Here is a 284,677-nt window from a genome sequence, read left to right as displayed (position 1 = left end):
TGTGACAGGCTGAGCGAGGCTTGCTTATCGAGCCAGCTGTGCAACTCCTGTGGGCCTCAAGTCTTCGCTGATCTTTGCTTCCCTGAGAGACACAGCTGAGACCTTCTCCCGGTGTTCCTCCTGGTCCCTCCTGCTGACTTGCGCTGAGGCTGAGGCCTGACTGTCTCTGCTGGGTGGTGCCACCACAGCTGGTTGATGTTCGCTATCCCGGCTCTGCCGAACTGGATGGCTGGTGAATCCATGAAGAGTTTGCCAGTGGATGGAGCTTCCGCTGCTGAGCTGTGAACTGAACTGCCGATTTCCAGACAATACAGACAGGAGCTGCTCCAAAGAGCCTTTCTAAGCAGGTCCACTTCCCCCGTATCCTTTCTTTTCCACCCTCTCTGGTGGGTGCTGGGATACAAGGGAGGTTTAAAGCATTTAAGAACTATCATTAAAAATAGGTTCTGAAAAAATTAAAGTTGCAGGTGGGATGAGAGGTGTCAGTGAGTCAGGGCCTTTGAAAGAGAATGGGGTATAAAAGGCCACACATTTACTGGACATAAGTGGGCCCAGCCCTGAGCCTAGAGTCTGGGTGGCATGGTCAGAGAGGATGCCTACTTCCTATCCTCTGTCCCTCTCGGGCATGCACATTCCCATAGGGCATCTGGCCTAGCCAGGCCTTGGGAGTCTGTGGCCTCCTTTCTAGAGACACATTTCCCCCTTGATCTTGGGTGGGAGAATATACAACCTCCCCTGGCACCTCAGTGGGTGGGAACTAAAAACTGGCCCATGTCTGCACTGAGCAGTACTTCCTGAGCAGGTGGCCTTGTGGTGGACGCCTGGCCTCTGTGTGTGGGCCGAGCGTATAAGGAAGGCTGCCTGGTAAGACCCAGGCAGCGATTATCCTGTTCTACCGACTCTGATTCAGACAGATACCTCCTCCAGATACGAGAAGGTCAGACACACCCAGCTCCTCACAGCCTGAGACACACACCACACACATACACACACACACACACACATACACACACACACCACATATATACACACCACAAACATACAGACGTATGTGGAGAGTCACACACACCTTATAGGCAAAGAGGAGACTCTGGGAACATACAGAGATACTGATAGATCCAAGCAGACACAAACGTGAACTTACAGGGCTAACACACACACAGGTTTACATATGTGGGGTTTATAAATATAGGACTCATACTTAATCACAGAGAGCATATGCACTTGGGATATACACAGGCACATGCAAACACACACACACACACACACACACACACACACACACACACAAACACCCCTGCGTGTACCAGCACAGCTCTGGAAATGAATTCTGCACTCCCAGACTCACTGGCCCAGCCCCAGGTACAAGTACAACACTCCCTGAGCGGCCTCCAGGCTCCAGGCCAGGAGAGAGGCCAAACAGGGCAGTCTGGCTGCTCTAGTGTCCCTGGTGGGAGGAGAGGCAACCTGTGGCTCCTTGGGTCAAAGCCCTCACATCTGATTTAGGGCACTAGGAACTCAACATTGTGGTGGAAACAGGAAGAGACTCATTGGAAGGCTTCCCGTCCTGGACAAGGCCCTGGGCACTGAGACCACCACCCTGCCTCGGGTCCTGTGTCAGGGAAACCCCTTTAAGGTGTATCTATAGAACAGGGACCCATACACGTTCCAGGGAAGCTGAACCCAAACATGCCAGCCTGTGTTGGTGGCTGCCTCTGCAGAAGGCATGCTGGAAATTCTTGCTGTCAGGGGTAAGGTGTGGGTTCTGATCCACCAAGGCTGCCTCTACTAATGCCTTCCCCGGGGTCTCTCACACAGACAGGCCCTTGCCCTGGTACTAGGGCCAGCAAAGGTCTTGACTGCAGATTCTGCTCTTGTGCTAACCCCACCATGGACTGAGGAGGGAGTAAAAGCAGGAGTGGGTCCTCTGACTCCCACGCCAGCCCACTCAGGATAGACCTGGAACCTGGCTGGCCACCTGGAAGGACATAATGCCCCTGTTGCAGCTCTCTCCAATTCTTACCATGCCCAGCTCCCTTGGAACAGCTGGGCACTGCACACAGCAAGGTGGGTGCTTCCCAGTGAGCCAGTGTCCAGTGGAACCCCTCTTTTGGACTCCACCCTGATAAGGAGGGACATAAGCACCTGCCCAAGGCCGTGACCACTGAGAGAGATCTGCCAAGGGAGAGAGCAGGTTCAAAGCCCATGTCCTCCCCGCATTCTTGAACCCAAGTTTACAAAGGAGGAAATTTTTAGAAAAGGTCACCATTGCCTAGAGGCAGGCATGGAGACAGAAATCCTCCAGAGTCCCTGGGGAGGGCAGCACAGGTAGCCTGAGATAGCCTGCACCCAGCCTTCTCCCCTTTGTGCATTTCTGACCAGCGATTCTCATCTGTAGTCTGTGAGTTCCACCTGGCTCTTGACATAAGGTTTTCCCCTTCCTAGCATCCTACAGTTCAGGTCGATCTCTAGGAAAGGTATTGAAAACCGAGGACCGGGTTGTTGGCCAGCAAGAGCCTGAAGTGGTGCCTCCCAACCCCAGGCACCCAGCAGGGTGTGTAAGGCTCCCTGGCACAGTTGAGTGAGCAGGCCATTCCAGAGCTGCTCCAGAGCGACTCCATGTGGTTCCTCTGGGAACTGCAGGTTTTCCCTAAGCCTGCCTTTCTCTGCAAGGAGCAAGCAATCAAGATGTAAATACTGGCCAGCAGGGAGGGAGTCCCGGGCTCTGTGCCAGGCTCCACCCCATTTATAACCACACCTAACTTCTCCACCCGCCCAGAGAAGTGAGTCCTGTTATCTGTCCTCCCTTTTGGATGAGGAAACAGAAGTTCAAGCTGCAAAGCCAGTGATGTGATGGGTGAGGTCAGGATTTGACCTCTGCTGGACCGAGAACCCTGCCCTCGCAGGGGGCGGTTCAGGAGGTCTAGGCAGCACACCAACCCTCCAGGAGCTGGCTGAGGGTCCTCCTGTCCTGTCTCTCTCCTTTAGGTTCCAGCACAGAGCTCTGACTCAGGCCTGCAGTGACAGACCACCAGGTGTAAAGGTCCTTGAGTGGGTCCTGATTCCATCATGACCTTGACTTTCCCATGTCCTGTTGGAGGGTTTGGGACAGGAAGGAGGTGAAGACTCAGGCTCAGAGCCATTACAGTCCAAACCAGAGAATGATTACATGGGCAGCTGGACATTTCTGAAAGAAGCCAGAGGCCAAATTGTGCCCTTACAGCACAGAGGCACAATGGCCCTTGGTCCGTTTTGGGTGGGTGTTGAGGGGGAGCTCTCCTGTGGGGTCAGGCTCAGTCATGGCAGAAAGTGGGGCTGGCATGCATAGGGTAGATGGCTGGTGAGCTTCAGAGGTGCCTCAGGTGAGGGTGTGTGTTGGGGGGGGTGTCAGAGCAGGGCAGAAACAGGGCAGTCAGGGCTCAGGACAACATGAGAGACAGTGTCCTGTGAAGTGGCTGTGGAAAAAGGGCTGCTAGGGACACTGACAAGTCAGGGGTGACTTTTCCTGTAAAACTCAGGCCAAGCCTGGCTACCACACCAGAGAGAGGCAGGAAAGAGTACAACAGGAACCTGGTCTGCAGCTCCAGAGGCACCCCCAAACCCCTGCCCAGAGGAGACCTGACCTGGAGTAGTGACAAGCCAGGAACCCAGGCGCATGCTCCCCTGTTCCCAGCTGCACGGAGCAAATCACCTCCTTCCAAGGGAGACGGCGTGCACTGAAGATCCTCACAGCCCCTGGTGTGGAGGAGCCTTGCTGAGGAAGAGAAGTCTGTTTCTGACTCAGGCTTCCCAAGCATGGGGAAAGAGGAGCTGGGACCTTGTCTCCTGGACTGGTCCCAGAGCACATGGCCTCCCAGGGTTTCCTCTACCTTAAGGTCTGATGTTCCTCTGACCCCAGGGCCACCAAAGCCTCCTCTGACTAGGTCATTGATCCAACACAGTGCCCACAGGTGTGGGTAGGTGTGAGGCAATTATGGGTGCCCAGGTCAACCACACACACACACACACACACACACACACACACACACACACCTCACATCAAACTATCAATGCCAACATCCCTCCCGTAATCTCAGAGCCACACAGCACCCTGCTAAGTACAGGAAACTGGTTTCTGCTAGAGCATGTCTGGCATCTCTAGGACAGTCTGTAAGCAGGCAGCTTCTAGAGCTGTACCAGCCCCCAGGGACCTACCTTATCACCCCAACCTGCACCCAGAAGAAAAGAAAGGATCGTGGCCCCGGGCGGCCATACATTCATGCGGTCAACACACATTTATTGGGCATCGACTCTGTTCTGGCCCCTAGTTAGCAACAGGGGCCTCAGAGGCAAAGTGCACACAGACCCTGCCCTGTGGCACTCACAGCCTGGCAGGGCAGCTGGTCACATGAGCAGACATTCACGATACAGTGTGGTCAGTGTGTTAGAGGTAGGAGCACAGAGGAGAGACCCTGGCCTGGCTGTGGGTAGCAAGGAGGGCTTCCTGGGGGACATGTCACTTGAAGAGTTTAGGGAGTGAGCAAGAGTTAGGGTGTCTCTTTTGAGGGTGTGACCAGTGCAGAAGTTCAAAGGTTTGGGAGAGACGACGGTGGTGGTGGTGGTGGTGACTGGGAGTCAGGCAGGGCCCACCAGGAAGAGCTGAGAAGCCAGCAGATGGCAGGAAGCACTCAGGGTGTGAAGCAGGCGAGGGGACAGGGCCCGCCAGGAGCCATCGTGGAAGGTGGCAGGAGGGTCAGGGGCGCCAGTGTGTGGCCATGGGCAGCAATGGGGGCCAAGGAGGCCCTGGTCCAAGGAGTCTGACCCTACCCAGGGCTCAGCAGGGTGGGGGTGGGGGTGCAGGCTGCCAGCCCCGGGGCCTCAAGGTGCACAGCACAGGGTCCTGTGGCTTGAGCGTAGCCTGCTCTTGCAGTCCAAAGCGCTGCCCAGGCACCAGCCGGAACTCGAGCCTCTGAAGCAGCTTGGCCATAACAACTTTCACCTCCATCTGTGGGGGAGGGGTGTGGAGGGAAGGAAGGAGAAAGAACAGGGAGGGGGGAGTAGTGAAGACGTGACGAAGGAGGGAAGGAAAGGGGGTGACACAAGGAGAGAGAGAGGTAGTGGAAAGGCACAGATACAGATTCTCCTTCCTTGTTTTCCTGTCTAGCACGCTCAGCCCCAGTCCCCAATTCCCAGGCACCTCCAGGCCACCAGCCTGGCCCCCCACCCTGCAGTCATTTCTTGGAGGCCCCTAGCAACTCACCCCTACCTGAGCAAACTGCTGCCCGATGCAAGACCGGTGGCCCAGGGAAAAGGGGAAGTAGGTGAACCGTGGCCTGCAGGAGAGAGGCCCTCCAGGGTCAGCACAAGAAGCAAGGTGTCCGTCCACACCACCATCCCCTCCCATGACCAGCCAAGCCTCGGGTCAGAGCCATCCTCAGAAACCACTGAGCTCTGCCCCTCAGGCGGGTGTGTGGGTAGTGCTGATCATCAACTTGGCAGAATCCAGAAGCTGGGAAGAGCATGCCTGGACCATTGCTTTGTTTCCATGACTGAGTGGGAAGCCCCGCCCACTGAGTATGGCCCGATCTTTGGGCGGGGCATCCTGGGCTGTAGATGTAGATGGCATAGCCACGCCCTGTCCTCTCTGCCCTCTGCTTCTGTGACTCTACCAGCAATGAACTGCTTCCTTAAACTGTGGGCTGAGCCAACCCCTTTCCCCCTGACAAAGTCAACACTGTCAGAGTATTTATCCCAGCAGCAGAAAAGGAACTTAAGAGAGCGAGTGAGCCGACGCCTCTGAGCGGTGATGGCAGCCACAACCCCCTCCCAGGGCTCTAGAGGACCTGTGGGAGCAGGTAGGTCAGTCCAGAGGCTTGCTGTGGCGATGCTTCACCACAGACCCCATCATAGCAGATCCAGGAGGGACTTACTTGGGCGCTCCAGGGCCGAAGCGGTCAGGGTTGAAAGTCAGTGGGTCTTCAAAGTAGGTGTCCATCCTCCCCATGACATAGGTACTGAACTGCCGGGCAAAGGGGCTCGTGTCTCTGGTTGCCAGGCTGTTCCCTTGCACCTCCCAACCCGCTGCTGCCCCCTGAGGAGGGTGATGTGGAACACAACACCTTTCTACCTATTTAGACAGGTGTGACATTCCACAGCAACCCCCCCACCCAAAAAAAAAAAAACTCAAAGAGGAAGAGAGGGGACACTGAGATATGTCCAGTACCATCAGGGTATCCTGTGCCGTGCCATCCCCTGCCTGGCATAGCCCCATAGCAGCCACAGTGACCCCTGTTTTTCAGATGATACAACACAGCTCAGAAACTTACCCGAAGTCACCCAGCAACTAAGCGGCCACAGACTGAGGCCTGGTGCTGGAAGGCACCTTCCTCCTGATTGCTGGAGGCTGGCCCCTCCTTCACCTCAGACTCACTTCAGCCTTCAGGGCAGAAGCTGGGAAAGCTGTAGCCCCACCACCTTCACCTGGACCCAAGATGCCTCCTGAGAAAGCTGGTATGCCTCCTATGCCCTATATGCCTGGCCTTGGGAAAGCAATGTGCCAGCCTACCTCCCAGCCCCGTGAAAGCAGCAGCAGTGAGCTGAGTTATAAAAACTGTGGGAATGCTGGGCATGGGTGAGGGGCCAGGGGATCCACTATGAACCGGGGTACCAGCTGAGCAGCATCATCCCATGCACACAAAAGGACTGACTTTGGTTCCCATCACCCACGACCATGCAACAGTAAGCCAGGCTCACAGGAACCTGAGGCCAGGGAGCTGGGGTGGCACCTCCTCTATTCATAAGGCCTTGTGTGCACCCTCATCTGGCTTTGCTACACAACTCTTCACTATTCATTGGCAGTTCTGCTGTGCCTATGGTGGTCTGGTTAGCCCTGGCAGGGATGGCATTAAGTGGGCATGCCCACTTGGGCTCCACCCGCATACAGAAGCAAGGCTGTGGCAGGTGCTAACCTGAGGACACTGACTACTCCTGGGGTGACAGGCATGCAGAGATGGGTGAGGGGTCTCTGAGCTCAGTGAGCCCAGTGAGTGGGTGAGTAAAGCCCACACAACAGAACCGCACACAGTCCAGCATGTTGCGACAGGTCCAGGGCAGAGGGAGGAAGGGCTGCAGGGGGGAAGGAGAGCTAAGAAAATGGGGCAGGGGGCAAAGACTGGGAGATGGTCCAGTGGTTAAAACACTCGCTGCGGAAGCATGAGGACCAGAGTTCAGAGCCTCTGAAGCCCACTTAAAATGCCTGGTGAACGTGGCCCTGCTGCAATTCCAGCCTCAGGAGGCAGAGACAAATCCCCAGAGCAAGTCAGTCAGAGAGACCAGCCATATCTGCAAGCTTTGGATTTGCTTGAGACGGGACTCGGTGTGTTAGGTGGAGGGGTGATTCTCAACATCAACCTCAGGCTACCACATGTATGAGCACCCATGTACATGTGTGCATCCGTGCCCATACACATGCATACACCACACATAAACACACACACACCCAGAAAAATAGGCTCAGAGTAACTCCAAGAATACCCCATGTCTCCCTCTTGCCATTTGGAGACCCAGGAAAGTGAGTCAGTGTGTGCAGCTGTGTGTAGAGCACTTTCTAGAGCTGTCGGCTGGATGTGTGAAAGGGAGAAAAGAACCCAACAGAGACACAGGGACACTAAAGCAAACTCAAGGCTGCCAGGAAATTGGGTGTCCTGATAGTAAGAAGAACAAGGTACCTCAGGGGGAGCCCCAGATTGACCACCCTGGGGACAAACAGGCCAGCCCACCTGAGGGCCCCACGCACCAGGAGAGGAGTGTTGCCAGGGACTCTGACCCCATCAATCAAGGTCTCCTCTTCCAGCAGGCGAAAGGTGCCCCATGCTGGTGGGTACAGCCTCAGAGACTCTTTGAGGACCTGGAGAAGACATGAAAGAAGGTGGTGTGGGAAATCAGGAAAGCCCAAGTCCAGGAGCTCAGTCCCTCTCCCATTCCCACTGTCCCAGGACAGCACAGATTCCAAGAACATCACCCTGGCCATGGAGTCCATCCGTCATGTGACCAGAGGAGAAAAACTCAGGACACAGGGGCAACACTGAGACCAGAAGGCAGGGCCCCTCTCCTCCCGGAGATAGCAGCCTGGAGCTCAGAGGAGCCTATGCTTGGCTGAATGGGAGGAGCCTGCTGAGCCAGCTGCTAGCACAAAAGCTTTGCAGCCAGGCTTTGCCTGAAGTGCAACTTCAGCCCCATTTGCTAAAGGACCACTTTCCAACCCTGGCTGCCTACTTGGGGATGGGAGGATATCTCCATCCTGCTGTTTGAGTCCAGGGGAGCCTGGGCTCCAAGAAGGACCCAGTAAGGCAGCATCCCCAACTCCACACATCTGCCCAGGGGTGTCTCACCCACACTGCACACCTGCGACAGGTACTGCAGTCTCCCCAGATCCTCATAGTCCAGGTGCCGCTTGGAACCTACCACCTCATCCACCTCGGCCTGCAGCCTGCCAGGTAAAGACAGAGAAGCTCACCTTGGAGAGAAACTTCTGCCCGAAGCATTATAAGGTGCCAGGCGGTAGAGAGATTGAAGAATAAGATATGGGGTTTCCACCAGGACGTATTGCCTGCCCCCTTGGGAAAGGCAGCTGCATCCCAGCCAGACCACATCTAACAGCAAACAAGAACCATGTTCCTGGGACCTTAAAATATCCATCCTGGTTTGTTGCTTGAATGCAACCTTAGAAAAGAACACACCCCACATAGCCTTTAATGCTTTGATGCACAGCATGGTAAACTGACAGCAGAAACACCAGCAGGAATGGTCCAGGGAGGCTGCCGCCTCAGTGTGGGTCTGGACCACTTCACACCCATCAGTATGGCAGTGAGGAAAAAGAAAAAAGAAAGGCCAGGGAATAGCCAATAAGGTGGAAGCATGGAGGAGCTGGGATACAGGTGTACCATGATCAGGACAGAAAGCCGTGCTGCTGCTGTGGAAAGCAGGGTGGTAGCTCCCACAAATTTAAAATCAGAATTATCTGGTAATTCTACCTCAGGATGTAACTGAGGATCTCTGAAGGTGGTGGCTGAAGATGGAGCTGCACACAGTGTTCATAATCACTGCAGCTGGCGAGCAGGAGACAGGGACAGAGCTGCCTGAATGTCACCCTGTCCTGAGAAGCCAAGGCTCCGCTACTGCCTCGACGGGGCCAGATCTAGACTTTCAAATAGGAAGGCAGTTCTGACTCGGGCTCCAACATTCACGAGCCTATGCTGATTTGCAGTTCTCGCCAGGAGCCTCAGTAGATCAGGGCGGGAGAGGGAAAGGCAGTGTTTTGAGTTGGGGAGATATAAAAGCCCTGGGGTGAAGTGACGGCTGGGCTTGCATCACAGTGTCAATGCATTTAGTGCTTTCGGACTTTGAATTTAAAATAGTTCAAACATGACATCTTTTCCCAGTGTCTGGGATGGAACTTGGGCCAGTGCATGCTAGGCAAGTTCTCTACCACTGAGCAACCCCCTCATCTGCAACAAAGGGCATATTTCTAGCATATCTATATACACATGAATTAACACACATATATTTACTCAAAATCTAATAAGCTATTTTTAAAATTGTGAGTGTATTGGTGTTTACCTGCATGCATGTCTGTGTACCACATGCATGCAATGCCCATGGAGGCCAGGAGAAGGCACTGGGCCTCCTGAAATTAGAGTTAAAGATGGTTGAAAGCTGCTATGAGGGTGATGGAAATCAAACCTGGGTCCTCTGGGAGAGCAGCCAGTGCTCTTAACCACTGAGCCATCTCTCCAGCTCCCCCAACAAGCTATTTTATATCTCATGCCACCTATCACTTCTTCCTGCTTATAAAAGTTCCCCTTCCCAAGAGTTCCTACCATTCCTTGCATAGCCACAGGCTCTGAGCTTGGTTCTGTCTGCTCTCTAACACTCCCAAGGGTATTCAGCAAAGGAAGCCAGCTAGGATCTGACCAACTCAGGTGCTGTGTCCTCTGCCCCCACCACACTACCTTCCTTGGTCCTGCTACCTAAGGGCTGGTAGTCAGCCACAGCTGGGATGCTTTGTGCACAGGGGAAGGATGAAGGCTATGTCAGGATCCCAGGTGCCTTTTCTGAAGGGGAGCACATTCTCCAGGAGAAAGGCAAGAGTAGGGCCTCTAGGCCAGGAAGCAAGTACAAAGGTCCTGGGGTAAAAGGGAACAGGGTCTACTGGAGAGTTCCAGCCGTGGTGTGTGGGGACAGGTAGCTCTTGGGAAGACATCAGAAAAGCCCGTTGCCAGTCCCAAGGGCAGTCTTCATACCTTGCCACGATCTCCGGCTGCCTCGACAGCTCCATCACTGTGAATGCCAGATGGTTGGCGGAAGTCTCATGACCTGAAAGAGGAAGGAGTGCTCTGGGTGAGACTACATGGGCTGGCCACGCCCTGCCCTGCCACCCAGTTTCCTGGTAGCATCTGAGAATCCACATCTTCCTCTTCCCATGGCTGTAGTACGAAGGAGATGATCTGTCTGTCTGTCTGACTGTCTGTCTGTCTTTGCAATCCCTCTACTAGCCAGTGGGTGAGTAAGCCTGCCCTCGCCTCCACTTAGATGCTCTAAGAACTGTTCCTTCTACCCTCCACACAGTGGTCCTGTTTTACAAGAAAGAAAAGACAAAAGAATTGTACTAGTGACCCACACCTTTAATCCCAAAATTTAGGAGACAGAGGCAAGCAATCTCTCTGAGTTTGAGATCAGCCTGGTCTATACAGAGACCCTGTCTCAAAAAAGCTGGAGGTAGGAAAAGCTTGGAATTGAAAGTGTTTGAGCCCAAGGCCCTGCCCTGCTCCCAGGGCAGGATCTATAAAAAGCCTCTGCATCCTCTGAGGTCCAAGAAGAGAGGTGCCCCCCAGTTACAGGGACTAATGGGAGACTACCCTAACCAAAGGCCAAGGGTTGACAGGATGCCATCAAATCAACAGGGTCAAACTCCTCCAAGGCTGCCTTGGCTGCAGGGAGGGACACCGAGTCACATGAAAGCACTTGAGAGGGGCAAGTGGCTCAGCAGGTAGCCACTAGTGACCAGCCAAGCCATCTCATTGCCAGCTGGAGCGGGGAGGTGAGGCCACCTGTTCCTAGAATCTCTGAGCCAGGACAGCTCAGGCACAGCCACGATGGCCCTGGGCTGTCTTGAGGTGTGAACAGCACAACATCCCACCTGGCCCTCTGGCTCCACGCAGGCTTAGGGTGGGCTGTGAGGAGGGAAGGACTGCTCACTGGGGGACAGGTGGAAAGCTGGCAAAGGAAGGGGGAATGAGCTCCAGGCTCTCTGGGCCTCCTGCACTGGACCTGGCTCCATTTAGACCTGGTCTTGTGCTTGTTTTTCTCTTAGGTGTATATGTGGGGAACACGTGTTCATAGGTGTGCATGGGGGCACACGTGCATATGTGTGTGCATGTATGCAGAAACCAGAAGTCAACTTCAGGTGTCATTCCTAGGGACCCATCCACCTTGATTTTTGAGGCAGGGTCTCTGACTGGCCTGGAGCTCAGCGATTAGGTTAGGCTGGCTGACCAGTGAGCCCAGGGATTCCCAGTCTCCTCTCCCTGCACAGGGATTTGGGTGATTGCCACCACACTCAGTCTTTTACATGGGTTCTATAGCTGCGAATTGGTTCCTCATGCTTGCGTGACAAGCCGTTTGCCAGCCGAGCTATTCCCCAGTTCCCAGAGATGCTCTGGACGCTGTGTCAGGATGGCACCCTGCAGTGCACCTCTGACGTGGTCTCTGTATAGCTTCTGCCCACCTGGACACATCTCATTCATGTGGCAGGCGCCTATCCAACAGGACGTGTCTGTCCACTCCTGCTGAGGGACCTTGACTTGTCCCTCCGCTGTTCACCTGTGCCCTCCTGGCATTCGGTCATCTTGTCCCATCTGTGGGGGGTCCCTGCTGCACAGAGCCATGGGAGAGTCCTTACCATGCAGCCTGGCTATTGTGGAACAGGTGACCCTTATGGTGGGGAAGACAGCCCTCACCAAATCAACTCAGATAAATAGAGCCTCACATCGGGAGGAGCAGGCAGCGGGGACTCTCTGAACACGGCTTCTACTTGGTTCAAAATGTGCTCAGTGGGCAATCACTGAGGGCATCCATGAGGAGGAGGTATCTGCCAGATTGCTAGAGGTGAGGAGGAGCTTTCTAGGTGAGTAGTAATACTCGGGAGATGAGCTGATGAGTGGACGTTATTGGCACATATTTATACCAAGCTAATAATCTGAATAATCTAAAATTGGGTACCCAAAATTTACAGCCAAGCTCTCCTGAGCCAAAGAATCCAGCTTTCCAAACAGCCCACCCACTTGCTAGGTCACAAGGACAGCAGGAAGTCAGGTTCCTTCCCTGGGACCTGCCGGGAGCTAGGCTTAAACAACTCCTGGGCTAAGTCAGAATTAAGGTGCCCGGAGCAAAGCTTGGGCCCACAAGCTACGCACCCGCAATGAAGAAGGTAACAAAGTTGTCCAGCAGAACCTCGTCGTCCTGGGCTCCCTCTTCAGCTGAAAGGCAAAGACACGCTCAGCCCCGTGGCAGCCCCGGGGGGCTCCCAGGGCACCGGTTCATGGGGCATCATTTTCTCTGAAGCCAGAAGCAGACCCAATGGTGAGGAGTGTTGGTTGGTGGGACGGGAGCATCCCAAGCCCGCCCATCCCGGCTCCTGGGTGCCCCACCTCACCCCCGCACCTTTGAGAATTTGGGTTAGGATGTCGGCTGGCACATCCTCACCCCTCTTCAGGGCCTCACGGCGGCGCTGCACCCAATCCTTCCCCACCTGGCGCAGAAGACGGATGCTCTCTCGGATCTCCCGAAGCTGCTTTCTCTTCCCTGGCATGAACTGAAAGAGAGCCCCAGCTCAAGGTGGCCCTTAAGGTCCCCAGGTCCCTCTCCAGGCCCCACCCGGAAATCCATACAGCAGCGTGCTGGGGAGAACGTGAGAAAATTCTAGAAAAGATCATGCAGCCAGGCAGACCAGAACAAGATGGCAGACTGAGTCCAAGCATGAGCTTCCCCCTCCTACACCAAATCCCTAGAAAGGACGGGAAGAGAGGCCCTTCCGGCTCCATGCAGCGCTGGGAAGAAAGAGCCCCTGAAGGAGGGAGACAGTTAGGGCTGCATCAGGAAGAAGAAGTCGGGGCCAGAACGAAGTGGAGTTAATGGCTGAAAAGATGGGGTGGCGTCTGGGGCTGCAAGCTCATATACTGAAGGCCCCAGGAGCACAAAGGAACTGGAGATTGGCTCAGGAATCACCTTTCCCCTTTCTTCTTCTTCACGTCTGGAATAAGCAAGTGATAGCTGGAGCTACAACAGCCATCTTATGACAATGAGGTGATGTGCTGAGGACAGTGGAACACAAAGACAGAAGAATCCAGAACATCTGACACGGGGAAGTCATCACGGCACCCTAGAATGCCTGCTCTGGGGATCGGTTAACACAAGACAAAAATTAACTCCTGACTTACGTTCCGCCTCTCTGATTACTGTTCCGCTCTTAGGTAGGGCATGCAAATGTAGATTCAGAAGTCACTCTGGACACACGGGCACACAAAACCCATTCTGAAGGAAGTCACTGAAGGAGGCGCTTCAGCACATGCAGGGGCACAAGTACAATGTGGTCACTGCAGAAGGGCAGGCAGTACCTTCGCCAGGGTGTTACGGGACGCACTGATACCCTCCAGCATGACCTTCACGGCCTGGGACAGGGGTTTTTGGGCGCCCAGTAGCATACTGGTCTCCATCCCAAAAGCTGCCTGTGGAAGAGAAAGTTGAAGTCAAAACAGGAAACACAGGGGCAGCTGGAAACCTGGGCCTCGTTCTGTGTCACCCACGCCTGACAGTGCCTGAGCTTCTGCCTCCTCCCTGGTAGGGCTGTGTCTCCCTGAGCTGCAGCCTTCCCCAGGGGTGCACATCCCCTCCCCAGTACACCATCCACGACTCCCCTGGCTGCCCAGACAGGCTTCATGCTACCTTATTGCCAAGTCTACTGAGACCAGCCCAGCCCATCCCTAGCCCACAGCAGTGTAGAGGAAGACAGGCAGGCCTCAGAGAACATCCACAGCTGCATTGACCAGCTGAAGCCAGTCCCAATACCTCTGAGGGTACATTTTTGGAGACAGAGTCAGAACCCCAATCTCAAACTAGGTCACTTTTAATAACCAAGGAGATGGAATGGGTGGGAACTATGCAGAGCCCGGAAGAGAGCAGCTGAGCTACAGGAAGAGGAAGAGAGGAGGAGACCCTCAACCCCTGTGCCCCAGCCTCCCCACCCCAGCCCCGCCAGCCAAGACTACCCATCACCTTGGCCAGGATGTCAATGGTGGCACAGGTCAGCATGTCCTGCATGGACACTGGTGTCTGTCCGTCCGCCTTAGCTTCTAGAATCTCCACCAGCTGCTCCGCCTTCTCATTGAATGTGTCCATCAGGTTAACTAAGGAGCTGGGGGAGTAGTACAGGCGTCCTCTGCCTCACCACCCTGACCTCTGGCCACTGGGGTCATGTAGCCCTTAATGTCCCCAAGCCAGTCAAACAAGGGCCTTCCTCAACACTCCCTCCTGACCTCTGATGTCCCCAAAATTCCCTTCATCTTGGTAAGGTCCCTGAACAAGGCCTCCCCACGGAAGAGCCCTCTCTGGCCAGCAGCACCCCCGGCCAGGCCAGGCGGGGTCCCGTCCCACATGCTCACCTCCGGCTGAAGGCCAAGTCCATTACTCGTCTCTGCTTGTACCAACGCCCATAGTCACACTCAGACACCAAGCCCTGGCCAAACAGTCTGCAAGGGACAGGACCCAGGTGCCAGAGAGAAGGCAGGGTGCAGGAGGGACTGCTCAGTGGGCACGGGGCTCCCTTAGGACTGAGGAAAAGGCTCTGGGACTTGGTGGGGTGATAACTACCTCACAGTGTGGATGTAGCCAGGCCATAGGTGTCAATGTGAGTAGGACAGTGAGAATGACACTGTCCGTTTAGCATGACAAAAAGGAAGTGTGACGTGTGTTTCAAAACATTGTATGCATCCTGCCATATATATGTATCAAAATAAATAAAGCAAGGGGACCCTATGTCCCAGCATTAACCATGCCCCCCACCCTATCTGCCTCCAGAGGGGAAAGAATTCCAATCCCGACAGTGGGGCCACCGTGCACAGGGCAGCCATCACGTGTGCTGCCCCCAATTGAGTCCCCCTTCCACGGGTCCTTACCTCTCCCCAAACACAGTCTGAATCGCGCGGTACATCTTGGAGTCCTTGTTGTACTTGGTGGACATCAGGAACTTCTAAATATCCCCCCAAAGAACACAATCCATGAGAGGCTGCTCTAAGCACACTGGCACCAGCCAAGCCCCAGCCCCAACAGGAACATAACAGATATATGGCCAAGTAGACTCTTGGCCACACACCCGGAGGCCTGTCTTTAAGCAAGAGCAGTTGTAGAGGGATGTGGAAAGGGGTCCAGAGGTGCCGAGAGACTGTCCTGTGAGCACACAGCTAGAGTGGGCTTGGGACCCTACACCATGCCTTCCAGAGCCATGTGAAAGTGGCCCACACTGCTGTGAAGCCTTTGAAACACAGGAGAGACCCTTAGAATAGGCTTCCTGTCAACGGGCCCAGGCCAGCCTCAGATGAAGGTGTACTTTCTGGAGGAAGGGCCATCTTGCTTCTCAAAGGTAATGACAACATCAACATTGACGTTACCCAGCAGCCTCTGGGGCAGTCTAGCCCAGTAGAGAATGGCTTGTTACTCAGCACCCTGCTCCACATTTGCTGACTATAACCCTGGACGAGGTTCCTTCTCTGGCCCTGGTGCCCCTTATATAAAGATGGCTAAAGGGTGCCTGCCTGCTCCCTGGTGTAGTGAGGAGTCGGTCACTTCTGCAGCATGAGAGTGGAAAATGGTGCCTGGTACACAGCAAGTGCTCAGTACGTGTCAAGGACACATCAACAGCCTACAGTTTACTCCCATCCCCATCAACCCTCAGATGCACATGCTGGTTTACACGTATCTTACACACAGATGAAAAAAACGGGAATTTAGAACTAGCACAAGAGATCTGGGATGCCGCAGAGTTTGTAGAGTGTTCCCTCAGTAAGCAGAAAGCCACAGGATCTGTCCCCAGCGCTGCATAGAGTGGGCATAGTGGTGGATACCAGTCCGCCAGCACCGGAGATAGGGGCAGGAAGTTTAGAAGTTCAGGGTAATTCTTGGCTACGTAATGAGTTTGAGGCTAGCCTGGGCTATGTTAGACTCTGTGCCAAAAAAAAAAAAAAAAAAAAAAAAAAAAACCAAAGCAACAAAAACTGAAGCAAGGTAATGTTTATGCTGGATAGGCTTTGAACCAGGCAATCTAAGCCCAGGTGGAAGGAGAGAAGGCCAGATTCCAGGCTGAGGGAAGTCTACATCCTAGGGTTGTATGAAGTGGAGTAGGCAGCAGAGGCCAAAGGACACCAGTGATCCCTGAGACCTGGGAAGGAGTTGGGAATTTCTCTACAACTGGGAATACTAGTTCCTGTGGGCTCTACTCTGGGGTCTCAAACCAAGCTTTCAGCTGGCAGGAAACCCAAAGGTGGCTACTGTTGTACCATGAGTCACCCCAGGGACCTCAGCCCCACCCCCCAAACCCGGATTTATAAATCAAGCTCTGCTATCACCCCATTAAGCCAAGGCCATGATAGCAAATGCCACCGTGCCTTTCAAAGGTCCCTCCCATCTGTAAGCCCCTCCTCAACTATAAGAGCCCCTACCACCACCATCTTATCTCCCACAGCTGTCCCTGAGGCTGGGAGTCTATGATTGACCACTGAACTGAGTTTAGGGGGTGAGAGAGAGAGAGAGACAATGAACCCCTTACACCTCATCCCTTCCTTGGTCACCTCTGTAATGCTAACCATACTAGAGGCAGTAACAGCTAAGGACTTGCTCTCCTGCTACAAACCATAAAACCAGGCAAAAGGATAAAATGTCTAGTGTCAGATACTCGGACATGTCACATGCAAACCTGTACTGAAAGAACAGAAGACCAAGGCGAGAAAGGCATGGTGACCGAGGGCTACTCTAGCTTTCTACCCAGTCAATTCCAGGACAGAGACACTAACAAAGACCCAGATACAGCCCGGCAGCCCTGCTAAGTGGAGCAGAAAGAAGTCAGGCTCCAGGTAGGCTGCAGGAAGCTGGCAGTTTTAGGCCAGCATCCTGGAGGGGAGCCGTGTGTAGAAAGAGTCCCTCTACATGGGGTCCTGAGCACTGTGTGAACACGCCATGTGCCTGTGCATTCTCGGTGACACTGTATGATCTGAGCCAGAAGACTGAACAGACTCCCATCGGCTTTGAGGGTCTCAGAATTCGCACACACCACAGGTGGTTGCAGTTGCCCTTGCCAGAATACTCCAGCCCTCAGGAGAGACTGCAGGTAGCAAGCTGTTCCCTCCCAGAGGGGCTGACCCTGCCCTTGAATCAAGTCTGGTCTAGCCTACCCCACAGACCTTCATGCAAGGCTAGAAAAGACCAGACTTACCTGCAAGCAAGTCACTTTTCAAGTTGAAGTCTGGCACTCTTTAAAGAAGTAAACAATAACCAAAAATAAAAAAATTATTGAGACAGAGTCTCACTCTGTAGCTTGGGCTGACCTGGAACTCACTATGTGGACCAGGCTGACTTTGAACTCATAGAGATCCACGCCCCCATCACTGTATCCAGGTCTCCAGGGTGCCTAGACTAGAGGTGTATACCACAGCAGACAAATGAATATATTTTAAGTGGTTTCTAACTTTGTTCTTGATGCCATGGCTCTGCAATCTGGCCATGAAGTTCTAGCTTAGGGCTGTGGTGTAACTCACTGGTGGCATCCTTGAGGAAGCCAGGCCTTGGGTTTTATCCCCAGGATCACCAAAACAATACAAGACAAGCCTCACTAACAGTGGGCTGGTGAGATAGCTCAGAGGTTAAGTGCACACACTGCTCTTACAAAAGACTTGAATCTAATTCCCAGTACCAGAGTCAGGTGGCTCACAAATGCCCATGACGCTAGCTCCCCGGGGACAGAAGCCATTTTCTAGATTCTGCAGTAGGCGCTCTCACGTGTGCATATCCACCCACAGATGCACAGGTACACGCATAGTTAAAGTAAATCTTAAACACTCGTGCACACACACACACACACACACACACACACACACACACACCACACACACACACACCACATAAGCACACACATCCCAAGCTGTACTGCATTATACTGGTCTCTCTCAGAGTCACCACAGCCACCCTGCATACAGAGAGCCACACCCACACGTGCACTGTGGAATCAGCACCATCTCCTGAGGTGTTGCTGTGTGCCAGGCTGAGGGCTCACACACATCAATCCAGCCCCATTCTTCAGCCTGTAAGAGGCCATCATTTCTACTTTACAGATAAAGAAACCGAGGCTCAGAATAATGAAGTCACTTGCCCCAGGTCAGTGCTCAGATCTGAGTCCATCCCTGTAGGTAGCGGGTACCTGTTCCTGGTATGAACATGGCCCACGCTCCTCATATCAGGGGGGCACTTAAGCCTCAGCTCTGGGAGGATTAAAAGCACCATGGGGTAGACAGAGAAGCCTGTCATAGGTGAGTGGAGAGGATTCAGAGGAGGCTGACTGGAAGAGCAATGTCAGTTCCTTGGGCCCTTGTCACCCACAAACCAGGCAAAGAAGGACATGGCAAACAGACACATCTCCTACCTTGACTGACTCAGGACTCGTGACGATGACTGAGGTTTTGTGGAAGACATTGACTCTCACAACAGGACCATACTTCTTAGCCCTGGGAACCAAAATGACTGTCAGTTCCCCCATCATGAATCCCATCATCCCTGGCTCAGTGACCCCACTGTCTGATGAGTAGCAGAAATGCCCCGTTCCAAGAGACACTCAGCCCCAGTCTCAGAGCTTCTGTGGGCTGGGAGTGGGGATGGCAGGGGGCGTCTCATCTCTGTTGTTAACTCATTGTTAAGTCAGAATCCTCTTAAACTCATTTTTCATATCTATTAAACAAGAGTTGAAATACCATCTTCTGCCCACAAAAGCGTGTGCCAGGAATTAAACACTATCAGACATTTGGGATTGTTTTGAAAGACAGAAAACAATACCCCAAACAGTAACCGTTACCTGTACTCCAAGCCAGTTTGCTAAAGAGGAAACTGAAGCCCAGAGATTCTAACAGCTGTCCTAAGGCTCCTAGGTGGTCAGCAGACACTCTTGGCTTCAGACAGCTTTATCTGCCTCTATGCTGAGGGGAGCTGCCAAGGTAGAAATGACCTGGGAGGGACCTGGGTGGCGGCACAGGGGGAGCCTTGGGGCAGAGTAAGCAGACTGAGTTTCTGGGGGAGAGGGTTCCTGCTGAGAAACCCAGAGTAAAACCAAGAGACAAATATTGGCTCACCAATCCAAAAACACGTCTTGCAGCACGCGGCCACAAGCTTCATCCTTTTTCCAGAAGTAGGGGAGATGTCCAAGAAGGAAGCTAGAAGAAAGGGAGACATCAGGCCTGGCAGTGGTTACTCTCAGGGGTATCCTTCCCCCTGAGACCAGGAAAGATGGTTTTAGGAGGCTGAGGGAGAGACCTGGTACTGGCTTGAGGGTACCAGGCCCAAGGTGCCAATGGTGCAAAACCTGGTCCAACAGGCACCAAAGGCTTTCTTAGAGAGTAGTCTCACTTCAGTCCCTTTGGTCAGAGGTCGATGGCTGGCCCTGAGGTAGAACTTGGTGGCCTCAGGCATGCATGTGACATTCGCCATGTGCCAAGCCCCATGCTATGTCACACCCATGACCCCCAGCATCACCTGGTCAGTTTACACACCACAGTAACCATTATCACATCATTTCTAGGTCAGATGGAGATGTAGTGGTGGAACCATTTGCCTGGAGTGTACAGCAGGCACCAGGCAGAGCCTCCCAGCTCCTCATCGGGGGACAGGGCATGTAGTCTTCAGCTCGAGCACCAGATCACAAGCACACCTGCTCGCTGTCACCTTGTGGGTCACTCGTATTGTTTGATTCTCTTTGCTTTGGGGCCCCTTGAAGAGGGTTGCAGTGAAATTACAACTGGAATATTTGTTCTAGGTCACAGAACCCGGGGACAGACCAAAGGAAGGCAAGCAAACAAGATGCCGGAGAATCTGGTGACACAGAAAAGCAGCCAGGCTAGGATAGAACCCCGTTGGTAGAATGGTTGCCTAACATGGTGAAGCCCTGTGTTCCATCCCAAGGATATTTAACACAGATCAAGAACACCCTCTTTACAGACTCACTGAGGGGCTGAGAGATAACTCAGTTGTTAAAGAAATCACCAAGCAAATGTGAGGGCCTGACTTTTAATTCCAAGTACCATGTTTAAAAATAAAATAAAATAAAATAAAAAACATAGCGGATTGCCCTGTAATTCCCATGCTGAGGAGACGGAGCTCACAGGCTGCCAGTGTGACCAGATTGGGTTTAGGGATGTCTCAAGAAGTGGGGTATAAAGAAGACCTCTGGCATCTCTGGACACCAGGAAGAACATTCCAGACAATGGGAAGAGCGGGTACAATGACCCTGAGGTATGTGCTTGGCGGCAGCAGGGTGCATGTGATGAGGCAGGGTCCAGGAAGAGGAAGTGGTACAAGGCGGGGTCGCCAAGGCCAGAGGAAGATGCTGGAAGGGACTGTGCACTTTGACCTCAGTGAGGTGTGGGTCACTGGTAGGTTTTAAGCAAAGCACAGAGAGGATCTGACATGGTCCTAGATGGATCCTTTTTATAGACACACTAGAGGTAAAGGCAGGTCAAGGCACAGAGTGAAATCAGAGGCGGTGGCAGCCGGTGGGGATAAGACTCAAAGAGCAACAGCCATGCAGGATGACACTCACTTTTTATGAATGGGGATGGTTCTTTACTTATTGGCTTAACTTCTTTCTCTATCAACATTCGACAACCCTCTGCATCACCCTCTGCAGAGGGTGACCTGATCCCATGAGCTTCTTTCCTGTTGCCTGAGACAGGCAGATGAAGTCAGAAGCATGGCTTTGGACCTGCTAATTTGTGCCATCCAAGGAACCAAAAAGAAATGCTTATAGCTGTGTTTCTCAGCCTGTCCGATGGGACTCTCACAAGGGTTGCATATCAGACATCAGATATTTAGACTAAGAATCATAACAGCTGGGCGGTGGGGGCATACGCCTTTAACCCTAGTATTTGGGAGGCAAAGACAGATAAATCTTTGAGTTTGAGGCCAGCCTGGACTACAGAGTACTACAGGTCTTCCAGGAGAGTCAAGGCTATACAGAAAAACCCTGTCTTAAACAAATAAGATTCATAACAGTAGCAAAATTACAATTATGAAGTAACAACAAAAATAACGGTATAGTTGGGGTCATCACAGCATGAGGAATTGTACTGAAGAGTTTTAGTGAAAGGATGGGAAGCAGAGACAACATCTGAAGTCCAGATAACACTCTGGGCTAAACCCAGGACTGAGAGCTTACAGGAAGGTGGCATGTTCCAGCCAGTACCCACAGGGATACAGAGAAACAGAAAAAGAGGACCCAAGGGTTGGAACATCAAGACAAGGTCACAAAGCAAAGACACAGCAACTAGGAGCATGAGTTCACACTGCTAGGTAAGAGGCAGTAGTGGGGTGAGCAGAGGAGAGGCCCTATTCTGTGGGCGAGGGTGGGCGTTAGGGTAGGGTGGGCACCTGGGGCTGGCATTGGCTTCAACAATGGGTAGAGACGCAGCAGCCAAGGCTGAATGAGAGTGACTTTAAGAGCTTGTGGGAGGGAGACCGGAGGCCATTAGCAGAGTCTGCAGAGGTCTTGCTGTAGGGGCAGAAGCTGAGGGTGAAGAGAGGGTAGAGAGACGGGCTTTTCAAGATGGAGATTGGTGTGTCGTGTTATATGCAGATGGGACAGACACTGATGAAAACTGGTGGTATAGGCAGGAAGGAGGTGTTGCAGGGGCAGGGACACTGAGCCAGGACAGACTCACTTTGGTCAAGGCATCAGTGGCCACCAGCAAGAGCAACCGGAAGGTGCCTGTGGGCTGTGGGGCAGGGGTGGGCAGCTGTGGCAGCGGAAGCCAGGGCAGGAATCTCTTCCCAGTTGCTCTATTTGCTGGGGAGTGGGAGGCGAGAATAAAAGCTGAGCATGTGATTGGAGGGGGAGGCACGGGGCTGAGAGAAGGCAAGGATACTGCCTGGAGAGGGGGTGGGTGAATATACTGGAACAGGAAGTGTAGGGCAACCGAGGTCACTCTTAGAGAGGGGCCTTGGAGAAAGGTAAGCTGCAGACATCACATGCTGTGTTCCCAGAATCATAATGTCCATCACTCCTAAATCTATACAAACTGGGGTGAATGGTCTCAGTTGAGTCTCCTCTCTGATGTGGGGTCCTCTTTCCCCTCCAAGGTCTACTCCACACCTGCGTCAACTGCAAACTAGGAAGGCCAGCCAAAGAAGGGAACTAGGGGCTGTTCTCTCTGGCTCCAGCAGGGGGCACAAGGGGGAAAATAAGCAGGAAGACCTGGCCCTGGATAGAAGGTAAAACTGTTAAGGTGAACATTGGTAACCCCCCCCCACACACAGAAGTCCCTTGTCATAGCCCTGGTGATAGATTGGCATATGGTAGGTCATCAAACAGGGCAGCACTTCCCGGAATACCACCTTTCCCATAAGAGTAACTGGCCAGCTGGGAATCCAAGGATTCTATAGATTTGGGTCATAAATTAACAGGGGCCACCTAGATGGGCTACTGCAAGGCCACAAGAGAGATGTCCCCACACTGGCTGAGAAACAGGCTATCCACCACAGGTTTGCCCAGGTAAGAACCATGCGCATGTGTTGTACCAGATGATCAGCTAGGAACTTAAAGTCCTCTGGATGGTGACATAGAACAGGACCAGAAATGGGGCTCTCCCTCCCATGAGTAAGCCCTGTCTGCACTTTGTAGATTAGTCCCTATCCTAGACAACTCATGAACCAGCATCTGAGTAGGAAGGAAAAGCTAATGATGCCTCCATCAGACCCCCTGGGAGACAATGTCATGATATCTATCCTAAAATTAATTTAAGAGCTAGGTTAAAGAAGACCCTTCGCCATCAAGTTGTCTGCTGCACAGTACCAGATGAACAAGGGCTAGTGCTACACAGTACAAAGAGAGCAGGGACTGATGCTGCACTGTATCGGGAGAGCCGGGGCTGATGCTGCACTGTATCGGGAGAGCCGGGGCTGATGTTGCACAGTACCTGGAGAACAAGGGCTGATACTGCACAGTACCAGGAGAGCAGGTGGCTGATGAAGTTTACAGCAGAGACAGAGAAATAAAGAAGAAAAAAGTGTTTGTGCAGGATCAGAATGTGGGGCTTGGGTCTTTAGCTATTACATGATTCAGTGCAATAGGAGGCTGTATTTAAAGCAGAGAACTGGGGAAGGGCCTCCTGCAGAGTAAAGAGGCTGGAGGGCAGGGTGGGGTGTGGCAGCAGCCTCTTTCAGGCAAGGGGCTTCTTGCTCACAATCTGGCACAGCCCTAGAGCACCAAAGGCCTGATGCTGTCATATAGGTTTCCTATCAACCACAGGGTGGCCACTCAGTTTATGAGCCCAGACACTGAATGCCATGGCCTCCCTCTTATTTGTGCTAGATGATGTTCCAGAACTTTCATTTAGTTGTTTTATATTTGACCACCAATCCAGTTTGAACCCAAATCTTTGGATTTATGTATTGTTCGATTCACCTACTAAAGAACCTGGGCTGGTGATGGTCAGCCTTCTCACACCACTCTCCCCTCAACACACCTGGAAGTCACAGGTAGACTCTGGTGTAAGAGGAGAACACACAGACTCAGACTGTTCTGGGTAGGGTTGTTTTTGTTTTGTTTTGTCAACCTAACACAAGCTACGGTCATCTGAGAAGATGAAACCGCAGTTATAAAAATGCCTCCAACAAAGTGGCCTACGGGCACTCTGTTTGAGGGGCATTTTCCAGATTAGTAATTGATGTGGGAGGATCCAGTCCACTGTGGGCAGTGCCATCCCTATGCAGGTAGGTGGTTCTGGGTTATATAAAAAAATCAGGCTGAGTGGGCCATGGGGAGCAAGCCAGTAAGCAGCACCCCTCCATGGCCTCTGCTTCAGTTCCCATTTCCAGGTCTCTGCTTCCAAGTTCCTGTCTTGATTTCCCCAGATGATGAACTGCAACCATCAAAGTGAAGTAAACCCCTTTCTCCCCAAATTCCCTTTGGTCATAGTGTTTTATAGCAACAGTAGAAGCAAACAAAGATGGCCCTTAAAAACATCCTGCTAAATGAAAGAAGGCAGATACAAAAGGCTTCAGGTTGTAAGCCTCCATTCATATGAAGAAGCATCTAGTACAGACCATCCATGGAGACAGACAGACCAGTGCTGAGGATGCTGGGGCAGGCAGGCAGCGTGTGTTTAACAATGGATACAGGCTTTCTTCTTGAGGGTGAAAGAAATGTTCTAGAATTACTGATGATGGTTATGCAACTCTGTAGCTCAGCTAAACACTTTCAAAGGGTAGATTTTTTTTTTAAAGTATGCACATTGTATCTCTTTTTTCTTTCTTTTTAAGAGTGAGGGACTAGAGTTCAGTCCTGCCTCCTCCAGAGGCCTGTCCAAACAGGTCTGAAAGGCCCAATGCCCCTAGGTTTCAGACATTGTCAGAACAACAGAAGCTTGCTGCTCATTTCCGGGCAGTGGATGACTGGCTTGGAAACAGAACCCAGAAATTCCACCATCCAACTTGGAATCTGTGCATGTGCCAGATTCTGCTGGGAGAGACCAAGGCTACCACAGTGAACAAGTCAGACATTTAGCAAGAGGTGGCACAGCCACTTAGGGAGCTCTAAGAGAACTATAATACAGTCAGAGGTCCAACAGAAGGAGTTAGCATTCTCAGTCAAGTCATGTAGGTCTGGGGAAAGCCTGTTTACATGGAGTGAAAAGTGTAAGTGCTGAGCAAGGTAAAAGGGATCCAAGGGAGACCCCCAAGGTCAAAATTCAGGTCCAAAGAGAGCAGAGACACAAGGGGGAGAAGAGTGGCCTCTCTGTGTCACCAGCCACAGGGGTCACTCAGGTCCACAAACAGGAATTCAGGCTGCCATGCCAGTGATGGTACTTTCTAGAATGTTTGTGTCCAGAGGTCTTTTAAAATGTGTCTAATACCTTTGCTTCTTTATTCATTCAACAAAATATTTATTGAACAAGTAAGTGCAATGTGCTAGGCACCGGAGATATGCAAGCAAGCCTGACATCTCTGCCCTCCTCCCTCTCACATTCTGGCATGGATCAGTCAACAGGTGGAAAGAAGGTGATTTCAGGGATGCCAGCCTTATAAATTACCAGGGCAGGGCGGGCTCTACACAGACCCATTAGGACATCCTGTTTGATGTGAGAACAAGAGGATACCACCCACAGGCCAGAGAAGGGGAATGGGGAGAGCCAATGGAGACAAAGGAGACAGTCGGGCTTGGGGACAACCATAAGTATGCAATGGGGGAAGAGGAGACAGGTACTAAGTTGCCTTTGAACTCAGTAGTGGCTTGCTAGCTATGCAGTATGGTTCGTGTGAAACTATTTTTCCGTTCTAAAGTGATGGGAAGCCCTTGGGACACTGAAATAACACATCTACTCTAAGCTTCAAAGAGCTTTTGCCAGGCTGTGGCACATGCCTTTAATCCCAACACTCCAGAGGCAGAGACAGGCAGATCTCTCTGTGAGTTTGATGCCAGCCTGATCTATAGAGAGTTCCAGAACATCCAGGGGCTTTGAAGAGAGATCTTGTCTCAAAAAAGGGGGTGGGAGGAAAAAAAAGAGAAAGAAAGAAAAGAAGGAAAAAGAAAGGTTAGCTTTTGGTGGAAGCCATTGGTAAAGTGGCCAAAAGCGGAATGGAAATACTGAGGACAAATGGAATGTCCCAGGACAGAAACACAGACACAGAGAAACGTGACGTAAGTACAGTGTTGGCCCTGTCCAAGTCCTAAAGTTAGCAGCATCCACTTTGAAAGCAAGCTGACCTGGGTTTAAATCTAGGCTTACCAACTGTGTGACCTTGGCAGGTGACTTCGCCGCGTGCGCCTCAGTCTGCAGGTCTGAACGATGGGGTAACAGCAGCCCTTACCTGACAGGACTGTCGCTGCCAACACATTTGTGCGGCCCAGCCAAGCGCGGTGGGCGCCCAGCAGCTGCTGCGGCTGTGAGTAATTTGTTACTAAGAATAGTTAGCGCCCCTCTCCGGGCCTGCGTCTCCAAGCTGGCCGTGCGTACAAGACGAAGCTGGACCCCCGTCCCGGGCGCTGGCTCGGACCCGATCCCCAGACCCGGCGATCGAGTGTCCCAGTCAGGCCCCCGCCCCCACCCCCTGCTCACCTGGGCCGCGGCGGCCCGGGGATGTGCTCATAGCGGCTGCGAGCGCGATGCACGAAGGTGCAGCAGAGGCCGAAGGCGAGCAGGACAGCGCTGCCGAGCAGCAGCAGCCCGGGGCTCATGGCTCCGGGCCCGGCCGGGGTCGGCGCCGGGTGCCGAGGGGGCCGGAGGCCACGACCGACTAGCTGTCAGCGCCGCGCGCCGCCTCGGCCCCAGGCCCCGCGCTCACCAGCACCGCCCCCACCGCTCGGCTCCGCCCCCGCCGGCTCGACCCCGCCCCGGGCACGCGGACCCGCCAACCACGTCTCCACCTCCGGCTCCAGCTCTCAGGACCCGCCCCCGCACAGCCACGCCCTCCTTGAGGCCCAGCCCCAGCCGCCACGCCGTTCCCGCCCAGAGCAAAAAGTATTCACCAATCACAACCTCGTTTTCAGCTAAGACTCTGAGGCCCCGCCCCATTTGCCCTCCCTTGGGCTCAGACTCCGCCCCGAAATCGGCCCCGCCCAGAACGCGTTGTCCTGGCAACCTCGCTTCCTGGGCGAAAGCTGCCCAAGCGGCGGCGCAAATCCTGTCCGCTGGCTCCGCCTCTCTGGCCTCTCCGAAAGCCTCTCCGCGTGCGATGCCAGGCCTCTTCTTTTCTCGTGGAAACCCTATCCCAGCCCTTCAATCCCCGTCTTACTCTGACTGTCCTCAAACATCTCCCTGGAACCTTAGCGCCCCAAAGTTAGTCAGTCCCAAAGGTCCTCGCGCTGCGCCTTCATTGCAGGTCGGTGCAAGCCCGCCGCCTGTCAGCGTCCGCCGGGAGGCGGCGGACAAGCTCCAAGCAAGATGCAGGAGCTCCTAGGCCCGGAAAAACCCTAATCCTGAGTATGGGTGATGGTCCACAGGAATGTGCTGGGATGTGTTCCATCCTCTAACCCGGTGGGAGCGCAGTGCGCCTTAGGCGTCTCACTTCCGACTTTCAGTTCCCTTGAGGGACGCTCAGCTAGGCCTGCAGTGGATGGGAGGATGTGCGCTCTCCTTGACTAGATAAAGAGCCTCGGGACTGGGGGCATGGGGGCTCTGAAGACCGCAGGAGAAGCTAGATTTCCGACTACCCCACCTTGGGTAGATCCAGGAGAGGTTTGAAGATAGGAAAACAAGGGGAAAGTATGGACTATGTGCCCACATTTCCGAGTATAACAGGGCCAGCTCCTGGGAGGGACGTGGCAGGGATCCTTGAGCTGCAGGGCACCGGGAGAACTTTAGGCACTGTGCTTGATTTAGGTCTGGAGAGGCCACCTCAGCCTGAACAAGACGGAAAGCCAAGCATCAACCGGAGACTGGCCTGAGTGGCATTGTGGGGGATGCGGCTTGCCACCGCGCCCCCGTGTGGTAGCGTGCGGCAGTCGCAGGTGCGCAGGCGAGACCTCGGGTGGCCCTGCTTGGGGGCAAACGAAGGTCAGCCAATTTAGTTTAGCGTTTATGAAGGCTCCTGGATTGAGAGGGGCGATGTGAAGGAAGCGCGTGAGGCTGCGAGGAGGGTGTAGACGTCTTGCATGCTTTTAGGCGAGTTAACGAGAGTAGATAGAAAAGGGCATGCAGCATCGTGGTGCTCACTGGAGAAAGTATCGAAAGTTCTAGGCTAGCTGGATGTGTTGACGCACACCTTGAATCTCGGCACCCAGAAAGCAGAGCAGGCCAAGACTAAACAGAAACCCTGTCTCAAAAATAAGAAGTTTTAGGCCTTTCAGAATTCTAGGCCAGTCTGGGCAACTTAAGATTTAAGACCCTGTCCTAATTTTTTTTTTTTAAGGATTAACCATCCAGCTTAGTGGTAAAGTGTTTGTTTGTAAATACGCAATACAAGGTCCCCCACCATTTCTGACCCTGTTCCTGTCTGGAGTGTGTCAGTGATCTCCCCGTCCCAGACCCTACATCCACTCTGTTCCCATGCCTCCCTCCCATGATGCTCCTAACTAACCCTCCTGCTGTTCATTGTGGGACACAAGCTGCTCATCCAGACCCTGTCCTTTCAGTGAGTAGGCGGCCAGTGACCTGCCACCTGGTTCTTCCCTGAAGTCTCCACTGGTAGGGTAGCCACAGGTCTATACCAGGCACACATCTGTAACCCCAGCTCCAAGGACCGGAGACAGGATTGCTGGCTATTGCTGGATTCTGGCCTATGTGAGAAAATCTGGGGCTGGAGAGATGGCTCAGTGGTTAAGAGCACTGACTGCTCTTCCAGAGGTCCTGAGTTCAATTCCCAGCAACCTCATGGTGGCTCACAACTATCTGTAATGAGATCTGATGCCCTCTTCTGGTGTGTCTGAAGACAGCTACAGTGTACTTATATATAATAAATAAAGAAATCTTAAAAAGCCAAAACTTTAACAAAGAAAGAAAAATCTGAGTCCCAGGTTCAGGGAGAGACACTGTCTCAAAGGAAGAAGTGGTGAGAGCAAGAGAGTATCTGATGTTCTGTCACACACACACACACACACATACAAACACTCTACTTGCTATTAATTTTTGGCTATTAAATTTCTGGAATCTGGTATGTATTTCACACAATGCTTCTCTCTCTCTCTCTCTCTCTCTCTCTCTCTCTCTCTCTCCCACATACACGTACTTGCACATATTCTGTCTATTAAATTTCTGGAATTTGGAATGTATGCTTATCCCAAGTTGGACTATGCCTCTTTTAAGTGGTAATGCCGTGTGGCCTGTGGCTACCCTGTTGGAGACCTGCAGAAGGTGCTCTTAAGTCGCTAACACTTTACTGTGTATGTGACAGAGGTGTTCCTGCATCTGGAGATCAAAAAAGACAGCCATAGCTGTTAGTGCTCAGCTGCTTCTAATTTTCTCAAACAGGGTCTCTTTTTGGTCTGGACTAGCCTAGGCTAGCTTGCCAGTGATCTCCCAGGGGTTTGCCAATCTCCAACTCCCATCTTAACATTGCCGGGATTTCACTTGTGAGCCACTACACCAAGCCCCATAGAAGTTATTAAGTCATTAGTATATTATCAAGTGTTTGGGTATGGGTGTCCATGCATATTTATGTGAGTTCTGGGATCAAAACTTTACCAGCAGAATCATCTCTCTGGCCCTGGTATTTTATATTGGCTGCATGTTAAAATATTTTTAATATGTTAGATTAAATAAAATATATCCAAATGAAGAGGGACTGAAGAGACTGATAGGCAGTTAAGTGCAGTGGCTGCTCCTTCTCCTCTAGAGGACCCAGGTTTGATACCCAGTACCTACATCATCGTAGCTCATGACCATCTGTAACCCCAGTTCTGGATGACCTCTCTGGCCTCAGCAGACACCAGGCACATGAGTGGTGCACACACATGCATAAATGTAAGACATGAATACACATACGATATATTTTGTTTGTCTGAGACAGGGTTTCTCTGTGCAGCCTTGGCTGTACTGGAACTCAGTCTATAGACCAGGATGGCCTCGAACTCAGAGATCTGTCTGCCTCCTAAATGCACCCACAACCACCAATGTGGCTAGAAATAAAAGAAGGTAGTCATGAGATAAAACAAGACCTGTCATTGGACGAGGAGAAGGGGTAGGCTGGAACAAAGGTTTACAAAGAGGAAGAGAGGAGAAGCAAGGAGAAGAGGCAACATGGAGGAGGACGTAGATGATGCTCTTTGCAAATCTCTGCGTAGATACAGGTTGCTATGGATATTTTATAGGGGGTGGATCTGTACAGGATGATTTGACTTGTCCAGGTGGGCAAATTATATCATATCACTTGGCTCTGAGTTTATGGTGTGGATGTTTCCAAATTTGCTAAGTAAATCTGAGCTAAAACCATTGACAAATTATACCTTTCTGGTGTTTTGAATTTGTAGGGCTTGTTGGAGTGTGGACAGAGTTTGCAGCTAGCAGAGCAGGAGCCGGGAGAGAGACTAACAAGAAGGCAACGGCTGCTGAGATGAATTGATGTTAGTTCTATATGGCCCTCTGGCGCCAGAACTAACGGTGCCTCGCCACGCCAAAAGGCTCGCAGACCACCCAGGTCAGAGAGAGCCAGGGAGCATCGTGGAGCAGTGACATGCTGCAACCGGTCACATCATTTTTAATATTTACAACAACCAGCTTACAAAATAATATTTTTTAAAAAAATAATTGAATAATTAAAAAAAATTTGACTCTCTTAACACACTTCTGGAAACTGGAATTGTGTCCGTGGTTCACGTGTTTCCACTGGACAGTGGAACACAGTGTAACCTAGAGCCCGGCTCTTGGATCACGGCATCTCCGTCACATAAAAACTCAAATAACAAACCTGAGTCAAAATCCAGACAGGGCCCTGCCACTCACGTGGTGAGTCTGCCAGCTACCACTGTATGCTGTGCCTGGTGTCCCCTGTCTTAGCCATTATAACAAAACACCATGGCCAAAAGCAACTTCGGGAGAAAAGTTTATTTAAGCGTACATCTTCCGTCACCCAGGAAAGTCAGGGCAAGAACTCAGATCAGGAACCTGGAGACAAGATGTGGAGGCCATGAAGGAACACTGCTCACTGGCTTGCTGCCAGCCGCTTCCCCGTGGTGGTTGGCTCGGCTTGCTTTCTTGTACCATCCAGGACCACCGACACAAGGATGGTGCCACCACGGTGGGCTGGGCACTTCCTCATTACAAAAAACAAACAAACAAACCAGGAGCTGTCCCTTCTCAGCTGAGGTTCCCACTTCTCAAGTGACTCTAGCTAGTATTAACCTGACAATAAAAAGTAGCCAGAACATCCCTCCACGGGATGCTGTCTCTCAACAGGAAGTATTGGGGGCCTGTAGCAAAGGGGGATCTCGAGGTACTGCCTGAGAAAGGGTAAGGAGGAGGATGGCACTGAGAAGTGAGTCTCGGTTCTCCAAAGCCCTGAACGTCAATTTACAGCCGCGATGAGGATGGAGAGAGGGATGGTGATGTCGGGAGTGCTGGAGGCTTCATTGGGATGCCATGATCTAACGATCTAACAGCAGAGGTATTTTGCTTGCAGCAAGTTCTGCTAAAGGCGAGCTCTCCCCCACAAAGTAGACTTGAGGTCCGACGCCTCTGTGTTAGCTTGAAGGGGTTCACATTTCTCCTTTTGCTTATTTCTTCCCATGACACCTCAGTGCCAGCCCCTCCGGGGCACGCCTCCCTGTCTAACATAGCTGCCACATGGTTGTCACCAGTCACTACTGAGATTTCGGTTCATGAACCGAAATATATATAATTTCAGAGAACAACCAGCCTCCGGAGTTTGACCCTCTGAAGTGTGTTCCACTCTAAGCTGTGATGACCAGGATCCTGAATCTGCACCAGTTGCCCAGCCCGGAACACCACGCAGGCCTGTTCTGATCGGAACGCAGAGCAGAAACGACTTTTTCCTGCAAAGCTATGACCAGGAGCCGCCCCCAGAGCCCTGTGTTCCCTGCCTGGTGACTCAGTTGTCTCCCTAGCCCCACCCCTGTCTGATGCTAAGTACAGCTATTCAGAGCTTGCTCCAGGGACCAGGCACAAAGCCACCCTTCATGTGCAAGGACCCCTCTTCCTGCAGAGCAGGAGAGAAGCCTCAGGCCCCACCCTCTTTACTTCACACACTCTAGCTTCGAGATGTGTGAGGGTGATAAGAAAGAGGAAGGGAAGGGTTGTGAATAGTCGAATGTTGACACAGCTCTGGTGAGTAGTCTTGGTGAGGAATAAGAGGCTGAGGAATATGAGGATCTCCTGGGGGAAGATGAAAACAATTGAGGATGAAAGTAGAACCCCGCCCCCACCCCAATTGGGGGCTGAAGGGACCGAGTGCGAGCCTAAGGAAGCTTCTGTCCCAGAAAGGAGTGAGAGTCAGTCTTCAGGGATGCAGGAGACCCAGTAACCTCCCCAGGGTGCCTACAGGGCTCAGCAAATGGGTTCAGGGGTCCTCCGGGCCCTCTAGTCTGCTTTCCAACATGGGTGCCTGACTCCTTTCGGGAGCCTGGTGCCTGGTGGCCAGCAAATGACCACAGGCCCCTTGGCCCTTTGAGATCCTTCTCTGTGGCTCTCAGACTGCGCATTCGTTTCAGCTGTGCTTGTGACTGCTGGGTCGCCTGCCCACATTCTAGCCGCGTTTCAAAGACAGCGATCCTGCTGTTCTGGTGTCTGTCAGTCAGCGCTGGCAGAAAGAGGCCCCCTTCTCTCAGTCTGACACTGTAAAGGCAACCAGTTTCCCCTACCCAGTGCTGTTCCTGAACAGTGGCTGCTCTCCGAAGTGCTGACAGGTACGAGAGCTCATCCAAACACACACACACACACACACACACACACACACACACACACACACACACACACACACACACACACACCTTTTGGGCCCTCCATCCTGGCTCACGCGTGCTGCACAGCGTGCCCACAAACCCAAGGGGCCACTTGCACGGTAGCACCGCCAGGTAGGAGACGTCAGGCTACAGGTTCGGGTCTTGGTGGCTGCACTCGACGCCAGCGTCCTCTTCGTGCTTGCAATTGTGCGTGCCGACGCCAGCGTGCGCGCACTCCAGCAGGTTGCGCTCACTACCCGCGCAGCGCACGTCGTCCAGCAAGATCGGCAGCGCGCGGCCCTCGCCAAACTCCGCGCGCTTGGCGGCTCGCACCGCGTGCGCAAAGCCCAGCTGGCGACACACCACGGCGGCTGCCTTGGTGTCCCAGGCGTCGTCACACACCGTGCCCCAGCGTCCGCCTACAAAAACTTCCACGCGGCCGCGGCCGGGGCTCAAGCCTGCGGGCCGTACCAGGCGCACTGAGCCGTTCTGGGGTTCGGGGACTGCGGTACTCGGACGTCCCCGCCGTCGCCCGCCTCCCTTCCGAGCCCCTGGTCTCCGGGTGGGCTTTGCAGGCTTTGTGGGTCGCGGGGTGGGCGCAGGGGGAGCAGCCGTGGGGCGCCTCCGGCGGGGCGCCTTAGTGGGAGCGCGAGGTGTGGGTCGCGGAGTGCTCTCCAGCGTCCGGATGAACTCTACACAGAGCAAAGGCCTGGGGTCAGAGGGCCAGCCAAGCACAGCCCTCAGCCTGTGCCAGCAAAACAGATCCTAAGGAAAGACGCCTGATCCGGTTCCACTCAGACCCTAAGATTAGGGTACCTCTTACAGAGCGAGCTGTTTGTCCGCTCGCTCTGACCCCTAAGGATGCCAGCCTAAAACAATGTCAGGCACTGCTTCGGTCACTTAGCAAGTCCTGGTTGGCAGGCAAGCACTGTGCCAGTCCGTTGCTGCTGACTGCCCAATTAGCTCTGCGCTAATGAAGTGGGAAGACCCTGAAATTCAGGCACAATAAGGGAGACATTGTCTGGACAGACACCTTACAGGAGCTAAGTACTCATTCCTTCCTGCCCCCAGTTTTCCATGAAGAAGCCAAAGCCACAGCGGAGTTGATGCTAACAATGCCTTCAGAATGAGTTCCAAAACAGCTAGGGCTACACAGAGAAGTCTCCTCTCAAGGGGGAGAAAGGAAAAGGGAAGGAAAAGGAAAAAGATTTGCAAGTCTGTGAGGCATTTTCTTGATTAATGGTTGATTCGAAAGGGCCCGTCCCACTGTGGGTAGTTCGAACCCTGGGCAAGTGGTCCTCAGTTATATTTAAAAAGCAAGTTGAGCAAGCAAGCCAGGAGATGGTGTTCCTCCATGGCCTCTACCTCGGTTTCTGCCTTCAGGTTCCTGCCCTGAGTTCTCTCGGTGATGGAGTTGTTAAATGGAGGTGAAGCCTTTGTTGCTTTTGATCATGGTGTTTTATCAAAGCAATAGAAGCTGTAAGACAGAAGGCCTGCTGGCTGGATGGATAGCAGGCTGGCTGGATGGATCAATAGATGGATGGATAATGACTAGATAAATAATGGCTTTCTAGATTGTGGATGGACAGATAGATGGATAATGGCTAGATGAATGCTGGCTGGTTGGGTGGGTGGTTGAGTGGATGGATGAATGGATTCATAAATAATTAGATGATGGGTGATGAATTCGTGTTTGGATGGATGGATGGATGGATGGATGGATGGCTAGATGGATAATAGATGAATGAGTAGGTAGATGGATCATGATGCCTGGATTTATGAGTGAGAATATAAATGGGTGGATGGTTGGATAGATGGATGGATGGATAGGTGGTGGGTGGTTGGATGGTGGATAGATGATGGATGGATGGATGGATGGATGATGGATGATGGATGGATGGATGAAGAGGTAGATGGAGAGATGGATGGAGAGATGGATGGTGGATGGAGAGATGGATAGTAGATAGATGGATGGTGGGTGGATGGAGAGATGGATGGATGATGGATGGATGGATGGATGATGGATGGATGGATGAAGAGGTAGATGGAGAGATGGATGGAGAGATGGATGGTGGATGGAGAGATGGATGGTAGATGGATGGATGGTAGATGGATGGTGGGTGGATGATACATGGATGATGGGATGGATGGGTGGATGGTGGATGGGTACACTGATGTATGAATGGGTAAGTGGATAGATGATCAATGGGGATATTGATGGTTGGGTGAGCAAGTAGGCAGATGGAATATCTGGATGGGTGGATGGATGAATGAATAGATGGATAGGTGAATTTATGAATGAATGGATGGCAAAAGGGTTGATGGATGGAAGGTGATCTGAATCGGTGAGCAGATGGACAGATGGATTTCCTTCATTTCTTAGTACAGGAATGACCTTACTAGGCCACGCCACTGTTCCTATCAGCTTGGACTTAGTGGGACATCCCCCTCTACTCTTTTGCAAGACTCCATGCCCAGCCAGTTATTCACAGCTTTAAATGGCCTTCAGAAAACAGGGTTTGCTCGTGGCTCCTTCTGCCCTAAACCAAGAGGGACAAAACGGAACTGTGTACGGAAGGCTCAGCCCAAATGCCCCAACCCCTTACTCGCAGATAGACATCCTCCCAAGAGCTCTGAGCATCCTTGCCTGACACAGCTATCCTCTTCTTGTCCCATTCTACTTGAGGCTGCAGCCCCCTGGGGGTGTCTCCCCACTGCCTGGACCTAGTTGAAGGATCTGTCAAACAAGATGCATTGCATTTATGGTTCATTGGTACTGACTGGGTCTCTCATAGGTGTCAGACATGAGGTATAGGAGCTGTGGAAACATTCTAGGTTCCCCTCCCCAGGCCCCAATCTGACCTGAGGGGTAGCAGGAGAGCCCTTTCCCACCAGAGAATACTTACTTTCCTTGGGTACAAAGGGGATGAGATGACTCTTCACCTTCACCTGAGCAGGGTGTATCTTACATTTCCCCGGAGGCGCTCGTCTGACAAACACACACAGATCAGGACTGGGAGCCAGCCTTGAGCATCCCTATCTTTCATGCCCTCCCCTCCAACCCCGACACCTTCCCTTGCAGTGGGACAAAGAGGGTAGGGGCCAGATATGTGTGACCAGGAACAGCTGTAACTCATGTCCAGCTGTTAACTGGTCACTCTAAAGCTCCCCACCACATTGCCCACCCTACTCCTGTAATGTCCCATTCCTGCCCACCCCTTCCACCCCAGGACTTTGAGATGAGTCTCTCCCCCTGCCTCTAGTTTCTGGTGCTTTCTGGTGAAATGCAGAGATAGTTATGGCAAACTAAGAGACATCATGGGCAAAGGAGAGGAATTGCGGGAAGCTAGCCCCAGCAGGCCCAGCAGAGTCTCTGGGACCCGTCATCAGAGAAAAGAGTCTGAGAAAGGTTGCCAGGGTGTAAGCAACCTCCCTCCCTATCCTGCAGAAACACAAGGACCAGAATTCCATTTTAATTGGTTTTTGGCTGTTGATCTGTGATCTTTTGAATGGGTCTGACTCTATTCCAAGACTGCCCCCACATGGGTCCAGGACTTCATTGGAGGTTCTATCAGCCTGGGATTGAAATAGCCACATGACGAGGTGGCCCCCAGAGAAACTTGGCATAAGAGGAGACATGTCACTCTTACAAGGTGTACAGACATCTTCAAGCTGGAGATACAGCCAGGTCTCTACTCTGATCTCAGTGGATCTGCATTTTGGGCAGATCACGAAAGCAGGGAAGGGTGCTGTTTCTTAAGGAAATTATTATTATTATTATTTTGAAGTTCAGGAGGTGAGGTGTGACCCCTGGGCCTTCCTCCCTATCTTCCTTTTTCATGTGTCAGCAGGCATCTGAGGTGTGGGTGTCAGGAAACACACTTCTTTCAAAAGAGAAAAATGGAAAAGAAGAGGGTGAAGGAACAAGGGAGGAGGGTGGAGGAATGAGGGAGGAGGGTGGAGAAAAAAGGGAGGAGGGTGAAGGAACAAGGAAGGAGTCCTGCTCACTTTTGTCTGCCTCTAACCCCAAGACCTTGAGCAAGAAAATGCCAAAGTTCTCCCTGGTCCTTTCTGTACACCAGGGACAATGAACCAAGAGAGGGAGTTTGTCCTAAATCAAAGGCCAGGAAGCAGCTAAGATGACATCTGTCAAAAATTAGATGTGACAAGACCTTAGAGAAGCACTCCCCCCCCAAAAAAAGGTGCTTTATTTTTCATATGAGTGTTTTGCTTACATGTACATCTGTGCCCCACATACTGGCCCCACGGGACTGGCAGAGAGCAGAATGAAGCATCTGGTCCCTGAAACTGGTTCTGGGTGGTTGTGAGCCATCGTGTGGATGCTAAGAACCTAACCCAGGTCCTCCTGAAGAACAGGAGGTGTTCTTAATCACTAACCAACCTCTCCAGCCCCAGCGTTGTTTTTAAAGATGAAAATAACCTTAATATCCAAAAGTCACAAAAGATGATATGATGATGACTCAGCGACCCAGCAGACAATGACCGACATCCTATTGGGAGAGATGACGCTTGGAGATAATGACACACCTCAGGGACAAGCAGATGGGATAAGAGCTGATTGTGGTCCAAGTATCAGGTCAAGTTTAAAAAAAAAAAATGGGTGAGACCTTGGGGAAAACAAGATGGAGGCATATGACGGGAGAGCCCTGTGCTTAGGGCTTCTGCAACAAGACATTACATCATCGACTGTCAATTTGTATCAGTCATGATTTAAAACAGCATGTACACACAACGTGAGGAGCAAGAAGTCTGAGAAGCTGCCTGCAGACTGGAAACAAGAGCTGTGAGAAATGTTGACTAAAAGAGATGGGGGTCCTGAGGTCAGGTGGGCGTGTCTACTGCAGACCAGAGCATCCAGGAGTTAGGAGCAGAAGAATGAGGAGTTCAAAGCCAGGCTATAGACTAAAAAAAAAATTGCAAAAGGGGCAGGCATGGCGACATATACCTCTAATCCCAGCACTCAAGAGGCAGAGGCAGGTGGATCTCTGTGAGTTCCAGGACAGTCAGGGCTACACAGAGAAACCTTGTCTTGCAAAAACAAAACAACAGCAACAATAGTAAATTATACGTTCTACATATGTTACATATATAATTGTATATATACTAGGCATCCTCTCAGGCCATACCATGTGAATGCCTGCACTTAGATACATAACACACCCACAGTGGGGATGGGGGTGGGGTCAAAAAACAATAAGTTTGGGGGGCTGGAGAGGTGGCTCAGCGGTTAGGAGCACTGACTGCTCTTCCAGAGGTTCAAATCCCAGCAACCACATGGTGGCTCACAACCATCTGTAATGGGATCTGGTGCCCTCTTCTGGTCACACATTTGATCCCAGCACTCAGGAGACATAGGCAAGTGGGTCTCTATGAGTTCAAGGACAGCCTGGTCTATATAGAGGACTCGAGGACAACCATAGATATATAATAGAGGGAGGGAACCTGTATCAAAAAAAATGTTAATCTGGGGTTCTAGGGAGGTAACTCAGTGTGTAAAGCACTTGTCACACAAGAGTGAGGCCTGGACTTGGGACCCCGGTAGTCGTGTAAATACAAGGTTGGCATAATATTTGTAATTCCAAGTGGAGACAGGAAATCCCTAAAACAAGCTGGCTAGCCAGACTACCAAATAATGAGTACTAAAGACCCTGCCTCAGTATGTAAGGTGGGGGGCAAAAGTGGGAGACACCCAACCTTGTTGACCCCTGGCTTCCACATGCATGTGTACCCACACACATTCAAACACATATACCTACACACACATGCATGCACACATACATAGGCACACATGAACACACATGCACATAGGTACAGGAATATACACATGCACACACACATGCACACATGCACACTTACTATAAACAAGCCTGACAATCAATCATCTGTCCAATAAAATGCCCCTCCAGAAGCTGTTGGCCTTGGAGACCTTAGACAACAGCACAAAACTTGCCCAAACATTAGACTGGCACACGAGCATCCTTGTCATCCTTCACCTTGACTCCTGGAGAATGTGCATTACACAATGACCTCTCTGGCCACTCAGTGAACACTCTCCATCTGGGGAAGCATCCTCCTCTGCAGGGGCACCACTGGCTCCTGGGAGTGCCTCATGCAAGTGTGTAGTAAACTTTGCTTTCTATACTGACTAACAGCAAAAATGAACTGGAGAGCTAACCCAAGGCCTTGTGTATGCCAGACAAGCCCAGTGTGTTCCTATTCTGTCTGTCTGTCTGTCTCCCCACACCCACACACTTTTAATTTGAGATGATCTTACTAAATTGCCTAGGCTAGCCTCGAACTCTCAGAAGCTGGCCTTAAAGTTGCATCCTGCTCCAGCCTCCTAAATAGCTAGAGTTAGAGTGTATACCGCTCTGCCTGGCTGGAAAACAAATGTTTAGGGTCACTGTGTGCTTTAGAACGTCTCTAAACCCATGCTTCAAAGTAACTGGCTCCTCTGGTCAAGAAGCAAAAGTCTACAAAGGACCAACATGAAGTCATTCATTAAACACACTCTTGTGTCTGCTCTGTGCCCGTTCCGAGACCTGAGAGCTATGACAGGGGTGAGGATACAAAGCCTTCACCCTGGAGACAATGGACAACTCCAAGGCCAAGAGATGACAGTGGAGGGAGGACCTCGTAGGACAAGAGAGCAAGTAAGTCAGGGAAAGCACTCGGAGGCCACAGGTTTCTACCCACAGGGCATGCTGCCAAGGGTTAGGGCCCCTGGCTTGTGACTCATCTCTATCCATCCAGTGGGGAGCATATGTCGTAGACAGGAGTCAGTTTAGGCCTTGAGCCAAGGAGAGAGCTTCACAGCAAGAACTGAGGCAGGTAGGGGATGGAGGAGGTGGAAGATGGGGGGACATAACTGTCTCTGCAGACAAAGCCCAGTTCAGGGACTCACCTGGAGGGATCGATCACTTTGTAGATGACCCCACGTGCAGCTGTGGCACTGGGCATACCCGTAGACAGGAAGTACAGCTCCCCTTCGAACAGGGAACAAGGCAGTGAGTGGCAACGAGAAACACCCGTAACCAAGTGTTGGCAGCCCTGCCCCACCCAGGCTCCCTGACCTCCACAGACCCTGAGGGGGTGTTTTGACCACCTAACACCTCAGCATGCCTTTATCCTCAAAAGTCTCCAGACGCCTCATCATACCTGGCCCCATTAAGGCTCCCACCTCCAACCACCATTACCCTGCCCCCTGCTTGGAGAGAGCTTGACCGGCTGTTCTGCTGACTACAACCATCTGGGAGCTCAGCCCTCACAACTCATGTATGAGTAAGGACCATGCTGACACGGCCAGCGCTGCCTACTATGACCTGTCCTCTTGGTCCCTGTGCTTCAAATGTCCCTGAAGGTTACTGGGGCAGCAGAGGTCCTTGCAACACCATTCGATGTGTCCAAAACACAGCTAGATAGATGGCCAGGAGCAGGGAGAGGCTATTTTGCCAAACACTGGCGATTTATATGATCTGGCTGTCCTTGGGCTGGCTAGCTCACAGGCGCCTCCTCCTGGTTTTCTGTCCTTCTGTGTCTTTCAAAGGACTGAGGAAAGGCCCTTGGGAATTGCACCTTCCTTCCAGACTGCCCTGGGGAGGGGGAGGCTTCTTCTAAATCATTGTTAACCCCCTACTGACCAAAAGAAAAAAGCTTCCAAGGACTCAGTGAGCTTAAGGACTTGGTGAGGCGGGGACTGGGGCTACCCTTTGGGAAATTCACATTCTAATGAGGGGGGGAGGTTGTCAGTTCAACAAAGGTTTCCCAGACAAGGCCCTGGGGGCCCTGGGCACTGGGCCCTGCAGGGGATACCCCTCCAAAGGCCATGGTGAGCGTTGCCTGGTAACCTCAACAAGCCTGCACCAGGGCCCGCTGGGGGCCCCTGGCCTTTTGTCAGGGAACAATCCCAGGGCCAAGGCAGGATACCGGAATGGGATCCCTTCTTCTCTCCCTTCCCCCTCTGTCCCCGGCATCAAATGCATCAAGGGCTGGGAATGTAAGGTCCAGCTACAGGCTAGAAAGCGGAATCTGCCCGCTTTGAAATGATAGAGGAGTTTCCTCAACAGCTCAAACACTTGCCATCGGGAGCCCAACTCCTGCTTCCCTTGCCTAAATTCCATATTCCAGATCTTTCCTGCTCCTGTTTCCCACTCTGGGGACTTGTACCCATTACGTCTCTAACATTCCCATCTATCTACCCCTCCACGGGGGCAGGGGATGGCCTTTCTATTCTCCAGATAAGAAAGGGGAAGTTCTAGAACAGAGATTCTACAAGAACAGGAAAGGAAAAAAACCCAAACCTCAGAAACATGCCCATCCCCCTGCGTGAAAGCCTTTTCATTCCTAAGCTTCCTTCATGACAGAGGCCAGAAGGGTGGCCAGAGTTGGTGACTACAGCTCCAGGCACAGAGAGGGTGGAGGGCCCTCTGAATCCTCACCAGCCTCGTCCTCTGCAAAGGAGATGATGTGCGGGTAGTAGTTGTTGATGAGGCCAGGGAAAGCACACGTCTGTCCACGGCCCATGCAGACCTCACTATACTTCCACTGGCCGGTCTCTGGGTTCTCTCGGAGAGACATCAGTCGCCTGGAGAGGAAGATGAACTGTGAAGTCATGGATGGTATGATGCACAAGGGAGTCCGTCGGTCCCTCTACCCATCTATCCAGCTATTCACACACCCATTCATCCACCTGTCCATCTTTGCACACAATATATTCATTGCATGGATCACTGCTAAGGATGGCCGGGACTTTCTCACCCAGGAAGAGAGACCTGTTTGGCCCACTCCTGAGCACTGGCACACACACACACACACACACACATACACACACAACACACACACACATACACACACACAACACACACACACACACACACACACACACACACACACACCTTTTCACCAGTTAGGGAGAATGCAGGCCGTATGGGCTACTTACCCACTCATGAAATCACCAAAAATGTAGAGGCCATTGAGGTTGGGGTACTCACAGCCCCGGTACACGTAACCTCCCGTGACTGACTTGCCCAGCTTGTGTGGGTAGGCAAAAATCGGCAGCACGTCATCTGAGGGGTAGATGAGAAAAAGGGTTCATTCTGAGGCCCAGTGCTTCAGAGGGGCCAGAGGGGCATACCGTATATTTAGGAGCTCGGCAGGGGGTGCATGGTGAGAAGGAGCCTAAAGTGTTGCTTGAACGGACCCCCTTAAGTACAGTGGGGTCTGGAGTGGGAAAAGCCAGTCAGGTGAAAGGGGTTGGGGACAATATTATACGGATGTGGGGAAGACTGTGGTTAGAGATGGCTGGGTATCCAGGGAAGGTGAGGCGGAATGAAAGGGTCTAGATTGGCGGTCCCCAGAGAAATGGGACAGATCTCAGTCTAAGAACCCAGAGAGAAGTGGAACATAGCAGATATAGATTTGGGGTCCTAAACTTATGCTGATCCAAGCCGGGGGACCCCAAGGAGATGGGGTGGATCTGACTGGGTCCATGTCGAGGGTCAGCGTCGGAGAGGGCCGGGGCAGATCTAGCTAAGGGAATTGGGAGGACAGGACAGATCCAGTTTGGAGGTCCCCAGGGACGCGGTCACCGAGGGAGGCGTTGGCGCACAGCTTGCGGTCGTAGCACTCGAAGCCCTCGCGAGCGCGCCAGCCGTAGTTGCGGCCCCGCTCCACCAGGTCCACCTCCTCGTACTTATTCTGGCCCACGTCCCCGCAGAACAGGCGCCCACGGCCAGTGCCAGACACTGGGTCTCCGCGGTCGAAGGAGCAGCGCCACATGTTGCGCACGCCCAAGGCATAGACCTCGGGCCGCGCTGCGGGGTCGTCCACGAACGGGTTGTCCGGAGGGATACCGTAGGGGAGGCCGCGCTCCCTGCGGTCCACGTCGATGCGGAGCACCTTGCCTAGCAGCGCCGACCTGCGGCCCGGGAGGAGAGCGCGGGTTGGTACTGTTGCATCTGCGCAGGAGGCAGGAAGGGTGCACCACCGGCCAGCCTTACCCTCTTCCTATTTGCTGCCTTGCCTTCTCACAGCTTACCTTTCAGGTCACACTGCCCTTTAGAGAGGGCACCCGAGCTATGACGAGCCACCACCCAGCTTGTCATTCAGCGGCACCTGGCCCGAGAAACCCAAGCTCCTTACCACAACCGCCTATGGAATGCCACTATCCTAAGCTGTAATATTGTGGGTGCCGCTGTCCACATAGCTGTGCTATAAGGTAAAGATTGTACTAGAAAGATAACTCAGGTTTATGTCCTTCTCATAGCCAGTTCGGATGCTCCCACGTAGCGGGGGACCACAAATGCTGAGCCACTGAACCGGCGCAGGCCATGAAAGTCAATATCAAATAGTACCAAGTATAGTTGGGTGAGGGGGAACATGTGTTCTAACCTTCTGGCAGCTCTGGGAGGAGGGAGAAAGTAGCTGCCCTCTTCATTGATCACGTGAGCAAAGTGGTCCGCAGTATTTAATGGGAACCGTCTAGACCAGCTGTGGGTCGCCACCGCTGTAATCCATCATGATTCATAACCTTAGCAAGCTTACGGTTACGAAGTAACAACAAAAAAATTTTATGGTTGGAGGTCACCATAGCATGCGGACCTGTGTTAAAAGGTCCCAGAATTAAGAAGGTCGAGAACCACTGATCTAGAAGACACTTGCGGTTACCGGGTAGGAGTTACTTTGGGGATGGTCTCTGCTTTGCCCATCCTGTTAACACTGGAGAGCTGACTCCTCCTCCAGCCCGCCCAGCAAGGCTGAGTCAGTGCAGTTAGCTCAGGCGACACATTTGCATAACTCTCGCTGACTGAGCGCTAGAATCCAGCGTTTCCCTCACTTTAACAACCCCACAAGAATCCTGTTATCTTTGTGACCAACAGCGGTGGCGGCGGTGCTCAGTCCCTGTGGCCAGGAGCTCCAGGCCCCCACCCTCACACCCCACACCCAGCTACAGGATCTACAGGCAAACTCCCAACAGCAAACCGTGGCTTTTAACCTCTGCTCAATTACCCATGAATCCCCATTTCGTTTCTTAGCTTCGGCTCCAAGCACAGGGCTAAGCTGTAAAGGTCGGATGTTTCTCACTGTCGAACAGGGATGAATAAGCCACAAACTGTAACCCACACATCCTCCCCACCGTTTCTGGGCCAAGAGAGGCTGTGCACATGCGCTGAAGGAGCAGGAGAGACTGGCTGGGGCCTCCTGTACACGCTTGTGTACATGACAGCTCCCGGTGTGTTTATATGCACTCACACACACATGAAAGGAGAAGGCCAGGCCATTTGCTCAACGTGGGGACCAGATAAATGATGACGAAAATGAAACTTCACTCACATCCTGGTCTCTTATGGGCATACACTCTGCCTTTATCTGCCAGCGCTCACCTAGGAGAAAGCTCCATCCTCCCAAAGGCTCATTGCTGCCACTTCTGTATCTGTGAAAATGGGCACTGTGCCTGACCCTTGACAGTGGCTGGCACCTTCTTTCCTCAGGACAAGTCTCCCACTGAGCTTGTCACTGTGTTCACTAATCAATGGGGAGTAACTGACTTAGCTGTGGTCCCAGCTAACTGCAGGCTACCACCCTGCTCTGTGTGGCAGGGCAGAAGCTCTCCCTCCGGAGTCCCTTAAGAAGTTCTGTGTGCAAACCCAAGCCTCAGCCGAGCAGAAGCAGGGCATACTTGTTTTGTGCATTTCCAAACTTCCCAAAGGGGTCTCCAGCCATCCCGCCGTCTCCGGTAAAGATGTAGAGGAAGCCGTCGTCCCCAAAGAGCAGCTGGCCCCCATTGTGATTGGAAGCTGGTTCTTCAATCTCCAGGATTATCCTAAAGAAAGACAAGTACCCCCTCAATAAAAACACCTTCCAAACGGTAACCCCAAAACAGCCGTAAAAAACCTTCTCTGGGATGACTGTATCTCTTGTAGCATGTTACTTTACAGAGGTAGGTTGAGTAGGGATAATTCACACTGTGTCAAAAAAGGAACTGGATGCTCAGAATCTTCCAGTGACCCATTAGGGGTGGGGGTGGGGCACACAGGCCACCAGCATCAGGGCTGGGACCAGAACTCTGGGCTAGGGCTTTTCAACCGCTTTCTATCCCTGGTACCCAATGAGAACCTGTCATCTTCTCCATTTACAATAGCTTGTTTCCTATCTGACAATTAGTGACTCAGAGCATGTTTTACATTTACCTTTGTTAGCTACACTCAGGGGCAGTGGGACAGGGGACAGGCCTTTAGTTAGCGCCATGCTCCCTGGAGCTCCTTACCGCCACTGGAGGAAACCTTCACTGTACCCAGTCAGCTGGCTTTCCATCAGGGCTTGTCATGGATGGGGGGAAGTCAAAAGGAAGGAAGACACTGCCATTCTCTGTCTCAAGAGGCAGCAGGGACAGAGATACAAGAGAGGTGACTGTGAACATCTCAGCCAGTGTCGGAAACAGCCACACAAACTCTTCCAGTCGGCTCCTCCATCCCCGTAGCAACCACATTCAGCAGTTTGGTGGTCTCTCCTCTGACTCACCCCAACACTTCTGCAGCCCACTCCCTGCCTCGTGGCTAATTCCCTGGACTAAACACCCTCTGCCTTATAATACGATATAATACAATATAATATAATATAAACTGCATTACCTCGTTATCCTTATGAAACAAAACCAAAACAAAACAGCAAACAAGAAAAACAAACAGACAAAGGCACTGAGAGTCCACGTATTAGAAACAGGATCTTGACTGGCTCTCTCCGTGTCAAGGCTGTTACAAACGACCCCTACAGAGTTCCAAATTCAGGGTCCTCCAAGCAGAGGACAGCTCAGACTGCTGGTCACCCACCTCCTGCAACCACGGGAAGACACTGATCGCTGACCTGGGTAACAGTGATGGCTCACTCGTGGCCCTGCTAGCCGGCCAGCCATGCTAGCTTCTCCCTCTGAGTAAGTCGAGTTCTGTGTGAGGTGCCCAGAGGACCCTCACTGAGCCTCGGGTTAAATTATGTGAGTCTGTATACTTTATGTTCTGTATTTAATTAATAAATTTTATCTGTGTGTGTGTGTGTGTGTGTGTGTGTGTGTCCCTGGTACTAGAAGAAAGCTGCAGATCCCCTGGAATTATGCTGAAGTTATAGGCTTTTATGAGCTGTTCCCTGTGGGTGCTGGAAATTGAACTCAGGGCCTGCAAAAGAGCAGCAGATGCTCTTAACCATAGAGCTAGCTCTTCAACGCCAGGATTTTTGTTTGTTCATTTGCTTTCAGGCAGGATCTCCCTGTATATCCACGGATGCCCCAGAACTCACTATGTAGACCAAGCTGTCCTTGAACTCATAGACATGCACCGGCCTCTGACTCCATAATGCTGGGAATGAAGGCATATAGCATCACACCTAACTGCTTTTATTTTATTTTTTTAAAGATAGGGTATCAAGTAGCTTAGACTAACCTAGAACATGCTATGTTGCCAAGGATGATTTTGAACTCCTGACCCCCTGGGGTTTTTTTTTAAGATGTATTTATTTATTATTTATTCATATGTATGTAGTGTTCTGCCTGCATATATGACTGGACACCAGAAGAGGGCGCCAGATCTCATTACAGATGGTTGTGAGCCACCCTGTGGTTGCTGGAAATTGAACTCAGGACCTCTGGAAGCTCTGAGCCATCTCTCTTGCCTGGCCCTCTGGATCTTGTTGCCTTCCTAAGAACTGCTATTGTAGTGAATGTACCAACCACTCTAAATTTCCAACTTCAGCTCTTATCATGAGCCATTTTTATGTCACTATTGGAGACACAGGCTTTCATGCCCTATCTCTCCTCTGTCTGTCAAGTCCATGGGACAAACTTTCTCCAAGTGAGAAGTGCTCTCTCGGGCTTAGGTATGATCATGAAAATTCTGTTTTTCCTTTTTCCTCTGGCTGCCAGATAACTCGAGTCAAAACTAATGCTCTAAGACAAGATAACCCTGAGAGCTACCGTTTCTATATGTCCAACATCGGCATTTAGCGGTTTCATCAAATGCATGGTGGCTTTCTATTTGCCTTTTTACCAACACACCTGATCCTGGCCTTGCTCCTGCTTGCCCTCTACTTGGGGTTAGAGACAGTCAGTGTCTCTTGAACTACATTTCCCATGCTCCTTTGCTAGCTGAACAGTATCAGTCAACAGAAGGCACTATGCAAGCAAGCCAGGTGTGGGGATGGTGTTTTGTTTGTGTTTCTGACAACAGCTCTGCTCTGCAACAGTTGCCCTCTCCACAGCTCTAGTTAGGTTGGCCTCCAGCCAGATGTACCCCACATTTCTGGGGCTACAATGCCTCACTTCTCCCTGGGTCCCTCCAGCCACTGGAGGAGGTAACTTCCTCCAGTAGCCCAGGCTGACCTTCCAACACTCCCAAGACTCTTATTCCCAGAATCCACTTCTGCCTGAGAGAGTCCCTGGAACACCGAGACCAAGCCTCTGAACAATTAAGACATAAATAATAAAGGTGGGCTCTGCAGGCCCTGGGGGCCAAGAGTAGGAGCAGATTAAATGGGGTAAGGGCTGGACATGGTCACCAGTGCCTGTACTTGGGAGGTAGAGACTCTGAGAGGATCAGGAGTTTGAGGCATAGGCTACATAAGACGTTCAAGGACAGCCTGGGATACAAAAGGAGAGACAGACAGACAAAGAGACAGAGACAGAGAGGGAGACAGAAAGGAAGAAAGACTGAGAGACAAGGGCAGGGAGGAGGCAGGGAAGGAGAAAAACTGAAAGACAGAGGAAGAGATGAAGAGAGGGAGGGAGAGGGAGAGAGAGAGAGAGAGGAAGACTGAAACTGGAGCAGGAGAAAGAGCCAGCTACCAGAGAGGTTGGGGAGAGGCTGGCTGTTGGGGCAAGAATGCTGCCTTCTGACCACAGCCCAGCATGCCCAATGACGGGATGCAGGTCTGTGCGCAGACCAGGCCTCCAGCGTGGATGCTTCCTGGCAGTATGACCTCACGGGTCACTGTTCTGCTCTGAGGTGTGACCTCATCCGGTTTTACAAGCCAGATGAAATAGCCATTTCTAGAGCCTGCCGCAGAGTACGAGAAAAGTGTCTTGCCTAGAAGCCCAGAGGCAGGGGTTGGGACATGACCCCACGCCACGTCTGTTTTGCAAAATCATTTCTCCCAGGCCCCAGAGCATGTGATTCACCCCTGCCCCCTCCACACGCATTTGGGCGTTAAACATCCACAGCATTTTAGACAGACACACTAGTGCAGCCACAGCAGTGTGTGTCACGCAGCCTCCCACGTGACCTATTCAGCCCTCCCTTGGCTGGGGCTCCCAGAAAGCCACCTCTCTGAGCCATGATCCACGGTGTTCTCATCATCCTCCGAGACTCTGAACTCGCTGATACGGATCCACTCTCTGAAGCCGACCCCCACAGAATAGTAGACATAGAGCTTGCTGGGATGTGGGAAGCGGGGGTGGAAGGCAAGGCCCAGGAAGCCGCGCTCATCCCCTTCCCAGGGTGATGTAAGCACTGCTTGGCTCACATTCAGGAAGGGCTTCTCTAGGCGGGAGCGGTCAGGCAGGTAGGTCCACACCAGTCCCACCTGCTCTGCCACGAAGAAGCGGTGGCTGCCATCCCCAGCATGTACCATGGCAACCGGGTTCCGAAGCCCATTGGCCACCTCCTCCAAACACAGCTGCAGGCAGCCCCTGGCATCAGCCACTACGCGGCCCAGGTTCGAGTTGAGGTTCTCGTTGACCAGCAGGCTTGGGAAACAGTAGTCAGTGTCATCTAGGGACAGGTAGCGACATAATTTGGCCCGGTTGCTCTCCAGGGCCCAGAGCTCACGGTCAGGGGAAAGGTGACGAAAGAGGCCTCGGCAGGTCTGCCACATGTCCAGGCAATAATCCTCACACAGGCCAGGCACCGTCCGAAGTGGGGTAGCCGGATCCTCGGCATCATAGAGATGGGCTGCGTAGGGTGAGCATTCCTGTAGAGAGAGGAGGCTTCAGAGATGCGAGGAGGAGGGGAGCCCACACCTGGACAAGGTACTCCTTGCTTTTGGGACACCTCCTAAGATCTGACCTTCCCCTCCGGGCCTCCCTGCCGTTACTTCCTGGTCTCTAACTACTTAGGAAAACAAAGCCCGAGAAACTTACCACAACCTCCACTACGCCAAAAGTCAGCTTGCTTACTGCCAGTCTCCATCGGAATATGCATTCTATCAGGGTGAGAAGCTTTGGTCTTATTGCAATACCCCAGACCCTCACATAAACCCGGGGAACCGGGAGGGGCACAGCAAATGGTGAGGGGGCGCTGTAAAGTGTAAATAGTTTACCTTGCCTGCCTTCTGGCAGCCTCGGTGTGACTGTGTCAAAAACACTCCATCTTTTTATCCATTTATGTTTATGAGTAATTCCCGCGGGGGGGGCGGGGCTGAGGCTTAGGGGGCCCCCCCGGTGTTATCCGGTGATATTTCCAGGTTAGAAGCACATGGAGGTATCTGGGTTCAGTCTCAGGTCTACCCTACTGTCTCCATTCCTAGACAGCCAGCATATGCGTAGTACCTGTGTGTGTGGGGGTGACCCCCCCAGGATTCTCCCTACAATCTATCCCACCCTCAGATTCAGCTCCTTCCAGCAGCCCCTTGAGTCTTTCTTCACTGCAGCTTCCAGCACTGAATTCTGTCAGATTCATGAAGCTCCTCTGGGCACTGCCAGACCAGAAAGCCTTCCAGAGTCCCTTCCCTGGCTCTGCCTGGGGTAGGTAGAATTCATCATCTTCTACCATGCAGGCTTCCCCGTACATGGAATGCTGTGGACCCCACTTGGAGCCTACATAGGAGGAAAGCCACTGCCTCAGGGAGCAAGCCTGTGATCACAAACATGGGTATGTGCATAGATAATGGACCCACCTCCCATCCTGCCCTAGACAGTCCTACCACACAGCTGGTCTTACAGGAGTCGGTCACATGCCCCGCCCCCCAGACCCTTCCCGTGTCCTGCCTGCCGAAAAACTCTCCAAAAACCTGTGGACCCTCTGTGGAGCTCTTCACGCTGTGGTTGCTTCTCTGGTGTGGCAGGTCTTTATTGCCACTCCCACCAACTGACTCAGCGCTAGATCCCCAAGAGACCTGAGAGATGCAACCCCTAGAGAGAGAAGACAGTGGCCACCACACACCGCCTGCTCTCACCAGAAGACCAGGCTGGGCCGTAGCAGGAGACCTCAGCAGAAAACAGGACAGCCAACCTCCAGGCCAGCCTCCCTATAGTCAAAGCCCTAGTCATCCCATGGCCTGTACCCTGGCCCCTGTACAGTTGCTGTGGGCTGAGTCTTACCTCACAAGATAAAGGCTCGGTATGTTCTTGGCACCTCTGGTCAGTCCCTGTCCCTGATTGACATGCCATATCTCATATGACAATCTACACCCTGTGAATGGCAGGCCAGGTGTGCAAGGCCAGCTCTCCTGTGATCCTCTTGTGGGTCAGCAGCGGCCTCTCTGCAGGGTAGTGTCTTCCAGTGGTCACACGGAAGGGCACAGGGGCTCTGGGAACCTAGTGAGGACCTTGGCATGTACCCGCATAGTAACCACCAAGTCAAAGGGTCTTTTACAGATGGTCTCTCTATTCTTCCTTACAGGCAGTGTGAATGTGAGGCCCAGACCAGAACTAGCCAGAAGTAGAACACGACAACAGGGGACCGTGGTTGCTGCTGGCAGAGGGTCGTCAGTCACTGGACCTCATGTGAAGCACCCACAGGGGCAAAGGCGCCTGCCACCTACTGGCCCCCAGGTTGCCACAGACCAGTTACCGACACTCATGACTCGAGGCCGCACAAGTCCCGAAGTCTTCTCAGCCCCCCCCCCCCCCCCCCGCAGGGAAGACCGGGTCTTGTACACAATGTTCCATCTGTGGGATGTTCCTTCCTCCCTCACTTCCACATCTGGAAAACTCCTATTCGTGATGCAAGGCCCACACCACGAGCCTCCTCCTTCCTCCTTTTCCCAGGGCAGGCTCCTGCCCCTCGGATGTTCATGACACTATCTCTGACTCACACACAGAATCTTCTCCGGGTAATTTGCTGCTTGGGGAAGCGAAGGTTCCTCTTTTTTTCATCACCCCTGCTTCACCAGAGATGGTCTGGCTGCTCTGCCTGGCCGGGACTCCATTACCTCTTTGCTGGCATGGACCCCACAGACTATGAGGCCCTCGAGGGCGGGTGACCCCGGGTCTAACACACACTTTGGCTTCAGGGCAGTGTTTTGACGTGGCCACATGAAGAACTTTGGAGCCAGAGTTTATGTTCCATGTGTGATGCTTGGCAAACTCCTTACCTCTCTGTGTGTATGTCCCCATCTATAAAAGAGGAAAAGAACTCCAGCCTCACAGAGTTGTTGAGAGTAATGAACAGCTGAGACACCATGTAGTTGTTCAGTAAGTGATCAACTGAAATGAACCCTGAGGAGGTGGCTCAGTGGCCCCTCTTCTGGGCTGTCCCAGATTTTTGAGGGATTTTTGCTACTTGCCCTGGTACCTAGGGATAGCCTCTTGATTGCATGTCTGTCTGTCTGTCTCCCAAAATGAATGCAGAGGCTTTTGAGGCTATAACTACCTCTGGGCCCAGCAACACAGAACTAACTCCTCTCTGGCCCAGGGGACATGTCTCCTGAGTGTGCAGGCCTAGTTAAGCACCTTCACGGGTCACTATTCAGGCGAACTCCTGCAGATGAACTCAAGCGTCCAGCATAGAGAAGTTAGCCACGTGTGAGCCACACACCAGTCACACCGAAGTTGCCATGTGCCGCCATTGCCTGACTCATTTTCTCAGAAGAGGGCAAAGCCTCAGGAAGGAAGATCCTGCCTCCACAAGACAGCTGTGCACCTTGAACGACCACTGACAGAAACCTGTAGGTAAGGCTCCTTGGGATTGGTGGCGGTGACTCTCCCGGGACCCCCTCAGGGAGACCACACCACAGCCTTGGCAGACCGCCTGATGCAAGCTCAGTCCAGACATGAGGTCACCCCCCAGAGACGCCTCACTGGAGGTATGAGCAGACGTTCTACCACAGACTTCTCAGGCCAGGCCATTTTGGGCAGTTTCCCAAGGAAAAAGAGGAGCCTTCTGCCAGCAAACAGCCTCAAGATTAGCTCCTTCCTCCTCTCTGGTCCTGTCCATCCCCTGTGCCATGCTGAGCCCAGCAAATGGTGAGTACCCTAGAAGCAAGCATGGCCCCATGTGAGATTCCTGCTATTGATAAGGGTGTTGCAGGGATGCAGTAAGCCTGTTTGGGTGGACGGCCAGGATGGGGAGAGAGGTAAGTGGTCCACCACACTCTCTGGCTCTCTTGAGGTGCACCATCTGTGGGGGTTAGCCTGGTAGAACCCATTACAAGATGAACAGAACACCCTAAAGTACTGTGGTTTCCTGTCCACCTCCTCCTCACCTCTCAGCACCTTTTCTCACCTACAAACACCAACTGAACCTCTCTGCCTGTGCTTTTTAATCTCCAAGGCACGGGGTGAGGGGTAGAAATCTGTCCCTGTTTTAAAGACAATGTAAGACAGCCGTGAACCTCTCAAAATCACAGTCGCGAGAAGTTGTACTATCAAACCCAAGTCCGCCCTTTTAGGCTTCTCTTCCAGGCTGCCCCCTGCTGGCTGAGACCGGAACTTCGTACTGTCTGGCGAGGGGTGAGCGGGTTGGGACGTGGGGGGGGGGGGGAAGGTCCCCACTCAGGAATCCTTCACTTTCCAGGCCTGGGGTTTTCCTGGCTGGCATTCCTGCAGTCAGAAATATCAGGCAGGATACTCCGCTTCAAGAGACGGGAAGTAAATGATAGTTCAGCGTGGATCGAAGTAAGTGCTTGACTATCAGAGGGGAAAGAAGAGTCTGGGGAGAGTCTCTACCAGGTGAGGAGGCCAGTCGCAGAAAAGAAAGGCGGGTGCTCTAAGCACCCTGGCCCTGAGGAATGGGTTCTCAGAGTGCTCCTTTAGGTCTGACTAATAAAGGGATCAGCAGGCCCCAAGACAGCTGACAAAGTCATGCCCCATATTTGGCTATATCCTCTTCCCATCCTGCCTTCCCCCGCCTAGCAAAGACTTCATCCTGGTACCTAACAGAGACTCTGTGCAGTGGGGCACTAGGGACAGCTTCACGGTGTCCCAGAGAATGGGAGTCTCTAGTCTCTAAGAGGAACTGAGGCTCCTAAAAGGCCCAGCATCTTTGCAAAGCAAATGAATGACGACAAGAGCTACTCTGGGATGCCAGGTCTTACTACCTGATGCCAAGCCCTCCTCTTGAACCACCAAACTCCAAAGTCGGGGCCCCGCTCCTGACCCTCACCCCAGTGGTTGCCACCACCTCCAAAGTTCAGGATCCACTCCTAAGTCTTATGCCTGTGGGGTTGCTCGCCATCTCCTCAAAGTGTGGGACCCACTCCTGAGTATCGCCCTTCTGGGGATGCCATCCCCGCTCCGCCCCCACCCCTGCCAGCGACCAGCGCCCCACGTGTGCCCGCCGCCGCGCGCCCGCTCACCTGGCACAGCAGGTCCAGCGCGTAACCAGCACACGTCGCCCACACCCCGGCATCCATGCGGGTTTCCAGGGCCCGGAAGCGCCGAGCCAGCGCCGCGTCCTGCTCCACGGTGCAGCAACCGAAGGCGGAGTACTGCGCGCAGAAGTTCAGCGGCTGCGGCGGCCGGAAGGGCGGCCTGAAGTCCAAGCACTGCGGGTGCGCGGCAGCCAGCAGAGCGCGCAGAGCCAGCAGCGCCCCGGGCCCGATCCCGGCCACAGCCCTCAGTCCCGCCATCCGCCTGGCGGTCTGCAGGAGCAGCAGCCAAAGGCCAGCCAAGCCCAGCTGGTGCGCCCCCCGGGAGCAGCCGGCCGCGCCCCGAGCGCCCGCCTCCAGCCTAGCTTGCACCCTCCCGGCGATCACAGGGAAACCCGTGGATTCGCCCCACAGGCCTAGGGTCCTGGGACTCCTCTCGCTCGAGGTCACCTCTGCTTGAGAGCACTCTCTCTGCAGGATTGGAGGAGCACGGCGCAGTCTGGCTCCCGCTCTACTGGCAGCCCCCTCTTCGCTGCAGCCTTTACAAATTCAAGGGCAGTGGCCTGGCGTCCGGGAAGCCCTGGGTGCCCAGTTTTCACAGTTCCACCTCTGATACTCAGCTTCCGCTCTCGCTCTCGGGGCGCTAAGGAACAAGAACCCCCAAAACCCAAGGCAGGGACTTCTAGGTCCCACCTCCCACTGAGCCAGCCAGGAACTTTAACAGTGTTTAAAAATGGAGGTGTGGTATAAAAGACAGGTGGTGTTGCCTGGGACCTCACAAGAAGTGAAGCCTGAGCCTCGGGGTGGGAGGGAACAGGCAGCAACTGTACAGTCGGTCTGTGGCCCTGCCAGGGCTTCTGCCCTTCCCTGGTCGTGGAACTCTCTATTCGCAGCCCAGAACCCGTGGGCCTCTACACTTTCTATATAGGAAGCCCTAATGGGTGTGTCTCTTGGATGGATGTACTGTCCGTCTGTCTCCCCTCCTGCGTCTCTTTACCCCAAGAGTGTACATATGCACTAACTACCCCCGAGGGCTCAGAATTCCACAATGCCAACCCACCTGGCACTTGCCTAAGAGGACCCCAGCACTGGCCTCTCCCTGGAGTGCCCGTTCCATCATGCACACGCTCACGTGGCCTTCACGTGATACCCACGCACTACTGTCTCTTTGAACTGCCCTGTATCAGTCAGTCTGACACAGTTGCTTAGTGTGGTTGGGACTGCTTAGATTCCACAGGGCTGTGGTTGGAGCCTGAAAGGGGTTAGGGGTGGGGGCCAGCTATGAGTCAAAGTCCCCGCATCTCTAAGTATTTAAAAGCAAGCACGTTTAACACACGACTGTCAAGGATGAGAAGTCACATGGGACAATGAGAGGGAACGGAGTTTGGCAGCTTCAGCAGTTGGTTCTCAAATTCCCGGATGGTTGGAGGTGGTTAGAGACAAGAAGCTATGACCAACTGCTGCAGCTGGAACTTCGAGGGAGAGAGGAATGCTATCAGATAGTTGGGGACAGACAGCAGGGGAAGAACACCCCACTTCCTCCTCCTCCTCCTGTTCCAACCAGTGTTCATCACAGGCTAAACTGAGCTTAGGTGGCTGAATAGGAGAGTCTGCAAAGCACTCGTGGGAGTGGCCACACAAAGTGCCGGGCAACCGCTGAGCCCCTGGAAAATGAAGGCACTGGCAAGGAAGACGTGGTGGTCACAGCATCCTTGTCCCAGGCTGGCAGCCAGATTAGGATGCTGGTAGCAGACCATTTGGGGAAATTCCTAGAGGCTGGATGTAGGTGAGTAAGAGTGAGAAGCTAGGGGTGTCACAGTCTTGGGGGTCAAGCTCTTGAAAGACCTTCCAGGGTCTCAGAGGAGGGCTAAGAAAGCTGGAAGAGGGACTGTCAGGACCCCTGAAGCAGGCTGACTCTCCAGGAGAAAGGGCTTTGAGACTCACTATGGAAGAAAGAAGGCAGCCCCTCACCATACTGTAGATTCAATGACAATGAACTCAGACATAGTGTGAGGGGCACAGGGCACAGCCACCCCCTCCCCAGCTCCCCGCTACTCCCATCAGAAGTCTCCATGACCCCTGTGCCCACTACAGGACACCCTCTGTCTGAGGAAGAGCGCTTAGGGACCTCGGGCATCAGGGAGCAACTGAGTGGGCATTGGTGGGTCCTTCAGGCGACTAGCTCCTCATCACGTGCCCAACCTCTAGCTAGATTCACATTATGTCCCCACTCTAAAGTGCAATGTCTCTCAGTTTGTGTTGTCCATGACATCACATCTGCTTTCCAAAACCAACCCACCAAGCAAACAAACCAAGGCTTAATGCAAGGTTTTAGGAAAAGTCTGACTGAAGAGACCAAACTTTCATGTGCTAGTTAACGGGGCAGGGAATTCAGGAAAGCGATGATTCAGATGCAGAGGCTCCGTTGTAAACAGGGAACTGTGGGGGAAGAGACTGGGTGGTGTAAACACAGAAGGCAACGTTGTCCAATTGAGGAGTTGAAGGCCAAGCAAGTGGAAGGCTCTGGCCTTCATCCCTAGGGGAAAAAAATAATCTTTTCAGAGGCAAATTAAAAGGGCTGTACCTCAGTTTAGGGAGTAAACACTTCCTTTGTGAGGATGACATTCTAGAGTTCAATCCCAGAATCCATAGGGGGGAAACCCAGTCATGGCACACAGCTATAATTCCAGTGCTGGGGCAGATCCCTGGGGCTTTCTAGCTAGCTAGCCTAGGCTACTTGGTGAATTCTAGGCCAGAGAGACAAATGAAAACAAAACAAGACCAGAGAGCTGGTTAGAGAGCTCTTTAGAGAAGATTCTGCCCACTGACAACTAGAATTCAGTCTCCTAGACCTGGTAAAAGGGGAGAAATTACTCCCACTAGATACTCTCTGAGCCAGCACATGTGCATTCGTGTGCATGTACACACACACACACACACACACACACACACACAGGTGCACAAATAAATGTAAAAAAAAAGTTGAGGGGCTGGAGAGATGGCTCAGTGGTTAAGAGCACTGACTGCTCTTCCAGAGGTCCTGAGTTCAAATCCCAGCAACCACATGGTGGCTCACAACCATCTGTAATGAGATCTGATGCCCTCTGCTGGTGTGTCTGAAGACAGTTACAGTGTACTCATATATAATAATAAATAAAAATATCTTTTTAAAAAAGTTAAAAGATACAGTAGAAAGGAAAAACATTTTGTGCCTGGCGAACTCATTTTGTTATGTGTATGACGGCTTTATCTGAATTTATGTCTGTGTAAGCCGGCCTGGTGCTTAGGAAGCCAGAAGAGGGCATCAGATCCCATGGGGCTGAAGTTAGACAGTTGTGAGTCACCTTGTGGATGCTGGGAAGCAAACCCGGTCCTCTGAAGGGACAATCAGTGCTCTTGACCCCTGAGTCATGGCCTTAGTCCTCAGACTCAAATGACCACCTAAAAAGATTAAGCGCTGCAGAGGGAACGTCAGCTGTGCACTTCAAGACTGACTCACAAGCAGGGATAAAAGGAAGAGACAAACAAGCCAGGAGACAGCTAAGGATGTCTCAAGAACTCTCGAGGGGTTGGGGATTTAGCTCAGTGGTAGAGCGCTTGCCTAGCAAGCACAAGGTCCTGGGTTCGGTCCTCAGCTCTGAAAAAAACAACAGCAACAAAACTCTTGATCAGGAGAAGCTGAGGATCAGAAAGAGGAAAGGAAGGGCAAAGAGTATTTGAGGTAAGAAAGGTATAGGAGATGCCAAACAACAGATGTGTGCACAGATGAGGGCACAATAACAAAGGATCTACACAGTCATAGCACATTCAAACTGCCGAAAACTGGGAACAAAGAGAACTCTTGAAGAAAACCCAAGGTGGTGGGGTGGGGTGGGGGAGGGTGGGGGCTGAACTGTTGAACAACATGAAGAAGCGTACTTAGCATCTCCTTAGAAGCATGGAAAGCAGGCTAGAGAGATGGCCCAGTGGTTAGAACACCGCTCTTCCAAAGGTCCTGAGTTCAATTCCCAACAACCACACGGTGGCTCACAACCATCTGTAATGGGATCTGATGCCCTCTTCTGGTGAAGAAGCCTGGAGCAGAAAGAGAGGGAGACACATAAAGAGATCAAAGGCAGAAACACACCCCCTGGAAGCTTGTATCCAGCAAGGGTCTACCGTGAGGTGGTTCAGTGGCTAAAGGCACATATGTCTGAGTTCAGTTCCTAAGACCCATGTTAGAAGACTAGAACCAACTCCCACAAGTTGCCCTCTGACCACGTGTGCACCCCAACACCCTGCCCTCCAGTAATTAAATAAATGCTTTTTTTTTTTTTAATTAACTTTTGGGCTGGAGCTCAGCAGTTAAGAGTATTGACTGCTCTTCCAGAGGTTCTGAGTTCAAATCCCAGCAACCACATGGTGGCTCACAACCATCTGTAATGGGATCTGATGCCCTCTGCTGGTGTGTCTGAAGACAGCTACAGTGTACTCATATATAATAAATAAATTTTAAAAAGCAAAAACAAGCCCTCTAGTGGGATCGAGGAGGAGCCTGCCCGGGGGCCTGAGAGTGGGCAAGCTGGTGGGCTGACCAACTCGGCTTCCACCCAGCGCTCTTGAGCTGACCCCCCAGAACGTCTGCTCCACCTATGAACTGCTGGAGCCCTGGAAGGGCTGGTCTTACAGATCCAAAGCTGCAGGAGTCCCAGTGAGGCAGAGACCTGGAACCAGAGCACTGACTCACTGTAATGAACACTGGCGAGGAAAGCTGTCTGGGCAAAGGGGTGTGCTGTGTGACACACTGTGACACCGCCGAGTCCACAGAGTTTGTTTGTTTGTTTGTTTGTTTTCTTTGGAGAGGCGGTTACAAGGGTGTAGGCAGATATGGAGGGATAGGGAGATGTGTGGGATTAGAGTGCATGACCTGAGATTCATGAAAAAAATCAAGACAAGTTTTTTTCAATGTTAAGAGTGTTTGTGTGTCTGTATATGGGTGCCCTTAGGGCACAGAAGAGGGAATCAAATCTACCAGGGCTGGAGTCACAGGGGGTTCTGTGACACCCAACATAGTTGTTAAAAATGAACTCCAGCCCCCCAGCCCCCAGCACTGCAGCCCCCAGCCCCCAGCACTGCAGCCCCCAGCCCCCAGCACTGCAGCCCCCAGCCCCCAGCACTGCAGCTCCCAGCACTGTAGTTCTCCAGCCCCCAGCACTACAGCCCCCAGCCCCCAGCACTGCAGCCCCCAGCCCCCAGCACTGCAGCCCCCAGCCCCTGAAAGAGCAGCAAGCACTCTTAACCGCTAAGCCCTCTCTCCAGCCTACTTGTTTTGTCATTTGACAGGGAGTTGCGTAGAGGTGAGATCAAGTCCCACTCCATCAGTTTTGAGGGCAGCATGAGATCACGAGGTTTCACACTGTTCACATCCCTTGGGGCCCAGTGGGCACCATGAGCTTCCAGAGCCAGGGCAGGTGGGCCAGCAAAACCGCACCCAGTACTTCTTGGCTCGAGTTCTCAGTGTGGGCGGCTTCTAGGAGGCAGTCACTAGCCACAGGCTGGAGTGGGGAAATGTGGTCTCAGCTGAGCTACCTGCTGCCTGACCTGCCGGAAGACAGTGATCCATTCACCGTTAGCCCTTCCCCAGGCCAGGCCTCCTCTGGCCACTTTAAACCCGGGCTGGGGGTTGGCGGAAGCAAGCAAGGAGCTGGCCCTGGGACTTGGGGTGAGCTGGCAGTTACTACTCTAGACCTGTGGGATGTGGATCAGGGCAGGCAAAGAGCCAGACAGGAGCCCAAGGCTTTTTATAAACATTTCACGCGTATGGAAAATTACCAAGAACAGAGGAAGAGACTCCCAGTAACACACTCCTGACTTTGCCGATGGCAATGTTCAATCACATTCCCTTCAGATGCCTGGATAAAATAAAATAAAATAAAATAAAATAAACAAACGCAAGAGGATCCACGCACCACACTGTGAAATGGGATGTGTTTTAGTATTGAAGATACCGTGGAGAGATGGCTCACCTCCTAACAGTGCCACTCCCTGGCCCAAGCATATACAAACCATCACATGCTGCCTGCCGATCAAGAGGCAGAGCTCTCAGCTCCTTCTCCAGCACCATGCCTGCCTGCACGCCACTGTGCTTCTCACCATGATGGAAGGACTGAGCCTCTGACACTGTAAGCCAGGCCCAATGAAATGCGGTCCTTTCTGAGAGTTGCCTGGGTCACAGTGTCTCTTCACAGCCATAAAACCCTTAACTAAGACAACCTGCTTACTTTCCCTGAGCCTGGGTTTACTCACACTCAAGAAGAATAAGCAGAGGTTGCTAGAAGACAACCTGGCACGGAGAACATGCTCAGGTGACAACTGCTGGCGGTCCCACGCCCGCCCATTAGTGTCATGACATGTTCTGCCCTGAGAGGATCCTCCAGTGTGCAGACATGCAAGATTGTCATGAGAGCGTAGGCATCACTTGGCTTCTCTTATACTTCTCATGATACACCCCAGTCGTGGCCCCTCCAGTCAGCAGTGTTTGGGATCCTCTTCACCACTGAGAGCATCACACTAGCTCTCCCTGCCCACTAGATCTCTGTGGGGTTATAGAGTTAGTGCTGAAGAAAACCAGCCCCCTCCCCCCCACACCTCCTGACCCTTCTTGCAGCCCTGCCTGCTGCCCTCTTGTCAAAGCATGTCATTCTAAGCCAGGAAGTGGTGGAGCAGAAGCGGGCAGATCTGTGAATTTGAGGCTAGCCTGGTCTACAGAGCGAGTTGTAGGACAGCCAGGGCTACGCAGAGAAACTCTGTCTCTGAGAGAAAGGGAAAGCAAAACAAAGTAGAGCTGCAGAGATGGGCGACAGTCTCGGTGCTTGGCAGGCCTCGCCGCCTCTCCTGAATACCTTACTGATGATCTGGACTCCACACGAAGCCATTTCCTCCGCCGCCGCCATTGCTATTGGAGAGATGGTAACATTCAGCCTCAGTGGGATCAGAAAGTGAGGGAGTCAGACCAGGGATGTGGCTCCGCTGAGAGCGTGTTTGCCTATCTCTCACACAGCCCTGGGTTTCGATCCTGGTGCTGCAAAAACTGGGTGTGGTGGGAACATATTATCACCCCCTGGGTACATAACTCAGCTCGTTCTCCTTTTGAGTTGCTCTGCTGGGGTCTCTGGATCGTCTCCTCTTAGATCTCTTCTTCTCCCATCCCCAGCACCACCTCTCACACCCTCTACCCTGACCTGCTGGGTCTGTCTTCCCATCTGCCTGCAGCAGCTAGGCTCCTCCCTCCAGGATGCCCTTAGGACCCCAGGGACCTATTCAGCCTGTGACTTAGCAGGCCAGTGCATGCCTGTGGACCCCTGAGTTTTGGGCGAGGTGGCCAGGTAAGCCAAGAACACACACAGCAGCCTTGCCCTGGCTGCTTTCCGGGGATGGCCTGACTCCAGGGCTTTGATTCCCTCTGGCTGTTCCACCAGCCTTCAGGGTAAGAAGCTGCAGAGCTGGAAACTGCTGGGCTAAGGTGTGAGCAGAGTCCAGGGACCATCGGAGCTGGGGTTGCGTAAGTGTGCCGCGGACCGGTAGTATCTCAGGGCTCTATGATCTGAAGAGACACCATCACCATAGCAACCTTTAATAAGGAAAATGTTTAATTAGGGCTGGTTTCAGAGGTTTAGTCCATTAACATCATGGTGGGGGAGGCATGGTAGCATTCAGGCAGACTTAGTAGTGGAGAAGGAACCTAGAACTCTCCATCTGGATCCACAGGCAGCAGGAAGAGAGAGACACTGGGCCTGGCTTGAGCTTCTGAAACCTCAAATCCCACCCCCAGTGACACACTTCCTCCAGCAAAGGCCACACATCCAATAATGTACCTAGTCCCTATGAGTCTAAGGGGACCGTTTTCATTCAAACCACCATGTCTTAGGGTTTCTGCTGTCAAGAGACAATATGACCAAGGCGACTCTTACAAAGGACATTTGATTGGGACGGGCTTACAGTTTCAGAGGTTCAGTCATGGTGGGAAGCATGGCATGGCAGTGTTTGGGCAGACACTGGAGAAGGAGCTAAGGGTTCTACGTTCTGTTCTGAAGGCAAACAGGAGAAGAATACTGTCTTCCAGGCAGCTAGGAGGAGCGTCTCAAAGCCCCATCCCCACCGTGACACACTTCCTCCAACAAGGCCACACCTCCTCATAGTGCCACCCCTGGGCCAAGCGTATTCAAACTACCAGAGGTAGTATTGGAAACATTCCATACCAAGCCCTCCTAGACACTTAAGACATGGTGTGGTCCACTAAAGGCTCTTGAAATCATTCATTTATAGCTCTGCTCCGGTGAGACTTGTTTTTCCCTGGGAAGGTAGTAACAGCATGGGGGTCCGGTGCCAATCTTCTGGTCTAAATCAGAACCTCTGCAGGGAGGGGCAGCAGTGTCACTCTGGGAGGGGTGGGGAGAGTTCTGCTCCCTGCTGGCAACTCCCTCCCCAGCTCTGCAGAGGCTTGTACACACTCACAAGAGCTCTGGCGCTGAGAAGTCCTGGAGGACTCGCACTGGCACACTCAGATCCCCCGGGGCCTCTGCCTGGAGCTTTGCCACACGCCTGTGAGGAAGGCTGGCCACGCCTCCTTTCCCCACTGGGAAGCCCAGGGAGGGAAGTGTCAGCTTCACCTGCCTGCCAGGCTCTCTGTGGGGCCCTGCCCCCACTCCAAAGCCTGTGTTCCTTTCATATGCCAGGGCTGCCCGGTCCTGTTCTGAATGGTGAGCGGGCAGGAAATGCTAGCCAGGATATCAAGCGAGACTCACAAGCCTGTTCAGAGCTACATTGTGGCTACCATTCTGCTCACAGGCACACTGAGGTGGCTTTTCTGTTCTGCAGGGAAGGTGGCCTTGTATAGAGAACAGATCCCTTCCTAACCATGCCAGGTGTGGTAAATAGAAAATGCCTAGTCTCCACAGCCTGTAATACTTGGTAAAAGGGCCTTTACAACACCCCAAATGCCACCTGTGCCTTTTTGTGGCTTTCAGGAGGGCCCATGACTGAGCTAAGCCTTTACTCATTTCTGCAGGTCCCAACTGCAAAGACCCACACTTCCGCTGGCTGTGGTGTGTGATTCTGGGCTCCCCAGGGCAAGGCACTTTACAAGCACGATTTCTCGGGCATCAGAGACTCCCATGGTACCCCCACAGGATCTTCTGGTACCCTTCCTACAGCTGCCTGGTGTGGGCTGATTGCACCTGTCCCTGGCCTACCTTTAAGTCACAGCATGTCACAGAGACCCGCCTCCCCGGAAGAGCCTAGTCTAGATGTAGCCATGGGCTTCTCCTGACCTCCTCTCCCTGCTCACACATAAATGAAAGGGCATATGTATATGGTCATAGCGTGGGTTTGGAAGCTCCACATTTAGGCTGAAGAGATACGGATCAGAACACAAACTCATGAAGGAATGCGGTAGGTTGTGGTGATGGACCAGAGCTCTACAACACCAGTGTGAAGAGAAATGCTGTAGCCCAAATGCTGGAGTAAGGGGCTGGAGAGGTGGCTCAGTGGTTAAGAGCACTGACTGCTTTTCCAGAGTTCAATTCCCAGAAACCACATGGCGGCTCACAACCATCTGTAATGGGGTCCGATGCCCTCTTCTGGTGTGTCTGAAAACAAATCCCGGAGTAAGCCGGGTGTGGTGGTGGCACACGCCTTTTGTCCCAGCAGTGGGAGGCAGGGGCAGGCAGATGTCTGTGAGATTGAGACTAGCCTGGTCTACAGAGGGAGTTCCAGGACAGCCAGGGTTGAGTAGACTCTGTCTCAGTGCCTCCCTTCAAAGAGTTGATTTATTGTGTTCTGAGTCCTGCTCATTTCATAGGACAATAATAAATGTTAAGTGGCCTGAAAGCGTGGAATAGACAGGTGGATGCCAGGAAGGGAGCAAGTCGGACAGCTAGCTGGCTGCAGCAACTCCTCTGACCACGAGGGGGCTCCTTAGTGTCACCAGGTCTTGCTTGTAGCCAAGCTACAGTCCAGAGGTGATCAGGACAGAGAGGAGAAAAAGAATGCATCTACACGTTCCCACGCACACGCACGCGCACACACACACACACACACACACACACACACACACACCTGCATTTTAGAAGCTCTGTCTCCTGCCACCCTCCACAGTAGTTGGGCAGGTATGTGAGCTCAATAACACTGCAGGGAGACTAAGGCTCAGAGGGGAGTGAGGTTAAAGGCGACCATTAGGGCTGGAGAGATGGCTCAGTGGTTAAGAGCACTGACTGCTCTTCCAGAGGTCCTGAGTTCAATTCCCAGCACCCACATGGTGGCTCACAGCCATCTGTAATGGGGTATGATGCCCTTTCTGGTGTTTCTGAAGACATTATGTATATATTCATATACATAAAATAAATAATTCTTTTTTTAAAAAAGGCGACCGTTAGATACTGCAGCCTCAGAGATGCCGGTCAGGAGGCAGAGGGGAGTCTAGAAGTTTGGATCCAAGAAGTTGGGGCCAGCTGCTCTCCCCCTCAGCTCTCCTGAAGAGAGAAATTGTTTCTCTTCATGGTTTTTGTAGTTGTTTTCGTTTGATAGAAAAGGCTGTCCCCGTTTAAATCCATGGACCACCTCCCTGTCGCATCCTATCCCATCCCATGTCTTCAATACCTGAAAACTGCACAGCTTTGCCAGGAGACCTGGGCTCTGCCTGCCTCCGCAACTCTCCTTGCAAACCTGTAGGCCAAGCATCCCCTAAACCTCTGTTCACCCGAGTTTGTTGTTCGGCCAATCACAGCTGCCCCTCATGTCATCCGGCCAATCACAGCTGCCCCTCATGTCATCCGGCCAATCACAGCTGCCCCTCATGTCATCCGGCCAATCACAGCTGCCCCTCATGTCATCCGGCCAATCACAGCTGCCCCTCATGTCATCCGGCCAATCACAGCTGCCCCTCATGTCATCCAGCCAATCACAGCTGTCCCTCATGTCATCCGTCCAATCATAGCTGCCCTTCATGTCATCCAACCTTCCCATCCATCTTCCGCTACTTCCCCTGTCTGCAGTCTCTGGGCCTCCGCCTACAGAATTTGGGGCATCCTGTCTCCCTGAGGCTCCCCCATTTCTATCTCCTCCCCAAAGCCCAGCCTGACTCTGCCTTGCCCACTTCCGCCCTAACCACACCTAGCACTTTCCCCAGCTGCTGCCACTGCCCAGGCGCTCTTGGAGTACCCTGCTGGTCCTGTGGAGAGGGCTCTAGAAAGCAGGCCTGAGTCAAGCATTGTACCTGTGAGCAAAGGAGGGACCAAGGATAGATATTTCTGAGCAGGAAGCTTGGGTGTTGGTCATCTAGACATGGGGAGCCTGCAGGGAAGGGACAGGAAACAGACAGGGAACGTGTGGCCCCTGCTGAATGATCAGGACCCAGAATCGTGACCGCAAAACAGGCGGATGACCTTGGCTCCCGCCTGTCCCCAACTCCAGGGCCATCCCAGGCTCCTGTCCTGTTGGGAGCTCGAGTGACTGTCCCTTGGCTATTGCAGTTACATCTAAAGATTTAGAGGCTGAGACTTTGATCCCCCAGGCCCAGAAAAAAAGACAGTTGGTGGGACAGTGTGTCAGAAGCCTGGGATGAATCTTGGGGTGTCTCTTTTCTTTAGTGGGAGCTGGGAGCAGAGATCAGAAGACGATGGGGGCAGGAGAACTCCTACAGGAACCAGCTTGGCAGGCTCTGCTGTGGCCTCTGCGACCTGGGAACCAGGAAGCCTGTGACCTCACAGCTATGCTGGCTTCATCAGCCCATGACAGATGCATGTGGGGCCTCAGGACTGTACAGTCACAACAGCCACACATTTAACACCAGCCATCCCCACGGGCCCAATCAGTTGCCGATTTGGTCAGCGGTCATTTCTCTATAACCTGTTTTCCCTCCAGCATCAGGAAGGACGGACAGGCAGAGCTCAATTTGTGAGTGAGTTTTATAGTATGAAGCGAAGTAAAAAGTCACTGCCCCAGAGGCACAGGAAGAATAAGCAAGTCAAGGTCTTATTCTGTAGCTCTAGCTGTCCTGGAACTTGATATGTAGTCCAGGCTGGCCTCGAACATACAGAGGTCCTCTTGCCTCTGCCTTCTGAGTGCTGTGATTACAGTCATGCACCCCGACATCTGGCCAAGGATTGGATTTTCTAACAGCCCTGAGTATCTCTAGTTGGATGTTTAGCATCCACAGTCATGAGCCAATCCTGTATGCATCACTAGATTTATCTGGAAAGATGTTGGCCAGTGACTCTGCTGAGCCCAGGCTCAGTGGAGCAGGAGTGGGTGAGGCCACACTACTCACTGTAGTCTCTAGTTGAACCTCTAGTTTTCAGCTTGCTCCTGGTGTAGGTAGGGACTCCTGGTGTAAGACGGGACAAGATCCTGCTTACTTCTAGGCACAGATGTCACTGTCACCCGGACCTGCTTGCCTAGAGCTACCCTCAGCAAAAAATGCTGACTATCTTAGGGTTACAATTGCTATGATGAAACACTATGTATGACCAAAAGGCAATTTGGGGCAGAAAGGGTTTATTTGACTTATACTTTCATCTTTGCTTATCATTGAAGAAAGTCAGGCCAGAAACTCATAACAGGGCAGGAACCTATATACGCACATGTATTAAGTGTGTGTGCATATATGTATATATATATATATATATATATATGTGCATGTATGTATGTGTATATATATTTTATATATATGTGTGTGTGTGTGTGTATATATATATAAAACCATAGCAACAGGAAAAGAAAAAGACAATGTCCCAGCCACCCATGAGCTCTAAGCCAGTGTCTTCACCTCGCTGTCCCTCAGTTTTCCCATCTACAAAGCGAGAGGCTGCAGGTAGAGGGCCAGACAGCCAGGCCTTGATGGAGCCTAGAACAAAGTCCAGGATGAGTCCCAGCTGTTGCCCAAGTAGGTGGCTTCACAGCATGGTGTGCTTTTCAGGTGATTCTACCTAAAAGCCCCAGGGAACTTGCGATTACAGGTTCCTGAGACCACATCTTCGTTTGCTCATCCCAGGCAGACAAGGGTTGTCCATTCCCCCACTCCCTGGACTTAGTGAAGGCCAGAGGCTGACCCATTTCCTCCCTAGGCACTTGGCCACTTACAGCAGGCCAGATGCTAATTACTTCCTAGAAGCTCCCCACCAGGATGGAATGCAATAGACACCCACTTTAGAGCTGGGGTAACAACAGGTATATTCTTTGGGTTTTGTTTTTGTCTGTTTGCTCTTTTGAGGTAGGGTTTTCCTCTGTGTAGCTCTGGCTATCCTGGGACTTTGCTGTGTAGACCAGGCTGGCCTCACACTCACAGAGACCCTCTTCCCTCTGCTTCCTGAGCGCTGGAATTAAAGGTGGGGGTCACCACCATGCCTGGCCCAGGTACAGACTTCCGGCTTGAGAGAGGGCACAGGTGGGAGGTTCATGCAGAAATTCTGAATTTGGCCTCTGAGTGGGTGAGCTGAGAGGCTGAGGTGGAGAAGGATGAGGAGAGCCAGGGCTTACAAGGGACACCAGCGCACAAACCTCCTCCCACTACCTGACTTCTTCATTCAGATCTCTCCGGGCTGGGAGACAGGGAAGCGGAGCTGGCTCTACTGCAGCTAAACAGCTAAATGGCAGGGCACCGCTCAGAGGGGGACAGAGGCTGTAAATGCCTAGGCATGGTTAAGGCAAAGACACCTGCTCCTGAGTTAGCTTCGGCCTAGGTACTGGCTCTCAGTCTTCACATATTCATCTCTTTCTTCATCACGACCAAGAGGGAGATGTCACCAGCTACAAAGACAAGAAATAAGCATTGGATGGGGCTGGAGAGATGGCTCAGGCCGCATGGGAGTTGTTAAGTCCTCGTGTCCCAAGACCCTTGCATTCTCTCAGTTCAGACTCCAGGGAGCCACACGCCATAGAGGTATAGCTGGGTGCCAGGGCTAAGAGAGGGCGAAGCTTTGGTCCTAGGCTTGACTCTGCCCTTTACACACACCTGGAGGACTCGGGGTTCCAGACTGTCGGGCTGCCTGGGAGACAGAAGCCTGTGTGAGAGTCTGGGTTCCATTACAGCCACTCAACAAGAAAGCAAAGGGCTTCTTTCCCTAGACAAAATATTTACATTTTTGTTTTTCAAAATATTTACGGCGTTGGACCAGGCATGGTGACACATGCCTGTTATCCTAGCGGTGGAGAAATGGAGGCTGAGCAAGGTCATTGTTGACATTACAGAATTGGAGGCCAGCCTGGGCTACATGAGATTGGGTTAGGCTGTAACTCGGTGGTGATACACAGGGGTGGGGCCCTAGGTTTAGGCCGAAGTACTTGTTAAAATATATATAGTTTACATCTCAGATAGAGATCCTTGGGTCTAGTAGGGCCATGGCTTTTAGAATTCTGTGGAGTGTACAGGTATGGTGGCTTGCACCTTTAATCCCAGCACTCAGGAGGCAGAGATAGGAGGGCCAGCCTGGTCTACATAGTGAGGTCCTGTATTAAGAAAACAGAATTCTGGGGAGCAGTTTGGGCTAGGCTGAGAAAAATCTCTCTGTAGGCAAACCTTAGAGACAGAAGCCCCAGGGAGGGGCATTAGCTGCCTGGTGCACCCCTGGATCGCCCCCCTCGCCACCCCTCCCCCCTCCCCATCCTAGTATGGCTCAGCTCAGCTCAGCTCATTTGTGTTCTTCCCAAAAGTCACCCAAATTCTCCTGGGCTGAGCTCATTTCAGAATCTCAAGTTGAAAATGCAGTGATTCCCTTGGACTCAGACCATGACTTGTGGCTCTCTGAGCCTGCCTTAAAGGGTAATGGAAATCCAGAGAAATGCAGAATGGGGAGGCTGCCCATGGCTCACATGCCCATTAAATCACACCATCATTAAAATGATAAAGGCCAGGCTGGCAAGGCGGCAGCAATTTGTGCTTGGGCTTGGCTCCTTTGCCTCCCTGCCATCCCCAGCTGCCCCTCCAGGCTCTGCTGCCCCTCCCGGCTCTGCGTCCCCCACTTCTCCACAAAGCCCTCCTAGCTCAGCTAATTCGGTTTGAATCATGGCCCCTCCAATGCCATGCCCGCAGCACATGGTTTGTGATTTCAAGGGTCCTCCTTAGCCCCCAGCTAGACTGCGAACTTGAGGGCGGCACCAGCATCGTGGACAATCAGATTCTTCACTGAGAAAAAAAATTGGGGGTGGTGGGCCAGGCTAGGTTTTTTTTTTTTTTTTTTTTTTTTTTTTTTGAGCACTGCGTGTGAAGTCAAAGTGAAGTCAAATCTTTAGTGAACAATTAGTCCACTCACCACCATGCACGACCCCCAACAGGTGTCTTTGAACACAGTCCTGTTAAGTTGGTTTACCCAGAGTCTGCCTGGCCCCCAGCAAGTCCTTCCTGGTGATTTCCCTCCCTGTTCGTCTTTCCCCTCACTGTCAGACCCAACCTCAGTAGTCCCTGTGCCCTGTCTCGAAAGCCCTGATAAAAATCCTTCCTCACAATGCCTTCACAAGTGCCACTAAATCGTTTTTCTCGTTTATACTTTGTGATTTATTTTTAGAGAATTACATATTTTATGTATGTGAGTACACTGTCACTCTCTTCAGACACACCGGAAGAGGGCATCAGATCCCATTACAGATGGTTGTGAGCCTCCATGTGGTTGCTGAGAATTGAACTCAGGACCTCTGGAAGAACAGTCAGTGCTCTTAACCACTGAGCCATCTCTCCAGCCTCACTTGTGTGTGTGTGTGTGTGTGTGTGTGTGTGTGTATGTTTAAGTCATACACTCAGCGTGTTGAGCACTTTATGCACAGGATCAGTATGATCAGTGTACTGCTTTTATGGTGACCCTAATCTTCCTTTTATAAAAGAGGAAACTGAGGCTTACAGGTGGCACTGGCTGAACTGGACCTTTCTTTTAAACAGTACAGTGATGTCCCTGATGACTGAGCTCTGGGGGGCCCCAGGTCTCTGGAACAGAAAGCTGACTGGGCAGATGGGTAAACGGGGCCAGCACAGCAGGACAGTGTTGGGGACCTCACAAGTTAGGGTGCCGGAACTTTGTGTCTTGTCATAGAGTCAGCCAGGTGGGGACCAAGGGCAGGGTGCTGACTGCCAGCCAGAGACAAAGGCACCATCAGGAAGCAGGCTTTTGATGCTGTCTTTCAGGAACATGGGAACTCTGGGCATTTAGAGGAGACAGAGTGACCCAGAGGCCACATTTTGCAGAGCAACCTGGACTAGGAGGGGCTCCCAGGCTAGACCCTGCCCATTTTAGTCAGGCAGCCTGATGGGGCGGCAGAAGGCTTGCTTATAATATGGCTGGGCCAAGGGCAAGGCCCCGTTCCATTTCTGGGATGGAAAAAGAGAGTGAAAGGAACGAAGGCATGAATAGGAAGAATAAAAACGTTTGGATGGATCTATTTACCAAGGCTCTCCCTGCCTTTCCAAGTTTTCTTTAAAAGGTGAATCTCTTGAGCCCACAGTTGGGCTTGTGCTGTGTGGGCTGGACAAAGTTCCCTAAGAATGGGGGTCAGGGAGATGGGTTAGTGAGGATAGGAGTTAGCTGCCGAGCCTGACCATCTGAGCACCGTGGTAGGAGAACTGATTCGCAAGTTGTTCTCTGACAAACGCACGTGCTGATTGCTCCCCTCCCCCACAATACTTTTTTTTTTTTTAAAGAAACATCCCTATGTTTTTAAATTTATTTTTATTATATATAAGTACACTGTCACTGTCCTCAGACACATCAGAAGAGAACATCAGATCTCATTACAGATGGTTGTCAGCCACTATGTGGTTGCTGGGAATTGAACTCAGGACCTCTCGAAGAGCAGCCAGTGTTCTTAACCACGGTGCCATCTCTTCAGCCCCCCACGATACGTATTTTAAAACGTTTAAAGAGATAGTTCTCTTCAAGTGTCTGTGGGCAGCGGGCTTTGGATGGGTGCCCCAACTCACCAGCGATTATAGCTGAGACTCCTTGAAAAGGTATCCAGCTTATCTGGACCAGGACTAGGTGGCTGGCTGGCTTGCCGCTCGCAGACGTGGGCCCTGCCCACAGAAAGCACACCCTCCCACCCAAGAATGGCTATTCCAGCTGTCACAGACCAAAGAGGTCCCCTTCCAGGTGAGCAGCAGCCTTGGCTGGGTGGTGCCTGGACCCCTTCTGTGCAGCTGACTGTGCTAGCGTAGTCCAGAATGGTTGGTACGATTGGATGAAAGTAGGCTTTGCCGACAGCAAGACAGTTAAGTGGCATAGCCTCCGGGGTGGAGAAGGGTAGAGAGCCGGCCCTCTTCACTCTCTGAGCAAACCTCCGAAAGTGTCTCCTTTCCCCACAGAGGGAAAATATTTAACCACATGAAGCTGGGCGGTGGTGGCACATGCCTTTAACACCAGGTCTTGGGAGGCAAAGGCAGGAGGATCTCCTTGAGTTCTAGGTAAGCCTGGTCCACAGAGAGAATTCCGGAGCAGCCAGTGCTAAACAGAGAAACCCTGTCTTGGACAAGCAAAACAAAAACTTCAAAAAGCCCAGACAGAGTGAACGCTGAACTTCCAGGAAGCCCCTTGCAGCTGGCCCTTCCTGCCTTTGCCCGTCATCTCCAGGAGCAGGAAACTTCCTATCTGGAAAGGCAGACAAGGGCTTCGCCTTTAGGGGATTCAGGTCTCATGTGGGGAGCATGCTGGGCCTGACTCAGTGGGATCTATTGAATCCCCCCAAACACTTACCTTTCAGGGTTCACCTGTTCCTGCTTTCAGGGAACACACTCATGTCTGAAGAAAGCCTTGGAGGGGTGGTGCACGCACGTGCACGCGTGCACGCACTCTAGTCTCCTCAGCAGGTAGAGGGAACCAGCCAGGCTCACTTCCAGGGACCAGGAATAACAAAGCTTCCCCTTCCACGGGGGCCAGAGCCTCCTCTGCCAAGACTCTCCTCAGTGTTCCCTTTGTGGAGAACCCTTCCCAAGCGGTGATCATCCAAAATTGGTTTCAGTGACTGAAAGGAGGAGTTGCCTAGGGTAGGGGCCAGCATACGCTACCCACATATGCTTCTCTGGGAGCTACCTGGGATCCTGACTTGGGGCGAGGAGCTGGGTGGGAAGGACTCCCTCTAAGTGTTCCAAGTCTGGGCCTTCCTAACCCTCTGCCTGCCATTCAGGTCCAGCCGGTCAGAGGGGTGGGGGTGGGGAGGCAGCAGCCCTTTGTTGCCTAAAAGGACAGAGGGATTAACTGCCTTCAGCCTCCCTGTGGCCCTCCCTGAAGCTGCTGACAGCCCTGCCTCCCTGGGGAGCTGCAGGGCAGCCTTCCTGCGTTCTGTGACCTCCTCGAAGAAAAATTCATCACTGGATGGCTGAGCAATCCAGGCGGGCCCTGGGAAGATGACATTGAGTCACCTGGGCCCTCATCACTCTGACAGTCACCGACGAATTGGGCGGCTAATTAGCCCTTACAGGAAAGACCCAGGCCTGTCATCTTCCTCCGGAAGTGCCAAGCAGGATTAGCCGCTTCTCCCTGAGGCTGGAGCCTCATCCTAGACAGGGAGACTGAGGGATGTGGGCAAAGAGCAGGGAGACAGCCGCCCTCCCACCGGGGAAATCTCACTTCTGGGAATTTGTCCCCGTGGAACAATCCAACAGGAAGAAAGGCTGGAGACAAGCTTGTCCCTTCAGGGATTGTTTATAAAGCCCAGCCCTGGAATGTCCTCGCTGCCCAGCAGTGGGGGAGGGGGGAGCAGTCAGGGCCTTGACAGGCTTACCTGTCATGGAGTTATGACCCGTGAGGATGGGGGACATGGCCATGGTGTGTGGAGAGTCACGAGTTTGTCACCTTGATAGCTGAACTTGCACATCTCCAGCCAAAGTGTGCCTTGACCCTAAATGTGCCTATTTCTGACCCAGTGATCCACATAAGGGAGCTACCTGGTCACTCAGCTCCCTGCTTAAGCTTATCCCCACACCTGACCGTTTAAATCACAACTTCTAGAATGCGTTTAGACCTTTGAGTCTCAGCGGCGTTTGTCAAATGGAGCTAGCATCAACACTCTCCTGCCCGGATGGGTGAGGCCCTATCACTAGTGACAAAGTCCTTGTCTCCCTCTCCCCCATCCGGGGGCCACCCCAATCAGATCAGAGGACATTCTGACCCCCGGGATCTGGGCGAGTTGCTTCAGCATCTGCTTCTTTGCCAGAGACAGTTCCTGGGGTGGGGGAAATCCATGAATTGTTGTATCCAAAACTGATCCAGGGGTTGGTAGAGGGCCCTGTGGCCATGGTCCACCTAAAAGCAACAGCTGGACTAAGTTCACGGGAATTATAAGGACAAGTTCCTGCTGGAGCCATAAGGTCCTCGGTAGAGTAAGTGAGCACAAGGGGACAGTGTGTGTGTGTGTGTGTGTGTGTGTGTGTGTGTGTGTGTGTGTGTGTATGTGAGTGTGTGTGTGTGTAAGTGTGCGCAAGCGTGTAGGGACTTGAGCCTCAGAGCTTGCACTTTTCTGTGCACACTGGCTGGGAAGAGTAGGTAGAAACACAGCCACATCGTCCCTCCTGGGACAGTTTCTTAGTGGTTCAACATTTGTATGCTCACGGCACGCGCCGCTCCAGGGTGGTGCTTCCGAGATAAATGGCGGCCTTTCCTCCTGTCTCCACCAGCTCTTCCTCAGGCTCCCAGGGTGGACTTGTGGGGTTTGCCAGCACACTGTCTTCTCAAGGCCACAGCAGATGCCAGCCCTTCTCCTGGGCAGGAGAGGGAGCCTCCAGTTCTCAAAGTCCAGCCCTGGCTTGTTCTGAGTTGCATTCCTGCCTGGCCCTGCCTGCTTTAACACGTGAGCAGACCTGTGGTGGGAGAGACTTATCACAGGTCCCCAGACACCTACTAAGTCCTAGATTCTATACTTCCTGCTGCTGGGTACGAATAATATTTCCAAGGGCAGACTAATATAATTCCTATGTGACATGCTTGAGCTTAGCTTCCTTTACCTAGCTAGGTCTTTGTTGCAATAGCCGGAGTGCTTTATCAGATGCACACAGCTGTCCAGGTGGATGCTCTCTCCAGCAGGGCAGCCCGAGGGTCCTCCCTGAGGGTCAGATTCAGAGCTTCTCTTTCAACGAAGTCCCTATTTCTCATGATGCAGAGGTCTCAGTCCAGAGCATGGCTTTGCTATTAGTTATATAAGTGGACATGATTAATATGTACAACAAATATATACATTATACCTTATGCACATGTAAGGCTGAAGGTGCAGTTCAACATCAGCATTTCCCTACCTTGCCCAAAGCCACAGGTCAAAGTCCCAGCACCTCAAAAAACAAAAATAAAATCTGTTATTTAGCTGGGTATATCGGTGCAAGACTGTGACCTAACACTCAGCAAGGGGATCACAAGCTCAGAGTATGACTAACCTGCAGTGCAAGACAGTCTCAAAACAGCACTTTCAAAAATGGCAGAGGATACAGCTCAGTGGTAGACTACTTCTTAGCATGGGATCACAGTCCTGGGATTGCTCATGCATGTGTGACCAGAGCCCATGGAGTAACCCTTGGGGGGGGGGCACCAGGAAATGCAGTTCCATCACAACTCAGTAGCTGGTGTTGGTTTGAACTCCACAGCCTGACACAGGGCAGATTATTTTAGGCATATTTAAGCATAGCACAGTTTGGGGAAAAAGTCTCCTGCTTTAGCACAGTCTTGTGTGCACAATGAAGGATGGTCACACCATGACTCTTAAAAGTCACTTCTTCCGTGAGGGCCTTGGGGAGCATCTGGTGTGGTCTTGGTCATACAGGTAGCACAGAGGTCACCTAGACTATTAGACACTTCAGGTCTTGCTTGTGGGAACTTTGGGGTATTATGGCTAAAGAAGTGACATCTCATGCTAGGCACCCATATTGGTACCCACAAGCCATTTGTGCTTGACTCTGGTCCCTGGGTTTTGTTTTTGTTTTTTGGCTTCTGTGTAACCTTTTTTTTAAAACTTTTTTTTTTTTTTTTTTAAGATTTATTTATGTGAGTACATTGTTGCTGTCTTCAAACACACCAAAAGAGGGTATGGGATCCCATTACAAATGGTTGTGAGCCACCATGTGGTTGCTGGGAACTGAACTCAGGAAGGACTTCTGGAAGAACAGCCAGTGCTCTTAACTGCTGAGCTATCTCTCCAGCCTCAAACCTTATTTTTAATAATGGTTCTTAAATGCTTTGACCTCACTTGTGGCCCACCACTCACCAGAGGTAGTGGAAAAGAAAGGATAGAGGGGAAGTGGACATGTTTAGAAAGGTTCTTTGGAGCAACCCCCCCAACGCCTCCCCATCCCCCGTGCCCCCCCCATCTCCCACCCCATCTGTGCTGTCTGGAAATCGGTGGTTCAGTTCACAGGTCAGCAGCGACAGCTCTGTTTGCTCACAAACAGTCCACAGATGTACCAGCAGTCTAGTTCAGCAGAGTCGGGATGGCAAACACGAATCAGCAGCATTGGCACTACCCAGCAGAGACAGCCAGGCCCCAGCCTCAGCACCAGGAGGGACCAGGAGGAACGCCAGGAAACGTTCTTGGCTGTGCCTCTCTCAGCAAAGCTAAGATCAGTGAAGACGTGAGACCCACAGCGTTGCCCAAGCTCAGCCTTGTCACTGTCAGGTCCTTTTTTTTTTTTTTTAAAAAAAAAGGTTTATTTATGTATTATATATGAGTACACTGTAGCTGTCCTCAATCACACCAGAAGAGGGCATCGGATCCCATTACAGATGGTTGTGAGCCACCATGTGGTTGCTGGGACCTGAACCCGAGGACCTCTGGAAGATCAGTCGGCACTCCCAACCTCTGAGCCATCTCTCCAGCCCTGTCAGGTCCTTTTTTATACTCGTTCCAAACATCACGCGTCCTCCAGTGGCCTTGCCTCACCGTGTGTCCTGCCTCAGCACCTGCATCTGTCTCAGCTGACATCACTCTGCCAAACAGACCTGAGTCAGAGGAAGCCGCAAGAAACTGCAGCACACCACCAGAAGTTTTTGGTGTGGTTTCTCTCTATAGAGTCCCAACAGATGCAGCTGGACTTCACAATGTAAAGTGGACCAGTACATGCGTGTCCTTAGCAAAGAATCCTTCGAGTGTCCTTTCACGTGCTCGCTCTAGCAGAACACCCTCTCTCCTGTGTCTGCTTCAGCGAAACTTTCCTTCACGAGTCGGCTTTAGCCTTTCGCACCCGTGTCCACTTTAATGAAACGTTCCTTCACACATTTGCCCCAGCAAAACGCCACCCAAAAGACTTTCCTCAGGTTCCCATTCCACTTCTGTAACTTGCTTTCATCCCTTGGCAGCCCCATACCTCTCCTTCAAGGCAATCTTACATTTGGCTCAGAAATTGTTTCAAGGCCTGCTAGTACTTAATCAATAAATATTTTTAATTTGGATGAGTCTCTGGTCTCTTCCCAGGGGTCACAAACTCCATAAAGGGGGGGGGGTCTAGGTATGGCCTGGCCCTACAGAGAGCCAGGGCTTGCTTTACCTCCAACCCAAGCCTTCTGGGCAGACGAGAAATCATACATCTCTTTCTTTGAAGAGGCAACACAGCCTGTCTGACATCCCTGCTTTCCCTATGGTTACCCATGATCTTAAGGCTTGGTATATGATGTACTATGCATAATTTTTTCTCTGCCTTTTTATTCTGTGCATTCCCATGGTCTTCCAACCTTGTCCCCTCTCACATCTCCTGCCCCATGCCTCCTCAGAGGGCTCTCTCCAGGTGTCAGTCGGCAGTTGGCCATGGGGGGGGGGAGGGTATGTTGAGAGCAAGTTATGACAGTCATGCAATGGATGGGGACAGTTTCTTACACAGTTCAGCTCGTTTCTCTCTGAGGTTAATCAATTTATACAGTTCAGCTCGTTTCTCTCTGAGGTTAATCAGTTCGCTTACTTCTGAAACAGTACTTAGGCTTCCCTTGCCTTTCATTCTTTTCCCTTTTCCTCTTCCTCCTCCTCCTCCCACTCCTCTTCTTCCTCCTCCCCCTCCTCCCACTCCTCCTCCCCCTCCTCTCCCTCCTCCCCTCCCTCCTCTTCCTCCTCCTCTCCCTCCTCTTCCTCCTCCTCCCCCTCCTCCTCCCCTCCTCTTCCTCCTCCTCTCCCTCCTCCTCCTCCTCCTCCTCCTCCCCCTCCTCCCCCTCCTCCTCCTCCTCCACCTAAACCCCAGGAAGGTCCTGCCAAATGCCCTCCTGTACTCCCAGGTCGTCCGTCCTCTGCTGCCCATGACTTTGCATTCCTACAATAGTGCTCACTCCAAATGCTTCCTGGGAAAGTTAGGTACTTTATACTTTTCGGGGACCTTTCGTCACTGAAAATGCTTATGTCCTGTCTTTTTCCAGGCTGGCCCTTTCCAATGAGCCAACTTCAGGCAGGAAGTCTTTTTCTCTCATTTTCAGGGAAACTGGCTGATCTGTGGTCACCTAGCTTCCAGTGTCCTTGAGGCAGCCAATACCAGCTTTGTACATTTAATTTTAAATCATCTGTGCACTGTTTTTTTTTTTTTTTTTTTTTTTTTTTTAAAGACATGGTTTCTTTGTGTAGCCCTGGCTGTCCTGGAACTCGCTCTGAGCACCAGGCTGACCCCAAACTTGAGAGGTCTGGCTGCCTCTACCTCCCAAGCACTGGGATTAAAGATGTGCGCCACCACCCCCACCCAGCTCAGTGTTTTGAGAATGTCATTATAGGCATAGGTGGGCACTGTGATGGGCGCCTTTAGTCCTAGCACTCAGGAGGCAGAGGCAAGGGGATTTCTAAGTTTGAAGACAGCCTGGTCTACAGAGCTAGTGCCTAAAAAAAAAATCCCTTCAGTTTGATACCCTGCTTCTGGACCAGAGGTGTTTTCCTGATTCTTGACACCCCATGTCCCCTGTGTAGCCCTGGCTATCCTGGAACTGCTCTGTAGATCAAGTTAGCCTTGAACTCAAAGAGATCCGCTTGCCTCTGCTTCCCAGGTGATGGGCCCAAAAGCGTGCACACTGTGTCTGGCCTGACTGCTCTTTCTCGGCCTGTCCAGTGTTACTTATCTGTCACCTTTCTCTGGTAGGAGTGGGTTTTGTACTCCCCCCTCCCCCAACTCTATAAACCCTCAGTTTAGCTATGCCACAGTCTTTACTGGTGACTGTATAACGTGTGGCCTGCTGAGCCATGAGCTGCCCTTGGACGTTCTGGGGCGCTGTTCGAGTTTCACGTGGGGGCTAATCAGTCGTTTGGCTTGTTTTCTTTTGAACTTGTTTCGCACTCATCCATGTGTTCCTTCCTTGGCACCTCTGACCAGAGCCTCAGTCATTTCTTCTGGGTGTAGAGCCCTCACCTTGGGAGCCATCTCGTGAGTCACATCCTCCTGTTTCTTGGGATTAACCCTCCCACACTCCCGTGTGCCTTCCTGCTAGTCCTGAAACCCAGGAACCCAGGGCCCTGTAAAGGATAGACAAGTGCTCTGCCACTGAGCCACAGTCCAGCCAGATGTCTTCCCCTGGGGCCCAGGCTGCCCTAGAACCTGTGCTGGTGACCTGCTGAGGGTTGGCATTATACAGGTGTGAAACCCAACTAGCCTCAAATTCCTCCTGTTAAAGAGACCCAGGTACTCTGTCCAGGCTGACTTCAAACTCACTCTCTAGGTAGCCCAGAACAAGGTGGAACTCCAGAGTCTGCATTCTCCACCTCCGGAGAGCTGGGATTATAAACGGGCAACCCTGGGACCATTTTCTGAGGTGCCAGGGACTGAGGTCAGGGGCCTTGTGTATGCTGGGCAAGTGCTCCAGCTAACTGAGCCACATCTCCAGCCTGGCTTAGGTTTTAAGAGTGAAAATCGAGGCTTAGAGAGGCGGCTCAGTGGGTAAAGTTACCACCCAGCCTAACCACCGAAATTTGAACCCCTGGACCCACCACCTGAGAGAATCCACTCCCAAAAGGACCTCTGACCTCCACGCAGGTGTGCTCACTTGAAAAGGGTAATTTTAAGGGCATTAAAAGGTGTGAAAAATATCTTCCTCTCCCTTGTACCTTTGACCACATGGCTCTGAAAATAGGTTACTTCAGCTGGGGCTCCCATTAGCCTAGTGGAGCTAGGAGCTAGGCCTAGTAGCTCGTGGAGCTGGAGGATCCTACCATTCTGACTCCCGACCCTGTGCTTCTCCCCAGTTCCCCACCCCCATTTCTAGGATTTCCTCGTCCCCTGATGCTCTGAAATTCTGCAAAGCGCACAAGATGCTTTTCTCTGCTGTGCCGGCCTTTCCTTTGGGATCCTATGTTCATGAGCCCAGGCAGTTTTTTGTTATTATTATTGTTGTTGTTACTATTACTTACCACTTTCTTCCACGTTATGGAGCAATAACCAAGGGACTCTGATGAAGACGGCGGCAGACACCGCCAACCCCAGGTCCCACCGTCCCCAGAAGCTTGCATCCTAGGCGAGATATCTGGGGACCACTTGAAGGAACCTGAGTATCTTTGGGGGACACACTCTAAAGCAGGAGAGGGATCCTCAGCCTTCCTAATGCTGCGAGCCTTTAATACAGCTCGCCATGTTGTGCTGACCCCCCCCACCACAAAATTATTCTTATTGCTACGTCATAGCGGTAGTTTTGCTACTGTTATGAATTGTGACGTAAATACCCATATTTTCTGATGGTCTTAGGTGACTCCCGTGAACAAACCATGAGACACCCCCATCAAGGGGGTCTAGACCCACAGGTTGAGAACCCATGCTGGAAAAGCCAGGCACTTAAGGATTATTTGTCCCTTCCAGCCTGGCCAGAGAACATGTCCAGGTAGGGTGTCCCAATCCTCTTACCGAGTCACTCCCAGACACTCAGGTGGCTTTGCTCCCAGGTATGGGTTGGGGGCTGCATTTCATGAGCTTCTTGGGGCTGAGCTCTTTGGGGCTCATCTGTCACCTTGCTGCCTTGGGACCCTGATTTGTTGACATGGTCCTGGTGTTGGGGAGACCCTGCTGATGACTGAGGAGCCAGCTCATTGCGTAGGTCTTCAGAGTTTCATGCTATGGGACACTCATCAGCTCCCCTCCCTGCCCCCCAGTCCACCTCTACCCCTTCCCTAGGCAAGCGATGCCCACCTATGTCACCGGTGCTAGGGTATGCTTTGAGACTCTTCCATCCAGTAGGAGGAAGAAATGATCCCAAGCTTAGCTGCAGACCTAGAGGGTCAGGAGACACTCTGTGCTGTGAGACCAGAGATGTACTCCAGGGGCATTGTTCTTCCCTTCAGTGTTGCTCACCTGGTTCCCAGGTCCTACGCCGAGTAAGAACTGGGGGCTGTGCTGGTAAGCAAGATGCTGGACATTAGGGTGGCAGCCTCACACAGGGCAGAGCATAAAGGGGCGTGAGGAGTCACTGTGAGCCACTGTTGCCATTTCAGACAGGAGGGGCTGGGAGCGCTGGGCCCCGAGCCAGAAGAAGCCACATTAACAATTAAGGTTGCCACATTCATTCCCCCTCCCTGCATGAAATATTCAGACACCAGAGGAGCTGGGGCTTGGACCTCTGCAGTGTGTGTGTGTGTGTGTGTGTGTGTGTGTGTGTGTGTGTGTGTGTGTGTTGGACTGCTACTTGTAGATTTGGGGCTTGAGGTAGCACCCGAGGCCAGGCATGCAAAGCATCTGGAAGTTGCAGGGCTGCAGGGCAGGAGCAGCTGCCAGCTGTCACAGGGATATATACACAGCCGGACTCCAAAGACTGCATTTGGAGCCTGGAACTTAGCATCTAAAGGAACCCTAAGTCAGTCGGGGGACTCCCCTCTGAGCCTGACAGCCACTGCTGCTGGCCTCAGCCCTGGGCCAGCTGACATTCCCTTGCGGGAGGTTGGAGAGGGCATTAAGGTACCTTCCAGCCACTTCCTCAGACACCTTCTCATTGGTAAGGAGCCAACTTACCCCTGGTTAGTTAGTCTACCACTGCTGGGGTACTCTAGCAGAACCTAGGCAGGTTAGCGGAGGGGGAGGGCACTCTGTTCATGTAGCTATGGGAAACTTGGCGTTCATTACTTGGCATTATTACTGCTGTTGTTACTGTTGGCTTTCAAGAGCCACAGGGAAAGGTAGCAAACTCAGTCTCCCCACACTCAGCTCCACTGCCCGGGGCCTCCTCCCATTCCTACACCTCCACTGAGACCTCCACCCCCCCCCCCCAAAGAAGCTGAAGCTACCCCGAAGGGAGGCTTCCCGGCCTGTAGTGTGTAGGGGATTTGAACCACTGTTTGGATGAAGGTTTCATTCTTCTCCACCGAGGCTGTCACCCTAGGGGACCTGAAGGCAGAGACTGCAGGCCTTAGGAACGCCGCCAGAAGACAAATGGCCGCCACAAAGCTCAGTACAAATTGAATTGTCTCAGCAATGTCCCTGGTGAGCAGAAGTGTTCCCTTGGTGTGTGCTCTGCTCACCCCTGCGCCCACACCGCCCTGCAGTCTCAATGGAGCAACTCTCCCAGCGCAGTCTTTGCTCTGTGGGGATCCCCCAGGGAGTTTGCTGCGGAGACTTGCTTCCTGGGGTTGAAAGCAGGTTGAGCTTCAGCTTCCCCCAGGCTCCGACTGGACTCAAGTCCTTTCCTTTTTAAATGTGTGCTGTGCTGGACCTGCAGAAAGCCAGACCCCTCTACTCGGCTGACTACCCGGTGCTGCATGCACGTGGCCGACCTCAGCATCCCCGAGGCTCATCTTCCCAACCCCTCTCTCCTGCTCATTTACCAGGAGGGAGGGGAGAAAGGGGGCTGAATTAGCTCAACCTGTATGGTTCTCAACCCTTGAAAGTGAGTCAAGACAGCCCAGAGGGCTCTCCTGCTTCACACCTGGGCTGACCCGGAATTCAGACCCCTCCCCTCTGCCTCTGAGCTCTAGGATCAAAGACCTCCACCACCCATGGCACCCTTTGAAAAATATTACATTTATTTCTTTGTGAGGCTTTACGAATGCTAGAGCACACTATGGAGGTCAGAGGACAACTTGAGAGAGTAAGGTCTCTCCATCACGGTGTCCTGGGAATTAATTTAGGTTGTCTGATTGGGCTCAGGCTCTTTTACCCGCAGAGCCATCTGGTCGGTCCCCTCCCCCCCTTCAAGCCGGCCACTAACAGGACAGCCCTAAGGCCATTCCACTTGCCGCTCCTTTCACCTGCACAGCCTCCCCGCTTACCTTTGTCCTTGTCGCTCAGGCTTAGAGCCTAGCTCCTAAGTCCTAGTCCCTCCCAGAACACAGATCTAAGGCAATTGAATTCCCCGCATAGCGCTGCAGATGGCCTCGCCGATTCTTCTCACGTTATACTATCCCTCATCCCAAGAATGCCAAGTACCCTCAGAGGGCAGTGGCTTCTGCTCCCGGTAGAATTTCCCCGGGCTTGGGAAGGTGTGAGGGCACACGCGGTGGTTCAGTAAACGGCTGAGTAACTGTAAAAGGGGACGTCAGCTGCTGCGCGGGCACGCGCTCCAGGCCCTGGGGACCTTACCCCGCTATGTGCACGCGCGGGGTGGGTTATCTCGTAGGTCCAGGGGAAACGCATCCTTCCCTCGGCCCGCTGGCTGCAAAAGCGCCGTTAAATGCTCTTTGGGGATCGGGCTTATAGGTGTAGAAGATCCGTAGTTCCGCAGCGATGCGGGGCGAGGGAAGGTTCTACGGTCGCTGGGTACCTATGGACCCCAGCTATCTGGCCAGGGTGGAAGACCTTTCCCTCGCCTTTTTCAGGGGTCTCCACCTAGCGAACTGCATATGTTCCTCCAACCCCAGGGATTTAGCGGTGTAGTGCGCGGAGAGGAAGGGCTCTGAGAACCGCTCTGGGAAATGGGCAGGTCCTCGGGCCCCTCCAGGTCAGGGGAAAAAGGGAGAGATCTGGCCCTAAGATAAGGCTGGCTAGGCTCTACAGTCCTGGGCTGGGGGTGGGAAGACAGCCTCGCCGCGAGATTAGGCAGGGACCTAGGTGGAGAGGGTCGGTGGCCCGGAAAGGGACAAAGAGCAGCCCTGCCCGACCCCCCACGTCAGGGTTCTATTGTTCCTCCTTTCGGACTGTACCGTACCCTTGTGCCCCCAGGAGGGAGGGGGGGACCTGCGGCCGTCCGGTGGGCACTTGTTTATTAAGGGTGAGAAAGGGAGAGAGTCAGGAACGCTGGCCGGAGAAGGGACGCGCATTTTCGCGCGTCGCCTTTAAGGGAAGCCCTGCCCTACCTTTCCCACCGGTCCCCGCCACCCCCTAGCCCTACCTGCATTTTAAAACCCCTTGTAGTCCTGGGATTGGCCCAGGCCGCGTCCTCCGGGCGAAGAAACTTGAACCGGGGGTGGGGGGGGAGGAGGGTATAAGGCCCCGCGGTTGGAAGATACCATCTTTGCAGCCTCCCCGCGCGCGCCCCGCCCCTCCCGCACACCCCCGAACCTGCCCAATCAGACCTGTGGGAGGGCGGGACCGTGGCTCCAGCGCGCCTCTGGCAGGACGCCCGGCGGGCCGGCGCATGGCGTAGGGGGACCTCGGGGGCCCGTGGCGCCTCTGACCGCCTCCCTTTCGGAGGCGGGGCCCAATTGCGGCGCCCCGCCCCCTCTCCGCCCGGGGTGGGCGGGGCGCGGCTGGGGCTCCGGGAGCGGGGCCGGGGGCGGGCCTCCGCCTGCTGCGCCCGAGCCCGGAGAGCCCGGGCACCGCGGCCGCCGACGCAGCCACCTTCCCGGTTCCTCAGCTCTGAGGCGCGCGCGGGCTTTCGGGTGACCCGAGAGGGGGCTGCGGGAGGGAGCGCGAGGCGGTGCAGGGCGGGCCGCACGCGTCCCCGGCCGCCCCCCGCGCGCGCGTGGCCGGGCCCAGAGAAGCCCCGGCGCGGGGAGCGCCGGCCCGGCGCGGGCGAGGGCGATGCCGCGGTGACGGCCCCGCCATGGCGAAGCCCCCGGCGGTGGCGGCGGCGGCTGCAGCGGCGGCGTCGGAGGAGCTGAGCCAGGTGCCGGACGAGGAACTGCTGCGCTGGAGCAAGGAGGAGCTGGCGCGGCGGCTGCGGCGCGCTGAGGGCGAGAAGGTGGGCCTCATGCTGGAGCACGGCGGCCTGATGCGCGACGTGAACCGGCGGCTGCAGCAGCACCTGCTGGAGATCCGCGGCCTCAAGGACGTGAACCAGCGGCTGCAAGACGACAATCAGGAGCTGCGCGAGCTCTGCTGTTTCCTGGACGACGACCGGCAGAAAGGGCGCAAGCTGGCGCGCGAGTGGCAGCGCTTCGGGCGCCACGCGGCCGGCGCCGTGTGGCACGAGGTGGCCCGCTCGCAGCAGAAGCTGCGGGAGCTCGAGGCGCGCCAGGAGGCCCTGCTGCGCGAGAACCTGGAGCTGAAAGAGCTGGTGCTGCTGCTGGACGAGGAGCGCGCGGCGCTGGCGGCGGCGGGCGGCGCAGGCGGCAGCGGCGGCGGTGGCGCGGGCTCCCGCAGCTCCATCGACAGCCAGGCCAGCCTGAGTGGGCCCCTGGCGGGCAGCGCGGCGGGCTCGGGGGCCCGCGACGTTGGCGACGGCAGCAGCACGTCCAGTGCGGGCAGCGGCGGCAGCCCGGACCACCACCACCACGTCCCACCGGCTCTGCTGCCCCCGGGGCCGCACAAGGGTCCGGACGGCAAGGCCGGAGCCACGCGCCGGTCCCTGGATGACCTGTCAGCGCCGCCGCACCACCGAAGCATCCCTAACGGCCTGCACGGTAAGCACCTCGCCCGGGTCGGAAGCCCAAGGGTGTTGTAAAGCCGGAGTTCTCGAACACCTCTCACCGGGGCGGGGCGGGGTGGGGGCGGGGTGGCACCTCCAGACCCTTCTGCAGCTGGCATAACAAATGGAGCATCCGTCGTGGTAGTGTCACTGTCTAGCTGATGCCTCCGAAAAGTTTCTCCTCCGCAGCTTTTGTGTTAGCGGCTGGCAGTCTGGGGCTGTCTAGGGGTGTCTCTGAGGACAGAGGGGTGTTTTTCGTGGAAGACTATGAAAGACTCCTGAGCTAAAGCAAGTGAATTTCCCCTCAGGTTGCAGTTTAAGATATGCCTTAAACTCACTCAGCACCCTTCACTGCACTGTGCTTGTGGTTGGTTTCCTCCCCTGCTTCCTTCCCAGCCGTATCTCCTCCTGGGCTGGGCTGGCACCACAGCACCGGTGCTGAGACCTTGAGGAAGCTGAGCCAGAGCGCTCTGGGCTAAGATAAGCGTCTTCCTGGCTTCCCATAAGTCCTTGTTGGGACACCTTTCTCAACTTGGTCTCTACAATTCTTCCCAGAGGATATATTTGGATTGATTCTGACTTCCCCGGGTGCCTCAGTTGCCTTCTTTCTTCCTTGCTTTTTAAGTTGGAGAGGCTGATGCTCTCCACCCCCACCGGGGTGTAAGGTGGAGATAAATAATGCCCCTGAAGAGATTTGTAAGCTTGATCGCCTTACAGGAGGTGCTGGGGTCACCTGTGGCTACAGTGTTGGTGTGAGGTCCCTTTCTGTCTACCTCAACCTGTTGCTATGGACCCTATGGGAAGGTGTCCCCACCCGGGCACTGTGGCTGTCCCTTCAGTGGCGATCTCTGCCCTGCAGCTTCCCTCCTGTCCTGACTGTGCCAGATACTGTGCTTGCCTGTTTCCCCAGTTTTCAGAAGCTTGGATCTCAGTGTTGGTGGCACCTGCCTCTGCCTGAATTGTTGGCCGGGTAGTGGAGCATAACCTGCCCTTTCTCTCTGTTCTCCTTAAAGCCTTTCTCTGTCCGTGTCCTATGAAAGGCTTAGAAGAACTTCTCTTCCCCAAACTGACAGCTGGAGCTGCGGACTAGGCCTTTGTTTTTTCTTTCTTGAGTTCCCTGGCCAAGCCCTCTGCAGGCATTTGGAGGCAGGAGCTGCAGTTCCCATGCAGGTCAGATAGAGGTTTCCCCTTTATTTACTATCCAGAGCTTGTGAGTTCAGGAAAGGACTGGGGCTAGAGGGATATTTTGTTACCGATTAGCAATCTACCACAGTAACTCAGGTTTCTTTTTGTAACACAGCATCCACAGGGGTTCCCCTCACCCCCTAGCTAGTCACTCAAGTTCTAGAAACCGAGTTCCAGCTTACTTTGGGGATGGACACCCCTCTTTACAGAGCTTGCATGCATCTCTGGCTTCCCCTTCCCTCAGGGTTCTGGGAGGGCGGGTGCTCTGGGGCTTGATTTCTCCTAGTGCATCATGAAGGAGAATAGTCTTTGCACTTAGGAAAACACAGGGCCGCTGGTTTTCAGCTGTGTCATCAGTAACAGTGACCAGGGTGTCTCCTCAGGACACTGCCTTTCTTGACTGTCTCTACCTCTTTGCAGACTTTTTTTTTTTTTTTTTTGCTGGGAGGTGTGGGTCTGGCCCAGAGTTGCAGTTTCAGTAGTGAATAATGCAGTGGAGAAGGAACTGGCCAGACTGGAGGTTTTCCACCCCACTGGGGATGGGTAGGGCAGAAGTGTCCTATTTCCTACAGACCCTACCCCCTCCAAGTATCCTTTCGACAGGGCTGCTGCAGATTTTGTGGTAGCCAAGCTTTGCTTTGGCGCAGACTGAAAACTCAGCGTTGCTTACTACAGATTTCAGTTCCACACTGGATTGTTCTTTTCAGTTTTGTCTCTTGAAGTAAGTCAGTGGGTGGCGGCAAGGTATCCTCCCTTGATCGAGCACAGAATTCCAGGAAACAGAAAACCCCGATTTCCTAGACTGGGATCCAAAGCCTTCCTTGGCTTTGAAGAGCAGTGGGCTGACCTGAGAGAGATCAGTAGAGACTAGGTGGTGGTCAGAGTGGAATCAGACACTGGGCTTGTGCCTTAGCACCTGGTCCTGCATCAGCTCTGCTCGACATACATATGGTGGGGGACACAGAAAGGACCCCAGCTTTGTATCCTTTGGGTCTCCACCAGGGCCATTGGTGTTTCTGCCAAGAATGGCTTGAGGCCCTTGAGGTCACGGTCACCACTTTTGCTTTCGGATTAGTTCAGGAAACATGGATGCCTCCCTGTTCTCCATTCCTCCCTGCTCTGTCTTTTTCCCCCATCCTGTGCTGGTGCAGGAAGTGTTACTTCCTTATCAGTGAGCACGGAGCGGCTCATTGATAACCCAATTATCCACAGGGTCTGGACATCTTGGCTCCCTCATGTATCTGGTCAACCTGGTTAACTTTGCCTCCCTGTCTTTCTTCTGGAAGGTGGAGGGGAGCCCACAGAACCCCTTACTCCAGGAAGGTCAGTGAGCTTGGCACCTGCTGCCCACAGCGGGCTCGGCCGTTGTCGGAGGAGGCCGCCATGGGAGGCTTGCCAGCACATTCTGGCTTCTCTTCCAAACTCTGCCTGCCTTTGAAATTGCAAGTGGGTCTGGGCTCCATGTGTGGCATGTGTGGCTGGCTGCACCTGCTGCTGAGCCATGGGACCAAGGTCCTGCATTCCTCTGTGGGGGAGCTATGCTGCTGTGCCCACAGCCCTGCAAGGTGTCCTAGAAGGGCCCCAAGTGGTAGTGGTGGAGGTGGCCATCTGTATTCCAGGCATCTCTCTGGCTGAGGTGGGCTTCGCCGGCCTGTAAATGTCTATACAACTAGATCTTGGCCTTGGGCAGGCACTGAACGGGCACTGGGCTCCTTTTGAGAGGCTGGGTGCTGGCTGCTAAAGTCAGGGCTAGGGTACGCTTGCTTTCACTCTCTTCCAGCTTTGCAGGCTGAGCCAGTTTACTAGTTGGAAATTCAGCCACCTTTTCTTTTCCCCAATTAGGTGATTTTTCAAACAAAATAAAGAAATTTCCCCCTGGGGGTGTGTAGCTTAGGGGTAGAACATTTGTTCAGCACGGTATAGAACTCTCTTGACAGTAACACACACACACACACCACACACACACATACACACCACACACACACACACACACACACACACACCCCACACACACACACCACACTCCACACACACACACACACCACACTCCACACACACACACACACACAGCACACACACACACACACACCACACACCACACTCCACACACACACACACACACAGCACACACACACACACACACCACACACACATACACACCACACCACACACACACACACACACACACACACACACCACACACACACACACACACCACACACACACACACACCACACACACATACACACCACACCACACACACACACACACACACACACACACACACACCACACACACACACACACACACACACACCACACACACATACACACCACACCACACACACACACACACACACACACACACACACACACACACACACACACACGAGGCAGAAAAGAGAGCATGTTCAGCCATATTCTTCTAGCCCACAGCTCATCTCCTGTCCTTGGGTGTATGTCCTTCTCTCCCCCAACCCCCATGCCCTGTGGCCCCTGTGGCTAACGCACGTTCCAGCAAGCCTCTGAGTGAATGTCATTTACCTTTTTCGTATGTGGGTCAAAATGTTGGGCCACTCGACATGAGCAGGGCTAGATCTCCCGTTGGTGTTTTTGTTGATCTTGAAAGGGTGAAGTAGAGGGTGGTCTGAGCTTTTTTTTTTTTTTTTTTTTTTTTTAAAAAGACGGAGCAAGCTGGTGGTGAAAAGGGCTTTTCCAGGAGGCCTGGGGGCTCCACTAATAATACTGCCTGCCTTTCCCAAGGCTGCCAGCCTGGAGCAAAGGTTAGGAGAGATAATGGGTGGGGTTGTGCAAGCTTTCCCTTCCCTCCCAGCCTGACTCCGGTGGAGGGGTTCCTTGACATTGTCCATGGACTTGGGCGCTGGGTCCTCAGGGTCCTGGAAGTCCACAGGCAGGCGGCCCACTCAGCATATCACATTTACCACAAAGAACTTGCTAGCTGCCATGTTCTTGGCAAACTGAGGCTTGGAGAGGTGCTGGATGTTGCTTTGATACCCACAGGGCCTGCTGGGGTCTGGAGTGAGTTCCAGCATGGGGGGTGGGGAGGGGGCACTTGAGTAGAAGAATCAGTTCTTCCCTCTCTGGAGTATGGTGCCTCTGTGCAGGGTGGGGGTGGGGGCGTTCCTCCATTTATCTTCTACCTTTTCACTTTCAGGCTGAGGCTGGCTGCGTATCACAGTGGTCATCCCACAATGACTCTGTCCCTGAGCTCCTGGGACACGAACTTTGTGGGATTTTGGTCCATGACCAGCATATTTTCTGAGGAAACCCAGCCTCTGCTCACACCCGTTTTCTGTGTATGACATGCCTGTGTCAGTCACTCCCCATGGTTCCTTGAAAGTCTTAGGCAAGTCCCTGACCCTGTAAGGTGGGAAAGGAGACAGAACTCTGGGAGGAGGGAAGATGTCTTTGAGTGACAGCCCATGAATGCACACACCTTCTCTGCGATGGAACACCCTGTGCCCAGCTTAAGGCAGAGGAGCCTGCTGCCTGCGGCTCTGGCTCCAGGGTCAAGAGAGCCTGGCTGAACTCTGTCTCCCGTGGTCTGACCTGCTCTGTGACCTTGCTGACCCTCAAGGCTGTTTCCTCATTTGTAATACCCTGCTTCTGTAACTGGGCCTTTAAAGGATGGGTCTGTTACTTCTGTTTTCATCTGGATACATTTTCCATGCTAGGAGGTGACACTTGGGAGTCCTCACCTTGGATATGGGTAGGTAACCCCCTGGCCCATGCTTGTGAGTGGAGCTTTTCTGCACGCCCTGTCTTCTCGTCCAGCTGAACAAGAAGGCTTGTCTTGGCAGTCAAGAAAGATCGGAGTGCCCAAGCCCCAGAGGTGGGAACTGGAGCATGGTGTGGAGAGGCCAGGGTTCAGTCAGTGTGCTCTGGACACACATGGGGCAATAACTGTAGAGGGGCCATGGTCGGCCATATGTGCAGGTAAAGCCCCAGAGTTCCAGAGACTCAGGGTTCAGTGCCTGCAAAAGAAAATGGTCCAGATAAATCCTGTGGCCTCTAGAGCCAGGAGCCCTCCATTAGGGGAGGTGTGTGATTACCTGCCTGGGCTTCCCTGTGGGCAGGACTTAGATGCCCAAGTCTTGCGTTATGCTAGGGAAGCCGGGAGTGGGGGTTGACCTCATAGTTGTTCCTTAAAGCAGGAAGGGAAGCATTAGCTCAAGTTTAATGAGCATCCACACTCCGAAGTTCCCTGTGTCTTTACAGTGATTCATGCCATCTGGCTTGGGAGTGGCAGTTATGGAGTGCCTACCTGGTGAGCGTCCTGTAGGCCGAGCTAAGGTTAGGGACAAGAAGCTCTGGGCCTCCAGGATGGCCTCAGCTCTAACAGTGGCCATAGGAAAGAACCTTTGCTGTAGCCCCTGTTTCCCTCCTTGGACCTCTGATTCATATGTTAGGTGGTCAGGCTACAGAAGGCTCAGGCCAGACACTTGTGGGAGGGGTTTTGTCTCCACCCCAGGCGGAGCTCTGCCCCCATCACAGAGTCATGAGGAAGTCCACCCAAACTCAACGCTGGGATGGTGGTCTGTAGATCTTTGCAGGGGCCACCCTGGGGATTTCAGAAATACAGGTGGCTAATTCTCATCTTCCTCTTGGGGACAAGGAGACCTCAGTGGAAGCCACAGGGCTTGGAGACAGGAACAGAGTCCTCTCCTACAGGGATGGGATTTTCAATTTAATTTTTCTAGGATTCCGGTGGGTGTAGTGGTGTGAGCTTTTAATCTCCGTCTGGAGGCAGATGCAGATGGATCTCTGTGGGTCCAGGCCATCTAGGGCCACATAGACCCTACCTTAAAAAAAAAAAAAAAAAAAAAAAAAAAAAAAAAGCCTCATGTGTACGATTCTTTCCACCTGCTTGTGTGTTTGTGCACTGCTTGTGTGTAATGATGCTAGAGCAAGTCAGAAGAGGGTGTGGGATCCCCTGGAACTGAAGAAGTTACCTACAGTTCTGGGCCACCGTGTGGCTGCTGGGAACCGAACTGGAGTCTTGTGCTTGCGTAGCCAGTGCTCCTAACACAGAGGTACCTCCGCTCCAGTCCCTGTCCTCGTGATCTAAAAGTCAGGGATAGCCCCCACCACTTCCTCCAACCTGGTCTCTGTCACATCCTTTCTCGTCCTACAGGCACATGGGTCTGGACAGACAGGGAGCCAGGTCACCTAAGGGTAGGTGCCTGGTCTTAATGAGTCTTCCCTGGTCTCCAGCCCTCTGTGGAACAGGTCAGGAAGACCTGAGGTCCTGCCCTTTCGTCAGTAGATTTACTAGAAGTCCTGTGTAGCACCGAGGTTACAGGCCCCGCCCTGGATGCCGGCAACCCTACTTCCTGGTCCTACGTCCTGGGTCCCAGATGGTCATGCTGGCTTTACTGTCTTCTGGGCCCATTCCCTTCTCCCTACTGGTTGTTAGGGCAGGTCTAGAAGTCCCTCTGTACTTTGCTGCAGGGTCCTTTCTCCCCTTTTGTCCCTCCCTCTGTCAGTCAGTGCTGTCCTAGAGTAGATGGCATTCAGAGTGCCTCTTGGAGCAGAGGAAATGCCTGGCCAGGAAGAGCCGGAAACCCTGAGCAAGCGGTGTGGAATCCTCTGGCTCTTAAGGGGGAAGCTGGGAGGGAAGGGGACCCACCCTTGGGTCTGTCATTTTTGTCTGTCTGTTTGGGACCTGGGGTCTTGGTTCTTTTGATTCCTAGACGTGGTACCAGGGTGGTAGTGGGCTACGGACTCCTAAACTGTCTTTTGAATGGCTACAAATTAGTGCATGCATTCCGAAAAGAAGTGGCGTGTATTCCTCTTGCCTCTATGACGGCCTGGCCCTAGTTCCTCAGTTTGGGACAGGACTCAGGCTTCTGGGGCTGCCCGTGACTACACACACCCAGTGATCTAGTGCTGCAGAGGCCAGGCCTCTGTCCGAGCCACCACTCCTCCTGAGGGCCTGATGGAATTACTGGCCTCAGCTATCTGATGGTGCCAAGTTTAGGGTGACACTGTCCTTCCATTTTGGTGCATGTTTGTCTGCTGGGGCTGAAGATGTCCGCTCCGGCTCTTGAGGCTCCCCACCACAGCATGCAACCCTCCTGTCACCAGGCACAGCCCAGTGTTGTGGAACAACACACAGTAGATGTACCCCCAGAGCCAGGGCAGAGGGGCTGGGTGGGAAAGGCTGGGGTGCGGCCTCTGGTATTTTAAACTGGATAGAGCCAGGCCACACCTCCCTCTCTTCTCTCTCCTTCATTTCCCATTCTTGGCAGCAAATGGTCTTTATCTACTTCTAAAAAATGAAACTTGCCATGGTGGTGGCTTACCTTCTCCTAGGTCATAGCTACTGTTGCACTCTTTGCCTTTGTGGTTCCTCATCCGCCTGATTGATTGATTGATTGATTGATTGATTGATTGAGATGTGGTCTCACAGTGTAGCTCTGGCTGGTCTGAAACTCACTATGTAGACCAGGTTACTTTGAATTTAGTATAGAGACCCCTCCCTCTGCTGGGATTTCGCTACCAACACCTGGCTGAGTAACAAGCAAGCAGTTGTCCCAGCCTTCGGGTCTTGTAGGTGGTGAGAGTCAGAGTCTTTATGGAGGGATCTGTGGGCCCCTTAGGGGCCATTTAGCCAGGCTTTATCTGTTGATCAGCCAGTGGTGGGTGATGGTCCATCCTCCTAGGCTGGGGAATAGGTTTTTGGGTAGAGAAGGCAGATTGGTTTGGGGCGGGTTGGTTTGTGTTGGCCTCCCGCTGACCTGTGCTTTGTGGGTACAGCTCTAATGCCCTCCATTGAGGGCTTTCAAGCAGCTGCAGAAAGCTAGACCCGTTTTTCACACTCCACACAGGTCAGCTTGTACCTCCCCTCACCAGCATCTCCTAAGTTACAGGCGGGCACAGACGCATCTGCACCCCTGATGCTCAGGACAAGCCTGCCCCGAAGGGAGTGGTAATGGCTGTTAGGCTATATTCAAGGGGACAGATGTCGGCAGGGCCGGTGGCATGGAGATGGCAGTATTGAGTGGAGTCGACCCATTTCCAGAAATAGAACATCCACTGTCAGGGGATGCATCTCTTTGTCTCCCCAAATCTGTCTTCCCGTCAGCTTCCACGCTGTAAGGCAAGAAGGAGACTCGCTCTTGTCTAGGAATCGGAGGCTCCAGCGAGCACCCTGCTTCCCTACCCCGTCACAAGGGCTTGATTGTGTGTGGGGGCCTGAATGCACCCGCCTGTCACCGGCTGGCCTCCCTAATGAGCCTGCTCTGGGAGTGGCCCTTTGTGGCAGGTTCCGGCCACACTGCCTGGGCCAAGGCTCTGTTTCCCAGCCGCCTGGCTGTTTAATGACTCTTTGGCGCTTGGTGGGACAATGGGAAGCTCCCCTTGCGCCTACCCTTTCTGGTTCCCCTATTTTTCTGCAATGTGCGCATCCCACCTTTCTGAACATTCCAAGATGAGGAGGGTCCGTCTGTCTTTCTCAGCTCCTTCTGTCCTAGCTGGCAGGGCAAGCCTCCCTTCCTCTGCCTTCAGGTCAGCTCCTCCTGTGGGGACACCCCCCTCCCACCTCCTTTCTTTTGTTCCTGTTGAGTCTCTCCCCAGATCCTTCCCTGCAAACAGGCTAGTGTTTCCTTGTCCCGAGCAATAAAACAAAACCCGTCCTTCTACCACCCTGCTCTCCTCTCTGGGGGCTGGGGGGAGCTCCCCTCGCTTTGGACTGGAACGTCTGCTGCTCCCTGCAGCAGACCCTGCAGCAGACCCTGGCTGGGAAAGGTGGCCCGGGTTAGTAGTCTCTATCCCATAGGATTCCGTGCCCCCTGACAGTTTGTCCTCTGGAACCCAGAGTGTTCCAGCTTCCCCTCCCCCCACCTCCTGACATCAGTGTCAGAGCTCTCTCTCTCTCTCTCTCTCTCTCTCTCTCTCTCTCTCTCTCTCTCTCTCTCTCTCTCTCTCTCTCTCTCCCCCCCTCCCCAGCCTGAGCTACTTTTGGTTGTCCACCCTGGGACTGCTGGCCACCTGTATCCTGGGGATTTGGGCCCCTGCCTCTGACCTGTGTTCCCACACTCTGCCTGGACCTTGGCCAGCTCCTCTTCAAGGTCTCTCAGTTGTGGCCCCAGCGCTTCAGTCTAGTGTGATTGCAGTGAGGGGGCGTGGGGGTGAGGCAGTGCTCCTCAGTGACGAGGCACCCATGTTTGGAGCCTTGTGTACCAGGGGGTAAGGGACAGTCTGTGGACAGCTCTGCAGCACAGTGCTGGGTTCTGCCACTTCAACTCGCCCACACAAGTTGGGTCATGGAGCTTGGACTGGGGACTTCAGTTGGTCCCCACCTGGCTCAGTGACTTGTTACCTGGGTCCTGCAGTTTTTTTGGCTTGGAGCCTGCTCACTGTCCAGGTGTCCCCCAGGCCCCTCCAAGGTGCCCCTTTCCTGCTCCTGTGCCCTTTTCACAGAGGCTTGGGTTGGTCCTCAAGGCAAACAGGCACAGGATGTGTGACATGTGGCCCCCATTTGTTTCATGTCCGTGGGAAGCCCTTGCCTACCAAGCCAGGGTCATGGTGGGTTCCAGGCTTGCTCACGGGGGCCATGTGTCCACAGGAAACTAAAGCACAGAGAGGGTCCTATCCAGAACTCAGCCTATTGGTTCCCAATCGGAATCAGAAAAGAAAATGGCTTGTGAACCGAAGGGGTAGCGGGTTGGGGACACAGGCCAGTCGTACACTTCCTACCCTGTGTTCTCTCTTGGAGGAAAGGCGGAATATCTGCTCCGGACACCGGACACCACTGTTTACGGACTCCCACTGCTACTGGTTACTTGGGGTGCCCAAGGCTGTGACTGGCAAGTGGGCATGCCTCTCTTGGGGTTAAATGAGCTGCCAGGGTCCAGCTGTGGGCCATTTCCCTAGCTGTCTCTGGTGATAAGTCCATTAGACACCACACCTGAGGCTCTTTCCCCTTCCTTCACGGCTCGCTGTACTGAGAATGCTCGTGCGTGCGTGCGTGTGTGTGTGTGTGTGTGTGTGTGTGTGTGGTGTGTGTGTGTGTGTGTGTGTGGTGTGTGTGTGTGGTGTGTATGTGTGTGTGTGCTGTGTGTGTGTGTGTGTGTGTGGTGTGTGTGTGTGTGTGTGTGTGTGTGGTGTTGAGTGTGGTGTGTGTGTGTGTGTGTGTTTCAGGGTGACATTGAACTGATCTCAGTGACGTATCGAGACTGGACATAGCATCCCTACATACTGTAGGGTTGAGGGGGACCCTGGTGCTTCCCTGCCCCCACGAGAGGTTTCTGGGAGCCTTGGTCTTAATTTGTGTATACAACAGCACAGTTGAGGTGGATGGGAGGGGATCTGCTGGGGGCAGGGCTGGGATGGTTGGTGTCAGTGGTCCTGGAGGCCTCCCTGTCACCCCCCCAGGTCTCCTTAGCTTCTTGATTTCCCTTGTCTTCCTTCTCCTCAAGGGCAGCTAGCCCCTTCTGCAGGGTTGAGAGCAGCTAGCCCAGCCCCGCAGGCTCTAGAGTGTGAGGGCTTCTGAGCTGGTCTTGGGGATCCCCTCCAGGAGTGTGGTCACAAGGCCCTGCTCCATCTACCGGTGTCCCCGCCGCGGGAGGTGGTCTTCAAAGCTGGCACCTCTTTGATTTGCACACCCCCCCCCCCCCCCGACCCCGTCCCACTAGGTTAGGAGCTTGCCCCACGGGTGCTGCTCGCCTGGGTGTGGGTGCTGTGACCAGCTGCAGGGTGAGCGAAACTAAGTGTTGTAGGACTCCGTATGAGAAGGCCGCTTGTTGGTGGTGAGCACAGGGAGGCAGAGGCCAGAGGAGGCTGGCCTCTTGCTGCCCGCCAGGCTCCTTGAACTTCGGGCACTCCTGGTAGTCAGGGATTCTGGAAACATAACTTTTGGGGTCATCCAGGTTATCCTGTTGCTTTTTGTCACCCCTGTCTAGATCTGCCAGGGCAACATCAGGGACCCTTTGTTGGGGGAATAACTTCAGGCCCCCCCACCCCCATTCCACCTCCCCTGTAACTCCCACCCCCAGCACCTGAAAAGTCCTCGCCGCCTCATTCCTGTCCCAGGGACACAACCGATTAGCTTTCATCCACTGCCTGTGATTCAGAACCGATGAAGAATGCAGTTGTTGGGCTAGTGAGCCCAAGGCTGTTCAAAAAGCAGAAGTCAATGGAGTCAGGAAGCGGAACACCCAGAACACAGGGTGGGAAGTGGAGGGCGCAGTGAGTGAGGTATCCAGGTATCCTGAGCTGGCAGAGCGTCCTGGGTGTCCCAGCAGGCCTGGCGTATTCCTGTTGACAAGCTCTGTGTACCCCTCCCCACCCCTCCCCAGGGACACCGTGTGCCTCTTGAGGGGGTGTGGTGGTGGTAAGTGTGTGTAAGTAAGCGTGTGTGTGTGTGTGTGTGTGTGTGTGTGTGTGTGTGTATAGGAGGTTGTTTTCATGCATACCCTAGCTTCCCCACAAGCTTCTGTCTCCTGACGGGTTTATTTTCTTTCCCTTAGTCTCTTCCCAGTTTCCCCAGCCTCAGATGGTCCCGTAGGTCTCTGGTGCCCAGAGAGCCTTGAGCTCAGGATAGATCCCGAGGAAGTTCAAACCTGTCCTAGTTTTCAGTCTCACATAGGTGGCTGCTCCCAGGTTAGCCCCTAGGCAAACCAGTAAGTATCTTACTTTCCTTCACACTTGTTTTGGGCCTTAAGGACTCACAGTAGCTGTGCCTGAGTCTCTGGTCCCCAGCTGTTACTTAAGGGCTGAGCCAGTTGGGGGCCTGGTCTGACCCAGAAGCAGCAGCCTCGGGATCGGTTACCCACACTCTGTGGAGGAGTTGATTTCCCCCACCCGCCCTCCCCTCCCTACACACATCACCTGTCAGCTCTCCACTGCCCCCAAACAGCCGTGGGAAGAAAGGAGACACTAGAGACAGGAGAGACTCACTCTCTTCTTCTTAAGAAAACTTTATTTTGTGCACATCATTGTGTGTGCAGGGCTGGGGAGGAGGGTGGAGGGAGGGTGCGCCTGTGTATGTTTGCAGGGTTGGGGGTGCCTTCTGCACATGTGTGTGTGTGTGTGTGTGTGTGTGTGTGTGTGTGTGTAGGGAGGAGCATGCCTGTGGAGGCTGAGGACTTTGAGGAGTTGCTTTTCTTCTGCCAAAGTGGATTGAACTCAGGGCGAGCACCTTTGCCTGCTGAGCCATTTCATTGGCCCTTTCTTTGAATGCTGATCTTGCTCTCATACACCTGGCCTCTGGTGACTTTCTAAGGAGTTAATGGCCTCTTCCTCCTGTTATATGAAGCTACCCTGGCTGTTGTTTCACTCAGTGAAAAAGACGAGCTCAGGAGTGGCAGGGCTACCCTTAGGGGCAAAGAGAAAGTTGTTTGTGCCTCCAATACACACCTTCACCTTTGACTCCAGATGCTGCGGATTACGCCAGTTACCCCTGGGGCATGCAGGACCCTGAGCGGATTCCTGAAGCCTCAGCTAGTACTGAACTGTCTGCGTGCGTACATGCATGTGTGCGTGCATGTGTGCTGATGATGGAGTTGGGGAGGTGGGTGGGTGCTACCTTTGTGCAGTGCGGTTCCCAGGTGGGATTCCCATTGCAAGGGATACATGGGGCAGGGTGGGGGTGGGGAATGAGCTGTCACTCCGCTCACAACCAAGTACTTGTAAAACTTGCTAATTATTTTGGGGATTTACCAGCTATAGTGTCCCTGGGCTCTGGTCAACTGTGGACCAAAACTAGGGAAAGTAAAGCCAAAGGTAAGTGGGATGAACGTACCCAGGACCACATGCATTTTGGGTCTCCACATGCAGGCAGCAGGCTGTCCTGTCCTGTCCTGCCCTTCCCTCCCTGCCCCCTGTGTTCAGCACAGACACCCATTTGCCCCTCATGGGCTGCCGATTGGCATCCAGTACAGTACAAGCGGTGGGTCTTGCTTTGGGGAGGTGGTGTGTGTGTGTGTGTGTGTGTGTGTGTGTGTGTGTGTAGCCTTGCAGGCAGAGGAGGGAGGCTGGGAGGGCCTAGTAAGGGGCTGGATCGGGGTTCTCAGGGAGGCTGATACACTATTACTTAGGCAGCAACCTCTGATACTGCTGCGCACGAGGGACTGTAGCGGTTGCCTGCCTGCAACGCTGTCCTACTTTCTCGGATTTGGATGAGGCTGTGGGAGAGCTGGAAGCAGACCCTCTAACATTCTGGGGAAATTGGAACAGACTCTGTGGGCCTCTGTTTGCCTCTGACCTTGTTCTGAGAAGTGTGGCTGCCTAGAAGTGTCCTGTCTAGGCCTCTGGAGTCTGTAATCTTCACTTCAAGCCTCTTCCTGTGGAACTTCAAAGGCAACAGGGAATCTGTTAGGTGTGAGGCAGTGTGGCCATGTTGAATGGAGAGGGAGCTCTCTTCCTGTCCCTGATTCAGCTTTGTTACCCTGGTGTAGACACACACACACACACACACACACACACACACTCACACACACACACGCACATCTGTATCTGTATGAACGAATACCAAGCCTGTGGGGGGTCAGAGAGGTATAGGATCCCTGGAAGCTGGAGTTACAGGGAATTGTGAGCCGCCTGACAGCTTGACCTGGGTGCTGGGAACCTAACTCAGGTCTTTTGGAAGAGAAGTCATTGTCTACTACCGGTACAGGTACAGCTTCCTTTAGTCGCAGGGTCTCGATGGCGGCAGCACGGGTGGTGGAGGGAGCAGCTGGTGGCAGCCCTGCCAGCCCACCCTCCCTCCTCAGTGCTGGCTGCGACTCTCAGCACAGCCGGCAGAGACCTGGTGTGAGAGGTTCCTCTTTCCAAACCTGCATGTAGTCGCTAAGGGCTCTGGGAAGAGGGTCGTCACCTGCCTGGGTCTGGTGAATGTTTGCACAGGGGACCATGGGTTTCACGTCACGCTCCTGCTCTTCTCGTATGCTGTGGTGAGTTCCCAGGTGTGGCGTTTCCACACGAGTCCCCATACTGTGGGCCTCAGTGTCCCCACTGGAGATCGGACTTTAGTGGTTCAGTACCCTGCCCTTCAAAATTCTGGGTCAAGCCTGCTCCAGTGGCCATGCCACCTGCTGTGGAGGCCGTCGGTGGCAGATGGGACGCATGTGCCTTGGGCACTTGCTGTGGTCTGGTTCTCTGGTCCCCAAGATACATCCTACTTGGCTGTGTGTGGTAGACAGATGGAGGGCTGTCTCCAGTGTGGGAAGAGCAGGGCATGATTCTCTGTTGGAGCCCTGGAGGAGTTAGGGGCCTGGTCTTCGCCCTCTTGAAGTTCATTCGTAGGGCCCCCTGAAGCTACCTGCAGACCAGTCTGTTACTCACCTAGGCTTCTAAGTCACATGGTGTGGGTATGACTCAAGGTAGAGAGGGGAGAGTGAGCTGGAGACAGTGTTCTGGTCTAACTGCTGCCCCCACGCTTGAACCCTGTGTTCTGAGTGTCTCCTCAGGCAGTGGCCCAGGGAAGAAGTGACCCAGGCCACTAAGCTGCCTTCCTGCTGTGTTGGTAGTGCACTAGCTTGCTTTTGTCATGCCGACTTGCTGGGCAGATCCCACCCAGGTGAGGGGTGACGACACTCTGTCACCTGAGTTTGGGAGGGCCCTTGCATCTGAGCTCTGACTGTGGGCTGACTCGTGTGGCCCCAGACAAGCCCCACGGAGTCAAGTGGCTCAGTTTCTACCTCTGTACCTTGTTCTGTCATTGGGGACCACAAACAGTGACATCAACCTTTTCAAAGCTGAGAAATTTTACGATTCCCCCTCCCCCCAGAGGGGACCACGAGGCAAAGAGAAGTTACAAGTTACGTAGCTTGCTTAGAACCCCGGCACAGACAGAAGCAGTGTTGGGTTCTGACCTTCAACGTCTGGGTCCCCTACTTAGCCCCACCCATACATATGCACACCAGTAACCATCTTATACCAGCTGACTTAGCTCATCCTTAAATGGTAGCTCCCTATTGAAGAATGCTTGAGCGATCCCTGTTTTCTGCACCAGCACCCAGATATCCTCTGCCCCTGGGGTGTGGCTGTGTGTGACGGTCACTTAGCCTGGATCTCCTCCTACCCAGGAGGACCTGCTGTTGAATTGGATGCATAAGGTGGTCATTTCTTTTTGGAGTGCGGTCCTCATCTTCCAGGTGGCCAGTGGACTCGGCAGGTCAGACACTTAGTAGAAAACCCATGTGGTTGATTCCTCTAAGTATGTCATGCACCCCTGTTTGTGCCTGTGAAGGGCAGCCCCGCACCCTCCACAAGTATGGGCACATGCTTTGCTTATCCAATGGGTGCTACCAGGTTATCAGGACCTCTGCTGGTGCGATGGGGGACCACCGTCCAGATTGTGAAGGGGGCAAGTGTCCTGCCTCCACGTTTGTCTAGGCTCTGTGAGAAGTGCACGCAGGTTGGTGTAGTGTGATGGTCAGATGCTCGGTCGTTGTGCTGGACAAGCCTCCCAGGTGGGGTGGGTCCCCCAGCTGCTGTCTCACTTGGTGCTATCAGGCCTCAGGCTCTTGCCTATCCCTCACACCTCTGGTTTATCACCCTCGATGTCACCTGCCACCTGCCCCTCTCTCTATAGCCCATGGCTCAAGGTAGAAAACCTTGGAAGTTGGGATAATGTTCATAAATGGAAGTTAGAAATTGTTGATCATCCTTTGTGTACTGGGAAGTGCCTCCATGTGAATCCCCCTCTGTCTAACCAGTGGCAACATCTGGTGTAAGCATAGCGTATTACCAAAGCCAGCATAAGGGAGCCTGGCCCAATGCAGAGAACCTGACCATACACCAGCCCCCATGTCGAATGAAATTTTATCACACGTGATAGATTACTATGCACATTTTGATTAATTTAAATTTTGGATGTGTGTGTGCACTGTATATTTGTCCATGTGTTCGTGTGTGTGTGTGTGTGTGTGTGTGTGTGTGTGTGTGTGTATGCTGTATATTGTTTGTGTGTATGTGTGTGTGTGTGTGTGTGTGTTTGCACACACTCTCGCATGCACACACACAGAGGCAGGGGTGTCCTGATCCATCTTTTCCACCTTCTTCCCAGAGCCTGGAGCAAGGCAGGCGGTCACAAGCCCCAGCCATCCTCCCACCCTCTAGGGGTGCTGGGGTTACAGCTGGGCTTATGCATGCCCAGCTTCTTACGTGAGTACCGGAGATTTGAACTCACGCCCTCATCTTGTACAGGATACACTCTCAGCCACTGAGCTGCCTCTCCAGCCCTCAGAATACGTATAATTTTAAAAGGAGCTTTTTGTCCCAGGGTGGTTTTTAGACCTGTAGATAAACGGCAGGGCAGTCCGGCTCTCACAGGGGCGCTGATCAGTCAAAACCAGCTGGAGTCCCTGCTCTGGTCAGATTTCCTTAGCTTTTACTCCATGTGCTTTTTTCTGTTGGAGCGTATCCAAGACACACATTAAAGGTACAGGTTTTGTCGCACAGCCTGGCTATGGTTCCTTACCCTCCATTTCTTTTCACACGAGCATGTCAGGATGACTTTTTTTTTTGGTTTTGGCCTCCTGAGTGCTGGGATTAAAAGTGTGCACCAGGCTAGGATGACTGTTTTTACACAACATTTGAAATGACCACCTTCTTGTCCTGGATGGGCCACATCCTAGGTACCTCAGGGTGATCAGAAGGGAGTCTCTGAGGCCTGCCACACCTACAGTGCAGTGATAAACACCTGGGCCTCTTAAGTCACAGCTGCCCAACCTGACAAAGCTGGCTGCAGGCTGGCCTGCCGCCTGCTTTTATCTATGGTCACAGCCTTGTGGGACACCATGGTCCCCTGGCTGTGCTTGCCTGAGCTGCCAAGACTGAACACACGGTCTGTGTCTGAAGCAACCTGGCCTAGGTGGGCAGAGTGTGCTCTTTGGTAGGGGAGCAGGCTGTCTGTCTGTCTTCGAGCTTGAGTGTGCGCATGTCTGTGACATGTCTGGAGAAGCTGGCAGGGATTTCCAGGGTAGCGATGGGCTGTGACCATTCACGAGCCTTTATTGATTGGTGGGCAGTGTTGGAGGGGTCCAGAGCAGAACTGAACAATCTTGTTGATGAATTTTTGGTGCCAGGGTTGGGTCCCAGGGTCCGGTGCCTGCTAAGTACACCCTTTACCCTCTATGTACCCCCCATCCCTTCCCCAACCCCCTTTCTCCACAGCGACCCTCTGTGTCTTCATCACTCAGATTGCTGTGTTTAAAAATAGCTGCTCCTATCTCTGGCCCTTTCCAGAGGGTCCTGGTTGCCCTTCCCCCACCATGACCTCTCAGGGAAGGTCCTAGCAGCAGGTCCTAGCCACAGGATGTGTCTCTGTGAGCCCATTGAGAAATCCCTCTGGAAATCCTCCTTTGGCCCTGGTGCACCGGCCGAGAGAATCGGAGACAATGGGGAACTTGGGAACAAAAAGCTCCATTCATTGTTCAGGCCGCCTGGGCTTGGGTCAGTGGGTGCCTAGCTAGGACGGTCAGACCCATGCCCAGGCCCCGATTTTCAGCTTCCCGGGGCTTGGCCATGAGCCGCATGGGGGAGGGGCAAAGGGAGCAGCAAAGGGAGCAGCACTGTTGACCCAGATCCAAGGGGTCCCTTCCCCCAGTTCTCTCTTTTGGAAGGGGATCTTCGCTCAGCATTAATATTCAGGAGCCGCATCCCTGCGGGCACAGGTACTACCACTGCCCTGCTTTCCCCTCGGCCAGGTGAACTCTTGTCAGTCTGGTTGGCTGTGAACTTGAGGCCCTGGGTATGACTGCCTCTCTCTTCCAGTGCAGGGCTTCACCCTCCCACACCTACCCTCTAAGTGGGCCACTGTTTCTCTGCCTCAGGGACTAACTGCAGTCCTCTCTTTAGCCCTTCCAGAGTGTTCTTCCTGAAACAGGCCCCTCAGCCTCAGCCTCAGCTTCAGACCAGGAACAAAGGTGGAGGCTATCTTGTGTCTCCTCTAACTCTTCCTAGTCTTGCCTTTCTCTACAGAGGCTTCCCTGACCCCAGGCCGCCTCCTTCCCCTGCCTCAGTGGCCTTTCCTGTCTCCTCTACCTCGAGTTCCCTTACTAGAGAATCTCATGGTTTTTCCTTCTTTTCCTCTCCTCCCTCTCTCTCTCTCTCTCTCTCTCTCTCTCCCTCTTTCTCTTTCTTGAGTCAGGGTTTCTCTTTTTAGCCCTGGCTCTCCTGGAACTCATTCTGTAGACCAGGCTGACCTTGAACTCACAGACCTACCTGCGTCTGCCTCCCTAGTGCTGTGATTAAGGGTGTGCACCATCAGGCCTGGCTGTGCTGTGTTCTTACAAGCCTCTGTCTTGAACTCCTAGGGTGGCAATGTAGCCTATAATTGGTCTGTCACCCATCCTCAGGGGTGACCCTGAGAGTGTTTGGAGGTGCTGAATTCCCCTTTCCCCTTGGTTGGATGCTTCCTGTTCCAGGGCTGTGGCCACTCTGCTGACTGACTTCCTGAAGTTCTCTGCTCTCTAGCAGGAATGCGTAACTGAGATTAAGGGAACAATCCAAACCCTACCTAAGAGTGTGTGTGTGTGTGTGTGTGTCTGTGTGTGTGTGTGTGTGTCTGTGTGTCTGTGTTTGTATGTGGTGTGTGTGTGTGTGTGTGTGTGTGTGTGGTGTGTGTGGTATGTGTGTGGTGTGTGGGTATGGTATGTGTGTATGTGTGGTGCGTGTATGTGTGATCGAGCTTGCTCATGCATGTGCAATTCTGACACCTACATAGCACAGCTGTGCCCGTAATGGCATGTTTTCTGTGTGTGTTAGAGTCTTGACAGCCATACAGTTTATACCTCCACCCACCTCGATAACTGTATGAGTGTACACACAAGTCCTCTGATCCAACATACTTGTAGCTCCCCCTGCCTCCGTCACTGTGTGAGTGTATATGAAGTCTCTTTACACTTTTGCCTTAACCTACCCTGATTATAATGTGAGTGCATGAACCCCATGGCCCGAGCACGTGTATGCGCCAGCAGCTGGACTCATTCCTTCCCTTCACTTCTATTTTTTGCTGTTGACCTTTTGATAAACGCTTGTGACTGTTGGGCCGTTTGGCACTGCCGGGAGTTTAGCTCTTGTAATTGGGAGAGAAGACAATATTTCCTTCAGGATGGATGTTACCTGACACCCTCCCACCTCCTCCCAACAACAGACCCAGCTTCTCTAAGGGTTTCCTAGGGTGAACGATTAGCAATAGGGTAGGAAGTGTGTCTGGGCCCACAGGTTTGAGACAGCAAGTGCTGTTTGCTGTGACTCCTTAAGAGAGTTCTCCCATCAACCCACAGTCCCGCTGAGGGTGTGTTGGCGGTGCTTTCTGGCTGTCTGCCCCAACCATGTATCCTGAAAGGGTCCATGCTTAAAAACCCACAACCCTTCTCCGCTGCAGATGAAGAAACCTAGGCACGAGATCTCCGAGGGAATGGCCCAACCTAAGCCCATAGGAGTCTCCAGGAGGTCGACAGTCCCCTTAGGCTCCCAAGTGTATGTCCTAAGACCTCCCTCCTTGGCTGATGTTCTTCCTTTTCCTTGGTGCCCTGCCTTCTGCATACTAGTATCCACAGCATGGCTCACCATCCTTGTTGATTCTGCCTAGCCAGCACGGGGGAAGGGTAGGTGTCAGTTTTCCCCCTGAGCCTCAGTTTCTCATCTGACCCTTCTTCAGAGCTTTGTGACAGTAGGGGCTGCACTATGGCTTGTGTCTTCCCTAGTGTGTTTACTGACATCTATCTACCTGTGTGAGGAAAGAGGCCCAAACTTAAGGACAGCAGAGCCAGGCCTAGCTAAGCTCTGACCTTCAAGGCCTCTAGCCTGCTGCACGGCTGGGGGTGGGGGTTGAAGGGTGGGAGGTGGAGAATGTGTGTGACTGTGTTTGTGTGTGTGTGTGTGTGTGTGTGTGTGTGTACCAGTCTCTGGGACACTGGTACTTACTGGTGTCTACTATAAACTCAGATTCCTGGAACGAGGCTGCCGGACCAGACCGGCAGGCAGGCCTTGGGTGTGGCTTATGGGAATTTCCTGGGTGACAGGTCAGTGTGTCACTGTTTATGTGGTTCTGGGACAGCTTGGTTCTGTATGTCACAGCAGGAAGCCTTGAGATGGGCGGCCTGCTTGCCCAGCTTTGTGGGACTAAGGTCACTCTGTGGGGACGGAGGGAGATATGACGTCATTGTGGATCACTCTGTGCCGATGTAGAGACCCCTAAGGTCTAGGGCGGGTGCTGCTGGTTCTCCTCAGGGTCTTCCGTGACAGCCTGAGCTCTGGAAAGGAGAGGAGGGGGTCACACCTTCCTTCAGGCACCTGATTTGGCCTGTGAGGTGATTCAGAGGCCTGCTGTCTCCTCTGAAGTCTGCAGCAGTGGAAGAGACTATTTCTGAGGGCAGTCTTCTGGTGTCACCTCCGTGGAAGGAGATGCCCTCGCTCCTCATAGTGCCCCAGCAACAAACCAAAGTACATTCTGCCAAAGTCCAACTTGGGGAGCCTATGAGTTTACTGGACTTAATTACAGAGCACTAATGATATACACTGTGACCAGGCCAGCTAGAGTTACATGGTGAGACCTCATCTTAAACAAACAAACCAAAATAAATAACTAATATATATAACTTATATATTTACTAAAACAAACACCCAAGGTTGACCTGTTCGTGTGGCAACACACACACACACACACACACACACACACACACACACACACACACATGCACAGTCCAAAGTGCCAATTCTAGAGGAAATGGTTCAGACATTTGTTGACAGACCACCGCTCACCACTTAACCAGCCACAGTGAGGCAGGCCCCACCCTTCCCCTACCCCTTTCTCCACACCCGCTGCAGGGCCTTTGAATCCCTCCCCATGCATGGCAAGCCTTTGTACAGTGGGCCCCACAGCTGACTGATAAGAGACCTTGGGCCCTTAGGTCATAACACACAGGTTTCTGAGGCCCTGTGCAGTTCTTGGCTGTCACAGGTCAAATGACAAACAGGAGCCTGTTGCAGAACGCTGTCCTGGGCAGAACAGATGCCATCTTCCTCAGAAGAGCCAACTCCTTGCAAGAGACCCTAAAGGTTGGGCTGATGGATGGTTTATGTTCCCTCGTAGGAAGAGGCAGTGGCCACTTCCCCGTGTGCTTCCCAGCCTTGTCTGTATAGAACTCTGCCCTAATGGCACGTGGCTGCATGGTCTCAGGAGCTGCTAGACTGTGGAAGACTAACCGAAGAGGAGACCTCATCTGTGCAACCATGGACAAGCCATCGTCCCGTCCATGTCGGGTTGAGACTTCCCAGTGGCACATCTGCTTTGGGACCACTTACTGCACATGGGAGTGTGCATGCTCTTAGAGCCGAGGGCATCGGGTCTCCCTAAAGCTAGAGTTGCTGGCTGCCTGGTGTGGGTACTGGGAACTGAACTCGGGTCCTCTGCAAGAACAGTATGTTTCTTAGTTTTTAGTGAGCCATACCTCTAGTCTCCCACCTTGGTTTCAGGGGCTGGCTACCCAGTGTTGGGATTGCAAGCGTGCCACCAGGCTAGCTTTTTACGTGGGTGCTAGGCAAGCACTTTACTGACTGAGCCATTTCACTGGCCCCTGGCAAACACTTGTTTTCAGAGCCTTGAGCTTGGGATGGGGGCGTCTCCATGTTGCCCTGGAAGCACGTTACAGGAGGTGATAAGGCTCATTGGACAGAGTCTCGGTATTAGTGACACCTGAGCCCTAAGTGCCATACAGAGGCAGCTGGCCCTTCAGGGAGAGTTTGTGCTGCAGGTTTCTGGCGGCTGATGGGCTGAGGTCCTGAGCTAGGAGTGCCAGTGTCTCTTCAAGTCTCAGGTGGTCTCCACCTGTGACGGTCCCTGCTAGCCGATGTTCCCCGCTGCTGCTAAGGGTAGTAAGTGGTCCTGCCCCGTGGAAGGCTGAGAGGGACTGACTAATCTAGAGAGGGCAGCATTAGTGTCCCGAAAAGAGGCTGGAAAGGCTACCTTCCGCCTGCTGTCCCTGCCCTCCAGGAAGTGTTTCCTTTTGGTGATGTCATCTGCTTAGTGACCTCTGAGGGCCACTGCTTCCCAAGGTCCCTGTTGGTAAGAACGGTGGCGGCCGCGAGATGGCCTGCATCCTTCTGAATGCCTTCCCAGGCCCATCCCTCAGACGAGAACCTCTGCTGGTCTCGTGAAAATGGGTTCAGAAAGAACCACAGAGTAGGGCGCATGCTGCAGGGCCCAAAGGTAGACCCCGGTCTGGCTAAGGGGACTGGCCGCTTTGAGTTGTGCTAATGCGCCCGCCCTCCCTGCAGATCTCACACCACTTCCTCCCTCCCCGGCCTCCTCTTTCCCCTCATTTCCTGCATCCTTTCCGTCCTGGACTCTCCAGTCTCCCACCTCTCTTGGCTCTGGGCTATCCTGACTCATCCATGCATGCGAAGTTCTCTGTGCTTCAGCCTGCTGTGGGGTAGCAGAGGGTTCGGGGACACGTACGGTGTGGGTGTCAAGGTCCTGGTCCAGGAAGGGAAGATATGCCTGAGATCAAAGCGCATTGGCACAGAGCCCAGGAAGAAGTCCCCAGGACAACGTTTGCTTCTCCTTTCAGTTTGCCCCGGGCTCGCTAGCCCTTGACATGCGGGTGGCAGCTCGGTCTCATGACTACAGAAGTTAGGTGGCTGCGGAGGAAGCGGGACAGGACAGGACTCGGGCACCCAGGTCTCAGTATCGTCCTCCTGCATGTACCTGCCAGCCCTGCCACTGAGGATGTGTGGTTGGGGGTTCCACACTGGTCCCCAGCTGTCCTATGCCAGAATGGCACCATGCCATCCTATGAAATCCTTGTCTAAAGCTGGGCTGTTGTGCTCAGAGGGACCAAGGTGGCGGCTGGTGTTCACACTCCCAGAAATCTAAGAGCTTGGCAGGGCTGTTCAGTGGTGCAGCTGTTCCCATCACTTTCCAGAGGTTCCCTGCAGACAAAGGCTGTGCTCGGGGTTAGCTGCCCTGCAGGAGGGCTGGCTGGAGACTCCATGGCTGTGGGGGAAATCAGTGGTGTGAGCGATGGAGTTTTTCTGGGTCCCCGATGCCTCCAGATTTGCCTCTGTTACTTCTGGTACTGACACCAAGCTCTTCCTAGGCCTTGACTTGTGGGGACCCCCTACGGTCATCAGGATGCCCCTGCCCCACCATCACTGTCATCCCCTCTTACGAGCTGCCGAGTTGAGGTTGTAGGGTCAGGTGGTCCAAACACGGTCATCTCCACGCCCAAGAGGAGGAATTAGAACCTCACACCCAGGTCCTTCTTTGAGTATAGTACTAAGTATATTTGTTGAGTGCCTATAGCATACCCAGATATGCTTCTGAGCTCTTGGGATGCTGTGAGGAGGACAGAGAGAGGTGTCCCTGGGAAGATGAGAGAGAAAACCAGCAACCAGCCAACCACCCAACCAGCCAACTCTGGATAAGAATTCTTGATCCAGAAGAACCAAATCAGATGGCATCAGGCGTGGTCTCGTAAGAGGAGCCAAGTGAACTGGGCCGAGAAGAAGGGGAGCTGTCCTTGGCATGTTGCCAATAGGGTGTGGGAGGGTGGGGCTTTGCAGGAATGGGGCGCAGGCCCTCCTACCCATGGGGAAGAGCAAGTAACTTCTCCAAAGCTGGCTCAGGGGTGGGGTGGGGTAGAACTTATCCATCATGTGTCCCGTGTTAGGCCCTCCCGGTCCCCCGTGGAGGATGTGACTGACTGCTGGCCTTCAGACTGAGGCACCAGACCAGCAGTGTGCTGGTGACTGGGGTACTGAGAGCAGGACTAAGAGAGGAGTCCTTGGAAACCAGGGGTAATCTGAGAGTGGAATGGAAGTGACTGGGATAGGCAGGCATCACTTCCTGGCCCTAGGATGCATGCGCCATTGGAGGGAACCATCCACTGAAACTTGTTTTCTAATGATTTGTCATTCTTGTGCATGTTGGCAGACATGCAGGGGTTGGTTCTCTCCTTCCATCCCATGTGTCCCAGAAATTGAGCTCAGGCTTGGCTTTACCCACTGAGCCAACCTACCACCCCCCAACAGATCATTTCTGAAGTAACCTTGACTATTTGCTCGGTATAGAGGAGTTCCTGAGAGGACCACAGCTTGGCTGGCCTGCCACAAACTTTGGGGGTGATTCTACCCCATGTATGTGGTCTGAGCCCTGCCTCTGACTTCCAGTGGCTGTGCTGGAGTTAGGGTTAGGGTTACAGGTCCAGCCCAGGCACTGCTGCCCTGCGTGCTCCGGGGATGACCGTAGGACTTCACAACTGCATCTTTTCTTTGCTTGAAATACCGCTATCATCAGTCACCAGACCTGGTTAGCTAATGTGTGATTCAGTTTCCCATCCGCTTTTCCTCTGAGGACTTCCTGGCATCGTAAATCTTCTTACAAGGAGTAGAAAGACCAGACCCGGAGGTGCCTTGAAGTTCACTTAACCCCCATGGGCACAGGTGATCTTCCTGCCAGTGGAGGCCTGGCATGTGCCCCTGCACGCTGGTGGCAGCTCAGTCTCCTGGTCCCAGCACCTCCACAGGGCCCCATGGGACACCTCTGCAACTTTGGCCCTTGGCCATCACAGCAGTTGGAGCCGGGTGATTACTGCCGTTGTTGCTGCTGTCATGTGACTGTCCTTCTGGCGGGCCTGGGTGAGGTAGCCCAGGAAGCAATCTGGCAGGGTCAGGGCTTTCGTGGCTGCCAGCCCGTGGACTGTGATGCTGACCCTTGGTGAGAGGAAGTTTTCTAGAGGTCACTCACTGATGGGTTCCTTTAGTCCTTGCTTTTTCTCAGTCATTCCTGCTTCCCACTCTGGTGGCTGGGTGGTCCAGAGGGAGAGGCCTGGCAGGTGGGTCCCGAGGGTACAAGCAGGGGAGAGACAGGTCCCCCTGTACATGGTGGGTGGGGCCTGGCTTTGTGATGGCCCCAGTTGGAGAAACATCTAGTGCTGGGCACTGTGAGAGGAAAAGAAGGCGACTTGCTCCCAGGAAGGTCGGGAATCTTTACTGTCCTGAGGTTTGCCCATCTGAGGCTCAGCTGCCCCTGTGTTTGTAACAGGCTCCGGAGCTTTCTGCTCTTTCCCCCCAATTCCAGGACCAAGTGTTCTGTTTTCACCAGTGACTGGAAAGTTTAGCATCTAGATAGGGTGACGGTGGCAACTGAAGGGTCCCTGTACCCAAAGTCACCTGGCTCTCTAAGTCCTGAGACAGATGCCTTCATTTCAACCTCTGTCTGGCTTGGCGGAGTGCAGCCCTGGTCACATGACTCTGAGCATGTCCCAGCAAGAAGCGCCTAGGCCTGGCTGTGGTCTACTGTGTACTTACATGTGTGAGGGAGGCGCTGGTCCCTTGTACCTTCTGCTGAGGTTCTTCACCCCTAGAACACTTGACAGGTCCTCACGAGAGGTTTTCCACAGAGCGGGCTTACCTGCAGCCTGCTGGGTTCTAAAGTCCTTGCCACTGTCCTGAGCCCATCGGGGGAGGGAGAGCATTGCTGTGGGGAGCCTTGGGCATGTTACTTGTGTTCTTAGCAGCACAGTGCAGAAATGCCAGTATTGTGCTTACCAAAGGAGGTTGTGGGCTGAGCAGGCACTGCCCATCCCACAGTCTGCGTCTGAAACGGAAGTGAGGCGCACGCTCACAGGGTTTCCCTCTCCGTGGCTCCGGACAGTGGAATCACCGCCCCATGTCTTTCTTGGAGGCGTCCTGGGTGTGCAGGGGTTGATTTTCACAGCTGTGGCTTTTGTCCCAGTGCCAGGGTCAGACTGTAATTGCTCCGACCCTCAGGCAGTGTGACAGGGCTGTCCTCGTGGCATTTGGGGACACAGGCCCAGGTGTCCCGGGAACCATGTTCGAATTTTCTGGTGCAGCTGAGCAAACACCTTGTGGCACTGCAGACTGATGTGTGGGTCGGCTGGACCTACAGAGCTGAGGCCCAGGGTGTGGTTCCGAGTTTCTGATCCTGATTTTCACCTTCTCGTGGGTAGTGCTATTCCCAGAGTTGACTTCAAGTTGATGCCCCCCAAGGAATGACAGCTTAGATCTTTAGGAATAAGGAAGATGAACTTCATTCCTTGATTCTTTCATGAAGGGTGTTGTTGGGCATTGGGGTGCACATCTGGAACACTGGCTACCTGGAAGGGCAGAGGCTGGGAAGGCCCAAGGAATAACATCTGGACAGATACCCCCATCCGTGTCCAGCCCTAGGGACCCTCTATTAGCCCTATTGTAGTTCTGAAGCATGGCAGATTCTCTGGGAAAGAGAGGCCTTCCCCACCTGTAGTAATCAAGTTTCAGGTGAGGTGACCATGTAGATCCTATAGAGAGGACTGTTAGGGTCCCTGCCCCCACTGTTTGAGTTGTGCTGAGATCAGAGGGCTGGCTGGCAGCCTGGCAGGAGTCACATTTTATCTGCCCTTTTCTCTCAGTCTGGGTCTGGCTTCCAGCCAAACCACTAATAATAATGCAACTCAGGGTAATCCTTACATTGTGGGATGTGTGGCCTGCTCTGCCCTATCCTCCTGCCCTGAGGAAGCCCAGCTTCTACATTCCCAAGGGAGGCCACTCCCCGCCCCCACCTCCCATGTCCTTTGCAGGCTCCTCTGTAGACTCTGCAGACAAGGCACAGGGAGCATTGATTTCCGGTCATGCTTCTTAGGTCTTACCCAGGCTCCTGTAAGCCAGTCAGGAGGAGAGCTGACTTGTGAGAACTAAAGGGGTTCACCGAGGGGGACCCAGGGCTTGTCCTGAGTCCTTGAAGGGGGCATGTCTGAGGTTCCAGTAGAGGAGGTGGAAGGGTCTGGAAGGGACTTGGGCTCAGCCCAGCTGAGGTGGCCTTTCAGAAACATGCCACACTTAGAGCCAGGGACCCTAACTGAAGGCTGCTACAGCTCAGCAAAGAAGTTAAGAGACCCTTTGCTGTGGTTTGTTGAGCACACACAGAATATAAACCCCGCCTCCAGTGGAAGACGTGAACTCCAGTTTTAGGCAGAGTCCCAGTCTCAGGCTGTGACAGGAGGGGCTGCGGTTGGCCCAGCTGTTCAAGTTTGTGCTGGCATAGTCCAGTGGTCCAAGTTCAGCAAAGACCCAGGTGTTGGGGAGCACACGTGCCCCCTTACCCTATCATGCACCTGAAACACTCCCATTTTTCCTTCTGCTCTCCAGAAAAGAGGGGCACCCTCTCTGCTCCTATAGGTCCAGCTGTATGTGACTGTCTTAGAAGTTACCTCATGGGCTTGTCACCACAGACAGGCTGTGGTCCAGTGCTGAGCCAGGGCAGACTGTGAGGTACCCTGAGAGGTACATTCAGCCCCCTCTCCACCTCACCTGCCGATGGGGTCGCCTCCTCTGTTTCATCGATGGGGAAGCAGGGTGGGCTGAACTGGAGGGAAACCAGCTTGCCTAAGGCAGCTCTCAGGCTGGCCCCCAAAGGACTAAAAAGAGCTCAAAGTCTGTGGGTGCCCTTCATGTCCGGGGTCCTCGATGTTATGGCAACTGACGTTTGAGGCTGCAGATCTTGAAAGCCCTTCGTATTGCAGACCATCCTGGAATGGTCTCCATCTACCTGCTTCTGTTACCTCAAGCCTTGCAGTTACCTGGGCCCCTTTCCTTTTTAGTGGAGTTAAGGGACCAGGGTCTTGATATCTCTGAGAAATGATGCATCCCCTCTCCCTCAGACAGGAGCAAGGCAGTGCCAGGCTAGGTGCCTGTCCAGAAGCCCGAATTTGCACAGATGCCATTAGGGTAGGAGGCAGCCAACAGGTAAGTCTCAGGCCAGGTCCTGAATCTCTGTGGCTCTTCAGCTCATCTACAGTGGTTTCCAGAACCAGGTGGGCGGAGGGGACATGAGAAATGCAAAGATCTGGACACTCGTCCCCTCTCCACGCCAAGGAGGACAAGAAGGCCTGACTCGGGGCACTGGGCGTGGGGAGAGGCGGCAGGAGACTGATAAGCCTTGAAGGAGCCTTGTAGTAAACAAAATCTTATGCTCCTGGAGTCCATTCTGTTCAGAGCCTTGGCTTCTCCATCTGTAAAATGGGACTGTGATGGCCCATGGTGGCACTTGGGCCTGAGATGGTCTAGGTGGCATGCTTTGAACAGCTCCTGGCAAGTAGGTACTAGCAGGGGCATTTTTGTAGTCAGCACTAAGAGACCCGTTTCCCTTTAAATTGGCTTCCACGGTGAGAGCTGGGCAAGCGTGGTACCCCTTTGGGATCCTTTGTGAGACCACCGTATCCGGCACACAGAATATTTGGGATTGCATTTCAACAGAGCATTGTACCTCTAGGTAGAGAGGCCCAAGCAGCTGTGCCTTCCGGAGCCCTGAGTGTGTACCTGTTTGGGGTCCCACCACCTTTTGGGCTCTTGCTTTTCTGTTTTGTTTCTGTGAGGGTTGGCAGGCCAGGATAGACCCCTCTGGTGATGGAACTGCCAGGCGGTGGGTTATCTTGCAGCAAGGTAAGTGACCTGGGGCCTGTCCGGTAGGTACATCTCAGGGAGCAGCATGCTACTCTGGGACTTGGCACGCTTGGGGTGTGCCACCAGCCCCACCTACAGTCCTTTATTTACTCCAGAACTCACATTTGTCCCAGGCTGAGCACTCAGGTATATAACAGCCTTCAGGCTTCTCTTCCTGGGAACAGCGCTGGGCACTTGCCACCACCCAGTTGATCCCCCTTCCCACACTCAGTACCTCATCTCTGTGACCTGGGCAGCCTTGTTCACAGATGGACCCCCGCCCCAGTCACGGTGAAGGAAAAAGGTCCTTGGGGGACAGGGGAAGATAGTGTGCCCAGTGGACTTTGTGGGGTGGAACCTGCAGGGATATGAGGTTCCAGGGACCCACCCCCCTTCCCACCAAGGATGGGGTTAGACCCCACAGTCACAGCCACCAGAGCTTCCCTTCCAACTGGCAAAATCGGCTGTGAACAGTTTGCTCAGTGGCCCGTGACTAACCCCGAGTGTGCAGCCGGTTGACTGCGTGATCGGAGGCTAGAGGCCACCCAGAGAGGGCCTGTCTCCACAGCTCCCTTCAAGGTGGCTGGTAGCTCTCAGCCGCGGCTACCATTGCACTGACTGTTCAGTGGTCTGAAAATTGTGCATGCAGGCGCCTTTGCTCTTCACCTGGTGGTCCTTCCTTTTCTGCCGTAACTAACCCCCCCCCCCCGTCCTGTCCAGGGTGTCCCTCATAATCGAAACCGATCTGTATTCTGTAAGGAAAATCTAATTTGCATAGGTATCAGGGGGGCTTAACAGATGGAAGGAACTCCATTCCTAGGGTTCAGAGATGGACCTGGCGTCTCCCACCTAAAGAGACTCTTTCTGCAGCCAGGACCCTTGAAGATGTGCACAGGCCACGTGGTCCCTGGGCATACATAGATTTTTGAGATGACAGGCGTTAGAGTGCCGGGGTAGAGGGAAGACTTGCTGTGTCCTGCAGTCTACAGGGTGACACTCAGAGCTGTATGCAGAGGAGAGGGCTGTAGGAAAGTGCAAGTGTGTACTCAAGTGCAGTCAGGACCCTGGAGAGGCAGGCAGCTCTGGGGAGTGCCCTGGGGATAGATAGCCAGATCCAGGCTCTCCTATGACCTACTGGCTCTTTTGGCTTTCTGCCCTGTGGAAGGAGGAGAGGATGCAGGCCTAGGTGTTTCTCCAGAAAGAAAGGCAGCACAGGGGGCCCGGAAGGTCTCAGCTATCTAACTTGTTGATATGACGTGTTCATATAAATCACAAAGTCTCCATTGGGAAGACAGATGCTGTCTTTTACGGCCGATGGGAACAGTGCCTGCCGAGGGCATCTGGGTTATTTCTAGGACAACTGCACAGGTATGGGTCCCTTAGTAACCCTACAGGATGGCTGTCCATAGGCTACACCTGGGAAGCAGGGCTTGGAGGCACTGTGACTTGGAGGCACTGTGAAGGCCACCTCCAGATGACCGGTATCCCTGCATGGGCTTTGTCAGGACCAGCTTAGCCCACCTGCTTGGAGTGTGTGATTTCGCAGCCCCCCCCCCCCCCCATCCACGGAGAAGCCTACTGGGGTTGCTGGCACACAGAGATAAGCTAAGTGCAGCCCACGGGCGGGGGTGATTTATGTCTGCCGGCTGGCGAGTTCAGCACTGTACGGTTGCCTTCTGCCAGCATTGTGGGAGGTGCGGTGCCTGGCGGCTTCCTACCCACTCTCTCCCCCTCCCCTCCTGGAGTCTCACAGATACACTGATGATGTAGCTGTCCTGTAGTTCCACCTGCTCCCCTTGGGAGCTGTACCTGCCCCCAGGTATTCCATTTGGTCAGCCGTGCTTAAAGCTACCCGTGCTAGGGCAGGATGCAGTGTGTGTGTGTGTGTGTGTGTGTGTGTGTGTGTGTGTGTGTTCGCGAGCGTGTGGAGGGGGCTTGGGCCAGTTCCCAGGCCTCCTGCTCACAGCCCCCCAGTAGGGGCCGACAGCATGAGCAATTGGTTTACAGGGGATGCCCGCCACACCGCGCCATCTGGCGGGGCTATTGTTGGCCACACAAAGGATGGATCTCAGCAGGGCAGGGGCGGGGGCCCAGGCCCAAGGAGTGGACAGAGGAGCGGGTGGAGAACTGCTTGGTGGTGCCTCAGGACACGCTAAGTGCAGAGCCACCCAACTGTCCCTGCCGTAGTTGAGGCTTTACCTGTATTCTGTTGCTTGCTGGGGGGGGGGGCGGTGCAGAGGTGAGGGGGTGACTCATCATCCCTAAAACCTCTACCTAGAATTCTTTAGACCCCTTGGTCCTGACCTGATTTATTACCCTGCTAAGATTCAAGGGCAGTTTTATGTACTAGGTAATTAAGTGGCATTAGAGAAGGCTCGTGAGTAAGTGGCTGTTGTTTTAATAATTGAAATAAATGACCCCCGACAGCCTCCCAGCTCGATACTGTTCTCCCCCGGTGTCAAGACCCTGGCGAGACTGTGCATACATACCTGTGTGTGCACACATGTGCATGTGTGTGAGTGTGCATACCTGTATGTGCATGCGTGTGCACATGCATATTTGTGCGTGTTTGGACGCATGCATATTTGCATGGGGGTGTTTGTGGGAGCACACATGTTTTGTGCACTTGTTGGTTTGAGTGCATATGTACTAGTTTGTACATTTGTGTGCACATGTAAGTGTAAGGTGTATAAGGGGATTTCTTGCCTACAGTGGAACTCTGGGGTACCTGTCTCCGGGCAGAGGGGCTTCCTTTGCATAAAGCTTCCTTCCTTCCATTCCTGAGACCCAGCTGATTTCCAGGGTGTTTTAGGATATTGTTCCTCCCTGGGGCAGTCCTGATGCAAACTCTTGCACTGGTCCTGTGTGGGCTGTGCACAGTACCTGGAGTTGGGGGGTGTGTTTCAGTTTGAGGGAACATTGCATCACCTCATGGCTGATGCCTGGCCTAGCTGAGGGGTTACAGTGTTGGGTTTGCAGCCTGGGCACTCCAGCCATGCCCATGTGACCAACCAAGCACCTCCCCCATCTTGGGCCACAGTGATTTCTCCCGAAAATTGGGAAGGTCTGAGGCATCTCTTAAGCCTTTGCCCAGCTACACTGTTCTCTGACGTGGAGGGGGTAGTCAAGCAAGTGGCTGGGCTGAGTGCCTTGCCTAGTCTAGTGCAGCAGCGCCTCAGAAGGTTTGTCACCTTGGTGCTTACTGGCTCCCCTCTCTTGGCTGCTGGAGCACCAGGGCAGCTCTTTGTGCTGGTGTCTGTGACTCCGAGGCCATAAAGCCCAGCATGGAGGCTCCTGAGGAGTGTGGGCTCCTGCTATAGGACATGTGCAGGACTCTGGACTCTGTGATTTGAATTCCCTCTTTGCTGTCCCTGCCAGCCCTGCATGTCTGCATATTTTTAAGCTGCCTAAATGGAGTACTGCCAAAGTTATTTGGTTGCCAGGGTAACTTGCCCAAGCTTGCACTGTTCCAGCTCTTAGATCCAGGCATGCTCAGTTCTGCCCATCACGACAGCGATGGCCATGGGAAGGTTGCCCATTGGCAATCTTGTTTTCTGAATGACTTTAGGCCTTGGAGTTGATCACAGGACAGGTCTGGGACACCGCCCCCATCTCAGTCCCTACACACCCCTTGTCTGCTGAGCACTAGACTTCAGTTCTGCCCCTGTGGGTGAAAGAGAAACACTCAAGGTCCAGGAGAGAGGAGGGCCCACGGCTGACCCAGCCAGGTGAGCCTCCATCTGCCCCATCCTGTGCAGTCCTATGGGTAGCCTGAGGTGGATGTGGTCTCGGTCTACATATTCTTGATGATACAGGCAGATACCTAGCTCCTAGAGGGAAGCGTGAGACCTGTCTCCCTCTAATGCTGCCCTTGGATCCCGGAGAAAGAACTGGTTCGCTGGGGCTGCTTTTTGGGGCTCAGACTGATGGGAGAGAAGGACATAGATCAGGGTGGAACTGAGATCCTCTAGAGCCTCTGGGTACGTCTGGTGTGATGAGGGTGGGCTCTCAGGAGCCAGTGGGTTCTAGTTCGGGAAACTGGAGTACCCATGGGGCTGTGGGGTGTGTTTTGGTGCCCTTTCTCCAGCTGCCTCTTCTGTGTGAGCTTCCTTGACCGCAGAGTTCAGTCACGTGCTGCTCAGCATCAGAGAGGAACCCTAGGAACCAAACCACTATGTAAAGTGCCTGCTGGTTCCTGTGCAGTGTGAGATAGTCCGAGTCTTACAGTGACCGATTGAGAAAGACGTAATGAGGTCAGACTGCCTAGTCTTGGGGGCGGGGGGGGGAATGAGTGAGCCCCAGAACACCCCCAACCCCTGAGGCTGTGAAGGCAGGACTTGAGTCAGGCTTCCCTCATGTGCTATTGATTAGGGTAGCCAGCTGAGCCCATGAGCTTTCGGGGTTTGTGTCCTTGGCTGTAAACTGGGAAGTTGAGAGTGTTTATGAGGAAGTTGTCATGTGAAGAGCTGCGGGTGTCACTGTCCAACACCTTGATTTCCAAAGGAGAGCAAGGGGATGGCCAGCCACTGTGACAGCAGATGAGGCGTAGGCTGAGTGCTCTGTGGCTACTGCAAACTGTCGGGCAGTGGCAAAGTTCTGTCTGCTGCCCGCCCCAACAAACTGCAAGCACCAAATTGTCATGGGCCACCCACTCTTAATGACACAGGACCAGTTCTGCAGCTGGTCTCCCTGAAGCCTGTGGCCTGGAGATTGGGTCTACCCATCTAACTTGGGGTCTGCATCTGCCCTTCCTGAGTGAGGCTCTTCAGCCACAGGTGCAAGAGGACCAAAGACATGGGGTCTGCCAGTTGCCTGCCTCTAGCCTCTTGTATCAGGGGTCTCGAGTGAGGTGGGCCCTGTCGTTCTGTAAACGAAGTAGAGATCTTGGCCCACTGTGGCTTTTGGGCAGTTGAAAAGAGCAGTAAAATGGACATAGTCAAAGTTTTCTTGTAAGTTTTCAATGCATGCTATCAAACCTTAAAAAAAAATCAAGTACTAAAAAATATATTCATATAGTTTTATACAAAATGCTTATAAAATCTGTACATTTATATCTGTTTTTTAAAATAAAGTTGTTTAATTTAAAAAAAAAGGGAAAAGAAAAAAAGGAGTAGACCTATCTTTGTAAATGCTGCCCTTCCTCTAGGGTCACAGGGCAGGGACAGGAATGCTATCCCCTGTTCTGGCATGGGCTTCTGTTGAGGTTTGGTTCCATTCTCAGGGTAGGAGAAGTCCTTGCAAGAAGCAGTGAGTGAAATGCCATAGGTTGGATTATCACAGCCAGGGCCAGTAGACCAGGATTAACCTGGCCTAGAATGGAGGGTCTGTCCCCAGCCTGATGTGGGACACTTAAATTCTGTGCCAGCTGATGTGATGAACTGTCCTTGGCAGGTTCTGGGCTGTGTTATCTTGGCCGGACAGGCTCTGGTCAAGTTAGGGGGGTATGGGGCTAGTGCCCGGCATGTCCCCTCTCTAAGTGCTTTGGCCACAGGCCCAGGGGAGCTGTTGCCTGTTTGGTACAGCTGACTTCCCAGTGCATTGTAACAGGCAGTATGTATTCCTGGAGGGAGCCTGGCTTCTCCCCTTGGTCTGGAGTTTTCTGTGTCAGTCGGGGATGAGACCCCGTGGCCTTGGCGTCCCCCTCAGAGCTGCCTTGAGGTTGTTGATTCACGGGTTTTGTGATTGGCAGCCGGCAGGCAACTTTCTCAGCCCAGTCTCTTGTCCTGGAGACCTTTCTTCAGGGCACAGGGGTCGTTTTGAGCACACTGAGGCTCCTGAGCCCCCTGAGAGCACACTCCCAGCTTGGTCATCACTGTTATACCCATGGCGAGAGTGAGAGCACCCACACGTGGTGTGCGGAGCCTTGTCTGTCTCCTGGCACCGAGAAGTCATGTGCGGTGGTGCGTTGCTCATCCTTCCTGCCCTGTGGTTCTAGGTGATTTTGTCACCACTGTTCATCTGTCCACCTGTTTTGTTTTGTTTTTTGTTTGACCAAGCTAGCATGGAGCTTGAGGCGATCCTCCTGTCTCAGCCTCCCTTCAGCTAACATCCTCATTCCTGGGTGTCTTGCTACCTGACTAGTTGTGACTCTTTTATAGATAGGGGAACTGAAGCCAGAGACTTGCCAGGCTTGCTGACTAGGGAGGTGGCTCAGCAGGTCAAGTGCTTGCTGTGTAAGTATCAGGATCAGAGTTCAAATCCCCAGGATCCACATGAACGCCAGGTGGCCCTGGTGGCAGAACTTCAGAGGAAAAGACCAGATCCCCTGGAGTAAGCCTGCTGGCTGGCTAAACCTGTTAGATCTGCAAACTCTGGGTTCAAATGAGAGACTCTGCTTTAGTTGGTAAGGTGGAGCGTGACCAGGAAGATATCTCACATGTGCATGTATACCTGCAAACACATATGTGACCACACATGCATGGAAAAAGCAAGCTACGGAACTGATCTTACTGCCTTTCCTATGTGTGGCTCTTCAGATGTGTCTCTTGGCCACAAGGCGAGAGAGCAGGCCTCAGAGTCCTACCTGCTCTGGGCTGAGAAACCTTAGGTGCTTGTGCCTGAGGACTGGGGGCTCCTGAGCCCAGGCAGTAGCTGGTTTAGTGCCTGAAGCACAGAGTTCAGTGGTGGAGGGGTGCAGGCAGAGAGGTGTTTGTTTTTTTGTTTTTTGTTTTGTTTTTAATTTATTTATTATATATAAGTACACTGTAGCTGTCTTCAGACACACCAGAAGAGGACATCAGATCTCATGACAGATGGTTGTGAGCCACCGTGTGGTTGCTGGGATCTTTGAACTCGGGACCTCTGGAAGAGCAGTGCTCTTAACCGCTGAGCCATCTCTCCAGCCCCTATTTGTTTGTTTTTAAAGAGTTTCAAAGTGGGTGGCTGTTCATGAAGGAAACTTGGGAAGTAAATTAAAAAGCACAACTCACGTAGCCCAGGCCTGCTGGAAAGCCTCCCTCAGGAGTGTTGTTTTCTTCTAGTGCAAGGGTGTGTCAGTTGCTGGTGACAGGCGTGTGGTCAGTAAGGACGCCTTCTAGGTCAGCCCCACCTCTCAGCTGAGCACCAGAGGGACTTGGTGGGGAGTGGGGTGGGGCTGGGGGGAGGCACTGGTTTTTGTTTCTTCGGAGCAGATGTCAGTAAGCACCACACCACAGAGCCCAAGCCAGACCTCTGCACATCACCGCAGCCTCTACCAGACACTCACGCACGCTTTGATGTCCACTGACTGGGTGGTGGTGGTGATTTTCCAGTTAGGCATTGAATAGTCAGCGTTCTCTCAGGGGAAGGTGTTAGATAGCCTGCCATCGCTGTGGCAGAGTGTCAGTTCAGAGACCAAGGACTTATTTTGGTTTGAAGCAGGAGGCACATCATGGTGGTGGGATTGTCTAACGGAGGAGACTGCTTACCTCAGGGCACTAGGAAGCAGAAAGGGTCATAGGGGAAGAGATTCAGGACAGAACACAGCTCCCAAGAATGCATTTCCAGTGAAATGCTTTCAACTAGACTTCCCCCTTTGAGAAGATTCTACAACTTCTCTGTAACGTCTGCAAGTCTGCTGATGGATTAATTGATTATGACAAAGCCTCATGATACAGTCAGGAGCCTCGACACATGATCCTTTACAGGGGAGTAACTTTTTTTTTTAAAAAAAGATGTATTTTATATATATGAGTAAGTACATTGTAGCTGTCTTCAGACACACCAGAAGAAGGCATCAGACCTCATTACAGATGGTTGTGAGCCACCATGTGGTTGCTGGGAAATGAACTCAGGACCTCTGGAAGAGCAGTCAGTGCTCTTAACCTCTGAACCATCTTTCCAGCTCCACAGGGGATAACTTTATATCTACACTGTAAATGGAGTCCCTTCCTCTTTCCCTCCCTCCCTCCCTCCCTCCCTCCCTCCCTCCCTTCCTTTCTTCTTTCCCTAGACTCTCATGAAATAGGAATTTTATTTTCCCCAGTGAGAGTGTAATTCCTGTCCCTCATTATCAATAGCATTGTCCCTTGGGTAGAGACAAACGACTGGCCATGGGCCAGGGAGAAGGGACTCAAGGCCTGGGTGTTCTCACAGGCTGTTGTGGGGCCTGTGTTCTGGGGCCCTTGCTCTTGTCCTGGCCTCACCTTCCATTTGCCCCATGACCTCAGACAAGTTGGTGTCCACCTTTGGCTGGGGACAGCTGCCAATCAGGCCCTTTGCTCTTGTGCTCCAGGCCCCGAGGGTCTCCGCCCAGGACCTGGTGCCATCTTCCCTGCTGGGAGTAAAAGATGGTTGTTACTTGTCTCCTGTGGAGTGGTGACACAGAGGGCAGATCTCTCATACCCTGCCCCTCCTGCTGGGCTTTCCTGGAGGACCAAGGCCTATTTGCTCTCCTTAGTAACCAAATATTGACCTCACCCTGGCACTGGTCCTTGACTAACCTTTGGGTCTTTTCTGGTTCATATCTCCCTTAAAGAAACACAGCACTGTGGGCAGGTGCTATGGCATGCTGCCAGGGTGAACCATACCCCCCTGTACCCACCCACTGATGGCCACCTGTGCTGCAGGGTTCTGGAAACTGTCAGCTCCCTGTTGACAAAAGGTTGTTGTGGGGCCCAGGGAATGGAAGGGACATGTCCAGAAGCACCCAGCAAGGTGGAAGCAGGCCCGGCCCCGGTCACAGACACGCCCCCCACCCCTTCGCCTGCACAGGGATGCTGTTCTATGACTGCAGGCACTCCGGCACCCCTTGTCATACACCCCTCATCTTGCTGAGAGCCTGGGGTGGAGGATGTTTGGTTCTAAGAGAGGCTGGGACCCTCTGAGGCAAGGGAACTTTGAATCTGGGGATGGTGCTAGCCAGAGTAGATGGCGCCTTCTGCTGACGGGAGTCTTCAGTAGGTAGCAGGGCACTCCCGGCTCTCGCTCTGTTCCTGTGGGGACCCTGTGGTGTGAGACAAGCTTGTAGCACAGAAGGATGAGGGCGGTCAGCCTCTCTCTCCACCACAGATGCTGGGCTTTGGTGCTGGACGTGGCCTTAGAAGCCTGAGGAGGGACTCGTTCATTCCCTGGTCAGAGGTAATCCATGCTGGGCTGGGCCAGCGTCCGCAGAAGGACTGACAGGTGGGTGGGTGGTGGGGGACAGCCTCCGAAACAGGCTGTGGCCAGAGGTGAGCAGCTCTGGTGCTGAGGTGAACACAGGCCTCTCTGGAAATGGGAGGAGATGGCTGAGAGGCAAGGACAAGCTCTTCAGGGAGCGAGGCTCAGGCATGTGGAGAGAGAGTTCAGCTGGGAAGCAGTGAGCAGATGATCCCAGGAGACGTTTGATAACCTGGTGCCACAGTTGGGAGAGCGGAGAGCCTGCTCTGTCCCTCTGGTCAGCCACAATCCAGAGTTCCATACTAGAAGTGGTCCTGCTGCCTCACAGGCCTGGCCAGCCTCTAGGAGAGAATAGGCTGAGAGGTACACCCTCCAGGGAAGCTGCTCCTAGGTGGACCCCGACTTCTTACACTAGGACCTTGCTCTGTTTGCAGGGACCCAGTCTGGCCTGCTCCTTCCCACCCATACCTATAGGACTGGCATACAGCCTGGGGCAACAGTGAATGCCACCCTTCCGATGTCCAGACTTGAGTTACTCATCTCCTTCATGGACGGAGACTCCACTGAGGTCAGCGCCACACAGGGAGTAAATGGCCCGTTTGGGACTCAAACCCATAGCTTGTGCTGACGGAGACTTGAAAGAGCTGGGAGATTATAACCCTCTCCTTCCCAACAGGTCTCTAGCCCCCACATTCCAGAATCTGTCTACCGACCCCAGCAGCCCCATGTGGGGGCACCAGCTTCTTGCTTACAGATGATGGCCCGAGGTGCTCAGAGGTGACTAGTCACTGGCACATGGTCATGTGCCCGTGAGGCTTCTCTGTGACTAGAGAGTTCCAGGTGCTGGGCAGGAAGTGGAGGGTTTTCCAGGCTGTGCCAAAAGCCAGAGGTGACCTTTGAGGCCCGGGAATTTGTGATCCTCCTTCCTTGTTGTGGAGAGAACTTTGGATCCAAAGGTTCCAGCTATATTTCTGGGTGAAGGCCTCTGGCCAAAGGGCCACTGAGTGAGCTGGTTGGCAGCCCCTTGTATCTCCGTGCCAGCACCTGCAGTGGCTGCCACCCTTTCCCCAAAGGGCCGTATACACACACTGCCCCATGCCTTGGGAGGTTGGAGAGAGTCTGGTGCAGGTCCCCACTGTGCTGAGAGGGAGGCACTGCCTAGCACACACAGGCACACAGACTCACCTTTGACTGGCACAGTGCCACCCTTTTTCTGGGACCTGGTTCTAGTTTCTGCCTTCCCCGATTTTGTCACTCTGTTTAGCGACCCCCACAGTGAACTGGTGGAGGCAGGTGTTCAGATGAGTTGAGGTTAGCCCTGCACAAACCCTGCATAGCCTTCCCACAGGGGAGCATTGTGCGAGGGAATCTAGAGACCTCTCAGTCCCTACAGTATCTTTCAGGATGGACATTTCCCCTCAGTTGTAAATGAAACCAGGACTCTGTGTGTGTGTGTGAAGTAACACACAGCCTTGACTCTGAGTGTCAAGTAGGTGGCGGTTTCCCATGGCTACCTCCACCAGCTACAGCTTCGGAGGCCCAAACAACAAGGTCAGGAATGCTGAGGAGGTGCACAGGGATGATTTGAGGAAAATTCCCTTCCTTCTACCACTTTTCCTGGCTTCTAGAAGTTTCAGCAGGAACATCGGTTGGGTTTTGCTTTTCATCACTCATTCCAGAGTCAGCTCACCTCCCCTACCCAGAACAAAGCCCTCCTGTCGTTAGGGGAAGCTGAGGTACCGGGGTGCACGGAGGGTGGCTCTGGGGCTCTTGGCCCCGGTCCCACTGCCTTTCTTCTTCTTGTTATACATGTATGTGTGTTGTGTGGTTGGTGTGTGTGTTTGCTGGTTTGGGTGTGTGTGCATGTGTGTGCAGGTCTCAGGAATGTGTGCAGAGAGGCCAAAGGTCAATGGCAAGCGTTGTTCTTGATCATTCTCCACCTCTACTTTTGAGCCAGGGTGTCTCCTCAAACCTGAGGCTTGTGGGTTCAGCTAATCTGGGCTGGCCAGGGAGCCTTGGACTGGTCTCTGCTCTCCTTGGGCCTCTGCACCCACGCTGGGTTATTAGTCACGGACCAATGGGAAGGACTCTTTTCATGGTTCTGGGGATCAAACTCAGGCCCTCATGCTTGCTCAGCAGGTGATTTACCCACTGAGCCTTCTCCCCAGCCGTGACACTATTCCTTCTGACTAGTCTCCTGTGCACTGGCCTCTGCTCAACACCTGTTACCGGTCCCAGTGACTGGAGAGTACCTCCCCAACAGGAAGCTTGGCCAGGGCGGCTCTGCCAGGCTAGGCTTGTCCCTAATCTTTCCCACCACCCTGCTGTTGGTTAGACACTGTTTATAATCCCTGCCCCTCTCCTCCCTAGGCAGATCCTCACTGTCCTGGTTAATTAATTGCAGGGATGCTGTCTCCCGGGAGACGGAGTCACAGCCCTGTCATGCCCTCTGGATGGTCTGGGCCTTCTGCCCTCTTTTCTTGGAGCGGGTAAAGAATCGGGAATAGGAAGGAGCCAAGCTCATAAAGCAGGTGGGACAGAGAGCTGCTTCTCACAGGCTTCCTCCTGTCAGGAAGGCTTCCTGTCCACCAGACTTAGTCCCACGTACAGACTTGACACCCTGCCTCCTGCAGGCTCCCTCAGATCTGAGGTATCTACGGAGGTCTTTCTTAGGGACTTCAGGGCTGTCTGGAGGCAGGCTAGGAACGGATCCTGGCAGTGGGGTGCACGGGCATCTGGAGTTCCTTGTGTTATGCTTTGGGGGCCTGTTGAATGTCAGGACTTTTTACCTTTAAAAAATTACTAACAAATATATGAAATAGTGAGCCTAGCGGACAAAATGGCACCCCTTGTCTATCACACGGACAGCAGCAAGGCGTCCTGGCCTCAGACCTCTTCTTTCTAAGAAGCAGGCTACACAGCAGAGCAGGGCAGAGGTGGGGGAGCCCTGTGTGTCTTCTGTCTTCCCCCAAGAACTGCTGTCTGGCACTCTTCCTTCTGTGTGTGGTTTTTCATTCTTCCTGTCTGGCAGCTTGTCTGAAGCAGCATGAGGCCGTGCTCCCCAGGGTTCCAAAGCCTTACATAAACCGGGTCCCTAGTGTCCCTCAGGGACCTGCTCCCCAGAGACGTATCCTTGTTAGCTGTGTAGCTCGGATGTGTTTTTATCATTATTTGACCACTCTGTGTCCGGCCTCCTGGGGAGGCCGTGCTGGCAGCCATCCTGCACCCGTGTCTCAGTTTCTGGAAGGATGGAGCCTTTCAGCTGCAGAAAGCCAAGCCAGGTACCCTCTCCTGCTGGGCAGCCAGTGGCCCTCCTGCTGTCCCCTGTGGCTCATGGCTGCCTTTGCCCTTTCCTCCTGTCAGTGACTGACAGGCCGGCTCCCCAGCATAGGAGGGTCTCCTCCCCTATTGTGGCTTCGTGGCTTCTCGGTCCCCTGTGGTGACTGTCCCTTGCGTTGTCTTCGTTGTCTTCGTGGGGCTGAGGGATTCTGTGTGTACTGGCCACTCTGAAATGGGCCTCAGTTATGCCTGCTCCGGCCGAGCGCGTGACCGCTTGGCTCCCGACGTCGGTACCTGTTTCTAATGCTCACTGCAGCTCATATAGCCTGCGACTTTTTTGTTGTTGTTTTCTCAGTTAAGAAATGCTTTTCTCTCTGAAGGTTAAATAATATGATCTAAAGATAAAAAGCAATATCGGAATGGGATCCATACACTAAAATCTGTGTGTGTGTGTCTATGGGTATTTGTGCATACATACACATAACACTTCTACATATAGGCAAACATGTAATTCAGTGCCTTTTATTACTTAAAACATTACATTCATATACATTCATACATATGTGTGTATGTATATATGTATAGTGTGCGCACACACATTATAGCGTATGTGTCTCAGAGAGTAACTTGCAGGAGTTGGCTCTCTTCCATCATGGGTCCTGGGGATTGAACTCAGGTTGTTGGGCTTGGCAGCAAGCCCCCTTACCCACTGAGCCCCCAAGCCCCATTTCATGTCTGAGTATAGCAGGGGAAGATAGAAGAAATAATACTCTTCTCCCCTTGTCTCCTGGCTTCAGACGGCGAAACAGTTAAAACAACTTTTTAATTAATGTCCATCCATCCGTGTGGGGGGGGTGGAGGGAGGGAGAGATTGAGATTACCCGTGTATATGCACAAATGGGTGCTTGTACACCTTGGTTCATGTGTGCTGTGTGAGGACAACATTAGAGAGTCTGGCCTCTCCTTTCACTGTGTGGGTTCTAGAGAACGGGACTCAGGAAGTACCTTTGCCCATAAGCCATCTTTCTGACTTGTCGGCCTGACAGCCTATCTCTGTCTGCCTGCCTGTCTGTCTGTCTGTCTGTCTATCTATCTAATTGTGTATGTTGTAGAGGAACACATTTGTAGAGGGTTGAATGACCCTTCCGCAGGGGTCACCCAAGACTATCAGAAAGCACAGATGCTAACACTGTGATTCATAACAGTAGCAAAGTCACAGCTATAAAGTAGCAACAAAATGATTTTATGACTGGGGAGGACCTGGGTTAAGGGCGTGTGGTGGGAGGCTGTGCTAGATCCTTCCTCACCCCAAGTCTAGCTAGGCCGAGGGCTGTGGGCTTGCCCGGTAATCTTGAAATGGAGATCCTGGAGAGGAAGAAGGGCTAGGGTTAATGAAATCCAGAATAGGGCATCTAGGGCCCGCGCTCACAGAGGAGTGTGAGTCTCCTTGTACTGTGAAGATAATTGTGCCGTGAGACAGGAGAGGGAAGGAGAAACCCTTCCCCACGCCCCAGCGGGTGGCCCGGAAGAGCCTCAAGCCTGGGACACAGCATATGTTCACTGAGACTTGTGGTTGTAACTGGGAGCACAGTTTTCTTCCACCCCTCCTGGACACTAGAACCGTGCCGCAGCCGAGGTGCCCTGTGCCATCCTGCATGCCCCCATGGCAGACTGCGACACTCGGTGACACACTTGGTGCGAGCGCCCGGCTCGCCTGACCTGCTTTGCCAGGTGCTTCCTGATGCACCTCCCACTGACGTCCTGCTGTATCTGTGAACAGTGCCTGAGACTCTCAGGGCTACACTGGCAGCCAGAAAGCAGTGGGGACCCACACAGCTTCTGTGCTCACGGTCTCGGCGCAGGTGCTCCCATTCCTGTGAGGTGCCACAAAGCTGCATTTGCTCTGTGTGGTGTCGGTACACCCCATCCTCCCACATGTTCTGCCTTTCGTCTGCCTCCTCTCCTGAGGCTGTACCCCTTCAGTAGACATAATTGTCCTTGTCACCTATCCATCAAGTCACAGCCCCTCCCAGAAGGGGGCGCACTGCTCTCCTGGTCCCAGGGGTGTCTGGCTCTGCACTTTCCAGCAGACAGCCCGCTCTGGAACGCAGAATCTCACCACCTACCTGGCAGGTCCCCAAGGAATAGAGAGGCCAGAATGAGCCCATTGAGCATTGAGGAAGGGAAGCAAGCACCTTCCTATGCTGTCTTGATGGCTGTATTCTCACCACAGACTTGCTAGGGATCTCCCGTGTTCCAGAGACTTCTATCCGGCAGAGGCCAGCCGACAGTTCCTTCTCCCCTAGCGATGGGGGAGCTCCTCTCCTCTCTGGTAGCCCGAGTTGTTGTGAAACTTGGTGGTTCTTCTGAGTAGACTTGATTGAAACAGAGCACCCGGGGCTTTCGAGGGAGTCTGCAGGCAGGCAGCAGAGGAGCTGGGTTCAGGAGCGTGTCACTTCCCAGACCTTTCTGACCTGGCTCGTGGGCAGCAGCTACCAGGGATTGCAACCCTGGACCATCTGCTGTTGAGCAGGAAGCGTGGTCAGGGTAACCTTTGCTGCCATATGGAGCCCATGGTGAGGAAGGCCGCCCGGGGAGAGGAGGCCACAGCGTCTGTGCCCGGTGTCTGAAGTAAGACCTAGCTACTACCCCTCCCAGGACTCGAGGCCACCTTCCTACCTTCCTGAGCCCCAGTTCCTTTATCTGTAAGCTGGGGGCGTCCGATAACAATGAGGAATGAGGACATGGCTGGCCCTTCATAAGCATTTGTGGTCATGTTGGGGCTTGCTTGAAAGGGCCTGTCTGATGGTGATCCTGGTGCTTGGACCCTGGTAGCTGGGGTCCCAAGATCCCTGAGGAGAGTTCAGGGCCTGTTCTCACTGGCCCTGTCCTGTCTGCATGACTCTGGGAGTCCCTGGGCTTTGTTGAAGACTGTGAAGGGGATGATGCCTCCCTGCACACTGGAAGGTCTGAGGGGATCTGTGGGACTCACACAGACCGGGAGGGATCTGGGAAGCACAGGCAGTGGCTGTGGTCACTCTGTGGTAACAGAGTAGGAGGTCCACCCTCAGACCTGCTCTCCTTGCTTTCCATGGCCCAACATTTTGGCTGCGTGTTGGGGTTTATCCCAGAGCAAGACACAGCAGGTTGCTCTTCTGCAGGCTTCACATGCCGAGTGTATGTGGGGGCACCGTGTCTTCCCCTGCGCAGGCAAGCCCAGGGCTGGGAGGAAGAAAGTAAGGACACAGAAAGACTGCCCTCAGACTAGCCTCCTCCTGCCCTCAGACTAGCCTCCTCCTGCCCTCAGACTAGTTTCCTCCTGCCCTCAGACTAGCCTCCTCCTGCCCTCAGACTGGCCTTCTCCTGCCCTCAGCCTGGCCTTCTCCTGCATGACCAGATGGGGAAGGGGCCAGTGAATGATGTAGGTCCTTTCTTAAAGTCACACTTCTGACCTGTGCAGACACCAGTCCCAGGCTGCCATTGACAATACCAACCCCTGCCGATGTAGAGGAAGAAGACAGTTATGGCATCTGGACTGGTTGCTTAGTGGCCCCATGAGCCAACTCCCGTAGCCCCCTATAGCTTCTGGTCACAATCCCTGAGGACTGGGGTGGGGTGGGCGACTGGGGGAATAGGGTGGAAGAATAGGGTCGAGGGACACCATGTGCCCAGGTCACCTGCTAATGATCTGCCAAGAGGTCTGGTTGTCCCCAGACCTAGCAGACAGTGACAAAGTCAGGGAAGGGAGCTGTCAGGCTCTTGCTTAGAAGAAAGGGTTGCTACAGAGGCGGCACTGGAAGGGAACCCAGAAAGGAGGCACCACTTCCCACCTTCTCCTCAGCCCCGTAGCAGGCCCTATTGGTACCCTGCCCATCTCCTCGTCCCTTCTGAGCTCCCTGCCCACTTCACCCAACTGTCCTAAGGCCTTCTGTCTGGACATGTGGTGTCGCACCCTGCCCCCCAAGTGGGTGGTATTTGATGCTCCCTCTCTACCCTAAGAGCCCATTGGAGCATGGGCTGACTTTGCTGTCCTTTAACTGGCTTCTTCTGCCTCTTGCTTCTCTACTTCTGTCCCCAGACTTCCTGGGGTCATTCCATAAATAACTCCCTGCTCCCCTTCATTCCTTGAGACCTCCCTGTAGCTGGTGCTGCTGACTATGGGAACTCATGGCCTCAGAGCCAGGGGCAGGAGGTCGGAGAAGAGGCTGAGGTAGGTGGTAGTGTCTTGCCAGGAAGAGAAACCAGACTGTATGGGCCACGTGACCTAGACATTCCTCACAGGCTTTGAGTGGCCTGTGACCTGAAGGTCATCAGCAGAACAAGCTCAGGGTACTTGAGATGGGGGGGGGGGGGAGACAGTGTCCTTCCACAAAGTCGACCCACAGGTTCCCTAGGAAACAGGATACCCAAGGATGGAGAATCAGGGGTAGGGGTAGGTGCGTGGAGGGGGCTGGATTCTGCTGCTAGGAATAGAGTCTGTACAGAAACTGGACCATGACCCTCTCAGAACTGGTTTGTTGCGTGCAAAGAGAACTGGGCAGATCCCAGAGGACACCTTACCAGCTCTTCACAGGCCCCTCCTGTGGGCACTTCACTTTTGCCTGCAAGCCGCTTAGCTGGGAAGTGGTGTTTCTCTCCCTTGTGGCCCAGCCCTCATTACTGCGGGGTGTGTGTGCGCGCGCGGCGGGGGCTGGGATTAATTTAATTACCCACTCATCTCCTGGAGTCTGGGAGGTACCTGATGAGCTCATGAGTGAGTTTTAGGGCCAGCGAGGGGCGTGAGCCTCCTTGGGGAGTTAGTATCCAGCCTGGCAGTCCCCGCCTAGGCACCCTCTCTTGCTGTCCCTTCCTCCCTGCTCCTGGCCCAGCTGCCGGGCACTGGGAGAGTCTGGTTTGGGAAACCGGGTGGGGACAGGGTCATACTCTGGAGAACTTAAAACTGAATGGCCGGTGAGCGTGAGTGGGAGGAAGCTAAGAGGTGGGAACCGACTCTTCTAATTCAAAAGGAAGATCTCTTCTTGCTCTGGAATTATTTGAAAATTGACTATAAATGGCATAAGTAAAAAAAAAAAAATCACACGTTTCTCATGTGAGCCACACCTCTGACTGAAAGAGTAAATGCTGAAGGCCGGAGGCTTCTCCCCCACCACTTTCTGAATGGTTCTATGGTTGTAAGGGACAGTGACCGTGGACCCCTTACCATCTTCACTTGGTGGTAGTTGGCTGGGTCTCCCCCTGGGTTGGGGACTGCCCCTGGGGGACTGAGTGCTTGCAGCCAAGCCAGGGAATTCTACTACAGCAGAGAATCCAGAAGAGGATTATAGGAATGTTCATGTCTCTCTGAGAGCAAGTCACCTCCACTCCAGAGCTCTGTCCAGCATGGTCCCAAAGGCTGGCCTGCAGAATGGGGCTAGCCTTTAAACTCAAGGGTTTCTTGTAGCTTAGGCTGGCTTCAAGCTATCTGTGTTTCCAAGGCTGCCTTTGCTCTCCTCACCCCCACTTCCCCCACTGTCACCTCCGAGTGTCAGGTCTACAGTCTGTAGAGTGAGTGCTGAGGACTGAACCCAGGACCTCATGCTTGGTAGGTGGGCACCCTACCAACTGAGCTACATCCCTAGCCCTCACAGGGGTGGGTTTCTGGAATGTCCCCGACCTCTTGCTGCGTAGCTGGTGTTCCCTTGACAGGTTGTAGGATCTGGAGAGTCCCATTTGTTCCATGTTTGCCTTTCTGCTCTCAAAGAGACCTGCTATTCCCTGAGTGTGGAGCCTTTTCCCAGCTTGCCTGTGAGTAGAGTCATTACAAGAATTGCTCTTGAGTATTGTCTGACCCAGGAGTAAACCGAGGCATCCCTGGCTGCAGCCTCTGTAGATGACTAGAGCCTTGTAGGCAGGGCCCAAGTGGAGAGACTGGTCTAGTCCATGCCTTGGGTTATTTGAATTACAGTTTCCTGTGCTTCCCTGGAGTGTGAGAGGGTCTCCTGAATACTTGGAAACTCAGTGAGGAGCTGTGCAGTGAGGCTGGGCCCCCGGGCAGCATTGCCCTTTGGAGCTACCCTGTGCCGGGCACTGTTGTCATTCCTGAGGATGTGCTGGCCAGGCCTTACCAGGGAGCTGCCCTCCTCTCCTCCCCTGTAAAAGGCTCCACATTCCTAAGAGGTGACTATTGGGAATGAGGAGGAGGGAGGCTCTGGTTTTTTTGTTCTCCAGCCTGTGGGTTGGGCCTTGCTCCCTGCTCCCCTGTTCCCACACTTTTTCCTGTTCTGGGCTGTATCAGATGCTCTGCTGGTCCCTGATCTAGGCTGAGTGGGTGGGGGCTCCTGAGGGTTCTTTAGGTACCCTCCCTGGGGCAGAAAGTGTCCCTTAACAGGCAAGTCAGAGCCCATCTGTGTGAGCCTAGGTATCCCTGGGGACTTAAGTTCCTGATGGTCAGTGGTGGGCTTTATAGCCACCTCTTATTAGAGCCTGTGGATAGCGGGGGGGTCAAGTTATCAGCATGGGGGCATCAAGGGCAGGCTTCCCTGGGTTCATGCTGGCTTTGTGCTGGAAGGGGCAGATGCCCCCTTGTTCCCATGGTTGATGTGTCTGTCCTGTCTAATGCAGATCCCATCCCCTTCTGTTCACATAGGAATTGTAGAAGCCCATGGAGTTTATTCCCCAGCCCTACCCTGAGGTGGGCTCAGTAGCCGGTTTTGCTCAGCGTGTCTGCTGCCCCTGCCTTGTTCTGACTTTGAGGGTTAGGGTATGAAGTACCTCGGAGACCCTGCATCCTTTGCGAGAGGGGATACAGGTGGTGGCTCACTGAGCTGGTGGACAGAACCTCTAGTAAGAGGTACAACAGTCCATCTTAACTGGGTGTCTGGCTGACTGAGGTGTCCCATACCGTCAACCTCACAGGGTGCTTAGGGTAGGACTGCAGAGTCCCCATGCCTGTTTGTGTCTTCCCTGCCTGACTTTCGGTCCTTGAGTCAAATGCCTTCCACTGCAGCCCGGGCATGAGGATGGTCCGTCTGCCCCTCTGCTGCTGGGGAGGAAGACGGGGGGGGGTGTGGGGGCACTGCAGGGTAGGCAGGCGGGGGCAGCAGAATGGAGCTGGCATGCAGTGAGACTTTTGCCAGCTTTTCTGATGGGATGAAAAAGCGGGGGCAGCATGGTGAGGGAGGGTGGACTTTGTTTCTTGAGTTGTGTTATAAGTGGGGTTGTTTGGGCCTCATGGTTGGTGACTGAGGAACTCCCCGCAAGTGTCCTCTTTGGGGGTGGAGAAGGGAGCACAGAGCCTAGGGTATGGGCTTTTTAAAAATCCCCCCTACTTTTGCTCCTCTCCAAGCCCTGGGCCCTTAGGCTACTGCCTGGTGTTGCTCACATTCAGGGAGGGTCTTTCTGCCCCAGCTGCTGTCTGCATGTCTCTCTACCCATCCACTAGGGTCTCTGACTTCCTTGAAGAAGACCGTTTCCCCACTACATAGTAGAGAGGAGGCTTCTAGACTCTGGGCCCTGAGGAGGGGCTGTCTCTGGCTGTGGGCTATTTATGCCAACTATGCTTGGATACAAAACCTCCTGGAATCAGAAGGAATCACACCCCAGGGGTTGGGGGGGGTATGTAGGCCAGGGAACTAACCATCACCTTTCTGGAAACCAGACCATATTGAGGGAGCACTAGGCTAGAGTGGGGTGTGCCCATGGGGTGAGCTCCTGGTGGCTAACGTACCCTGTTCTTCCCCTCTGCCCTTCAGATCCCTCCTCCACCTACATCAGGCCACTGGAGACCAAGGTGAAGCTGCTGGACAGTGACAAGCTGCCCCCACAGGTATGTGGATTACTGGGGGATTGGCTCTAGGGGTAATGGCCACTACTTCAGAGTCCATCCCATCCCCAGTTTTGGGGGCTCCCATAGCTTCCTCCTTAGCCTTGCTGTGTCTTGGCCTGTCTCCTAGAAAGCCTGGTCCAGGCTCCTGGAGGGGGCAGGGCTTGCCAACCTCGATGACCGCTGCTTGCCCAGCGTCTGCAAGCTCCGTATGGCTGGCACTGGACCCATATGGGACCCCTAACCTCCCACCAGCCAGTTCCTCACTAGATCTCCCTTCCTGCCTCCCCTGCGTAGCCCTGCTCTCGTGGATAGTTGTGGTTTCGGGTCCACGCAGGGAGAGCAGCATTAGGATGTCAGGTGATAGACTTGGTCATGGCTGCTGGCAGAGAGGAGGTGTCTACTGAAGGGGGTGGAGCCTCTTGTGGGCTGTGACGGGACATGGAGGAGAGACCAGTAAACACCTCCACTGTCGGTGGGGATGGCAGAGGGCCTGGTGAAGAGAGGCTGTGGTATGCTCCCTCCAGCCTCCCCGCTCCTGACTCACCCCTGGCTTCACCTTAGTCTCTCCCTCCTCTGTTATACTTGCTGGTATAATGTATGTGGCCGTCCCTGGATGAGACATCCTTAGAAATTGCTCAGATGCCTGGCCCTGCTGCCATGTGACCTGCTGGGCTCAACACCCACTGCCCCGCACTGGAAGACCATGACCTCCTCTGTCCACTGGTGGCTACTGGGAGGCTCACCTCCCAACAATGAATTCAGTTCACTGTGTCACCTCCATAGGCCACCCTGCTGAAGCTAGTCTCACCTGGTAGGGCAAGACTCCTGGGAGCCCGACTGTATGCTGTTGCAATGGGGGTGGGGCAGAGGTGCCGGCAGTATTTTGGGGGCCCAAAGGCAGCACCTGCCTTGGAGAAGGTCCACATCCACCTGGAGGGAAGGGAGTTGTTCGTGCCAGTACTCGCTCCTGCCTGCTGGGCCACTGCTGGCTGAGCAAGGGTTGGCATCCCGTGCCAGGGCCCCGACTCTGTCCCTATGGCTCCCGGGCAGCGTCAGCCTTGGTCTGGCCTTCATTCCTGTGGAGAGGCAGACAAGGTGTCCCCTTCCAAGTACAGGATGCTGTTCCACAGGAAGCGTGCTCCACCATCTAACCAGGGAACAAACAGCCCGTGCTTTTACAGGGATTGGGGTTGTGCTTGGTATTTGTCTCTGCTCTTGGGGCCACTTTGCGAACCTGTACCCCAGTTTCAAGTGTTGGGCCAGGCCATGGACTTGTACAGCAGGTGGATGTGAAATCTGTGGTGTAGCAGTCCCTCCCTCCTTCCCTCCCTCCCTCCCTCCCTCCCTCCCTCCCTCCTTCCCTCCCTCCCTCCAGCAACCACAAGTCCCACATGGAAGTCCTCCCTACCCATGGCTGTGTTCCCTTGCCTTATGTCCCCTGTGTTGAGCCTTCGGGCCTGAGCAGTGGCCAGCTCTGTCCTGGTCCCACCCCTCTAGGGATCAGCCCTACATTCTGGGCCTCCTTCATGCACACCTTTAGGTGTGTCTCCACTTACTCTGAGCTTTCTTGGCCCCGGGCTGTCTGTCATGTTCCTTCCTGTGGATTACGCCCCTACACCTGCCTGACTGCCAGAGCCCTCATCCATGCCTCCATCAGCTGTCATGCCTGAGCTGTGTGTGAGCCTGGGAAGCCCCAGATGCTCCCCACCCAGTCTCCGAGGCCCAGAAGGGAGGCTGACTCTCACCCAGGCTCCGGAAGATTAGGACCCTCCGAGGGAGGGGAGTCAGAGCGCCCTCTGTATGTGCCACCATGCTGTGGCTTCGGGACAGGTTCTGGGCATCTTGAGGGAAGAAGTCCATGATGGCAGGACAGTCGACTTCACTCCTCAGCCTCAGGGCTCTGGTGTGTAAAATTTCATGATTCTGTTATGAAATCACATTCAAACAGAAACCCCCAGCCCCTCGCAAAGCTGAGAAATTCGTCCACTGGCGAAAAGCAGGCGTGAGAAATGTTTGCAATATTGTAAGGTGATGTGTCCTTGGGGTTTGAGTGGGAGGCCAGAGAGTCTCCCCTGATCCTACCCTACTCCCCCAACCCCTCCCCCACAGCCTCTATTTAACTCCGAAACGGCTTTAATTAAAAATGTGCCAGGGTGCTCACAGGCTAAATTACTGTAGTGCGGTTCATATTTTCTTTCTCGTGCCGGCTTTAAAATCTCATCAACACAGCTGCTTCCTCCAGGATGATTCATCCCAGGATTCCGTGCACATTATTTCTCTTGCAGATTCTCTATGGCCAGCCTGTCCCTGTCCCCGTAGGGGCAGCTGTAATTGACGCTGGGGCCTCTGGTTAGCCCCCTGCTGGGCTGATAAATGAGACCTCCAGAGCCACCACTGAAGCCACCTCACAAAAGAGCAAGCAGCCCTGGTGTTCTCTCACTAAGGCCAGAGGGCCCACTGTGGCTGCAGCTGCAGGCTGGGGCTCTGGATGGAGGCTATGGTCAGCCCTACGGCCGGGAAGCACCCTAGACCTCCTCTATCCCAAAACCTTCATGCTCTCCCACACAGGGCCAGGCACCACGGGGTTGCTGAACGTAGCCCGTGATAATGTCTATGCCAGACACAGGTAGAGGAAATGGATGGGGGAGTGCTTCCTGGCACGGATGCTCCGTTAATCAACTAGGGCCGCCGAGTTGTGCCCTCGAAGCGGAGAATGCACAGACAACCAAACTTGTTCTCTGCTCGGGAGGCTGGAAGTTGAATGTCAGGGTGCTAACAGGGTTGGTTTATCCCTAGGCCTTGCTCCTGTCTTGTTGATGGCAAGCAGTCCCTGTGTCTCTCATACTTTTCTGTCTTTGACCTAATCTGTCTCTTTAAGGAAGATGGCAGGCACCCTGATGACCTTACTTTAACTTGCTCATCTCTGTGAGGACCCCCACCTCCAGAGGTTATCTCATCCCAAGGTTAGGACTGGGGCGGTGGAGTGGGCATTGGGACTTAACCACATGACGGGGACAGTGCGGCACTAGCCTCATGTGAACCATCAAAAGTGAACTTGGGTCCTGGACAGACCTGAGTTCAGCCATTTCTGTCCCATCGATAAGCTTCAGGCAAAAACTCCCTGCCTTTTGCGCCTTAGTTTCCTCAGTGACACCCAGCACAGGTCTGGTGTGGCCCTGGCAGCAAGCACCCCTGTGGGCAGTCCTTGTCTGTCTGCCGTTTCCTGATCCCAAGGGCCTCTGACTGTGCTGTCTTGGCAGATAACCTCTGCATGAAGCGCTCAGTGTTGTCCTGTGTCTGAATTTGGAACAAGCCTTTAGGAACCACCCACCACTACCCAAAACCCTGTTGACGGCCCATTTTTGTAGGGCTGCCTATCTACCTAAGGTCATTGTTACGGTGCTTCTTTATGGTGGCAGTTTAGCTGGGTAGTGTCTGCCATGGCACATGCTGCCTAAACAACTCAAGGGTACTCCTGTTTTGTCCCTGTGATGTGGGCTGGCACCTTGCCCCCTCCCAGGCTCTGGAAGACTTGAAATGCTGTCTTAGCAAGGTCCTGAGTCTGTCTGCTCCCTGCCAGGGACCCTGTTGTCCACCCACAGCAGAAGGGCAGGGCAGCCAGGTGACCCAATGAGGGTCTAGGCTCTGTGTCTCAGCAGTGAAGGCTCAGGGAGCGCCTACCAGGAGTCAGGTGCTGAGCAGAGATGGCTCACTACTGCCACCTATCTGCCGGGGGATACCAGGCAGCTGGTGTAACCTCTCTGGGCCTCAGTTTCCTTATCTGTAAAACAAGGCTACTAATATACCTGCCTTATATGTCACTCATAGAGTTAAAGGGCCGTTGTGAATAACAGAGATGTGGGCCAGCTGGTAGTGAGGGCCATGTTGGGGGCAACTCTACAGCCCTGGCAAGCCCCTGCCTGACTGCAGGGCATGTATACCAAGCAGAGGCCCAGGGGGTTGGTAAATTGTATAGACTTACCCATCTATAGTAGGGCTTTCATACTGTAAGCCTGCATCCCTCCGATATCTCACTATCTCCCTGCCTGGCCTGTTTCTCCTTCATCTCAGTGAACCAAACGGGACCTGTGGTAGTGGGGATCTAGCTGTCCCATGGGTGAGCCACCCCATCAGAGGCCTCTGGCCTGGTGGTCCCTCCAGCAGGTTTGACAAGTGGGGTATATGAGATTGGCTGGGTGCTAGGGGAAGTGGCGCCAGCTGGGGCCCGGAAGTGACCTTATTGCTTCATCTGAATACTAATGAAAAGAAATTTCAGGGCCCCCAGCCAAAGCTGCTACCCCTTTGTTCCTAATGGCCTGCAAATGAGTTAAGATTAAAGAGTAAGAAAGCAGATCCAGTTGCCATCACTGGGTAGCCTCTCAGAGCTGGCTGGGGCCTTGGGGGTACCCTAGACCCTGAAGGAGACTGCATACCCTAGAAGGGTATTTGGGCTTTGGGCTCAAACATTGGATAGCTTCTTAGGGTCTTCCCCCCCACCCCCCCCCCCGGCCTCAAGTGTAATGACAGCACCCTGGCCTATCTGAGATCCCTTGGCTTTGGCCAGTCCTGTCTAAGGAAAGGGACCAGGCAGAGGGCATAGGCTGGCAGGGTGATGCTGTTTTCTCTCCTTCCAGCTGCCCCGCCCCTACGGCCGCCAGAGAAGCCTGCTCCAGGTAGAGCTGCTGGGGAAGGGGTGGGGGGGTCTGCAGTGGTTCTGAGGGGCTGCTAAGTGCTGTGTGGTGTGTCTGCTCTGTCTCCTCTCCACTTTCATTCCTTCCGGGGAGCTGACCACTCCCAGAACGCACTAGTCCCACCTTTGGATTCCTTTTGGGACCCACTCCTTCTGAGCTGGCGGTGCTTCCTGCTATGCAGGGTAACAACTCCATTCTGCCGGGGTATTCCTCGAACTGCTTTTCCCACTGGCCTATCGCTGAATGCCCCGGGGCAGGAGCCTGTGTGCCCGTGGGAATATCACATATCCTCTTTCCCACAGCACCCAACCCTTCTTCTGATGCCACCCCACCACCCCACCTCTGCAGGAGGGCCCTTGCAGTCTGGGGCTGGGGAATGCTACACCAGTGAGTGGTAGGTAGAGCAAAGGCCTGGCCTTAAACAGCTGTGCCCCTCCCCCTGCCCCACAGAAGGGAAAGTTCCAGGTCATGTGGCCAGATCTCAGCCCACTTGGGTCCTCACTGCTGGACGTCTAGAAACTTCCTTAGAAACTCACCACACAGTTGTGATAACCAAAGGTGTCTTAGACGTTTCCAGATGTCCCCGGGTCAGAGTCACCCCAGCTGAGGACCACTGGTGGGGCTGGTTCAAAGTCAGCTGCAGTGGAGTGGCGTGTGTATCTGGCCTCCAAATCCTCCTGCCCTGCTCTTGCACATGGTCCAAGTGGACCAGTTGTTGCAGTGCACGGCTGTGAATTCACATAGGCTCCTGCAGAGGCCACTCCACCGAGCCCTGGTCAGTCTGTGGCCCTGGCTTCTCCTGGTGGAACAGCTTCCTATAAGGGGCCTGTATTCTACCTGCTCTGAAGTCCTCCCTCTGCTGTCTGCAGTCCTCCCTCGACTTCCAGCCTGACCAGTGAATTGGTGAGCTGTTTGTTTACGGGTGGAGCAATGCTTTCAGGCTGCCGAGGCTCCAAAAGTATTATCCAGAGTAACCCAGACCATTACTTACACTTGGGTGAGCAATCCCACAAACCTTCCTCCTTCTGGACAAAGAAGGTCATCAGACCTGGGAGGCAGCCTCATGGGTAGAAACAGGAAAGGTAGAAAGTGAAGCCTTGGAGGCCCAGGGTGGGTCTTACCTCAGGCCCCCTCACATTTCTGCATATCCACAGTTGGGGTGTGGGGGGCAGTGACAATGCCTGCAGCAGTGGGGTTCCCTGACCCCCAAGATAGAAGCTGGCTACATTAAAGAGAGCGGGCTTCACAGGAGCCTCCCTGGCTTCTGGTCATGCTTCACAGTGTGGTACCCCATAAGACTACAGGTTTATACTGTATGTGCTCAGTGTCTTGGAGGCTGCCAGGGAAGGAAAAGTTGGCCAGGGACCCCACGCCCTGTGAGAAGCCCACCTCCCCACACTGGTAGTACTAGCAGCGAGGAGGGAGCCCACCTCTGGGCCCTTGGTGGTCCTCTAGTCCTTTTCCTGGTCCTGAATCAGCATGGAGCTTTGAGTGGTTCCTTCAGGCAGGCTGCTTTCCACCCCAGGCCTGGTGGCATCCGTGAGGCATGGCGCTATGCCTCGAGCTCAGTATGTCCTCTGCAAGTGCCTCGTGAACACACGGGAGCTCTATGGATGGCACGTTTTAGGGAATGAAATTCTCCTGGAGCAGGGAGACGTGAGGCACGCTCCCTCCAGCACAGCCCAGGAAGAGGTCGCTGGCACGGCGGCTGACTGTCCGTCTTCCCTAGCAAGGAGTGCCTGGGTGGGTGGGTCATGGGCACAGAAGGGCAGCCTCCTTTGGTACCTGCCCTCTGACAATGCTTGCCTGGGTTTCTCCAGCATGAGGCTCCTCCTCCCTGAAAAAATTCCTGGAAATAGGAAGGCAGTGGAGTCTGGCAGCATCAGCGGGGTAGCCAGAGGTCACATACCAAGGTTGTACTAGGCAGTAAGCGGGTGGCATCAGGTACTGCCTGGCCTTGGGTAGAAGCCTGAACTGCCCTTGACTCTGAGGTTGCAGGGCAAGCGACCCCAAAGCTTCCTGGGTCTCCTCACTCCTAGTTGAGAATCCTTAGGAATGGGCATAAAAGGTGCATCGTGTACACTCAGACAAGAGAGAGGAATGTGGGGTTGCAGTAGCTAACCGCAGCTTGGAAGTCTTGTCCCCGCTGTGAGAAGGCTGAGGGAGACCCAACCTCCCCCTAGGATGTCAGAGCAGGTGGCCTTTTGTCCTATCGGCACCAATGCCCTGACCTTCAAGGGATCTGCAGCTCCCGCCTCCCCCTCCGAGATGAAAACAGGAGTTCTGTTCTGCCCTGGGCTCTAGGCGGCAACTAGCAGTCTTTTTAATTTGGCTTTTTAAGTGTGGCAGTGGTTACTCATTTGATATGTCATCCGTCACGTTGTCCCTAATGAGAGATTATGTGCGTTTCCCCCTGCCTGCTTCTGCGGCTTGCTAATCAAGTCCTGTGCACACACAAACATTTATAGATGCTCACCCAAAGTAGGGGTGAGGAGTTGCATGCTGCTAATAGGAAACCCCCACCCCTCCCAAGGAAATTACCCAGGACTCTATGGTAGGGCAGGGGTGAGAGGGGATGGGGCCTTAGCACACACTAACAGGCCGCTCAGGAACCAAACAGGCTGTGGGAAGGGACGCCCAGCCCAAACGTAATCCTATGTGTGGGTGAGGACGGGACAGGACAGGACAGGATAGATCCTGCCTTCTTGGTCACGGGCTGGCGGGAAACAGACCAGACTACAATTTGTCCCACCCCTGGTTCTGAGGCTGAATGGGCCATCACTGTGCATTCTCTGCTGGGCTGCTAACCTGCCTCTGCTGTCTTTACTTTGTGTACCAGTCACAGCAAGGTGGCAGAGACATCTCCAAGTCCCCACAGAACAGAATTGGTAGGCAAGGTCCCATGAGAACGGACACATGTATTTATGTGAGGACATTGAGAGCTCATTAGAATTTAGAAGGTGCTCTCTGCTGAAAAGTGTTCTGTGGTGGCCAGGAGGTGACGGTGATTTAGTTTAGGGTTTTGAGCAGGGCTGGGGTAACCCCTCAGGGAAACATGATGGCCGTGGAAAGGGTCACTCATGGTGGAGTTAAGGAGTATTGGGGACAGTTGGGGACAGTCTCGATCCTTGTGATCTGGTCATATTCACTAGATCTGGTCCTTGTGTCAGGAAGGATTGATCTTTCTGTGGGCTTTAATGCATTGCAGTGGCCTGCACAAGTCCGTGGTCAGGGTACCACAGTCCCACTTGATGGCTAGGGCCATTCACAAGGTCTCTTGGGCAATCCCTTTGCAGATGATGCTGGCCGGGGCCATGTCTGGTGTAAGAGTCATGAGGAGTTGCCTCAGGAGGCTTCTGGATTCCCACATGAGTTTGGGTCATACCCAAGGCTGAGGAAACAACCCCACTGCTCTGCACCTGTTGCTTGGCCTTTGAACACACTTAGCCCACAAGACCCCTGTAGACCCCGTTGCCCTGTTGACAGACTTCTTCTCTGGCTGGATTCTGGTCTCTCCAGGTTGGGGGTGGAGAGACTATCCCAACTTTTTGTCTAGTGGTCAGGGCGCCTCTGTCTGTCTGTCTGAGCTTTGTCGCAGCCTTGGCAGTTGGGTGGTGGGAGGTCTGAGAAATGGGAGGCTGGGCCCTATGACTGGCAGGAGGCCAGCACTGGAATGTGGGGATCTCTTCCAGGCTGGATGAAGGAGCTGCTAGGTGGGAGGAGGAAGCCCTCTTTAGAGCTGCTGCACAGCTGCCCGCTTCCTGCCAGCCAGCCTGGCCTCTTTTCTTCCTGCTGTGTTTGGGGAACTCAGCAGCCCGCTGATTTATGGACATTCCTGTGTACTCTTTATCTGCCTCGTGGGTTCCTCCTTTCCTTTGAAGTCTTGGTGGCTTAGAAAGGAAGGCTGTTTTCTGTGGGGCTGGACCTGGAAGATGGACAGCCTGGACTACACCTTGTCCACCATGCAGTTTCCCTGTCCCTTGGAGACTCTGACTCCTGGTCTTGGGTCACTAGCCTGGCTTACAGGGATTCTTTTTTTCTTCCAAGGGAGCCACCTCAGGGCAGCGTATGTGTGCCCTTCCTTCCCTTTTCTGGTCTGCACAGGTTCTTGTGGATTCAGAACTCCCAGGCCTGCTTTGGGGAGGATGCAGGGGTGGGCTTCTCTGTCTGATGGTGGAGGCAGCTTATGAACTCTGGTGATCACCTGGAAGGGTGTGCTTGAGCAGACAAGTCGCTGTGTAGAGGGTGACATGCTTGTGCCTGTAAGGCTGGGTCTTGGCTTAGGGGCCTTGACCCTTTCGCCATCTCTGGATCTGACTGTCTTCTTTCCACTCATAGCAGGCAGGTTCTGGAGAGTTCCGGACCCTTCGGAAAGGCTTCTCCCCGTACCATTCGGAATCCCAGCTCTCGTCCCTGCCACCCTCCTACCAGGAAGTCCTACAGAACGTAAGTGTCCCCACCAAAGATCCCTATTATTCCAGAACCTTCAGAATCGTTGCTCTGAGCTCCAGAGGAGACAGACAGAGGTGAGACAGGCTGGTTACAGCCCAGGGCATGCTGGCGAAAAAAGACTTTGGGCTTTTACCTGAAGCCCCACTTGTGTCTAGGGCAGCTGTGGGTAAAAGCCAAACTTGGACTGCCAACTCCGAGAGTCCCTCCTTACTCTACCCTCCTGGGATAGGGCCCTGGGCTCCTACATCCTTAGGGGGACCCAGTGAGGAGGTAAGAAGTGAATTGTTGGGTAGGTGACATTGCTGGACTTCCAGGGCAGTGTGTGAAGGCCATGGCAGGGGGCTGCCAGGCGGAGCCCCATATTCTATGCTGTTTGTCACTCTTTAGCCCAGAGAGGAAGCCCCTGGCCTGAGATTTAGGCATTGGAGCCAAGGGATGGAGCCTTGTAAGTTAATGGGCCATGTGCCAGGACCATCAGAGGCCTTCAGGGCCATCGGCCCCTTGCTCACCTGGGCTCTGACCTGTTTGGAGTCACTTTAGCTCTCAGGAAGTGACTGTTCATTCACGTTTGCCAACCCAGCAGAGAGGGTTGTGGGATGCCATTCTCACCTGCCCTGTGGGACCATACTTCCAGGAGCATCCCTGTGGGACTCCCTGTGGGACTCCCTGTGGCTGTTCACACTTCACACCCATGTGCTACTCTCTTCTAGTACAGGCCTTCCTGGGAAGTATGTGGGTCCCTCTCCTGCTCTGCACCGTCCCCCCATGATGGCCAGCAAGGCTGCCTGTGGCCTTTCTGTGGTCTTGGTGGGCCACAGTGCTGGCACAAGACAGTCCATGCCACACTGGTCCTCTGCTCTCTCTTCCTTAGCCTGGCTACCTCCTCCTCCACCTGTTGGCACTGCAAGCAGCCAAGCCCATGGGCTGCAGATAATCCACATATTATCCAGGCCCTACCTGTGACCGAATGATGCTCTAATCGTCTCACGATGAAGGGCTCAGAGAGCTAAGCCATGCCCCACAGGGGCTGGTTCCTCAGGTTTCCGCTCTCCTCCATTCTGGGGGCGTTAGAAGACTGAAAACGGCCCACTGGGCGTCGTGAACTGAAGGCTTTCAAATGCCGGCATCCGTGAAGAGCATCGCTGGGTCTGGTGATAGGTCAGCCTGCCAGGTGCCAGGCCACCTCCTGTAGCCCCTAGGGGATGCCTTCCCCACCCCCAGTCTTCAACAGTGCTGACAGGAGGCTAGCAGAATGTGGGAATATTCTGGAAGGTTTCATGGTGGAAGCCATGGGAAGGGATCAAGTGTCTCATCCTATGAGAGGCTGCTGCAGATTGCAGGACCTAATGGGCAAGGGCATACTAGTGCCCAAATGGGCCTGGAGGTCAGGGGTCAGTGTGGGGCTCTAGAGCAGGGCATATCTGTGTTCCATGAGGGCTGTGCACTGAAGAGCGTCACATCATCTATTTAGGATAGTGAGCCAAGGGACAGAAGGCCAGGGAGCTGAGGCGGGAGGCACTTTGGATGGAGTGCCCCCACGGATGCCAGTCTTAGCAGTTACCGAGGCCACTGCATGCAGGGGACGAAGGCTCAAGGTCAAGGCTGTGGTCCCGACTGCTCATCTTGATCCTGAGTGCCATCACTGCCTGGCCACTGTCTCCCCCATCCTGGGGCCGCTCTCCTTAAGGCACACAGGGTTCGATAGGACAGCAAGCTCAAAACGCTGAAAGTCCCCAGATAAAAGTGGGTGGGTGGGTGTAACCCTCCCCTCCCTGCCTCCAGTCTCTGGAGGAGGCACTTCCTGACAGGAGCATGAAGGTGTGGACAGGCATCTTGGGAAAAGCTGATCTTCACACAAACTCTGGGGTGGCCTCTGGGGAACCGAGTGACGCTAACCCCAACGCTAACCCCCATACCTCAGTCACTGTAACCAGTCATTAAGAGTTGAGCAATGGCCTTTCCACTTTTCAGAGCCCCAGGCCCTGCCCACCCTGATACCTGATGCTTTGGGGGTGAGTAGAGCCGGGAGTGGCTAGACCACATGCTAGCAATCCATCCATGTGCCTCCTGTATTTCTTTTACTGTTCCTTCCTGGAGGAGCCCCCCCACCCCCACCCCCAGCAGTCACTTAGAAACTGGTACAGATAAGGAAGCAGGTCAGGCACTCAGGGCGAACTGGAGATAGGCCTTCTCTAGGACAAGTGACAGTAAGGCACAGGGAAGGATGTGGACACCACAGCATATTAGGACCAGACCCCGCTTTATTCATTTGGCTGGCACCCTCTGCTGGCCAGTGGGGGAAGTGTGGCTGCTGCTCAGGTCCAGCCTAGCTTGGGCAGCAGTCCTGGGGATATTACATCCTCACCCACCCACCCCCTTTCCCCATTTGGTTTCCCTGTTTACTAACCCGGCAGCCTGGGCTAGAGTTAGAAACACACTGACTGGGTGTTCTCCAGCGTTTTGCATGCTCCCTGTGGCATGTGACACAGGAAGGGAGGAAACTGAGGCTCAGAATAGGCCAAGGCACAAGCCAAGTCCCAGTTAAAGGGACCATGCCAAACTCGGGCTGTCTTAGGTCCTAAGCACTTTCAGGGCAGAGCCCACGTGCCTGTGCTGGCACTGGTGTCATCAGCCTGGGAGGCCCTGGCGAGCACCCTTGGCTGGTGGCCCGAGGAAAACGGGCTTGGTGGACAGGCTGTCAGTGGAAGGCCCTGGGCCTGAGGACAACCATAAAATCCCTACTAGGCTTTATGGTGGCTGAGCTTAATGGCCATGGCTGGACAGGATTCAGTCTTGGGTCGGCTTCCCTGACTGCTGGCAGGAGTCTTCAGGGCCCAGGTCTTGCCGAGGGAGTAGTTCTGTCTTCAGGCTGATCCCCGGCCTCCAGAGTTCAGCCACTGACAACTCCCCTCCTACTTGTCCCTGGGGCACGCACTTCTTGCTGTTTTCTTAATTGCCCCGTGGTCCATAATTATAGTCCAGGGCAGAAGCCTTTGCCTCACTTATGGTCACCAGGCGGGAGGGAAGCTGGAGGGAGGCTGGGTCAAGCGCTCTAATAGATAAAATACTCAGCTTCAGAAGGACTGGGTCCCCTCCTGATCCAGCCCGGTCTGTCCTCAACTCTTACCTTTGAACAGGTAGTCGGGAGCTGACTCGCCACCCAGGTGGTCAGGGCTGGACTAGGGGGCAGGGAGCAGGGCTTAGGATGGGTTGGGTGGGCTTGGGTGGGGTTGAGCCTCAGCCTGCCGAGTGACATGGATGTCTGGCTCTCTCAAGATGTTCATGCTACATCTGCAGAACAACATACATGTTCTTGTGTGCGCCCCCCCCAACCCTTCTCCTTTTGTTCTGCAAGTCACCACCATGCTATCATGTAATCTACAGAAGAGGTGGCATGGCCAGAAAGCATGAAGGCCAGCCAGGCAGACGTCTCCCCCACCCCTGCCTTTTCTCCAACTCTCCCACCCCACCCCCTGTCTCCTTCTGGCTGGGTGTTGGCTCCAGGTAACAGGGTGTTGGCTGGTGTTTATCCAGTGACAGACATCTGGGATCCAGCATGGGGGTCTCATTTATGTCGTTCTTTCCACAGGGTCCAGCCTGCCCCGTACCTGAGCTGCCCTCACCCCCTTCCACCGTCTACAGTTCGGCAGGACAGAAGCCCGAGGCTGTTGTGCATGCCATGAAGGTAAAACGTGCCATGTGGCTCCTTCCTGAGCACACCATGAGACCATGGGCTCATGGTACCCCAGTCCCGCAGGTGCTAATCCCCAAGCACTTGAGCTGGGGAGGTTGGGGTGGGTGGGAGACTGTCCCTGTCGGTGGCTGGGGCACCACGGAACTTGTGCTGGATGTAGCCTTGAGCCCATCAGTTGCCTGCTCAGCCTAAGGTGTTGCTGCTGAGGGCAAGTGTCCCCCTAAGGCCAAACAGAGGCCCAGTTAGGAGTAAGGCTGGAATGGAAGGTCCCGGGTTTCACGACTGCTGTCTAGAAGGCAGCCCTGCCCAGGGCTCTGTTTCTCTTTGCACACCATGGTTATCACCCTGTGCAGACACTCAGTCACAATGGGAGCCGGCAGTCACTGCTGTGTCCCTCACGGATGGGAACAGGCGGTCACGTCCTTTGGTGGCTCTCGGAGCAAGTCCACCTGGAGTCCCTGCCCAACCTCCCTAGTTTCCTTAGCTCTTTGCTGGCCTTCTCCTGACTCCTTTCTCTTCAGGTTCTGGAAGTACATGAGAACCTTGACCGGCAGCTTCAAGACAGCTGTGAGGAGGATCTGAGCGAGAAGGAGAAGGCCATCGTTCGAGAGATGTGCAACGTGAGGCACTTCCCAGGCTGGGGCTGGGGGCTGGGCCTTGGGAGTGTGGCCATCTGCCTCTTACTCACTTAGCTATGGCTTGGGGAGGACTGGCTTCGGAAATCCTGGCTCATTCTACCCACCATCCCTTGCCCTTTGAAGAAGCCCCTGACCTCTCACCAGATCTGTCCATTCCCAGGAGTGCAGGCCTGGACTCTGGACAGAGCCTGAGCTCTGGTTTCTCTGCTCACTAGTGCCCCCTGGTGGCCTCTGGCCATGCAAGTGGAATATTCTCTCCCACCTACTATTTGCCAGCAGGGGAGTAGTTTCACAAGGTCTGAACCTGGAGGCCTAATTTGGGTGGGATGCCCTGTGATGCACCTCCTGTCGACAGAGTCTATGGACCCCACTGGACATCTTCAAGGATGAGCTCACACCTAGCAGTAGCCTGCTTGGGGGTGGGGAGGAGGGTCAAGCATGACTTTTGACAGTGGGCAAAGACCAAGTCTCAGCACCTCTACTTCCTGTGGCCTCAGCTTTTGCTGAGGACCTGGGTGATTTTGTAAGGTGGTGAAGCCAGTGGGTAGGTTTGGGGTGAGCCCTCGACTTACACTGTGTGCCTCCTCACAGGTGGTCTGGAGGAAGCTGGGGGACGCTGCCAGCACCAAGCCCTCCATCCGGCAGCACCTGTCTGGTAATCAGTTCAAGGGGCCATTGTAGGGCCGTTTCTCCATGGATGTTGACTGGCCCGGCCTGGAGTCTGAGGCCTTAGACCTGGCAGAAACTCTGGCCTAGCCACCGTCTTTCTCCGTGGTGAATTGTACATAGGACACGGCCCACCCTGGCTGCCCTGGTGTGATACTGACAGCCAGGCCGCCACCTCCTGCCTCCCTCACCAGCAAACCTTGGGAAGACAAGAAGCCGCTGCCTGCTTGCTGTAACAAGGTGGCCAGGCAGCCTGGCTCCCCATGTGAGCTCCAAGTTCCATTAGTAAGAAGCTTCTGAGACTCCAAGCCAAGGGACTGTCTGGGGAGGTGCCCTGCTCTTGGTAGAAGTCCCTCAACAAGTATTCTAACTCGCTGTCCCTTACACTGGTCAGAAGCCACCAGAGCCTGAATTGTGACACAGGTGGCGCTTTTCTGCTACCCTGACAGAGCCAGGACCTTGGGTCACGGAGCACTGGCTCCCATGTGTCCAATCCAAGGCTGGCTGGAGCTCAGGGTTCCCTGTCATCTGGGGGTCAGTGCCCAGCCACCCTGAAGCCAGCTGCTGCTCATTAGCAATCACTCCTTCAGTAACGTCTCCTTGCCCACGCCAGGCTTAGCCACTTCTTAGGTCTCTCCTGCCAGGTTTCCCTTTCTGGTTTACAGCAACATAGGAAAGTCCTGGAGAACGTCTGGGCTGAGCTCAGCATTCTCAATGGGCAGGTAGAACTGGGCCACTGCTCTGGGTCGCTGTCAGTGTGACCCCTCCTCAGCGAGCTCTGGGCCACCACCACACATGGAGGGGGACGCAGGAGCCGCCCCTGATGAGTTTTCCCTGGGAAGGAAGGGGCATGACCTGGTTCTGGCTTTAATCTGCTGTGTGGCCTTCAGCAAGCCACTCAGCTTTGCTGGGCCCACAGCGGTTCCTTTTGGCTTTGCTCACTCTAAAAGCCACCCCGGTTTGGTGGGCCTCTGTCCTCACTGAGGAACATGCTAGGCCAGCCTGTTTGTCATGCTGTCTCCTCACAGGTCACATCTGAGCCTTAGCCCCTCCCTCCAAGGGACCTGGGGGTCAAACTTGTGCTTCAGTGTGTACGTGCTCACACCTCAAACAGTGGGTGACGTACAACTGACAGGGGTGTTCTTTAACGTGGTGTGAGAACAAGGACTCAGGTGCTCTTGTGAACTGTGCAGATGCTGTCTGCAGGAGGCGCTGGCCATGCTGCTGGCGTCCCCTTACCGAGTATCTACGTCCACACTCAGCAGTTGTCCTCGTACAATGGTACTTAGAGTCCCATGCAGCAAGCCCAAAGAGCTTGTCCTTGCCTCAGGTCCCTCCCGTGTCCTGTGAGAGAGGACAGGCCAAGAAGGTGGGTGGCATCCTCGCACCCCAGCCAGCCAAGGCCCCGTAACCTTAAGTTGTTCCCGGCACCTTTGCTGCCCACACCCTTGGGTCCCACTCTCAGGGGAAAGGCCCATGGCCCTCGGTGTGCCCAGGGAGTGTTGTGCAGGGCTATCGGGAACCGGCCTACTGCTCTGGCTGTTGGCGTCACTGGGAAACTCTAGAAGGAACTGCTGTACGGTCAAGTGATAAAACTCGGAACTCCTCCTGCTGGCCTCGGGTACTGGATAATTTCTAAGTGGGCTGCTGGGCAGGCAAGACTCTTCCTGGTTCTCTTGAGGCCAAGGAACCCCAGAATAATGCTAAGGTATGTGGGCCCACACAAGGTGGGGGCCAAGTCATGAGAGTCCCAGTCAAATTGTATCAGGATAGTTTAGCCACCTCTGACATAAGCAATAAGTAAGAGCTCCTAGAATCTGAAGACTGGCCAAAAAAGAAGAGCCTAGAAACGACCTTTCTCTTTTGGAGAGGTGTGACCCTGTCCCTAATGCAGCAGAGGGTCCTGGGAATCGAACGAGAATTTCTTGTAGACCCCTCTGCTCTTGTGCAGGTTGGAACAAGCTTCATCCCGGCCCTTAGTGGTGGGTTGGTTCTCTAAGACAGTCTGTCCTATCTCAAACCTAACAGAAGCCAGCAGTGACCTGGTTGAGCCCGGGCTGGGGAGCGAAGGTTGTCTTCCAGGACCCCTCCCTTCTGGAACCTTAGCCTTGCAGTGCTGACTCCATCTCAAGCTCACAAGAGGCTTGTACTGGCTCCACCCCCCACTGTGACAGAGGTCACCCGGCCCCATCTAGGTGGCCTGGCCTTCCCTGGAGTCAGAATCTGCTGAGCACATTTCCATTCGCTTTCAACAGCCACACGCCAGTGTATAAAGACAAAGACCTTTCATTTTTCTTTCTTGACACCCACTGATTGTTATAGAGAAACTGAACGCATGGCTGCAGAGTGGCTGAGGCGTCTAGTCCATACCGTGGGGAGTCTGCTGCTTTTGGGAGGGGCTCCTGCCCTGGCCGTGTAGAGCTGGAGTCTGCGCACTTCGGCTGTTTCTACCTTCTATTGAACCACTTTGATTTGTGGAGAGAGAAAAAAAATAGAACTTTTGATAGTGTGGTAAAAGCATTGATTTGAACTATTTTAGTAAAAGGAGTAACATATAAGATTGTGACAGTGTCTACTTTGAACTAGATAATAAAGGCCTCTTTGTGAGCCTCGGAGCTCGGTGAGCAGTGCTTTCTTCCTGTGGCGAGCTGACGGTGGTGAGAGTGAAGACTCATCCTGAACAGTGAGGACTGTTATGGTCACTCTCAGGCCAGGAACAGGACGGTTTCTCTTGTGTAGCCCAGAACACCTATTCCTCCAAAGGAGGCGCAGCATTGGACAGAGAGACCGAGGCTCTTCTCAGGTCACACACGAACAGGGTAGTTTCAGAACTGAGTTTATTTGGGTAACTGACTGAAGGATTCTCATTTGTAACCAAGATGGAATTCACAGTATGTTGTTACATTCACGCTTTAAAAAATATCTCTCTATGTACAAGACTTTGCAAAGAGATGTAAACATACATTATTTTCCAAGTACACACCTCCTTTCTCCCTGGAGGGAAGGAGACAGCCACCTGGCAACCCCCCCAGATGATGTCAGAGGGCAGAGTTACAATCTACGTGAGGACTCACCTCACCTACTAGGGGCCACAGAGAGAAGCCAAAGAATGGAAGGACAGCAGCTGGACTGCAGACAGGAGGACATGGATACCAAAGTTAGTTCCCAGGAAAGTTAGGCACTGATTTCTAGAGGGCTAGTCACCCCTTACTGAAGCTATTAACTGAGCCAATGTGGCTACTTAACATCCTCACAAGTACAAAGTAACCCAGTGCAGGACACAGTGCAGCTCAGACTGGATGTGATAACAACAGGCACTGCCCAGGGTACAAGGTTCAACCCTGGGCCCAGCCCTCCCACACTGCAACTGTCTAGCATATACAAGGTACCCTGCTACCGCCCCTCAATCTACTGTTCAAGTTGGTTGAAAAACAACTGTTAAAGGAAAAAAAGGAGAAAAGGCATCGCTATCTCATCCAGGCTGCCCGTCCTAGTCCCCCAACAGGAGGCATGCCAGGTGGGGGGATGGGTGGGGGAACAGGGGGTTGCCCACCAGGAGGGACAGCTGGAGGTGGGTAGCTGGCTGGTGGCAAACCCAAGCCTGGAGGAGGATGAGGAGGGACTGCATGAGCTGGGGGCAGGCGTGGGGGTGGCGGTGGGAAATTGGGATTGTAGGTAGGGGGAGGGGGAGGATATCCTGGGGTAGGGGGAGGAATGGCGGGTGGAGGGAAGGAGGCTGGGGGTGGAGGAACAGGAGGTGGAGGTGGGTTAGGGGGGTAGACATGGGGATGGTAGGTTAGGTGAGCAGGTGGGCCATAGGCTGGGGGCAGGGCCCCATAGGAGGGCCCCTCTGTCTTCATCATGGACTGCAGGCTCTGGTATCCCTCTCCTGACATGTAGGAGCTGGTGGTAGACATCCCAGTCATGTAGCTGGAGGGTGGCGGGGGTGGAGGCCGATGTGGCAATGGTGGAGGCTGGTGCACAGGGGCCGGGTGGGCTGGGGGAGGAATCTGGACTTTGGGGAGGTCACTTGTTTCCACAGGACCAGTTGCTTCAGCCTCACCTAAGGCAGGAGCGAGGGGAGGCTTCCGGTCTGTAGAAGAAAGAGATGTCAATGCTCAGCTGGATGAATGGGTACAGTTGCTGCCCAAACTGCTTTCGAGTAGGAAGCCCTAGTACCAAGAGGACCAAGCAGCTTTTAGTTACCCCTGGCAGCTTAACTATTCATGGGCACTGGGTCAGGTACTGCTACCTCCCAAGGCCATGTTACAGTCGAGCGAGGAATGGCTACCACCTCTGTGGCCCAATAAGTCTAGAGGCCAGTAGTTCCTGCCTGTGACCCATCCAATAGGCCTTCTATACTGTCCCAGTGATGCTGGGTCCTCTCGCACACTATACCGGGCACACAAAGCATAGGCAGGCTCAGCCCAGTTCATCGCTCCTAGCACAGACAGGTGGGGACTTTCGACCAGTCTCCACTCCTAAAGCCTGAGCATGTCAAATGACAGATGACATAAAAGTCAAACAGAAACCAGCACTCCACAAAAGTGACCTTTCTGTCTCTACTAAAAGGAGAAAGATCCAGCCCACTGTCACTTCAGATCCAGAGGAGCAGCAGCACTTCTGAGACCTGTGTCCACAACAGACCACACATCTACCCATGTCTCGTAACTGAAGGTTCTACTCCCCTCAAACCTCATTGTAGGCTTTGGCTTGTGATCATGGTTAGGCCTCTGGAAAATGATCCCAGAACCCTCTTGCCCTAATCGCTATCACACATGCACTCAAAAACTGTGTCCTGGGCTGCAACAATGGCTTAGGAGTTAGGAGCACTTGTTGCTCTTGCAGAGGATCCAGTTTCCAGCATCCCACAGTAGCTCACAACTGTCTGTCCCAGGGAATCCAATGCCTATTCTAACCTCTATGGGAACCAGGCATGTATGTATGTGTTGCACACACACACATTCAAACAAAGCACCTATATACATAAAACAGTGTCCCTTCACAAGGCTGTTCAGAAGGAACACCAATCGCAGGAGAAACCTGCTGGCTACAGACACCTCCTAAAGGGAAGGGAGGTAGTTAAGAAGTTTCTAGCTCCTCGAGGAGCCCTGTGTGAAAGACTGGGCAGGTGGGCACTGGACAGTGAAGGGCCCTGCCCAAGCACCAGGGAACACTGCTTTTCACATGGCTAGAACTGCTGCCTGCTATACCCTGTTCTCACCAAGTTGAAGGTAAATTGAATTTTGGCTTGGCAACAGATATGCCAGAGGGCCTGCAGCCACCCTCCTCCTTCAATTGCTCCCATGTCACTCCATAACCACCTGGGTTGGGAATATGCTTATCCAGCTATAAGAACATGGCCGCTGGATCAGGTATAGGTGATGCCTATCTGTGATCCAAAGAGTATGAGAAACTGACGAGAAGGATTGTGATTCGAGACTAGCCTAGGCTACACAGAAGACCCTATTTCAAGAAAAACAAAAACAACCCCACTCCCAAATGAAACAAACAAACACCCTAAGTACCGTAATCCTCAGCTTTGCTTATCCAGTTCTCAGAGTACTTGCCCGTGTACTGTGCTGGGGCAGGTGTGTCACCGTGTCTGATGCAGCCACACAAGGCTCCCAATGTCCCCTAAACCTGACTGTTGACTTTACTGTTTCTCTAGGTCATAGAGCTCTGCTTCTCTCTACCACTGACTCCTCTAATCTTACAGAGACAGCTCCCACAGAATCCCAAGAACCCTGTCTGAGGGAGTGCCCAAAGCCTAGCCCACTCATCTCTTTGCTGCCACATCTCCCTGCAGAAGAGCAATGGTTGCCAGGAAACACTTTTTTCCAACCAGGCCCTTCTGGAGCGGATCTGGCTCCCAGGTACTGCCAATGTCCTAGGGCAACTGAGTGGGAATTCTTGTGCTCTGCAAGGGTAGGGACAAAACCTGAGGTACCTATAGGAGCTTGTCTTGCCTTGAGCACAGGCAGGAACAACTTGCTGACTACACTGGGCTCCCTACATGTGCCACATCCCACTCAAGCTAAGCACAGCATTGTAGACCACTCAGTGAGATGCTGTGCCTTTTAAAATGGGGACCTGGGATTGTGCTCCATGTAGACCACATTACCTCTATCCTCACAGAACTTAAGCTTCTGTCATTGTGTGTGGACAGAGAAGGCTCCTCAGCAGCTGTATGCTATAGATATATATGCGCTCCGTAGCTGGAACTAGTCATGTGCACCAACCTCCTGTCAGTATACCCAACTGTCATGGTGCAGAGCCCCTGGAACACACCAGCTCTCCCAAGCCGGTTTCTGAAGGGAAGACAGGTAAAGAAAGCTGTCTGGGAAGTCTCCCAGTCTCATGGACTGCAGAGAACTCTAGATACTTCACGTTACTCTCCAGTGACTCTGAACAATTGCTCATTCTTTATAACACACCCTAAGACATCCCACCAACAGGAAGCAGGTAAGAGACTGCAGCCTAAGAGCAACTCTGTCCAGGTCAGGATAAGCATTTTTCAGCACTTATGTTTTCTCTAAAATTCAATTACCTCATGCAACTCAGTCTTTCTGGACACAGCTGGTCAGGGTGTGCTGACGCAGCAAGTTCCCGTCATCTCCTAAACATACCTAGTTTGTGAAACTAGCAGTTTTAAAGGCTCCTTTATACAGCTACTCTGCAGAACCCTCCAAGTCATCACTCCAGTAGATGGTCCCAAAGGCCCTGGGGCAAGCAGTGTCAGTAGGCACATACCTGGAGGTGGGTGTGCTGGAGGCAATGGTGGGTGAGTAGCCTCAAGTTTGGGAATTTTAGGTGGTGGTGGTGGCTCTAAAAGGAAAGGGGGATTAAAAAGTCACTTAGACCCTCTCATATAACTGAACAGAAAAAGAGCAGACACAAGCCAGACATCACAGGAGCAGGAGCAGAGCCACCATGATCGCACCAATCCTGCTAAGACTTACAGCACAGCCCGTAGACACCTCCCCAACAGACAAGGTCAGCCAACTGCTTTGTCAGCACACTGCATTCTGTCACAAGTTCTTCAACAACTTGAATGGCAGTAAGGGCTCAGAATGCAGGCAAGCCCCACACTGCAGCATCAAGTCACCAGCTGCTGTCTGTTGGCACTGGGACGGGGAGATCTCCAGGCCCGTGGGTAGGGGAAGAACTCACAGGTTGGACAGCACCAATCCAGGTGCATAGCCTTAGGCAGATACTGTACCACTAGCTCCCACAAATGCCAGGTCACCAGACCTTAAGCAGGCAGGAAGCTCATGGTGACCTTAAGCTCCATCCTGTATGTTTCAGTGGGGCTTCTGTCCTGAAACTATAGAGCAGCTTGGCTTTGGCCCTTCTCTTGGTTTCCTTCCCACATTGTTGATCACTTTCACAGGTCTCCAACACTGGCTGGATTCTGGCCTTCACTCCAGCCTCTCCTTTCTCAGGCCAGGGACCCTCTCTGCGGTACAGGTGCACTCTTCCCTTGACTTTAGACATGGTATCACTATGCAGCCCCAGGATGGCCTTTTGAGCTCAGGGTCCTCAGACAGGACCTCCAGAGGGCTGGGATAATAGACTCAGCTTGCACAACTAACTAAACTTCTAGGCCCAGCTCTCCACTAGAACCACAGCCCTGACTACCTACTGAGACCCCGGACCCTCAAGTCAGTGTCTTTCTTGATCTCATCTCAAATCTGCTAACTGGCATCACTCCCATCTTCCTCTTCCTACAGCCAGGACAACTAAAGCTGTCTCCATGACAGCTGCCGCATACCTATATGACAGCCACACACCACTCTAGCTACCAAGTGAAAATGTACAGGCTACACTATCTCATTTATCACGACATAACACTTTATTTCAACATGTACTCCATATAAAATTCTACGCATAACTCTATGTTCTTCTCTCTTACTGCACTTGGGAGGCAGAGGCAGGTGGACCTCTGTGAGATCTATGCTAGCCTGGTCTACACAGTGAGGCTTAGGTCAGGTAGGGCTACCTAGTGAGACCTGTCTCAAAACAAAACAACAAAAAGCAAAAGCGGAAATAACCAACAAAAGCCTTGAAAATCTGCTGATTTTATGCTAACAATTCCTAGGATGACAGCCCAAGGGCTGGCCTGGCCTCAGTGGCTGCTGTGACAAGCTGTATAGCACATCCCAGATGTCCACGGTCTGTTCTGATGGCCACTGTCAAGGTGTATCAAGTCTCTTTCCATCCCTAACCATTTATCCATTCATAACTCTACTTTGAACCCTTTGTGAGGGAGCTGTCTTTGTACACTGAGATGCGTCTGCCTGTCGGGCCCACTCAGTTCTGTGTTCCCTGTGTTCCAGCTCAGTGCTCTGGCTGCTCAGACGCAGGTCCTTCCTTCAAGGTCACCGTGGGGGCAGCTTCTCTGTCTCACAAAACCACATCTGCTCATCTTGACTGCACACCCCACGTGACATGGATCACAGCCCCACAGTTTCTTATATACTCAATGCCTCTTACTGGAGCCAAAATTCATTCACCCATACTGAACTCATCATTCTCCCAGAGAGGCTGAGAAAAATACAACATTAACTTGAAGATCTCACAACGGTTTTATGAATAATTCAGTGGAATCTCAAATAAGCAACAGAAACAAGTGAAGATGCACCGTGACTCTCCAGAGCTCAGGAGACTGACACAGACAAATGGTTCTCATTTCCGGTTCTGGAGTCCTTCAAATTCTACTTCCTGCTCATTACCAGTATTAAAGCATATTAAGTAACTTGTGAAAAACCAAGGCCACCAACATTAAAAAGTGCTTCGGCTTTCTTAAGTAGCTAGAATGTGAGGCAGCAGCCTGTGTCCTCTAATGCCCACAGGCTCTCTGGCTCTTTACTCCTGTCTTCTAGGATGGACTTAATTCATTTCTCATGATAAACAGCTTTGCAAAAGTCACTCCCTCGTGACTACACGTGCACAGGTATTTCTAAGCACACTTTTACTGCCAGCAATATCTCCACTTGCTGACACCTTTTGTCAAAATACAATCTAAAAATACAGTCTGGTGAGGAGCAGAGACAACAGCACCCTTGCTGGGAGACAAAGGTAGTCATGGGCTCTAAAGTTAAGGCTGATCTGCATCTCAAAGTTTGCAGAGACAGGTGAAATTGAAGACTGCTTACCTGTGGCTTTGTTCTCTTCCTTGGGAGAAACCACCTGTTAGGAAAGGAAGCACAGCTGTGAGCGGAGGAGTGTGGGTGAAGGAGACCAGCCACAGCGGCAGAGCATGGCACCCAAAAAAGGCACACCGTGGCCCCTGCTCCCTCCCATCCCCAGAAGCCTTTAGGTCCTTGGCAAATGTGAAGCCTGGGAGCCTTCGGGTGGGGGCTCTGGAACAAATGGCCCCCTTCCCTGGTCAGACTGCTGCCATGCAGAAAATGGCGCTCCACCACCAACTTTACAAGTACTCCAGGCCACACACAAGACCAGGCAGGTCCCAACAGGGTTCAGAGGTCACTGTGGTAAGAGAGGCAGGGAAACTGCAGCAGAAGGGCAGTGTCCTCCTAGTTAACCTGGCTCCTGGATGGACAGTCTGACTAAATTTTGGTGGATTCACCTCTTTCTTTGGGCGTTCATAGAACTTTACTACTGTCAAAGTGTAATGCTGGCAACCCACTCACCACGGCGCGCTTGGCCTGTCGGGGAGGACTGGGCTGAGGGGATGGTTTCTTGGGCTGCTGTTGCTGCTGTTGCTGCTGGGCTGACTGCTGGGAGTCCTTCTGCTGAGGCTGGGCTGCTTCAGAGCCTTGAGAAGGTTGTGACTGCGGCACCTGGGGCACTTGTGGTGTGGGCTGAAGAGATGGGGGCTGCTGCAGCTGATGAGGGGTGTGGTGAGGCATCTGCTGTTTCCCTTGTGAATAAAGGTCCAGGATTTGGTGGCAGATGTCTAAATGACAGCAACATTATATTTACCACAAATCAACATTTTAAACCAAATTTGACCTAGTGAACAAAAGAATCACCTGATTCTTACAAGAACTAATAGGCAGCAATTGGATTTGGACTTTCAACATTTTGAACATTCACCCAGTCTTTGCTGTGTATAAAACAGGGCTCTATTTTTAGTTCATTAAGCTCCAAGTGTAGACAAAGGAAAATCATATTAGATAACATAATGATGCTACTGAAAAGCCAGGACAGAAGCCGGTCTGGGAAAAATCCACTCTTAAGGCTTTCCACAGGGAAAAATCAACTAGACACCAACATTCTTAAAAGGAAGCTCGGCATGCCAGGTACCTTCCAGAACATCCACAGGAACATCTTGAACAAACTGTTCCCACCATCTCCTGTACATGGGTTTGGAGGTCCACTCTTGTATTTCAAATTTGCACAAACGTCCCGCAAGATACATTACTGCGACAGCTATGATCTCTGGCTCCCACTGCAGTGACAGGGTGGTGCAGAGGCTGGATCAACAGGGAAAGAAAATGACTGTTTGGATTGTGATAGCTAACATCCATGACCAAAACAACACACAGAAACTACATGTCATATTTAGCAACTAGTCAGTTTGCTTAGTTACCTAGAAGAACCAAATGTATTGCATATTTAAAAAGGAAGTTTTTAAATACCCAAATGAGCTGCTGTAAGCCATAGTTACCGACTTGCTTTCTAAAGAGAAGAGCTGCAGCACATTTTAGAAGCTGCTGCACAACATGACAGGGAACAGGCCACGTCCTCTCTCTAGCTGCTGAGAACCCAGACAGAGCTCTGTCCGCAGATGAACCTGCATGGCTGCTCCAGCAGTCTGTAAGTCAGATTCTAGATGCTTCTCTGCAGGCCATGGAGTTCAACTGTTAGTGACTTCAGTCACGACTCACTAAGGACATTTAAAGCTCTGATCACAAGAAACAAACAGTCCTGAGCTGTCCAGCCTCTGCTCATTACGTAGTCTTCATTTCCCCTCACGTCACTAAGAGAAACCCATGTGGGTGGCCTTAAGCCAGCTCTGGGCAAGTCAGTGTCTTCTATTAGAGATGAGAGGTTTGGACTAAATGGTCCATAAACTTGAGTCATTTAAATCATCAATTCAAGCAACATCTGAACACATATACCTGTCATTTACAAATGTCCAAGCCATTTGAACCAACTTCTGAATTTTGTTTTTATCACCTAGAAATAGGGGAGAAAAAGGGCAAATTAATGGGAATAGTAGAAAATATCATTCACAGGAAGTGACAAGTAGTTACTAAAAATCTATTGTATGTCTGCACAGCAAAGAGTTTTTGTACAGAAAATGACATCAAATGCCACAGGCTCACATCCTACCTCTTGGCACTCTTTACATGACCTACCCTGAACCACCATTTATGGGAAATGTGGCTCCAAGGCTAATTTTATTAGTCTATTTAAAATCCTGACTCATTTCCCTGTCTCCTATCACTTGGCAACGGGATGACAGAACCTTTCTGCATAAAAAAAAAGCATTAACAGCTCCATTACTGAACTGTCTGAGCCATAGCCTGGGCACATGATACACAGAACTTTCTCTTGAGAAACAACCCAAGTACTGTTAAATGAAAAGACTTGATTTCAGAATGGCAAGTTTTTATGGCACTTATTCGACAAAGGAAAAGTTCTGGGTTCCAGCACCACAAACAACAACGTAACACCCACCCCGCTCCCACCTCATCACCTTTGAGCTGCTTTGCATATTTGAGCAGGAACTGGTACGGATGCTCTACTTGTAAATCAAACTTTATGGTCTGCAGTAAGATCCTCTCCAGCACCATGACTTCTTCCTGTGAACAGCAAGTGTTGGAAGAACTGACATGACCTCAGGTCTCTGCTCTTAGCTCTACTTTAGCAGGCGTCCTTTGCTCCTCCCAATTCCACTCTGTCACATGGCCCACAGCACTATCTAAGACACCCAGAAACAGGTACACAAAATAGTCATAGACAAACAAACAAACAAAAACAAGAAGCAAAACCCTTTAGAGGCATTATTATGGCAAATACACAAGCCACTTTTGAAAGCCAGACCTTTAAATTTTTATGTTTTAAAATTTATTGAGTATATTATATCATGATTTGAGTGTATGCCATGGTGTCTGGAGATCAGAGAACAAGCACTTGGCTCTGTGTATCATCTTTATATAGGTTTTGGGGATGAGTTTAGGTCTTTAGACTTGCACAATAAGCACCCTTACACACCAAGCTTTCTCAGCTGTTCCACTTTTGTTTGGGATTTTTTAAAAAAATATTTATTTACTTTATACATATAAGCACACTGTTGCTGTCTTCAGACACACCAGAAGAGGGCATCAGATCCCATTACAGATGGTTGTGAGCCACCATGTGGTTGCTGGGAATTGAACTCAGGACATCTAGAAGATCAGTCAGTGCTTCTTAACTGCTGAGCCATCTCTCCAGCCCTTGTTTGGGATTTTTGAGGCAGGGTCTCACACTAGCTCAGGCTGACTTGGAACTCACTTTGTAGCCAGGCTGGTCTCCAACAGTGATCTCTTCTGTCAGCCTCCCACTGTAGGTGTGACCCTCTCTGCCAGCTCAACCATAGATCATTAAAAACATGCAATTCCCCCCAGGACTTTCTCTGGATGCCACTGTGAGAGGAAACAAGTGGCTTCACACCTCAGGGGCCACACTGTGCGCACAGGCCTTTACATTGCCAAGATCTACTCATTCCTAAACCACTCTGAATGGTGAGCACTCTATCTGAATGGTGAGTACTCTATCTGAAATGTGAGCACTCTTATCTGGATGGTGAGCACTCTGTCTGAATGTGAGCACTCTGTCTGAATGTGAGCACTCTATCTAAATGTGAGTAACTCTATCTGAATGTGAGCACTCTGTCTGAATGTGAGCACTCTATCTGAATGTGAGCACTCTGAATGTGAGCACTCTGTCTGAATGTGAGCACTCTATCTGAATGTGAGCACTCTGTCTGAATGTGAGCACTGTCTGACTGTGAGCACTCTGTCTGAATGTGAGCACTCTGTCTGAATGTGAGCACTCTATCTGAATGTGAGCACTCTATCTGGATGGTGAGAACTCTATCTGAATGTGAGCACTCTATCTGAATGTGAGCACTCTATCTGAATGTGAGCACTCTATCTGGATGGTGAGCACTCTGTCTGAATGTGAGCACTCTGTCTGAATGTGAGCACTCTATCTGGATGGTGAGCACTCTGTCTGAATGTGAGCACTCTATCTGGATGGTGAGCACTCTGAATGTGAGCACTCTGTCTGAATGTGAGCACTCTATCTGAATGTGAGCACTCTATTTGAAATGCCACCTTAACTCTTTCTCTGTTCACCAAGCTCTCTCCTGTTGTATCACATCTAAGGGAAAGTTCCAGGAGACTTCCCCAATTTAAAGAATCTGCTGTGAGCATCTTGCTCTAGTTTCAGGTGTTCTGTTTTCTATAAGACTCACTCTTACAGAGTTGTACTGCTGTGCATAGAGTCTCCATTCTTTGTGCTCTACTCAGCAAGTGTCCTTACACAACCACTTCCTCAAGTCGGCCATCATATAGCCTGATGATGCCTAGCACTGGCAGGTCTGTGGGATTAGAGAGGAAGCCTGTTTGGCAGATGTAAGAGCTTTGTAGAGGGCTGAAAAATCTCCCATCACTAACTATTCCCCAAATACATGAACTCTGGGGAGATGAGACAGGTGTGTGGTTGTCACCCTGGAGCATTATGTCACAGAATGAGAAGCTGCCTCTGCTTTTAGTATTCCCCATCACATGGCAAATCTGCCATTTTCTACCCTAGTTTCCCAGTGTTTTCTCATGCAAGCTTCCTAATGTTTTAGGAACTTACATACTGTAGTAAAACCTCCTTTTCTTGTCTATTAGTATCATCAGTGCTTATTTTCCAGTGGCATCAGCATAGCCTCTAAATCACCTTTACCAAGTATGCCAATGGCTTCTGGGCTATGGTCTAATGGAACAGGCAGCCCCAGCTCCACTCTATGTGTTTCAGATACTCACTTAATGAGGTAATTACAGGTTGTCTGTAGACACCATTCTTTTGGGAAGCTTTCCTCAGCTATTGTTTGTCTGTGCCTATGGGTAGACAGCCCTCATAGCATCTTCTAATGACCTTTTATAGCATGTACCACAGCCCATGATTAGGTAAATGATTGTGGATTAAAATCTAGCCTGCCAGTCCATTGTACAATCTACTACAGCAAAGACAAGACCCTATTTTGCAAAGTGTTTTATGTCTAGTGCTTAAAATAAAGGTTGAAACGAGCATCCTACGGAATATGGAGAAAGTCAGTATTGCTGGGAAAAGAAGTTAAAGCAAAGCTAGTATAGGAAGTCTGCCTGCTCACTCTTTCATTTTTCTTGAATACTTATACTGCCAAAATAATTGCTTCAAATCTGCCCAGGGAAAATGTCTCCCATGACATCTCTGACAGACATGAAGAGGCCACACTGCTCACTTGGCCCTTTTCCTATTTATGGTACTGAGGGTAAAGGGGAGCTCCTCTCTAAAGCACCCCAGAACAGTACACACTAGCTGCTGTTCATGAGTCTTTTGCCTCAAAGTGGTCCAAGATCTGTGTGACTTCCTATCCCTAGCCCATCTTAGTTACAAGGATCGCATGCTCTGTAGAAAAGGCTTGGCATAAGCACAGGTCTAGCATGGCTGATCAAATCAAGAACATAAAATCTCATTCTGTAGAAACCAGAAATCCATGGACATGGAAAACATTATTCATGGACATATTCTTTAAAAAATAAAACTGCATTTCTGATTCTTGTTAATGTAAGCTTCAATTAGGTTCAAATGTTTATACACAAGGAAGTATATATAATTAAATTTGGGGTCAGAATGACCCACAGTGACAACCCTTACAAGCGTTAGCGTTAGTCACAGCCACAATATGCACACAAGTATTCTGGACCCTTGTTCTTTTGAGAAAAGACAGTTGTTATGAGATAGCTCAGTGGGTGAGGGTGCTTGCTATGAAGCCCAACAACCTGAGTTTAACTGGCATCTACATGCACACTGTGGTACTCGCCTGATCCTCACCCTACTCCAATAAATACACACAACTTGGAAAAAAAGACCATGAAAGGTATCAAGCATTGAAGCTCTAGCCTTGTTTGAATTAATGTTTTGAATTTCTCCTTTAGCATTAATTTGTCCTTTATTCAATAAGCATCATCAATATCTTTGACTAGACAAACAGTCTCTGTCTGAGGAGGGAAAGGGTCATCGGCATGATTATTTGGTAAAAGTCTATGCAATGAACAAAAAATTAAACTTGCACAAAGGGTTTTCAGGACCAAGCAAGTATACAGTACCACACTCTGATAGTGGATACCTATAAAACCAACGCTTGAACCTTGAATACAGGACTGGGTAGTGAGGATGTGTCAACTCTAATAAAACTTGCACCCTGTCAGTGCTGACAGCAGGAGAACCTGTATGTTGTAAGGAAGGCACATACTAACTCTTGGTACACTCTCTTGATTTGGCTAAAATTGATCTAAAAAAATAAACCTCTGGCTGGCCATTGTGGTTCGTGCCTATAATTCCAGCACCTGGCAGGTAGACTGAAGCTGGAAGATCAGGGGTTTAAGATCATGCATGGCCAGACCCTGGTTCTAATTAAAAAACAAGACCAGAACACTTTGGGAAAAAGTCATTTCAAGTAACTTAACGGTAACGTTGTGAAGGTGACTAGCAAGTGCTGTGAGGGTTAGACAGGGGCATTAGGTGGGGGTGGAGGGAGAGGAAAACTGCTGCCTATCCCGGAAGTGGCACTGTTATTCAATAAAAACATGTAGTTATCGTAACATCACTTACTGAAACTGGCAGAGCTAGGAGAGGCCAAGACAAAGAGTTTGACCAGTACCAGTCTGTGGAGAGCTAAAACTGTCAAACATGGTTTCTTCCAGTTTCTTAAGAAGCAAAGACAGAGTGATCAGACTCAGCAGGTTAAGGTTCTGCTTTTAAGCCGGACCATCTGGGTCTGAATTCCAGTATTCCAGTAATGGATGGAGAGAACCAACTCTCTCAAGTTGTCTTCTGACCTCTACAGGCATTCATGTGAAACAAATAGAAAATGAACAAAGAAGCAAATGCAACAGTGCTCGTCTTGAGCCAGAAACAAGCCAGCTGGGAATGGGAGTCAGCCGAATGTAGGGATGTGCTGCCGTTCCCTCGGGCGCTGTCCAGCACATCAGGAATACTTGGGCAAGCCTAGGCCATAAGACCTCCCCTTACAAAGTCAGGGAGGCTTTTCCCTAAGGCCCCCTCTCAGAAACCCAAGAACCAGCAGGCACAGTAGAGCCCTTGCTAGCACTCCAGGCGGTAAGATCTGAAAGCAGGAGATAGGGTTCTTACCTTTGGGTCATCTCCAAACTGGCCGAACTGGACATCATTTAATAAACTACGAGCTGTTTTGATGATATCTTTACACTTTTTTGGCGTTTCCTCTACTTTCCCAGCCAGAAAGAGACAACAAGCTCCTGTGACCTAAAAGAAGAATAAATGTTCTTAACTAGTTAGCGGAGAACCCATGGGGACAACACAAGAATGTTTTGACCTTTATAGCTAGCCAGGCTGCAGTCTCCTATCCTAAGTTCAGTTGCAAATATCCTAAAAGCCTGAGGGACTGAGAGACATGTTACATCCCTAAAATGAGTGGCTCTGTAAACCAGTTAAAATTCAGTCTTCAGTTGTGGGGCATTCATATGCTTCATTTTAGCACTTGCCCAGCATGCATGACACCCTAGGTTTGAGTCCTGGCCTGCAACAAAATGAAGAAAAATGATTTCTCTAAGGTTACTGACTGTCATAAAACAAAGAAAAGAGCCAAAGAAATAAAGTCCTGGGATCAAGTTCCTCTTCCTCCTGCTCTACAAACAGCAAGTCCAATCTATTAGTCCATACTTCCTGTCCTCCCTGCTATGACCTAATGTGTGAACCCTGCTCTGTCCCCCAAGTTACATACTGAAACTAATCCCCAGAAAGGGAGGACTACTGTCTTCTGAAAGAGGCCTGAAGGAGTCTACACTTCCCTACCACTACAGAAGGACACAAGAAGGCACACTTCCTATGAAGAACGGGCTCTTATCAAACACTCCATCAGACAGTGCCTCGAACTTCTAACTTCCAGGACTGACAGGAATTATGTTTCTGTTATAATTACCTAGTCTAAAGTTTTCTGTTACAGCAACAAAGAACCAAGCCAGAGTCTTCCAGTTGCTTCTGCGTCTCTTTAAGTCCACATAGCACAGTGGTCATACAATTCTAATTGCACTCTGATAATGGCTAAAGTTGACACTGACCCTGTCCTTTAAGAACCTCACAGGCCATGGAGGAAAACGGGTATTAGAAGCTTACTCAGGTACTAAAGGTCTGACTCAGCTCACCTTTCTACCCAGGGCCTTTTTTTTACATGTATCAGTATTTTGCCTGCAAGTCTGTATGTACAACATGTGAATGCAGGTGCCCTTGGAAGGCAGAAGAGGGAGTCATATTTCCTGAAACTGGAATTACAGGTGCTGGGAACTGAGATGGGGTCCTCTGTAAGAACAGCATGTATTCCTTGCAAGCCAAGTGGAGTTCCCTATTGGCTTGTCATTATGCTGTATGCCTCCTCTGCATCTGCGTAAGCCATTTCTTCTGGACCGTTGTCCTAGCCCATCTCAGCCCCTGAGCACTGGAAACTTAGCTTTCTCCCAGAACTCTCTCCCGTGCATGGGCTGCTTCCTAGAAATAATTAATATTCCCCTTGAGTATCATAGCCCTGTCTGTACAACTCAGTTATGGTCATATTTAAACCCAAGTAGTATTATGTTGAGAAAGATAAAAACCAAGTAAACTGTTATATAAAGTATAATAAGACTGTTGTCCATACTGACTCCCCCCACAAAGAAAATGTCAACAAGGTTAATTAGAAACAACACAATTCAAAATGGAATTTGCTCATGTATAGCATATACACATAAAAACAAGCACTTTCTGGAAAATAAGATGAAAACAAGATAATTGGCTATTATCTCCAGCAAGTGGAGAGAGCAGCATGTCAAAATTTACTTACGTATCTTGGGAATTGTTTGAAGGAATGAAACATATAAAATCGGTGAAAATAAATGATTCCAGTTGCCAGGGTGTCATAGTGTCTGTCGTTCTGGTTAAGGCTTTAGCTAGGAATGGCTACAAAGATGTTCTTAGCTAATTCAGAAAGCAACAAAACAGACATCAATAAGCCCAGCCATCTAGTAAACAGAAATCTTAGGATATCTAAATTCCAGTGTCAGAGTGAGTACTGAACCTGAGCTGTGATTTACCCCCCACCGAGACGGTTTTTTTTCCCTGTGTAGCCTTGGCTGTCCTGGAACTCATTCTGTAAACCACCAGGCTTCACACTCAGAGAGGGGTCTGCCTCTGCCTCCTGAGTGCTGGGATTAAAGGTGTGGGCACTGCCACCACCACTGCAGTCCCTGCTGCTGCTGGTGCCACTACCTGGCTCAGCTTGAGCCCTGATCTCAACAGGACTGGTTTTCTCCTTAGGTGACTATTTGCCCAAAAACTGAACACACATTTAAATGATAAACCAGAGACAAGAGAATCCTGAATAGCCAATACTTAAGACCTATGCTAATGTAGATGAATGACTGCATTGTCTACAGCTTGTAGCTAATCTAATTCTTGGTGATGGAGAGTTTATTCATAACAAATCCCACAGAGATTCAGGATACAACCCCAAACGTGTGCCCACATCAAAGATGAAGCGAGCCCCCTCTCGGCGGTACCGGGCCTCAGTAGCTGGATCAAGTCCTTCAAGTTGTGAGGGTGTATGTGCCAAGTCCTTCTTATCCCAGTACCAACATGGTTTTGTGTGGTCCAGGTTTGCTGATGTGACTGAAGGGCTTGAATTTTCTTTGTTCTCCTTCATTTATTGAAGTAGCTTTGTTCTTCTCCAATGGGCCTCTGGAATGTTACAATCCTAAAAGGATTATGAATATAAATAAAAAAGACATATGTTTGGGCTCCCTAAAAATGTTAAAGATGCAAAATTTATCCGCTCCAAAGTCCATATGATACACATCCTAGTTGACTCCAGTTCTGATAAATCTGAGCTAATGGTAGTTTAGGACGGCATTCTACGTCCTCAAGTCTACAGGGTCAAAACTAAACACAAATGTGGAGGAAGCTTAAGTATACGCTACTTGCTTCCTGCCTTTCCTCAGTGCCACGCAGCCTTGCTGCTGCTTTCGATTCCATTTTGCAGCACAACCTGGACCTGTCTGACACCCTGTTATGTTCCCACATCACCCATCTCTTCCATTAGCACCTACTGGTCAGATTTCCAGGTTTTTACTTTACTTGTTTTTGCTCATGAATGTCACAGGATGGTTTAACTCACACTTATACAAATCTCTGGCCTGTAGGGAATAGGGCGGAAGTGGTCCATGAGGAAACATCTCTAGATCTTTGTTTCTTTCCCACTCAGCACTATGTTGACAGAAAATGGAAGCCAGGTGCTTATCCAAGGCCACCACAAGTCAATTCCTTGTAAAGTGGCTCAGAAGCAACATGTCTACCCTGGCAGTAGAAGAGTTCCAAATGAGGTGGTGGAATCGGGAAATCAAGTGAGCAAAAACCCAGTTTAAGGCTCAGGCCAGAGACCTACCATCATGTCTAAAGACCTACCTTCTTAAGGGTTAGTCTCACTTCTGGTGGAAGCAGAGGATTATGCTCCTGGCACCTGGCTGTTTAAAGGGAATCTAATCATTCCCTCAGCAGGAAGAATTACACAGTTGGAGACTGCATCTGTTTGAGTTCATAATATACATGTTAATGTGGGACTGACTGCTGGCTTAGCAACACAGCTAAGCCAACTCTAGAAACCAATTTACTGAAATACCACTTTCACCTCCTGACCTGGCAAATATCTAAGTTTCCCAATTTACTGCTGGCAAGGCTGGGAGAAGTTAATGGTCTCCTAAGCTGCTGGTCTGAGTACAAAATGGTACAAGTATCACAGAGAGGAAGTTGGCATTATCCAACAAGGACACATGTATTTTCCCTTTGAAACCTAGCAGTCTCACTGGTAGGAATCTTCCTAAAGATACTATTCCAAGCATTCAAACATATGTACAAAATTATTCATGGCACGGTCATTTACAAGAACAACTCATAAACATTAAAAAAAAAAAACAAAAAACAAAACAAAAAAAAAAACAAAAAACAAAAACAAAACAAAAACAAACAAAAAAAAAAAAACAGGGTCTGGAGAGATAGCTCAGTGGTTAAGATCACTAGCGGCTCTTCCAGAAGACTGGAATTCAAGTGCCAGCACTCACATGGTAGTTCACAACTGCTGAAATTCCAGTGCCAGGTATCCAAAGCACTCTTTTGGCCTCTTTGGGCACTGCATGCATGTGGTGTTCAGACATATATGCAGCAAACATTTATACACAAATACAATAAAAGTAAAATTTCAAGGGGGCTGGAGAGATGGCTCAGTGGTTAAGAGCACTGACTGCTCTTCCAAAGGTCCTGAGTTCAATTCCCAGCAACCACATGGTGGCTCACAGTCTCCTGTAATTGGATCTGATGCCCTTTTCTGGTGTGTCTTTAGACAGACCGACAGTGTATTCATTATTTTATTACATAAAATAAATAAATCTTTAAAAAATAAAATTAAAAAAGGGTTGACTGTAAAATAAAGAATAAATAACACATGAGCACACTTTATATCCATAAATAAAACAGATCCATATGCACTGATAATAGCAATTATTAAAAAAGGAACTATCTTAAAATGCTCAAATGCAGAACTCCCAAGAACTTGCCACAGTCCACTGCATGATGGGATACAGGACTGAATGAATACAGCAGTCTGCTTAGATTGTATCCTTGCCCCCCACAGGCACCACTTCTATCTGACCCTACCTTTAGATTAAACTTGTAGCTCAAGAGGTGGGGTGATTGACAGGAAACATGATGTGAAGGCTGGGCAGGCTGGCTTACACCTTTAATGCCAGCACTTAGGAGGCAGAAGTGAGGATTTCTGTGAATTTGAGGCCAGCCTAGTCTATATAGCGAATTCTAGGACAACATAGAGAGATCTTGTCTCAACAAAACAAAACTGAAACTAAAAAAGCAAAAATAAAAAAGACACATGGTTTGGGCTTCTTAAAAATGTTAATGTCACAAGAAAACAAATGTCAGGAGGGAGCACAGTAAACAGTGCAGTGTGCAAGTCTGAAGTAGATGCTAAGATGTTGCTTTTATCAAGCTATAAAAGAAAATCTCAATATTTAGGGAAATTCAAAATATGAACTGAATATAGAGGAGGATAGTAATTACTGTTATTTCTTAGGGACAAGACATTTTTATTACATTATAATCACAGGGACATACAACCAAAGCACTTCAGAGGAGGTGCCATCCAACACACCTAAACTTTGTTGAAACACAAACACATGGTGAACAAGTGCAGTGGTTTGTAAATCAAACCACTTAAATGGAATCCTAACATACAAAGGGACCATACTAGGGACCATCAAGAAGTAAGGTGCCCGAGCAACACCACGGACTGCCAGTCAGGCACTGCCCACCTCCAAGCTTGCCATATTCCTCTCCTACTTATCATCCCTAAAGACAGCCATGGGGCTGCCCTGATCTTTCAGCTTTGCCTTTAGGACTTCAGACTGGCCAAGGGAAGGGAGAGGAAGTGGGGGGAGGGAAAGGAGAAGAGGAAGAGGGAGGGGAGAGAAAATGAGAAGGAAAGGAAGGAGGGAGGGGAAGGGAGAAAGAAATCAATCAACATGGAAAGGAAAAGTTGAAGAGAGTGGAAGTAGCTCCTAAAAGAGGATCTTGGCGCAGCTGTAGCCCAGGCTGGCCCAGCACTCACAATCCTCCTGTTTCAGCCTTTCAAGTGCTAGGATTACAACTGTCTACCACTATCGCTTACATAATTTTTTCTTCCTTCTAGGCTCTCTCTACACAACCCTGGTTGTCTTGGAACTCACTATGTAGATCAGACTAGCCTCCAATTCACAGAGATCTACTTGTCTCTGTCTCTCAAGTGTTGGAACTAAAGGTGCATGTCACCAGATACCTGGCTTTTTTTAACAAACAAAAACCTGGCTTATATTATTTTATCATATATTTTAATTTAATTTTAAAATTTACTTCTGTATGTGTGAGAGTGTGAGGGGTGGTGTTCAATGAGTTAGTTGGTTGGCTATGAACCTATGATCCAGTCATGGTTCAAAATTTTGTAGTAACCATGTCGTATGTTTTTGTGGTCTCAGAATTTATCACTTTGAAACAGAATTTCAAGTTAATGGAGCCAAAGAGACAGCAAAGAACATGCAGAGTTAGCAAGTACATTAGTCAGAGCCTGACTTGCTGACTCTGCCTAAGGTACTGTTTTCTCAATCTACATTGTGTCTGTGTGTGGGCATATGCAGGTTCCAGGAGAGGTCAAAGGCTGGAGTTAACAGGTAGTTGTGAGCCACCTGAGTTTGGGTGCTAGGAACCAAACTTTAATATTCTTCAAGAGAAGCAAGCGCTTTTTTTCTTTTCTTTTAATGGCTACATTCCATAGAAAGGTTTTTGATTTTTGGTATGGGTGTTTTGTTTGCATGTATGTCTGTGTACCATGTGCTTGCCTGGTACCCATGGAAGTCCTAAGTGGGTATCAGATCTGCTGAGATTATTAGAGTTACAGACATTTGTGAGCCACCACATAGGTGCTAAGAATTGAACCTGGGTCCTCTTGAAGAGTAGCCACTGAGCCATTTCTCCAGCTCCCAGTATAGAGTCTTAGTTTCTGAAGCATTACTCTAGCAGAAAGAACCATAGTTCTTAGCTACTTGTTTCCTGTTTCAAATATCAGAGTACGCAAGACCACAACACCATAGCTTACCTCTGAAGATCTTTCCTCAGGCCAACATCAACCTGTCAATCAACAAGTCTGGGTTAGTAATATGAACACAAATCAACTCAAATGCATCCTAAGATACACATATGCTTCAAAATCCAAATGAACTTATGTTCAGCATCCTTCTATTTACAGTGGAATAAACTCTGGTATATGCACGTGTGAGGGTCTGATCCCCTGTGTGGGCATAGAGGCCAGAGGAAGCATAAACATATCTTCCTCAATCTTACATTTTGAGACAGGTTTCTCAGGGAACTCGGAGAACAGTGCTAGGTACATGGGCTGGCTGGCCAGTGATGCAGCAGGATCCGCCTGTCTCGTAGCACAGCAAGTGAGAGGTGCACCACGAGGCCTAGCTTTTTATATGGGTGCTAGAGGTCTAAACTCTGGTCTTTGTGCTTGTACAGAAAGTGCTTTATCTACAGAGCTGTCTCTCCAGACCTGCTTTTTATATGTATTTTTAAAGTTTTTCTCTATATATGTATATATGTGTTTGTGTATATCACATGTGTATAGGTGCCAGTAGTGGAAAGTGGATTCCCTGTGGCTGGGATTATAGGTTGTAGGAACTGCCTGTCATGGGTGTTCAGGAAGAAAACTCATGTGTTCTGAAAGAACAGCAAGCACTCTTAGCTGCCAAGTCATCTCTCTAGCCCTGGTTCCACCCTTTAACAAAAGGAAATGTAATCTGTATCACTTAGCTTTTTATTTCTGAAGTCTGATCATTAATCAGTTCTTACATCATTACATCAAAGAGATAACCGATCTGTACTCTAAAAGATTCTAGATGTGGATTAGCCTCTATCACAGACCTCCATTATTAACTGTATTTGTAGTACTTCTCAAAAGCTCTGAACAATTGTTACAACACTGAATGAAATTACTCTGTAACCTAAATGCTATATGATTTATCTGCTCTTAAGAATATGAATTAGACTTAACCTAACTAGCTATTGTTTAAAAATTTCTACCAAAAACAAACACAAACAAAAACAAACAAACAAAAAATCAAAACCTAAAACCAATTTTATTTATCTTTGGTAATTACTGACTTGTCACCAATTACTTATCAAACAAAAATTTTGGCAACATTAACAACTTCTTTCTCTCTCTTTCTTTTTGGGACACTACTTCTCCATGTAGCCTTGGTTGTCCTGGAACTCGCTCTGTATAACAGGCTGGCCTTGAATTCAGACAGACCTGCAAGTCTCTGCCCCCAAGTGCTGTGATTAAATATGTGAGCCGGGGCTTGAAATCACTACACTTTCATGGAATCACTCATAAAAACAAGTAATGCACAGCCACAACGGCAAGATACTGCCCAATTATCCTTTAAACAACATATATCAAGATATCACTTCAGAGTGAAGTTTGTCTTTAAAACCTAAAAAGCCAGTCTTTAGCTAAGATTCATGACACATGCCTTTTTAATTTTAACCCCAGAATTCTGGAGGCAGAGGCAGGAGTAAATCTCTGAGCTGGAGGCTAGAATAGTTTACAATGAGAGCTATACACCAGCCAGGGTTATGTAGGAAGACCTTGTCTTTAAAAAAAAAAAAAAAACAGTAGTAGCTGATTTTAAATACTGAATAACTTATAGAAAGCTGCCTTTTACTGGTAGTCCAAAGTTAAGAACACCTCCAAGTATACGCTGTGCAGGCTATACTGTTTAAACGTTTTCAGAGTAACATATAGATAGATGTATTTCCCAATCTAATAATGATCAGTTCCCCTAACCGAGCCAAACCCCATCACCCAGGAGAGGATGATGTTTGGGTAAGAACGAGTCTTACTGAGGAAGTCCCTTTTCATTCCTGGCCCTACCTTTGTTCCATGGTCCAAGAATCATGGAACACTCTCCAAAGTCAATCCTAATTAACAGAGGGATCCACAAGCCAGAGACAAGTAGGGATGACCGGGTCTGTCTGAGACAGGGTATGTGCGTGTAAGCCCCCTATTTCTTTCATCTCCTGCTAGGAATGCCCCAAATCTCAACCACTTTCCTCTGCGAGGTCGGCTTCCAGTTCTAGGCATTACTGGTGCACCCCAGAGTAGACCCTCTCCCAAAGCTCCCTCCTTTCCAACGCTGCGTCGCCTGCTAATTTCAACGTGCATCAGGAATTAGAAGGAGGGCCATGGAAGCCGGGAAGCCGGACTCTCCCAGAGAACCCAGGCAGCTGAAATATACCCTACTCGGACCACCAGGTGCGTGGAAGGTGGGCGGCGCTGCCCGCGGCCCGCTAGATACTCACCCCTCGCCTCAGGCAAAACCCTTAGCGACGTCTCTCCTTCCTGACAGCAGCCATCTTGGATATGGAATGTCGGGGGACTACGTCATTACCCTGCGTCTCCAGACGTTAATAAGCGACTGGAGGGGCGGCGAAAGTCAGGTGCTTGTCAACCAATTAGAAGAGAGTAAAGCTTAAAAAAAAAAAAAAAGAGTAACAAGTCTACAGTCACCTTTCCGACCACCCTGCGGCCCTGTGGACTGCGGTCCGTAGGGGGAGGGGAACCACTGGCATACACCCTCCTAGCCGCCCCGCCCCCTTGGCGAAAGGGAGTTCGGGAGCAACCGAACCTGTTAACGGAACTTCGGCTCGGAGGCGGAGCCAGAGCTCCGGTCGTTCAATCACAGCTCCATTATGGGTGAGATCTAACCAATCGAGTCCTCGGAAAAGACTCCTCCCTCGTTGCTGATGTCCAATGGCTGAGCAGTAACCTGGCTGTAGGGCGGGTGGGCGACGGGGCGGAGCCGCGCCGAGGCGTGTTAGGTGTGGACCAATGAACTGTGGCGGAGGCAGCCGAGGGGCGGGGCCCAGGGGCGGGCGGAGCCGGGTTGGGCCTGGGCGGCGGGGCTGTCTCTAGCTGCGGTCCCGCCCCTCCCGTCCGGCCGCCGCCGCCGCCGCCGCCGCCACCGCCGCCTGGGGGTTGGTTGAGGCGGACGGTGGGGTCCCGGCCGGAGTGTGGCGCCGCCGCTGCGCATAGGCAAAGCGGGCAGGTGAGTGCGGACCTCTGGCTCCCGCGTGCGGCCCGCGGGCTGAAGAGACGGGGTTCCGTCGCTTCTGACGCCGTGAGGCCGGCCGAGCGGGCTCCGAGGTCCGGTGGTCGGCCGCGGCCGAGATCTCAGGGCCTGGGAGGCTGCGGGCTCTGAGGCCCGGCAGGCCTGTGCCCTGAGGGACTCGCGAGCGTCCGTAGCTTCCCTCAGGCACTGGGACGGGGGCAGGCGGCAGGTGCAGGGTGCGGCCTGGGCGCGGCCTGGGCGCCGCCCTCGGGTGCGGCCGGGGCCCGGAGCGCGCGCGGGGCGCTGGGACTGCGTGCGGCGGGCTGCAGCCTTGGTTTCCTTCCTCTGGCGACGGGCGCACGCGGCTTGGGGCCGAGGCGCCTCTCTCTGCAGCTCTCTGTTGCCCACTGGGAGCCCGGCCCCCGCGCCTTGTCCTCCACTGCCCGCTCGCAAAGGCAGGCGTAGAAAATAGGTCATGTTTCTTCCCACGCGCCCCTGGCCGAGGTCCACACGCGACGAGCGCTCTGCGAGAGAGAAGCATTTAGTGCTCTTGGAGTTTGCCATTCCGATCTTCAACTCTTCCTTCTCGCGGCTGCAGCCTGGAGATGCGACTCTCCTTCTCTCTGGTCGCCACTCTTGGAGAAGGAGCTGATTAGTGACGTGCGCCACTGGCTGCGAGGGGCCTCACCCCCGCCGCGTCGTGTCAGGAGAGGACGTTGGTGCGTTTCAGAAGAGTGCACGCATTGAGGATGACTTGGGGCATGCTGTAATCCATTTCTCAACGAACATGGTGTTGTAACCGAAGTAAACACACTTGAACTGGATGCTGACAGTCATTTTGCCTTGCAGACTCTCAGAAGATTTGAGGTTTTAGTGATGTATGGAACAGAACTGCATCTAGGAAGGCTGAGGCGGGGCAATCATGAGTTTCAGGTCTGCCAGAGCTACATAGGGAAACCCTTTTGAAAACACACTAAAACTAAAACCAAAGTTGGATACTCAAAGTGTGGATTTTTCATATATAAGTGATACTGTCCCCATTTTTCCTTTCAAAAGCGGTGCCGATTTTAAAATGAGTTTTAAACAGTGATAGTCTTGGGAAGTTTTAAGTGAGTGCACCTGTAAAATACAGCAGTATAAGAGGACATTTCCAATCCTAGTTAAAAAGTTTGTCTAGACTCACTGGATCCATTATATTACCTACATTTTGTATGTGGATTCCTACCTGTAGAGACTCACTTTATAGATGGGTCTCTGGAGCACTGTGATTGATATTTTGGTGGTATTCCAGCCATTTGAATTTTTTTTCTAGGACTTAAGAAAATAGACTTGAAAGCCAAGTTCTGAAAAGCTACAGAGAAAAAAATCTTGCTGGGACTCTAAACAACCTTGGTCTTTATTCCCCTAACCCTCTTTTCTGCTGTGGGTTCCTTTCTCTTGCTTGAGATCTTACTAATATCTGGAAATGCAACTCCAGTTCCCTCAGAGGGAAGTAATTGCTGCTTCTCCCCCCTCTTTCACTGTTCAAACATCTCAGTGAAGTTTTGCTGGACTTGAAGATCCAAACATTACGCTGATGTGGGCTCTAGCAATGAGAGTTTCTGTTCCTTTTCTGTTTATAAATGTCCAGTAAAATTCTCACTGAAATGCTGTTATCTGGGCCTTGTGGCATAGCTAACAATAGCCCCAGCTACTCAGAGGCCTGAGGCAGGAGGATCTTAGGTTCAAAGCTAGCCTAGAGCATGTGAGAGACCCTGTCTGGCTGGGGATCTGGTTCAGTGTTAGTGTTTGCTTATTTCGTGAGAAGGCTTGAGCTCTATCTTCAGTACTGCACCTGCACATGTCGTTGACTGTCTTTTTTATGTGATGCATATTTAGGCCAGATTTAAAGAGGATTAAACCATTTCTTTAGAAGCCATGTGGTCATAAGGCAAACAGGAGGTTATATTCAGTTTTTGGTGGTGGTTGTTCTGTAAGGCAACCACTAGAAAACTTTTTATGTTCAGCACTGTGGTGAACAGTCAGCAACCTTCTGCGTCTTGATTACACCTAGAAGAGAATGTTCACGATGACAGTGCTGAACAAAGTAGCACCGGGAGTAGGTTTGCTTTTAGTAAATCTAGTGGAGTCGCCCCAATCCACAGAGGATGGCCCTACCTACCCCTACCAGCTTCAGACTTTGTATGCAGTGAGGAAGTTATATGTGTCTAACTTGCACACTAACCTCTCAAGGTTCCCAGTTGTCTGTACATTACTTCCAATATTTATTACAATGTTTCTGCCCGCAAGTAGTTGTCATACTGTGTCCTTCAGGAGTAGTCACCAGAAAAGGTTTGGATATGTTCAGTGATGGTGAACTTACCTATTTCCCTCTGCTGGTGGCTGAATCTGCAATGGAATGTCGGACAAGGGAGTAGCGAATTGATGCTGTGTGGATGGAATGTTGGGAAAACCGTGTGTGAAATACACTATGGCTTCTGCAAGCAGGGTGAGGCTTTCCAAGTTTCTGAACTGTTTTAGTTACAAAGTCTGTCTCCGTTTGACTCAGAAGTAGAGGCTAGAAATACATTTGTTGTGTGTAGTTTGCTAGAAGGTTCCCTGTCTTTAGAAAGTGGTGGCCTGCTCTTGGCTATAGAGCACACAAATCTCAGTGTGTTTCTTCCTCTCAGACCAAAATCCTGGGAATAAAGGTAAGCTGTGATGTTCTAAAGAAGCAGAGGAGCCATTTATTACACTTGGGCTATTTTAGCATAATAGTGAATCTGGTGTTCCCTTGCTCTTTGGGATTTGCTGTGGCCAGGTATTTGCTTTCTCAATTAGCTCATGATTTTTCACTCTTGTGTTTGGACTCACTTTCTGTTTAGAGAAGGATATTTGGAACTGTCGTGTGTCCTTTTATTTTTGCTATAGTGAGACCAATTCATTCTGACTTGTATTCAGCCACTTGAGATTATTAATTATAGAAAAGGTCTCTTATTTTTCAGCTTTTCTGGTTTGCACCTTTGCTGCCTTATTTCAAAAAAATTGATTTCTTCCATTGGTTTTCATTTTATCTCTTCCTTATCTTGTTCTTAAAACTGGAGTTATTAATCATTTGGAAATGAAAATATTAATTGTACAGTAATTTCTTTCTTGGTTAAACATCCTAACAACCTTTTGATTCTTTAAATTAGTTTTTTTTTTAATTAAAAAATTAGTCTGTATGCAATGAGCACTCACCTAAGTATGTATTCGTGGTCTCATGAAGGTTTAAAAAAAAAGGATTACCTAGAACTGGATTTACCACCAACAGATGTGGGTGTCAGGAGCCAAATGCAGGTCCTCTGGAAGAACGTGAAATGCTGTCGTCTAAGTAACCATCTCTCCAGCCCTTTAGTGATACACTTTCTTTTATAAAAACAAAACTTAATATATTAAAAGTCTTGTGAAGAAAAACCTTTAATTAGAAGAATATACAATAATAGGTTTTAGAAACAAACACATCATTAGACTATGCACAAAACAGGTATCAACAAGTTTCAATTGAAAAAAAAAGAAATAAAATTATGCATAAATTCAATATAAAAGACTTAGAATTTTTTTCTTTTCTTATTTAAAGTAGTTTCCCTTTTAGTAGAGACAAGGATTTTGCTGAAGTTAGGCCTTGAAGGGAAACTGCGTGATTTTTGATTACCAGGCCAAAGTGAATGTCTAACCTTTGGCAGGTCTCACCTCTGTAATGGGGTTAGGTAGGAGGGAGAGCAGATGAATAGATCTAGAAGAAATGTTCTGATAGTCGTAAAGAAATAGAGGTGGATAGAGGATACACATGACTGGATGTTTACAATAACGCTTTTATACACTTCTTTTTTCTTGACAAAAATTGTACATACCCAGAACTCAGTAATACTTGGTGTTTTAGGGGTACCACTGTCTATGATTCTGAGTTTCAGTTTCTTTTTGTAGTATTAGGATTGAGCCCTGGGCCTCCCAGTCAAGTGGTATAAATCCAAGGCCTTTAACAAAGCTCTTATTCTGAAGTACAGTCTTTAGTGGGTTGTGTTGTGTTGTCCTTGAACTTTTTGTCTGCTTATTTGTTTTTCAAGACAGGGTTTCTCTGTGTAACCCTGGCTGTCCTGGAACTCTCTGTAGAGTTTAAAGGTTGGCTTTAAACTCAGATCCACATGCCTTTGCTTCCCTAGCACTGGGATTAAAGGCATCTGCCACCATTGCCGGGTTGTTTTGAACTTTTGACCCTTTTGTTTCAAGTTCCCAAGCTGGATGACAGACACATGCCACTGAGTTCTCTTCTCCACCCATCTGCTTTCCCGGGACTTGCACTCTTCTTGTCTCAGTCTCCCATTACCGCTTTCCATTTTAAAGATTACAGGTCATTGGGGCATGATGTGGTCTTAAAGGCATTTACAATTAGGTTTAACAATTTCAATTTTAGAAAATAGGCCTGACTTCAGTGTCAACAGTTTTCTAAGAACAGGGAAGAGAAAGTGAGAATAAGAATGAAAAGTACTATTAAAGTTGCTTTTACTCTGAAGTATTTATTACTGACTAATGAAGTTTTTGTTTTGTTAATTACCATTGTTATGGTCATCTAATTGGCTTCCAAAATGTTTTGATCTGTAACAAGGATGTGAATTACAGAAATGGAAGTAAGATTTGTCTGAGTTGGGAGGTTTCTTTATACGTTTTATTCATGTCCCATATTTAACTGAGGTCATTCTTGCATACTTGGACAAAGAAAGCAAAAGAGTCTTATTCTGGAAAACGAAGAGAAAACCCTTACGTCCATATATTTTGCTACTGCAAGAATATGTTGCCTTTTTGAACATCAGGGATAGCAGTGATCGTGGCTGGTTTTGAGCCACCACATATGATTGCTTATCAATAAAACCCATGATTGAGAAGCACTCATGAAGCTTTGGCACCAGCTGAACTAATCATCTTATATAAATTAAATTTTCTAAGCAGCAGCTTTCTTATCTGTAAAGGGGTCATAATGATATTTGTTGCATCTGTGTGTAAGATGTTCACTTGAGTTCATGACAGTGTATGCCCAGACCATGCACTTAGGATGAGGACACTCCTGTTGGAAACTGCCACAATACATGGCAGAAACAATACGGCTTCAGCAGCCTAGAATACCACCCTGAAATTCGGAATTATTGCATTCACTTATATTCAGGTGTAGTGTAGCACACCTGTGTTACTGTAGACAAGTTTATGTGATGAATAGCATTTGATCTGCTCTCATCTTAAAGGCTATAATAGGGCTGGCTGTGTGTCCCATGAGACACTCAAGAAATATGCACAGGACAAGAGAATGGATTCTCTTGGCTTATCAACCACCTGGAATAACCTTACAAAAATTAATAAGATCTTGAGTTAAGTTCCAGTGGTACAGGAGTCCCACTGAAGTGTGACTCCCTCAAGTTGCCTCAGAAGGGCTTTTGCTGCCTTGCTCTCTGGAGGGCAGTGTACAGAGTTTGTTCACTTTTGAGAAGCTGGGAAGGGTGGCATGCAATAAACCTGGAAAAGGAGAACATGGAAGCCATCTTCACAGAATTTGGACAGGTCACAGAGGAGTAGCTCCCAAGTAAGAGACTGCTTCAGAAGTGGGCAGGCAGGACTGATGGCCATTAGTAGCCTGCCATGATCAGAGGAGTCCAAGACTGAGTGGAATGCTTTAGGTTGTGGATTTGTTAGCCAGCCACATGTTTTCAGACTGGAATCAGGTGGTAGATAGTGACGCATTGACAGTTGATGGTGACATAATGTTGCGCCAAAGGGTTTACAGAATCATCTCACTGGGTCTTCCAGTTCTGATGCTCCGTAATTTTAGAATCTAGAATCTCATTTTGGAGCGTAAGTAGTTTCAAGGAGACTTAGCAGGTTACAGCTGTCCTGTCACCATTTAACAAGGTCGTCTTTGTTTTAGAGAGAACTGTGATAGAAGTAAGTGGTTGTTTATGACACCTGACTCCTTTTCACTCCTTGCTTTATTATTATTTCTAGATGGTTGTTTTAAATAGGAGCCTCATGGGGACTGAATAGTCCCTTTATTTGAGGATGGTGTAGATGACAGAACATCGGTTTTTGAGGCAGCATATAGAAAAGAAAGGTAAAGCTAATCTCAACATGCAGGACTTGTCCTGGTGGCAGGGAGCAGAGTAGAAGACAGCCCAAGGTTTCGCTCAGGTCATGGCTTCTGAAGACATGCATGCATGGTTGTCAGCGATATCCTGGCAGGCTGGATTCAGGGGCTTACACTTAGCACAAGTTAGTCACATGGCCATTAGTTCTTTCATAGGTGTCAGTCACCTGCTCATTTAGATAATGGATTTTTACCAGAGAGGGTCATTTTTTGTCAATGACAAGTTTTTATAATTTTAACAGAGACAGACAGATTTAGGCTTTCTCCCAAAGGGTAATAGACACTCCATTGTGTCAGCCTGCTTGCCCAGTTGTCGTGATCTGGCTTGTCACTTGCAGGAAGAGATGGACACCTTTCTGTTTCTTCAGGTGCCTCAGTTTCTCAGCATGCTATTTCTCACTGAAGTTAAAGTAATTTGACCTGGACAGACAGAATCTAGAGCTTCAGGCTGATTGGTGTGTTCCCTCACATTAATGATGGCATTCAGACATACATGATGCCTGCTGTAGGGATGCAGTGGTTGTTGATGGTGGTATATGATGCCACCTCTGCTGCCTGCCATTAGGAGCTTGAGTTCAGGGTTCATCCACTCACTGTCAAGAAGATAAGAGTTAATCTCAGTGTGCTTATAATTTAACATCAGCTCAAAACCATTTGTGCAGAAAAACAACCAGCTGGTTTGAAATCTAGAGTTATTCTTTAAATTTCTGGAAAAATAGTCAATATTTTTGTTGAATTCTCAAGTTAGTCTGCATATACGATAGTACAAATTATTCTATAAAGAGATCTGTGTTTGTGTTGGTACTTAGGTAGCTACTGAGTCAAAATCTGTTCTTGGAACTGCTTGCCTGCCTTGGCTTCTTGATTCCTTTGAGTCTATGGCATATAGCTCTTCCATTGATTCCAGTGTGTTGTGCCAGTTGGTGGGTACCTGTTGCAGTAAATATTAAAAAGTGGCTTAACCTCTTATCCTGCAGTTTGCCGCCTCCCGAGGTATTTGGCACCACGGGGATCTCGGCCTTGGCGCTCTATGCAACCTCTAAGAACTCAGGTGTGGTTCCCCCACCACCCCTGTTGCTTCTGTCCCAGTGTTCCTTTCCTCTACCGCCCAGTACAAACATGACTCACATCCATTAACTTATCAAACAGGTTTATATGTTAAATTCTCAATCCACAAACCCTCTACACAATAAGCTCACAACCATCGGATAAAGATACAAACTGCCCATCCAGAAAAGACAAATTAGACTCATAGAAACCCTTAGAAATAATCTTAACCTCATCAAGCTAGAGATGTGCCGAGAGAAACATGTTAACTTCCATCCTTTCCTCCGTCTACTTCTGCCTACTGCCTCTTCTGCTTTCCTAGACCTTTCCTCGCCTATCTCTGCTGTACAAGCATGCATCACCTTAACAAAAACCTACAGGTAGCCACACTGGTGTAAGTTATTGTGGCATAGCATGCTGGGCCAAGCCCAAATATGCCCCTGATAACTGTCAGTTTCAGTTCACCTGACACCATGTGAAGCACCTTGTCAGTGCTGATTTGGGGACAGAAAATGTTGCCCTGCACCTTTTTTCCAATCTGTTCTGCGTGGACTTTCATGGTGATGTTTGAGTCTCATGGTCTACACAGTAGTTAGTGAAATGGGAAAGGATATGCTTCTTGTTCTTGTACACATTCGCTGGCTTTACCCTCTCAGGTGCATTTACAGCTGGAAGCTTAGAGCAGGAGGAAGCACATGAACAGAACCTCCTTCAGAAGGTCCAGCAGCGAAGTTGGGTCAGTGCAAACTACATTGAAAAGCGGATGATGCTGGGTCTGAGTCAGGTTTCTGGGACAAATTGTCATACAAGTACTATCAAAAATGTTTATTCTAGTTGTACTTAATTCAAAGCAGCATTTTCAGGAAGAACTTAAAGTACAAATTTGTATCCTTTCCATTTTAATTATGAATGCAAGTCAATGTATGCAACTGAATGTCATCCATTAGTATATATGAGATGTGCTGTGTAAAAATGAGTTAAGTATTTAGCCCCGACCCTGTCACTTCCTCTTTAGCCATGGCCCCCAAAGTATGGTCTATTTAGTTGTCTGTATAGATTAGAATGGGAAATACTTCAATAGTGAAAGTTGTCAGTAGTCACAGTTGAACCTACTTGCCAGTTAGTATGCAGTTTAATGGTTATGGCGTTTGTTTCTCTGTCTGTTACGTAGGGAGATGGGCTTGCTGAGTAGCTTGTGCTGATTTAAAAGGGCCAGGCTTGAGGATCCTGTACCTTTACAAACTTCTGGGTGGTGAGTGGAGACAGGTGGGGAGACTTAGAGTAAGGCTTGCTTCGGTAGTTGCCTCCTGAGAGTGAAACTGCTGGTTTCCCCAGCAACCTTTCCTTCCGTCCATCCTTTGTCTAAACTACTACTCACTGTTGCGGTTGCTGTTTAGGTCTCACTTCTGCTTCCTCCATGATAGACGCTGTTTCAGTCCAACTTGAGGGGAGAATACCTTTCACTTACCCTTGTACTATACAGCTGACATTTCTAATGAGAGCAAGGGGGAAAGGGACAGAGAAAGAGTGGGAGCATAGGTGCTTAATTTAGTATATGCTTACATGGATATGTAGAACGAAGATTAGTAATAAATATTTTGAGTAGTTATACACCCCGCCCCTCCACACACACAGAGTGTTAAAGATGTACTTGGTACCCCTCTGACAGCTTTGTTTGAAAGTTGGAAACAGACTGAACCATTTGTGGAGCAAAGTTTGAATCATAAGTGTGAAGTCTGAGTAATCATTTCAAATCCACAAGGTTAGGGAAATCACACAGCATAGATGAGTTTTGTTAGTGAAAACTGTCAAAGAAGAATTGGATTTAGGAAACTCAATCATCCTTCCTAAACTGTACTTCCCTCCTTGCCCTGTCATTAGTTACGTAGGCATTTGGAGAATTACCTATGCTACTTTGCTTTGGGTCTGACTTATTTTCTGGCCTCAACTCTGAGACCTAAAGACTTTCCCTGGTTTTGTTGTCCTTCATATTAATCACTATTAGCTACCCAGGGAGGCAGGGGAGAGCTTGTGTATTCAAGTGCCTTGATGTCAGAGTCAGCCTGGATGGTGCAACTGATCCTGGCTTCAGGCTGGGGTCTGCTGCTTGGTGGCTCTGGTCTCTTGGCCAAGTCACAGCACTCTCTAAGCTTCCTAACAGCTAGAGTCTTCAGTATCAACTGATGGCTGTGCTTACTGGTCTGTGCTGGCCACATGGACAAATGCTTGTGGCCCTTGTAGCAAGTACTGCCTTTCCCCCTGAGCTTCTAGCTTGGTTATAGCTCTTCCTTTGGTACCAGAAACAAATAATATCCTGCTTTGCTTTCTTCAAAGAAACTAAAACCACATTCACACACAAAAATGTGAATGTATTTTCAGAAGTCTTTCTGTACAGGTACATTGGTCAAACCCACCCTGTATAAATATATATTTTTTTACTTTAAGAATTGTCCTCATCCTTCAGTAGAACTCATTAAACATGAAGTCATTGTTTCATTCTGACTGTTTGTATGGTTTGGATATGATGTGCTCTTGCAAATGCTTTTTGTGTTCAAGGTTTGTCAAAAAGTAATGGATCCTGAGGGCTCTGGCCTCAGTAGTGGAATCGGTGTGCAGATTCTGAGCACTCTGGGAGCCCTAAGGCTGAGAACTGTGAAAACTTATCTTTTGGGTGACCCAACTTAGAATCCTGTGGTGTTCTGTTGGGGCTCAGATAGTTAGTTACTCTTTCCTTCTGTAAGTGGAGATTCTGTATGGACCAGGACTGATTGCTTCCTGTCTCTTAGACACTGCAGGACTGTAGGAGGGAAGCAGTCCAAAGAGACAAGAGACCAAATCCTAAGATAAACCAAGTCCTTATCATCTGGTAATGACCTTTCCTCACTCACTTTCATAAGAGTTAGAGCTGCAAGAAAGAGCTTAGAATTCCCTAAGGCTACTGTGGACAGTTTTTGCAGGGCCTCAAAGTATGTGGGAAACTACCAGAAGCCTAGACAAGATATGGCTGTGTTCCAAAACACAGCCCGACCCACGGAGCTAAGCAGTGTAAAGGATAAATAGAATGAAGCCAAGCAGGTAGAGTAGGGTGAGACAGTTCATCCTTCTAAGGGTGAAATTACTGGGAGGTCAGGTGTTAACTTTGAGCTGTGGATAGACTTTAAGTTGAGCAAAAGAAACCCAGATGGTATATAAATAAGACTGTGTATGTAAAGTTTTAGAAGAGGAAACTAACTGATCAAGGGGAATAGAAAGAAGGTAAACTAGTTGCTTCTGGAGATGCCCGTGGACTGAAAAGTGCCTGGTGGATGGTAGGGGTGCACCGGATGGGCTCCTTACTTTACTGAAAGTGGAAACTGTGTGGCATATGGATAAGCCAATGAACCTGTGTACTGTCCAACTGTGGAGTCAGGGAGAGAGAGAGAGAGAGAGAGAGAGAGAGAGAGAGAGAGAGAGAGAGAGAGAGAGAGAGAGAGAGAGCGCAAAAACACAGACACAAACACACTTCCAAAGGTTAGATTACTGATGGAGTTTTCAAGTTTTGTCTTTAATACATTGTGTCTATTAACTGTTTCTGGAAGCTGGCCATTTTTGGACTTAACTATTTGTATTTTTGGACTTAGCTGTATAACAGTTACTGCCAAAGAACTCTATGGTGCGTTCACATAACTGTGACGTAATTAATGTCTTTCACACAGAATAGGCATTTAACATTTTCTGTATATCTCCACACTTGGGCAGCAGCTCTAGGATCATAGGTTTACCCCAGTGGAACTATGAGGATGCTTCCTTGACACCTCAGTGTAGTATCTGCTGTGGAGCAACTGCTCCGTGCTGAGGTCTGAGCTGTGGGATTGGGCTTAGGAATATAAATAAGATATAAAGAGTTCCCTCGAGGAGCCTGGTGTCTGGGACAAGATGGAGAGGAGTGGGCTTTGCATTAGTCTTGTACCACAGTAATTGAAGAACATTCAAGAAATTGTAGGGGTGTGAAGGACAGAAAACTCTGACTGGGAACACTGGAAAAGCTTTCAGGGGATACCTGGATAGGAGCTTGAGAGGAAGCAGCTAATGAACAAGTGACTGAGGTGTTGGGTGAGGACTGGCAGAGAAGAGGTGGAGGGATGTATTCAAAACTGTACAGGTAATCTATGCTAGGACTGAGAGCCTCTGGGATAGCTGGCCCATCAGGTGCTGTGGAATAGACAGAGTAGTAGGAGGAAGAGTTGGTTTAGTAACAGAGGGGTTTGGTCAGGGAGAGCGACAGACTATTATTGTCAGAGTCTAAGCAGGAGGTATGTAGAACGAGGTTGCTGGAGATGCTCAGGTGTGAGTCAGGTGGTGACTGGCTGGGGATGTTTTGGGATATATTTAACCATTATTTAACCCTGTTAGTCTGGGAGAACGTTCAAGCTCTTTTGACCCTTAAATACCATGTGCTTCCTGGTATATAAATGGAGGCAATGTGGGAGTGGTGCTCAGTTTAGGTTGTAGCTTAAATTTCTTATGTGTTAGGTGACCTTGGACAGAGAAAGGATGTGATCAACTAGATTGTGCCTGATAGAGGTCAGACACCGAATAGGGAGGTTGCTGTGGCTGCTTGAATAAATTCTTGGAGGTAGGCTAATACCTAGGAACTGGGAAGTTGAGGGACAGAAGATCTAGTAAGTAAAGCCTGTTTACAGTCCTGGCATGGTCAAACCACTTGGGGAGGAGCAGCATGCTTTTGTTGGCCATTCCTGTTGAGAGCAGAAGGGTCTGAAAGCTCTTGCTCACAGTGCTGATCTTGAGTTCTTCAGAGACTCACAGGATTGCAGGTCTTGACAATAGGACTGGAACCAGAGGCCACTTGCATATCACCATGTGTGCTTCTGCAGTTTTACTTGTAGGCCAACAGGTCTGCTATATTTGGAAGTAAGATTAAAAAGTTACTACTACTGGGAACCTTGGTGGCTTTCATTTGCAGGCTGAGTTCTGTGGCTCACTGTAGATGCCTCCATGGACCTGGGTGGGCTGGATTCCCAGAGAAAGGCTTGATGCTCTGTCCAGCCTGTGTCCTTGTTCTTGTTGAGTGCCAGTGATGATGGAGAGGGAGCACCTGTCTCCCTTCTGGGACTCACAGGGGGAAGTGCTTGAACTCCTGCCCCTGCCCAGCTTTTGACCTCAAAGTACTGGTGCCCTTGTATCCAGGGTGACTGACACCCGTGCTTCACACCCTTTCACTAGATTTAAGGTAAGTCACATGTGATTTGATACATTAGATATGAAAGAGAAGATGGGCCTCTTTGTAATGAATGCTTCTCTCCCCCCCCCCCATTTTAGCACCTGCCTTATTTGTGTGGCTTTAGTGACAATGACATTAGTAGGTGAATCACATTCTAAACTATGTCCTATCACAGTTCTTCATAGTAGGCAGTCATTTCTTTCCCTTTTTGATGTTGCACATTAAACCCAGGCTGTGTTCTCCACCATTAAACTCCATGGCCACTATTACACCAATCCATCTATTTCTTTATTATAATAAGTGACCAAAGTAGGCATTGTGTCTTCCCTGAGAGTGGACTAAGTCATCATCCAGGGGCTCCATGAGTGGAGTATCACAGGGGTAGGCTGTGCTACCACAATGAGCTTCTTTCCTAAAAAGTTGGAAACACAAGTCCCCGGACTCAGCAAGGAGCTTACCTCTTCATTGGGCCTCCCTTGATTTGCTGACTTGCTTCACCAGGTTCCGCTTGTGAATGGCTGGAACCTTGCTTTCTTTAGACATATATGTCAGCTCCTCAAGGTCTTTACTCAAAGTGCCATTGTTATGTCCTTTGTCTCACTACCTCATTTGTCTGTGAGTGTCTTTGTCATTTCTCATATCTGCTGGCACAAGGTTCATGTGGTTAAAAGTGCATGTCTGACCAGAGATGAGAGGCCCTGTACAAGGCCAGGGTCTGCACGGTCTCTTGTCTTCAGTGTGTACACTTGCTTTTTAAAGCATTTTGGATTTTCTATGGAACAGAACATGGGCATTAGACTAGCTATCTAAAATGTGTATCTTGAGTGTTTGTGTGGGAGGACTAACTTATCACTATGGGAAGTGGTTGTTTTAAGGAGGAGTGACTGAGGATCTAGTTTCTGACTCTACCCCACTGTGTGTGTGTGGTATCATCCCCTAGTTGTCCTGCAGTAATGCATCAGTGTGCATTTTGAAACTACACAGCTGCAATGTTAGAGTACGATTTGCCTCTGCCCTGGTTTCATGGGTGAGAAGGGGTGCACTTTGTCTCCTGAGACTGCCATGCATGCTTCTCTTTCTGTTTGGAGGCTTCAGGTTATTTATACATTCTTCCCCCTTTAGAAAATTCAGGATATGAATTGAGGTAAGATCTTAGAATTGAAAGATAAAGGTGCCCCCGTGCCACATCTCATTTCTTGATTTTATTTTTTGATGCTATAACTTTCATTTCTTTGTCTTTTCTCTCTTTGTAGTCAGAAAATGGGTAAGAAGAGTCGAGTGAAAACTCAGAAATCAGGTACTGGGGCCACAGCCACCGTGTCACCAAAGGAAATCTTGAACCTGACAAGTGAGCTTTTGCAGAGTAAGTGTCCTGTTCTCTACCCCACCCCCACCCACCAGCTGTCCTTGCCACAAGAGGCAATGCTTTCGCTCCTCTGCAGGGGTTTGGGGCTCCCTGGGACAGGGCCTTCTGGACATTGCAGAGCTTCCCTCACCTCAGTCCCCTCTGCAAAGTGTGAGTACCTGTTTGGGCATGTAACTTTCCAGACCCATGGGCAAGAACAGGTTTCACTGCTCTTCAGCAGTGTGGCCTTGTACAAACTGCTGAGGCTCAGTGTCCATTAGCAAACACAGATCACTGTCTCCAGCCATTTGACAAGTACCAAATGGGATTTGGCATGTGAAGATGTATTGTGGCTATTAGCCCTAGGCAAGCCTATCATACCTCCCAGGGAGCCGTCCTCTTAGAACAGAATAGCTCACCTTTCTTCTCAGTGATTACATAAGTGTGTTTCTGGTTTTCATATACAGCCTGGGAGTTCCTAGTTTAAAATGAAGTGTTGTTGCCCACACTTTTTAAAGCAAAAATACTTCAATAATTTTGAGTTGTGGGTTCAAATTGGTGCTGCTGATGCCTTGGGCATAGCCATGATTTTTTTTTTTTTTTGGCCCCTATATTTAGGTTGACCTTTTCCCTTTCTGTTTAGGTTATATGACAGCTAAATCTCAAGTAAAAATAGAGCTTTTCTTAAAAAAATAGAAAGTAGCCAGTAGCCAGGCCACTGTGAGGTCCCTCCCTGTGTGCTTTGAGCTCTACTCGCTCTGCACCCCATCACTGTTTTCCCTCCCTCCTGCTGGAACACAGGCAGCTTTCACTCCTGCTTTGCAGTTATACAAGGCCTCAGTCAGCACTTGGTGCAGAAACACTGCTTAACCTAAGAAGTTAGGTGTCAGCATATAACCAGATCATGTTAATTATTTGCCACATGCTCTCTCCTTAGTGATGTGGGGGCAGTGGGTTTGGCAGGAGTATAGGAGAGAGACTGTCTTTAAACTATTGTTATACAAAAGAAGGCTGTGCTCCCAGGAGGCTGGCTGCCAGTGTGTTCCAGGATGACCAGCCCTGGCCCCTAGCAGGTGTTGGTTCTGCAGTTCAGCTTCTTCAGAAGTCTCTTAGCTTCTTTTCCAGCATGACTATGTCATGGTTGTGAAATGTTTATCAACTAATTGACCTTATGTTCAGTTTAGTGGGTTTCCTTAGGGAGCCATTGTTCTGTGGCTCAGCTAGAAAGGCACCATTACCATCTAGAAGAGGCCAGGGAAATATTTTTCAGTTGAGCTTTGCTTTCAGATTTTACTGTTTGCAGATGTATTCTGAGAAGAGTTACTAGAAGGGGTGGGAACACATATGGGGCTACTGGGCCGAAGTTAGGTGAGGGGCATACTTGGATATCAGCTCACTTGCATGCTTTGAAAAGTGTGTAGAGTATACCCATTTACTTTCTCTGCATGAACATATACTTACATGGCTAGAGTAGCTCTGTCCTTGAACACAAGTCAGGAACGAGATGGAAACCTTCCTTCTTTTGCAGACTAGTGGGTTAAAGTGGAGGAGGAGTTCTTACGCAGTGGTTTCACGTTACAGAATGTAGCAGTCCTGCACCCGGCCCAGGAAAAGAATGGGAAGAGTACACGCAGATCCGGGCTCTGGTTGAGAAAATACGAAAGAAGCAAAAAGGTAAAATTGTTGGAATGACACTGTGGGGAAGATGGACATAGGCTAGTGGGTTCTGAGTAGTAAAGCCTCAGGTGACAATGCCTGTCTATAGAAAAATGAGGCTGCCACCCAAAGAGTCCCCAGAAACTGTTGTCCACTTGAGTGACAAGAATAAGTGCTGAGCTCGGGGGGGGGGGGGGGGCATATTTTGCCCAGGGGATAAAATTACATGACTTTTATTTATTTTTATTTTATGGCATACGTTATGGGCTTTGTTAACTCTTATATCTTTGACATGTCAAGTGGCCTTGGTTAGTGTCTTATCAGGTGTTTAGGGTTGACTTCAGCCCATCATTTTTCTTCTTGACAGTCTTGCTATGATGCCATTAGCCTTTGTGTCAGCCTTTCTAGTTGTTGGGATTATAGTCACACACAACATCCAACCTCAGCCCGCACTAATTAAGAAATAGTTCCATTTCTTAAGCTGTGTGGGTTTGTGAGGCTTTTAGTGGTGATGTGAGTATGATGCTGAGGATGAACCGGGGTGTATTATAGGCAACCCCTCTGCCATTGCACTATTGATTGATTGATTGATTGATTGATTGATTGTATGAGTGCTTTATCTGCATGTACACCTGAGTGCCAGAAGAGGGCACCAGATCCCACTACAGATGGTTGTGAACACCACCATGTGGTTGCTGGGAACTGAACTCAGGACCCCTGGAAGAGCAGCCAATGCTCTTAACTGTTGAGCCATCTCTCCAGCCCCTACCTCTTTTCTAGAGGTGGGGGGAGATTTGCTTTTATTTTATGCTTATGAGTATTTTGTCTATATGTATGTACATCAGTGCAGTGCCTGTGGAAGCCAGAAGAGGGAGTCAGATCCCCAGGAACTGTTAATAGACTGTTGTGCCCCACCATGTGGGTGCCAGGAGTTAACTGAACCTGAGTCCTCCAGAAGAGCAGCCAGTGCTCTTAACTGCTGAGTGTTTCTAGGCCCTACACTGTATTCTTAACCTGTGATTTCACAGGGCACATTTGGTAGTCATCTTAGTTGTTCTTAGCCAAGTTGGCAAGGGACTGTCTGTTTGAAAAAGCTTTTTCAGTATAGCTGTTGTTTTTGTCTTGTAGAGCAAAAAGAATATTGATGTGCACAGCCACATGGAAGGTAGCAGAGGAAACAATAAGGAGTACACATTGCAAAAGATGAGAACCTTTATAGTCTGAAAAAATGTTGTTGTTTTTCCACTTGCTGCCATAACCATCTTGTTGGTCTATTTGGACCCCTGTAATGGTGTGGTCTATAGCTTGGATGGCCTTGGATTCCAAGTCCAGGAGTGCAGGTTCCTTTCCAGTTGTTCATGTGGTCTTGATGGTGTTAATTATCTCCCATCAAGTTGCCCAAAAGCATCTCTGCTTATCCGAGTCTGTCTTCTTAGAAGATAGTGTCGCTAGGCTGCACCAAAGTCACATAGTGAAGAGAACACAATTCCACTTTAAACTTTACCCAGCTCAAATCATTTGTATTCCTTAGTTTCTGTTTATGCCTGGAAGGGCAAAGAGGTGTGTCAGGAAACTTTACAGGGTGGTGAAATGGGTTGGGTTCTGTGCCTGTCTCCTCATGTTAGTCTCATGCCTCTGGCTCCCAGCTTCATCATCATGGGACAGTACGCCAGTGCATGGCTTTACATCTTTTTGAATATTTTAAACCTGATGGAAAATCAAGGAAAGGAAGTGGATGGGAACCTTCTACCCAGATTGTATACTTGCTGAGCCTTTGTTGGCTCAGGTCCTCCCTTCTTTCCACTTGCTTATCCCCACCTTCCACCTGTTTTTTAACGTTTGTATTTGGTCTAAGAAATAAAATCCTGCAGATAGAGCTGTAGCTCAGCACTGCTCTCTCATAGGTCTTTTGTTTTTACCATGGGCTCTCCTCAGCTCACATAAACTTCATACAACTATAAATAGAAGTACAACCATGGAAATTTACATAAGGATTGTCATGCTTGAGTTTACATTTTTTTCTCTAGTTATCCTTTATTATTTTGTGTGTTTGAGTGTATGTAAATACATCATGGGCATATCTGGTGCCTGTGGAGGCCAGAAGAGGGGGCCCACTGTGTGGGTGCTGGGAATCGAACCTGAGTCCTTTTTGAGAGCAGCCAATGCTTGTAGTTGCTGAGCCATCTTTGCAGCCACATGCATGAGTTTTTTTTGGCTTTTTGGCTTTTTTTGTTTTTGTTTTTATCATGCCTGAGTTTTAAACACATGCTATCATTCATGGTGTTTTGTGTGTAGACACTCTCAGGTCACACGTGCAGACTCCCAGTTGCCTGTGCTAGCCTTGAATCTTTGTATTCTTCGTGTCAGGCCTACAGAACACTCTCCTCTCTTCCAACCAGCAGTGCACAGAGACAAGCTGCTGGTGTTATGTGATGGGGATTCCTGTTAAGGACATTGTGAGGATCCCAACCACAGCTGTGGTAACTAAGTCCTCTCTCCTTTTGCCGTTGGTGCCATGTAGCAGAGGCACCTCATGTTCAGTGCTATTGTCACATGGTGTTGGGACAGACTAGTGCTCTGACTGGCAGAGTTTGAGGTTTTAATTCATCTTTCCTGGAGCTTGCTCAGGTATGTACCATGACTACCTGGTGGTCAGTTTTCAATTTAGGGTAGGGGTGTTAAGATGAGAGCTAGTGTGAGCTGTGCTCTGCCTTTATGCTCTAGAGCCATGTGATGATATGTGTCCTAAAGTAGCTCTTGTTTCCAACATGGATGATATAGGTCTGTCTGTTACTTTTGATGGGAAAAGAGAAGATTACTTCCCTGATCTAATGAAATGGGCCTCTGAAAACGGGGCTTCTGTCGAGGGTTTTGAAATGGTTAACTTCAAAGAAGAGGGCTTTGGTTTGAGAGCAACAAGAGACATCAAGGTGAGTTTATTATCTGTTGGTCTAAGGGGGTTTAAGTGTGTTTGAACCATTGTATGTTTTTGAGAGAGCTCAAGGTATGGGACAGAGACCCCTGAACCTGTATAAGCTTTGTGGGTATATAGGCAGCATTCTCCATCCTTGTCGGCTGTAGTGCCTTTATTTGACCACATGGGCCTCAGTCTGACAGCATTCTAGGGAGCTCTGCTAGTTCATCCTCTTGGAGAGCTGTGTCGTTAACCCTGCCCTAGAGCAAGGCCTTTACAGGCCTCTGTGAGGGGACCGTAGAATGTGCCTGATAGAATTTTGAGACTTACTAAGGAAGAGAAACTGGACTTAACAGTGAGAGGAAGAAGGCATCAAATCCCATGATGAATGGGGAGGAGGAGAGGGAGGCAGGCTGGAAGGTAGGCCCTTGTTCTGGATAAAGACTGGCTGAAAGTACTACTCATAGAAATAGCAGTAGGAGAGGAGAGGAGAACTGGGCATCTGGAAAGAAAAGCTTTTCAGATAGCTTCTCTGCTCCTTAGTCTTGCTGTCCTAAAGGTCACTTAGTCACTTAGCTTGTCTACCACTGGGGAGAAAGAACTGCACTTAGCTGGTGAGTGCCGGCTGCCCCAGGATGTTTATTCTGCTTTGTACTCTCCACTCCCTGCCTTTCGGGGCAGGCTCGTGTAGGGCCTGGAGGGAGCCAGTGTGCCTGTGACTAGGTGTGAGCATATGCCTGCTTCTGGAACTCAGCAGTTTATATTTTGAATGACCCTTTACTATAGTCTCATGTCTCTCAGTTGAAGAGCTTGAGTAGAAGAAATGGATACTTATAATCTATTGTAGGGGACAAAGCAGAAAAGCATTCAAATAGTAGACACTAACAGAGGCAAAATGTCACTGGCTTTTCTCCTGTGTCAGATGAGAAGCATCACTCATGCCAGTACTCCCCAATATCTTAGCTGTGGTCTTACTGGCGCTTTTCTTGGGAACACTGGAAGGCGCAAGGTTAAGGTGCTGTGCATCAGGTTCTGCTTAGGGCTTAGGGCCTTCCTACACGACAGAGCTCTGGGCACTGGTTAAGCAGTAGAGGTAAACATCAGCATACCCAAAGGTTTGTCACATGTCCAAAGATGTGCTAGTACATTGGGAGAAGATTAGTGAGGCTGGGGATGTTTGTGGGCTGGTGCTTTAGCTGCTGCTGAGAATTGAATCCCTATGCAGCAGGAATTCTGCTCTGGTTCATTGCCTGAGTAGAAGAAGCAATCCACTTTCAACACATGAGGGCTTGGGTTGGAGGTAGGGATTATTTCACTCTTAGAACTCGAAAATCTAAGTCTAACATGCAGTAAAACATACTTTAGTGTTCTACTCCAGATGTTCTACTTGCTTCAAAGTAAAGCTGAAAGTTTTGTTCTGTGTTACCAGCATAAAGACTGTGTGGTGCTAGTTTCCTCTAGAACTTTAAATTATGCTCCTACTCTTTTAACTATAGCACATGTGAATATTTAAAACATACCTATATCTAGAAGTGCTGATCTATAGCTATAGTGTATTTCCTGTGGTTGGCTTTCTGATAGGGTCGAAATGATTGTAGCATATTGTAAGGTTTTACATTTTCTTATTTTTTTCTCTAGGCAGAAGAATTATTTTTATGGGTCCCACGAAAGTTACTAATGACTGTTGAATCTGCTAAGAATTCAGTATTGGGTAAGAATAATTTATTTAAGGCAATGTACAAGTTATACAAATCTCTGACACTAAACGATTATACTTGGTTGTTTTTTCAACTGATGACATAGTCCCTCAAATTCATATTCAAGTTTTTCAATTTATGTCCAAAGAAGGATGCATGTGATGTGAAGTATTATAAGATCTTGGAATTTTGTGCTGTGATTTTTAGCATGCTTTGAGTGGTGGCTTTTTAAAGGAGTCCATGACACTTACCCTGCTAACTTCTGGGTTGATTTAGGACCTCTGTATTCCCAAGACCGAATCCTCCAAGCTATGGGAAACATTGCACTGGCCTTTCATCTGCTGTGTGAGCGAGCCAGCCCCAACTCTTTCTGGCAGCCGTACATTCAGACCCTCCCCAGTGAATATGACACACCACTCTACTTCGAGGAAGAGGAAGTGCGATGTCTTCAATCGACACAAGCCATCCATGATGTCTTCAGCCAGTATAAAAACACAGCACGCCAGTATGCCTATTTCTATAAAGTCATCCAGGTGAGCAGGGCGGGAGGAGTGGCATGTTGTCCCCTTGCTGTCTTTCAGGTCCTAAGCACTTTGCTTTTAAGCTAGAGTGTATTCAGGTAGCTTTAGTCATTTCCACTTGTGTAGAACTGCTGCCACATAGTTTTAAATGGATCTGGATTCATCAGCAGCATCCAGGATCAATACAAGCAGAAGTACTTTCTCATTGCCTAAAGTTGCTGAGCTTTTTGAAAATGAGGTTATAAGGCGATTTTACAAGCTGTGAACTTTATCAAATATAAAAAGGTTCCCTGTGTGTAATGTTTCTAGGAAAATTAGAATTGATTTCTAGGGACTGGATAGATGGCTCAGAGGTTAAGAGCCCTTGTTGTTCTTGAAAAGATTAGTGTTCAATTCCTAGCACTTATGTGATGGTTTGTAGCAATCTGTAGTTCCACGTTCAGGAGAATCTGGTGACCTTTTCTGACTTCCTAGGGCACAGGCATTCTGTGCACAGACATGCATGCAGGCAAAACACTTATAGATAAAATGAATAAATCTAATAAAAATGTAAAACTTAAAAACATTAGGAAACAGAACTCAGTAAAAGTTAAAGTTAATTTCTACTAAATTCATTAGTTAAAAAAAATGACAGTTATGTCAGCTGCAACTGATTGGGTTATGTTTTTCAAAGTGTACTACTGTTTATTATGTATTATGTTTTAGGCAGTTCTAAGTGAAAGTGTCTTACACAAAGTCTCTAGAGGGTCGATTTTGACGTTGTGTGTTTTGGGGGTTTCATCTTCCCTTTTCAGGAAGGGGCAGAACCAGTGCTGCAGCTCCCCACTGAGCTGAGCAGGAGGCGTCCTCTTCACACTCCCTCTGCAGTACTGGGTCTGCCTCTGCCCTGCTACACTTGACTGGAGAACAGGGGGGTACTGGCTGTTCCCTTTCCTTTTCTTGGGCAGTGTGACAACCTGAATCGGCTGGTGTGGTCATCATCTGTCTACAGTGTTTGTCTCATTCTAAAATGCAGTCATTGCACTTTATTGCTTAATGGAATAGTTTTGTTTATTACCTTGTTTATTTATTGACTGTAAAGATGACTTTATTTGTATGTGTGCAGAGAACGTGGGCCTTCTGCTTGCAGGCAGACACTTTAGCACAGCTGGTCCTTCATTGTTTTATCTTTACAGCACTCCTATTGTATAGGGATATCCTTCACACAGATACTTCTCTCCTGCCAAATGTTTCCACTGTTTCAAAAAGCATGATTCTTGCCCCAGATAGAAATTGGTTTGCCTTTCTAACCTCAAGGCTTAGGACATTATAAAGAATGGTAATACATAGGTTTTCTTTCAGGATTGCCTAATTTAAAACACTGTTGATGGAGCTAGATTAAAACTTTGCCTCCTTATTTATGATGCCCTGGACTCCTACATCTGACATCTGGTGTGGCTTTTTGCCATCTGAAAGTGTTATGCTTTTATTTTTATTTTATTTTAATGAATGCCTTGTCATTGTGAGTGCCTCTGACTCTCTGTCCTGTCTTGTCCTCCACCCCCAACCCCAAGTGTGTGTGTGTTCAAATGATTCTTATGGTTTTCACTTGCTTCTCTCTGTGTGGGCTACCTAACATCAGTCTTTTTACCATTGTCTCTTACAGATGCCTAGGTGGGCAAGGATAATGAAGAGCTTGCGAGCCCCAGGGTGGGCACGTATGGGACAGAGTCATCAGCTCTCACAGTCCTCTTGTTGGTTTGGGAACTTGTAAATTGTAAAAGTTCAAGCAGGCTTAGTCTTCTGTAGATTACAGTAATCTTAAATGGCTTACTGCAAAGTCAGCTTGGCACTGTGCAAAACAACTTCCTCTCAAGATCTCAGAGTGCCACCTATGTTGTGAGAAGCACTAACCTGTTGGTGCAGCCTGTCTTCATGGCTCTTTTCCTCCTCTTGTCCTCCTCCTCAATCTTGGCTTTTTGTTTTGTTTTGTTTTCTTTTTTTTTTTTTTTTGAGACAGGATTTTATTACATACTCCTGGCTGTCCTGGGATTTGTTATATAGACTAGGATGGCCTTGAATGTGCACTAATCTTCCTGCCTCTGTGCTGGGATTACAAGCATGCTAACAGGGATGATCATAGGGAGCAGAAGGAACTATTCAAGTTAAACACATCATGAGCTTTTGTAGAAAGTGTTTTCTTTTGTGTCCCCCCTCCCTCTCCCTCCCTTCCTTTTTCCCTCCCTCCTTCCCTCCCTCTCTCCCTCTTTGAGACAGGGTCTCACTATGTAGTGCTGGCTGACCTGGAATTTGCTGTTTAGACCAGGTTGGTCTCAAACTCACAGAGATTGGCTTGCCCTCACCTCTGAGGTGCTGGGATTAAAGGCATGCTCCGCCATGCTTGGCCTGTTAGAAAAGGGACTCTAGGCAACTTAGACTGAGAAGCATAACCTGAGAGCCAACCCAGCAGCTCAGGTGTTTATGGGGAGATGTAGTGGCCAATTTAAGGAGCAGCTGTTCTGCATTAGCCAGAGGCCAAGCACTAATAAAATGAACAGATACACACACCAAAGGGGTTTCTTAGAGTGCCTTCCAGGCTGTGGTCCAGGGAGTTCAACACCTTTCATACTACAGAAAAGAAAAGGCTAGAGTCTGGTAGTTGTTCACCAGTTGTTCACCAGTCTACAAGGCTGGGTGTCTCTGGGGGTTTCTGGAGAGCTGCTGGTCTTGTCTGTTAGAATCTTGAAGAAGTTAGATTTAATACTGCAGCAACAGGAGAGTGGATTTTGCTAGTGAGAGTGAAGGCAAGCAAGAAGAAAACAATTTTCTTCTTCCGCGTCTTTTTATGTAAGCCACAACCAGAAAGTGCCATCCATGTTGGAGGGTTCTTTCTTCAAATGACTTGATTAAGAAATTTCTCTCACAGGAGTAACCAACAACTGGAGTCCCTGTCAATTTCCAGTAGTCAAGTTGACAGTCAGAATTAGCCATTACATTTGTTAAATTGTCTTTTGAGTCCAGCTGTTTTTTTTTTTTTTTTCTTGTTTTAGGTTATTCTCATCACTTCTGAAAGTGTTGAACAGTAAATCAGTAAATACAGATGTTTTGTTGGCTGCTGTTATTTTGTGTTGTGTCTTCCCTCCTCAGAGCAGTGAAGTTCTCTTCTTCATGCTTCTTCAGGGTTGGGGGTTAGGCCATTAGCAGCTCAGTGCAGGCAGCATCACTGTCTCAGCACTCAGGAAGATCAAGGAGACCCATCTTAACATTTCATCACATGATCTATGTTTCATTTCTGGTTAGTATTTCCACTTAAAGTTGTCTTCCCGGGTGCTGGCTTGAGGGCTCCTTTGTCAGTGTGTCTGTGGTGTGCCCCTGCCCTTGGCAGATCTGTACCAGATAGTAGAGAGAGCCACATGGTTCTCCAGCGTTATATTCTAAATGTGTTATGACAAACTTCTACTGATCATTCAGTTCTTTGGAATATACATTTATCTGCACTGAATTTTTATTTTAGTGCTATTTTGGTCTTTCGACTGTCTTAAAACCTAGACAGTGTTTTCAATGTACTCTCCTCCCAGCATATTTCTTTGGTCAAGGGCTTCTTGGTGTGGGTACTTAGTTCAAGTGAACTGACTTTAGCTTGCTTTATAGAGCTTGTTTTAAAATGAAATTCTGCCACGCCTCTGCTCCTCCTCCTTTACTGGAGTCTTGGGTGTTGGGTCTTCCAGATCTGCACCTTTCTTTCTTTTTCCCCCCCAATGGAAGGCAGGCAAGGAAGGCTTTATTGAGAAGCAGAGTAACAGCTTCTGCATCAGGGAGACCCTGAAAATAGGTTGCCTGAGAAAATATTCTGATAGTATCTACCTAAGAAGTTGGGAAGATACAGCAACCACTGTATCCTTTAGAAGACCTCAGTGCCTCCGGCAGGCACTGAGAGCCCGCCTGGAGTTGATGCAGCACCTGCTGGTGGAGCATTATACTGCATTTGATTTAACATTCCCAAGTCCAGGAGCTAAGTTTAGAAACTGACTAAGCCACATGCTAGAAAAGGCTGCTTTGGTTGAGAGCCCTCAATAGGAGTAAATTTCCCCTCAGTTTGTGTGCAGGAGTCAGAGATGAAAGGACTGGTGGTGAAATGCAGACTTGGCTTTTATAACTTGCAGTTTTCTGGATATGGAAATGTTCCTATTAGAACACATCATAGGACAGCTCCATGTGAGACTTCTAGAGGGGAGCATGTAACCAGTTTTGTGATAGAAATCAGTGGAAAAGTAAGATTTGGCTTCAACTCAGATGTGAAACCATGTACTTGTGAAAGTGGATCAAATCGAGTTAGGTTTTACTCTCTTTACTCGGGAGGTGATCCAGTGGAAAGAAAGAGCTGAGGATAAGCTATCTTTTAACCGATAGTTGTTATCAACGACAAGGGAGACACTGTGACGTGGGGTACCAGCTTGTGTTGAGACACATTTTCCTGTGTTCACACTTTAAAATCTGATTGATGTTTAATAGGACTTAAAGTCCATTCATTTCCCGGTTTAGGTGAAGTATTTCATGTTACTTGGATTTACTCTGTGGGGAAAATGATTTGTGTATTAATTACTTACCTTGTTTCAGAGTGGGAGAATTCATTGATAGTGAATTCCCATTTTGTTTCCTACCTTCCCTTCAGAGTACAGTATGGCAGAATCGAATTGCATAGCCAGCCAGGGCGATGGTGGCAGGAGACTGAGCAGCCGTAGTCACAGTACTGCTGACAAGAGACAGGGAAAGACGCCACTTTTGGTTCTTGTGTGCCGTGGCAGCTGTGGCGAAGCATAGGTGGCTGTTTGTCCTGTTTGCTGCCATTTTACTTGAATCTGTCACATAGCAGCACAAATGTGCAGATGCTGTCACATGTGGAGATCCTCTAACACACGCATTAAATTAGATGAAAGTCCCTAACACCAGCTTGTAGTGTCCATGATTAGAGTTCAGAAACTGCAGGTGGTATCCAACTGTGTGTGTGCACATGTGCATTTGTGTGTTTACTTACTTTATAAATTGGGTAAAAAGATTAATAATGGCTGCTAATAAAATAGGTAGTATAGTGTAATAAAATAGCACCATTACTGATGCTTTTGGGCCATTGTTAAGCTAAATACGGGTCACTCGATTGTAAGCATTGTAGTATCTAGACACTGGTAAGAAACTAAAGAGGTGGTAAATACATCACAGACACTAGAAACAAGGTCACATCCCTGACAGAACACAAAGAAGAGCATGAGAGTTGATCACATTCCTCAGAAGAGCATGCAATGTAAATGTTGGAGATTATTTTCTGAATTTTTCATTTAATACTTTGGTATTACAGTTGTATTATGGTTGACTATGATTAGCTGAAAATAGTGGGAAAAAAAATCTTTGATGAGGATGGTCACTGTGGTAGAAGCTCCAGTACTCCAGAACTTGGGGACCAATATACCTAGTGTGCAAGTTGTTTATAGGCACACATGTAGATATGTGTGTTGGTTGGTTTTTGGGAAGAGGGAATCATAACTGTGAAAATGATTTCATAAGATAGCCTGTAGACAAGTCCAAGTGGGAGTGTTAATCAGTGATGGATGTGGGTGGGCCCAGCTTACTGTGGGTGGTGCTGTCCTTGGGCAGGTGGTCCTGGGTTCTATAAGAAAGTAGGGCAAGCAAGTTATGGGGAGCAAACTAATAAACAGCACCCCTCCATGGCCTCCGTATCAGCTTCTACCTCCAGGTTCCTGCCCTGAGTTTTTGCCCTGGCTTCCTTTAGTAATGAACTACAAGCTCTTAAAGTGAAATAAACCACTTCCTCCCCCAGGTTGTTTTTGGTCGTGGTGTTAATTATAGGAGTAGAAACCTAACCGAGATTGTATGTGCTCTTCCCGGGTTACTGAGATAGGCTGTCTGTGTCTGTCTCCTCTGATAGCAGAAGTAGCTTCCCAGTTCTATTCCCAATGGTCACTTCTAGCCAGTGTGGACTTGTCCCCATATTCTGATTCTCTCACTTTGACTGGGTCTTTTCCTTTTACCTGGAAACCAGGTCTTTAATCCTGAACAAACTAGCCAGCCCTCTCTGACTTAAGCTCTTTGTGTGGTTGCTACCCTGTCTGTCTCTTTGGATTTTAGCCCCTTATAGCCACTTAATTATGTAAGTAACTCAACTGATGCTGAGTCTCCAGTGTAAAGTATTGCATTTAGAGATAGCTTCTGGTGGGGATAGAGAAGTCCATGCATTCGTGCTGGGTGTGCATGCATGTGCATTTGCATTGCTAGAGATTGAATCCAGCCTCATTGCGCTACACCCCTAACTTCCCAAAAGTTTTCTGTAACCCTGGCATCCTTCCAGAGAGCATTTGGTAGAAATTACTCATTTGTACTTATCTGATATTTCCTCAGATTCAGTTCAGACTATGCATGTTTGTCAACAATGCATAGAAGTCACCTTGTACCCTGCTCAGTTGCTTACTTTTAGTTTGAAATGATTTATGGTTATAGACAAGTTACAAAAATAAGGTAGAGCTTTCATTTGCTCTGCTTGCTCTGGCCTGTGCAATGCTTTGTGCAGATGCAGTGTAAGCTGTGACCCAGGTCAGTGTGGTACAGAGCTCTCCCTGACTGCACGTCTCCCTCTTTGCTTACAGTTGTGTAACCTCTCAGTCACCTGACATTGTTTTGAAGAATACTTTGGCAGGCACTTTGTAGACAACTCTCATTTAATATTTATCTAAAGTTTTTCACTTTAGGCTGAGATGTTGTTTTTGGCTAGAGTATCATGCAAGTCAAGTCGTGTCCTCAGGGAACACATAAATTTATGTGCTTTATTAATGACTTTTCCAATAAATTGGAAATTTATTGCCCTATTCTCATTTACTAGTTTTCACGCTCATCACTGCCCTCTGCAGGAGGGATGTGTGACTGTGGGGTGTGCCAGCTGCAAGTTTTCTGCTCTGTTTTTTCTTCTGTGGGTATTGAACTTTTACTTTGAGGAATAGCTACCCCTACATCCCCATTTATTGATTTATTCAGTGGTTCGTATCAACAAGGATTCCTGGATCCTTATTTAATTTGATGGGCTATATAGTCCATTGCTCTCACTGTTGATTTGATGCACTATTTTAAATGGCTCTGCATATGACAATTGATTTGTCCTTGAGTTTAAACTATTTGGAGAAAATTATGTGCAGCATTTTCCATAACCTAAATGTATGGAACTATGTTAAATAAAAATCTGTTGAAATAACTGATTCTTGCATTATACATTAAAGCGTTTCCTTAGCATCACAGTGGGAAGTAGCTGTGGGTAGTGCTTTCTAGTGCTACCCTCTGTCCATCCTAACCTAAACCTTTCGCTTTGTTCTTAGCTGACTTCATAGTATTGCTATAACTACTAGGTGAGGGCTGTGAGGCTGAAGGAACAAAGTCAGAGGTTATGGTGAAGTAACTGAAGCCAGTTTAGTGGACTGCAGGTGCAAGTGAGTGAGCATTGGGTTCTTTTGGTCAGCTATGGGAGTGTAGAAGAGCAGCAACAATTTCTGCTTTCATGGTGTTCTTGTGACTTGGCTGGGAGTGTTTTCTGTTCAGGTAAGCAACATCCATTTGCAGAGTGCTTGGAGGGGCTGTCCTGAGGGAGCACAGGAGTGAGGGTGGGTAGGGAGCTTCTGTGCAGGTCACCAGGAGCTCATGGCTACAACTGTCAGTCCTTTGGGGTAGAGCTGTCATGCCTGTGTGACTGCTGAGAAAGGGGGAAGCTTCCTAAAAGGACTCCCTGGCTGTCCGACTTGTGTGTAAGAAATGCACTGGGATGGAGTGCTTGTGAGGTCAGTAAGCACTCTGCACCAGCTACAGCCTCAGACCTCCTTGGCTCTTCTCAGTGCTTTGATCGTTTCAGTGATCCAGGAGGCAGGGATATGTCTCCATTTTGCACATGAGGAATGGAACTTGTGGGAGCTACTTCCAGGTGTGACGATGTCTGAAATTTTTGAATTGGGTTTAGGGTAGTTCTGTAGGACCCAGGCCTTGAGCTTCTAAGCACAGAATCAGTCTTTGATTTTAAGGTTATTTGTGATTTTAATTTTGGGACCAAGAACTTGTAGTTTAAAGGCAGAATAGTCTGGTACAAAAGTTCTTCAGGACACTACTTGTACAGAAAGTTGGATGTACTCCGTTGACTGGGAGGGTCATGTGCTTACAGGGCCATTCTGTGAGCTTGTTGGGCATTCTGTTAGCACCCTAGTGAGATGTCAAGCCCTGTAGACCATAAGTTTGTTATCCCAGGGTTCTGCATAGGCTGGCAGTGTACCATCTTTCCACTGTTATCCTTACCTTGCCAACTTTTCATGGTACAGAAACATGCAAATAAACCAGAAGTCAAGAAGGAGCACAGACTGGTATATCTTCTGTAGAGCTGTCAATGCCTTGCTGTCTTGGCTGGAGCTGCTGGCTGTCTTAAAACGTCTTGAACTATGTGTCCTTGCTTGTTCCTGATAGCCATTCTCATCCTTTTTCATGTGAGTTTGGTGTATGAGAGTGTCTTTGTTCTTTGTGAGGTTCCCACATTTGCATATTACTCATTTAAATATGTATCTGATGCTCCTTATCTTCATAAAGGCTGTGGTTCTGTCATTTTAAATTTTAATCTGAGTTTCTCACTGTGTTCACTTGTTTGTATAATGTTGTAACAATTCAATTATAGTCTTTATTTTCTGGGAATTTAGTGTCCTTTGTTTTCTCTATTTTTTTTTTTTTTTTTTTTTTTTTTTGCTGCCATTAGTTTCAGTGGTTTCTGAAAGACTTTTTTCTTGATATCCATGGTTCTCTCTGGGGAAAGCCATACCTTGTACAGTACTAGTGCTGAGAGTGGGTAACGGACAATACTCTGTGGTGTGTGCATGTGAGCCTGGGACATTGTAGCCCATTATCATGTCCTTCTATGGAAGCTCTTTAGATTAGACTCCAGCATGTGCAGTCTGTCCTGTTCACTGTCCCTGGCCCCTCATGATGAACCCTGGCCTTCCTCCTTTCTCAGCACTCTGCCTGCCTGGCCTGTTCGAATTCAAACTTGTGACTTTATCACTCAGCTTAGGAGTAGACATCTAATAAAGGGAGATATATAATTTCCCCTCCCTTATACCAGATGTTCACCTATATAGATGTAATACACACACAGATCCTTGGTAATAGGACTCAGGTCTGATACCTCCGGAGAAAGGGAGGTAAAGGGTGTGATGTTTATTGGCATTTCTGTTTTAGCGCTGTTTCAGTGACCTAGAGGTATGTCCCAGAGTTCTATGCCCTCTGACCTTGGTTTCTGTCCTAAAGTAAATTAGTATCCAAAAGGATTTCATGTTTCCTTATTTTCTGTCTCCTGAACTAGTCACCCACTGAGGCAGGCAGGGACTTTGTTTCATCTTCAGTTAGAAAAATAATTAGACATGACACAGAGATAGTGCTTGGTAGTTGTTGAGTAACATCATAGCTGAAATGGCAAACTGCTATTCAAAGTAAAACCAAACTGGTGGATACTGCTCTGCAGCTCATTGAGAGCTGTGATTACATCCACATCAGGGATAGATTCCAGGGCTGCGGGACAAGTCCGCCGAGATGCAGCCCTGTGCTCTGACTGCCCGACCTTTAGTCACCTGCTGGCCTCCCCACTCACTTCAGAATCACCAACGCCACTGTTCACATTATCTGTGTGATGGCTTTTCACGGACCACAAAGGGTCTAGGGCAGAATGCTGCTGTCAGTCAAATGTTCTTTTGCTGAGCTACATTTTCAGCCCCGTCCCCTTTTCTGAGTCGGGTCTTGTTATAATAGCTCAAGCTGGCCTAGACTTTTGATATTAGCTCCAGGTATGTTTTCCTGCCTCTACTGCTCAACTGTTGCCATTACAAGTATGTTGCCAACATGCCTTGTTAATTCTGGTTCTGCTTTTGGTTTGTTTGTTTGTTTGTTTGTTTGTTTTTAATGGGGATGTTTGCCTGCATCTTGTGTTCAGATTTTGGAGTTCTCAGGATTTGTAGAAGATCCCCAGCAGTGTTGGTGTGGATGAGCCCTCTCAAGGTTCAAGGTCAGGCTTTTTTATTTAGATTTTGAAGTGGTATCCTTTCTTTAGATTTTCTATCATTGGGCATGCATGGCTCTTGACCCTTCCATCTTAGATATGTCTACCCAGATAACCGGGGGCCTTTTTGAAATATAGATGATATCCTTTCATTCCCCTAGCCCTCCTTATACTTGGAATGAACTGGAAAGCAAGGCTGCTCTCAGTGGTGCTTGTTGGTTCTTCCCCCTTACCATCCCCTTCCTCTGGCCTCCCCTAGAGCTTGATGAGCCTTTGCTGCTTCTCCAAATTTCTAAAGCAGCTTCTTTACCTTCTGGTTTCAGCTTACAGTCCTTCTGAGTGTGTTTTCCTGACAGGATTCCCTGTCATTTGTACTATATGATGCTTATTTCCTTATAGCCCCACCACTGTTGAGATTGGCTTTTGTCTTTGTTACCTGTATCTTCTGTCATGTGAGCATCTTAGACAGGGGCCTGTCTCTCTTGGTCACCAGTGTTGCAGCTAAAATGAGAGAAGTCATTGCCCTCTTGGTCACCTATAACCAGGGTGTGCACACAGAGGTCATAGTGTGTGAAGCACACACAGTCCAGCGAGAAGACAGATTTTTCCTGATAAATCTCAGAGATCTTTACAGTTAGAACTGAGAGCTTCTTGTAACAAACGGAACAGGATGGGTTTGGGAGGGCAAAGGAGGATTCTAAGACTTGTACTGCACTGCCAAGTTTATCTTCTTGTTTTCTCTAGGTCTGAAATGGAAGTTGTCGGTAGTAAATTCCCAACTTACTTTAATTTGGCAAAACCTAAGTTGCAGCATGAGCAGCCTACGGGGCTTTGCCTGTGGATTTCATTTGGATTTAGAATGCATTGGTTCAAGCAGATGCCCTTTGTATGCAAAATCAAATTTGGAGCAAATCTTTATTGTTAAATTGTAAGTTTGTGAACATAAGTGTTTAATGGAAGTGCTCACCCAGCCTTCATTATGGTGACATACACAGGTATGTCTGAAGGGAAAGCTGTCAGTGTAAAGAGACTTCATTTTCTAGATTCCAGTGACTTGAGGACCAATTCTAAGATGTTTGTGTCAGTCTTGTTTTTGTTTCTTAATGCTAAAATTTATACATCTAAAATTAATATGCCTCTTTTAAATTTGCTAGTATTTACATCAGAAATGCTATCGTCAGCCTTGAAATTCTTGGTCTTCCTGTCTTTTTGTAAGTTTCAAGTAAGTCAGAGGCCCTGGCCACTGAACCAGAAGGACACTGGCTTTGTATTAATGGCCACGTCTTCTGTGACTTGTATGATGCTGTTTACTGGCACCTGAAAGTGGACCTTTGATCCGTTATTGTGTGTAGATTCATTCTGCAGTGGCAGAGTGTCGCTTGCAGTAGAGTAGGGCTCCAAATCAGAACAAGGTCTATAAGGAAGGGGTAGTAAATGTCTGTCTGTCTCATGCAGTTACTTCATTACATAAAAGTCCTGTGTGTTGAGTGACTCCAACCCCTCTGTCTTCTTTTGTATGAAGGGAAAGCATACAAGGTTTTATTGAGAAGTAGAGTGGGGGCCTTCTGTGGCAGAGAGGGACCTCTAGAATGGGTTGCCCTCTAGTGGTGATTTGACCCACTCTTCTTTGCCAACACTACAGATGTCACTCATGTGTGAGTAGCTTTGCCAGGTGCTGGCTACAGAGAGACCTATGCTTCTGTCTTAAAGGAGCTGTCTGTTAAATCCGGTCCAGCAGTACAAGCCAGAGTGGAGTCCAGCTACAGTCAGGGAGAGGGATAGCAGCAGCAGAGAGTCAGACACAGAAGTAGGGCTTCTCGCTGACCATAGGCCAGCCTAGTGTGCCATGTGATGGGGAGTAGGCAGAGGAGTTGAAGCAGGGATGCAGAAGAGAGGGAACAGCACTAACAAGGTCATACTTTCCTAAGTGTCAGGGTCTGCATTGTGTATAACTGACAGCTCATCAGACTCCTCCCCCTTGGCAAGTGAGGAACAGTCAGTGAAAGTGTCCTGGGTTTGAGGACTTTGTTCCTACTAAGTGAACTGTCATGCTTAACAGCACTTCTAACTTCTCTGTTCAAACAGCCATGCTCACTTGTCTTAATGGGGTGCTGGTTCATCATTTTTATATCCTGCTGTGTCCAGTTAGTGCTGCCCATTTGCACATGGGTGTGAGCTAGCCCTGGAGCACGGGCAACCATCAGTTGGCACAACTCCAAAGAAAAATGACTACTTCTCTAGCTGACATCAGATGCCAGTAGCTTTTTGTCTAGTGGTTGGGCCTAAGCTGCGTCCTGTTCTGAGGCTGCCTTTCACAGAGTACCTCCCCTTCCTCCTGCTCATCCATTCTTTCTGCCCCTCCTCTGCATGTTGTCCTATGGAGAGCTGAGCACTCATAGCAAAATGTAAACGTTCTTCGAGTTTACAGTGTATTCAGACTGTGTAGATGACAAATAACTAAAAAAGAGGGAAGCACGACCATTGATAAATGATTATCAATAATGAACAGACTCCACTGACTTTTGTTAGTGTAATATATAACTTAAAAAGAGGTAGGAAATAGTTAATAACCCCTTGTAGCAAAAGTGAAATTTTCTGTTCGGTTTTAGCTTTTTTTAAAAATGTGATTTAAGCTACACGGTATAAAGTTGACATACATTGCACACAGTAGCCACAGCCTAAGTTACGACATGGCAGCTTTCCAGTGTCCTTTCCTTACTAACCACCTACCCTCCCCAAGGAGTGGCCATGTCTTAACTGCCACCAGAGCTTGCTTACAAACCTCCTGTGAATAGGAGTGAGCTCATGGACTCTTTTTGCATCTCTTGCCCCCTGTAATGTTTGTGAGATTTGTCCATGTTGCTGGGTGTGGCGACAGGTTAGCCCCTTTTCATTGTTCTGTAAGCTTTTTTATATAAATTTGTCTCCCACCCTCGTTTTTGAGATAGGGTCTTATCTTATAGCCCAGGCTAGCTTGGAGCTCTCAGTGCAGCCCTGTTATAAGTAGCATATTTATATTTGTTTTTCTGTGGCATTAATTTAATACAGTATCAGTTCTCTTGCCTCAGCCTTCCAAGTGCTGGGATTATAAGTGATACCAAGCTTGAAGAGGCCTGCTTTTCCTTTTATTCTTCTGTTCATGGAGACGTTGGTCATCTGCTGGGCTTGGGCCGTGTGCTGCTTTCTTTTCTCCTTGTCGTGACAAATAAGTGAGAAGCTCCCTAGAGACTGTGTGCTGTGACTGGTCACATCCCATCCACAGTCAACACTCAGAGGACTCTTAATATGGGCTCCCTCTCTCCTCCTGATTCAGCCCAGGGCTCTAGCCCACATTCTGGGTGGGTCTTTCCTTCTTAGTTAAACTTTTGGAAACTCCCTCATGGGCACTCCCTGAGGTATGTCTCCTAAGTGATTCTATACCCACTCAAGTTGACAAATTAATTAACTAGCATAAGCAGGTAAGAGAGAGAGAGAGACAGGCAGACAGACAGACACAGAGACAGCAAGCTGTGTGTGTGCGGAGTGTCAGTTAACATGAGTGTATATGCATGCGTACTCAAGTACAAGCACATGTGTCACATGGCATGTGGAAGTTAGTGGACAATTCTTTGGAGTCAGTTCTGTCGTTATCTCTGTTCCCAGGATTGAACTGAGACCATGAAGCTTGCGTGGCAGAGACTACCTACTGGGCTGCCCTACGGGCACAGCTTTGACTGTCTCATATCTGTCTTCCTGAGGACATACACCTGCTTGCCTTCTCCTGGGAGAAGGATTGCTGGAATACTGAGGGTTGCCTGGTTAGTCAAGTGCCCAGACCAATCTGAATAGCAGTCTTTTCTACTTGTTCTATGTCTTCACCAACACCTCGTCTTCTGGGACGTAGGGGTGGGTGTGCACTTTTAGCTTCTTATGGTTCTGATTTACACTGATGACTGTAAGTGGTAACCATGTTTCTGTTGACTTACCAGCTCCATGGATATCCTGTCAGAAATGCTGTTCAGTCTCATTTAAAAATGTTTTATTCAACCCAGTAGATCCAAAATTTATCCTCTAAACACAGTGTATATTTGAAACATATCCTGTAAATCAGTATAAAATTATTAAATATTTCACATAATTTCAAAATAAATTTTGAGATTTTATATTTTGAGAAGTTATGTAATACTATTAATTTTTATGATTGTGGTAAAATACATGTGACCAGTAAATGATTACTTTCATAGTGTTCTGTAACCTTCAATATTAAGTATTTCCCAAGCTTTTCTACCACTCAGGACAGAAAGTCTTTATATGAAGTAGTAACTACCTGCCTGCCATTGGCTGGCTTTCGTTTGGCACTCTCTTCTGGATATGTGTCCATAAGACATGGGTTTGTGACTTTTAGTTTGTAGCTTGTGAAGTCATTTTCCAAATGTGATTTTTTTCAATGAGTAGACATTCTTAGTTTTAGGGATGTTTATGTTACTAGTCTTTTTTTAAAGATAGTGCTTTTTGTGAGGTTTTTGTTTTGTTTGGTCCGGGCCAGAAATTCTCAACTGTGAGGGTTTGCCCCTTGGGTAGTGGACACATTTTTGGCTGTCACTGCTGGATCATCAATGCTGTAAACATCTTACAGTGCAACAAAAACTGATCTGACCCCGAGACCCACAGACTGAAGTTGGGACTCAGACCTAGGATGAGCTGTGATACTATGTTTATTAATGTATTTGCTTTTGGAAGTATTACGGTCTTTGGAGAGTACTCTTGGTCTTTCCAACATGTGTACCTCTAATCTTTTGTTTAAAACAAAACTTGGTTTTATTTCAGATGGAGAGCTTTGTGTGGGTTATACTGACAGACGGGACTAAGGTGGGGTGTTGTTTGGTTAGTTAAAGGCAGTATATGAACATGAGAGTAAATGACCTGGCTTTTGCAAAAGGTAAGTACTTTATCCTTTCCAGTCTGACCACTGAGATTTCATGCAGGCAAAGCACTCATGCGCACATAAAATCTTTAAGAATCACTGTAAGGTTACAGCTGTAATGAAAAGTGAGATCCTGACTGCTTCCCCGAACAAAGGAGTGAGTTCAGGAAACAACTTGACTGTGAACTGTGCTTTTATCAGAATTGCCATCTGGTTCTTGGCACACAGTGAGATGAGTGACTGGATGCCTGCCGGATGGGGAAGAATTTGTCCTTCCATTTTTATCACTGTCGTGCAGTTGTGTTTCCACCTGTCAGGTATGCCACACAATTGCCTGTTTGGGCATGCAGATCGTGATGACCTACCCATGCAAATGCTTAGGAGAGGTGGGGGAAGAGAAGCTCATTGAACCTTGTGGCAGCTGCTGCTCAGCATGCAGTGGTGGGAGAGTGATGTGGAGACACTTTCCTCTGGATTCACAGCCCTAGTAGATTCAGAGGATTCTTAATGCTAAAATCTACTCATTTTAAAATCAGAACCAAGAGCTGTAGGGTGGTCAGATGAGGAGACTCGAGTCTAGGGTATATTATAGGATGGTAACTGTTCTACTGTTGGTGACCCCTGGAAGATTGATATGATAAGAAATCAATAACATGGGTTTATTAGACTCAGGGTTTGTTTTAAAACTCACAAATACATGCTGTTGTGTAGGGTACTGCTGCTGTCTCTGGCTTTCTTCTGAACTTGTGTGAGTGCTGTGGTGGAAGGAGTGTGAGCTTGGAATTGGAATGCATTGTGGGGGGTTGTCAGGTGACTTAGTCTGTTTCCTCATCAGTAAAAAGGGTGCCGGTAACTGACTTACGGCAAGACTGCCTGAGTGTGTAAACTTCTTTTAAAAGTGATTTTTAACCATGTGCTTTCTCTGTTACCTTCGTGTATATGAAGCACCATGGCAGGTAGATGGAACCTAGGGACTCTTCCACCCAAAAGGTGTGGCCTGGTGTCTTTCCTAAGTCTTAGTTTATGTGAGATGGAGTTAACGATGGTTCTAGTCACATGGGGTACTTAAACCCGTCAGCACCTATGAAGTCTTCAGCATGGATGGTAGTGAAACCCAGGACTGCTCAAGCCCTGTGCCGTCACCAGATGGGTTAGTTCTTAAAGCAGTGCACTGGGCAGCACAGCAGGCATTATGTGTTCTAGGCAATGTGGTGGAGAGTTAGGTGCCTACCTTGCTGTAACTGTCTGCTGAGTGCATCATTTGTAGGGCAGATTAGATACTCCAGAGAAAAACACAGTATAACTTTTGGTGGAAGAGACTGTTTTCAACTTTTTCCTTTTAAGAAATGTTTAAATTTATATTGTGCATATGTGTTTAGCCTGACATGGATGCAGAGATTATTGGGAGATGGGTTTCTTCTCCACATACGGATTCTTAGGGGTTGAATTTAGGTTATCAGGCTTAACAACAAGCACTTTGACCCAGACTCCCACCCCTTTTAAAATGAAACTTTTTTTTTTTTGGTGAGGGGACTGCTGAGAAGCAAAACCAGAATCCTGCTTCATGTATTATAGGCAGGCACTCTGCCACCAAACTACAGCTCCATCTCTAAATGGAACTTTAAAAACCATAAACAAAATGGATAAGTTGTGCATATTGTGTGTATGTATATCCAATAAGAATAAATAAATAAAATAGGAGTTGAATATTTTCTATTTGACAGAGTTTTAGTGAGCCAGAACCTCAAGATCACAGAACCCTACCATGGGGTTCATTCCTCTAATCTTGGTCTAGAGTGTGCTTGTGGACTGTGATGGAAGGGGTTAGCAGACATGCTCTTAACATTCTCCATGTGCAGCTCGCACAGGACTCAGCCCCTGGATTTATGCAAGCAAGTACGTGGCCTGGTTCCCTTCTGGCGTCTGTGATGTGTTCACAGAAGGCTCACACAAAGGCCGGCGTCCTGGGCTGTAGACCTAGGAAGCTGCTCTAGGGCACCATGCCGTTTGCTTCCACCTCACAGCTCTTATCTGTTTGAAGAAGTGAAAGCAGGTATGGGGTCAGAGACCAACACAGAGTGGGCCTTACTGAGGTCTTCAGATGACCTGGTTTTCATATGTACGTTTGGAGATGGATGCGGTTCAGATAAATTCCTTTGTTGGATTTGGTTCTGCTTAAGATCCAGCAGAGACACACCTGTGGCCCCAGTGTTTTAAAAGCTTGCATGTGGCCAAGAGCCATACATTTGGAACTTAGAAAATTTGTTCTGTGGTGAGTCAAAGTAGAGCATACTGGAAAGAGACAGGAGGGGCAAGAACTTGTCATTACGCTAACAGCAGTTCTAATAGACTGAAATCTCCTCCAGCCTCACTAATGGGACTTTTGCCTATAGCCAAAGAGAAGCAGGGTCCCTCACCAGGGCTCCACTAGTCCCTTGCTCTCACCCCTCTTGTCTTCTCCTTTTACCTTGCTCTTTGTAGCAGAACACGCCCTTGTAAAGACATATTTCTTTTTCCTTCTTTATTTCAGCGAACATCTTCAGTCCTCTTTCTTAAAGGCAGAAAGAGAGTAGAAATACCAAGTGCCTTGTTGGAATGAGGGAGCCAGGGTTTCACCAGCCTGCAGCAGACATGCAAGGAGTGAGAAAAATGATGCAGTTGTTGGGCAGCCCTGAGATTTCACTTTACTGTGCAAATCCTAGACCATCTTTACTGAGAAAGCGTGGTGTGCTTGTGTGAATTTTCTTAGATATGTGTACTTGGAAGCTAACAATTTTTAAAAATTTGTTTTCTAGAGGATAAAAACAACACATTTATTATTTCATGTTTTCTAAAGGCTTAAATCAACATTATCTTACATTTTTTTAGGCTAAGAGTACAGGTCTGGCCTGACTGGGTGCCTGCTTCCATGGCTCTTACAGGGGCATAGTTGTGTGCTCCTGTTTGAAGATCAGCTCCTGAGCTTGCCTCTGTCTCTGGCTGTAGTACCTTAGGGCCATGAGTGTTCCTTGTTGTATGAAGGCTCCTCTAAGATCTTTGCCGTATCAGGCCCTTATTTGATGATGTTCATAGTGGTATTGGGGTTGAGCCAGAGGCCTTGTACACTCTAGGCCTTGCACTCCGTCACTGACCTATATCCACGACTTTCCCCTTTGAGATAGAAGCTCTCTGAGTTGTCTAGTCTGGCTTTGGACTCACTATATAGCTGAAGAAGTGACCCTCCTGCGTTGGCCTTGGGACTGTAGTCCTCTGCTACTAGGCCTGGCTAGACCCTTAGGTTTTTGAATATTCTCAGACCTTGTTGCCCTTTATGGTGGCTTGAATGAGATCTTCCATACTTGGAAACATTTGAATACTTGGTCTCCAGGTTCAAAGCTTCACATCATTTTCAGTCTGTTCCTTACTTCCTGCTTGTGATTTAAGATGAGTGCTCTCAGTTGCTGCTTCAGCTACCATACCTATCACTTCCCTCCTGTGAAAACCTTGCCCCTTCTGGAACCGTAAGCCAAGGAACCCCTTCCTTCTATAAGTTACTGTAGTCTTGGTGCATTGTCACAGCAAGAGAAAAGTAGCCTTTCTCCTCTCACTGTTAGATTCATCTGTTAGTAGACTGCCTTCCTCAGAGGAGAACCTCTTCATTTCTACTTTATCTACCAGTGTTTCCTGAGTCCTTTTTTCTGGAAAGGTGACACTCATTGATGTTTCTTAGGCATCATAAAAAAGTAGGCGGTGGGGACTGAGGTCAGACAGATGAGCTGCTCAGGGCCCACATAGAGAACTACCTGTCCCAGTACTTCTCCGCTAGGCTGCATCCCTACTGTGGGACCTTGTGTGTTTGGATGTCACCAGCTTTGCCCAGTTTACCCTCCACTCTCCCACACAGTCCTTGAGCAAGCACTTCCCACTCTTGCTGTGCCTAATGCTCTCTGCCCCAGATGTCAGAGCTTGGCCTTCTCTGGAGCCTGGTTCCCCTGCCACCTGCTCCATGTGTCACTGCAAGATCAGCTTTTGCTGACAGTGCCTGCAGCCTCTGCTTTGTAATTCCAGCATGTGCTTACTATCTTAGTGTATGATATTTCCAACATTTGGAATCTAGCCTTGGTGTTACTTACTTGAGGGCAGAAGGCCCTCCTGCTATTCCATTCCCCATGGAGACTGGCATATGACAGACAGCACCACTTTAATGAGTTGGTGAAGTGAGCTCTGCTCCATGCGAGTATTTCTACTTAGATGGAAGGGGATCCTGGTACTGGGAAGCCCAGGAACCACATAGCCTTGAGGTGGGACAGTGTCCTGAGGGAAGAGCATCCTGGGATATGGGAACCCTGGAACCATACAGCTCTGAGAGGAAGTCTCCCCCAGCAGAGGCATTTCAGCTCCCAGGGGAGGGTACCCCCAGCTGAGCTAAGGAGCTCAGGAGCCTCAGCTCCACTTCTTCCCTTCACTTCATTGCTTCTCTGCTTATTCCAGTGAGAGAGTCACACCAGGCAGCAAATCTCATGAAAGAGATTGATTGGAGGGTCCAAAGTGTAGAGGGAAGAGTCCAGGAATGGTTGCCCTCTTTTCCTGGGAGTGGACAGCAGGGAACTGAACAAAGGGTGAGACTTAATATAGGAATTCTTAGGGGCAGAACCTTTCAGCACAGAGATCTCCATAGCGACGATTGGTGGGATTTCCTGTTCAGGAGTTGGTGGGGTTTTGTGGGAAGCTCAGGGATTGGTGGCTTTTTTCCCACATTTTCCCCTCAACTCCCCCCCCCCCCCCCACCTCCAGCCCTCTTCCCTGCATCAGGCCCATGGATTAGGATAGGAAGTTCTTCCTAGCTGTAGACAGCTTTGGCTGAGGTGCCATCTTTGTGGAGCTGCCTGGGAAGGTGCTGCCACTGTGGAAGCGCCTGTGAGACAGTAGTATTTTATGAAAACTATAGGCTGAGACAGGAAAGGAGATGCACCACTGTGGACAGTTCTTGTAACGGCTACAGACCGAGGAGGTATTGTGGTACTACCATTTTGACAGGAGCCACCGTTTTGACAGCTCCTCTGGGGGACATCTTATGCTGGCCATAGGCGGGGGCAGGAAGGAGGGGCCAGCAGCCTTTGACTTTTGCAGCATGCCGCTTAGGGTCTATACTCCCTAAGTGTTTTGGTGGAGCAGATGGAACAGGGACCATCTCAGGTTGTGACACTCTTGTGGCCTGACTGTAGCCTTTATTATTTTCTGTGTAGTAATATTTAGTTCTTGGTTAGTTTTCCAAAGCTAATAAGAACCTTTCTTACAGATTTTACACCTGCTCCTTTTTCTTTGGGGGATGTTGTTGATACAGTTCATCCTACAGTCCTTACACCTGTCTGCTCATGGGATTTTCACAGAAAGTAACATGTTGTTTCATTAGTGCTTGCTTAAAAAAAAAAAGTAAAGAAAAAACAAAGGACATTATCTCATGTAGCCTAGGCCAGCTTCGAACTTAATATACAGTTAGGAGTAACCTTGAATTCTTGATCTTCTTTCCTCATTTCTCCTGTGCTATTGTTTGGTTACACACCATACCTGGACAGCTAGAGGCACAGGTCAGGACTTCTGTTGTTGTATGTTTTTTAATGGGCATATACTTTAGGCAGATAGATTGAAAGATATGGTTCTTCTCCTGATGAGTAAATTCTTTTACCAAAAGTTTTCATTGAAATAAATGGAGAAGCTGTCTGTTCTGTAACCAGAGATTTGTTGATGCAGATTGTAGTAAGAATCTGCCTAGAAGTACTCCAGGCGTTCCCTTCCATCCACCAGGTTTCCTCAGAAGCACTTGGGCCTAGTTTATCCAACAACACAGTCATTGTTTCTGCCTACTGTTCCCATGAAGTCATCATTGGAGACAGGTAGAATTCTGTGCTGGGGAGAGGAGGCCAAGTGCAGAACTGCAGAGCAAAGACTGGGCCCACCTTAGTGAATAGGGTTCTGATCAGGTACAGGAGGCCAGGGTGTTCCAGAACTTCCGATGTTCCAGGGCTTCTGCTGTTTCAGGGTTCCCTCTTATTTTACCACTAGTCCCCTGGTGGTCATTGAAATGGACCCAAACCATTGCTCACTCTCTTTTTCTTCCTTTCGGACTGTGTGTTCCAAAGATGATGTCTTTAAAGGTTGAAAAAGAATCCACACAGTGGCTGTGTGCATGACAGGATGAGTGAACATTAGCTTTCCATTCAAACTGCATTATGATTTCTGGGGAAACCCGTCAGTGGCAGCTGTGACCAAGGGCTCCATCTGTAGCACCAGCACCTGAGCTGTTGAACAGTCTAGCAGGAGTTCTCAGGCCATTCTCTTACCCCTCCATGGCCCTTAGGTTTCTACCTTCCCTGCTAGCCCACCCTTTCCTGCCTTGCTCCTCTTAGAAGCTTTCATCTTATTTGTGATTTGGTCAGCATCAGCTCTCTACAGACAGAAGTGTGGGGGTAGGAAACCAGAAGATCTATCTATCTATCTTGTGCCCTTATTTTCTCTTTTATTCTGGCTAGACTCCATGAATATTTCCCAGATGAAGGAATGATTGAACGGGTGCCGCACAGCAACTGAGTGGTAGTTCACTGTGGTGTGAAGTCAGAGGCTAGAACTGCCTTTACAGGCTGCATGTTCTAGAATTCAGAGGTCATGAGAGGTCACATGAAAGTTTAAAGGAAGATTAATCTTAAACTTTGTTGAAGGACTTGGCTAAATGAATCAGTGGGAGGGGGAAATTATTCCAATCTGGAAAGTGTGAAAATGGGCAGGAAGACTGTTTCCCACATCAGGTTTTCTGAGAGATAAATGATAAATGGCTTAAGATGACTTCCAGATTCTGCAACTTGTTCAAGGGCTAAAAGGTGACTAGAAAGATTAACGGTCATTCTGCTGAGCAGAGTTTAATTGACACAGCCAATGATCTAAAATCCTATGTTGGAAAATGTCACTTCATTATATGTGTCTGGAAGTGCAGATGGGGAAACAGATTTTTTTCTTTTTGCAATAGATTCATTAAGTGTTTAGGAAGACTCTCTTTTGCACAATCTCCAACAGAGTTTGAAGCTGAGACTAAACTCAGTTGTGCAGGATGGCTATGTGCCACTGTGAGACTGAGGCCCGTCAGCAGGTAGGAGCCGGTCACAGCACTTGCCCCACAGCCTGCTTTGGGTTGGGTGATGGTGCACTGACACGCACAGAGCACTTGTGGCAGAAAGTGAAGAATGGGAGCTGCTCACACTTACTGAGTTCTTGCTCTTGGCTATGAATCTCCCTCCAAGTGCAGCAGCCCTTCCACGTTGTCCAGGTCTTGCTTGTGTGAAGCTGGTGTCCCCTGCACTGAGGATGATTGGATTGGCAGGAAATGCATGTCAGTCACTCGGCTCTGCTGGGCAGGACTGGAGCTCTTTGCTCTCTCTGTACATCTTTATCCTTGACTGCACCAGTCAATCCCTGTGGTTCCTGCTCCAGCAAAGCTAAAAGCCACCAAGGTGTTTATACCAGTTGCTGCTGGTTATCCTGGGAAGGCAGTCAGCTGACCTTTCACTTTGTAGCAGACTTGTTAGCACCACAAACCTGGTGTAGTGTGATTGCATGTGCTATTGCAGAAGTCATTTACATGGAAATTGTCTCCAGCCTGGTTTCTCTTTGTTTGGAGCCATATAATTGAAAAGAATATGGAGTCCTAAAAGTAAGACCATGCTTACTGTGATGGGGTCTCTGGGCTACCCATGGGTTGATGTGCCTTTTTTGTGTTCCTGGGAACACCACAGGCAGTCCCAAAAACCTCACATTTGATTTTGGTGCATATGCAACCATTGACAGACCCAAATATTTCTTCCCCTTCCCCTTTTCCCATTCTTGGTCCTGAGTTGTGGGAGTCTACCACTACCTTAAATTGGCCTCATCATGCCCCCCCCCCCCCTTCTTTGGCTTCCTTCGTTCTCTTTTTATGGAGAAACCTAAGGCCATGTGACAAAAAGTCAGTCCTGTCTTCCTTTCAAGTATCTTTTTATTCTTGTTCCTTTATTTACAGGCTGTCCCTGGTGCCTTTGAAATAATGATCTGGTCATCTTTTTCTGTAACATTTATTCTTCAGCTCCTGCGTCCTGGGTTGTCCCTAGTCAAAGTCAGGCAAATCCTACAGGAGGTCTCTAAGAAGCACCTGTCTGCTATCTAGCATCTTCATTCTGCCAAGCATGTTGCTTTCCTTGCCTTTCCTTCCCAAGGTGTCTCTGGTGCTGTCATTGCTGTGTTCAGTACAAGTGTTTGCAGAGGTCCTGGACTATGTTAGGAACCAGCTGCCCTGCTTTTCTAAACACAGTTCTGAGATATTTTCTTACCTGTGACTATGGTCAAACATCAGGTTTGTTTGAAAGAAGGCTCAAATCAATAATGGGCTTTCCTGCTCTGTTTCAGTGAGCAACTAGCAACTGTCCGTCCCTCCTCACTCTTACAGGAGAGGCATGGGCTAAACTGTTCTGTCATGGAAGATTGTTTCTAGAGATTGGATATTTTAACAAAATGGGATTACTATTAGAATGTGAGATAGTATTTCCTCTAGGGTGGTGAAACTCAAGAGTAAAACTGATTTCAGAGCTGTTGACCAACAAAGCATTTATTTAGGAAAATATAAGGTAAAGTACGCTTTATGAGAAGGTAGTAGTCAGCCTTGCATATCTCCACAGTATGGCTTGCCTTCTACAGTTTGGCCCTCTGCTCCTTTTAAATTTTTCTTTTAATCTTGTATCCTGTTCAGTTAAAAGGTGAAGTTTTGTGTTTCAAAAGATTTTTTTTTCAGGACTTTTTCACCCAAGAAATTTGAATGCTAATAGGGCAATAGCAGTGACATCCTGGTGCCTTATCTCTTTCCTCCTTGGAGCAGTGCTTCATACAGGCTGTTGTCTATTTTGTCTTCATACTGAAATGAGGGATTGTTTTTCTTTCAGGTCTGGCATTTGAACCTAGGACATTGTATAACATCAGAGGCAGATGCTCACCGCTGAGCTATAGCCCTACCTAGCTAGCCCACTGTGTGTCAGGCAGCTTTCCTTAAAATATGTGTGTGTGTGTTGGGTACAGTGGCAGACAGCCTCAGATGTTGTTCCTTAGAAGCTGTTCACCTTACTATCAGTGGGCATTTCCACCAGCTGGTGATAATGTACTTGATGTATGGATTCACATAGGATGGAGGGTATGAATGTGTCAAAGACTTCAATGTGGCAGTCCTCCTAAGCTACTATAAAGGCTCAAAGTATTATACCAGTGTGGCTCATATTCTTTAGATTCCTGATGAGCTGACATCTGTGAGTTCTTGGATTCTGCAGTGCATCTTTAGTGCAGCCAGACTGGTCTTGAACTCCTGACACTCTTACCACCACCTCCGAAGTCTACAATCTTAAGCTATTATACCCATCTTAACTCTCTTTAGGCTCTATGTTTTAAAGTATAAAGAGTTATGTCTTAGTTAATTTTCTGTTGCTATGAAGACACAGTGATCAAGGCAGCTTATAGAAGAGTTTATTTGGGGCTTATAGTTTCAGAGGTTAGAATCCATTACCATCATGGCAGGGAGCAAGGTGTCAGGTAGGCAGGCATGGCACAGGAGTTGTAGCTGAAAGTTTATATCCTTATCTACAAGTAGGAGGCAGAAAAGACTAATTGGGAATAGTTTGTGCTTTTTGAAACTTCAACATCTTCCCCTAGTGACATACCTCCTCCAAGGCCACACCTCCTAGTCCTTCCCAAACAGTTCTGCCAGCTGGGAATCAAGCATTCAAATATAGGAGCCTATGGGGACAAATAGAAATTCAACCACTAGAGGCTGAACGTGTACTTAAGGGTCCAACATTTATTTTGCTATCCACATGATAACTAAGGAGAATTGAAAGTAGCCAAAAGATGTCACCACTGTAACTTAGAAATAAACAGGTTCAATGATTAGTAAAATTATGACATATTTATGGTGCTGTTGTTATCATGAAATGTTAGGAATTTCAGATAATGGAATAATAGAAGTGGCTAGAATGCCAATATGGCATAATTCTGAGAAGAAAGTACCAGAAAATAAAATGTATATGTGGCTGGCCTCTATGTTTTAAAGTATAAAAAGGAGGTGTGTATCTTCACGAAGAATCAAAGCCAGGACCTCTCTCATACTTCTGAGCTGTTGCCAAAGCCAGTGTTTTTCTTCTTGTGCACTGTGAAGGGAACTAGGCCCCATGATAGCTAGGACCATCCAGTTTTGAGATCATTACTAAACATTACAACTCCATGTGTGCCTTTCCTGTCAGTTGAGTACTCACACTGTTGGTCTTGTCATTATTGCTAGCCATGTAGCCATGTAAGTCATTTGGTAGTTTAGTGTGGTGAAGGAAGCATGCATTTACTATGTCAGAACTCCACACACAAGGGGACAGCTAAGCTTTTCCTTAAACTCCTGAATATTCACATCTAGGTTGCTATTCCAGCTTTATCGGTTATAAACTGGTTAGCCTGGGCCATCCTATTTTCCTGTTCCTTGGTTTCCTCCACATTCGAGCGAGGCTGATTGTCTTAGGGTTTTACTGCTGTAAACAAATACCAAGACAAAGGCAACTCTCAGAAGGACTACATTTAATTGCAGCTGTCTTATAGGATCAGAGGTTCAGTCCATTATCATCAAGGCATTAACATGGCAGCATCCAGGCAGGCATGGTGCAGGAGGAGCTGAGAGTTCTACATCTTCAGCTAAAGGCTGCTAGTGGAATATTGACTTCCAAGCAGCTAGGATGAGGGTCTTAAAGCCACAATGACACACCTGCTCCATCAAAGTCACACTCATTAGGCCGAGCATATGCAAACCATCACATTCCCCTCCCTGGCTCCCATAGGCTTGTTCAATCATGAGTCTGTGGGGACCATACCTAGACATAGCATAATGCAAAATACATTTAGTCCAACTTCAAAAGTCCCTGTAGTCTCTAGCAGTCTTGAAAGTGTTGAAAGCCCAAAGGTCAAAGTCTCTTCTGAGATTCATCCAATACTTAGCAGTAATCCCCAAAGCAAGACAGGAAACCAGCTGGACAAACTTCAACTCTGCATCTCCATGTCTGATGTCAAAGCAGTCTTCAGATCTTCAACTCCTTTTTCATCTTTGTTGACTACAACAGACTTCGTTCTCCTGGGCTGGTTCTACTCCCTGTTAGCAGCTTTCCTCAGCAAGTATCCTGTGCGACTCTGGTCTCTCAAACATCTTGGGGTCTCCAAGGCAATTTCAACTTCACAGTTTCTTGTTCCAGTGTCTGGGATCCACACATGATCTTCTGGGCTCCTCCAAAGGGCTTGGGTCACTTCTCCAGCTCTGTCCTCTGTAGCACTCTAGGCTCTGGTTGACTCACTCTACTGCCATTGCTGTTCTTGGTGATCATCCCATGGTACTGGATGGTACTGGCATCTCCAATATGGTGGAGTCTTCCACTGCAACCAGGCTTCACCAATAGCCTCTCATAGGCTCTCTTCATGGAGCCAAGCCTCAACTCCTTTGTGTGACCCCTCAGTCCTGGGCCACCAACTGTAACTGAGGCTGCACCTTCACCAATGGCCTTCCCTGACCTCTCACTGTGCTGAGCCTCAGCTGCTCTTCATGACTCCTTCATGCCTTCAAAACCAGTACCACAAATGGGTGACTCTTACACATTACCAAGTACAGCTTCAGTACAAGGTACAACCTTGGCTATCTCTGGAGCACAACTTCTTTGTGCTCTCAGAAAATACTTCCAGAAAATTCACCTCAGTGATTCTAGTCTCTTCTTAATCACCACTAATTTCTTAGCTCCAGCTAACCAGCATCAATAGTCCCAGTAGTTTCTTCTGTTTTTGACTCTAAAGCCAGAGCCACATGGCCAAAGCTGCTTGCAGGAGCTGGACTATGACCCCCTTGTTCTATTACATTATCGCTAGCTTTCTGTTTTCTAACTTCTTCACACCTAAGCTTGGCTGTCTTGAGTCTTACTCTGTAGACTGACCTTGAACTCAGATCTGCCTGGCTGTTTCCTGGGATTAAAGGTGTGCACCTCCATGCCTGGATCTAAATTTAGCTGGGTAGGATCTCACCCCCAAAGTCCCACTTCGTTAATCTGCTATCTCCTAAAACACAGGATTCAGGTCCATTTCACTTCCTGGTGCACCTTTAATACTTGAACCATATATTTTATATTTCTCCTTTCTAAGCTTGCTACACTTATTCAAAATGCTCTCTCTTCATGAGATTTAATCAGAAAACAAAGTCTCTGTTGGGCGTTTCTGAGACTTCCTCTCTCAGTGCAATTAATCGGAGTCTCTTTACCTTAGCCTCAGGCAGACTCTTCAGATTAAAAAGTAGCTCCAGTCTTTACCAAAATACCACAAAAACAGTCTCTAGGCCACATATTGAAATTCTTCTCCTGAAACCTCTTGGGCCAGGTCTGCATAGTTCAAATCACTCACAGCAACAAAGTCTTCCATATTCCTATAAGGATGGTCCATTAAGCCCTACTCAAAATAGTTCATGGCTTTCCAAATCCAAAGTCCCCAAACCCACATTCTTCCAAACAAAAGCATGGTCAGGCCTATCACAGCAATACTTCACTCCCAGCACCCGCTTCTGTCTTTGTTCATAAGGACAACATTTAATTGGGGCAGGCTTACAGGTTCAGAGGTTCAGTCCATTATCAAGGCAGGAACATGGCAGCATGGACCAGGAAGAGCTGAGAGTTCTACCTCTTGTTCTGAAAGCAGACAGAAGACTGGCTTCCAGGCAGCTAGGATGAAGATCTTAAAGCCTACACCCACAGTGACACACCTACTCCAACAGGGCCACACCTTCTAATAGTGCCACTCCCTGGGACCAAGCATATGCAAACCACCATAATGATGATGCCTTTTTGGGAAGAATTTTGGTAATTAAATACACTCTGGTAAAGTTGTTGCTAATAACTTCCACGGAATGCAGAGCTGGCAGTCATTGTCTGCACTCCTGCTTTGTTGGAGACAGAGCACTTTCTTGTGTCTAGTTAGGCCATTCTCTTCCTAGGGCAAGGTTTATAGGTGCACGCTAGATGTCAGCACTCTGCAAAGGAAATAGCTCGAAGTGCACACTCCTGATCCTGGTCATACCAGCTTAGACAATGAAAAGTAAAACTATGTATTGTGAAGCTGAAATAATTGTCTGCTTTTTTGTTGGTTTTGTTGTTTGGTGGTATTGTTTGAGGCAAGGTTTTTACTTAGTAGGCCTGGCTGGTTTGGAACGCTATGTAAACCAGGCTGGCTTTGAACATACATAGATCTGCTTGCCTCTACCTCCTGAGTACGGGAGTAAAGATGTGTGCTGCCACATGCTGCTAGCCTGCTTTTTGGTGAAAATGTGTTTCTGTAAAATATCTATTGTGTTGATTTCTCACTTTGTGGTGTTGGTTTTTTAATGTTGAGAGTGAGGATTTATAATTTTGCTTCTGAGTAAACATTGATCCCTTAATGGAGATCAGGGAATGTGGCTTGATTGTGGTTGAATCCTCTTGTCAAGCAGCAGAGATGTCTGAGGCTAGGGGTATAAAAGTAAGCTTTAAGAAAATATTTCAGATTGTTGAATGGAGGCACTGAGGTGGACCAGCAGTTTCCTCAGGCAACTTTCCCAGGTGAGCAGCTGTGTGCACCCAGGGCTGCATGAGAGCTTGTCTTCTCCCCTGCTGGGTTCTTAAGATAGAGATGTTCAGAGAAAGTTTGATAAGGTTCTTTGCCACCTAGATGGCAAAAACAGTTCTGTGTCCCTCCCTCTCCCTCTCCGTGTGTGTGTGTGTGTGTGTGTGTGTGTGTGTGTGTGTGTGTCTGTCTGTCTGTCTGTCTGTCTGTCTGTTTGTCTGTCTGTCTTCCATGGGAATGCTTCTCTGGGTCTTAGAAGTGGTGGTTTGTAAAGCTGTCACTTCCATGCTCTTGCCTGCCATGCAGGCCTGTGCAGGTAAGGTGTTTCTCAGGCGCCCTTGTCACACCTGTCCTCATTTGGGATGAAGGCTTTCCTCTGTCTTGGAGGGAAGATGTCTTTGAGGCTCTGAAGGCACTGGGAACTCACTGCTGTTGGCTAAAACTGTCTATCTGCCTCACTAGCTTACCAGCAGGGAAAGGGAATACCTTAAAGTGGCAGCTCCAGGAATTGGGGAGGTTGCAAAGGACGACCCTGGAGGGGTTTCAGCTGTGGCCTTATGCCATACCGGCTTTGTTTTCTTAGTTGTCTTCCTGGGGCTTGCTGAACAGTAACCTTCTGATGACCTCAGTTTTCTATCTTCCTCTGCCTTCACAGGCACTCAGAATTGGTTGATGGATCAGTTTCTTTTTTAAAAATTTCACCCTGATGTATGATTTATAATTGTCTACTATTATTTAGTTTTTTTTCTTTCTGAGTCAGTAAATATTTGAATAAATAAGTGGTTGACAGACCAAATATGGTTGGTTTAGGCCCAGTTTGCTGTATGGTTGACTGTCCTTCAGTGTATACACATGGTAACTAATAAGTATACTGTAGAGATTTTTTTTTGCAATATTTTAGCAAACTGCAATTAAATTTAAATTGCATATAGACTATAGATTCAGTCATCTAAAAAGTATTTTTTAAATGTAATGAGCAATAGTGTTATTCTAATTTTATATTTTTTAAGGTGATATATATTTGCTAGGAAAAAACTTTCTCTCCCATGTGTTTATGTGAGAGCGTGTGTATGTATGTATATGTGTGAGTAAAAAGCAGAAGGTCTTGATTAGATGTGTATTGATATAGTTAAATTTTTATTTGATCATATTGAGTGAGTTCGAAGAACTTTATGATGAAAAAATTCCCCAAAGAATTGAATGTAATCTGTGTTTAAAAATAAAAGTCTTAAAAATTGATTTTTTTCCTTCAAGAGCTGAATATATGAACCGTGCTTTGATTCTGATTTATGGACTTCAAAACTAAGTTGTAGATTCAATAGATATTTTATGATTTGTCCTTTTGTTAAACTGCTCTATATCCACGTAGAAATTAAACTATAAGAAGAGGGTTTAAATGTGCTAATGTGTGCTGTTCCCAGCTTGCCTTGGTCGTGGAATGTCACAGTCCGTGTCTGGCCTCCTTTGTGTTCCCATCTTGCAGCTCTCCTTCCTTCTGCCTCCTGAAGGGAAATCTCTCCTTCTCTGGCATTGTCTTAAAGGGAAAGGGCTCCATCCTGTGTGCTGCACCTCTTCTCTTGTCTGACTTGCTGGAGTTCTTTTGAGTGTTGCATCAGATGCTGTTCTGTCTGAAACCCTGCAAAGCATCCCAGTTACGAAACATATGTGACTGTGTCCAAGATCCAATATGAAAGTCTGTGTCTGGTTTCATCCTGGTAGCAGTAAGAGAAATGGGGTCATCTTTGGACTTTGGTGTGTCTACCTTGGCAGATGAACCCGTGTTCCTTTTCATTTATATGTAAGTCATGTAAAATAAATGTATTTTAATAATCAGTTTAATTAAACAGAATTGTGGCTTTTCATTAGAACAAACAGGTACAACTTACGAAATACATTCCTGTAACTATTGATAAGAGCAGTTGCTGGGCTGCCGTTTGAATTTTGAGAATTGATTATGCATTACAACAGTTGTAAATTCTTTAACATACAGTATTTAGGAGTCATTTTTATGGACCGATCAACTCCCTTTTTAACATATTTCAATGGCTCTGTGAAGTATCAGGTTGGCCTCCTGAAGCAGAGCAGTATAGGCATAAGAGGTTCCGGCAAAAAAAGGACAATGAGTTTTGGGGAGATTTGTGCTCTGGACTTTTTATTTGTTGGTATCTTTCTTTTCAGCATTTATTCAGGTTAAATTTGCTTCATTTGGGAATTGTTTTTGGAATTACCTAACCATATTCATGCAAGTAGCATTTAAAAATGTTTACAACTGCTTATTTCCCAGTGCTAAACACAAAACCGCCTTGATTCAAATGCATTTTGTTCCTGTACACAACTATTAGCGTTTAGAAGCTGCTTTGCACACTAAATGCTTCTGGGTTAGGGATCCACATAATAATGGAGTGTGCTTGTTTGGTTCTTCACAGAGGTTTGTTGTAAGAGCTTAAAATAAGACTGCGGCTGACTTGTGTGCTGCGCGGTAACTGTTTATTTAATGTAAGTGCGCCCTGTACCGCTCCTCTCTGATCAGCCCGAGGAGTTTGCGTGCTGCATAGCAACCATCTTCTTCTATACTTTATTAAATATCTGTCAATTATAAATATCAGGGTTTTACATTAATGTCAAGATAGTACATCAAAAATTCATGGAATATGTGACTTTTTCCAAGGGTATTTAATACTTAATGCATTTGTGTCATTTTTCTTTTCAGAGATATTGACAGGTTTTATTAAGTGTTTGTTAGGGAGATTTCATTTTTATCAAGGGACTATAAAGAGAAGCTGCATGCTAAATCAATTTTAAAAGCCAGAATATCATTCATTTTTCCATCTTCAAACACTTATAATCCATAGATTTTATTTAAATTTCTTCTTGGTTTATTTTTGTTTTATGTGAGTGATAGTTCATGACAGCACTTTAATAAGGATCAACGATGCTGACTGTAGTGGTTTTTAATTTCCTTAAGCATCACTACCAGACCCATGCAATATGGTAAATTCTTCAAAATGTCATACTTACATATTTAGCAATATTGCTTCTTTTTATTGAAGCCAAACAAACAATTTTAGATATTAATCTTTCCCAAACATAGTGATTATTTTGTACTAGGCATAATATTGCTATTTCTTACGGAGGATGCCTCTTTTGGATGGAAAAAGGATTGCTTTAGAGGGGTCACCTGACTTTGCATAGAGATTCTAGAATTATTTTAATTTTTATTTATTTTTAAGTAGAGTTTTATATAGCCTAGGTTGAGCGTCACGTCTAAGTAACTGGGATTGCGGGTATGTATCAGCAAGCCTGGCTTTAGACATTCAGCCTTGGATGCTCCCATCTGATAAAAGCTGTAGCCGTTGTTTATTTCCACATCTGCTGTTTATTATGCTCAAGAAGTAATCATTTGTTGCTAATGATTCAGAAGGAAACCTGTGTCTAGTTTCAGAAGCTGTTTATTAGGGTTTAGGTAGAGCAGCTAGTGAATCAGGGCTCCTGCTGTCTCCTATTGGACCCCTCCCGAGAGGTCTGGTTCTTGGGTCCATTTGAGGATACTCAGCTGTGGTCCCGCATAGATCTTTGTCTGGGAAACTATGACACTAAAATCAATTGGCCACCAAGAATGAGGTTCCTGTTTCAACTGCAGAAAAGACCTTTAAAGTGCTGGGAAAGCCATCAGGAAGAAGGTCAGGCTCATGGTAGTTGGTGTGTACCCAGAGTCAAGTATTTTCATATGAGGACATTTTAGAAGCTTTCGGTTCACTTCAAGTTAATTTTAATTGATTTTTTTTTTTTAAAATTCTGTTCCTGTAATAAAAAAATTGTTTGCAATCAACCTTTGTCATAGCTTTATTCATTTTTGAAATAAGGGAAGCCATTTATTTCCAACCGTAAATATTAAAACATTAAAGAAAAATTATAGATGAATTATTTTTGATATTCAAATACCTCTAAATCTTTGAAGACTACTATATTCAGATAAAAGGTACTGGCTTTGGTCTGGATTTTTTAGAAACTTGTTTTTATTTAAATGGAGCTGAATGTTGCTGGCAGAGACTGCACTCTTTCCTGCTGCCAATAGATGGTGCTGGCGTCACAGTAGAGAGCCCTGCTGAGGAGGAAGCCACTGGCCGCCTCAGCGCTACATTTTGCTTCAATCTAATTGTTAAGTTCTTGTGTCAGTGCAGACTGGCTTTTATACCAGAATCATGTGTACTAGGTACACTCTGTGTTTTTGAGAACAGCTATTTCTAATGGTTTCTGAAAATGTTATATAACCACACAGAAAATGTACTTACACTTTTTTTTTTTTTTTAAACTGAGGTTTTTATTTGTAATGTTTTTATCAGGACTATTAGGTCACGCAGGATATATGCACACTGTTAGAAGGCACACATTGCTTTAGCTTTCCCTCTTCTTGGTCCTGGAGTGGTCACACATGTTCTTGAGGAATCCAAGGATACTTAAAGATACTCAACTCTTAGAAGAATCTTGAAGTCCTTTTTAAACCTAAAAACTGTCTTTTTTTTTTTTTCTATTTAATATCAGCCTTTTGAGGGAGAGGGTGTTAAAATGTTACTATTTATGATATTTCACACAGGAATTTACCAACTTCCAAAAGGCTGTAGTAAATTCCATAGTTGAAGTGAATTAAAAATATTTTTTAAAAATAACATTTTCGCATCCTTTAGACTTTGAAAAGAGACATTTCGGTGTGCAAAGTTCTCAATAATAAAATACAGTGAGATTTCACTTTATTATAAATCAAAGGAAATTTGATCAATAGAATCCACTCTCTTTACTATTTTGAAGTTTGTCTCTTCTTACCAGGTTAGTTTTGAGAAGAGGAAAAGGCCTTATGATGATTTCTATATTTGAAAGGAAATCTGGAGCCTATCTTGGCTAAATGTAACGAGTAAGGGAAGATATACCTGGGCCTTCAGAGCACAGGCTCCAGGCTCCGGAGCAGGCAGATGTTACTGACCTTCCCTGGTACACCATTTATGGAACCAGACTGGAAATGGCCTGTGATAGACTATTCTGTGTGTTCCTCTAAAGTCTCTTATTTAATCCCACAGTGTTAGTACAAATATTCATCTGATCTCATTTTGTTTTATCTCCGTTGAGACAGGTTCCAGCTATGTAGCACAGGCAGATCTCAAATTTTTGATCCTCTCTTCTTAGCCTCTCAAATGCTGGTGTTTACAGTTATGTACGGATACACCTGGCCCAACATGCATCTTAAAGATTATGTAAATACAGCTTTACATTTTGACTTTTCTTCCAAAGGCTTAAAATGAGGCTAAAAAGAGGGGAGAAGCAGGCACCTGGGAGCTAACACCCAGTCGGCCCCCTTTTATAATATATAATTTGCCTAAGATTGCGCACCAAAGACAAGCTTTTGTTTTCTAATTGATTTACGGTTGGAGCCACTTCTGCCTCATTCCCTCCTGCCCCTCACACAGTGCCGGCAGGGAGCACAGCACAGGGAGCACAGGGAGCACAGCACAGGGAGCAGTGATGAATTACAGTGCACTTGCCTTACCTGGGGTTAAAACTGTGCTGCAGGCACAAGAGCAGCTTCGGCAGATCTTGTCTGAGGCTCAGAAGCAACCATTTCATCTGACCACTTACCGAAGTCTGTCTGTCAGACAGTAATTGAAACTCGAGATCAGAACCACACTGTTACAGCTTTAATTTCTTAATTGAGACAAATTTTAAGTGCTTAAAGATCTAAGGGGGAGGGGATTGTGAAAAGGGAATATGAAGCTATAAAATTTCCTTCCACGTGTGAAGTCTTGGATATTTTATCATATGTTCTTTTATCTAGAAAAAAAGTAATTTAAAATAATGCTGGTCTGCTTCACCTTTATCTTATGTGTAAAATTTACTTCATTTTCCCACAAGACTTTACTTTGCTTGGTTTCCTGTGGTTGATCCACATTTACTGTGTAAATAATTCATTTGCACAGAAGTCGATTGTCATCAAGTGTTATTAGAGAATATGAGAGTTTCCAGCATACTAGAGTGTTTGTAAGTATTGCTTCTTGTGACATACAAAGAGAATCAAATCTAGTCAGAGAGCATGAGCCCAAGATAGGCAAGCCCTCCCTATTGCTTTGCAGACTGTTCCCTTCAGAGCTCACGCTCGTAGCAGAGGGTGTGCCTGTCTTTGTGAGAGCAGTCCACCTTAAACTGTTTGGTGTGGTGTCTCGCTTCCGGATGGAAGTATGAAGGAGCAGATTTATGGCGGCCGCTGGGCACAACAAATTAAGTTGACAGTGATGTATGAGGCCACAACAACACACTGATCCCTCAGCCGCACTGCTGGACGCCTCCTGCTTCATTTGGCTCTTGTTAGGATCTGTTAGCAGCTAAATAATGAAATTCTGTTGACTGATTTCTGTTTTCTCCCCTTTTTTCCCATCTCTGCTTCCTAAAACCATTCATTCCCAGACCCATCCTCATGCCAGCAAACTGCCCTTGAAGGATTCTTTCACTTACGAGGACTACAGGTTTGTGTGACGGGCGGGCGCTATGTTGAGGGTGGTTTCTTAGGATCTGGAAGTGAGGGAAGCTCGTCAGCAAGTGACCTGCTGTGACCACTTACAGTGTTGAAATAGGGTGGTCTCAAAAGCCACAGCAAGCAGCTTTGATAAGCACTGGCATTTTGACCGCTGCCAAGAAACCGCTGAGAACCTGTAATGCTAGTGGCTTACTTGAGGTAGCCGAGGGGTGCTCGGGCTTAATAGTAGTGTTAAGTATTGCTAAAGGGTTTTTTTTCTCTTTTAAGTAGATTAATACTAGTGTGAAGAAGGGATTCTTTTTGAACGTAAAGTTAATGCACTATACTATGTAATAAAAGTACCATGTTCCACATCTTGTACACACCTTGGAGGTGTCTGGTTAGAGAGGAGAAACAGCACCCACTAGTCTGAGTGAGGCTTAAAGCCTGGTGAAGTCAGCATTTGGGTGAGAAGGGGAGCTGGCTTTGGAGACAACAGTTTCATCACCGTGCAGGTTGAGACCCTTGCTGCTCCTAGTTCCTTTGTGCACTTGGCCCATGTGCAGGCTTTTTCTGCCATTCTGCCCCCTCCTCCTCTCAATCCTGGATTTAGTTCTAAATGGTACAAAAAAAGCCTGAAAGCTGGGAGCCACCCGATAACCTCAGTTTCCTGATTGAGTGCATTCTTGTTAATTTCTTTACTTTCCTTTTCTTACAGGTGGGCTGTCTCGTCGGTTATGACACGGCAAAACCAAATTCCTACAGAGGATGGTTCCAGGGTGACCTTGGCTCTGATTCCTTTATGGGACATGTGCAATCATACCAATGGCCTGGTAAAGATTTCTTCCTGGGGCTGAGGCTGGGGGCTGCTGAGCTTCTGGGTGGACCTTATCCTTGGCTTCCTGTTTCCCCTGCTCGCTCTCACCAGGACAAGCAGAAGCAAACCTTGCTGCTTCTCTGCCTGCCTCTAGTAGAAGCTGGTTGGTCTCTTCATGCTGAAAACTGAAAGCTGTAGACCTTAGACCACATTGGGAAACTGCACCTACTGTATTTGTATCTAAACCACAGCCCTAGCTCTCACATTCATTCTCTTCTTTTACTGGACCACAGGCTGAATGAACCACTTTGCTTTTTATTCTCTTGCAAATAGGAGTTTATTGAAGAAAACGTTTCCTTTTTCTGGCTTTCTCTCTATGGCTCTTTTTTTTTTTTTGTTCTGTGTTGATTCCTTTTTGCCCATCATGTGTATGATTTACCTGCCTATGTATGGGGAGGTTTGTGTGCTAGACTCTGGGCACAAGTGCAGGGCTGGCTGCCTGAGGCCTGGGAGAGTGAAGACTGGAAGCGGCTTCCTGTGGTGACGCTGTCAGGGAGGAGGGCAAGTCTTGTTCCTCCACATTCTTGGGTTCCAGATGATATGAGGCTGAAGCTTTTTTTTTTCTCTGTGGTGAGGACTTCCTGGTACTCACAGGTAGGGAGGTGACAAACCCAGCTCATCCTGAAGTTGTCAGCATGGCTGGCCTGCGGGGCGAGTTAGGTTTGATTCCTCCTGTTCTGCAGTGCCAGCTTGCTTTGTTATTATTAGCCATATTATAAATAGATTAAAGAAATGCTGAAAATGATTATTTCACATCTATACAGAGGCCTGAGCACATGCGCTGTGCACCAAACACTCAAGGCAAACTGTCCTCCTGCTAATTCTGGTAGTCTTTCAGATCTTAACAATATTTGAACTGTAGCAAGGAAGAAGAATTACACTTTTATAATTACATTTTGTCTTAATTTAGATATGCTTAATTTAATTAGCAGACTAAGAAATAGTAGCATGTTTTACATTTTCATTAATGAATATAATTTTTATATTCTTTGTTCTTTTTTCTCCTTTAGAGATTTTTTTTAAAACTGATAAGCTTGAAATCTAAAACAGTTTGATGTAGCTTTAAATATCTAACCTTTGTTTTTTCCTTATATGAACCAGATCACTATTTCTCAGGCTGAATTGATCATTAAAATTATTTTCATTTCCAATATTAAGTAATCAAAAAAAATTAAAACAATACAGAAGTCTCTAGTGAAATAAGCCATTCTTTCCCCTGCAGTCCTAGTGTCCTCTGGTTTACTAGCTGCACGAGCAGCTGCTGCAGCTGAGGGTGCTGTCCTGCTTTGCTGTCTTGACTGTGGCGCCCTCATGTACGCACGCACAGGCCCTCCGAGTCCGGGTGTTGGTGTCACTTCTCTGCCAGTTTGGTGAAGCTGTGCACTCCTGAGTTTATCTCAAACTAAGAATAACAGACAACTTTTGGCATATCTTTTCTCTAATGTAAGCTGTGTGTCCTGTGATCTACCCTGGTTCTCTGCTAACCCTTAGGAAGGTTATTCAAGAATCCAAAATGTCATCCTTGTCCCACACACCTAACTGGACACCTTTGTTGATTTGTTTCTGTTGCCGTGTGGTTGTATGGGACATTGAGTGTGGCAGCATTTACGGATGCAATTTTCAAACTATAAAACTCTGTATCTGCTCATGAGAATGAGGTACTTGAACTCAAGTCTGACTTTTTTAAGCAAAGGCTTCTCTGTGTGTCTGTGTGGATTCTCCTTTTACCATTAGAGTCTTACAGGGGAACTCAGGAGAAAGGTGTGACCCACTAGTGCTGTTCTCTTTCAGCAGTAGTCCAGACCCCAGGGACACTCTGTGGTGGCAGCAAGGCAGAACAAGTGCTGCCTAGGATTCTAGTGAATGGGAGTGAAGCCCTTTGCCACTTGGAAAAGTGGGTTGTAAGAGGCCCAATCCTAAGCTATAGGAAATATGTCCCTGTTAGTATGTGTGTGGATGGAGGCCAGAAGTCAAGGCTGCATGGCTTCCTTTGTTCTTCACCTCGAATTTTGTTGTTTTGGTTTGGCTTTTGTTTTTTGAGACAGGGTTTCTCTGTGTAGCTCTGGCTGTCCTGGACCTTGATTTGGAGACCAGGCTAGCTGTGAACTCAGAGATCCACCTGCCTCTGCCCTCTAAAGGTGTGTGCCACCACTGCCCAGCTCTACCTCATATTTTTGAGACAGTCTCCCACACTAACCCTGGAGCTTGGTGCTTTCACTAGGCTACTCTAGGAGGTTTGCCTGACTTGGGCACTCTGTGATGATGTTAAAGATGTGCACCACTGTGTTTGGGTTTCTTTGTTCATTTAATTTATCTTCAATGCTAGAAATCCAAACTCTTATTCTCATACTTGCATAGTAAGCGGTTTACCCACCGTTCCATCTCCCTCATTTTGGCAGTGTGTATCTTTAAATCTTGCCTGGTCTATCCAAAATTAGCAGAATTGACAGGATTTTTTTAAAGTCACTCAGTTTCCCTGGGAACGATTCTGCTGAGGTTTATAGAGCACTGTGTATGTTGTGACGAGAACAGCATATGTAACTCTCTTGGTCAGAGTGGCAAACACCTTTCAAGGCCCTTCCGTTTAGCTTTTGAACAAAAGTCCAAGATATTTGAATTCTAAGCTCAGATCAAAACCCCAGTTTTCATAAACATGTACCCGTCTCGCCTACTTGTGACTTCTTGCTGTCCCTAATAGCAGTACGACCCACCTCAGTGCTCCATGCTTGCTGCTGTTCCTGCTCAGAGCACTTGTTCCTCAGATGCTCATGAAAGTTAAAAGCTATTGTCAAGTGAGGCCAACTACCATGGGTATTCTGTGTAAGCTGAGTGTCACTTCTGTCACAAGTCCCCCTCTTGTCCTGTGTGGACTCACTACACTGCCCACACGTTATAGTTCCCTTGGTTGGTTTGCTCGTTTGTTTTTAATGAAGTCTTTTGTAGCCTGGACTGGTTTTCAATTTGCTATGTAGTCACAAATGACTGGAACTCCTTCAACTCTGAGTGCTAGGCTTACAAGTGGTACTTCCTGCACCGGCCTCCACCCATTATTTTGGGAGTTGCATCATCTGTTGCATTGAACTGACAAGCATATGCACTCTGGGCTAGGACAAGACAGCAGGACACATGGACACAGCTGTAATCTGTTTGTTCAGTTTCTGCTATCTTTTCCAAGTTGAGTCAACAAGTGTGCATTACTTCATTTCTTCTTCATAAACAATGCAAGTAATAGATATACACTATGAGGAAAATGGTTATGTCCTCTGTATGTTTGAGGGACTAATGTGTCACACTCTTTCTCCTTTGGTGCTGTTTAATAGGTTAGTCTTTATTCTCCAGGATGCAATGAGTGTGACCAAAAGGAGCCAGAACAGTCTAGAAGGTTGGCAGTGCTCAGAAGGGCAGGGCATCAAGATGGACTGTTTACTGAATCAGGGCTCGATTCCCTCCCCTGGGAGTTTGTGCCTCAAGGCAGTCTTTTCAAAGGCAATGTCAGGTGTTAGGGACTGTGCATCAAACACTGGAGACTGATTTGAAAAACACTCCTGGTCTCTTGGAGGCCAGGGGAGGCAAGTTTGTAGGGTATGTGGTGGCAAGTAGAGAAGAAAGGATGGGGGAGTGTTCCCCAAAAGAAGACTGGTTTCTGAGTCTGAAAGCAGAGTAGGAGTTAAAGATGGCTTTATTCGAGAGGGGACAGGACCGTGGCCTATATGGCAGAGAACACCAGGCTCTGAGGCCTCCTGGGAACGTGGCACTGTCCGGAATCACTGTGTGATCAGCAGTGTAAAGAGCTGTGGTGCTGCAGCCTGTTCCACTCAGAAGGGTCTGGAAGATTACATGTTGATAAAGCAAGGGCAAGAACTAGTCATGAGGGAAAACTGGATAAAATGATTCAAAAGGTATTTAAGAGATTGTGAGCAGTTAAGAGCAATCACTTCTGTGTATTGCAGAGGCCGTGCCAAGACAGGTGTGCTATCGGTTGGGGTCAGGATAGAGAACTTTTCTTTACTGTCTGTATTATATGGGCCTAGAGACTCTCAGTAAAACGAGCAGGACTAATATCTATTTACTTTGTCTTTGCTTACCTGAAAGTTTTAGGTGACTAATTACAAAGTAAAATGTGTCTGTGACTTAGAAGTGGCTCTTTCCTTGCCTTCTTGATTCTTACACAGTAGAAAAACCCACTTTTTATGTGTTGCTGGTGAAAGAGTCCATGGCCTCGTACATATTAAACTAGTGCTTTATCACTGAACTAAATCTTGCCCCCACATTGATTTCTCCCTGTACAAAAGTTATATAAAGTAACACTTGTAGGTAAATACAGAAACCCAAGAGCCCCCCGTGACTAGTGAACAGGCAGGATGGCCAGGGTGGGTATATGCCTTTTGTCATCTATGGAGACCTTACTCTGGGCTCAAAGGCAGTGATTTTCTGATAGTGTGTTTGGTGGAGACCCAGAAGGGATGCATATTGTCTTTTCCCAAGAGGGATTTATTTACCTCAGACTTGCAGTTTCCTGTACCATCTCTGCTGTGTGTGAAAGTGACTGACATCCTCACCAACTTGAATGTTGAAAGCCTTTGCTGCCCTGTGAGCACCTCTAGACACCTTGTCCTGAAGGACGCCTGCCTCACCTCCTGTCTTTCTCTACTGCCTAGATTACGACTGGCTATAACCTGGAAGATGACCGCTGTGAGTGCGTCGCTCTGCAGGACTTTCAGGCTGGAGACCAGGTAGGTTTCAGTGCTCTAGCTGGGAGCTATGGGCACTGAGGAGGCATTGGGCATAGGGAGGAGCTGGGACACTGATCCTTATGGTTGTTTTCTGACCAAATCTTGAGTCAGAAAGATGCTTTGAATTGTACTTTACATCCTCGAAGGAAACAATGTAGCTGTTTGCCCAACTGAACCACTATATGTGCTACTGTTATCCAAAATAGAGTTGTCATATAATACTAAAACAAATGTTGTGTTTCCTAAGCTACATTTCTTTATAAAGAGGTGTTGTTTAAAAGGGGTGAGGTTTAGGTAGCTAAGACCTACGGGAGTTAGAACAGTCATTCCTGTCCTCTAGACTTTCACTGTAATGTGTATATTTTTTATCTAATAATTTGTGAGTAGAGGCACAGTTAAGTTTCCCATTCAATTTGAAACACACATCTATAAATCTCTGTATTTATTAGTTTCACAACCCACCACATAATAGAAAACTAATAAAGACAGACATTGCCTTCTGCTTGGTCTGCTCTTCAGAGAAGCTCACAGCCCTATAAGTGTGCAAGTACACAGGTTGTGGAAGTGGATTCCTGACAGAAGTTAATTTAAAGGCCTATTCTAGAGTGTTCCCCTGTTTTGGAAGGAAAGGAAGACATGGTACGTTCTAAAGTACAGTGCAACAAGGGGCTGTCTATCTGGAGAGGCTTAGCATCTGGAGAGGCTTAGCAGACCTAGGTCAGTATATCCTTGGGCCCTTCTCCCCCTGCCTAGTAGTAGTAGAAATGTGTGTTTGGCTTTACTCTCCTTAGATGTGAGTTTAGGAACTTAGGAGGATTGCACACATTCACCTTCCATGAGGATTAGAAATCTTCTGCTGCTGTGAAGTGGTGCTACCGTGAGATTAAGCCTTTGCTCTGTCTGTCTTAAGAATACGTTTTAAGTTTGTTTTCTGTCCTGTTTTCTTCTTTATTTCATCTTAGATTTACATTTTTTATGGCACTCGGTCAAATGCAGAGTTTGTGATCCACAGTGGTTTTTTCTTTGACAATAATTCACACGACAGAGTGAAAATCAAGCTTGGAGTGAGTAAGAGTGACAGGCTCTACGCCATGAAGGCTGAGGTCTTGGCTCGGGCTGGCATCCCAACGTACGTAGAAAATAACATGGCTTGGCTCTTCCCTTTGGTGCATGTAGCATTTCCATTACCCAGTGTTTAATTGGTGTGTTAATAAAACTTCTCCACAGTAGTGTGTCTTAATCCCTTTATCCCCGTTACACAGCAGATCTAGACCTTGACGATGTGTGGCAATTTACCAGTGCTTCCAGATAGTTGTAAGTGTGTTGCTAGCAGCGCTCACAGCTAGTTTCAGGGGATCTGGCCTGTACTCACTGTTAAGTTAAATAAATGCTCTGGTATCATTAATGTCTTTCACCTTGAAAAGGCTAATGACATGGATCAATTTGTTTTGTTTAATTTTTTGCCACCATTAGTTTCTGTAATGAAATCATGATCCTCAGTGATTTCATGAATTTCTGCCTAGTTTCTTTAAATTTTCTTACATTTAAGGTGTGAAGTGGTAAAGATGAGAATTATGATTTATTAGTTCTCCAGGGACCAAAGGAACCATTCTTAATGAAAATGGATTATCTGAACTTTTTTTATTGAACTTGTCAATATTTGGTTAATGATAAAGTGTGAGCTCAACATGAATTATTGTTAATGCTTCTTAAGGACTGTGGATGTGTCTGATTCTCTGACAGTGAGCATGTGACCCCAGAGTAAGGTCGTCAGGCAGCAGGCATGCCGCAGGGTGTCCAGTGCCTGGCAGGGGTTCTCACCCTCCAGCTCCACACTTTCCAAGGTCTAGTGAGGCGAGGCGAGGCTGGGCGTGGGCATCTTCCCCTGAACTGTGGGTCTTACTTCAGATTTTGTTGTTTTCAGATCCAGTGTTTTTGCATTGCATTTTACTGAGCCACCCATCTCTGCCCAGCTTCTAGCTTTTCTCCGAGTATTCTGCATGACTGAAGGTAAAAATAATTTCAGATGAAAAAATACTTTTTCCTCTTAAATTGTGAAAATATAAAGCATGGGAGGGGTTCAAATTCAAGATAAAATTCTTAAGGAGGTGGAGGGAAGATGGCAGTACTGGAGAAAGAACTAATCTGATGTCCACTGGGATTGAAGAGCGCACACACCCAGGAGGGTGAGCAGCGCTGCACACGGTACCTGTGTAACACAAGATGTTCCTGGCCACAACTCTGTTTCAGACTCAGGAAGGATTGAGTTTATGTTGAACACCCATTTTCTACTTGCCTAGAACCAGTCACCTGAGCCTGCTGTGCCGTGCGGCCCATGGGCTTCTGCTTGTGTTCACACCCTAGACTGCGTCCGGTCACTGCTCTGCAGTTCCATATGTATTGGGCCTGTACAGAATGGCTGGGCTAGAGATAAGGTGAATGATTTTCTGAACAGATAATGTTTTTCTAGAACAAAGCCTCCTGAGTGCTTGGGAAGTGCAGCTGACTACAGCAGTCATTGCGGCCTCGGAGTTGTGGCTGTCCCTGCTGTCTGACCCCATCTCTTGTGGGTTCAGAGCTCAGCAGGAGCTGAATGTACGAACTTAGTCCTAGAATACAAGTAGACAGTATAGGTGGTGTTATTGGGAACCAGAGTGAGACAGGGTAGCTGTTCCTAAGAGCAAGCGTCTTCCAGAGACTCATGCCATCACACAGAAGCTTTTCTTTGCACAAGCTAGGGTGACCTGTGGTAGTTTCTTCTATATTTAGTGAGTGAGGATGAGAGAGCAGGGGTGAGGGAGAGGGAGGAAGGCACGCTGGTAATGGCAGTCCCTGTAGCTTGTGCCGTGCCCAATGCTCAACATGGTGCTTCCTGTATTTTTATCTCCTGCCTTGTAAGGTGTTTCCTGTCACACTGTAGAGTCTCCAGTTGAAAGAGTATGAGAGGTTAGGAAAGGGCCACTCAGCTAGTCATGGACGACCTTGACTCAGAACCAGCTGCAGTACTTGCAGAGTCCATGTCCCAGACACCCCCATGTTCCTGATGATATGCAATTAATAGAATTCATGGAGCAACTCTTGCTGAAGAAAGTGCATTTGCATGTGGTGAAGGAAGAGAGAAAGGTAGAGTAATATGAGATATTCCCTATTGAGGGAGAAACTCACAGGCAGGGGAGTGTCCTCGCTCAGCAGGACAGACTCTGGGATGGGGAACCTCTGGGGAAAGGATGACCAGACAGGAAAGGTTTGTCTAGGGGCAGGCCAGTGGCTGCTTTGTGCGGCTTGTCTGCGCCATGTGAGCATGGCCTCTTGCCTCTGCACTGAGTGCTGGTGACAGCAGTGACTCAGCACTGGAGATTCTGGAAAGACATTTTTATCTCTGAAGATCTTCATCTCTAAAAAAGGTTATGAAGAGTAAAGTATCTAAAACCCAGAATTTTACCTTGGAACTAGATAGTCATTTTAAACATCAGATAACATGCATTTTTTAAAGTCATCTAATGTTTACTGCTGTTCTTTAGTTTCTTCTCAGTCATCAGGTGACAGTTTGTCACGCCGAGACAGTTGATGGAGTCCTTGAGTTACTCCAACTAGTACTAATAGTTTGGTTTGCTGGCCGCACAGCGCCTTGATTTGAGTTGTACATAGTGACGGCTGTAGGGCATTTAGCTCTGAAGAGACTGTCTCAGTTACAGAAGTATTCTTCCTTCTTACACATGGTTTTGAAGGAGATCGAGAGGCTGTGTTTATGTGTGGTTTAGATTTCTGAGAGACTCATTGTCCTAGAGTCAGGTTCCTATGGTCCATGTAGTTGTTCCTCCATCTTTGGCTTAATGGTGCATAATTACCAATTGAGAGTCCCAGGATGATAGTGACTCTCCTCAGCATCTGTAAGACATTTTCTTTTTATCTTATTTTATTTATGTATATGTGCCTGTATGTCTGTTGGCATACCATGTGTGCCAGAAGGAAGCATTGAATACCCTGAAACTAGAGTTACAAATGGTTGTGCGCTGCTATGTGGGTGCTGGGAATTGAAGCTGGGACCTCTGGAAGGGTGCCCAGAACACTTAACTTGGAGCCATTCCTCCAGTCTCATTGTCTCTGACACCAGCTGGCAAGACTGAGATCTTTACTCCAGGGCTAGAACGATGCTGTCAGAGTGAGGGTGTCATAGAACGTCTGAACCTGTGTCAGGGCTCTCATGGCCCTCTCTGAGAGTGCTGAGTGGGGCATGTTTCAGTGCCGGATCAACACTGCCTTTCAGGGAGGACCTCCTGGCCTGGAGCTTAATTCTGCCTCTGCTTGGAGAGGCTGGAGAAGCCGGACTGTGATGGTACTGGGGAGACGGAGCAGGCGGCTTGTCAAAGGGAGAGCTGGGCTGTCCTCCTGACTGGCTGCTATGTGTGTCTTTTGTAGAGGAGCTGAAAGAACATTTGCTAGGGGACAGCGCCATTGACAGGATCTTCACTCTGGGGAACTCGGAGTTTCCTGTCAGCTGGGACAATGAGGTCAAACTTTGGACATTTCTGGAAGACAGAGCCTCACTTCTTCTAAAAACGTATAAAACAACAATTGAGGTAATTACATGATTGAGGACCAAGCTTTATTGTGTATCTAGTGTATGTATGTTTAATGTTCTTTATTTGGTATCAGTGTTTTACAGTTTACCCTGTTTATATTAATAGCATTTGGTAAATTTTACAAAATTTTACAAAGTTAGTACTTTTCAAAATTATCTTTAATTCATGATACCACACACATCAGTTTGCATTTAGCTTCAAAGCTTTTCTCCCACCCCACCCCATGTGCTCAGCATGTAGTACATTAGAGGGTTAAACCCAGAGGCTTGTTTTCAAGACAGTGTCCCTAAATTCACCCAGGCCTCGAATTATAACCGTCCGGACTCAGCCTCCTGACTAGCTGAGATTAAGGCTGCTCACTAGGCCTGGCTGGAAGACTTGTTTCTCTCTTAATTCATGCCCTTCACTCTAGGCCCACATTGAGGCTCCAGTCACAGTGATTAAAGCAGTAAAGCCATCCATTCTGTGTTGGGTCCATTTAACTTGGCCTCACCTTTGTTTTGGGAGTCCTGACTTATTATATATAACAAGAGCTCTAAGTCAAACTGTAGTTTTGATGGAAGTGTCTTGGTCGATGTGAACCCTCAGTTTAAAAGCCGTTAGCAATCTTGCCCTCTCAGGCTGAGCTACTGCTCAGAGCAGCTTTGCTGATTTAGAGTTCTTGTCATTGATTTGGTGTTTCTCACCCCTCAGGAAGATAAGAGTGTCCTGAAAAACCCTGACCTCTCTGTCCATGCCACAATGGCCATCAAATTGCGCTTGGGTGAGAAGGAGATTTTGGAAAAAGCAGTGAAGAGTGCAGCCATGAACCGGGAGTACTACCGCAAACACATGGAGGAGAGGGCACCACTGCCCAGATACGAGGAGAGTGACCTGGGGCTGTTGGAGGGTGGTGTGGGGGACTCGAGGCTCCCGCTGGTCCTGAGAAAGCTGGAGGAGGAGGCAGGTGTGCAGGAGTCTCTGAGCCTCACAGAGACTGTCAGCAAAGCCAAGGCTGCTGAAAACGGGCTCGTCAATGGGGAAAACTCGATCCCTAATGGGACCAGGTCTGAAAATGAAAGCTTAAGTCCAGAAGGAAGTGAAACGGTGACTGGAGACACCGAAGAGTCTTCAGGAAGCCTGGGCGAGGTGAAGGAGCGGCTCTGAGATGCTGACGGGATCCAGTAGAGCAGACGTTGCGGACAGCACACCACAGCACCGTGTTCCTTGTTCACATTTTTCTTTTCGCAGAGAGGAAAATATGTTTTGCTGCTTTATATAAAGTGATTTTTAAGTTATTATAAAGATCTAGCTTCCCTTTTTGATTAAGATTGCCATCTTGCTTCTGGGCAGAACAAAGTAGTAAACAGCCACAGAGGGGAGGAGGCCCTTGAAAGGCTGCAGACCAGCGGTGGGCGCTCTTCCGGAAGAGTGGGGTCCTTGCTCAGCCGTGCTCTGCAGGCCTGCGGTCCTCTCTCCAGAATGAATGCTGGCTCTCCTCCTGCTGAGGACTTGAGGTTGGACTCTGGGTGTTGAGTGCATGGTGGAGATGAGGCACAGTGAACAAAAGCTGGGTGAGACAGACTCTGGGCAACTTTCTTTTTTTCCTTAACAAGAATATCCCAGTACCAAAAGAAAAGGTAAGGTGGCAACCTGATTTTTAATGGCTTAAAATGTTGATGACGATCCTAATTATATAAACACACACATATATCTAGTGATTTCTAAGGATTTGTTTACTTTTTGTGTTCTGTTTTGCTGTATTAAAAACTTGTCCTTTTCCTTAAATCAAAGTAGGGCTCTCGTCCTCCTCGGGTTTCACGCTGGCTTTGTTTCAGAGAGGTGCACTGGCTCCAGCAATGGCAGTGGGTGCCACAGACACCGGATGCATCTGTGCTTCACGCACAGGGTCAGGATGAGGCGGCTCCCTGGCTTTCTGGTTTCACAACAAGCTAGAGATTTTCAAAGCTACCCTTTTGAGTAAAACCCCTTATTAAAAGAAAAAACATGACTGGTGTTTTTGTTTGTTCCTTTTCTTTGGCAGTAGCGCAGGCCCTTTGAGTCGAGCTTTTAGCAGACCATCCATGCTCCCTGACCACTGGGGAATGCTGCCATGTCCTTGGCTGTGCTAGACACGCATACAGAGATTTGACGGGAGCATACCTGTGAGTGCCCAGAGCCTGCAGAGGCGCTGCCCTTTTCTTAAGCCTCCAGCAGTGCTCCAGTGGCCTCTCAGAAGTAGTAAGTTTTGCATTACTGTTTTTCACTGGACTAACAGTTGTGCCTTTTGCATGCACATGTATAATCCCAGGGTAAAAAAGATCATCATGCATGAGACAGCTATAAACTATTTGCTGGGGAAGTTTGAGTTAGGTAGATCTGCTTGAGCCAAGATTCCAGCTCCAGTCTCCAAGGACAACTTCAATACAGACAAAAAGACACCCATTTCTGGGACCAGGAATCTATTCTGTCAGCTCCTTTTCCATCACAAAGTGACTGTAAGTGTGCTGTCAGAAGGCAGAGCATCTATTGAGCAGTGCTGCTCTCTGCAGCCGTTGGCTTAGGAGATATAGGTAGTCTCCTGCCCATTCACAGGCAGAGTGCTACTCACATGGGACCCCAGGAGCCACAGTGTCCTCGTTCAGAAGTGGAGGGAAAACGGTTGAGTCAGTGGTGGTGAAGAACCCTCATTGCTCTAGTCATGAGAATGGCCCTTTCTCTCTCTTGCATCACACTGAAGCTTTCTTTCTCCCTGGAACCTTGGGACAAGAGGCTGCAGAGGCCAGTTTCGGAAGTACCACTGGCCAACAGCAGGAGAGTCACTGGCCTAAAAAACAAAAATACCCAGTTTTCTCAGGAAATAGACAGTTGATTTCCTCGAATAGTTTCTAAATTAGGCCTACTAGGTATATACTTAATTGAAGAAAGATGGGGCAGTATGTCATTACCTTCAGTTCCCATTATACATGTTGTTGAATAAATATTCACTTAAAATGAGACACTTGGGGTGGAGATGTAGCTTCATAAGCAGAGTATTTGCCTAGTGTGCACAAAATCCAGGGTCTAATCCTTTGTGCTGCATAAACAATATGGTAGCACAGTAGTACCTCCAGCACCGAAGGAAGAGCTCTGGCTTGCATAAGACTCTGTCTGTAATTAAAAATAAATAAATAAAACCACCAAGGGGGCTGGAGAGATGGCTGGGTGGGCATAGTGTTTGCACAAGCATGTGAGCCTGAATTTGAATCCTTAGCACCCATTGTGAAAAAGGTGGGGGTAGATGGGGGATCTTGAGATCTGCTTAAAATCTCCCCCATCGTGACTGCTCTGATGACCCTGTATGTTATTCTTTCAACCCTTGAAACCCCTCCACCTTCCACTCATGCCAAGTCTTCCCTGGGGTGCTGTTGAACAAACTTGTAGTACAGAGTCAGTGACTGCTTGGACTCAGACCTTTACAAGGTGTCTGCATCTGAGTCTGGAAGCAGGACCGTTGTCTAGGAAGTCAGGTTGATCTGAAGTAAAATGTTGACTGTTGCCTTCACTGTGCCTGCAACCCAGAGCAAGTATCCTTGTGCCCACAGTGGGATTCATTCCTCCCTCTTTCTCTTCTCTCTCTTTTTTTTTGGGGGGGGGTTTGTTATGATAGCCCATACCTGAAACTCTGATTGCTAAGACTACAGTCCACGTCCTACTCCTGGGTAAGAGGGTTAGATGTCTTGACTACAGAGGGACACAGACATAGATTATTGAGAGGGTGGCATGGGTTCAGTAGGATTCAGTGGCCAGCTCCCCGGGCTATGGGATGTCATGGCATGACTAGGGCAGCAGGGCTCTCTGCAGGGTAGAGAGTTCCCTTCAGATTCCAACACTGGGCCGTTGCTCAAGAGGCTGCTGTCATCTCCCCCTTGAACATCGAAAACACTCTTTTATACACACTAATGTCGCTGTAAACTCAACTTTAACATCTTACCGATTGCTCAAAATAAGCCCCAAATGTCGGTGGAAATGACAACCGACTCAACTCACAGCAAGAGATGGCAGAACCATATGCACCTCAGTTGGACAGTTCTGGAGATAATAACCACAGCTGGCACTAGAGTACACTGTCGGGCAAGTCCTAAAAGGCAAATGATGGAAGCTTCCTGTTATTCCTGTTATTCAGTTGTGTCAGTGGTATTTGTTGTTAATCTGGTGATGTGAATGCTGACACCAGATAGACCAACTGCTGGGTACATGGAGCCAGGGAGGGAGTCAGTCCTAACCAACCCAACTCAGAGCTCAACACATGCCCAACACAGCCTACACCAGCACACTTAGCATGAGCAACTCAGGAAGTGCAGAGCCCCGTGTGAGTGGATGAGCCCACAGTTTTGACTTCCTGGTTTCTGTGACCCATTTTGTTTATTGCCCAAGCTGCCTGTGTCAGGTACAACTTACATCTGTTGGTGACCATTTCCCAGTCTAGAAATGCAGTTGAAAAAAAGTGTATACCCACCTACAACAAATGTAAAGACCAACTCCCACAGACATTCAACGGCGCTGCAGGCTGTCTGGGAGGAAGCCAGGGGTTTCTGCAGCAATTAAATGGTCTGATTGGATTCAGGGGGAGCTTTATAATTGCTCACAGGTAGCAATTTATTAGGATGGCTGTTGCTCATGACATGTGTCAAAAAGGTCAAAGTTTATACTTCCTTGGACATTAACCTAATCTTTGAAACTCTAAAATTTACACTTTTTGGTCATTAATTTTTTTTTACAAGCAGAGATTTTGACAATTAACCCAGTTAATAAAGGTCAAATTTCAATTTTTTCCAATTTCTGGAGCATTTAACTTCTTCCCTTTTAAAGTGGGAAGATAACAGCTGATAAATAGTTATTAAGTGAGTAAGGACGCAGCCGTGCTGTCAGGGTGATGATTAGGAGGCAGCTGACCCTGGAAGGATGGAACCGCTGTGTATCTGATGGGAGGGAAGTAGATTACAAGCCTGGGAGATAGAAAAATTAAGGCCAAATAATGTGTGCTATGGATTGGGTAATGTAGGTGCGCTGATCACCTCAGCTGGGGTTCGAGCCGCCCAGTTATGCAGCCTCCAGCCCTCAGCTATCGGATCTGCACATTTTTAGAAGAAGTCATCTCTGCAGGCCAAGAATCAAAATGTCACCACCGCGCTGCAGCCCTCACAGAGTCACAGGAGCCAGTAGCAGTGTAGCCAAGTGGTGTGAGAGCTTTTCCTGGGGAGGTGAACAAACGTCCATCCACTCCAGAGTAGGTACCAACCACAGACCAAAGAAACTGTCCAATTCAGGTCTAACCAGGTTTCTAACCTGTGAGTGAAGTTGCTTATGGTTAGCTCCTTCACTTTGTGTCCCAGCAATCATTAACAGTCTGTATATTCTGGGGGATGGGTGTGGACTTATGCCCCGCCCCCAGTCACAAGGCATTAATTGCTGATAAATTCTGAGGAGGTCCATGGAAGGAAGTTAACCAATCATGTGCAGGTCCCTTGGGGTAATCACAGCTGTTAACAGTTCAAGAGAGCAGCTGCCATGTCATGCTGGGAGGACAGGGGTCCACAACAGCAAAGCACAGTGACCAGAGGCTAAGGGGAAAGGCTGGGCAGAGATCCCAGCCTAATCGATGAGCTCCAGACCACTGGGAGACTGTCTAAACTTAGCAAGATGGACATACATTTGCACAGTCATATGTTGCAGTAAATATTAAAAAACAAATGGTTTTTATCTGCACCACGATCTCACTCCATGGCCCGCTTTTAGTATGGAGCCGCACACCTCTGTGGCTCGGTCCGAGCTGCCACCACGGTCTCACTCTGTCCTCGAAATGTCCTTCCCTGGCGGTTTCACTCCACCTGTTTACTGCCACTGTCTCGGGGTGTTTCCTTTACCCCAAATCCCAACACAAACACAACTCTAGGGCCCGATAGCTTTTCATACAAGTTTATATATCAAACTCAATCTACAAACCCTCTACACAATAAGATTACATCAGACAAAGATACAAGCTGTCCTTCCATATGAGATGTAAGACCTATAAAATCCTTAAAATGTTCATAATTACTTAACGCCAGTTAAGCCCACCTGGATCTAATTAATCTTTCTCAAGGTCTATCTTGGAACTTCTCTCGGTCCTCTTTCTTCTGACCCTCTCTCTCCACCTCCCTTAGCCCCCTCAAGTCGAAACACTCATATACCTGCATGTGTATATCTGTACACATACATGGAATGAAGGAAGGATAAATTATCAAAGATAGGAAGTCAGGTAACCCTGACATGATTCAGTTTTCAGAAGTCCTGTTAGAAAGTCCTCACGGACCTGGGCTGCATGCTGAGAAAGCCACCTGCACAGGACACTTAGGAGATCGAGAGGGTGTGTGTGGCGTCTGCTGGGCCTAAAATAGCCCCTGCAGGCTGCAAACCACTGTTACATCTGACACACTTGATGTTTGGAACCCACCTTGAAATGTTAAAACAAGCTTTCTTGCCAGCAAACCGTTGGAAAAGTGATTTAAACCTTGTGTTTCTCTTTACCACCGGCCTGGGGTCTAACCCATATGCCTCCCTGCTTCCTCCTAGTGCCCATCTCCCTCCCCTGCCCTTAGTCTACCCCCACTGTCAGCTGCCCTTTTGTTTCCATCTCTGACAGTTGTGGGGGCACCAGCCCAAGCCTCAGCTCCCTTTTCCTCAACATCTCCCATGTTACTGTACCCCAGTTGGTCCTGTACCCATGTGAAGCCAAGCTCCCCACAGTTGATAGAATTAGGACTGGCTTGGGCACTCGAGGTGGGACGACCAGAGGCAGGGGAGCTGGTCCAGCTGACTTGTTTTCCAAGAAGGCTGGGTGACCCTCACATACTTCAGAGCTCAGCTGCTGTGTGGATAGATCTCAGTCAGTCCAGCACCTTTCCCTGCTGAGGCGTCTGGACGGTTTTTGCATCCATGATAGATAAACACTAAAGTGACTCCCAGCACCTCTTTCTCACCTGTACCTCCTGACTCTGCTTGGTCAGGGACACCTCCAGCACCGAGGGCCTTATGTCCTCCAAACTTCACCCTCCAGCCAAGGTGTTCTGAGGAGGAGGCTGCCAGACACAGGTTGATGTTATCAACTGGTCATCTCAGCATGCTTGGCTCTGAAAGGTGCTACGGCAAGCTGGGGGCTGGTTGGAAGCGCTCCAGGGCCAAGATGGAGATGTTCATAGTGGTCAAACCAGGACACTCATTCAAGCTGATAAATATAGTTTGGTTTATGGCGTCCGGGAGAAAATAAATCCAGGTCTGCATCAGGACAAGTCAAAGATTTTCAGTTTGATAAATGAGGAGGAGAGATGGTTGTCCCTTGCAGTAGGTTCTAATTGTTATGTCCAAAGGGGGAAGAAAGCAGGAAAGCCACTAAGGAAAATACCACAGTGACAACTGCTACCATCGAGATCCACTGAGGGGTGTCAATACTTGGCAGAAAATGTCTAAAGAAACAGGATGTGCAAGGTCTGAGGCACACACTTGCCCCCCTCCCCCAAAATAATTACAAAAGAGAGACAGTGACTTCACTGTAGAGAAGCCAGGCAGACACCAAGCAACTAGAGATTGACACTCTTAATCTGACATGAAGTATCAAAGACACGGTGTTGTCTCTGGGGATTCTGGCCAAAGACAGCCAGCCTCGGTTAGGTCTTGAGGAGGACATGTCAGACCAGCCTAAAATGAAGGACACCAGACATAATAACTCTTGAATGTCAGCACCTGGAAACCAAAGCAGAGCACAAGAAACTGTCAGTTGGAAGGGGACAGTCAAAGCCAGATGTTCTGGGGGAGATTCTGAATAGGGAAAGGCATTAGCAGACAACTTGGTGGAATCTGAACAGGAATGGGCTCTGTGGCTCAGTGCTTCCTGCCACCCAAGAGTGTTGATGGCCTGGGGGCACAGGAGAGGTTCATTTGGGACAAGCTGAGCAAGGGACCAGACACCACCATGCTTCTATGGCTCTGTAAAGTGCTCAAAGGCAAAGCCCTATAGCACCTTGTATCCTGGCCTGGCCAGCCTAGGGTTGAATTCTTGCCCTGACATTTTCTCTCCTGCCACTTGCTGGACAAGGCAGGACTAATGTCAGAGCTCGGGACACAGGCCAAGACCATAGGGTTGCATGTCGTGCAACTTGGGGAGCGAGCTGCTAGGCGGGATGGGGAGCTTTACTATTTCCTTTTGGAAAGCAGAGGGAGAACTGCAGGCCAATCTGCCGCAACGCAGAAGGGCTCAAGCCTTGCTTTCGAGTTTCAGATAAAATACAGAGAGGCTGGAAGATCACACCAGAGAAAAAGGACAGGGGCTTCTGAGGCAAGTGTCAAAACTCAGCCGATAGCGATACAGGCTGCTGCTGCCTCTTCAGCAAGGGGACTCCCGAGCTGAGCTGAACTCAGATCCGTGCATGAATTGGCTCCCCGCTACTGGCCACAGTTGACCATCCTGACCAGTGACCCAGCATGCTTTGTTTTCCTGTTGTCCCACCTGCCTCTGCTTGCTCCCACCCACTTATCGAACCTCTCCTTTACCATACTGTCTCCACACTGTGGGCTTGAGCCCTTCCCCATGTGAGCCTACTATGCTTTCGCTATAACCCTGATCTGACAGAGGTGCTGTCTCCCTCTGATGCTGCTCTCCGTGGTGGGCAAACAGGAGGAAGGAGTGATGAGCTGATTTCTCACAGCTGTTCTGTGTGTTACATGTGTAACACACGCCTCTCTTCTAAGGCACCTTTAGAGCTCTGGTTCGTAAGTGAGCTGAAGGCTCAGTAAGGTCAGTATGTGAGTGTGTAAATGTGGCAAGCGTGTCTATGTGTGACCCGGGTGTAAAAACACATGCACGAGAGCATGGCTGTGGCTTATGCGTGCAAGCATGTCTACAGAAGCAAGTGAGATAGAACCCTTGTGTGTTACGGTATCATGGGAACCTTCAAGTTGTCCCTCACACTAACACAGGGAGGGTTCATGATTTTCCATTGCTAGAGGAGGGATAAGCTGTGGCCAGACAAAAGCACACAGCCACAGCGTCCATCCTCCCTACTCCAGGCAGCCTGGTCTCCATCCATGCACCTGCTTGCATGGCTCTGAGTGGCATTCATTCCTTCAGTCCAAAGTAGAAAACCGCATCGTTCAGAAAGCAGGGATCCTCTTCTCCGTGGTGTAGCTAATGGCCCCTCCCTCCTTCTCTTCCCTGGTGGCCTGCCAGGCAGCTCTTCAATGGTTCTGTTCCTGTGTTTGCTTTCATGTCAAAACTGCCTCAAGGATACATGCCCGGATACTCATGCCTCTGTCAGGACGACTTGGGGACACAGTGCACATTCAGCAAACACTGGACACCGTGCCAAGGTCCTCACAAGCCAGCATTTCTTATTTCTCCATCTTCACTTAGGGCCCTTCAAGGGCAGTGCTACGCCCTCATGGAAGAGGAAAATGGCTGCTCACAGAGACAATCGGGTTCCTTCTTCCATGAGTGCTGCCTTGGTTATGTGCAAAGATCAAGCTTGCCCATCGATGATGTTAGTACCTCCCAGGAAAAGCCAGGGGTGTGGACCCCAGGAGCATCCACCCACCTCTGGCTTGTGTAAATGAGGCACAGCACTGTAAATGGGCCCAACTTATGTCTCCCCACATTCTCTTGACACTCACCAGCCAGGAGAACACTACACTTGGGGACTCATTTCTAAAACAACCCCTTCAAATCCTCACTCATTGTGGTGCTGTGAATAAAAATGGCCCTCACTGGCTCATAGGAAGTGGTGTGGTTAGAAGGTGAGGCTTTATTGGGGGGATGTGTGGCCTGGTTGGAGTGGGTGTGGCCTGGTTGGAGTGGGTGTAGCCTGGTTGTGGAGGTGTGGCCTGGTTGGAGTGGGTGTGGCCTGGTTGGGGAGGTGTGGCCTGGTTGGAGTGGGTGTAGCCTTGGTGGGAGAGGTGTGGCCTTGTTGGAGTGAGTGTGGCCTTGGTGGGAGAGGTGTGGCCTTGTTGGAGTGGGTGTGGCCTTGGTGGGAGAGGTGTGGCCTTGTTGGAGTGAGTGTGGCCTTGGTGGGGGAGGTGTGGCCTGGTTGGAGTGGGTGTGGTCTTGGTGGGAGAGGTGTGGCCTTGTTGGAGTGGGTGTGGCCTTGGTGGGGGAAATGTGTCACTGGCTTTGAGGTTTTAAATGCTCAAGCCAGGCCCAGTCTCTCTCGCTTCCTGCTGCCTGCTGAGATGTATAACTCTCAGCTCTTTCTCTGGCACCTTGTCTGCCTGCCTGCCACCATAACTTCTTGCCATAACGATAATGGATTGAACCTCTGAACTGTAAGCTAGCACCAGTTAAATGCTTCCCTTTATAACAGGAGCCATGGTCTTGTTGTCTCTTCACAGCAATGGAAACCCGAAGACACTGAGCATCTAGTTGTTAGAATAGCCCCTCTTCCCTTTACTACTGTGTGGCCTTCCTTTTCTATTGGCTGCGTATCCTGCAAAAGGAAGGTAACCCTGGACAGTCTCCCTCCCAGGTCAGAAGGGATGCTCAGTCTGTACCCACAAAGCCCAGGATCAGAGAAAGTGCTTCAGACAGAAGGAGGGATAAAACAGCTTTGCCAGAGAAGAAACAGACCCGAATGAAGTGGCATTGAGCCCACCAGTGGCTCGGTGTGGTGGGTGATACCTACCTTAATAGAAATTCAAGATCTTCATAGAAATCCAAATTCTCCAAGACATGCAGAACTGTGGCTCTGCCCTCTTGGGGGTGAGAAAACCAATACTCAGAGACCATGCAGGGAAGGGCCTGAACAAAGGACTCCGTGATTCTGGCCTTAGTTATGGGCCCCTTGAACCCACAAAGACCCTGCCTCAGAAGGGGTGCAGCACAGTAAGGTGAGGATCAACACAGTAAGACAGTTCCACGGGTTCTAAGTACAGAGAAGGAACAAGCAGGAGAGACAAGGGAACAAGGTGACAGGAGCCACTCTCCCAGTGGCTGGGGAGAGGAGGCCCACTGGTAGGTATTTTGGGGTGGCCGGCCTGAAGAGGTGACATGGGGCTGAATGGAATGGCTGAGACAGGCTCTTGGGGTGGAAAGGGACATGTGTTCCGTTACAGAAAGGCTGCCCGCCGGGAGCTGAGTAAACAAAAGACTGGATACCAGGAGGACAAATGGGGTTCTGGGTCAGTGTCAGGTGAATGAGTTCAACCTGGCTCCCAGGGAAAACACAGGGCTGGGAGAAGGCTGTTAGTCAGTCATCTATGGTGGGGCTGGAGATCCAGAACACAGGGTGTGGGAGGAACAGAGCTGAGGGCGGTCCTGTGTCACTACCCTCCACCTGGTTTGCAGTGTGGCAGGTGTAGCACCTCGGCCAGGTGGCATGAGCTAAGAGGTCCTGAGCCCGAGAGCTCATGACAAGGTGGCTTTTTGGCCTTTTCCTTCTTCTTCTTCTTCTTCTTCTTCTTCTTCTTCTTCTTCTTCTTCTTCTTCTTCTTCTTCTTCTTCTTCTTCTTCTTCTTCTTCTTCTTCTTCTTCTTCTTCTTCTCCTTCTCCTCCTCCTCCTCCTCCTCCTCCTCCTCCTCCTCCTCCTCCTCCTCCTCCTCCTCCTCATCCTTCTTCTTCTTCTTCTCCCCTCTCTCCCCCTTCCTTCCTTCCTTCCTTGCTTTTCTTTCCTCCTCCCCCATTTCAAAACATAGTCTTACTTTGTAGCCCAGGCTGGCCTTGAACTCATGGCCATCCTCCTGCCTCAGCTTCCAAGTGCCGGAGTTACAAGGTTGACCCATTGTGCCTGGTGTAACCTCACTTCTTGAAGAGCTGTGAACAGGCCAGGAGAGAGGAAATCGGTAGTCGTGCAGTGGATACAGAGCTTGGGACCTTTGAGCTCCCTGAATGTCCCCTGTGCTGTCTCCCAGTGCCACTGCTGTAGTTGTAACTTCAAGTAAAGAACAATGAAGCCCAGAGCTTGCTGCTTGGAGGGTCGGCTCTGCACCCCCTTGCTGCTCAGCGCCCTTTGACAGAGTCCAAATCGGTCCATCCCTCAACCCATCCCAAGTCTGACACTGCTGAGGTCAGAGGCGGGATACCACAGCACAGGAGGTATCCCAGGGTACCCTCTTGCAGGAGCCGATGGGAATGACTGGAGATGCTTGTCATCCAGTGTTGAGTGGGCGGAACCCCAGGAGGGGACGTGGCTGATGGGGATGGGGAACCTGGTCAGTCATTACAGGGGCTGTAGTGACAATGCCAGAGAGTGCTGTGGGATTGCCCTGTAAGAACCTCTGAGGAGGAAAGAGATAACTAGCTAGTTTTTCTAGAACTTACAAACATCATGAGTGAGGAGAAATGAGGGTGCTGCCTGCTAAGTCATAGCACACAGGGAGGGCCTGCAGCCATGGGGGTACCCGGCTGCACATCCTTGGAATGACTACAACCCTTGTAATGACTGCCCAGTCTCCCCATCCCTGACAGCCATGTCCCCTCCTGGGTTTCCTCCCACTCAGCCCTGAAACATGAGCTGACATCGATGCCAGATGGCCACTGTGGGCTGCTGGCCTTGAACTCGTGGTAATCCTCCTGCCTTGGCCTTCAAGTGATGAGATTATGACAGGAAAAATAAAGTTGGGGGCTTGGCTGTGGGATCATGGAGGGTCTGCGTGTCACATGGAGGGGAGGCACTGAGGACTTGTGAGCTGGAAGAGGGTCTGACAGAGAGGCATGCTGGGCCACCAGAGGGACAGACACAGTCCAGTTGTGTTTGAGAGCCACAGGCCAGCTAGCTTCAGGGAGCAGAACTCATACATTCGAAGCTGCTTTTGAAGGGTTTTATTTTTTGTCACCACCAAGGACGTCATTGTAGGCTTGCTGGGAGACACCCACGGGGAGAAGTCCCCAAGAAATGAAGTCCTCACCTTTCCTGAGAGGCAGAAAGCCATGAGCCGCGCTGGCAAGCCCCGGCTTACGGAAACACTGTGATTTCTGGTAATGACCAGGCAGAGCTTCAGAGCAGAGTCTGCCGAAAGGTCATTTATCGAAGAGAAGAAAATTACTCCCTTTCCTGGGGGCTGTCATCTTTTGCTTTAATTAATATCAAGCACATACACTTCTGGCAGTGGCTTCATGTGCTTCTAGTGGACTTCCTGTGACATTTTTAGTTAAAAAAAAAAAGAAAAGAAAAGAAAAGAAAAGAAAGTGAATACTTGTAGACTAACGTGAGTCTCTGGGTTAACGTGAGTCTCTCATCAGTACCTTCTTCGATGTGACTCATGGGTACCCATCAGCACCTTCTTCGATGCACAAGGAGACTGCGTTGGGCAAACGCTGGCCAGGGGCAGAGAATATTTAGGGCAGGCTCGGTGGAGACTTCCATGTGTGCTGCCTTGCTCATTCATTCATTCATTCATTCATTCACTCTTCATTCATTCATTCATCCATCTTCTGGGAAAGCGAGACAGAAGACTGAGACCAACTGCTATATTTGTTTTATTCTTGTGACCCAACTGGAGCAACCTAAGCAAAGATCCATTTTGGCTCCTGGTGTTAGAGGAACACCATGCCCACCTGGTGGCAGGAACATTGTGGAAGAGTCTTTTCTTTATTTCTCGATATACGGGAAACAGAGAGAGGGAGACGGGAAGGGGCCAGGCATGGGAGACCTGCAGACTTCCACAAAGGGATCCATGGTCTCTGTGCAGACTTAGCTTCTAAAACTCCCAACACCTCCTTCCCATAAGTAGCACCCCAGGGGCCAGTGAGAAGTCTCAGCAAATTAAGACAATTGCTACAAACGTTGGTGACCTGAGTTCAGTCGCCAGAGCTGACATGAAGGTGGAAGCTGAGAACCAGTTTCCCAAGGTTGTCCTCTGCTCCCCACATACACACATCAATAAACAAACCGGCAAGCATTATCTTCTGGGTTTGGAGACAGCGTTTTAATTCACGAGACTGTGGGAAGTTCATAACTATCTGATAAGGATGTGAGGGTCCCTGTACCCCGAGATCTTTATCCAGAAAATGAAGTGAGATAGAGCAGATTTCACAAGGCAGTTTTCCGAGTTGCAACAGATTGTTTTGTGGTGTCGCTGACAGAGAAGGGAGACAGGAGCAATCAGGGGTAGAGTGGACTGTGGCCTGCGTGCCCTGCTTGGTGCTAAACATGTCTCAAGTCCAGTTTTGTGGTTTGGGGTCTTCAAACCCAGCAAAGCTTGCCAGCTTGTGTTTCCCTTCACCCCTAGCTCTTTCTTGAATCCCTGAGGCACAGCTGCTGTTTTATGTCTGTCCATACCAGAGAAGCAAGGAGACAGGGCTGGGACTGGTAACTCTCCAGAAGGAAAGGGTGTGTGAACTAGGGTTCTGGGCATGGCTTCAGAGAGATTGCTGGGTCTGACCCAGGTGTGACTCCACAGGTGTGACCTCTCAGGTGTGACCTCCCAGATGTGATTCCACAGGTGCGTCCTCTCAGTTGTGGCCTCTTAGGTGTGACTCCACAGGTGTGACCTCCCAGGTGTGACTCCACAGGTGTGGCTTCTCAGGTGTGACCTCCCAGGTGTGACTCCACAGGTGTGACCTCTCAGGAGTGACTCTGACGTCTATGCTCCCACAAATCATGGAGTTTGTTCGCTTTATTCTTCTCAGGCGAACACTGGTACCAGATTTTTGGCCATTGCTGAAGGAGCTAAGGAATGTGTGCACTCTCAGGACCAATGGGTCCTTAATGGGTCGCTTAGCTCTGCCATACCCAATCTCCCCTTGTGAGAACCTTCCACAGCATGATGGCACCACGCCGACACTTCACTGATGCAAATAAACTCACCACAGTGGAGGGGAGAACCCGTTTTCCCTGTATGCTTTCCAAAACTTGATGTTGGCACATTTAAATTTTTTGCCAATCTGATGGAAAGAAATGTCAAATTAATTTGCATTTCCTTTCTTTTTCACTAATAAATTGAGTATTTTTCAGTATGCAAGTTAACCCTTCAGGGTTCTCGGTTAGATTCCTTTCTTCTTGTTGAAGAAGTTATAAATGTGACTGTTAATTCTCTCTTCATTATGTATGATGTTTGGGTGTTTACTATGTTGTAAATGCCTATTACATATACACAAGCAAAAGTGTGTGAGTTGTAATTTTTTCTGTATATTCACTGACTTCTCTTTTAACTTTCTTCAGAAATTTTTTTTCTTTTTCATATTTTTTAGACAAGTTTCTACTATGTAACCCAAGCTAGCCTTGAGCTCATGACCCTTTTTGCTTCCTTAACTTAGCCTTCTAAATGCTGGGGTGACAGATATATCCCAACACATCTGGTGCCATACAGACTTTTCCTTCTGAAGCTAAATTTATGAAAAGAAGAAGGAGAAGGAGAAGAAGAAAAGAGGAGGAGGGGGAAAAGGAGGAAGAAGAAGAAGGGGAAGAAGAAGGAGGAGGAGAAGGAAAAGAAGAGAAGGAGGAGGAGGAAGAGGAGGAGGTGGGGGGAGGAAGAGGAAGATGAACTAATTTATTTGCTCAATAAACCCATTCTGAACTCTTCAAGGCCATGGGCACATCTAACTAGTCTGTGTTCTATTCCTTCAGTTAAAAAAAAAAATCTTTAATTTTTGTTAATGTGAAAGGGGGAATTTTACTTTATTTTTTTCCAGTTAATAAACTTTCCAAGCCTTATTGAATAACCCCCCTTCCTCCTTCCTGCCTGGCAACACCATCTCTATTCACACACAAGATTCTAGTGTATACGTGTGTCTTTTAAAATGTCGTCTGTTTTTGTCCTGAGATATATTTATCTATTCGTGTGCTAATATCACATTATATTTATTAAAATTACTTTATAATATGCTTTGACATCTTGTTGGGCAAATTTTCCCTCTTTGGTTTTTTTTCGTTTTCCAAGCTGTCTTGGCCAGCCTTGAAAGTTTGCTCTTCCTTCTGGGTATTGCAAGAAGCTTGTCAAATCCTGTTAAAATCTCCTTTGGGTTTCGTTTGGGCCAGTGTAGAATTTATCTACTTACTGGGGGTTAAAAAGTTAATCTTAGTGTGGTGATGTGGCCCAGGGAATCTTTTGCTGATCACTGGGTCCTTGAAAAAGATGGAATCTGCCTTCTTGGTGATGCTGCCTCTGACGCTGACACTAATTGATTTGTTGATGTTCCTCCTCCTCCTTTTCTTCCCCCTCCTCTCTCTCCTTTCCTCTCCTCCTCCCTCTCCCTCTCTCTCCCCTCTCCCCTTCTCCCTCTCTTTCCCCCTCCCCTCCCCCTCTTCTTTTTCTTCTTCTTCCTCCTCCTTCTTCCTTCTTCTTCTTCTTCTTCTTCTTCTTCTTCTTCTTCTTCTTCTTCTTCTTCTTCTTCTTCTGCTTCTTCTGCTTCTTCTTCTTCTTCTTCTTCTTCTTCTTCTGCTTCTTCTGCTTCTTCTTCTTCTTCTTCTTCTTCTTCTTCTTCTTCTTCTTCTTCTTCTTCTTCTTCTTCTTCTTCTTCTTCTTCTTCTTCTTCTTTTTCTTCTTCTTCTTCTTCTTCTTCTTCCTCCTCCTCCTCCTCCTCCTCCTCCTTCCTCCTCCTCCTCCTTCCTCCTCCTCCTCCTTCCTCCTCCTCATCCTTCTCCTCCTCCTCCTCCATCTTCTCAGCACAGAGTCTCATCACCACTGAACAGAATGATTGGCTCATGGTGTGGATAAGAAATCAGCCGGGGTAATCACACAGAAAACAAAGCTAGGAAGTGCCTTCTGCTCCTCAGGCCTGGGACTGAGGCTTTGTGACATCAGGGTAAGGGGGTGAGGGGTGTGGGGGTGATGGAGGAAGAAGAGGAGGAAGATGGCAGGGATGGGGTCAGTATACACTGACACTTGTAGTCTGGGCACAGTTCTTCCGGTTCAGCCTCTGGTATTACTGTCAGACAGAACACTATCTCCAGTTTACAGGTTTGGGAACTGGGGCTCAACCAAGTTGCGTAGAGCCACAGTCAGCGAGCTGTGGGGTTAGGGCTGAGTCCTGGATTCCCCTAAGTCCCACTCTGCCTTTTCTTATCCACTGCAGGAGAGTTCAGTATCACAAAGGTTATGTGTGTGTGTGTGTGTGTGTGTGTGTGTGTGTGTGAGACCATCTTAGTTTGCTTTCTATTGCTATGAAAAACACTCTGAGCAAAATCCACTTGGGAAGGGAAGGATTTATTTTGGAAATATTTGGAAATATTTATTTATTTATTTATTTATTATTCACCTCAATCACACTCCATCACTGAGGGACGTCAGAGCAGGAACTCGAGGCAGAGAGCTGGAGGCAGAAGCTGAAGCAGAGGTCATGGAGGGGTGCTGCTTTCTAGCTTGCTCTTCATGACTTGCTCAGCCTGGTTTGCTATATAACTCAGAAATACATGTCTAGGGGTGACACTGCTCACAGTGGGCCCTTCCCCGTCAGACTTGCCTACATGTCAATCCGATAGAGGTCTTTTTTCAGTGAGCTCTCCTCTCCTCATATGGCCTTAGCTCGTGTCAAGTTGATGAAAACTAACAAGTAGACTGTCTCTCTACCCTGCTGCACCAATGTCACCAAGATTAGATGGAATACCATCCCTACACCAGACATCTCCTTGGCCTCGTTGGAACAGATTCTGCCCTTTTCTTTCAAAGCAGACAAAGCCATGGAACTGGCCACCTTTCTCTGGAATTCTGCAGCCTCAGTTGGTTTGGATGAATGGGAAGCCTGCATTATTAAAGCCTATGGAATATTCAGGCTGCTGGGCAGAGGAACAGGCCTGTCAGCACTGGCGAGCTGTTCCCTCCCAAAATGGCCCCATGGGTTGGAGAAGCCGCAGGCTCAGAAAGGCAGCTCGTGCCTCAGGCTGGGACAGATGTGGCATCCTGTCCTGACCCAGGAGGGGGCTCTACTATCTCCACCCCCTGATGGATGTCTTCATTAAGAGAATGCATTATTGAGTACAAGGCCTCTTTCCAGCCAGACTCTTGGACAAAATAGCCCAGCTGTGTCCCCACTGGTAAGGGCCCCAAGTGCCTGTGAATTGACTTTGAGCATACTGGGCCTGTAAAAGCTTTTCGTAGCCATGAACATCCCCTATAGGGACTTCACTTCCAGGAGAAAAATCTGGGATTTAGAACACCCTGATTTTAGCACTATTGTTACCCAGGTGGTTGCAAACCGGGTCAGACCCCTCAGGTTGACAGCCCTGGCCTTCAGTGGTTGTGAATGTCACCCGTTTCCTTGCAAGATGTCAAATACTATATTCCACAATTCCAGAAATAGGGGATGGGTTGCCCTGGAAGCTTTACTCCCTCCCCGATCCCCCAATCCCTAGGGAATGGCTCTCAGGGACCAGAGACATAGTCTAGAATTTCAGTATCATCAGCTTGAAGATTCAGATGTTCTGAAAGCAGGGAGATGGCTCTAGAGTTTGGCACCCCCAGTCTACAAAGAGGACATAACTTATATAGAAACCACTCTGTCCCTTTGGGACATAGATTGTGATGGTTCATTTTCATTGACAGCTGGATCAGATTTGGAGTCACCATAGAAACACACCTCTGGTTATGTCTGTGAGGACCAGACAGGTCTAACTAAGGAGCAGAGACTCATCTTGAATATTCAGAACCATCCCATTGGGTGGATCCAGACTGAATGAATGGGAAAGTAGAGAAAGTGTGGTGAGCAGCCATGTTCATTTCTTCCTGCTTCCTGGCTGCCGACGTGCTGTGACCAGACATTACACATCCCTGTCACCAGTCCATCTTCACCAGGGAGGACTGTGTACCCTCAAACCTGGAGCCTAAGCAAGTCTTTCCCTCTTTAAGTTGCCCTTTGTCAGGCATATTGTCACAGTGACAAGAAGTGTCTTGTCGATACAGAGACCACCTAGGAAAACAGCTAATGGCCGAGTTCCTGGCGGGAAGAGTGAAGCAGGGAGGGACCTTGCTTTGTCCTTAAAGGTTCAGATAAAAAAGAAACGGTGAGAGGGTCTCTTAACCATGTGACCAGCTAGGGTGTTCTGCTCTTGGGGCTCATCACCGCTCCTGCCGCTGTGACCTGGTTAGCGGGCACAGAAATCTCATTTCCTTCCTCAGCATCATCTGCTGCCCCTGGAACTCAGGAGAACACCGCGTGCCCAGGAAAGCCACTGACCACTGTTCTCAGCTGTCTGCTGGGCTCTGGGAGGTTGGGGCATGGCAGCTGTGGACTGAGTTCAAGTCTGCCTGTGTGCGGCTTCTCTGGGGTCCTTCCTCTTCACTGATGGCAAAACTGAGGCCCAGGTCCTTGGTCCGGGCCCAGGTTTTCACATGCCAGATCCATTTGACTTTCGAGCTGGGCAGTCCTTCTCTGGAGGCAACGCTGTGCTCTACAGAACACCCAGGAGCATGTCTGACCTTTCTTCAAGGTCTCTTGCTCTATGTCTCCTGGGGAGAGGAGACAAACGGCTTCTCCATCTGTGAGCTACTAGTGTGGACTGAATTCCTGTGTCTTGTATTGGTTTCTGAGCTGGGGTTGTGGAAGCTATGAGTCTGGTCTCTTTTCTCTACCACCTGTTAGGGTCCATAAAATAACAACTGGGCATTCCCCTGTTGCGGTAAATATTGAAATGGATTGGCAGTGTTCTCACTCCGTGTGGTCCATGAGCCGCTCCAGCGGGAAGCCTCATGCCTGGGCTGGTTCTCTGCCACCCTGCTTGAGCCGTGCACTCCGGCTGCTTCTCTGCCAGCCGGGAACTTTGCTCACATCACCCACAGCCGGTAAAATCATGACTCAACAATCAATAATTTATCAATCAGATTTATATGTTAAATTCTCAATCCACAATACATCCACCCAATAAGCTTACAACCAGTTGACAAAGATGTAAACTGCTCACCTAGATAAGACAAATTGACCTATAGAAGCCCTTAAATATATTCATATCTACCTGTCACCAATTAAGACCGCCTGAATCTAGATCTTTCTTCTCTGGCTCCATCTTGATTCTCCCTCCTTTCTCCTCTCTCCTGCCTTACAAAAACTTTGTCCCCACCCCACTCTCTACTGTCTAATCATGTATCACCTTGACATCAACCTATAAAGAAACTCAGGCCTGGAACAGTGACAGGGTATAGTAGTTGGTGGTCTCACTGTCAGCCAGAGGGAGAACTAGGGTTCAAGTCTCTCCCAACTCTACCACACCATGTCTACAAATCTCCTGAACGCTAGCTGTCAATTAACAAATAACAGAATTTATTGAGCTGCGGCTGAAGACTGCCCTGTTCTAGACATTGGGAAAATACCAGTCAATAAAACACCTGGCCAGCTGGGAAGTTGGATCAATGAATGGATAAAGCACCTGACACAGAAATGTGAGGACCAAGGTTCAGCTCCTCAGAAGCCATATAAAGCTGGACATGGCGTGTCTACGTCCCTAGTGTTCCCACAGAAAGATGGTAGGAGAAAGCTCTCAAAGTTTGTGTGTCAGGTATGTTGGCATAGGCAGCCACGAATGGACAAAAGACAGCCTGACGGAAGGTGTTTGGGAGCCAACACCCAAAGATGCATTTGACCTCCGATTGGGAGCCGTGGCGTGCAGGCATACATATATACTGTATATACATCTTACATCCGCATAACAACAAGTTAATAACAAAACACCGGAGGATCTCTGTTCTCGTGAAGCTGAGATTCCAGTATTGGGGAAGTGGTGTGTGTGTGGGTGTGTGTGTGTGTGTGTGTGTGTGTGAGAGAGAGAGAGAGAGAGAGAGAGAAAGAGAGAGATCAAATGTGCAGTGGGACCCACTGTGGGAGGTAATGAGAAGATCCCGGGGCTGTTTCAAAGACCCCTCCTCAGCTGAGCTGGTGACTCAGCTCTCAAAGCCAACACTCTGAATAAACCCAGTTTGCCTCTGTCTACACTGTCACCTGAAATAAGTGCGGTCCACAGCGACAGTAGTTTCTCTCCTCCAGCTCTTGGATGCTCGCCTTCCAGAAGAATACAACAGTATCTCTGGGCAGGCCACCCTTGGGCACTAACCCATCATCTCATGCACGTCCAGCTGCTGGTGGGTGCCCAGCTGCACAGACCCGGACCTCCATAAATGATGCATCGGCCATCCTCCTGCATGGAAGCGCTGGAGAAGTTACAACTCCATTATCTGACACTGCGCAGGAAGCCCAGCTGTTTCTTCTGCTCTGGCCTCTCCTGGGACAGGCAGGAAAGGACAGGCTTAGCCATGGGAGGGCGGTGAAGCATTCCACTTCTCTGGACCATAATGCACAGTGCTTGTCACTCTCTGGCACAGAGGAGTCGTCTGCCCACAGCAGGTACGGATGTAGACCCTCCATAGCTGGTCCAGCATTTGAAAACACAGATGGAGAACAACCAGGCCTGGGGGTGTGTGTGTGTGTGTGAGAAGGGCTGTCCTTTGCCGTACACTGTGGATGCCTGGGTGGGTGCTCGAAGGCTTCCTCCCTAGGTCCCCTTCATTCCACTCTCCTCACCCCTCCACTGGTGTTTCCGAGTCCCACAAATGTGGTGGCTGGCTATCCTTTCCTGAGCATGTGTGTAAGGTGACCTCGGCAAGGCCAATGACGATCTTCTCATCCACATTCTGTCCCACCTTCTGGATGAAAGCAGCAGTTCATCTAACGTCAAGGGTAACAGTGGGACCAAGTTCTCCTGAACCAACACTCTGGCTGTGGAGCCTCAGAGCAGGGTGGACCTCTGCCTCGGACAGTTCCAATCTTTTCTCCCTAGTTAGGTCAGACACGTAACCAACCAGCAGAGCCCTGTGGGCAGGGTCAAGCTGGTGGTGGAGTTAAAGACTATATAACAGGTTGAGGTGAACTCTGCTGAATTGTGTCCATTTCAGAACACAACTACGGAGCAAATCAGAGCCCCTTAGTGGAGAGTTGCCAGTGTCCAGGGACCACTGGCTTTTCATTCAGTGTCCCCCTTCTGTCCCCTCCTGATAGGTGGGCTTTGAGTGTGTGAACCTGTCTCCCCGACTTGCTGGCAACTTGTGGTACTTAGCCACTATCCCAGGACTGTACGTCCAACATATCATGACACTCACAATGTGAAAACTCAGGAGGTCCCTGGACAACAGTGACAGTTGGTCTCCTGGAGATGACTAGAAGCTTAGGGACAGAAAGCTGGGTATACATTTTCTACAATTTCATTCCTAGTGACTTCCACACCTTCAAAGACAGATTATTGAAGTCATGTATGGCATGCCCCAAAGATACCATCAACGTTGATATGTCTAAAACAGTCAGGGGCTTCTCAGTTGGGGGTGTTGGTCTGCTGGTCTCTAGAGCCATTTAATCACAGGCTTGGATCATCCAGCTGAGGCCACTGAGGACCAAACTCCTACCTCTTTCCAGCAGGATCTGGCTCCCTCTAGTCTGGGGTGAGATCTGGGACCTGGTCCTTTTTCCTATTCCTAGTTTCCCTGGTTGGCTGTCAGAGTGCTGGCCTGCATGCTTACTGAGGAAGAGTTGGGGCCTCGCTCATGCCTGACAGTGATGGTTGAGCTGTGGGGTCTCAGTCAAAAACCATCAGTGGGCCAAGACTCAAGCCCGTGTCTGGAGCCCATTTCTATAAATGGATGACAGTCCATTTGTAGAAAAGAACTGAAGTATGCAAAGTCCCTGGCCGTGAACTTCCTCTTTGTAAAGTGGGGAAACTGAGGCATGATAATGGTCCACCAGGAGCTTCCACCTGACTTCTTGTCCCAGCTCCTGGCTGTGCACCGGCCCTCTCTCAGTTCATTGTCGAAGGATAAAGCTGGGATACAGCCCGTTCCCTCCTGCGGGGACCACGCCGCAGCAGACTTACCTCACTGTGAGACTTTGTATTTATTTACATGCCGGGCCTCAAGGGGTGTTGTCTGCACACTGACTGAATCGCAGATCGGCCATGAAGATATCTTTAATTGTTGAATGGCGGCGTAAGCGAACGTAAGTGAGCAGAGGACTCCCTTCCCGTCTGTGAGGAGAGTGTGTTTTACTCTGTCTTCCTGCTTAGGAAGCACAGTCCTGAGGCCTGGTCCACATCTCCCAGCTTCCCTTGGCACTCAGTGGCCATCCTGGTGGGAAGTATGGCTAAGTGACTTCTTTGTTTAGTGAAGGGATGAGTGTCCCTTCTAGGTGTGAGTTTTAACAGGCAGCAAGAGATTCAGTGTCATGGTCCCCTTGACACGGCCACCTGGTGGAGGCATGGATCCTCGTGTATTCCGTGGCTACTCGTGTGATGCAGGGTTCTCTAAAAGAGCAGAACAGTGGGTGCACATGTATGTACACGTGTGTATGAGAGTGCGTGTGTGTGTGTGCGTGTGTGGGTGTGCATGTCTATGTGTTGGCTTATACTGTAGGCTGGGTAACTTAACAGTGCCATATACACATCAGAGAATCAATAAGAAGGTCCTTGCTCAGCCCAGGGAGCTCAGCCGTCCTAATGTGGCACAGTGACACGGAAACTCTTGGAGATGCATCCTGCAGAACAGCCCCAGAAGCTGAATCTCACAACAGGGAAGCAAATGAGGGAGCACCCACAGAGACTTGCTCAGCAGCCACAGCAACAACAAAGAAAACAGGAAGAAAAACAAAAGAAAAAAAGGGGGTGGGACAAGGAGGTAGGTAGGCAGGTATACACATGGCGCCTTGCCCCAACCATGTCCTTCCTCTCCTAAGTCACTGGCCCACAGTCATTTCTCTCTGGACATGCCCCGACAAGTCTCAATGGTCTCTTAGTCTAGTCAAACTGACAACCTCAGCCCACCATCACCCCATCCCAGGCCCTGAAAATACAGGGGTGAACTAAACAGCTGTCCGCAGGCGGTGTGGGTGAGAAGCTCTCTGAGGGTCTGGCTGTGTTACTGTGGCACATTGCAGCCCATCATAACCGATGATGCTGATGCTGATGCTGATGCTGATGCTGATGCTGATGCTGATGCTGATGCTGATGATGCTGCTGATGCTGATGCTGATGCTGATGATGATGCTGAGGCTGATGCTGATGCTGATGCTGATGCTGATGATGCTGATGCTGATGCTGCCCCTCCTGACTGATGACATCACCACGGCATCTGGGAGTCGGAGAGCAGGAGTCCCCACTCTTCCCAGTTACTGGGACTTCTCTTTGCAGACGCCAGAGATACTGTCTTGGGACAATGGAGACCTTTTTCTTCAGCTCTTTCCCAGTTGGCTCTGCCACAAGGAAGCCGAAAGAGAAAAAAAAAAAGCCCAGACATGAAACCATCACTTGTTTCCATCGAGAAAGCAAGCCACGGCAGTATTGTGTTTGCCCTATTAAGGATCATTTTCTCATTACAATTTTCCCCTCCTAATTGCTAATTTTTCCAGCTTCTCCCGAAGCCATCCTACTTCCGCTTTGTCCCCCCTCCCCCACGGGGGCTGGTGCTTCGAGAAACTGCCACAGATGGGCCAAAGCGAAACACACATGCTTGTTTTTAATTTACTTGGAATCCTCTTCTCGCTCGGTGCTACTGGGACGGACAGCTGCCAGGCTCTTCGGGCCACGTGGCTGAGGTCTCAGCCCTGAAGACTGGCCCTGCAGAGGGAGGTGGCTGTCCTAGTCCAAGCCTCTGCGTCGGTCCCGAGGGACTGACTTCTGAGGCTCGGGGTCACGTGGTCTCGAGTGTCGGCCCATGGACACAGTCCTCGACTCTGCACTCTGAGGCTGGTCCATTGTACCAGCCCGGCCTCCGCCGACCCCGTGTGGGGAGGGCAGATTAGAGAGCTGAGGCAGGAGCACTAAGCCTGTTTCTGTGTTAGGTACAGCAGCAAAGCTCTGTGTCCAGGAGTCTGTGTGTCTGTCCGTGTGTTGCTGTGTCTTGTCCAAAGGCTCCTTCTGTCTAGACTAGTGTGGAGGCCATCAGAAGTGGCAGAAGCTTGTCCATATCTCTGCCTTGGTTTCTTTGTGTGTGTGTGTGTGTGTGTGTGTGTGTGTGTGTGTGTGTGTGTATAGGTATGCGATTGCTCACACATGCAGAGGACAGAGGTTAACTTGGCTTCTGTCACTCGACAACAGTGGTCCTCAACCTTCCTACTGCTGTGGTCCTTTAATTCAGTGCCTTGTGTTGTGGTGAGCCCCAGACATAGAATTGTTTCTGCTACCATTACGAATTATCGTGCAAATGTCTGATTCGTAGCCACTGTGAAAGGGATATTTGAACCCTAAAGGGGATCTGTCTCTCTCCCACGACGTGGGACCCAGGGATGGAATTCAGGTTGTCAGGTTTGGTGGCATGCTTCTTTACCCACTGAGCAATCCTGCCAGCTCTCCGCCTTATTTTCCAGTGCAAGGTTTCTCACTGAACTTGAAGCTCACAGATTCATCTAGAACAATGAGCCAGAAAAGCCTGGAGATCCTCCTGTTTCTGCCTCCCCTACGCTGGCATCACAGGTGTGTTTGCTGCCGTATCTAGCCCTTTTCTGTGGGTCCGAACTCAGGTCTGTGCATTTACAGGGCAAACGCTTTCCATCCCTCCTCTGAGAAGGTTTGTAGCAGATGATTGCTCTTCCTGAAACCCAACAGCTGTTTAGTCGCTGTTGCGACGTTGAAGTATCTTTATAGGGCATCTAGCAATGGATTCTTCAGGACACGAAAAAGATTAAAGTCATCTGAGTAGGGCCTGTGGTTAGATCTGAAGTTTTATTTGTTTATTGTTTGATTTTCTGTTTTTGAGACAGGGTTTCTCTGTGTAGCTATGGCTGCCTGGTCTTGAACTCACAGAGATCTGCCTGCCTCTGCCTCCCAAAAGCTGGGATTATCTATCACTGCCAACCATATCTGAAGCTTCACAAGAAGAGGGAGAGAAGTCATACTTGGCTACTCATACAAGTAATCCCAATATTTGGGAAGCGAAGGCAGGAGGATTGCCACAAGTTCAAGATTTGCCTGGACTATAGGTTCGAACAAAACAAACCAAGGAAAACAGGAGAAACCCAAAGAGACATATGACCACGCTCCACTTCTCGCTGCCTCCAGCCGGCTTGTTTCCCTCATCAGCGATCTCCCTAGACCTTGAATCCGCAACCATGGAGCTGAACGAACCTCTTTTCTTTGTACTGTGGCAATAGCAATAGCAAAGGTCCTGAGACACCAGTGACTGCTGGTAGAATCCCTCGGACCCCAGGGGTCCCCTTCTCATCCCCCCATCAGAGGGCGTGCCTACAGCCTGATGTCTGGGACCGTAGACACAGGGTTCTCTCATGGTCTGTAGGTCCTGTGAGACCGTGAGGACAGGATATCTTGATGAGGCATTAAGTTGAAGCAGCCTGAGACCCACAGCCTGGCAAGCAGAAAGCCCAATGGCACAGAGTACTGGCTCTGCCCACTAATGGCTATGCTCAACCCTCAGGCTTTGTCTCACCACAATGGGCCACACACCTAGATGTCTCTTTCGCTGACGGGGACTACAACCATAGTGTCAAGCTTAGCCTCCTGTCTGATCACCAGAAGACGTTAGTCTTAGCCTTCGCATACAGACTCTTTAGGACTGGAGAAAGCCACAGCCCCCACTGACCAAGAACGTTTAGTAGCTTCAATGTTGTTTTGTTTTGCTTTGTGTTGTGTTTATTTACTGACCTAGTAAACCTATGTCAAGAGAAGGAGGGCTCTAGTTTGCCTTCTGGGATGATTCGGAGTTTTGTCGACTTGACATAATCTAGAGTCATCTGGGAAGTGGGACTCACAATGAGAAAAGTGCCCCCACTGGATTGACATGCAGACAAGTTTGTGGATCATTTTCCCGGCTAATGACTGCTGTGGGAGGGCCCAGTCCACCGTGGGCGGCGCCACCCCTAGACAGATGGCCCTGGGGTATGTAAGAAATCAGACTGAGCAAGTCATGGGGAGCAAGCCAGTAAGTACTGTTCCTCCATCGTCTCTGCCTCAGCTCCTGCCTTGAGTTCCTGCCCCGACTTCCCTCCATGATGGACTTTAAGCTTTAAGATGAAATAAACCCTTTCCTGTACAAGTTGGTTTTGGTCAAAGTGTCTTACTACAGTATTAAAAAGCAAACCTTAGACTTCAGACCAGGCAGACTTCAATCACAGGGTTAAGGCGGGGGATCTTATATCTTTTCTTCCCTCCTTCCTGCCCCTTCAGATTTTGTTTTTGTTTTTGTTTTTTGTGGGAGGGGGCCAAGATTTTATGTAGCTTAAGCTAATTTTGACCTTACTGTGAAGCTGAGGATGACTTTGAATTCCTGACCTTCTTAACTTACACTACAGGAGTGTAACAAAAGCCATGTTTGCTTCTATCTTCTCCCCCCCCCACACACCTCTTTTCCCTTGCTTCTGGTCCTTTTCCTTCCTTCTAGGGTCTTGCTCTGTAACCTAGACTTCTGCCTCCAAAGAACTAGGACATGTTCACTTTTAGGGCTCCTCCTCCCCTGGGACTCAGCAGTCTGGATTTACCTATTTGCCCACTCTGAGGGTTGCTTTGAGGAAAACCCTGTGGAGAAGCAAAGTGAGAAAGCAGGGGTTGTTCTGGCTCACAGTATGATGCGGCTGATAACAGGGCTAACAGCATCAGCAAGCAGGGAGATAGTGACCTCTCAGCTCACTTTACTACACAGTATTTGGAGACAGGGTCCACAGCTGGTCTGGAATTCTCAGCGTGGACCAGGCTGGCCTCACACTCACAAAGATGTACCTGCTTCTGCCTCTTAAGTTCAGGGATGAGAGGTGTGTTCCACCACATCCTGTAGAGCTTTCTTTTTAAGCGGTTCAGAAACTCAGCCTGACAAATAATGACATCTACATTGAGGGTGGACCTCCCCGCCTCAGTTAATCCCTTCCAGAAAGTTTCTCACAGACTAACAAGCCCAGAGTTTTCCTTCTAGTTGATTCCAGAGCCTGTTAGGCTGACAGCAGTAACCATGAGTATTCACTCTCCTGCCGCCTAGGTGGGGGAGGAGGGCCAGACTCAGTCCTGCCCCCTCAGGATAGGGAGTTCTGATTCTCTCATGAGAGCAGGACGGACTGTCACTTCCACAGACATAGTGGGTGTAGTAGGCCTGCAGCGAGGCTCAGCTGCTTCTGAAATAAACTGGAAAGTCATGGCTCATGTGCATGTAATGTGTTTTATAGGTGTTATCTTAGATGAATGCCCATATCCCCTATACATTGATCTCTCTTCTCAGGTGAGCATATGTGGGGTGTTTATGTGTGTGTGTTTGTGTGTATGGTGTGTGTGTGTGTGGGTGTGTGTGGTGTTTGTGTGGTGGTGTGTGGTCTGTGTGTGTGTGGTTTGGTATGTGTGTGTGGTGTGTGTGTGTATGTGGTGTGTGGTGTATGTGTGTGTGGTGTGTGTATGTTGTGTACGTTCATGTGTGTGTCTGTGGTATGTATGTGTGTAGTATGTGTGTTTGTGCAGTATGAGTATGTGTGTGTGATGTGTGTATGTGCATGCATGTGTGTGTCTCTGTGTGTATGTGGGATGTGTGTGTGGTGTGTGTATATGTATGTGGTATGTGTATGTGTGTTATGTGTTCATGTATGTGTACATGTGTGTATGCATGTGTCCTTCTGTGTGTGTGTAGTGTATGTGTGTATATGTGGTGTGTGAGATGTGTGTATTCATGCATGTGTGTCTCTCTGTGTGTATGTGGTATGTGTATATCTGTGTGTGAGAGAGCTTTTGTTAGGTGGCCCATCCTGATAACAGAGCCCTCATTTGTGGATTAACATTCTTGTGGAAGATCTTTCTTTTTCTTAATGTTGAATTCACTTATTAATGCTATTTTATCTTATGGCATTAAAAAGTAAACCAGTGAGTTAAAAAAAAATGTAGAAGGCTGTAAGTACAGCCTTTACCTTAAGATTTATATATACAGAGGTTAGGATGGCTGGGTGTTCCCAGGACATATCACAGAATGAAGACAGAGCCTGTCTTCACTGGCTTTAACTCTACAGGTCCTGGCCTTGGGCTTCTGGCTTTGCCACGGAGGGAGGTCAGTGACTGTTGGTGGCAGGCCACTCAGTCTAAAGCATCTTTATCAAACCCTGAACACACTGAACCACCATGAGTCTAGGTGATGGCAGGGCTTTTGTCCCAGTGTAGAGAAGTGCTCTGCTCCTATCTCGGGTTCTCAGGCAGGTCTTTTAAGAAAAATCCTCTTTCCTCTCACCCTAGGTACCTCTGAGAGATATCCTCTCTCCTTGGGGCTGTGCCGAGCCGATCTGGATGAGAAAGGGCGTGAGAGTATGCTTCTGAGAGATACGGGCAGTTCTATCTGGTTAGGGGAGATACACAGGTCGGCTGACTACTCAGCATTCACCCAAATTTTCTCTTCTGCACTCCCCTCCCTCCACCTTGCCCTCTTCGTTTCTAGGTTGCCTTTGGCACATTGCTGTAGCTTCCTGTCTTTCTGGTTCCCCGGCCACTTCCCATGTTCCTTTTCCAAAAACCAGAATGCCCCTGCTGTGACCTATACAGGACCTCAGTTCCCTGGGACAGCAGGACTGATGCTGGGCAGGAGGAGGTCTAAGAACTCATTCTTGGGAATGATTTTAAGGCTGAATATGCCATGTGGGTTGATCAGGAACATATATCAGGACCGCAGGAGGCAGAGCACGTGTGTGAGTATTCTGGCTCCCCCCTTACTGCTGAGCCTTTAGCCCTCATGTGACCCTTGGGCTTCCGCAGTCTGACTTGCCTGCTGCCTCCAAGGTCTTTCCCGTTGCTGTCCCCACTCCCTCCACACACGTGATCATTTTCTTCCGCCTCTCTCCTCCATCCGGCACGTGCATGGAGCCTCGCCCACTCCATACATCCACAGATACCCTGTCTTTCCTGTCTCAACTCCCGTCACCCGTCTCGGGCAATTTAGAGTGCTTCAGCCTCTGCTCTCAGCGTGCTGATGTCTGTGCAATTGAATTGTCGTTTGCACGGTCAGCAGTGAGTGGGGCTGCTGTGGGTGGAAGGGAAGAACGCAGCCGGACTGTGGAAATACTGATGTACCTTGGGGGCGTTTCTTCTACCCTTGCCTGCCCTTCTTCCTTGGCTGGCAACACTGTTTCCTTATAGACCACTCCGCTTTCCCCTAATATGGCTCCTGCAGCCCCTGAGGGGCTTTGCCCGGCGCACTAGATGCTTCCTGTGACTCAATCATCAGAGGCCAGAGGCAGTGTGCCCGAGAGCAGCTCCAGGCCTGACTACGGAGAGGAGAAAGAACTTTCAGGGTAGAGGATGAGTCAGGGCTTCAGTTACAGGATAGCCGAGAATACCAGGACATTTCTCACTTCTACAGGCGAGTGTTGTAACGGGGTTCCTGTCCCGGGATGCTGAGGGTGGGAGGGAGGCTCAGAGAGGTGGTGGGGAGTGTGGGTGTCGAGGATTGGTTTCAGAGGGTCTTCTGGATAGTAGATAAGCACCAGAGGTGTCTTTCCACACACCCCAGGGTGACACTTCTGCGTGTAAAGATGCCATATATACTTATGATGACCAGCTAGGAGCTGTGGAGCCCGGCGTGATTCTCCATCCATCACCCGGAGGAGACATTATTCTTAGCTCCCTTCCTGTACAGACCAGTAAAATGAAGCACAGAGAAACTAGGTTATTTTCCCGAATTCATGTGGTTAGTGGGTGGCCCACTCCAGGTACACACCAGGCCTCTGTGGCCTCCTGGCCCTAACCCTGAAGACAGCGCAGCAGGGCCTTTCCGAACGTCAAGAAGGCGGCTGTGGGAAGGAGGGATGAGCCTCTCTCCTTCATGTTTCTGGTGCCCTGGAGTTTTCTCTGCCTCCGTATGTTAAAAAGAAAGAAAACAATGTAACGACAACAACACAGAGAAACTTAGATCATTTTGGAAAAAAAAATACAAAAAAAAGTCTGACTTATGTGAAATTTAATTTAATTTATTTTTATACCAGCAGCTGTCAGTTCAAAGAACAACAACAAAGTAACCATCTGCGCTTAATTTCATCAATCCACTGCCGATGGTCACGTGAGCAGGGCTTTTGGACTGAGGCAGAGCATGTGGCCATGTCTCAGCCCACCTCCCCACCCCCTCAGGTCCTCTGTCCAGGCAGGAAGAAGAGCTTGGGGGGGGGGGGATTTAGGGGTGGAGAGACTTGGCACCAGGGAGGAAAAGCATGTGGTTGTTCGGACAGTAACTGCCAATCATTTTTTTTTGTTTTGTCTCACTGTGCCATTGTGGGTGAGCATTTGAGCCCTACTGAACAGATGGGGTAAACTGAGTCTCAAAGGTTCCTTCATCTAAGCAGACAGGATCAGACCCTGGTTTGTTCAATTCCTAAATATACATTCTCATGGGCACACTGTGTGTGGACCTTTCAGAGTGCTCCTGAACTTGAAGACAGGATAAAACACGAAAAAGAAGTCTGTGGGGTCAGAGGGTTTGTGTGTCCTGGGAGCCTATAAGGATCATGGGAGATCCAGCTGAGGTTTGTAGAGGCACACAGACACAATCCCAGTACTGGGGAGGTTTCAGTGGGACCATTAGGAGTTCAAATCTATCTTAAGATCAGCTGGCAAGAGACCCCGTCTCAAACTCAGCAAAGCAACGGAGGTGGGGGGGAGACAGAGAGAGAGAGAGAGAGAGAGAGAGAGAGAGAGAGAGAGAGAGAGAGAGAGAGAGAGAAAGAGAAACCAACTTAAAAGTGACATTTATAAGTGCAGCCTTCTTGCAACAGGGTGAATGCCCACTCTCTAGCTAAGCTGCACACAGGTTACTGCTGTCCTCCAAGTGGAAAGGAGTGGCCTTGGCCGCCTAAGGCTAGCACTACTTTTGGGGCTAACTTTCCAAATGCATTTCCGTGGTAGATAGTTCTTGCACCTGGTGGCCGCTGCCTTCCTTTCTAACATACATGCCTAGACACATAATTCACTCAACACAGAGGGAACTTGTCTACAATGAACCACATCCCAGAGGTGTGGACCTCTGAAAAACCTGGGGAACGCGGTCCCAAAGGAAAGACCTCACCTTCAGGGCTCACCCCAGAACACTGGAGCTTAGCCATACCTCACGGCACACTAACACATGAACGTCTAAAGGCACACGTAGGGTCGGCTATGGGACTGGCCTGGAGTGGAGATCTTACCACCTTCTGCCCCTTCCCAAGGTGCAGCCTCTGGTTTTGTCTGTCCTGCAGGACTTGCTCCTCACCAACCTCTCTGAAGTGCACAATGGTTCCGAAGTTCTCCCGAGGTTGTTGCTTTAGATTCAGGGAGCAGATACAAGGTTCGGGAGGACCTAAGGCAATACAGGGGAGGGTGTGACTTGGGCAGAGCCTTCCCCTTTAGCAGAAGACAACTCTCAGCACCCAGGAGTCTCTGGAGGGCCGCCTGGCAAACCCTGGCTCTGTTTACCGTGGAAGGAAGATCAGTGAGAGTGAGCGAGTCAGAAATACAGATCAAGAGAGTTACATTTTTCGATTTGCCATATTAAAGAGAAGGGGGGTTGATGCTTGCCAATTGGCTTGTCATCTTCTCATTAAATAACAGATGGTGGCTGAGTCATTGCTCCACCAGCCGGGACGCTGCTGGTCTGCTGGCTCCCTTGCTGGGGCCCAGCCACGCAGGACGAGGGGGCCTGTGGGGAGCAGAGGAGGAGGAAGCCTCACTTCTACCCCCTTCCTTCCAGCCTCCCCTTCCTCTCCCTGACATGCCAGCTCTGAAATCCTGAAGAACGTACCCACTCTTTTTATTGTTCCCTTAACAAATGGTCCCCAAGAGTCCCCATGTGCCCTGGGCTAGGAACAGCTTATGCATTCACCACAAAGGCCAGGCCCAATCAGGGAGTTTGCAGCTAGGCAGGGCAGCCCATGATGTCATGAGGTCAGTGTTATTGATGAGGGGTCCAAAGCATCAGGAGAATGAGACCAGGCTCAATGCAGACTTGAGGCTAGGGCGTTTTTTTCCTCTAGGGACCCCGAGGCAAGCCACCCCAAAAGATGACTGAGTGGTTTGCTGTAAGGCCTCTTTCTTTTACTCTCTTCCTTCTTCATACTCTGCTTCCAATAACCCTTCCCACATGCCCCTCAGCACACACCTCTAGGCTCCTTCCTGACAAGCTCGGGAAGGGCAAGACCCTCCTTCCAGGAGCTGAGGTCCAACAGCAGCGGCTTTGTGGCCAGTAGGTAGTTGGTCTGTCGTCTCTGCATGCTACTTTTGGGTCCCAGAATATAGACCCGGTGCTGTAGTCATGTCCTGGTGACTCTGGACATTACATTCTGTCCCCATGAAGCTTGTGACAGGCAGATGCTCCCCCTAAGGTACTGGCTATGTCTGGGTATGAGTTTGGTGAGGCGGCCGTCATTATGATTGGCTGGTGACTTCAAATGAGGCCCCCCCCCTCGCTGTGGTGTTGGTGTGTATGTGTGTGTGTTTATAGTGTAGTGTGTGTGTTTGTGTGGTATAATGTGTATGTGTGTGGTGTGTGTGTGTGTATATGTGTGTATTTATGGTGTAGTGTGTGTGTTTGTGTGGTGTAATGTGTATGTGTGTGTGTTTGTGTGGTGTAATGTGTATGTGTGTGTGTTTGTGTGGTGCAATGTGTATGTGTGTGTGTTTGTGTGGTGTAATGTGTATGTGTGTGCTGTGTGTGTGTGAATGTGTGGTGTGTGTATGTGTGGTGTGGTGTGTGTGTATGTGTGGTGTGCTGTGTGTGTGTATGTGTGGTGTGTGTATGTGTGGTGTGATATGTGTATGTGTGGTATGGTGTGTGTGTATGTATGGTGTGGGGTGGTGTGTGTGTGCTGAGCATGCACAGATACAGATATAGTTGTGTGCATATGTGGAAGCCAGAAGACAGCTTTAGATTTTACTCTTTGTTTTGTTGGTTGTTTTTCAAGATATGGTTTCTCTGCGTAGCCTTGGCTGTCCCTGGAACTTGTTCAGTAGCTGCTCTGCAATCTCGGAGATTTACCTGCCTCTATCTCCTGAGCTCTGAGATTGAAAGTGTGCACCAGCACTTGGCAATGGGTAGTATTCTTTAGAAACACCCCCCCTTTGAAACAGGGTCTCTCATGGGCTTTGATGATCAATATTTAGATCGGCCTGTGAGTCCAGGAATTCTTCTGTCTCAGCTTCTCTGAGGCTGAGCTTACACGTATGTGTCACTACTGTCGACATTTTCATATGGGCTTTCTGCATCACGTTGGGGTCCTCGTGTCCATGAGGAGATGTCTCCCCAGCATGAATGATGTCCTTAAGAATAATGAGGGCCATCTAGATTCTCAACCCACACTCCCCAATTCCCTTCAGGTATGCCCCAGTCTCCTTTTAGTCGTATGCCTGAAACCTGAGGGGTCTCATCTCTTCAGGACACAAGGCTCTGGAGCTCAGAGGCACAAAAGCTCCATCCTTGGCTTCTGTCTGGTTGCAATAAAATGCCACACCATGATTCTGTTGGTCAGGCATAGACTCCAGGATCAGTCTACACTAAGCAAATCAGTGTGAGCTTTTGAAGACCCGCCTGGGCTCTAACTTACCAGACGTTTGTGCTTTATGGAAGCAATGAAGCTGGTGATTGATTTTAATACTCGACTTTACACATACTGCAATCACTGGGGCAGAGTGTGATCCGGGACTGCACACTTTACACAATCTGCAATCACTGGGGCAGAGTGTGATCCGGGACTGCACACTTTACACAATCTGCAATCACTGGGGCAGAGTGTGATCCGGGACTGCACACTTTACACAATCTGCAATCACTGGGGCAGAGTGTGATCCGGGACTGCACACTTTACACAATCTGCAATCACTGGGGAAGGGTGTGATCCAGGACTGCACACTTTACACAATCTGCAATCACTGGGGCAGAGTGTGATCCGGGACTGCACACTTTACACAATCTGCAATCACTGGGGAAGGGTGTGATCCAGGACTGCACACTTTACACAATCTGCAATCACTGGGGCAGAGTGTGATCCGGGACTGCACACTTTACACAATCTGCAATCACTGGGGAAGCTTGTGATCTGGGACTTCACAGATCAGGCTGAAACCCAGTTCCCTTGGCTTGGGTTTCACATTATATCAAAATGGGGGAAGTGAGCTGAGGACCAGCATGCATCATTCCTCTCTCTGCTCTTGACCGTGGCTGTGGTGTGACCAGCTGCTTCACACTCCTGCCTTGACTTCCCTGCTATGGCGGACAATGCCTGGATCTGTGAACTGAAATGAGCCCTTCTCCTGCAAGCTGCTTTTTGTCGGGATGGTTTTTATCCCAGTAGTAGCAATGAAGCTGAGACAGAAACCATGATTTTATCTGTCTGTCTGTCTATCATCTACCTACCTATCTATCTATCTATCTATCTATCCATCCATCTTCTGTCTGTCTGTCTGTCTGTCTATCTATCTATATCTATTTATCTATCTATCTATTTATCTATCTGTCTAAAATCTAGAAATTATTTACTGGGGCTGGAGAGATGGTTCAGCTGTTAAGAGTGTGCACTGTTCTTACAAAAGACTCATTTGATGCCCAGCACCCACACTGGGATCCTCACAATTGCCTACAACTCCAGCTCCAGGTGATCTGACAGTGTGCTGGTCTCCAAGGGAACTGCACTCATGTACATAAACAGGCACACACACACACACACACACACACACACACATACAGATATACACATATACACACATACATATACACATGCACACACACATATACACACATAGACACACACATAGATGCACACATACATACACACATATACACACATACATGCACACATACACACACATACACACATATATACACACTTATACACACATACATACACATACACACATAGACACACACATACATACACACATGCACACACACACATACACACATAGATACACACATATACACACATACATACACATACACACATAGACATACACATAGACACACACATACATACACACATGCATGCACACATAGATACACACATATACACACATACATGCACACACACACATACACACATAGATACACACATATACGCACATACATGCACACATACACACACATACACACATACATACACACATACATACACACATGCACACACACATACACACATTTTATAAATAAAACCAGCCCTTAATTAAAGGTGTATCATAGTTGTGCATCTGTGTGCTGTGGGGTCAGACACATGCTGCAGTATGTGTGTGGCCGTCTGAGGACACTTTATGGAGTCAATTGTGTCTGTACACCTTTGTACAGGTCCTGGGGATTGAGTTTAGGCTCTTAGACTTGTGTAACAAGTGTCTTTACTTGCTGAGCCATTTCACTGGCCGGGCCCCATGCCTTCTACAAATCAACTCTTCCATGAGTGCTTGGGTTGGGACCCCATGCTGGGTTCTCTCGTACACAGCTTGGGTGTCTGGTCTACTCCCCACCGCTTCCCAGTCTTCGCTATCTGAGCTCAGGAGAGTGAATCCACATGGTCAGGACCACAGGGAGGCCTTGAGTGCCCAGAGAGGGGATGGCGAGCGTCTGGTTCACCAGGACACCCCCTGAGGATGGATCCAGGGACCTGGGGATGCGGCTGTTACTGAGTTTTCATGGCAGAGTTGTGTTTCTGCCCTCCAAGGATGTGTGGTGGGCTGTGTCTCACATTGCCTGTCCTCGACAGGAAAAGGGCTGTAGTCTTCAAGTCCTCTGGCCCCAGAGTTTCCATGTGACCCAGAACTCCAGGCTGTCTGCCCCGACCTTCTCCAGTCCTTTAGTCTGAAGGATGAATTATGAAATTCTTTGCATTTTTCGTGTGTGTGTGTGCAAAACATCTGGTCTGGTTGATCTAAACCCTTGATGAATGGGCACCCAGGTCTTTTCCTGTCTAAGCTCCCTGGCCTGTATTTCCCACCTGTTTGAAATTAATATTCCTGGGTATAAATTGTGCTGTGTCCTGTGGGTGTGCCATGACCTGGCTTTCCTCCAGACAGACAGCCTCACTGTGCAAGCATGCCAGTGGATGGGATGGATGAGAGCCCTGATCCCTGAAGGCTCTGGGTGCTGAGTAGGTCCTGTGATCTCAGCTGACCACCCTCTGGCATCCCAGCATCCTCCTGCAAACCTGAGATTTCCTAGACATCTTGGACTTACCACATCAGAAAAGTCATACCCATTCCTATGCTTGCTCCTCTGGGCTTTCTAAGACGGTCTCCAATGTCCACTTAAGTCAGCGCAGAGCATCTCTCCCTCCCCAGTGCCCCCAACTGCCTGGATTTACCCCCTAGAGTGATTCTGTATCTTCCCTCTTGTGTCTCCCCCACCCCCACTAATGCTTGCCAAGCCTTGAAAGGACTCTTTGATTCCCCTGTCTCTAAACGCCTCTCTCAGCCGTGCCGCAGATGGCCGGCCGTGTGAGAGTCATCTTCCTGTGGCACATGACACAAATCTAATAATGCCTCCCTCTGGCTGTCCTTTGTCCTAGGGATGGAACCTTTGCTTGGAGACTGCTCACCAAATCCTCCCAGCTGGGGGCAGTCCTCTCTCCTACCTGCTCTCTGCTTGACTCCCCACCATAGGAAACCATTCTCCCCACCCTGCTTTGGAATGCCCAGAGACTTCCGGGACCCCTCCCAGGCAGGAGCATTTCTTTCCTCATGATCAATGTCTGGTGCAGTAGCCCTTCCATTACAGGTTATTTCAGATACCCAAGGACTATCCAAAAACATATAAAGAGAAATGGAAGAGATAAGCAATGTAGGCTTCGCACATTCTAAGTATCAATTTCTGGCCTCTGTAAGTGCACGCTTGTATGTGCACACAATACACCACAGAACTCTGTGTGGACCTGTTCTAGCCAACTGGGCAGTAAAGGATTCCTGGTTTCAGTGTGTCCGACCCAACGGTATCACTGCTGAATGTTTCGGGATGGCCGGAAGCAGGTGATCTTACTCTGATGTGTTTTCGGGTCATCTGTGGTAGTGCGTGCTTGGTAGTATGGCCTAGGTCACCTCTCAGGACCATCATATGTCACAGCAGGAGTGACAGTGTTGGGATAGAAACCTTGGCTCACCTCTAGACAAACCACACCAGGACAATACGGTTCCACATGGAGAGATTTAAGGAGATGATGGGACGAGAGGGAGGGAAGAGAGAGAGAGAGAGAAGAAAACAGAAGGAGAGACAATGCGCTTAGCTACCTGGAAAATGATACACAGATACACAAACATAGGCACACATAGATACACACAGACTCATATATAGATTCACACAGACACACACATACAGATGTATATACAGATACACAGAGACACACTTAACACACAGACACACAGATATACACACATGAACACACATTTACACAGAGACATATACACACAGATACATACACACAGACACACACATCATATACACACACAGAGACACAAACATACACATACACACACAGGCACATACAACACACACACATAGACACAGACACACACACATCATATTCATACACAGAGACACAGACATACACATACACACAGATACACACAGACACACTCATGGGCACACACTTTCACACACAGATACACACACATACAAGCATACATACAGATACACAGACCCACATACATACGGACACAGACAGACACAATATCTATTGGGATTTCTTCATCTAGCTGTACAGATTCTATTTTGATTATAGCAACATCCAGCATCACCCTAAACTGAAGGTCAGTAAACCACGCCCAGTCCGCGCCTGCCTTTATGGGTCAAGTTTTACTGTAATGAACACATATCTCGGCATCCACATGTCCCTGGCTGCTGTCACATTGCAACGGCAGAGCTGAGTATCTGTGACAGAGACCTGTGTCCCACAAAGCTGAAAAGATTTACTTGACAGGAAATGTGTATCAGATGAAGCTTTGAACAAAACACAACTTCCTGTAGCAGTTTGGCCGGGGCTCTGTTCCTAGGCACCAGTGAACTCACAGGAGGCAGTAATGCTATCTTTCTCATTTGCATATAACCTTGGGTCAGAGAGAATGACTTCCAGACACCGCAGACTGTGTTGCCTCGTGGTCAGTTGTTGGGTGACATTGGTGTCTAGGTAAACGGTTGTTGCCACTTGATTGGGTTAAGAAGCACCTTGATAGAGTGAGCGATAGTGAGGTATACCTCTGGGTGCGCCTTTGAGGGCATTTGGTAAGAGAATTAACTGTGTGAGGAAGACGGGCCCCCAAAGGTGGCTGGCACCGTCCCATGGGCTGGGGGCCTAGACTGAATAAGGAGTAGAGAGGTAGTATTTCTTCTCTGCTCACTGTTCTGAGGGGTGAGCGAACAGCTTCACACTCCCACAGCAGCAGAGCCACCCTGCTCACACGGAGCATCCCATGGATGAGAAAACCACGGGGGACCCCATTGAAAGCCACGGGACCACGCCAAATGTCACAAGACTCTAAAAAAAATTCCAGTGTGTTCTACAGAGTCTTGTCCTCTCATGCAACTCAGAGAACCGTGTTTGGGGTGAAGTTAAAGGCACCAGGAAAATGGGGGGGATGGATAAAAACGGACAGATGGCTTTGGACAACATGCCTTTCCACCTCCCTAAAATACTTTACAGTTCAGGCAAGCTGAGCTGTACAAATGCACTAAAGCCAAGGTGAGACAGGCAGATGCCTGCTTGGAGACAGTTCATTAGACTCAGATTAAACACACAAGCAGTAGCTAACCCCGAAGTATTTACCTTTGCTTCAAATGCAAGGCTGACTCTCCTCCTCACCCCACTCCCAGCACCACCATGGGGTTAGAGGGGAAATACTACACAGTACCCGGGAACGCAGAGCTCCATCTAACCTTCTCTTAGGACCTTTAAAGCCCAGTGGCATCACATCTGGGTCCTAGAGATGAGGACCATCCTTCGGCTGCCTACCTTTCCCTTGGTAGGGGTGAGGGCCCGAGGCCACAGAGAAAGGATGCAGCCCAGATCCCAGGAGTCTGTCTCTCAGTTCACCATGCAGTTAACTAAGTACAGTGCAATGGATTGCTCACGTGGGCACAGGGTTCAGGGCCCAGCACTTGGCACAGTGCTGCATTAGGAAGCCTTGGCTCACGCCGAGGGAGGCCAAAGCCTCCTTCCACACCTTCCGTTTGCTGATCAGGAAGCACAGGCCCAGAAGGTAGACACTTTGAGGCCGGGACCCAGCTCAGACACACCGTAACACATGTCACATGCTTCCCTCCAACCCTGTCCCATTGCTCTCTGCACGTCCCCATCAGGGGTGTCAGAGTGGACATCCTTGCAGAGCGGCCTCCAGAGACCTGGTAGCCCACAGATAGACTCTTCAGACACTAGACTTGCCCAGTGTCCACTCCAATCATTGTTGAGTCCTTTCCATGGATCTGCATGTGCCCAGCTCCACCATTGGCCTCAGAGCAAACACGGAGGACTTGAGGATGCTCTGCCTGGCACTTTTCTTCAGGCAAATGGGGTCACCCTGAACCATGCCAGTCTCAGTCATGAGACCTCATCTCACCCCTGTGTTAGGGGAGTGGCTATCTTGCTGGAACTCCTGCAACTGCCCTCTGGCTGAACTGAAGAGCTCCAGAGGTAGGCAGGCCTGGTATGAGAGTTACTGGGACCCTCTTCATGAGTTCTGCCTCTTCGGGGACTGTATATGCTCAGCCCAGGGAGTGGCATTATTAGAAGCTGTGGCCTTGTTAGAGCAGGCATGGCCTTGTTGGAGTAGGTGTGTTACTGTGGGTGTGGGCTTTAAGACCCTCATCCCAGCTGCCTGGAAGCCAGTATTCTGCTAGCAGCCTTCAGATGAAGATGTAGAACTCTCAGCTCCTCCTGCACCATGCTTGTCTGGATGCTGCCATGCTCCTGCCTTGATGATACTGGACGGAACCTCTGAACCTGTAAGCCAGCCCCAGTGAAATGCTATCCTCTATAAGACTCGTCTTGGTCATGGTGTCTGTTCACAGCAGCAAACCCTGACTAAGACAGGGCAGATGGTCCTGTTTCAACCACAGTAGAAGTCTGTCCCTGACTTTCACTCAGAGAGGATCCATGCCTGGTTTGCCTTGATTGAGGCTCTGTGTTCTCCCTTATGTTCCGCGCACACATGGGGCCTCTGAGAATACTAGGCTCTGCACCTCAGGGCACTGTCTCTTTCTGTGTCTCGGGAAGATTACGCCACAGGCATGCTGTGATCCCTGCTCCTCACACACTCTGCTCAGGTCACCTTGTAGAAAGGAGTTCAGGCCACACAGACCTCATCCAACATTCACACATCACACAAGTGTTGCTGTCTTTACCAGCCAGTCGGGACACGTACTCGGCTCGCAACCATCTGTAACTCCGGCTCCAGGAGATCCAGTGCCCCTGGCCCCTGCAGGCATGCAGTCACATACAGCTCTTTGCTCATGACCAGAGGCTTGAGGAAGAGAAGGCTGAGTTACTTGGGGACCCCCGGGAGAGAGGAGCTTTGAACCTGATTGATTTAAGTAGGCAGAAATGCGATCCACAGGAAGAGCAGTCCAAGCTCCTAACCACTGAGCCATCCCTCTGGCTATATATTTTCCTCTTTGGAACAGAGTGGCTGAAATCAGGAAGTGCCCCTGAAACTCAGGGGTATCAGTCAAGACCTGCTCTTCTTCCTCATGCCCTCCATCAGAAGTCCCCAGGAGCATCTCTTGCCAGCTGACCTTATATGGGATTATCTTTTATTTCCCTTGCAACCAGTGAAGAGCATGCAGAAATGTCCTGCGGCACTTCCAGGAAGTCCTATGTAAAAAGCAGGGATGGCTTCTTTTAACCCCTGTTCTTCCCTGCCATTGGGAGTGTGATGGTTGGAACAGTAGCAGAGTTTTAAAGACACATGTGTAGGCTTTAGTAATGGTGACTCAGTAAGATGGAAAGAGCCTTTAAAGAAGAGACTTTAAATACATTTAAATACATTTTCTGCAATAGTGCACGTGTGTGTGTGTGTGGGGGGGACCCTTGCATGCCTGCCACGGGGAGCCTATGGAAGTCAGAGATCCACAACTTGTGGGAGTTTTTTTTGCTTTGTTTCGTTTCTTTTGTTGTGTAGGTTCTGGGGATTGAACTCTGGTCGTAAGGCTTGACAGCAAGCACCGGTTGCCACTGACCCAAGCTAGTTTATTTCTGGAGAAGAAGGGCATCGCGGGCCTCATGGTTCCCTCCCCTGTGGCAGCTGGAGAACCCGTCTTCTCCGAGGCACATGCAGATCCCTGTGTGGCTACAATCTGCTAATCCATCTGCTTTTCATAGGAGAGAGAAGTGGCTTACATGGTAGTGACAGAAACTCAAGGCTGGATTGAAGGGGCTTCCCCACAGTGACAAAAGTATGGGGTACCGAGAGGACACCAAGAGGAGACCCACATGCACTCGAATGCATGGTACTCAAGAGACTTTGTGTCTACTACCACAAAGAAGATCGGACAGGGCATGGCTTGCCCAGGGAACCAGCACTGAAGGTCTCCCCAGATATTGTGTCTTTTAGCAGAGCAAGATCCAATTAGAACCGTGTAGCCAAGATTCTCCCTACCCCGAAGTATCCAAGGTTACCACGCCCTTTCTCTCCCACAACCCCCGCCCCCCATAAAGCACACTTGTTCTGAGCAGGTTCACATGCTGAGGTGAAATCTGGAAACTGTATTAGCCGTGGAGAAAACACCCATTAAAAAAGCCCTTGCAGAGAGCAACGATGGAAAGGAACGACAAAGGAATACAGTAATGAGAGAAGACAGAACAGGAAGCAGAGATGGGGGCTCAAGTTCTCTTAAGGTGTATATGTGTGTATGGTAGAAATATATATGGGGCCTACACATGGCCCAGTGGCTAATAACACTTGCTGCTCTTTCAGGAGACCTAAGTTAGGTCCCTTCTATCCACATTAATTAGCTTCTAACCACCTGTAGCTCCAGCTCCACGGGACATGGCGCCCTCTTCTGGCCCCTATGAGCACTGCACTCACATTCCCATGCCCACACTTAGGCACACAGAGACGCACATATTAAAAATAAATGAGTTTAAGAAAATCATATTGGGCAAGTTCAAATGAAAAAAATTCATTTACAAAATGTCCTTTAACTAGATTTCAACCCCAGGCAGAAAAGAGTAATATAATAGTATGCTTTGTAAACTCAAATTTTCTAAGGCAAAAACTATTGGATGTATTTGGAGTGACATGAATTCATGCTGAGTTCTATATATTAGGTGAAAAGAAGTCAGTATGGCAGCACACCTTATCTTTAAGTATCAATGACATTGACCAGGAACACGGGTACAATAGGTCTCAAAAATCCTACTGAACCACACACACACACACTACAACTCACAGGTCACACTGCCTCATTAAATTAAACCACAAGTTATGAAATTTCAAAACTCCCCTTACTGACTGCTGGGACATGGGGCAATATAACCTTAGTTTTTTTTTCTTTTTTCAAATCTTATTTTTAATGATGGGTCTTAAACTCTTTAACCTCCCTTGTAGCTCACCACCCTCCAGAGGTAGTAGAAAAGAAAGGATACAGGGGAAGTGGACCTGTTTAGAAATGGTCCTTTAGAGTAACTCCTGGTGTTGTCTGGAAATCGTCAGTTCAGTTCACAGCTCAGCAGCGGCAGCTTGATCCATTCGCAGACACTTCATGGATTCACCAGCCGTCCAGTTCGGTAGAGTTGGGATAGCGAACATGAATCAGCTGTGGTGACACTACCCAGCAGAGACAGTCAGAACTCAGCCTTGGCACGAGTCAGTGGGAGGGACCAGGAAGGAGCAGGAGGGACGCCAGGAGAAGTTCTTGGCTGTTCCCCTCTCAGGGAAGTGAAGATCAGCGAAGAGCAGAGACCCACAAGTGTTGCACAGCTGGCTGTCCTAGCAAGCCAAGCTCTGACTCAGTCACTCTGTGGAGTCCTTTTTATACCCTCCAAACACCACATGTCCTCCACGTGCCTTGCCTCAGCAAATTTCTTTCCTCAGCATGTGCATCCAGTCAGCCCAAGTCCAAGGAAGCAGTAAGAAACTGCAGCACAGCACCAGAAGTTTTTGCTGCATTTCTCTCTATGGAGTCCAGACAAATGCAGCTCAAACGCAGTGTGAGTCCAGACAAATGCAGCTCAAACACACACCAATACATGTGTGTTATTAGCAGAGAATCCTTCATCACAAGTTCTTTCACGAGCTTGTTTTAGCAGAACATCCTCTCTCCTGTGTCTGCTTCAGCAAAATGTTCCTTCATGGGTTCGCCTTAGCCTTTCATGCCTCTGTCCACTTTCATGGACTCGCCCCAGAAAAACACCATCCAACTCCAAAGAACCCTTAAGTTTCCACTTCAGGACACATACAAATACTGAGAATTTGTAAAGTAAAATAGAAAACACTAGGTGTTGTAAGAGGGAAGCTATTCTTCAAGGCAGTCATGATATTACTTTGGAAAAGAGATATGCATTATTTAAGGGTTTGACACAGTAATTTAAAAGAGGAGGAGAAAAGGCCCTAATAAAATGATAGAGTCTAACTAGACTTGACGGAGGACAGCTAACAAACACAAATTGATTCAAACACTAAAGATGTGTCAATAACCCAACTCCAGCTAACTGGTGATTTGCTTTCACTTTCCTGAGACCGGGTGTCATATACCCTGTGCTGGCTTTGAACTCCTGACCCTGTGGCCTCCATCTCCCAAGTATCAGGGTCACGTGCCTTTGCCACCATGTCTGGCTTGTGACTCCAGTTAAATAAATAAAGGACTAAATCTACATCCATTAATAGTGCTGCAGAAGGAAATGTAGTTGCGGGGAGCTGGTTTGTGAAATTGAGCTGTTATTCTGAAAATCCAGACGAAAGCGACAATTGTACCAAGCGCCAAGACTACCAAAAGTCACGATTTCTGTTCGTTCTTGTTTTGTTTAGTTTCCGGGTTTTGAGACCGGGTCTCACTATGCAGCCCCGGCTGGCCTTGAGCTCACAGAGGTTCACCTGGCTCTCCCTCCTGCATGGCGACCCCCTTCCATGCACAGCCCAGTGTCTTCTATTGATTTTATTTTTAGGTCAGTGGACAAAGTACTGGGTTTTGTCATGACATCTTTGTCCATGTGCCATTATTCTTTGCAAGGCACCAGCACCCTTTAAGGTATGACATCCACCGTTTCCCTCCCACACCCCTCCCCAACTTCCAACTGGTAAAAACCAAACAGTGACAAAATTATAGAAACATTAAAATTTTCATTTAAAAATCCACAAACTATCAAGAAAGGGCTAGCAAGATGGTCCCATGTGTGAAGGTGATTGTTACCAAAGTTGAAGACCTGAGTTTCATCCCAGAATCCGCACTGTGGGAGGACAGAAACTGATTCCCAGAAGCTGACCTCTGACCTCCTTTGCACTGCACCCACACACGTGTAGACAGACAGACAGACAGACACACACACACACACACACAAACACACACTAAACAAATACATGTAAAACTTTCAAAAGAAGCTTGCTGGCCAGGGGGCCATGATAAAAGTTATATAGCATAGTAAAAACACACCCCTCAACACACACATTTTAGCTCTATGTAATATATGAATTATAACTCCTTCAAGGCACAGAAAGACCTAAAGCGGGCTGTGGAGATGCTCACAGGGTAAGGCCTTTGCTTTGCTTCATAAGCATGTAAACATGAATCCAGATATCAAACATGTAAAAGCTGAGCCCAGGAGCACTATCTGTAATCCTGGGGTTGGAGGGTGTGTGTTCGTGTGTGTGTGTGTGTGTGTGTGTGTGTGTGTGTGTGTGTGCATCTACCTGCTGTGTGTGTCTGCCTGCTGTGTATGTGTCTGGTGTGTGTCCATGTGTGTTTATGTGTGTGTCTGTTGTGTATATATGACTGTTGTGTGTGTGTACATGTGATGTGTGTGTGTGTGATGTGTGTGAGAGAGAGACAAAGAGACACAGAAACACAGAAACACAGAGAGACAGAGGCAGACAGAGACAGAGACTGAATCAGAGAGTGCAGATCCCCGGAGCGCTCCTGTCAGCCACTTGCACACCCTCACACTCATACATGTACACACAACGTCAGACACACAGATGCATCCACCATGATGTGGAAGAAGTATCCTTTGCACTGGACTGGTCCCTTCTCCGTGTATGGAGTTCTAGGTCCTGTCTTCAGGACCGCACTTATCAATAGGTAATGAAATAGGTAATCAAAATGTAATTTTCCACTTTGCCCCATCTTCTCTCCCACCGTCTCCATCCCACTAATACTTAAAT

At 49.7% G+C, this 284,677-nt stretch overlaps 5 protein-coding genes across 9 annotated transcripts; 2 read left to right on the top strand and 3 right to left on the bottom strand.

Moving 5' to 3' along the window:
• Positions 1–4,813: 4,813 nt before the first annotated feature.
• CYP46A1 (cytochrome P450 family 46 subfamily A member 1) lies at positions 4,814–26,515 on the bottom strand (the record flags this gene model as incomplete). Its single annotated transcript, XM_080927604.1, has 15 exons — positions 4,814–4,984; positions 5,246–5,312; positions 5,910–5,998; positions 7,775–7,885; positions 8,383–8,467; positions 10,281–10,353; positions 12,453–12,515; positions 12,700–12,850; positions 13,653–13,763; positions 14,311–14,449; positions 14,697–14,783; positions 15,210–15,283; positions 18,722–18,803; positions 19,422–19,502; positions 26,397–26,515. 15 exons carry the CDS (start codon positions 26,513–26,515, stop codon positions 4,814–4,816), a joined length of 1,503 nt encoding a protein of 500 aa, XP_080783730.1.
• Positions 26,516–30,905: 4,390 nt separating this feature from the next.
• Positions 30,906–53,461, bottom strand: HHIPL1 (HHIP like 1; the record flags this gene model as incomplete). The annotated part of the gene is made up of 9 exons (XM_080917748.1): positions 30,906–33,363; positions 35,578–35,660; positions 39,597–39,678; positions 41,131–41,276; positions 41,631–41,757; positions 42,280–42,608; positions 44,370–44,513; positions 47,997–48,643; positions 53,189–53,461. The coding sequence occupies 9 exons, from the start codon at positions 53,459–53,461 to the stop codon at positions 32,819–32,821; spliced, it is 2,376 nt and encodes a 791-aa protein (XP_080773874.1). The 3' UTR covers positions 30,906–32,818.
• A 29,438-nt stretch (positions 53,462–82,899) lies between these two features.
• On the top strand, positions 82,900–149,368 carry CCDC85C (coiled-coil domain containing 85C). Of its 3 annotated transcripts, XM_080939078.1 has the most exons (7): positions 82,900–83,845; positions 132,539–132,612; positions 137,247–137,285; positions 141,642–141,749; positions 145,345–145,440; positions 145,971–146,069; positions 146,679–149,368. In XM_080939078.1, the coding sequence occupies exons 1-7, from the start codon at positions 83,047–83,049 to the stop codon at positions 146,766–146,768; spliced, it is 1,305 nt and encodes a 434-aa protein (XP_080795204.1). In that variant the 5' UTR covers positions 82,900–83,046; the 3' UTR covers positions 146,769–149,368. The 3 variants fall into 3 exon arrangements, with proteins under 3 accessions (XP_080795204.1, XP_080795206.1, XP_080795205.1); XM_080939080.1 differs by lacking the exon at positions 137,247–137,285 and having other exon boundaries at positions 141,645–141,749; XM_080939079.1 differs by lacking the exon at positions 137,247–137,285.
• Positions 149,369–149,583: 215 nt separating this feature from the next.
• Positions 149,584–172,048, bottom strand: CCNK (cyclin K). Of its 2 annotated transcripts, XM_080939157.1 has the most exons (13): positions 171,930–172,009; positions 169,663–169,694; positions 166,434–166,553; positions 165,479–165,726; positions 164,818–164,899; positions 163,116–163,247; positions 158,425–158,530; positions 157,844–157,901; positions 157,026–157,195; positions 156,410–156,675; positions 155,912–155,945; positions 153,507–153,581; positions 149,584–150,846 (listed from the first exon to the last, which is right to left on the bottom strand). In XM_080939157.1, exons 4-13 carry the CDS (start codon positions 165,673–165,675, stop codon positions 150,221–150,223), a joined length of 1,746 nt encoding a protein of 581 aa, XP_080795283.1. In that variant the 5' UTR covers positions 165,676–165,726; positions 166,434–166,553; positions 169,663–169,694; positions 171,930–172,009; the 3' UTR covers positions 149,584–150,220. The 2 variants fall into 2 exon arrangements, with proteins under 2 accessions (XP_080795283.1, XP_080795282.1); XM_080939156.1 differs by lacking the exon at positions 166,434–166,553 and having other exon boundaries at positions 171,930–172,048.
• A 500-nt stretch (positions 172,049–172,548) lies between these two features.
• On the top strand, positions 172,549–240,489 carry SETD3 (SET domain containing 3, actin N3(tau)-histidine methyltransferase). 2 transcript variants are annotated; one of them, XM_080936399.1, is made up of 13 exons: positions 172,549–172,675; positions 186,348–186,457; positions 188,021–188,113; positions 190,877–191,025; positions 192,648–192,720; positions 192,983–193,239; positions 228,285–228,343; positions 229,052–229,166; positions 233,869–233,943; positions 234,906–235,072; positions 235,868–235,953; positions 238,363–238,523; positions 239,220–240,489. In XM_080936399.1, the coding sequence occupies exons 2-13, from the start codon at positions 186,355–186,357 to the stop codon at positions 239,670–239,672; spliced, it is 1,791 nt and encodes a 596-aa protein (XP_080792525.1). In that variant the 5' UTR covers positions 172,549–172,675; positions 186,348–186,354; the 3' UTR covers positions 239,673–240,489. The 2 variants fall into 2 exon arrangements, with proteins under 2 accessions (XP_080792525.1, XP_080792526.1); XM_080936400.1 differs by lacking the exon at positions 172,549–172,675 and having other exon boundaries at positions 187,968–188,113.
• The last annotated feature ends 44,188 nt before the right edge of the window (positions 240,490–284,677 follow it).

The sequence above is a fragment of the Micromys minutus genome (assembly GCF_963924665.1).
Source record: "Micromys minutus genome assembly, chromosome: 1".
Classification (NCBI taxonomy): domain Eukaryota; kingdom Metazoa; phylum Chordata; class Mammalia; order Rodentia; family Muridae; genus Micromys; species Micromys minutus.
This window is presented reverse-complemented; position numbering and strand designations above follow the sequence as displayed.

What these genes read in the sequence shown, in the direction of transcription:
- CCDC85C (XM_080939078.1), top strand. Translation starts at nt 83,047, where the DNA reads ATGGCGAAGCCCCCGGCGGTGGCGGCGGCGGCTGCAGCGGCGGCGTCG. An exon ending in CATCCCTAACGGCCTGCACG is followed by an intron (nt 83,846 to 132,538) that starts GTAAGCACCTCG and finishes TCTGCCCTTCAG; the next exon opens with ATCCCTCCTCCACCTACATC. An exon ending in TCGTTCGAGAGATGTGCAAC is followed by an intron (nt 146,070 to 146,678) that starts GTGAGGCACTTC and finishes GCCTCCTCACAG; the next exon opens with GTGGTCTGGAGGAAGCTGGG.
- SETD3 (XM_080936399.1), top strand. Translation starts at nt 186,355, where the DNA reads ATGGGTAAGAAGAGTCGAGTGAAAACTCAGAAATCAGGTACTGGGGCC. An exon ending in GCAATCATACCAATGGCCTG is followed by an intron (nt 229,167 to 233,868) that starts GTAAAGATTTCT and finishes TCTACTGCCTAG; the next exon opens with ATTACGACTGGCTATAACCT. An exon ending in CGTATAAAACAACAATTGAG is followed by an intron (nt 238,524 to 239,219) that starts GTAATTACATGA and finishes CTCACCCCTCAG; the next exon opens with GAAGATAAGAGTGTCCTGAA.
- CCNK (XM_080939156.1), bottom strand. Translation starts at nt 165,675, where the DNA reads ATGAAGGAGAACAAAGAAAATTCAAGCCCTTCAGTCACATCAGCAAAC. An exon ending in AGTTTGGAGATGACCCAAAG is followed by an intron (nt 158,531 to 163,115) that starts GTAAGAACCCTA and finishes TGCTGTTCACAG; the next exon opens with GAAGAAGTCATGGTGCTGGA. An exon ending in ATATGCAAAGCAGCTCAAAG is followed by an intron (nt 157,902 to 158,424) that starts GTGATGAGGTGG and finishes CCCTATTTCTAG; the next exon opens with GTGATAAAAACAAAATTCAG.